The sequence below is a fragment of the Scyliorhinus torazame genome, chromosome 16 (assembly GCF_047496885.1).
Source record: "Scyliorhinus torazame isolate Kashiwa2021f chromosome 16, sScyTor2.1, whole genome shotgun sequence".
Classification (NCBI taxonomy): Eukaryota; Metazoa; Chordata; class Chondrichthyes; order Carcharhiniformes; family Scyliorhinidae; genus Scyliorhinus; species Scyliorhinus torazame.
In genome coordinates, this window is record NC_092722.1 from 44352814 (window position 1) to 44624969 (window position 272156).

The window sequence follows — 272156 nt, forward strand, 5'->3', positions numbered from 1 at the left end:
TGTTTTGTTTTAAAAAAACACTGGTCCATTTTCTGCTGTACCATACCTCTAGAGTGAGCCGTGTGCTCCCCATACCACAATCTATTAAAAGTTGTGGGTCAGGTGAACTCCATGATACATTTTGGGATTCTCTAAACCCTGGCCCATAACATGTGACTGGTTGCAAATCTTCCATTTCAACTGGCAACAGGTGTGTAGGATGGATATTAGGAATCTGTACAACGTACTGAGCAAATACCCCAAAGTGTTTTAGGGGGGCCTGGGCATGATAAAAGGGGACAAAGCCCTTATCTCAGTGGATTCTGATACTCAGCCCTGCTATTTTAGGGTGAGGCCTGTCCCCTACACATTGCTAGCCAAGGTTGATGCAGAGCCACAGTGCCTGAAGCTTTGGAGAATGTACACCTTGCGCAATGTGCAGAGTGGGCCACACCCGTGATGCCAGTGATGAAGCCCGCCAAATCTGTCTTACTCTGCGGCAATTGATCGCGGTAAACAGTACTTCACCCCTGGGCCAGTACCCGATGCCTCGAGTGGAACGTCTGTACACAAAACTAGTTAGATGGTGTTTTTTTGTTTACAAACTTGACATGAGCACACCTATTTGCAGGTGGAGCTAGATCCAGTGTCCAGGAAATTTGAGACCATAAACGCCCACAGGGGGTTATTCGAATATACCCGCCTCCTGGTCGGGGTTTCATCTGTCCCAGTGATTTTTCAGCATGTGATAGAAAATTTCCTCCAGAGTCTGCCAAAGGCGGCGTCTATCTAGCTGACGTGCTCATCACAGAAAAATAATTTTAACTGATTTGTTTGGAAGAAAGTAATGATTTCAAAAAAGGACTGAGAAAAATGTTCATCCTTCTTCCTACTGAAAGTGTGCAAGTACAGTCTTTCCATTCATACAAAGTCTTTAAATTCTTACATTAAAGATTGCCCACACCATGAAAGCAAAATTTTGCAGTCATCGATTTGCCCGACTTCTTTTGAGTGCCTTTCAAATAGTCTCATTGTACTTTTCTTCCCCTCTTGTACTTCCCGATCCAGCGTGCCTCACTGTGAACTTTACTGCTGCAAAAGAAGCACGAATCAGTGTGTGCCAGTGCTGTGCCACAATCGTCCTGCGCAATATAGTTAGTCGGCTTTTAACAGTGTCCTGAGATGTTGGCTTAAATAAGTTTGATCAAGATCACAGCCCGTGCTTAGAGTTTAGATTAGCAAGGATATGTATTTCCTAGTGTTAGCTTGGCAAGGACCGGCATGTTTCCGGCCAAGTTTAATATGCAAAACTCCCATCAATATTTGATGGTTTCATAAAGGGATTTTATGGGACCGATTTGGGAAGGAGAGAGGCAAGCAAAAAAAATCAGATGCCGTTCGTGGAGTCAGCACAAAAGCAAGAGTGTTTCAAAGATTCTTCTTATAGCCATAGATGTTTACAGCATGGAAACAGGCCCTTTGGTCCAGCTTGTCCATGCCGCCCAGTTTCTATCACACAACTAGTCCCACTTGCCCGAATTTGGCCCATATCCCTCGATACCCACCCTACCCATGTAACTGTCTAAATTTTTTAAAGGAAAAAATTGGACCCGTCTCTACCACGGCCTCTGGTAGCCCATTCCAGATGTTCACCACCCTCTGTGTGAATACATTTCCCCTCTGGTCTCTTTTCTATCTGTGGTAATACCAGATATTGCAGTACCTGAGAGGTGGATGACCATTGGTTAGACCCAGGAGTCTACCATTGGCTGATGTGCATAGCTCCGCCCTGAGAGGCGGAGTATAAGAACCGATGCCGTCCCAGCAGCCTTCACTTTCTGTATCGAAGCAGTTGGGGAAGAGTTCTAGCAGATTAATGCCTATTAGTTATGCCTCACCTTGTCTTGAGAGTAATTGATTGCGCATCAATTTAATCTGCTACAACTTCAGTTGAAAGGATGGGTCTCCGTATCAAACCGGAGTGCCTTCGGCTCAGCCCCCACGCGGACAACTCTGCTACTATTTTCAAACATTGGCTGGCTTGCTTTAAGGGCTACCTCGACACAGCCGCCGACACCCCCACGGAAGGACAAAAGATGCATCTCCTACGCTCACGGGTCAGCCCTGGGATCTACCCTCTTATCGACAAGGCGGCGAATTATGCGGCCGCGATCGAGCTGCTAGAAGGACATTATATCCGCCCTGTGAACCAGGTCTACGCTCGTCACCTGCTGGTGACTAGGAGGCAAAGCCCCGAGGAAAGGTTGGAAGACTTCTACCGGGCGCTGCTGGTGCTGGGCCGAAACTGTGGCTGCCCGCCAGTTTCGGGGAACGAGCACACGGAACTTTTGATCAGGGATGCTTTTGTGGCAGGTATGACCTCCCCCGATATCCGCCGGAGGCTCCTAGAAATGGACACTCTGGGACTTGCAGAGGCACGGGCCCTGGCGGGGTCCATGGACGTTGCATATAGAAACGCGCTGTCCTTTGCTCCCGATCGAGCGGCGGGCCCCTTGGGCTGCATGGCACCCCATAGCGGCAGCCCCTCAGACCTTTCCCCTGACCCCGCAAGCCTGCGCGGTGAGACGGCCCGCTAACACCGCCGGACACCGCTGTTTCTTCTGCGGGCAGGCGAATCATCCCCGCCCACGCTGCCAGGCCCGCACCGCCACCTGCAAAGGGTGCAGAAAGAAGGGCCACTATGTGGGAGTCTGCCAGGCCCGCGCCATGGCCGCGGTCTCCAGCGACTATCGCCAACCCCCCAGGCCCCGACCGCCCAGCGCTCACCACCACCCCCCTATCCTAAGGCCACGTGCGACCCGTGGGCATGGCCATTTTGCCCCCCGGACACCACGTGGGACGGGTGGGTGCCGCCATTTTGTCCCTCGCCGCCGCCATCTTCTTCATCTCCGGACACCATGTGCGACCCATGAGTGACGCCATCTTGGATGGGGCCCCAAGCCCCCAGCACAGCCGACTACATGCTGCCCGCCCAGAACTCTCCATTACTACAGCTGGCGTCGGTGACTCTGGATCAGAGTCGGCCCCGGACGCTTGCGAAAGCTACAACGACGATCTCCATCAACGGCCATGGGACGTCGTGCCTGATCGACTCTGGGAGCACGGGAAGCTTTGTTCACCCTTACATGGTAAGGCGCTGTTCTCTTGTCACCCATCCCGTAAATCAAAGGATCTCCCTGGCCTCCGGGTCACACGCGGTGGAGATAAAGGGGTTCTGCCTAGCGAAACTCACTGTCCAAGGTAGGAATTCCATAATTTCTGCCTGTACGTCCTGCCGGACCTCTGTGCAGCCACCCTCCTTGGGCTGGATTTCCAATGCCATCTGTAAAGCCTAACTTTTAAATTCAGCGGCCCTATACACCCCCTTACTGTCTGCGGCCTCGCGACCCTTAAGGCGACCCGCCTTCCCTGTTTGCGAACCTCACCCCGGATTGCAAACCCGTCGCCACCAGGAGCAGACGGTACAGTGCCCAGGACCGGACCTTTATCAGGTCGGAGGTCAAGAGGCTGCTGAGGGAAGGGGTCATCGAAGCGAGCAACAGTCCCTGGAGAGCTCAAGTAGTGGTGGTAAAGACCGGGGAGAAACATAGGATGGTCATTGACTACAGTCAGACCATCAACAAACAGGTTTACGCAGCTGGATGCGTATCCTCTCCCCCGTATAGCCGACCTGGTGAACAGGATCGCGCAATACAAGATTTTCTCCACGTTGGATCTCAAGTCTGCCTACCACCAGCTACCCCTCCGTAATGGTGACCGCCTGTACACTGCCTTCGAAGCAGACGGGCGGCTCTATCACTTTTTAAGGGTTACCTTCGGTGTCACGAACGGGGTCTCGGTCTTCCAACGAGAGATGGACCGAATGGTTGACCGGTACGGCTTACGCGCAACGTTCCCGTATCTGGATAACGTCACCATCTGCGGTCATGACCAGCAGGACCACGACACCAACCTCCGCAAATTTCTCCAGACCGCGTAAATCCTTAATCTGACATACAATAAGGATAAATGCGTGTTTAGCACCGACCGTCTAGCCATTTTAGGCTACGTAGTGCGAAGTGGAGTCATAGGCCCCGACCCCGAGCGCATGCACCCCCTCATGGAGTTCCCCTCCCTCACTGCCCCAAGGCCCTAAAGCACTGCCTTGGGTTCTTCAGCTATTATGCACAGTGGGTCCCCAATTACGCAGACAAGGCTCGACCCCTGATCCAGTCCACAACCTTCCCCCTGTCGACGGAGGCCCGCCAGGCCTTCAGCCGCATCAAAGCAGACATTGCAAAAGCCACGATGCGCACTATCGACGAGTCCCTCCCCTTCCAGAGCGATGCGTCCGACGTAGCTCTGGCGGCCACCCTCAATCAAGCGGGCAGGCCTGTGGCTTTCTTCTCCCGCACTCTCCATGCTTCCGAAATTCGCCACTCCTCGGTCGAAAAGGAGGCCCAGGCCATAGTAGAAGCTGTGCGACACTGGAGGCATTACCTGGCCGGCAGGAGATTCACTCTCCTCACGGACCAACGGTCGGTTGCCTTCATGTTCGATAATGCACAGCGGGGCAAGATTAAGAACGACAAGATCTTGCGGTGGAGGATAGAACTCTCCACCTACAATTATGAGATCTTGTACTGTCCGGGAAAGCTGAACGAGCCTCCTGTCTCGCGGCACTTGTGCCACCGCACAAGGGGACCGCCTCCGATCCCTCCACGAGGACCTCTGCCACCCGGGGGTCACTCGTTTCTTTCATTTTATCAAGACCCGCAACCTGCCCTACTCCATCGAGGAGGTCAGGACCGTCACCAGGGACTGCCAAATCTGCGCGGAGTGCAAACCGCACTTCTACCGGCCAGAGAGGGCGCACCTGATAAAGGCGTCCCGTCCCTTTGAACGCCTCAGCATGGATTTCAAAAGCCCCCTCCCCTCCACCGACCGCAACACGTACTTCCTTAACGTGATTGACGAGTACTCCCGGTTCCCATTCGCCATCCCCTGCCCAGACATGACCACAACCACCGTCATCAAGGCCCTCCAGGGTATCTTTACACTGTTCGGTTTCCCCGTATACATTCACAGTGATAGCGGGTCCTTCTTTATGAGTGATGAACTGTGTCAATTCCTGCTCAGCAAGGGCATCGCCTCGAGCAGGACGACAACCCCCGAGGAAACGGTCAGGTAGAGAGGGAGAACGGAACGGTCTGGTAGACCGTCCTGCTGGCCCTAGGGTCCAAGAATCGCGCAGTCTCCCGCTGGCAGGAAGTCCTCCCGCTGGCCCTCCACTCCATCCGGTCACTGATCTGTACAACCACGAATCAGACACCTCACGAACGTCTCCTTGTTTTCCCCAGGAAGTCCTCCGGGACCTCGCTCCCAACCTGGCTAGTGACACCCGGACCCATCCTGCTTCGGAAACATGTGAGGACGCACAAGTCGGACCCGTTGGTCGAGAGGGTCCACCTGCTGCACGCCGACCCCAGTACGCCTACGTAGCGTTCCCTGACGGCCGCCAAGACACGGTCTCTCTTCGGGACCTGGCGCCTGCCGGAGCCCCACGCGCACCCACACCATTGCCCCCACCCTCCCCACAGCACCTAACTGGAGGGTCGGTACTCCCGCCGCCCCTGCCTAGTCCCGAACACACACCGACGCCCCCTACAGGCGCCTTCTCCCCCTGTCCACCTTTCGCCCCAACAGCGCCGCCTCGGGGTGACGAAGCTGCCTGGGAGGACGACATCACGTTCCCGGAGTCGCAACCGCCGGGACCCCCATCAGAATCACCGCCGAAACCCAGACGCTCCAGAAGGACGACCAGGCCACCCGGTCGACTGATTGCTGCACTATGAACACTTTGTTATTACCCTCGACATCACGGTACCTCCATACCTGGTCATACCATGCGAAAGGCGACTATTAACGCTGGCCATCACCCCGCCGGGCTCTTTTTTAACAGGGGGTGAATGTGGTAATACCAGATATTGCGGTACCTGAGAGGTGGATGACCATTGGTTAGACCCAGGAGTCTACCATTGGCTGATGTACATAGCTCTGCCCTGAGAGGCGGAGTATAAGAACCGATGCCGTCCCAGCAGCCTTCACTTTCTGTATCGAAGCTGCTGGGGAAGAGTTCTAGAGATTAAAGCCTATTAGTTATGCCTCACCTTGTCTTGAGAGTAATTGATCGCGCATCAGTATATCTCCCCTCTCACCTTAAACCTGTGGTCTCTAGTCCTAGACTCCTCATCCTTTGGGAAAAGATGTTGACTATCTACCTTATCTATGCCCCTCATTATTTTATAGATCTCTATAAGGTCACTCCTAAGCCTTGACTAGAAGAAAATAACTGAAAGAGGCATTTGGTTTCCAAGTGACCCCTGATTAAGGCTCACCCATCTCCTGCGCATCCTAATTCTAGCATGGAAATCAACATCCTTTTAGAGTTTCAATCAAAGTAATCTTTCCCTGTGTTGCCCTAGGCATGTGTTAGCGGGTCGCTCGACCTTGGAGGGCATCACAGCTGAGCCAGTCATGTTTTCTAGTAATGGTGCCATAGCTCTGGTAAGGCGTGTGCAGATTAAATAAATTGATCAGCCAATGAAAGCGGAGTTATCTGGTTAAACACGCTGTGTACCTAAAGAAAGCCCAGCGTCAAACTGGATTGTAATTTAAATTGGAACACTGTGAAGAATGTAAGGGCATATTCACAGAGGCTCCATTTTTGGCATAGAGCCTCTCTAAGTGAGGCCACGTGTCAAGGATTCAATCTACACTCTTATCTAGGCCAAGAGCAGATCCTCACTGAATTTACTCTTTCAGTTCTGGCAGCATCCTTGCCTCTGCGTCAGAAAGTTGTAGGTTGGTGTCCCTCTCCAGGATTTGAACACAAAGATCGAGGCTGATACTTGAGAGCAGTACTGAGGGAGTCATTTAGATCAGATAGTAAATCTAGTCTCCATCTGCCATCTCAGGTGTATGTATTGATCCCATGGCACTATTTTGAAGAAGAGCAGGGCCTTTATCCTGGCCAATATTCAACCCGCAATCTGTATACAGATGAGCTGCCACATAGGGGCTGGATTTGATTACAGAGATTTGGGGGAGGGGTGGGGGGGGGGGGGGGGGGGAGGTGAGAAAAAAAACTGAGGCTCAAGTGGCCAAATTGCCTACTCCTGCTCCTACTAGATGAATGCATTTCCTACATTACAATGGTGACCACACTTCATTGGCTGTAAAGAAAATGTTGGGACATCTTCTGCTCATGAAAGGCGCTATATAAATGCAAACTGAGTTTTTTCTTTACAAATTGGAACCAGCTACACGGAATTCCGCAGCTCCATAATATTACAGTCCATACTTAATGTGCAAGCATGTATTCGCTCTAGAGTCAATGGAGAGTGAGCAAGAATGGGAATCCTGTGTAAAGTTTCCTTTCTCCATTTCACTGGTGCACTAGGCTAACCAGCTGGCTTTTAAAGCAGAACAAGGCAGGACAGCAGCACGGTTCAATTCCCGTAACAGCCTCCCCGAACAGGCGCCGGAATGTGGCAACTAGGGGCTTTTCACAGTAACTTCATTTGAAGCCTACTTGTGACGATAAGCGATTTTCATTTTCATTTTCACTAAGTTCAAATGCTGCGCCCAATTGTTGCACCGACTGAAATCAGGGGCCGAATTGCAGAGCGGGCGACCTGTAAAGAAAGCACTGACGCCGTGGGTCACGACCTCCTGCCTCCATTCCCAGTTCTGCTGGTCTTTGTGAGGGTGAAGAAAGGGTGGAAAATAGGTTGCCTGCACCATTAGTCAGGGGGACTAAGGTGATTAAGTACTTCTTAACAGCTTGCCTACTAAAGTACCAACATTTTCACAGGAAGCGAGTGGCTGTTAGAAGCTGTATAAAAGTTGGGAATGGCTCCAGCTTATCAGGAACACAATGAAAATTTAAGAACATGAACATTTCCCTACCCTATCCTCGGTTCCAGCTCTCCATCTGGCCTAGCCAATTTGATGGTGCAGGTGCTTTCCCTGTTTTAAAATCATGTATAGACAGTCACCGCAGCAACGGTTGCTGAGGTGCACCAGAATACGGTCCGCTTCTCTGGTCCCACCTCCATTCATGCCTCCTTCCTCCAGCCACTAACTGACTAACACTCACGACCCCTGACCAATTAATCCCTTGTAAGTTCAAGTTATTCTTAGAATCATAGAATCACTACAGTGCAGAAGGAGGCCATTCGGCCCATTGAATCTGCATCAACCCTCTGAAGGAGCACCCTACTTAGGCCCACACCCCCACCCTACCCCATAACACAGTAACCCCACCTTTTCGGACACTGAGGGGCAATTTAGCATGGTCAATCCACCTAACCTGCACGTCTTTGGACTATGGGAGGAAACCGGAGCACCCGGAGGAAACCCATTCAGACACAGGGAGAATGTACAAACTCCGCACAGACAGTGACCCAAGGCTGTATTTCAACCCAGGTCCCTGATGCCGTGAAGCAGCAGTGCTAATCACTGTGCCACCGTGCCACCCTTTTATTATTTGAATTATTATTTAAACTTCAATTCTAATCAATGTTCATTTGAGACTTTAATCATTTAGGCAACAGGAGACAGTTTGGTCAAGTGACTCAGGAAATCTTCAGTAAGTTGTAGATACCGACTAAAGACAGGACAGGATTTATCTAACATATGGCGGCTCTTTCTTTCTGGTTGGGCCTTGGGGGCAGGTTGGCACTCGATCTCCAGTTGCACTGTAAATTCTATGTCTATCTCTCCTAAGACAGTGACGCCTGTTTTATTCTCCCCAATGACTACCTTCAGAAACTGTAAGCTAACTTAAAGTGGTACGATTTGAAGTAAATTGCGAGCATATTTTGGATATTTTAAATTGGTTAGTGGAAAATTGGGAGGGTTTTTCAAAGCTGTAAAGAGAATTATTTTAGCTAACAGACAGATCTATGGAGCCTGGTTCTTAAAAGCAACCCGCAATGTCATGGTCTCAGGGAAAGCTTACATTTACAATGTGATTTTTGTTTCTACCATGAAAGTTCATGTGCACCTTCTACCCAAGCCTTAGTACAATACTGTGAGCAACATAGAAATAGTGTAAAGATCAGGGTAGCATTTAGGATTGGATTGGATTGGATTTGTTTATTGTCACGAGTACCGAGATACAGTGAAAAGTATTTTTCTGCGAGCAGCTCAACAGATCATTAAGTACGTGGGAAGAAAAGGGAATAAAAGAAAATACATAATAGGGCAACACAAGGTATACAATGTAGCTACATAAGCACCGGCATCGGATGAAGCATACAGGGTGTAGTGTTAATGCAGTCAGTCCATAAGAGGGTCGTTTATGAGTCTGGTAACAGCGGGAAAGAAGCTGTTTTTTAGTCTGTTCGTGTGTGTTCTCAGACTTCTGTATCTCCTGCCCGATGGAAGAAGTTGGAAGAGTGAGTAAGCCAGGTGGGAGGGGTCTTTGATTATGCTGCCCGCTTTCCCCAGGCATCGGGAGGTGTAAATGGAATCAATGGATGGGAGGCAGGTTCGTGTGATGGACTGGGCGGTGTTCACAACTCTCTGAAGTTTCTTGCGGTCCTGGGCCGAGCAGTTGCCATACCAGGCTGCGATGCAGCCAGATAGGATGCTTTCTATGGTGCATTTGTAAAAGTTGGTAAGGGTTAATGTGGACATGCCAAATTTCTTTAGTTTCCTGAGGAAGTATAGGCACTGTTGTGCTTTCTTGGTGGTAGCGTTGACGTGGGTGGACCAGGACAGATTTTTGGAGATGTGCACCCCTAGGAATTTGAAACTGCTAACCATCTCCACCTCGGCCCCGTTGGTGCTGACAGGGATGTGTACAGTACTTTGCTTCTTGAAGTTAATGACCAGCTCTTTAGTTTTGCTGGCATTGAGGGAGAGATTGTTGTCGCTGCACCACTCCATTAGGTTCTCTATCTCCCTCCTGTATTCTGACTCGTCGTTATTCGAGATCCGGCCCACTATGGTCGTATCGTCAGCAAACTTGTCGATGGAGTTGGATTTACATTAATATGACAACATTGCTGACAAAATATTGGCAGAAACAGAGATGGTAGAGATAATGGATGGGGTGAAAACTGATTGGCAGATGTTACTGAAAAGGCTGGCTCTGCTTGGTTGCAAGCATCCCAGGTTGCAAAGGGAAGTATGGGTGAAAATGGCAGAAGGGCTTGCCATTATCTTCCAATCTTTCCTAGATAGGCCGAGGTGCCAGAAGATTGGAAAATGTGATACCCTTGTTCAAGAAAGGATGTAAAGACATTCCTAGTAATTATGGATGGCACGGTGGCACAGCGGTTAGCACTGCTGCCTCATAGCTCCAGGGACCGGGTTCAATTCCGGCCACGGGTGACTGTCTCTGTGGCGTTTGCACTTTCTCTTCGTGCCTGTGTGGGTTTCCTCCGGGTGCGCCGGTTTCTTCCCACAGTCGATAGATGTGCAGATTAAATTTGGCCATGCTAAATTGCCCCTTGGTGTCCAAAAGGTTAGGTGGGGATACTCAGTTATGAGGATAGGGTGGAAGCGTGGGCTTAAGTAGGGTGTTCTTTCAGTGGGTTTGTGCAGACACGATTGGCCGAATGGCCTCCTTCTGCACTGTAAATTCTATGACTCATAACTCACAAGCCCCATAGATGGAACAGTTCTTCTAACAAAATGAGGTTATAATGGACTTTTCTTGAAATACCTCATCATAATGTCTTTAGTGCTTTTACTGATATTGGTACCAGTAATCTACAGGTCAATCAACATAATCTCCAAAGTTAATTTACACAGTCAGCGTGACATGACTATTTCAAAGTTGTGTGTTCGAACTGGTCATCAATAATGGAGTTTTTCAGTAAAACAGTGGCTTTGGCACATTTCATTAAAGTGCTTATGTTGTTGCCTTCTTAGCATGGTATCTACGTCATTTAAGTCTTTTATTCCATTTTATGTTTCTTGGCTCACAGAAATACAATGACGTATGTAGTATTTTATCCAGTTTTAATTTCCAATAACAACAATTTACATTATAAGTCTCCTATAGTTTAAATCCATTTCAAATATTTTAAAATTCAGCCATAACAAACCAAGTTTCATTTTTTCAAAAGTTTAATTTATTCATAAAATTTGTAAAAGTACATTGCATAACAGTTCAAATTTAAAATTACATAAAGTGTAAAACAGATCGATTCCAGGGCAGCACGGTGGTGCAGTGGTTAACAGTGCTGCCTCACAGCGTCGAGGATCCGGGTTCGATCCTGGCCCCAGGTTACTGTCCGTGTGTAGTTTGCACATTCTCCTCGTGTCTGCGTGGGTCTCACCGCCACATTCCAAAGATGTGCAGGGTAGGTGGATTGATTTGATTTGTCACATGTACCGAAGTACAGTGAAAAGTATTTTTCTGCGGCTGAGGGAACGTACACAGTACGTGCATAGTAGACAAGGAGAATAATCAACAGGGAATATTGACAAATGGTACATCAATAAACAGTGATTGGTTACAGTGCGGAACAACGGGCCAAACAAAGCAAATACATGAGCAAGAGCAGCATAGGGCGTCGTGAATAGTGTTCTTACAGGGAACAGATCAGTCTGAGGGGGAGTCGTTGAGGAGTCTTGTAGCTGTGGGGAAGAAGCTGTTCCTATATCTGGATGTGCGGGTCTTCAGAATTCTGTTCCTTCTGCCTGATGGAAGGGTTTGGAAGAAGGCAATGCCTGGGTGGGATGGGTCTCTGATTGGCCACGCTACATTGCCCCTTAATTGGACAAATAAATTAAAAAAACAGATCAGTTTCTTTCAATACGTTATGTGGCATTCTGAAATACCTCACTACACTTTACAGGTTACATTTACAAACTTTGTTACATGTCAAACATACAGCCCAAGGGGTTTTACTGGGTTCCAGCCCCTTTGTATACAATGGTGGGAGGGTCTTAGACAATGGCCTTTGTGGTGGTTGCCTCAAGTTTTAATGCATCCCTCAGAATTTAGGCCTGGACTTTGGAATTTGCCAGCCTGCAACAATCAGCCATCAACAAGGCGACCATCAGAATAAAGAGCATCTATCACCAGACTGATGGTCCTTCAGTTGATGTTTAATGCAGTGTACATCCCTGGAAACAACTAGTAAAGCAAGGGGCCCTGTAATATAGAGCTGCTGGGGTAAACCCTGACAAAAAAACACTGCATCTATTTCCAGACCTGGTTTGCAAAGATACATTCCAGAAGGGGATGGGTGATGGTCTCTTCCCCACTACAGTCTCCTCGATGGCAGAGTGTAGAGACTCCAGGCGTGCAGCAAGGATCTGACAAAGGGCATCCTTCTCACCTCCAGCCAATCTATGCCTTGGTGCTTGTTTGAAAGTTCTGGTAATGAGTTATTTTGCTCAGGGAACCATCCAACAGGATACACTGTCTCCACAAGGTCCTTGAGGACATTACATGCAGACCACTGCCTGAGGAAATCTGGTTAATGATGCTTTTCTGCACATACCTTTCCCTGAGGGACAGTTAGTACAGCATGTACCAACTAACTGGAGCGTTGCTCGGTAACTGAGGCACATAAAAAAATAATTATTCAACATTGGACAATAAGTGATCTTCAGACAGATCAGCTGATAACTAATAAAAACAGAAATGTCGATGATAACTGTACTTCCTGCTGCAAAACTGCGAGGCTATTAAGCTGCTGGACCACAAACAGCAATCAGCCAGAGTGCTTTGTCTTGACCATTATCCAGTTATACCATGCCCTCCCCCCCCCCCCCCCCCCCCCTCCCACACACACTGTGTCATATAAATCTCAAATCAGAACAGGATTAAGATTTGATGTTACCCACACAGTCAAATAGACTGGCACTATTAGCAAACTGGAGTTGAGCGTGAAGAATGGGCACTTGGTCAAGGTACTGAAGGATGTCCTGGCACCCATGGAACTGAATTCCAATACAACCAGTCGTTTTGGGAAATGGATGGCAGAGTGAATGTAAGGGAGGAAAATATTAAACAAGGGAAAAAAAGCTGACAGATAACGGAGTGCTGGTTACTGAGTCCCAGAATGTATTTTGTGGAATTCCTTTCCTGTTGCGCTCTTGCTTATGTCGCAGCATGTCCCAACTTCCCTTTAAGGTCTTGTTTTGGTAATCGAGAGTTGAGAACTTTGGGCTTGTCATGTAATCCATCACCGACTGCATGCTGGAATCAGAGACAGATCTTCTTTTGTTTGGCAGCCCTTCTGATATCCAGTGCAGCAGAGATCTCTTTTGCGATAAAACACAAGTTGCACGTGTCTCTCCGTGTCAGCCTTCTGCGCTGATATCCATTTGTAGTTGATCTTGCCTTCCAGAACATTCAGGCTGATCCAAAACGCAGTCAGGGAAGTACCAGCAAACTTCAGTCTATCATCAGGAAACAGATTTCTTTAAATATAAAGGAGCTGACCCTCAGGAGGATGACCCAAACATGATGAAGAGCTCATTGAAGGTCTCTATTTTGCCAGGAGTAACATGTCCGGGTCAAGACAAGATGGAAAATAAATACACATCATCTGGCTGCTTATAATATTACTTTTCTCTTGTCTTTCAAATGGAAAGTTGCTGGGCTGACACAATAGCTGCGGTTTTGCGTCCGTAAGTGCAAAAGGCAACATAATCAGCATAGAATCCCTACAGTGCAGAAGAAGGCCATTCAGCCCATTGAGTCTGCAGCGACCCTCTGAAAGAGCACCCTACCTAGGCTATGCCCCCACCCTATCCCTGTAATCCAGTTACCCCACCATAATATTTTTAGACACCATGGGGCAACTCAGCATGGCAATCCATCTAACCTGCACATCTTTGGACTGTGGGAGGAAACTGGAGCACCCGGAGGAAACCCACGCAGGCAGAAGCAGAACATATAAACTCCACACAGACAGTCACCTAAGGCCGGAATTGAATCCAGGTCCCTAGTGCTGTGAGGCAGCAGCGCTAGCCACTGTACTGTGCCAACTGAGCCATGGGTGCTAAATTTCACACGAGAGCCAAAACATAAGTAGCTTGTCGGCGAGATCTCACTTTCATGTTTCCTGCCCATCGCCCAGGAAGGTTGGGAACCTCATGTCAATACATTAGTAACTCATTAGTAGGCAGTCTCACTGTATCCCCAATTGCATTATCAAGCCTTGCTGGCATGATGGTCCACAACTGCTTGAAAAAATGTATACCTGGCGACCTCACCTCTGAGGTGGCGTTTGGAGGTGAGTCGTACAGGTCGCTGCTACCGAACAGGTGGTCTATCGGAGCGAGGGCACTGGAGAGCCGGGGACCCAGATTGTGGGTCTGGAGGGGGTTGCTCATGGGTCCAGGGGGTGTTGAGTATTAGTCCCTGGTTGTTTGGGGGGGGGGGGGGGGGGGGAGAGACTAGGGCTGAGGCCTGAGGTGCCATCCCCACAGAGGGTCTCCCTTGTTGGTGGGGCGGAGTTTGAGCGGAGACTTGAAAGGGAATCCCGATCCTGGGGTTGCTGAAACAGAAGGGGGGGGGGGCAGGCACCAGAACAGCACGTGGGGGTGAGAGGCTTTCTTGGGAGGGCTTGCCATTGGCATGACTTTGAGGGGGGGGGGGGGTATGGACTGGCCCCATAAGTGCAAGGAAATTTCCAAAGAGGGGGCAACAAAGCCACAAACAGATCTCACCCACCCTCAGGCTGGAATCCACAGCTGAAGGGCCCGTGCATTCTTGAGGGGCCCTGGCCGCACACAATCCATAAAAATACCCAACTAGGTCACTGCTTTACTGCTTTTAACTTGTAAAATTATAGCATCCTACAGTGCAGAGTCCGACACTGCAGGAGGAGGTCATTCAGCCCATCTAGTCTTCACCGGCCCTCCGAAAGAGTACTCCAACTAGGCCCACGCCCCCCACCCTATCCCCGTTCCCCCACCTAACCTTTGGACACTAAGTGGCAATTTATCATGCCAATCCACCTAACTTGCACATCTTTTGACTGTGGGAGGAAACGGAGCAACTGGAGGAAACACACGTAGACATGGGGAGAACATGCAAACACCACAGATTCACCCAAGGCTGCAATTGAACCCGGGGTTATGGCGCTGTGAGGTAGTAATGCTAACCACAATGCCAAGGTATCACCCCACGCCTAGATGAATAATTGCTGAACTGAAATCCATTTGTCAAAATTATGGTAAAGATGGTCAATATTGTGCTTCCCACCAGTCCAGGAATCTATTGACTGCACGTACGTGGCTCTCCATTCCCCAAGGTGTGCCCTTCATAAACAGCAAGGCCTTCCACTCCTGAATGTCCAGGTCATCTACAACCATGCCAAGCACATCCTCGAAAAGGCAGGCGTGTGCCTGGTTCCGGAATGTAGCGTCCATGACAGCTACATACTTAGCCGCTCTGAGATACTGGAGCTATTTAAAAGAGCTCAGTGGCTAAAGGTGGGCTCTGTCCCCTCAGGACATGGCTGGGGCACCTATGCAGAGACCAGAGTGCTGCAGAGACCCATTGCAATGAGGTTTATGCTGCAGTTTGCACATTGGTAGAGCAGATGATCAGTATCCTGGCGATATGGTTCTGGTGCCTGGATCAGTCAGGTGGAGAACTCCAGTTTTGCCCCAGCAGCTTTTGCACATTGTTGTACTGTGCTGCGCCCTTCACCACCCTGGAGCTGCAACACGATGAGCAGCTGGCAGAAGCTGAGATGGCCAATTGGCACATCTCCTCTGTTGAGGAGGATGTCAAGGATGGCGCAGAGGGGGAACCCTGGAGGAGGCAGAGGAAACACCGTTGGACGGTGGCGAGGGCCTGAATGGGGAGGAGAGCTCAGAACATCTTGATAGCTTCTCACTTCGATGATGACCAGGACTAGCGTGCGCACTGAGGTCACATCATGGGTATGGCCCTTCCTCACTGTGTGATTGCAGCATGACTACAGCCCTGATATTGCTCCTGCCATGGGAAGGATGCAATTGCCTATGGTCCAGATGATGTAGGAGGATGATGGTCACTTGCAGTGAGGGCAGAGCATTGCTCCTCAAAGATCTACTGCGAATGTTCTGCCTGGCTAAGGCAGCTCTTGAACTTCACTGACCAGAGTAATCTCAGGGCGATGATATGCGGACAGACCATCTCTGTTGATGCAGGTACCTCCTTATTTAGGATTGCCAGGATCTGCGTCACTGTTGCCAGAGTAACGGCTCTCAGAAGGGTATAGACGCTGGGTTACATGTGGTGAGCTCCGACTTCTCCAAATGAATGGACTGATTGGTGGTCTGGGACGGGGAGGATGTGGGGGTTACTTGTTAGCAGGATGACCCTAACATCACTGTGTTCTGTCAGTGTGAGGGAAGGCCAACCAATCAGCTGACATCCTTGCAGACAGGAGATTTGATAGAGATATTCAAAATCATGAGCGGTGTGGACAGAGAGTAGATAGTGCAACTGTTCTCACAAGTTAAAGGAATGAGAACGACAGTTCATGGGCGGAATTCACCGGTCCGCCAGCCCCGGTTTCTGGTGCGGCGCACCCTCGCCGGCAGCGGGATTTTCCATTCCCGCAGCCGGCCATGGGATTTCCCATTGTGGCCACCCCACTCCATTGGGAAACCCACAGGCATGGGAACGCTACCGGCGGACCAGAGGACCCCGCTGACGGAGTATTCCGCAACATATATCTAAAGTAATTGACTAAATAAGCAGAAAAACAAGACGAGAAAAAAAATTAAAACAGCAAGTGGTTAAGATCTGGAAAGCACTGCCTGAGATTGTAGTGAAGGCAGGTTCAATCGAAGAATTCAGAAGGGAATTAGACTGTTATCTGAAAAGGAAGAATGTGCAGGGCTAGGGAGAAGGCGGGAGGATGACACAAGTGAATTACTCACTCAGAGAGCTGGAACAGACACGATGGGATTTTGTGAACACCTTCAGTGTTTCTCTGCATTAAAAATGAGTTGTAAATGCTGGTGGCTGTTCATTTTCTGATTTGTGCTGAGTTCATGGATGACCATTTGAGGTGCCTGAAAGGCCAAGTAAGGCCGATTGTGAGAAACGGATTGGAATTTTGCAGTGAGTCTGCGCTCCCCCAGTTGTGTCAGCAGTACAACAGCTGCTTGGAGGTGGCAGACTGGGGCTAGCAGCACTCCACACACACTCTGAGAATATCACAACCTACTGACCACGGCTACGGTTGCAGGCCACCAGGTGAAGGAGCTCCCCCTCCGCAGTGGTTACCTGGCAACTGGTAAGCTGCTGAGAGGGTGCCTCAAGATGGAGTTCTGGGATTCACATTATAGAGGGATGTGACAGCACTGAAAAAGGTGCAGAGGAGATTTACCAGGATGTTGCCTGGGCTGGAGAGTTTTAATTATGATGAGAGATTGAATAGACTGGGGTTGTTTTCCTTGGAGCAGAGGAGACTGAGGGGGATCATGATTGAGATGTATACAATTATGAGGGCCATAGAGACAGTAGACAGGAAGAAACTTTTCCCCTTGGTGGAGGGATCAATGATCAGGGGGCATAGATTTAAGGTAAGGGGCAGGAGGTTTAGAGGGGATGTGAGCAAAAGCTTTTTCACCAAAAGGTGGTGGGAGACTGGAGGTCACTTCCTGAAAGGGTGGCGGAGGCAGAGACCCTCATAACATTTTCAAAGTACCTAGATGTACACTTGCGATGCCAAAGCATACAAGACTATGGGCCAAGTGCTGGAAAATGGGATTAGAATGCTTAGGCGGTTTATTTTGACCAGCATAGATGCGATGGGCCGAAGGGCCTTTTCAGTGCTGTTGACCCCTACGACTCTTCCCTTACCCGAAATGGCAGCTCCTTCTGTGCTGAAGGTCCTCCTATTGGCCCTTCAATTTCAAGAGGCAGTCTGCTGTTCTGAATTGGTTGGTGAGCCACTAATTAGCCAATCAAGGAAAAATCAGTGTTGGGTGACTGCTCCTGACACAGTGTGGGGTCAGCTCTCCCATTTCACCCCAACCCAAAACGCAAAACCCCTGCCTCATGCTTCTGCATTCTGGTGAGACCAGGCTACCCTGTTAAATGAAAAATGATCACGAGGATGGGGGAATGGAGGGTTGGCCTCACATTAATCATCACTTCATAGAAGAGGAGAAAAAAAGGAAAACAAGAAAAACATTTCATACATCAGAAGAAAGCAATTTTTGTAATTATTTTGTTTTGGAAAAGTTTAATTCTATTCATATTCTAATCAGTTAGGCAATCAAGGGTTATGGGGAAAAGGCGGGGAAGTGGAGCTGAGGATTATATCAGATCGACCGTAATCTCATTGAATGGTGAAGCAGACTTAATGGGCTGAAAAGTCTATTTCTGCTCCTACATCTTGTGGTCTTATGAACTCGCTACTCTGTCTCATCGGGTGCAGGTGTAGACTATTAAAAGGATGTTAAATTTAAGATTAACCTTTACCAGCAGCAACTCAAACGTCAAGACTTAAGGCACAACCTTATCCATCACCCGACTAGCTTGGACTTGATAAAATGTGTCCTGTCATGGCATATTTGGAGGAAAGGTTTCCATTCTTACTCAATGTGCAGCGGCCCCATGTCAGCAAGTGTGTCAACATTGGGCGAGGGCAGGATCGGACTTGGTTGTGACACTCCCCACATTAAAAGCCTCCCAATCACATGTGAGAAATGGGCACACAGCCAAGATACCAGAGGGCGATTAGCGCCTCCAGAAATGTAACCCAGCAAGAAGTCATTGCATCAAGAGTAAACAATGGGAAATAATTAGTCAAAACAAGAACAAAGAACAATACAGCACAGGAACAGACCCTTCGGCCCTCCAAGCCTGTGCCAACCATGGTACCTGCCTATACTAAAACTGTCTGCGCTTACGGTGTCCGTATCCTTCTATTCCCACCTTATTCATATATTTGTCCAGATATCCCTTAAATGCCACTATCGTACCTGCTCCCACCACCTCCCCAGGCAGCGCGTTCCATATATTTACCACCCTCTGTGTAAAAAAAACTTGCCTCGCAAATCTGTTCTAAACGTTCCCCACGCACTTTAAACCTATGTCCGCTAGTACTTGACTCTCCTACCCGAGGAAAGAGCATCTGACTATCCGCTCTGTCCATTCCACTCATAATATTGTAGACCTCTATCAGGTTGCCTCTCAACCTCCGTCGTTCCAGTGAGACCAGACCGAGTTTATCTCACCTCTTTCAAAGTGCTTTGGAACGCCCTGCAGTCGTGAAAGAGGTTATATAAAAGTAAGTTCTTTCTTTACACAGAAACAAAGGAAGCAATTTACAGTCTAGAGGAGAGGAGGCAAATTTCTCGCTCTGGTCTAGAAATTCAGGCACAGTCATGATCATATTCAGGGTTGCCGGTCAGACTCCCGGGATTGGTTCAGCCTATGGCAGGCATTGGAACTGGTGTTGAGGCCTGAATCTCATTTGCCAGTTCTTCCGACTAAAGGAGAAGTCATGGATGGGAGACAATCAGAGGGCATGTGGAAACAATAGGTGTATACTCGACCAGGCTGTGCCTGCAAATCGCAAAACAAAATGGATACTGCTAGGTGTGATTCTAGAGCCAACCGCTAGGTGTAACAGTGACATTAAAATGGTGGTACAGGGCTTAAAATGTAGCTGGTATAAAACCAGGGAAATTTTGTTGGAGAACTGAGGATTGTCACCAAGTGTCAGGACTATTATGCAGCAGGACTAATCACTGTTGTACCCCACCCCTTTGTCCACCCCCTAGATGTTGTGAATAGGCTTTGCCAGCTCAGACAGTGGCAATGAGGACAGACAGCAAAATTAAACAGTCAGTGTCACTTGTAAACAGACTCAAGCAGAGAATACGTAATAATAATAATAATAATCTTTATTGTCACAAGTAGGCTTACATTAACGCTACAACAAAGTTACTGTGAAAATCCCCTAGTCGCCACATTCCTGTTCGGGTACACAGAGGGAAAATTCAGAAAGTCCAAATTACCTAACAGCACGTCCTTCGGGACTTGTGGGAGGAAACCGGAACATCCGGAGGAAACCCACGCAGACACAGGGAGAACGTGCAGACTCCGCACAGTGACCCAAGCCGGGAATCGAACCTGGGACCCTGGAGCTGTAAAGCAACAGTGCTAACCACTGTGCTACGTGCTGCCACTACACGGTACACTATAGCAAACATTCAATCTCTATACCATCAACGAACAGTGGCAGCCATGTGCACCATCTACAAGATGCACTGCAGGAACTCACCAAGGCTCCTTAGGCAGTACCTTCCAAACCCACGACCACTACCAACTAGAAGGACAAGGGCAGCAGGTACCTGGGAAAACCACCACCTGAAGATTCCACTCCAAGTCACACATCAACCTTACTCAGAAATATATCGTCGTCCCTTCATTGTCACTGGGTCAAAATGCTAGAACACCCGCCCTAACAGCACCATGGGTGTACCTACACATCAGGGACTAGTGTTCAACAAGGCAGCTCATCACCACGTTCTCAAGGTCAACTAGGAATGAGCAATAAATGCTGGCCTTGTCAGCAATGCCCCCATCCCACAAATGAAAAGAACACAATGAGTGCATACTGCAATGCATGAAGGGTTCCTGCTGGAATACTAGATGGAGATGTGTGCCAAGCAGTATAAGGCACAATCTAAGACTAGTTCTCTATATAGGAGGTGTATGTGTGCACACTGCATTGAAACACAGAGGCAAAGATCGTGGTACGGCCTGCCACATTAATTGCTCTCCACATGCTGAGCAGCCTGAAATGAGCAAACAATGCAGTACCAATGCAGCATCCAACAGGATTAAATTGGCTGTTGTCAGATTAGGGCTTCTTGTTCTGTTCTTGATCTGGCATAGGAGTAGTTGGGAAAGAGTCAGTAAATCAGAACTTTGGGCAGGATTTTCCTTAGGGAAACTATGCTCTCCTGTCAGAATAGATATGCCTGTGATCTGCATTGGCGCTTAGGAGTGGTGCCCAGGAGCGAGTCACTCTCCCTTGCCATGCAAATTCATGCATGGTGGGGAGCTCCTGGGTTCCATTCTGAACCCTGTTATCGGGCTGCCATTTTGGGCGGGCAGTTGATACCCAGGTCCAGTGGCTGGCCCTCCTCCCTTCCCACAAGACAAATCCTGTCCTCCTCCCAGACAAATAGGGGCATCCTCCTGACCGCCCCCCCCCCCCCACCACCACCATGGGGATTGCTGGGACCTTACCCCCCTCCCCCGCAAAGCACTCACACTATGGCTACCAGGTCCTCAACACATTAAAAACAGTTGAATACTTTACGCTGAGAAAAAGAGGAAGTGGAGGCAGGTATCTCCGAGATGTTTATAAACATTGTGGCTTAAGATGCATTCAAATGAAGGAAGCTGAAACTAAATTATCTAGACACTTGGCTGTCTGGAAGATATTACCCTGTCAATTACAGCCTACTAAAAGTTATTTCTCTTTGAAAGTGAATAAAAGCCTCACATATCAAAGGATCTGCGGGGTTTAAAGCCTTGTGATGTGTTTTGGCTTTCTATGAAGTAACAGCTGCTGCACTTCTTCTAAGGCAACAGATGTAAGGGACAGGTAAGTGAAAAAGCAGTGATTTTTCACTGTTTCTGCCTGGACTGTTCTTTAGCTTCCAGGCAGGGGTAACTAATGCAGGGGGGGGGTCTCTGATGTGGGGGTTTCTGATACAGAGGGGGCGGTCTGTGACATGGATGGGAGGGTCTGCCCGTGGTCTTTGAATGGAGGGGGTCTCGGATATGGTGGGTCTCTGATAAGTGGTGGTCTCTGATGTAGCTATTATGAAGGGGTCTGATAAGAGGGCTGGGATGGGCAGGATATGCAGTCTGGGGGCAGAGGACTCTCCAGCAGACTTTGGGAGCACCTATGTTACATAATGACCCACCGGGAGATCCATTACATCTGGGCCACGCTTTCAAATACTTGTACCAATTCACGTCTACATGATCCTGGCTGAGGGCTGGAGCATCACGGAGGCATAGAGAATCGATGACCAGCCTGTTAATCGGATGCAAATAGGTTCAAATGACCCATTTGCATCTTCTCGCCAGTACTGGGCATGTAGCTCGCTGCCACTGCCGGTGAGGGACCGAAGCACTGGAACGGGACTGGCGCCCGTTTTGCCAGACGTGCAATTCTCCTCCCCATCAGGAAATCCACTACCGGCGGTGGAGAATCCACCCCTTTGTCTCCCAGGGAAGTGTTACAATTTGGATCGTCAATACATAGATTTACAGATTTGTGAATGAAGAGGTTATATTGGTAATTCTGGTGAGAATGTGAATTCTAGGTTTGCTAATGATAGACGCAATTACCATATCCAATTTTCTTAAACTGAAGGCGACAATATTTCAGATATTGGGGTGGATTCTCCAGTGCCCGCGTCTGGGATTCCCCGATCAGGCGGAGAATGGAGCGTCCTCGAAAAACGCGATTGGTGTTGGACTGCTCCGATCCTTCTCCAGCAGCGACAGCGAACTACCCGCCTCGCGTTGGCAGCACCATTCAAAACCGCAATTTGCATGTATTTAGATCTGACTAATGAGCTGAAAGGCCCAATCTCCACCCACCCCCACCCCCGTAATTGCTCACCCTCACAGCCGGGAGTCACGCGGGCATGATTTGGTGCAAGTATTTATAAGCGGAGCCCAGGTGCCATGGCCATTGAGGGAGAGCAACAAGGTAATCAAACCATTGAAACTTTTCAGGCTTGCTGGGACGTGTCAGCTTGGACTTCAGGGGGTAGCGGGTAATGACTTGGTGGCAGGTGCGTGGACTCGGGATGTCCCCCTTGGGATCAGGGTGCCCTGGCTGAGACCCCCATTGCTGCAAAAAAAATCAATTAAACCCACCTCCAGGGCAGCACGGTGGTGCAGTGGTTAGCACTGCTGCCTCACGGTGCTGAGGTCTCAGGTTCGATCCCGGTTCTTGGTCACTGTCCGTGTGGAGTTTGCACATTCTCCCCGTGTTTTTGTGTGTTTCGCCCCCACAACCCAAAGATATGTAGGGTAGGTGGATTAGCCACGCTAAATTGCCCCTTAATTGGGAAAAATGAATTAGGTACTCTAAAATTTAAAAAAAATTAAACCCACCTCCTAGCTACAATATACAGGCTTCTGGCTATTGAGTCTGCTGACTGTTTTCAGATCCCTGCAAATGCTCTGAGGGCTACTGATCATGCGGAAATCCACCCAGCTTGCCCAACTGGACACCCTCATTCCCCAGCAGTATCAAGGGGATGGGCGTGGCAATGCGCAATCACCAACCCACCAGGTCCAGGCACTCCTCGGTGCTGATAAACGTAGTCCCACAGCAGAAGAAGCAAGGGGTTAGCAGAGCTCGCTCCAAACAAAGGGGTCATGCACCGGTGCCGCTGGAACCCTCCCTTGCACACCGCCCCTCTCAGAATAAATACCTCACCAGTGACACTATTAGCTAGCCCACCACTGAGGATCACGAGATGTCTCCAAGCCTTGCCTGTCCACCCTGATCCCATTCATCCCGTCTGTGGTCAGGAAACATGGCCAGCTCCCTTCACAACCTGTGTGTAGAACCCAGGCTCCATATAACACTGCAGCTAAGGCCCCAGAAAATGCACACATCCCTCGCTCACCTCCATCTGTAGGGCAAGGCCACATACCAGGCTCTTAGCATTAAGCCGCATGCCTACACTGTATGAATGTCTCCACCATACAACCAGTCTGGCACAAGGCTAATCCAGTGAGGAGAATCACAGTAGACTTTACTGGGAGAAACAGAGCCTATTGCTAAAACTGGTTGTGGCAGCCACTGGTACTCCAGTTAGCAGGGCAGGGTGGTGAGGATACAGGCTCCCTACAACACAGGGGGACAGGGGTTCAGTGCTGATACATCATCTTGAAGGCGCTGGGGAGGAACATGTTGAGGATGGCGCAGCAGTGCAACTCAAGGTGACCATGTAACCTGGTGGCATTGGATGGTCAAAGGAATCCTCATCAGGGTTCAGACACCTGTGGGGCTGGCACCCGGACGGGCGGCACATGGGCTGCGTGCTGGCCAATTTGCATGACATGAATTGCTCCTCGCAAGCGTTTCTAGTGGCAGAGCGGATTTATCCCAAATCTTCACCCGCAGTAGCACTTAGTCTCCAAAAACTGTTTTTTAAAATAAAGTTAGAGTACCCAATTATTTTTTTTTCCAATTAAGGGGCAATTTAGTGTGGCCAATCCACCTAACCTGCACATCTTTGGTTGTGGGGGTGAAACCCACGCAGACATGGCTTTGTCTCCAAAATAAAGAATCCAGGCCATTATGTTTACTCTGAATCAGGAAGAGGAGGAATGATTGGTTTTGTGTTATGAGGATGAAAATAAGAGAATTTTCTAGTCTTTGGTTAGGAAGAAGTAGCCCCTCTGCCTGCAGCCCACGCAATCATCCCGCCTCCCCCACCACTGCTATTCATCCCTCCCGTACCCACCACATTCTGACCATTTTGGGGCACTTAAATCTGATTTTTGTACCATCAGATATAATAAGCTATTTTGATTGAGATCAGCTATTAGCTTCTTCTAACTTGTTTACAAGTGGATTTCTGCTATAGGCACAGCATGGGTACAAACTAACAGATGGAAAGAGTAGACAGGATAATGACACACATATTATGAGGCAGGTTAAATACAATGTAGTACAAGGGACACACTGTATATAATACATTTATACCAGGGGTTATAGGATCAATATGATGCAGCTAGTGAAGGGGCAGCATAGCCATTTTGTATAGTTCCATTCCAAATCCCCGTGCGTGTCCAATCATAAGCAGTTGCAAAGGATCCAAGCAAAAACTATCCTGAACATTCTCTACCCTGTAATGCAGAACATAACCGCTGTAATTTGGCACCAATTTGGAAACTGCAATCAGAGGCCCCCATTATGGCTTAATGGAAATGCCAGTCTCATAATGTTGCAATAATGAATGCTGCTACACAGTTGTAGTAAAAGCACATTGTAGGAACAGTGTAGAGAGCTTTATGCTATTCAAAATGGGGTTGCACTTGACTAGTGAGTGCTTGTTCCTGGCACTGGGTGTGAGAAGTAATCCATTCTTTAAAACGATGAATACAATTCACTTCTCCCCGTCACCGCCCCCCCAACTCCCTCAGCCCCACCCCACCCCAGCCCTCTGTCACCATAGGGCAAAAGTTGAACCAAATGCACAGAAATTATATTGACAATACTGACCTACACATCATTCTGTACCTTAAAGCGCTCATTTTTATTTTGCAGCCTCTCAGCTGACATTTACTGAAGTGCTGTAATATCGCTGGCTGTTCTGACTTTCTCTGCAATGCGATATTGAAAGCATCTTTCAGGACTATCTGAAGTTGAGCCAGAACATCAGTCGCTCGAGTAAGCAGCTTTATTTCCATTTGCACTGACGGACGGGCCTGCAGTCAGTCCACTTCAACGCTTATGGCCATTACCTTCTCTGATATCCCTTTCAAATCTGACTTGGGCCAAAGAAGAGAATTTTAAACGCTCTTAGATTCTTTCTATTTCCTAATATGGACTGTGCACGCATTGTAAAGCTTTTAGAATTTCAGATATTCCTTGAACACTGATGTGGATTTATTTAGCCTCACTCCATGTTTTTTTGAAAAAGGCTTGAACAAATTCCTGTGTAACAAAAACATTCATTTCTTAAAAGCTGGTATCATATTTCAGCTGCATGCGAATTTGTGTAGAGTCAGAGGCCCTGGCTTACATATAATGAATGTGAAGCAAATCCAGACTGTTGGTACTTTCCGGACCTCTTAAGATCTCGGTTGGGTGAGGAGTTGCCAACCCTCCAGAATTGCTCTTGAATCTCCAGGAATTAAAGATTCAATTGCTGGAGACTGGCCCCGAGCAACCAGGGAGAAATATCAATTGTTTTCTTTTCTCTTTCTTTGAATACTCTTTTTATTAGTTATAACGGTAGTGGAGACTGGAAAAAGGCTGCTTGACTGAGTGAAGCTGTTGGAGGTGGGAGGTCATGTGATGAAACCTCCAGGAATACATCCAAGCAGAGTTGACAACCATACCAAAGCTTGATAGTGAGAACACTATTTATCAAATTGAAGTCACACATTCCGTTTCTTTTACCAGCCTCAACTTTGAGGAAGCAACATGAAATCCTCCCATCAACAGGGGTCTTTGTATTGGCAGACTGAGCATTGCACCATGCTGAAGGAATTTGTCATTGTGGGAATGGGACATTGTGCTCGTCATAACCCCCACGAGGAAACCATTGTCAATCTCCCTGTGAGACCCGTGGGGTATGAGCTTCCCAGGTAGGGGGCGGAGGCCATCCAGCTGTGGCTCGTTAGACCTCCACATAAAAGCCGGCCCAAGCAGGGCCCGGAGTTGTTGGTTGTCCCAACGGGAACTGGATTGTGGAACGTTACTGCCGTGGGTAGAGTATTGTGTATAGTTTAAAATAAATCCTTTTTCCACTACCACTGGTTTCCTCGGTTACCAAGTGCTGAACATGATGGGTCTCAGAGATGGTTTTTATTGGCTCCCACATGTTCTGGTCGGGTATCTGCTTGTTCACTTTCTACTCTTCTCTCCTGAAGTTGCTGACAATTTGCTCAGGGGTAGCTCTATATGTGATAGCCATCCTCCACTACCGTACCCAGACAATATTCTTGATATGTGCAGGACAAGGAAGCCAGCTCGCCAGGAGGCAGAGGACAGAAAGAGCCACCTGCAATCCATACGTTCAGCATCACAATGACTTAATTGTAGTATCTACCGACAGATGTCTTACAAAAGGTACATTTCTATCTCCAGTGAAGTGAGCTGTCTAAAAATAATTACAACTTTGTGTTCCCTTTGCCATGAAGCCAATTTCAATATTATCAGGTGAGTATACTCACCTGGGCAGCATGGTAGCATTGTGGATAGCACAATTGCTTCACAGCTCAGGGTCCCAGGTTGATTCCCGGCTTGGGTCACTGTCTATGTGGAGTCTGCACGTTCTCCCCGTGTGTGCATGGGTTTCCTCCGGGTGCTCCGGTTTCCTCCCACAGTCCAAAGATGTGCGGGTTAGGTGGATTGGCCATGCTAAATTGCCCCCTTAGTGTTGGGTGGGGTTACTGGGTAATGGGGATTGGGTGGAGGTATGGACCTTGGGTAGGGTGCTCTTTCCAAAAGCCGGTGCAGACTCGATGGGCCAAATGGCCTCCTTCTGCACTGTAAATTCTATGAACTATACTGCAGAAGAATGTATTGTCTACCTGCAGGGGGTTAACAGATATGGCAGTCTTATCACACAGCTGCCCACTGAGGGAGTTAACTCTCACTGGATTGGAGACATTGGAACTATACAGGCAAAATCATGCAAACTCTATTTAGCTACGTAACGTGTGTCTAATGTGGACATTGGCCGACATGCGTGTCCTGGTCAGCTTTCTCAAACTTCATTGGTCCACCATCTAAACTCTCAACAATAAGGGATAAGGTTTGATAGACTCCAGTCATCATTCAAACATGTCACAGAATCCGACCAATTTAAATGCACATGACTATCACAGTGGGTGCCACCATGCTAAACCCAGCCTCTACTTGTCCCCAGCACTTTGGTTCCTAGACTTCACCGGTGCTCCACTTCCCACCTCGGGTCCATCTACCGAGATCTTCCGTGGCCCATTTCTACATTCTGTGACGTATCCAAGAATGGCTGGATCTGTTTTCTATCTTCTGTTGTGGCCACTGATGCCGCACTTTGCTCAGTCACACTGTTTCTCTTGGTGATAATGCTCCAAGATTCTACGTGTTGTGTAATGGGTTAATAGGATATGCTAACAAGTAACGTAAACTAAGATATATCTGTGACATCAGCTGTCATGTGCTGGAGACTCTGTAGATCAGACAGGCAGCACTGAGGGGAGATATATCTACTCGGTAAGTCACTTTGTATAAATAAACTTGTTTTGAATAACTACCTGAGCCAAGCTGATGTCCCTCTCCCAAAAGATACATGACCTAGCACGCCCATCAAACGCTCCAGAGATTTCCAGTTGTCGTCCCCCCCCACCCCCCCCCCCCGGAGCAGCTTTAATTGCTAGCAGGGAACAATGGGTGGGAGCTGAAAATTTGGTTTCCCACTGGTGTGAAATGACGGTGGGAATGTTTATACCACCTGTCATGGCAAGTTGCCATTCTCAGCAGAGGCTGGGTGAAACAGTTTTGCATCCCGTTAATGGGATGTAGATTAAGGCCCAACTGGAACCCCACCCAACTGTCCAGGCCACCAGCAGGATTCCACACTGGTCCAGAACAAATCCGGGCCAATGTGGCGTGCACATTTCGGGACTTAGCTGGGAGAAGGCCTAGAGTAGCATGTGGTCATCGGAATGTGGACGCTTTCAGCCACCGTGGGCTCTGGAATATCACATGCAGCAGTGGGTGGGTGGAGCGTCAATCATGCGGATCATCCTGCTGTAGCAGCTTCCAGGAGGTGGATGTAATAATAATAATCTTTATTGTCACAAGTAGGTTTACATTAACATTGCAATGAAGTTACTGTGAAAAGCCACATTCCGGCACCTGTTCGAAGACACAGAGGGAGAATTCAGAATGTCCAAATTACCTAATAGTGTTCTAGTTACAGGTGTTTCCAGTGTATAAATCGTCTTGCTGCAGGAGTATCCAGGAGCTGGATCTTCTAAGTGCAGGTGGACAGTTGTATGAAGTACTTTTGAGCCATGATGGTCTGTGCTGTAGGGGGAGTGGGAGGAGAGGAATGAAGAGGTGTTGCGGGTGTGGAGGTCTTGGCGATGGAGGTGGAGGAAGTTGGGGTGGTAGGGGAAAGAGAGAAGTGGTATGGAGTTGGAGGGTGGGAAGGGCTATGCTGGAGGTGTGAGCGGCAATGGGGATTGTCCAGGTGCGAATGCGCAATGGGGATGTGTGCAGATGTGAATGGCCATGGGGGTGTGCTTGTATGAATGGCCATGGGGGGTGTGCAGGTGTGACTGAGCATGGATGTGTGCAGGTATTCTTGATGGCCCCTCCTTCTCAATCTTGCCCCTCGGCTGAGGTGTGGTGATCCTCAGGTTAAATCACCACTAGTCAGGTCTCCCCCTCTCAGGGGAAAGCAGCCTATGGTTATCTGGGGTTACGGCGACTTTACTTTGCGAAAGTGTGATTGGGCATGGTGTTCCGTGGTGTCAACAGATGAGTTCTGGAAGTGCATACTGACGGAATTGGTGACAGGAAGGGATGGTGAGGGTTAAAGGGGGCAGCGGGAGCCAGTAGAGTGGAGGGTGAGAGTTTGGTGATGATGCATGAAGGGGAAATTAGGGTTTTTGGAGGGTGCATGGATTCGGGGGTCAGCAGAATGAGGCGGGGCGGATCTACTGCCATGAGGGTGGGCTCCTCGGGAATGTTGGGGGCGTGGATATTCACCTGCACAGGACGGCGGGTGATTTATCCTTACTGTCAGTTCTTGACTTTATGATTTTATTAAGGGCAAACTTAAACAGACACAGGGGGTGTGGAGTCGGGTGCAAGGGGAGAATCCCGTGAAAGCCCCAAATTGGCCATTATGCTCATTTAAATACCTGGACACCATAAGTACCCGGTGCCCGGGCCTGCAAGACCTCAACCGGGCACTGTTTAGCATTTGTTTCATAAACGTGGACCAGGCTTGATGGTACCTGGGGGATCTGCAGGCCATTAGAAACCCCCAGGTGGTCGGGTCAGGGCAGCACTGCCAGGGTGCCAGTGCCATGGTGCCTGGGTGCCAGGGTTGAGCCCCGCCAAATGTGCCCAAAAGCGGACTTAATTTACGCTCATGGTTTTCGGCTCAACCACAAATTTGTTTTATCAACAAAAAACACTCCTAATGCCCTAATACAAGAGTTCTAAACTAATGTAATGATGCTGCACAACAAACAAAACCACGACTTGTTAATAACAGCCTCCACATGGAAACCACATGCGAAACCCCACATTTCTGCCCAAACCTTAACCGGTTCAACTCAAACCCCCTCAAGCTTTAGTTACCACCTTTAAAGTATCCATAAGCATCAGACCCGATACCCCTCGGATAGGGCTGGTACTTACAACTCACCACACCATTGGTCCTTACAGTTTGAGTCAGGTTGACTGTTCCTGACTCTTGGTAACTGCAGGTGCCAGACCCTACAGTCTTTTATTACAAACTTTATCGAAAATATCAAAGAATATTTCCTGGAGGCATTCTGTTTGGATGATGAGTGCTCAGCATCTTTTTAATCTCTTTAGCCTGGTTCCTGCCTCCAGGCAAACCCATTCATCATGATTCTGGTTCCACAATGGAATCCTCTCCTTTCGGGAGGCTATATTCTCCCGCCGGAGTTGAATTACTACTGATTTGCACTCCCAGCCGTGCAACCTTTTGCATGGTGATGATTGTGAGTGATTCACAAGGGAATTCCTATCGGGCTGCCATTTTGAGCAGGCGGTCCAATAGCGAGTTCCCGCAACTGGCCACACCCCTGCATCATAAAGCAGCCCCCACCACCACCACCCCCTCCCCCGGCAAAGCAGGCCCAACCCCCAGATTTCCTGTGTTCCCCCCTTACCTCAAGTACAGGGCTGACCCGAACCCCCTCCCCCCAGAATGAGGGAACCCCCAAGACCACCTAAATAAAGGAAGCCCTCAGAGACCTCCTAAATAAAGGAACCCCCCCTAAATAAAAGAACCCCCAGAGGCCCCCTAAATAGGGGGACCCTTGCCAGAGACTCCCTCAATAGGAGGATCCGCCCACAAAGATCCCCTGAATAGGGTGCCCCAACCCAGAGGCTGCCTGAATAAGGTGATACCCCCACAGCGACCCTCTTCAAGCTTGAGTGATTTTGAATTGCTGAGCTGGAACTTGGCAGCGCTTAACTCTCTTTGAACTGGTTGATGTTTGTAAGCATTTTGGTTACAGCACTTTAGAGTGACTCATCCATGAAGAAAGTTGAATGAAGTAAGGCTCACAACTGTGTTTGTGGAAGCTGTCAATCACAGCCCATTAAGAGAAATTAATGAATGGCTTGCAGCTCAAGGATCTGAGGGTTTAAACATAGGTCACTGCTTGTTTCATTCCAGGAATTGACATGTGGTCCTTCTTCTGTCTCAGCCAGCAGGTGTATGCCCAGATGAGTGTAACAACAGTAATTCTTTCACTGGACAGCTCTCCAGCTGTCTATTTTGGAGTCTATTTTCTGGGATGGTGGTTTAGTCAGGAGGTCTCAGGGGTGTCTCTTTAGTTGAGGGGAGTCTCTGTTGGGGGTTTATTTATTTAGGTGGTGTCTGGGGGGGATCTTTAGTTCAGGGGTCTCTGTGGGGTTACTTTGTTTAGGGAGTTTTGGGGGGTGGTTCCTTTATTTAGGGGGTCTCTGTGAGGCGTGCCTTCATTTAGGCGATCTCTGGGGAGGGTTCATTTAGTTAGGAGGTCTCTGGGGGTCCCTTTATTTAGGGGATTTCTATGTGTGTTCCTTTATTCAGGGGGTCTCTGTGGGGGTTTCTTTAGTTAGGGGTCTCAATGGGAGTCCCCTTATTCAGGGGGTCTCTGTGGTTCCCTCAGTTCAGGTGGTCTGAGGAGGTCCCCTCAGTTACGGGGTCTCTGTTGGGGGGGATCCTTTATTTAGGGGGTCTCTATGGGGGGGGGGGTCCTTTATTTAGGGGGTCACTGTGGGGGGGGGGGTCCTTTATTTAGGGGGTCTCTGTGGGGGGGGGGTTACAAAGTCTCTGTGGGGTTTCTTTAGTTATGGAGTCGCTGGGGGGTCCCTCGAGTTAGGGGGATCTCCCCCGAGATACCCTACTAGGGTGTTTCTCTGGGAGGTGGGGTCACCTACCCAGGGGATCTCGGGGGTGGCTGTAGGGGGTCCCCCTATTCAGGTCTCTGGCTCCCCCTATGTAGGGGGTCTCTGTGGGGGAGTCCCCCTATTTAGGGGGTCTCTGGCAGGGTTCTCCCTATGTAGGGGCTCTTTCAGGCGTCCATCTAGGTAGAGGGTCTCCCCTATGTAGGGAGTCTCTCTAGAGGGGTCCACTTATTTGGGGGGTCTCTAGGGGTTCCCCTATTCACCGGGTCCCCCTATGTAAGAAGTCTCTACGGGTGGGCTCCCTAGTTAGGGGGTCTCTGGGGAGGTCCCCCTATTTAGGGGGTCTCTGGGGTAGTCTCTTCATTTAGTGAGTCACTGTGGGGGGATCCCCCGATGTATGGGGTCTCTTTGGGGGTCCCCCTACAAAGTGGGTCTTTGTGGGGGGTTCCCACATGTAGGGGGTCTCTGTGGGGTGGGGTCCTGTCTTTAGGGGGTCTCTGTGGGCGTTCCCCTTATTTAGGAGTGTCTGCTGGGGGTGGGTGGGCATGTCTGGCATCATGGGGGGAGGTGGCCCTCTGATGGAGGTAGCCCCCTTGAGGCTACCCCCTTGGCCCACAGTGAGGTCCACCATGTCAGGGGCATGCTTGTCCATACCTTTTTAAATCTGCGCCCACGTGATTCCTGGCCCGGAGGACTGTGAGGGCCCAGAGAATATGGTGCCCAACCCGTTACGTGGATGCAAATGGGTCATTAAGACCCGTTTGCATCCATTTTCATCCTCCCAAGGTGCGTGAGCACGAACCCTGATTCTGTCGCCAGCGGGGGACCAGAGCATCACAAACCGATGCCGTTTCTATCCGACTCCCGATTCTCCATCCGATCGGGAACCCCGCTACTGGCGACAGAGAATTTGGCCTAATGGATCCCACTCATGTGTGATGTCTCTGGCTCCCAAGTTGATATGCTTGTGCCAAAGTCCATTTCTCCTCAGCTGTTGTCGATGTTTAATTGCTGAAATGTAGTGACCTTTAGAAGATTTATTACAACCATAGTGTGGTTTCTATGTGTGTATTGTCTGATTTTGTTGTTGATGTTCTTGTTTTTAATACTGGGTCTTTATTAAACCCCCTCCGGATATGACGGTGGGCGTGCTCCAACCAGCCTGTCCCGCTGCTTTAAAAGTTGGGAAACATTGCACAATTCCGCCTGAATTACCACCGGTCTCGGTGGCGGGAAACAATCCCAGTTCCCACCCCGACCAGGGAACTTCATCCTTGAATGGAAAATTCCACCCTAAGTTGCTCTGTGAATTAGCTACCTAAGTTAGTGTTATATAGTGAACTGCACTGGTGTAACAATTATGAACATAGCCTCAGGATCAAAGTGTTGACGCCGTCGGAAACGCCGTTGCGTTTCTCGACGGCGCCAACACGGCCTCAGGATCAGCAATTCTGGCCCCTACTGGGGGCCAGCACAGCACTGGAGCGGCCCACGCCACTCCAGCCGCTGATCCCACCGTCAGCTGGGCACATGCGCAGTGGCACCGGAGCCTACGTTCGCATGCGCAGTGCTCCCTTCTCCGCGCCAGCCCCAACGCAACATAGCGTAGGGCTAAAGGGGTGGCGCGCAAGAAAGGAGGCCCCCAGCCCGAGAGGCCTACCCACCGATCGGTGGGCCCCAATCGCGGGCCAGGCCACAATGGAGGCCCCCCTCCCCCCCGGTCGATTCCTCCCCCCCGGTCGATCCCTCCCCTCCCCCACAGGCCGCCCCCGGACCCTTCCACGCCGAGGTCCCGGCGGCTAAGAACAGATTAGAACGGCGCCGGCGGGACTCGGGTTTCTTGCTGCGGCCGTTCGGCCCATCCCGGGCTGAGAATCGGCGGGGGGGTGGGGGGCGGCCACGTAGAACTGCCCCCGACCGGTGCCGCGCCGATGCCAATGGCGCCGATTCACCGCTCTGCGGAGAATTGCGACCCGGCGTCGGGGCGGCGTGGCGTGATTTGCGCAGGTTGCGGGGATTCTCCGGCTCGGCCCCGGGCTGATAGAATCCTGCCCAACAAGTCTATGCAAAATCCTGGCCTAATTTTGGTCACCTGAGATTATCTAAATTTTAAGTTTTGTTTTCCTTATTGGCCCATGTATGTTTCTTTATTTGCCTCTCCTGTGGCTGCAGGGCTGGACGGCAAGTGGGGGAGACGGAATAAATGTTTAGTCATGATGTTCCAGTAATCATCATTGCGGGGACAGGCTTGATGGTCAGCTGCTCTTCTCCTGCCCATCAGTTTTGTTTGTTGGTATGGACCTAGAGTTAGACCTCAGCCCTGTTTCTGTTCTGCTCATCAATATGCAGAGCTATCAGTTTATTCAGCCTCACTCCTGCCAAAACTGAATAGATAGTGCATTTATAAAGCACTTTTCATGACTGCCAGACATCTCAAAGCACCTTACGGCCAATAAAGTGCTTTTGAAGGACAAGTGGTAACCAATTTGCTCACAGAAAACTCCCACAAAAGGCAATGTGAAAACAACCAGAAAATCTGTTATTGTGATGTTATTCGAGGGATATCTATTGGCAGGAAACCAGGGATAATGCTCCTGCTCTTCTTCAAAATAGTGCCATGGGATCTGAGCAGGCAGATAGAGCCTCACTTTAATGACTCATCCTAATGACAGCATCTGCAACAGTGCAGCACTCAGTTCTACCATTTCCCTGGTACTGCACTGGAGTGTTAGCCTAGATATTTGTGCTCCAACCCTGCAGTGTGACTTGAACCCAGAAGTCTGTAACTCAGAAGCAAGAGTGCTATCAACATTGCCACCGCTGACATGAGACAAGATCAAATGTTGGACTAAAAGAACTCCTGCCATTATTTATTACATCAGGACTCCAACACAGGAATCTGACAATAGGCTAGGGGACAAGTTAGCCGACTTGTGTATAATTAACAAGTAAAAACATAAAGCTTTTTTAACAGCAATAATGAGGAATATTGTTGCACCCCATTGAGTGCTGCGCTTAGAAAACAATGTGCAACCATTCAGCTGACCCAACATTCTTACAACCTACATAGTGACTACACAAATTCCTTACATGATTCCTTTCCAAGGCTTTAGAAACTGGTGCAATTAATCCATACATATGTCACCTCATTGCTGCAATTCTTCTGACATCACATTGAACCGTGCCAGACAATACAATTTTCTTCGTATTTGCTTTGACTTCTGTGTCACCCAATAATGTCTGCCATGGACACAGTCTGGAATCTTACATTGCTTACACTTGTAGAGTTGGTCAACATTGCTGGTAGCATTTGCAATGAAGACAGAGCTGATGCAATGAAGAAAACACACTAACAAATGAGATTTAAGCCCATAATTGTTCTACCAATGCAGTTCACAAGATATTAACTACATAAGTAATGTGCTCATTATCACCAAGGCAACAGTGTGATTGAACCTAGTGCGGCCCAAGCAAAAGTTAGAAAATAGATGCCGCTGTCCCAATGATGCCCTGGGTAAATAACTTTCAAACTATAGAACGGAACCATTGAAGATCCCAATTTTAATACCTGGTTTATTCCAAGATAGCTATGCTCAGATGGAGGTAGGAGTAGTCCGACTGATTCAATTCCATTCTGATAACATTGAATCATACTGGGGTACGGTTTCACAGATAATGGCGACTATCTATCATCTCATCCAAGTGGACACATACCTTTAAGCCTACAAATTAAGCGATGACAGGTTATTCAGCTATGGGATCATCACACTCAAGCCCCATCCTGTGCACATACATTTGGATAGTAATTCAAGAATGTTGTAAGTTTGCCAAACTAATTTCTTTTCCAAACCAGGAGGTCAAGCTTGAAATTCCTACCGCCGTTCTGGTTGAGATCATCTACCTCAGAAAAACAAGTGATTGAATCTGAAAGTCATGATCTGTATGGCTCAATTTGACTGGCCAGTGAGTAAAGAAGGAACGCTTGGAGTTTATTCGCTTATATCAACTTTCCAAACACTTGAGACACACAGTAAACGCCAGTGAGCATTACAACGCTCTCACACTTTCAGTGTGTCAACTCTTGTCATGTAGGAACAGAAAGTGCTGGAAAGACTCAGGTCAGGCAGCATCAGTGAAGAGATTAGATAGATGAATTAGTGTTTCAAATGTGGATCTTTTATCCAAACGGACGATTGTTTCCAGCATTTTCGTTTTTTCAGATTTCCAGCATCTGCAGTTTTTTTTTCTCTCACTCAAGATGATTAGGGGATCTGATGAGTGGCACGGTAGCACAGAGGTTAGCACTGTTGCTTCACAGGACCAGGGACCCTGATTCGATTCCCGGCTTGGGTCACTGTCTGTGCAGAATCTGTACGTTCTCCCCGTTTCTGGGTGGGTTTCCTCCGGGTGCTCCTGTCTCCTCCCACAAATCCCAATTAGGTGAATTGGACATTCTGAATTCTCCCTCAGTGGGCCCGAACAGGTGCCGGAATGTGGCGATTTACACAGTAACTTCATTGCAGTGTTAATGTAAGCCTATTGTAGCCATGTAAAATGGCTAACTCCCGATTAGAATGGCCAAACCCCGATTTAAAATGGCGAACGAAAGAGGCTGATGGGAAAATCAGCCAGCAGGACTCAAACAGACAGCTGCAGGTAAAACTGTGTATTCGCCTCTGGGGAAGCCAGACCGAATCGATACCTGCAGCCATCAACACAACAACACACCAGCCATTTGCATAGTAAGTAGCAATCCCGGGAACAATATGCTACAAATTAGTAACACAAAGCCGACCCAGACATTTCGGCGCCAGCAGGAGCTTACACAAAGAGAGGTAAATGACCACCCCTCAATCAAGGAATCGCTCCAGCATTGGAGAATATCGAACCAAGTGATTGGGACCAAGTCCAATCACTTGGAACCAGGTACAAGGTCCGCCCCGAAAGGCGGGAAGCCCCTGGGGACTATAAGAATAGGGGCCAAGTTCAAATCGACCCTTCTTCACCCCTCTTCCTCTCTCCATCCTCTCCGCACCCTTCGAGACCCTCTGCAACAGCCGCGAGAAACGTAAGTCTTACTCCAACGCTCGCTACGAGATAGGCACTCCCATACGAAAGGCCATTCGTTTCCCTGACCTGGTGGGCCATTTCTAAAGTTAAGTATTGGCCTGTTAGTTGTAGAAAGTAGCTTAGAAGTAGAATTAATGTATAAGTATTGATTGCTGTATATAATAAATGTGGGTTGATTTAACTCTTACTAAGCGGTGTGTTGGATTATTGATCATTACTCGGACTTGAACCACGTGACGGTATCAGAAAGATACCTGGTGACTCAAGAGCAAAGGTGACAGAACAAGAACAATTAAACGAAGGCTAAAACGAGCAACACTACTTGTGACACTAATAAAGATTATTATTATTATGGAGGTATATAAAATACTAAAAGGGATTGATAAAGTAAATGTCGATCAAATTATCCCCCTTTTGGGGCAATCTAGAACAAGAGGTCACAGATATAGGTTGTAGATTTAGAACTGAGATGAGGAGGAACTACCTCTCGCAGAGGGTGGTGAATTTGTGGAACTCACTATCTGGTTTAAAAAATGCGTTAAAGGGATGCGGGAACAGGTGCGAAGGTGGATTTGAGACCAGGAAGAGATTAGCCATGATCTGATTGGATGGCGGAGCAGGCTCGAAGTGCAGAATTGCCTACTTCTGATCCTAATTCTTATAATGAGGAGGCAATGGCGTCATGGTATTGTCTCTGGGCTAGTAATCCAGAGACCCAGAATCCTGCTTTGGGGGTCTGGTTTTGAATCCCGCCATAGTACATGGTGAAATGTGTAGTCAATAAAAATCTGGAATTAAAAGTACGAAGAATGAAACCATTGTCGATTGTTGTAAAACCCCACCTGGTTCACTAATGTCCTTTAGAGCAGGAAATCTGCTGTCCTTACCTGGTATGACCTACATGTGATTCCAGATCGACAGCAATGTGGTTGATTCTTAAATGCCTTCAGGGATGGGATGGGCAACAAATGCTGGTCCAGCCAGCAACGACCATATCACATGAACAAATAACAAAACTTTGCCTGCAGGTAAGTTCACAATGAATTTCCAACTTTATTCTTATTCTGCTTTCTGAATTTGCCACGTATAACATTCGAGGCAACACTCCACCTGCGTGCTACTGGGAATAAATGTCATATGGTCTGGAGTTTCCTCAAATTTGCACCCAGACAGATATGCAAATTCTATGGTTTAAAAGATTGTAGAATTTGTACATGAATTACAGACAAACGAAAATCATTACACTCAATTGTCTTTGATATTATACGTCTGTCTATTAAACCCAATGTCTGAATAAGTCTACACACGTAAATTCGGCCATGAACCCATCTCTCAAACTTGAGGATCCTCCGATCATGCCATTTTGCGGGGAGGGACAGGGGATAGTGGGGGGGTGGGGGGGGGGGGGTGGTATCTGTTTCTGGATTTTGAGTAACACAGGTCACCTGAAGCAAGCACGTATCAGTGCTTGCTTCAGCAGAGAATAGACACCACCATAATCTGCTCTTAATGCAGGGGGACATTTACATTTCAACAGCAACTACATTTCAAGAAGAGGGAATCAAAAACAGTAGGCATAAACAGTTGAGAGAAGTCAGCTCTACTCTCCCAGAACATCTTGGATGCAGTATTGGAGGTCACAACATCAGTTCTGTTGGAGAAGCCTGTACCCAATTTGTAGGCAGCCCAGCCAGAGTGTGTACAGCCTTGGCTGACATTCCAGGTGATGTATGAGAAGCTGACCGTGCGCCCTTTGCACAATGCCCAAAATGAGATGCCACAGTCCACATGCTGAAGATTCTCAACAGTAGAACTGAAGGTGACTGAGGCTCTCAGTTTTAACAGGCCTGGATCTGTCCATGGAGGAAGTTGTGCAGGACGAGTCAAGAGGCAGTGAAGGGTCCATCCATAACTAGACATGAACACGAGGGGCCATTACCATTTCTTTCTGTCCCGCGCAATTCTGCACACTGTACTGCTGTCATTCCTCCCTCCATCTAGCTTCTGAAGTTTGCCACCATTCCAATCCTTCTCCAATTTGGCCTGTTCGTTCCTGATGTTTCAACTTCTATTGTCAACAACATCAGACTCTCATCCTGCCTTTTCCAGTGATCTTGTCTTTTCACTTTTCATTTCTTCACTTCAGCTAAAAGCCTATGTGGTACCGGGACTCTGATGTTCCTGCAGACAAATTCATTAGCTCTTCACTGGTCTGTCCAGCTATTTCTGAGGTCCCTTCACCACAGCCACATTTCAAAAGCTGTAACCCTCTTTTTATCAGTCTTATTGAGGATCCAGCTTCTCACCCATAGAGTATAATGTTACGTATCAGGGATTATGCAAGTTGTATTTTCAAGTGCAGGTTGACGTTGGATGTCCTCCATGCTTCGTTCACCTAACTGGTGTGCAGCGGGTAATTGCTTGCCTTCTCTTGACTTCAGTGTTGCTATCCCCATTTAAGGTCGGTTACGATCACATAAATTAAAATCTATCCACATTGCGATGGTTGCAGACTGAATCGTCGCAGTGCTCGCACCATGAATTAACATGGAGTATGTCTTGTTATTGATACTCAATTCAAACTTCTGACTTGACTTGCTCAGATCTTACACTAATATGGATACATCTTGCTCTTGTTTGGCTATGAAGGTACTGTCATCAGCATAACTGATGTTCCAGATATTGTGACCACCAATACTGGCCCCAAGACATTCTGCGAGAGCAGAGCTGGCTTCTCTCAGAACCTTTCCTCCTATGGCATTGAAGTAGTGAAGAGTAGCATTTGTCATGTATTCATAGAATGTACAGTGCAGAAGGAGGCCATTTGGCCCAATGGATCTACACTGACACTTGAAAAAGCCCACATCTCCACCCTGTCATGATATGCAAACATGCAGCTAATAGAACAAGACACGACCAATGAGCAGTCAGGACACTCAGGGGTGGTATCTCACTATAAAAGGGATGAGGCATTCATACCCCTCCTCTTCCCACAGACCAACATCTACAGAGTGAGACAGGGTGTAACCTCAGCATCACACACCAGCACGTGGCTTAGAGCAAGGCTGGTTCAGTTAGACTAAGTTACTACATTTAGATTAGCAGAGAGCCGAACTCATTGAGAACTGTGCTAATAGTTCAGTAAAACACATTGAACTCATTTCAAAGTCTGGAGCATCTTTTACTCAAAACTGCATCAAGTGGCAGATTGTGTTATTCCAAATTACATAACACGACATGATACCAGGAGTCTTCAATCTAGTTAGTTCAATTCAGCAAGATCCGTGACGACCAGCGAATGTATACCGGCACAATGGAAAAGATTCCGGCTCCTCACCAGCTCAGGACCGCCGGCAATCTAAGTGCCAACTGGCGGACATTCAAGCAGAAATTTCAGCTTTACGACGAAGCATCAGACCTCAATGGTGCGTCTAATGCACGGAAGATAGCTCTTTTCCTCACTACAGCGGGTGATCACTTCTTGGAAATATTCAACTCCTTTCACTTCACCGAAGACCAGGACAAGACAAAGTTTCAGACCATCCTGGGCAAGTTTGACTGCCACTGTGAGATGCACACCAACAAAATCTTTAAGCGCTACATATTCAAGCAGCGATTGCAAGGTAAAGACGAAGCCTTCAACTCATATTTAACAAACATGAGACTGCTAGCGCAATCCTGCAACTTTGGTGATATCACTGACTCCATGATCAGAGACCAAATCGTTTTTGGAGTTCACTCTGATTCTCTGAGAGAGCAGTTACTGAAGATCAAGCGTATGACCCTGCCAGTCGCGATTGAAACATGCACAGTGCATGAGCACGCTGAAAATCGCTATTCCCAGTACAAAACGGCAGAAAATAATAAACTAGCCTCCCACGAGGCGGAGAGTGTGCAGGCCATCTCCCGGATGCAGCGCCTCAACATTGACGAAAGCGGCCATTTCGCGCGCTCTTCCCGGGGCCCGAAGCATGCGCGATGCGAACGGGATAACAAAGCGGCCGAAACCCGCACTGCGCAGGTGCAGACGTTCGAGAACCGCACTGCATATGTGCAACGACGCATGGAACGTCGGGACGCCGACGTCATGACGTGTTCGAACTGTGGCACCGCCCATTTAAAGAAACACTGCCCTGCAAGAGGCAGACGCTGTTTAAACAGTGGGAAGCCAGGCCACTATGCAGCCCTGTGCAGATCTGCAGCACTAGTCAGGAGCCAGCGCTCCCAATTCCGACGACGGCTCATCCGGCATGTGCAACAACGCCTACAGGATTCTGATCCCGGCAGTGCAACGGATCCAGATGATGAATGCCTGGACAATGCCTACCGTGTGGGCATTATTACAACATGTGAATATGCCACATCAGACACATCGCAAGTCCAGTCAATCCTAGCTGTGGATTCCGAGGAGGAATGGCAAGCAGTGATGAAGGTCAACCACTGCCCCATCCAATTCATACTGGACACAGGTGCCTCTGCCAACCTCCTCTCACAGGCAGACCTGACGCATTAAGAAGTCCCCCACGGTCCTTCCAGCTGCCTGCAAGCTCCTGGATTACAACGGGAATGCCATCACGGCAATGGGATCCTGCCATCTGCACGTATCCAACTGACACACACAAGCACGATTATGCTTTGAAATTGTGAAGCCGGACAGGGCATCCCTACCAGGTGCACTCGCCTGCAAGCAGCTGAACCTCATTCGAAGGGTTTGCACCACGACATCCTCCCATGTGGATCTTCAGGCCGGCATCGATGACATCCTCGCCCAGTATCTAGATGTGTTCAATGGGATGGGCACGCTGCCGTATCGATACAAGATTCTGCTACGGCCTGATGCCAGTGGTCCACACACAACGACGTGTCCCTGCTCCACTGAGAGAGCGCCTGAAGGCACAGCTCAAGGATCTTCAGCAAAAAGGCATCATATCCAAGGTCACCGAACCGACTGACTGGGTCAGCTCGATGGTGTGCGTAAAGAAGCCTTCGAGGGACCTGCGCATCTGCATTGATCCCAAGCTTCTCAATAAGAATATAATGCGGGAACACTACCCCATCCCAAAGCGGAGGAACTCACGAGTGAGATGGCACACGCGCGCTTCTTCACCAAATTGGATGCATCACAGGGATTTTGGCAAATCCAGCTGGAAGAGTCGAGCAGAAGGCTCTGAACCTTCAACAAGCCTTTTGGCAGATACTGCTACAATTGCATGCCATTTGGCATCATCTTGGCAACGGAGATATTCCATCACATCATGGAGCAGATGATGGAAGGCATTGAAGGGGTTCGAGTGTACGTGGACGACATCATCATATGGTCCACGACCCCTGAAGAACATGTATCCCGTCTCCAGAAGGTATTCCGCCGTGTACATGCCAACGGCCTAAAGTTAAATAGGTCCAAATGTTGTTTTGGCACATCGACGCTCAAGTTCCTAGGCGACCAGATCTCACAGCATGCTGTGCGCCCAGACACAGACAAAATCAAGGCCATCGAGGCGATGAATGTCCCGGAGGACAAAAATGCGGTGCTGCGCTTCTTGGGTACGGTCAATTTTCTGGGCAAGTTAATTCCAAACATGGCCACGCACACCACGGCCCTACGCAACCTGGTGATAATGTCAACTGCCTTTGAGTGGAAGGCGGCGCACCAGACAGAGTGGCTGGAATTGAAAGCCAAGCTCACCACTGCACCAGTCCTGGCATTCTTCGACCCGGACTGGGAGACAAAGATACCCACAGATGCGAGTCAGGATGGCATCGGTGCGGTGTTGCTTCAACGAGATGACACATCATCCTGGGCACCAGTAGCCTACGCATCAAGGGCGATTACGCCCACTGAAACCAGATATGCTCAGATTGAGAAGGAATGCTTGGGTCTTCTCACCGGCATCCTCAAATTTCATGATTATGTCTACGGCCTGCCGACATTCACTGTCGAGACAGATCATAGGCCTCTGGTCCACATCATCCACAAGGACCTGAACAACATGACGCCTCGGTTGCAGAGAATCCTGCTCAAACTCCGGAGGTATGACTTCAACTTGGTGTACACACCTGGCAAGGAGCTCATCATCGCAGATGCATTGTCCCGCTCCGTCACCTCGCCCAGTGAACCACTGGAGATCATCCAGCACATTGAATCGCAGGTGCAGCTGTGTGCTAGCACTCTCCCGGCGACAGATGAGAAGGTAGTTCTCATCCGTGATGAGACAGCCAAAGACACCCTCTTGCAGCGCGTCATCCACAACCTCACCAAGGCTGGCAGAAAGGGCAATGCCCACAATTTTACAATGTGAAGGGTGACCTGACGGTGATTGATGGTATCCTCCTCAAGCTGGACAGGATTGTCATTCCGCTCAGTCTCTAGAGCTTGGTGCTGCGCCAGATTCATGAGGGACACCTGGGCGTCGAGAAGTGCAGACGCAGAGCCCGGCAAGCTGTCTACTGGCCCGACATCAGCCAGGGCATCACGAATATGATCCTGAACTGTGCTACCTGTCAGTGGGTCCAGCCAGTGCAGAGCAAGGACGCGCTCCAACAGCATGACATAGTGACCTCTCCGTGGTCCAAGGTTGGCATCAACCTCTTTCATGCGAATGGTCGTGACTACATATTGATCATCGACTATTTCTCGAATTACCCTGAGGTGCTGAAGCTCCCGGACCTCACCTCTCGGACCGTCATCAAAGCCTGCATGGAGACGTTCTCAAGGCTTGGCATCCCAATCACCGTCATGAGCAACAATGGCCCGTACTTTAACAGTTGAGAATGGTCCACGTTTGCCAGGTCATACAATTTCCAGCATGTCACCTCCAGTCCGCACTATCCGCAGTCCAAAGGAAAAGTCGAGAAAGGGGTGCACATTGTGAAACAGCTCCGCAAGGCAGCGGACTCTGCTTCCGACATACACCTTGCACTGCTCGCGTACAGGGCGACCCCACTGTCCACTGGCATGTCGCCGGCTCAACTTCTGATGAACAGGGACCTGCGGACGACACTTCCAGCCATACACCTGCCCAACCTGGATCACCTCCCGATGCTGCAGAAGATACAGCAGCTCAGAGACCGTCAAAAACAGGGCTCTGATGCCCATGCCACCGATCTGGCCGTGCTATCCCCGGCAGACACTATCAGGATCAAAATACCGGATGGTGGGTGGTCTGTCCCGGCTGTCGTTGTTCAACAGGCTGCACCCCGCTCTTATGTTGTACGTATGGCTGATGGCTCCACCGTGCGAAGGAATCGACGGGCACTGCGCAAAGTTGCCTGCCCGCAACCACTTTCTCCTCCATTTCCATATGTTGAATTGCCACCTCCTGATACCTCGCACCACGTGGCCACCAGTCAGGCCTCCATCCCGCCTGTCAAGGCGCCGTCGTCCACTCCGCCACCTCTCCGGCGGTTGACCAGGATCAGACGCAAGCCTCAGAGACTGGACTTGTGAACGTTTGCTTTATTTGCTCTGTTCTGTTGTCCTCCGTCAGTTACGTTAGACTCATTCACGTAGAACATAGAACATAGAAAATACAGCACAGAACAGGCCCTTCGGCCCACGATGTTGTGCCGAACCTTTGTCCTAGATTTATCATAGATTATCATTGAATTTACAGTGCAGAAGGAAGCCATTCGGCCCTTTGAGTCTGCACCGGCTCTTGGAAAGAGCACCCTGCCCAAACTCAACACCTCCACCCAACACCAAGGGCAATTTGGACATTAAGGGCAATTTATCATTGGCCAATTCACCTAACCCGCACATCTTTGGACTGTGGGAGGAAACCGGAGCACCCGGAGCAAACCCACGCAGACACGGGGAGGACGTGCAGACTCCGCACAGACAGTGACCCAAGCCGGAATCGAACCTGGGACCTTGGAGCTGTGAAGCAATTGTGCTATCCACAATGCTACCGTGCTGCCCTTGAGAACAAATAAATCTACACTATATCATTTTACCGTAATCCATGTACCTATCCAATAGCTGCTTGAAGGTCCCTAATGTTTCCGACTCAACTACTTCCACAGGCAGTGCATTCCATGCCCCCACTACTCTCTGGGTAAAGAACCTACCTCTGATATCCCTCCTATATCTTCCACCTTTCACCTTAAATTTATGTCCCCTTGTAATGGTTTGTTCCACCCGGGGAAAAAGTCTCTAACTGTCTACTCTTATCTATTCCCCATATCATCTTATAAACCTCTATCAAGTCGCCCCTCGTCCTTCTCCGTTCTAATGAGAAAAGGCCTAGCACCCTCAACCTTTCCTCGTAAGACCTACTCTCCATTCCAGGCAACATCCTGGTAAATCTTCTTTGCACCTTTTCCAAAGCTTCCACATCCTTCCTAAAATGAGGCGACCAAAACTGTACACAGTACTCCAAATGTGGCCTTACCAAAGTTTTGTACAGCTGCATCATCACCTCACGGCTCTTAAATTCAATCCCTCTGTTAATGAACGCGAGCACACCATAGGCCTTCTTCACAGCTCTATCCACTTGAGTGGCAACTTTCAAAGATGTATGAACATAGACCCCAAGATCTCTCTGCTCCTCCACATTGCCAAGAACTCTACCGTTAACCCTGTATTCCGCATTCATATTTGTCCTTCCAAAATGGACAACCTCACACTTTTCAGGGTTAAACTCCATCTGCCACTTCTCAGCCCAGCTCTGCATCCTATCTATGTCTCTTTGCAGCCGACAACAGCCCTCCTTACTATCCACAACTCCACCAATCTTCGTATCGTCTGCAAATTTACTGACCCACCCTTCAACTCCCTCATCCAAGTCATTAATGAAAATCACAAACAGCAGAGGACCCAGAACTGATCCCTGCGGTACGCCACTGGTAACTGGGATCCAGGCTGAATATTTGCCATCCACCACCACTCTCTGACTTTTATCGGTTAGCCAGTTCGTTATCCAACTGGCCAAATTTCCCACTATCCCATGCCTCCTTACTTTCTTCATAAGCCTACCATGGGGAACTTTATCAAATGCCTTACTAAAATCCATGTACACTACATCCACTGCTTTACCTTCATCCACATGCTTGGTCACCTCCTCAAAGAATTCAATAAGACTTGTAAGGCAAGACTTACCCCTCACAAATCCGTGCTGACTATCCCGAATCAAGCAGTGTCTTTCCAGATGCTCAGAAATCCTATCCTTTAGTACCCTTTCCATTACTTTGCCTACCACCGAAGTAAGACTAACTGGCCTGTAATTCCCAGGGTTATCCCTAGTCCCTTTTTTGAACAGGCGCACGACATTCGCCACTCTCCAATCCCCTGGTACCACCCCTGTTGACAGTGAGGACGAAAAGATCATTGCCAACGGCTCTGCAATTTCATCTCTTGCTTCCCATAGAATCCTTGGATATATCCCGTCAGGCCCGGGGGACTTGTCTATCCCCAAGTTTTTCAAAATGCCCAACACATCTTCCTTCCTAACAAGTATTTCCTCGAGCTTACCAATCTGTTTCACACTGTTCTCTCCAACAATATCGCCCCTCTCATTTGTAAATACAGAAGAAAAGTACTCGTTCAAGACCTCTCCTATCTCTTCAGACTCAATACACAATCTCCCGCTACTGTCCTTGATCGGACCTACCCACGCTCTAGTCATTCTCATATTTCTCACATATGTGTAAAAGGCCTTGGGGTTTTCCTTGATCCTACCCGCCAAAGATTGTTCATGCCCTCTCTTAGCTCTCCTAATCCCTTTCTTCAGTTCCCTCCTGGCTATCTTGTATCCCTCCAATGCCCTGTCTGAACCTTGTTTCCTCAGCCTTACATAAGTCACCTTTTTCCTCTTAACAAGACATTCAACCTCTCTTGTCAACCATGGTTCCCTCACTCGACCATCTCTTCCCTGCCTGACAGGGACATACACATCAAGGACACGTAGCACCTGTTCCTTGAACAAGTTCTACATTTAATTTGTGTCCTTCCCTGCCAGCCTATGTTCCCAACTTATGCACTTCAATTCTTGTCTGACAACATCGTATTTACCCTTCCCCCAATTGTAAACCTTGCCCTGTTGCACGCACCTATCCCTCTCCATTACTAAAGTGAAAGTCACAGAATTGTGGTCACTATCTCCAAAATGCTCCCCCACTAACAAATCTATCACTTGCCCTGGTTCATTACCCAGTACTAAATCCAATATTGCCCCTCCTCTGGTCGGACAATCTACATACTGTGTTAGAAAAGCTTCCTGGACACACTGCACAAACACCACCCCATCCAAACTATTTGATCTAAAGAGTTTCCACTCAATATTTGGGAAGTTAAAGTCGCCCATGACTACATGTAAATACATTCACATACGCCAACAAAACATTTTTAAAAAGGGGGGATGTCATGATATACAAATATGCAGCTAATGAGCACATAGAATAGGACACAACCAATGAGCAGTCAGGACACTCAGGGGTGGTATCTCACTATAAAAGGGATGAGGCACTCACACCCTGCCTCTTTCCACAGACCAACATCTACAGTGAGACAGGGTGTATCCTCAGCATCAAACCCCAGCACGTGGCTTAGAGCAAGGCTGGTTCAGTTAGACTGAGTTACTACATTTAGATTAGCAGAGAGTCGAACTCATTGAGAACTGTGCTAATAGTTCAATATTGAACTCACTTCAAAGTCTGGCGCATCTTTTACTCAAAACTGCATCAAGTGACAGCTTGTGTTATTCCAAATTACATAACACGACACACCCCATCCTCCAACCCAGTAACTCCAACTAACCTTTGGACACTAAGGGGCAATTTAGCATGGCCAATGCACCTAACCCGCACATTTTTGAACTGTGAGAGCAAACCGGAGAACCCGGAGGAAACCCATGCAAGCACGAAGAGAACGTGCAGGCTCCGCACAGACAGTGACCCAAGCCGGGAATCAAACCCGGGTCCCTGGCGCTGTGAAGCAACAGTGCTAACCATTGTGCTACCGTGCCGTCCGTTCTGTGGAGCTGTAGAGTTCATTAATGTTGGGATGGCTGCAGTGGAGCAAGAAGAGCTTCTGTAGAATTCTGTAAATGGCAAGGCTGCCAGAACGCACTTTGTTGAACAGGCCAACACCCAATGAACCACCCACTCGCAAATGTCCCAACCAGAACACGATTGATCGTATTACATTTTAGTAACATTTTATTCCCAGAATGTCAAAGTGCACATTGTTAAGGTCAGAACACTCCTTTAAAATGTGTAATATCATTTTTAAAATTCTTCCATATCATGCCTGAAGAAACATTTTAAAATATTGTGCTTAGTTTAATTTAAATGTAAAATCTGGAAAATATGAAAAAGCATTTGCAAAAATAAAACCGTAAACAAAAAGATCAAGCCATATAATAGCCGTAAACAAGATCACAGTCGATATAAATATTTGAATTGTGTGCAAAATTTTGATAACTTTCAGAAATTCAAAGATTTAACACTTTCAACCATGAATCTTTACAAATATTAGAGAGAAAAATGAGATGATAGCTTAACCCCCAGCCTGGCAACTTCTCTACCCTTGATGAAAGAGGAGGTGATTGTCCCCCAACAAATTTCCCCTGCTCCATCCATTCACCCAACTTGGCTCCCACGTCAAAAAGAGCCCTTCAGCCAGCTGTCCCCATGTGGCCTACAAGTTAGTCCGGATGGGCTCGAAACTTGGGAACATGGTAGTGGGATCCCATAAATTATTCTTAGAATCATCTGTGGTGTAACGGGAATACTTTTGCCCATGTCGCAGCACTGAGATTCGGAGCTGCCTTGTGCAGTTTGCTGGGGAACTGGTGAGCCATTCATTCCGGCGGTAACTTTGAATTTGACGTTGGAGTGCTTCAAGGATGGCAAAGAGCTCACCAGATTCAGCAAAGATAAACAGGCCAGAGCTTCCTCCAAGAACATATGTGGTCAGCTGAGATCTGTCAGGTTGGGGGACAATAGTGGCAGCCGCCACATTTTTGTTAATGGGCTGTGGGAATGGGTTGCTGCTTCCTTGAGGTCTATGGAGCAACCTCTAATCAGTTCCTAACTAAAAAAGTAATTGGGATCACTGCCCTGGGAACCATATTAAAAGGGATCTATCACCTGGACTCGGCAGTTAAAATCCAGAGGTGCCTGTTTTATCATGGTGCCTCTTAATGGGGCAATGAGGCCACTGATCCCATTTTGAAGTCCCATACCATACAAAGTGGAGTGAGAATTGACCTCAGGATTCAGCTTCTGTAGGGATTAGGGTCCTAACTTCTACACCATGATCCCTTGACAGGGGAACCTGCTGGATAGCCAAATACAGCATTAAACTGTTGGATTTGTTCTTGGAGCTGCAGTGTTGGCTATGCAATGCTGCTGATTATCACAGACTCTGTGGGGCCGGGAATGCAAGGTTCTCTTTGTTGCTGCTGATGGAGGCCAGGTCATCATGACCCTTTGAAGCAACTTTTCATGCCTGCAGTCGTCAAGTCAGGTTCTACTGACTTGCCAATCCATGGCTGCCTCCTAATCTCTCCAGAAGGAAGGCTGCACCCTCATCTCCTCTGAGTCTTATCCCGCTGCCCACAACTGGATTCAAATGCCCAGGAGCCCACTCAAATTAGTTATCAGAGCATCTCAATTAATCTTAGATGATAAGTTTCACTCTCGCTATTGTCTAATTTAAAGATTTTTTAGTACTGGAGAATAAACTGAGTTGGTTGAAATCGTAGTCGATGCAATGCTCTTGACAAACCTAATGAACCACAACTCTGACAACATTTTTGACATAAAACCTGCAATATTATCAAGTTACAAAAAATAGTGGTTCAATCTAATGCATTTTGATATACAATCTTACTTCCAGAATTATTATTTCAGTTGCCCTACCACATTTAGTCCTGACAGTGCTAAAATCATTTAAAATGAGCGCATGCCACCTAGCGGCAAAATGCTGAAACTGTAGCATTTAATTAAGTGCAGAAAGGGGAAGCCATTTAGCCCACCTAGCAACTGTTCACTTCCCATTATAGCATCTGTCCTTGAGTTCAGGTCTCCGATACTTTACATATTCCATATATTGATCAGTGCCATTTGTCTGTATGAAGGCTTGTTTTCTATCTTTCACTGGTTTATATCAATACCCCCATATCGTGTAGTTTATTGTTAGACTTCAGTTTAATCAATTTCCCCCCCCAGTTTTTAGTCCAACCGTCTTTTCTCCCATGTTTAGTCCACTATCACTCCCTGTTCCTTTCTATCTTTTCCATAGTGGAGTGGCATGGTGGCGCAGTGGTTAGCACTGTTGCCTCACAGCACCGAAGACCTGGGTCACTGTCCGTGTGGAATTTGTTCATTCTCCCCATGTCTGCGTGGGACTCACCCCCACAACCCAAAAGATGCGCAGGATAAAGCGAATTGGCAACATGTAATTGCCCCTTAATTGGAAAAATATATAATTGGGTACTCTAAATTTATTTTAAATAAAGTATCTTTTCCATAATTAGTTCAACAGTGATTACAGCACAAAAAAAACTGCAAATCCTCTAAGGCTGAAATAACAAAAACAACAAGCTGCATTTCTTGTGTGCCATTTAATGTAATGAAACAATCAAGGTGCTTCACAGGAGTATTATCAAACAAAATTTGCCACCAAGCCATATTATGGAAGGTAGAATGTGGGAGGTGTGTTATTACAGTCAAGCCCAGGGCAGCACAGTGGAGCAGTGGGTTAGCACTGCGGCCTCGCAGTGCCGAGGTCCCAGGTTCGATCACGGCTCTGGGACACTGTCCGTGTGGAGTTTGCACATTCTTCCCGTGTTTGCGTGGGTTTCGCCCCCACAACCCAAAAATGTGCAACCTAGGGGGATTGGCCACGCTAAATTGCCCCTTAATTGGAAAAAATGAATTGGGTACTCTAAAAAAAAATTTTTTTTTTTTTTAAATAGTTAAGCCCAGCGGTACCAAAGGAGCGGATAAGGGTTTCAGCAGCTAATGAGCTGATGCAGGGGAGGAATTGGGCGAAGTTATAGAGATGGAACAGGCTGTCTTAGTGATGTCCTTGATGTTGTTTGGAGTTTATGTTGGTGCAAGTTAGTGGGTTTTGAATGTGTTTAAATCTCAGCTCAATATTGCAAAGAGTCAGGTGCAGCCTCAAGCAGTGGCTAGGGAGAATGACAGAATCAGTGACCACGGAGCAGAGTTTGTGGTGGAAAACAGAAGAACTTGAAATACAGATCAAGCCCAACACCGTCTGTGGATGGAAAAGACAGGTTAATATTCCAGATGCAGGCGTTTTGTCAGAACTCCATTCCTTAATTTTATCTTCTATTTTTTCTTCCAATAGAGGAGCGTGGCAACAGCTGATAATGCCCCCACCAGAGCACCAGGATCAGTGAAGAATCCCAGGCCAAAGGTCAGTGAGGCCGGGGTGGGAGTCACGGGGAGGGGTTGGTGGCTAGGGCTTTCAGGGAAGTCAAACGAAGGGGCAGGGAATAACTCTGAGCAGTCCCTCCTGTTCTCAATGCTTGGTCTCTCAATCGGGTACTGAGTGCCTTTGAATGTGGGACATCTCCAGGAAGCAGCATGTGTGGTGGCTGCCCCACCTGTCCCTAGTTGAATACCAGCGGCAGTGGGATGAGGCCCTTAAGTGGACAATATATGCCTATTTAAGGGCCTCAATTAATGTCAGGCCGGGAAATCGGGGCACAGGCAGGAACGCAGCAGGGTTCCAACCTTGTACTCTCTAGCCCTGGTACGATTCCCGGCTTGGGTCACTGTCTGTGCAGAGTTTGCACTTTCTCCCCGTGTCTGCGTGGGTTTCCTCCGGTTTCCTCCCACAGTCCAAAGATGTGCAGGTTAGGTGGATTGGGCATGCTAAATTGCCCTTAGTGTCCAAAAGGATTAGGTGGGGTTACTGGGTTACGGGGACTGGGTGGAGATGTGGGCTTAGGTAGGATGCTCTTTCCAAGGACCGGTGCAGACTCGATGGGCCGAATGGCCAACTTATGCACTGTAAATTCTATGATTCTATGTGATGCGGGATCAACTAACACCAACATGGCAGTTATTGCCGACAGTCTTATGAGTGTTGTTCAGCCCTTGGATGTGTGTACAAATGAACCGCTCAAGTCAATATCCGAAAGATGTGGAACAACTGGATGCTGGAAGGTGAACAAACATTCACCAAAGGCGGAAATACGCAAGCACCCTCATGAGCAACATTATGTTAATGGCGTGTAGATGTGCAGAATGAACTTGATCTAAATATTGTGAAATAAATTTTGAAAATGTAGAATATTGAATGCACTCGACAAAACTGAGGATGATTATTAGTGGAATGATGATGATGACGTTAACAATACTATAAATGAAGATGATGCAAAAGATCAGGAAGATCAACATGATTGTGTTAAACAACCAGGCGATTGGGACAAATTGTTTGATTATTCATGATGATCAGTGATTTTGAAGAATTTCAACTGAAGTACTCTTTTTAATTCTTTATGGTATATATTTTGATTGTGTTTCATGAAATGTATATAGCTTGTAATGTTGTAAAATGACCCTTAGGACCAAGTTAATAGTTGCTAAGCATTTTGCCTTCAGCACCTTGTTGGATGGCTATGAAACATGGGCGACTTTTGGCTACGAGGAAAGTAGCTCAATAATTTCCACCTTTGCATTATGGGTGTATTCAGCCAGGACAAAATCAGCAGTCCTCTCAAAGGCAGAGCTCCCAAGTGTGTTGACGCTAATAATATTGAATAACTCAAGTTGTTTTTACATTGGTCTTGTGCTGCTGTCTCCCAATGCTCGGGTTTCCTGCAGCCATCACCAACAACATGGTAAATTCATCATCTTTGTTTCTTTAGGACTGATGGACAGAAAGTTCCATTCAGTACCAGGCCTATTGTTGCTGGACTTTCTCAATATCTTTGCTGTTGTGTGGTGGCAGCATGATCCATCTTTTGATATCATTATACAACGTCATAACAATGCTAATTCCCACATTTCCCCAGTCAAAAACCCGCTGCAATGTACTCATTCAATCTGTGATAGATTCAGAGAGGCCACTTGTAATACTCAACTGTAATGAGAGGACAGTAGCACCCTTGGGTCCTGGCCTGCAAATGCACCCATTTGCTAATCAGGACATCTCAGGTTTCATCCCTGGCCTAAGTAAATAACCTGATACAGTCAAGGTGGCAGATGAGACACTGTGGTTAGCACTGCTGCCTCACAGCATCAGGTTCAATTTCAACATCAGGTGACTGTCTGTGGAGTTTGCAATTTAAATCAAACAAATAGAGATATGAAGTACCAGGCACTCTCAGCCCTTCCCCTCCAAACAGAAAAAGATTGCAAAAAATTCCCCCGAAACCCCCATCATAACTGCACCTTCTTAACTATTTTCTTTTTTATATTTTCCCCCTACCAAAACTCCAACGAAACAAGTAACCCAAAAAGAAACATTCAAGGAAACCACGAAAAAGAACAAGAAAAACACATCGCAACCAAAATACATCCTCCTAAAAAGGTCAAAAAAACGAAAAGAACAGACTCAAGCATGCAGGCATCTCTCACAGCGAGAGAGAAACAAAATAGACTTAAAAGTTCTACCATGAGGCCCCCTGCATGGCCTGTAGCAGCTGCTGCATTGTAGGTTGGGCTGTTAGCACCTTCCTCTGGACATCGGCCATATTGGTCTTTCTCACAGCCTCCATCGTGCCCTTGCTTGACCACTTCTTCTGCTGTTTACGGTCCCTCCGGCTTCTTAAGTCCATACAACTCTGTATGGGTTCAGTACCTGAGTACTATTGCTTTCCAGTTCCGCACTCAAAAGCGCACAAAAGTCGGGGGAACAGGTCCAAAAGTCCGACCGAAACGGGAGCCACCATGTGTGCGACCTACTCTCTCATAGCCGCCACCGGAAGTCCCATCAGTATCTCTGAACTAAAGTAGAGAATAAGAAAATCAGCCGCCTTCCAATCTGCGTAACATCCAATGTCTCATTGCTGAAGTGCGTGTTTTCTTACGATCAGGTGAGAAGGGGGTCAAACAGTTCCCCTCATTTCCCTCTTCTTGTTTGGCCGCAACAGGGTTTTTTTGTTTTGCAAAGGATACACCTGCCAATTTAGTGAGTACTTAACTGTTTACGTGCTGTGATCACAAAAGAACCAATTGGACAAGTTTTCTTGAGTTTAACACAGAAAGGGGCTAGCTTTATTTTACTTAAATTGATCTAAGTAAAATAATAATATAGTCTTTCGAACTTTTGCTCACACACACTCAACATTCACACACAGACAAATACAGATTATAGAGTGGGAAAAAATAGGTTGGCCAAAGTAGAATCTATAAAAGATCAAAAGGAATATAATCTGTAGTTAAGTGACTCGGCTGGCTTCCGTTGATGATCTCAAAGCTTCCGATTTAAAGATGTGGTTGTCCTTCTGTAGATGGTAGAGTTGGGCTGAATTTATTTTGAGAAGCTTGTTTACAGCAGGAGCAGAAGCTGACTGGTTGCAGTCAGCAAACAGGACTCAAAGCATGCCAGATGGGTTGGAGCAAGAAGGAAGCAGGAGGGACACCACTTGAGTCTTCACTCTTAGATTCTCAGTTGCTTGTCCTCAGTTCTGCTCCAAAGAGTTCCAGGCACCAGATTTATAAGTAAAATATTTGTTTTAATGTTTATTTATAACAAGAGCAAAAGATGAACATATAATGGAGCAATGGTCTACTGGTCTAACTATTCCCAAAGCTCTGACCACCCTCCATCCACAAGACAAAGGAGGAAAGGTTCAAAAATAACAGGGATTAAGATGTATGAGAGATTTGAGGATCTTTGCTGCTGAGGTTGAGGTATTTGTAGGTGGGGATCGCTTCAGAATGCGAGGTGTTGAACCATCAGATCTTCAAGCAGGGCTACTCAGGCCGGATTCTCAGGTTGTGGGATCCTCTCTAGGGACACACTTTAAACTTGTGTTGGGCTGAGCCATACCCACGGAAGATGTACTTCAGGTCTGCTCAGTTCCTGATATGTGGTCAGTTTCAGCAGACTCACCAACAGCTTGTCTCAGTTCAACAGAACATCAGAGCAGCAGTTTTCACGAGGCCTTTGAGTGATCTCGTAACTTAAAAATTTTTTTTTTTTTAATTTAGAGTACCCAATTAATTTTTTCCAATTAAGGGGCAATTTAGCGTGGCCAATCCACCTAGACTGCACATTTTTGGTTTGTGGGGGCGAAACCCACGCAAACACGGGGAGAATGCACAAACTCCACACGGACAGTGACCCAGAGTCGGGATCGAACCTGGGACCTCGGCGCCGTGAGGCAGCCAGGCTAACCCACTGCGCCACCGTGCTGCCCTGTGACCTAGTAACTTTAATGGGAGAGAAATCCAGACAGTTCCCCTTCCCCAACTCTATCTTCAGGCTTTGAATGCTCACTAACTGATCCGTGTACCTGAAGCGAGTTCCAGCTAAGATCTGAGACAGAATTTCACCCCTCCTGGGAGAGAGATTCCAAAGAATTCTGCTTAGCTCTGCAGCTCCAAAACAAAACTGAAACCAAAAACACACAGTCATCCAGCAGGGCATTCCAAAATAAAAAGCACCAAACAGCATCGAGGATCTGCTTAGTCCTGGGATTGAAACGGAGAAGATTAGTTGCTAGCAAAGTCCGTCAAAATGACATCACTGGCTATGCCACAGAAGCTACTGAAACAAGGGGTCTGCTGGATCAGTCCAAATAGCAGCTTGCAGCGGGGGGGTTCCAGATCAAAACCAAAAATCTGTAATGTTGCATGACAGGAATTTAAGAAAAAAGAAATAAGGACCAGACAAGGATTTAACAAGTTCCTTACAGATTGTTTATTTGTGTGACGTGGGCTCCAGTGGGGGGGTGGGTCTAGTTTGCTAGCTGGCTGAGGTTTGTTTAATAAGCGGGAGTGAGGTGGGGGAGGGGCTGCGGCTTGCTGGACCTATTTAGGCAGGTTTCGATGAGTTTAGAAGGTGTGAATAGTGGGGCAAAGGGTTGGAGGAGAGAGGAAGTTGAGAGGAAGTGGCTGGGGGATTTCTGGGATGGGCGGAAACAGCGTGCTGACGGTGACAGGGGATTGTTCTTTTTCCCATCAGGAGGGTGTGGCTGGCTGTCTACTTGCGTGGGCTCTGGTTTTAAAATTATGGGGATGAGGGGAAATTCTCTCGTGGTGGAAATGGCTGACTTGAAGGGGGGGGGGGGGGGTGAGAGACCACCCCCCCCCCCCCCAACCTGGTTTAATTGGTTACAATTGAATGTGCTGGGTTTGGAAGGTCCAGTGAAACTTGCATTTGAAAAATTTGAGGCCTGATGTGGTGTTTTTACAGGAGGCCCACCTATGGGTGAAGGATTAGATTATGATTGGGTGAGCCAGGTGTTCCACTCGGGCTTTGACAGCATAGCCCAGGGGGTGGTGTAGCCACTTAAAATGGCCAACTCCCAATTCAAAATGGCGAACGGCAAAGGCTGATGGGAAAGTCAGCCAACAGGACAAAAACGAGCAGCTGCAGGTTGGCTGTGTATTTACCTCTGGAAAGGCCAGACAAGATCGATACCAGCAACCATCAGCATAACAAAACACCAGCCATCTGCATACTAATGAGCAATCCCCGGGAACAATAAGCAACATTTAGACACACAAAGCAAAACCAGACTCTTCGGCGCCAGCAGAAGCCTACACAAAAGGAGGTGAACGACCACCTCAAGACCGCCCATCGATCAGGGAACCGCTCCAGCATTGGAGAAAATCGAACCAAGTGATTGGGACAAAGTCCAATCACTTGGGACCAGGTACAGGGTCCGCCCCGAAAGGCGGGAAGCCCCTGGGGACTATAAGAATTGAGCCCCAAGTTCAAGTCGCTTTCTTCCTCAGCTCTTCACCACCGCTTTGCCAGCTCTTCACTCTTCAGCAGCTACGAGATAGGCGCTCCTAGCTATCAATCTGTACCAACTTTGAATCCCGCGGGCTCAGAACCCGAATGAAAGGCCATTTGTTTCCCTGACCTGGTGGGCCAGTTCCAAGTTAAGTATAGGCCTGTTAGTTGTAGAAGTAGCTTAAACGTAGAATTTGTGCATGAGTAGCGATTACTGTGTATAATAAATGTGCTTTGATTTAAATCTTACTAATCGGTGTATTGGATTATTGATCATTCCTCGGACTTGAACCACGTGGCGGTATCATAAAGATACCTGGCGACTCAAGAGCAAAGGTGATAAAACAGAGCAATTAAACTAAGGCAAAGTTATCAACAGTGGCGATACTAATTAAGAAAAGAGTGCGATTCCAGATGGGGAAGGTGGTAGTGGACCAGGCATGTCATAGTTACAGGGACATTGGAGGGTCTGTCGGTGGTTTTAGCGAGCGTGTACACTCCAAACTGGGACGATGTAGGGTAGAATTTATAAAGAGTGTGCTGGCGGCCATACCAGACATGGACATCCACCAGCTGATTCTGTGGGCAGATTTGAATTGTGTTCTGAACCCTAGGTTGGATCGGTCTCAGCTGAAGTCGCCGGTCCCTTCGGGGGTAGCGAAGGTACTGGCTGCGTTCATGAAGGAGATGGGTGGAGTGGTTTTTGCATCCTGGGGGCAGGGAATTTTATTTTTTCTCTCTGGTGCACAATGTGCGCTTGCGCATCAAACATTTTGTGATGGGGAAGTCTCTGCTGCCAGGGGTGAGGAAAGCAGAATATTCCATGATCGTGATTTCAAACCACACTCCGCACCTAGTGGATGTGGTCTTGGAGGTGGGGCCGGCTCAGCAGCCAGCGTGCAGCTTGGATTGGGGCTGTTAGCAGATTTGGGATTTTGTGTGAAGATGGCCAGGTGATTGAGGGAAGCCCTGAAGGCGGTGGTGAGACGGGAGATAATAATAATCTTTATTGTCACAAGTAGGCTTACATTAACACTGCAATGAAGTTGCTGTGAAAAGACCCTAGTCGCCACATTCCGACGCCTGACCGGGTACACAGAGGGAGAATTCAGAATGTCCAATTCACGTAACAAGCGCGTCTTTTGGGACTTGTGGGAGGAAACCGGAGCACCCGGAAGAAACCCACACAGACACGGGGAGAATATGCAGATTCCGCATGGACAGTGATCCAAGCCAGGAATCGAAAGTGGGACTCTGGCGCTGTGAAGCAACGGTGCTAACCACTGTGCTATAATCTCGCACAAGGTTAGTTGGTTGGTGGACGAGATCTTGGGGGTGGACGGAAGGTTATCGAGCGAACCCTCCAGAGTTTTTGGCTGGTAGAAAGAAGCTGCAGATGCAATTTGATCCTACAGATGATAACATACAAATATGGGGAGAAGGCCAGTCACCTCCTGACTAGTCAGCTGAGGTGGCAGGACGCTTCCCGAGAGATTGTCCAGATTCGGGTTTCAGATGTGTTGGCATCGGATAAAGTTTAAAAATAAAAAATGTTAGAGTACCCAATTCTTTTTTTTCCAATTAAAGGACAATTTAGCACAGCCAATTTACCTACCTTGCACATCTTTTCAGGTTGTCGGGTGAGACCCATGCACCGGATAAAGTTAACGGGGCTTTTGAGGTGTTTTACCTCTTTAGGTCGTAGCTGCTGGTTGAGGGCTCAGATATGCGGGAATTTCTGGAGGGGTTTGATTGTCCTAAGGTAAAGGAGGGGCAGCACGGTAGCCTTGTGGATAGCACAATTGCTTCACAGCTCCAGGGTCGATTCCGGCTTGGGTCACTGTCTGTGCGGAGTCTGCACATCCTCCCCGTGTGTGCGTGGGTTTCCTCCGGGTGCTCCGGTTTCCTCCCACAGTCCAAAGATGTGCAGGTTAGTTGGATTGGCCATGATAAATTGCGCTTAGTGTCCAAAATTGCCCTTAGTGTTGGGTGGGGTTACTGGGTTATGGGGATAGGGTGGCGGTGTTGACCTTGGGTAGGGTGCTCTTTCCAAGAGCCGGTGCAGACTCGATGGGCCGAATGGCCTCCTTCTGCACTGTAACTTCTATGAAAGGAAGAGTACCGGGAAGGGCTGGAGGAGCCATTGGGGGCGCAGGAGGTCCAGTTAGCGATTGGGCACATGCAGAGAGGTAAGGAACCGGGGCCGGATTGGTTCCTGGTGAAATTTAATAAAAAGTTTGCTCTTCAACTGGCGCCATTATTGGTGGAGATACTTGAGGATTCGGTAGCGCGGGTATCTCTTCCAGCGACAATGATGCAAGCGTCCATCTCGCTTCTGTTAAAGAAGGACAAGGACCCAGTGGAGTGTGGATCGTACTGCCCAAAGCTTTACTAAATGTGGATGACAAGGTTTTGGCCAAGGTTTTAGCTCTGAGGCTGGATGACTGTCTCACTCATGTTATTGGGGAATATCAGAAAGGATTTGTGAAGGGGCTGCAGTTGTTGCCGAATGTGAAGTGGCGAGGCTCTGCATAAGGTGAATACATCATCATGTGCCAGGTTAGAGTTGAAGGTAATGCATAGGGCTCATTTGACCAAATCCAGGATGAGCGTGTGGATAATGAGTGTGAGCTGTGTGGGAGGGGCCTGGCTAATCATGTGCACATGTTCTGGTTGTGACCTAAGGCTTCTGGGCCTGGGTCTCCATCTTTAGCACCATGTCGACGATTCTACAAATTGAACTGAAGCCCTATCCCTTAGGGGCCATATTTGGGGTGTCGGACCTGCCAGAGCTGCAGACTGGGGCGGGGGCTGATGTCCTGGCCTTCGCCTCGCGGATTGCTCGAAGGCAGGTGTGGCTGGGGTGGAGGTCAGCTTCTCCACCTAGTGCATCAGTATGGCTGGGGGATCTTATGGAATTCTTATATCTCAAGACTATTAAGTACACATTAAGTACACCGTGAGGGGGGGCAATTGAGGGGTTCTACTGAAGAATCTTAGCTGTTCATTCCGTACTTTAAAGAGCTGGTCGCCGTTAGTTGTTAGGTGTGTGTGTGGCGGGGGGGGGGGGGGTCGTTTATTTGTTTTATTGTTTATGTATACAATTTCAGAAATGTGAATAAAAATACTTTGCAAAAAAATTAATAGTCTGTCTCCAACAGTTGACTTCCTCAGGTGATTGCCTTAATGCCTTGCTAATGGAACAGATAATGTGAGTCTTTCACATTCCCCAGGAGGTCATTGTCTTTGGTGGGTTTTGAAGTGCTGTCTCTGTTCAATTGGTTAGGAATACAGGGTGTAAGATAATGCAAGTTGAGGTAGCCATCTTGGGCTTTGATCTTAGCTTTTGTTTGAAAAGGTCTGTTTTTAAAAGTTCAATTCAGGTTTCCAGCTGGTAGGTCTTTTTGGACAGAAAGCACATTTTCATGACAGTTTAAATATCGGGCGAGAATACAACTGGGCCAATCCATGGTTCAGTAGCCTGCCATGACTCACTGTACAGCCCCACTGATAAAGAATGGCCATTGGGCAAGATTTTGGATTGTTGCCAGGGAATGAGAAACTTGATTTAGACGAGAATGGGAGAAAAATGGAAGTAAAGGTGTGGCTGCATTATGCAAAGAGTTTCAGTCAGAGCAGTAACAAGGATGTTACAAGTTACAGAGGGACATAGATAAGCTGCAGCACTGGGCTGAGAGGTGGCAAATGGAGTTTAATGCAGAAAAGTGTGAGGTGATTCATTTTGGAAGGAATAACAGGAAGACAGAGCACTGGGCTAATGGTAAGATTCTTGGCAGTGTGGATGAGCAGAGAGATCTTGGTGTCCATGTACATAGATCCCTGAAAGTTGCCACTCAGGTTGAGAGGGTTGTTAAGAAGGCGTACGGTGTGTTAGCTTTTATTGGTAGAGGGATTGAGTTTCGGAGCCATGAGGTCATGTTGCAGCTGTACAAAACTCTGTACATTTAGAGTATTGCGTGCAATTCTGGTCACCGCATTATAGGAAGGATGTGGAAGCATTGGAAAGGGTGCAGAGGAGATTTACCAGAATGTTGCCTGGTATGGAGGGAAGATCTTATGAGGAAAGGCTGAGGGACTTGAGGCTGTTTTCGTTAGAGAGAAGAAGGTTAAGAGGTGACTTAATTGAGGCACACAAGATGATTAGAGGATTGGATAGAGTGGACAGTGAGAGCCTTTTTCCTCGGATGGTGATGTCCAGCACAAAGGGTCATAGCTTTAAATTGAGGGGAGATAGATATAAGACAGATGTCAGAGGTAGGTTCTTTACTCAGAGAGTAGTAAGGGCGTGGAATGCCCTGCCTGCAACAGTAGTGGACTCGCCAACACCAAGGGCATTCAAATGGTCATTGGATAGACATATGGACGATAAGGGAATAGTGTAGATGGGCTTTAGAGTGGTTTCACAGGTCGGCGCAACATCGAGGGCCGAAGGGCCTGTACTGCGCTGTAATGTTCTATGTTCAGTAAAGTTGGAAGAGTTTCACCGAGACTGTTTTTGCTATTTACATTGAAGCTCTGACTTTTTGCACAATATGGTGTAAGCAGTTCTTTTTAGTGGCATCAGTTGGGTTCCCTTTGCACACGAGGCAGCATGTGAAGCCAGATATTTTGAGTGTAGTCAATGCAACTTAGACAGAAGGTCCTCAGGAAGAAAGCTCTGGCTTTTCCCCATGGTGTTAACGTTTGGCACACATCAAGACAAGAAAATATTGAGCCTTCAACTACTCACATGAAAGCCTGAGATCGGAAGAAAGCATTAATAGAGCCGAGAGGAGAGGGAAACAATAGAACTAAAGGGATGAATATAAAATTTGGAAAATGCAGAAAGGAAATGGATGAAGAGAGAGATTCCTGTATGACCAAATATATGAAAGTAAACGTGTGACAGGTAAAGGAAAGTCAAGAGAACTGAGAAAAGATCAAATTGAAAGAGCAAGAAAGAGGCAGAATACAGAAGAATTACAAAAGGAAGTGAAAACTTTGGGGAGTGAAATTCAACCTGAGAATAATTTTAGCCAGAATACAGGATTGAGTTGATTTGATTAGAGTTATGGTCAGAAGATTTTCAATTCTTTTCTGCTGTCAGTCAACAGCTACAGAGAAGAAACACGTGATAAAAAATACCAAACGTGCAATTCTGGTCACTGCATTGCAAGAAGAACGTGACTGCATTCGAGAGGGTATCAGAGGATGTTTACAAAGATGTTGTCAGGAATGAATAATTGTTGCTATGAGGAAATGTTAGATAGGCTGGGTTGTCTTCTTTGGAATAGGGGAAGCTGAGGGGAGATGTAATGAAAGTGTAAAAGCCGATCAGTGGCCCAGGTAGAGTGGACAGGGCTGACCTACTTCTCTTAGCAGAAAGGTCAATAACCAAGGAGAATGTATTTAAAATAATTGGCAGAAAAATTGGAGGGGAATTGAGAAGAAATTATTTTCACCCAGAGAGTCTGCTTTAAAGGGAGGTAGAGGCAGAAACTCTCATTGCATTTAAAATATACTTGGATATGCACTTGGAGTGCCAAAACGTAAAGGGTTAGGAAGTGGGATTAGGCTGAATAGCTCTTCTTTTGACCAGACATGATGGACTGAATGGCCCCCTTCTGTTCCATAAATTTTCTGTGTCTATGTTTTTTAAAAATAAATTTAGAGTACCCAATTCATTTTTTCCAATTAAGGGGCAATTTAGCGTGGCCAATCCACCTAGCCTGCACATCTTTGGGTTGTGGGGGCGAAACCCACGCAAACACGTGGAGAACGTACAAATTCCACATGGACAGTGACCCAGAGCCGGGATCGAACCTGGGACCTCGGCGCTGTGAGGCAGCAATGCTAACCACTGTGCCACCGTGCTGCCTGTCTATGGTTTGTTGACGATTCGATGTCAAGGCACTGCAGTTTCATATATCTGCCGTCCAGAAAACACCTTTCAACAACCATCAACTAATCTCAGAATTTCCTCAAGAGCAAGATAATGGACCTACGCCTTCAACATGGAGGAAGATCCAGCCACGTATCAGCCTACCGTTTCTGATCTCCAATTCAAAAGTCACCAATCAAGGTTACTTACTAATCGACTCACATGTGAACAGCTTTGGGAAAAAAAAATCTCCTATGGAACGGAGCGCCTCCGTAGTGGCACACAGGTTTGGCGTGATTCACAGCCTCAGCTTTACAATCATTTCGCTTTTGTAATAAAACTCCCTCAAAGCTGGGTGCTGGAACTCACAATGAGTAGAGGGGGTGCTGAAGAACATTCATCCTGTTGCGTGCCTGAGTTCTGACCATGCCCTATATGTCACGAATGTAACATTCATCAGGCCTTTGGTTATCATTGCAAAATGGAAAGAGGTTGCATGCCCCACATCCCATTTAGCATGGTCCTGAAAAAAACTGTGTCCAGGCTAAACTTGTATTGACAGTAGGTACCAACATGAATTAGAAACTACGGGACATATCCCTTGGATTTTCAAATACCTCCAACTTGGCCTCTTGAGCTGTGCAAAGATATAATAGCAAATTTAGGGAATACCCAAAACCATATCTAAGTAGTGAGGCTGTACTAGTATCCACGATGGTGGGAGGGGTAGGATCCCGTTGTCATGGTATACTAAAGATATACTCGTACTGGCAGTGGAGGCAATTCAGAGAAAGTTTACGAGGTTAATCCCGAGTACGGAGGGATTTTCTTATGAGATGTTTTTTTAAAAATATGTTTTATTGAAATTTTTTTCCCAAACAACAATTTTTCCCCTCTTACAAAGCAAACGCAACAATAATACAGAAATTTTTAACAATACACAAGTAACAAAACCCCTTTATCTTTGACCTAAACTAAACTAAACCCCCCCGCCCCCCCCTTCCCCCTGGGTTGCTGCTGCTGGTCATCTGTCTTCCCTCTAACGTTCCCCTAGGTAGTCGAGAAATGGCTGCCACCGCCTGGTGAACCCTTGAGCCGATCCTCTCAGGGCAAACTTTATCTGCTCCAGTTTAATGAACCCCGCCATATCATTTACCCAGGCCTCCAGTCCGGGGGGTTTCGCCTCCTTCCACATGAGTAGGATCCTGCGCCGGGCTACTAGGGACGCAAAGGCCACAACGTCGGCCTCTTTCGCCTCCTGCACTTCCGGCTCTTCCGCAACTCCAAATAGAGCTAACCCCCAGCCTGGTTTGACCCGGGCCTTTACCACCCGCGAAATCACTCCCGTCACTCCCTTCCAATACCCTTCCAGTGCCGGGCACGCCCAAAACATATGTGCGTGGTTTGCCGGGCTCCCGCCACACCTCCCACATTTGTCCTCCACTCCAAAGAACCTGCTCAATCTTGCTCCCGTTATGTGTGCTCTATGTAGCACCTTAAATTGAATCAGGCTAAGCCTGGCGCATGAGGAAGAGGAATTTACCCTGCTTAGGGCATCAGCCCACATACCCTCCTCTATCTCCTCCCCTAGTTCTTCTTCCCACTTTCCTTTTAGTTCGCCCACCGACTCCTCCCCCTCTTCCCTCATCTCTCGGTAAATCTCTGACACCTTGCCCTCTCCGACCCACACCCCTGAAAGCACCCTGTCCTGTATCCCCTGTGTCGGGAGCAACGGAAATTCCCTCACCTGTTGTCTAGTAAACGCCCTCACCTGCATATATCTCAAGAAATTTCCCCGGGGCAACTTATACTTTTCCTCCAATGCTCCCAAGCTCGCAAAAGTCCCATCTATAAATAAATCTCCCACCCTCCTAATTCCCAACTGGTACCAGCTCTGAAATCCTCCATCCATTCTTCCTGGGGCGAACCTATGGTTGTTCCTGATTGGGGACCCCACCAGGGCTCCCCGCACCCCTCTCTGTCGCCTCCACTGTCCCCAGATATTCAATGTTGCCGCCACCACCGGGTTCGTGGTAAACTTTTTAGGTGAGATCGGTAGCGGCGCCGTCACCAGCGCCTCTAAACTCGTCCCTTTACAGGACTTTCTCTCCAGTCTTTTCCACGCCGCTCCCTCACCCTCCATCATCCATTTACGTATCATTGCCACACTGGCGGCCCAATAGTAATCGCCCAAGTTCGGTAGTGCCAATCCTCCTCTGTCCCTACTACGCTGAAGGAACCCCCTCCTTACTCTCGGAACTTTCCCTGCCCACACGAAGCTCGTGATGCTCCTGTCTTTTTTATTAAAAAAGGTCTTGGTGATTAGTATAGGGAGACATTGAAATACAAATAAGAACCTCGGGAGGGCCATCATCTTAATTGCTTGCACCCTGCCCGCCAGCGATAGAGGCTGCATGTCCCACTTCTTGAAGTCCTCCTCCATTTGTTCTACCAACTGTGTCAGATTAAGTCTGTGCAAGGTTCCCCAGCTCCTAGCGATCTGAATCCCCAGGTATCGGAAGTTTCTTTCCACTTTCCTTAGAGGCAAGCCTTCTATCTCTCTACTCTGGTCCCCTGGATGTATCACAAATAATTCACTCTTCCCCATGTTTAGCCTATACCCCGAGAAATCCCCGAACCCCCTCAAAATTCGCATAACCTCTATCATCCCCCCCGCTGGGTCCGACACGTATAACAATAGGTCATCCGCATATAACGAGACTCGGTGTTCTTCTCCCCCTCTAATCACCCCTCTCCATTTCCTGGAGTCTCTCAACGCCATGGCCAGAGGTTCAATTGCCAACGCGAACAACAATGGAGACAGCGGGCATCCCTGTCTTGTTCCCCTATATAGTCGGAAATACTCCGATCTATGTCGACCTGTAACTACGCTTGCCGTTGGAGCCCCATAAAGAAGTCTAACCCAGCTAATAAACCCGTTCCCAAACCCAAACCTCCTTAACACTTCCCATAAATACTCCCACTCCACCCTATCAAATGCCTTCTCTGCGTCCATTGCCGCCACTATCTCTGCCTCCCCCTCCACTGGGGGCATCATTATCACCCCTAATAGTCGTTGCACGTTAACATTCAGTTGTCTCCCTTTTACGAACCCTGTCTGGTCTTCGTGCACCACCCCCGGGACACAGTCCTCTATCCTCGATGCCAGTACCTTTGCCAACAATTTGGCGTCCACGTTTAATAATGAAATGGGTCTATAGGACCCGCACTGCAACGGATCTTTATCCCTCTTCAAAATTAACGATATCGTCGCCTCCGACATCGTCGGAGGTACAGTCCCCCCTTTCCTGGCCTCATTGAACGTCCTCACCATCAACGGGGCCAACAAGTCCACATATTTTCTGTAATACTCCACCGGGAACCCGTCTGGTCCTGGGGCCTTCCCTGCTTCCCAGTCCCTTAATAACCTCGTCCACCCCAATCGGTGCCCCCAGGCCTACCACCCCCCGCTCCTCCACTTTCGGGAACCTCAATTGGTCCAGGAACTGCCGCATCCCCTCCTCTCCCTCTGGGGGTTGAGACCTATACAGTTCCTCATAGAAGGTCTTGAACACCTCATTTATCTTTCCTGCCCTTCGCACCGTGTCTCCCCTTTCGTCTCTAATTCCTCCTATCTCCCTCGCTGCTGCGCTCTTTCGCAATTGATGAGCCAACAGGCGACTCGCCTTTTCCCCATATTCATACCTCCTCCCCTGTGCCTTCCTCCACAGTACCTCCGCCTTTCTGGTGGTCAGAAGGTCAAATTCCATCTGGAGTCGTCTCCTCTCCCTGTACAATTCCTCCTCCGGGGTCTCTGCAAATTCCCTATCCACCCTTAAAATCTCCCCCAGTAATCTTTCCCTTTCCTTGGCCTCTGTTTTTCTTATGAGATGTTGAGTAGTTTAGGCCTGTACTCACTTGGAGTTTAGAAGAATGAGAGTTGACCTTATTGAGACGCATAGAATTGACAGGTAGATGCTGAAAGGGTGTTTCTTCTTGTGGGAGAGTCTAGGACCAGAGGGCATAATCTCAGAGTAAGCGGTCATCCAGTTAAGACAGAGATGAGGAGGAATTTCTTCTCTCAGTGTAGTAAATCTGTGGAATTTTTTACCACAGAGGGCTGTCGAGGCTGGATCGTTTAGTCTGTTCAAGGCTGAGATAGACAGATTTTTAATCAGCAAGGGAATCGAGGGTTTTGGGGATTATGCAGGAAAGTGGAGTTGAGGATTATCAGATCAGCCATGACCTGATTGAATGGCGGAGCAGACTCGATGGGCTGAGTAGCCGACTTCTGCTCCTACATCTTATGTCTTATTGGGACCAAATAACAAGCATTAGGTTAGAAGATGGACAATCAGACAAATTTCAAGTGAAGAGAGAAGTAGAATTAGGCTGTGTACTGCCGCCAAAATTATTCAATCTGTACACAGAACAAATATTCAGAGAATTAAGTATGCTTCCAGGAGTACGATGCAATTAGGCAAGAATTAGGGAGCATAAGATGGGAACAGAAACTGTCAGGGAAAGGCGCAAATGAAAAGTGGAGTTTGTTCGAGGAACAAATACTGCGTGTCCTTGATAGATATGTCCCTGTCAGGCAGGGAGGAAATGGCCATGTGAGGGAACCATGGTTCACAAAAGAGGTTGAATGTCTTGTCAAGAGGAAAAAGGAAACGTATGTAAGGATGAGAAAGCAGGTTCAGTTGGGTTGCTTGAGGGTTACAAGGTAGGAAGGAATAAGCAAAAAAAAGGACTTTGGAGAGCTATGAGATGTCCTTGGCGGGTCGGATCAAGGAAAACCCCAAGGCTTTTTTACTCTTATGTGAGAAATAAAAGAATGACCAGGGTGAGGTTAGTTAGTTAGTGGAAACTTGTGCATGGAGTCAGAAGAGATAGGAGAGGCATTGAATGAATACTTTCCTTCAGTTTTCACCGAGGAGAGGTGCTATGTTTTTGAGGATGAGAGTGTGATACAGGCGGAGAGGCTGGAGGAGGTAGATGTTCTGAGGGAAGATGTAGTAGCAATTTTGAAAAACCTGAGGGTCGACAAGTCCCCTAGGCTAGATGGGATATATCCTAGGATTTTTTGGGAGGCAAGGGATGAGATTGCAGAGCCTTTGGCTTTGATCTTTGGGGTCCTCACTTTCCACGGGGATATTGCCAAAGGACTGGAGAGTGGCAAATGTTGTTCCTCTGTTCAAGAAAGGGAATAGGAATGACCCAAGTAATTATAGGCCGGTTAGTCTTACTTCGGTGGTCGGTATGTTAATGGAAAGAGTCCCGAGGGATAAGATTAATAACCATTTGGAAAAATGCAGCTTAATCGGGGATAGTCAACACGGATTCGTGAAGGGCAAGTCTTGCCTCACAAATTTGATTGAATTCTTTGAGGCGGTAACTAAGTGTGCAGATGAAGGTAGAGCAGTTGATGTCATATACATGGATTTCAGTAAGGCATTTGACAAGGTTCCCCATGGTCGGCTCATGAAGAAAGTAAGGAGGTGTGGGCTAGAGGGAAATTTGGCCAATTGGATAAGTAACTGGCTGTCACATAGAAGACAGAGGGTGGTGGTGGATGGAAAATTTTCAGACTGTAGACCAGTTACCAGCGGTGTACCACAGGGATAAGTGCTGGGTCCTCTGCAATTTGTGATTTTTATAAATTACTTGGAGGAGGGGGCTGTAGGGTGGGTCAGTAAATTTGCTGATGACACCAAGATTGGTGGAGTAGTGGATGAGGTGGAGGGCTGTTGTAGGCTGCAGAGACATTGATAGGATGCAGAGCTGGGCGGAAAAATGGCAGTTGGAGTTTAACCCTGATAAGTGCGAGATGATGCATTTTGGTAGGACAAATTTGAATGCGGATTACAGGGTCAACGGCAGGGTTCTGAGGAATGTGGAGGAACAGAGAGATCTTGGGGTTCCTGTCTGAAGCCTCAAGTGGATAGAGCTGTGAAGAAGGCTTATAGTGTTAGCGTTTATTTTTTTTTTTAAATAATATTTTATTGAAAATTTTTGGTCAACCAACACAGTACATTGTGCATCCTTTACACAACATTATAACAATACAGATAATAATGACCTTTTTTATTTAAACAAGAACAAAAGAAAACAACAACAAATAAATAAATATTAAATAACAAAAATAAAAACTAGCCCTAATTGGCAACTGCCTTGTCTCAGGCCACACCCCCCCCCCCCCCCCCCCCCCCCCCACACCCCCACCCCCCACCCCCCAAGTTCTGGGCTGCTGCTGCTGCCTTCTTTGTTCTCCCCTATCTATCTTTCCGCAAGATATTCGACGAACGGTTGCCACCGCCTTGTAAACCCTTGAGCCGACCCCCTTAGGACGAACTTAATCCGCTCTAACTTTATGAACCCCGCCATATCATTTATCCAGGTCTCCACCCCCGGGGGCTTGGCTTCTTTCCACATTAGCAATATTCTGCGCCGGGCTACTAGGGACGCAAAGGCCAAAACATCGGCCTCTTTCGCCTCCTGCACTCCCGGCTCTTGTGCAACCCCAAATATAGCCAACCCCCAGCTTGGTTCGACCCGGACTCCTACTACTTTCGAAAGCACCTTTGTCACCCCCATCCAAAACCCCTGTAGTGCCGGGCATGACCAAAACATATGGGTATGATTCGCTGGGCTTCTCGAGCACCTCGCACACCTATCCTCCACCCCAAAAAATTTACTGAGCCGTTTTCCAGTCATATGTGCCCTGTGTAATACCTTAAACTGAATCAGGCTTAGCCTGGCGCACGAGGACGACGAGTTTACCCTGTTTAGGGCATCTGCCCACATCCCCTCCTCAATCTCCTCCCCTAGCTCTTCTTCCCATTTCCCTTTTAGTTCGTCCATCATAGTCTCCCCTTCGTCTCTCATTTCCCTATATATATCCGACACCTTACCGTCCCCCACCCATTTCTTTGAGATGACTCTGTCCTGCACCTCTTGTGTCGGGAGCTGCGGGAATTCCCTCACCTGCTGCCTCGCAAAAGCCCTCAATTGCATGTACCTGAATGCATTCCCTTGGGGCAACCCATATTTCTCGGTCAGCGCTCCCAGACTCGCAAACTTCCCATCCACAAATAGATCTTTCAATTGCGTTATACCTGCTCTTTGCCACATTCCATATCCCCCATCCATTCCCCCCGGGGCAAACCTATGGTTGTTTCTTATCGGGGACCCCCCCCAGTGCTCCGGTCTTTCCCCTATGTCGTCTCCACTGTCCCCAAATCTTCAGTGTAGCTACCACCACCGGACTCGTGGTATAGTTCCTTGGTGAGAACGGCAATGGGGCTGTCACCATAGCCTGCAGGCTGGTCCCCCTACAGGACGCCCTCTCTAATCTCTTCCACGCCGCTCCTTCCTCCTCTCCCATCCACTTACTCACCATTGAAATATTAGCGGCCCAATAATACTCACTTAGGCTCGGTAGTGCCAGCCCCCCCCCTATCCCTACTACGCTGTAAGAATCCCTTCCTCACTCTCGGAGTCTTCCCGGCCCAAACAAAACCCATAATACTCTTTTCTATCCTTTTGAAAAAAGCCTTCGTGATCACCACCGGGAGACACTGAAACACAAAAAGGAATCTCGGGAGGACCACCATCTTAACTGCCTGCACCCTCCCTGCCATTGACAATGCTACCATGTCCCATCTCTTGAAATCTTCCTCCATCTGTTCCACCAACCGCGTCAAATTTAGCCTGTGCAATGTGCCCCAATTCTTAGCTATCTGGATCCCCAGGTAACGAAAGTCTCTTGTTACCTTCCTCAACGGTAGGTCTTCTATTTCTCTACTCTGCTCCCCTGGATGCACCACAAACAGCTCACTCTTTCCCATGTTCAATTTATACCCTGAAAAATCCCCAAACTCCCCAAGTATCCGCATTATTTCTGGCATCCCCTCCGCTGGATCCGCCACATTAGTAGCAGATCATCCGCATATAAAGATACCCGGTGTTCTTCTCCTCCCCTAAGTATTCCCCTCCATCCCTTGGAACCTCTCAGCGCTATCGCCAGGGGCTCAATCGCCAGTGCAAACAGTAATGGGGACAGAGGACATCCCTGCCTTGTCCCTCTGTGGAGCCGAAAATATGCCGATCCCCGTCCATTCGTGACCACACTCGCCACTGGGGCCCTATACAACAGCTGCACCCATCTAACATACCCCTCTCCGAACCCAAATCTCCTCAACACCTCCCACAGATAATCCCACTCCACTCTATCAAATGCTTTCTCGGCATCCATCGCCACTACTATCTCCGTTTCACCCTCTGGTGGGGCCATCATCATTACGCCTAACAACCTCCGTATGTTCGTGTTCAGCTGTCTCCCCTTCACAAACCCAGTTTGGTCCTCATGAACCACCCCCGGGACACATTCCTCTATTCTCATTGCCATTACCTTGGCCAAGACCTTGGCATCTACATTGAGGAGGGAGATTGGTCTGTAGGACCCGCATTGTAGCGGATCCTTTTCCTTCTTTAAAAGAAGCGATATCGTTGCTTCTGACATAGTCGGGGGCAGTTGTCCCCTTTCCTTTGCCTCGTTGAAGGTCCTCGTCAGTAGCGGGGCGAGCAAGTCCAAATATTTTCTGTAAAATTCAACTGTGAATCCGTCCGGTCCCGGGGCCTTTCCCGTCTGCATGTTCCTAATTCCTTTCACCACTTCTTCTACCGTGATCTGTGCTCCCAATCCCATCCTTTCCTGCTCTTCCACCTTGGGAATTTCCAGCCGATCCAAAAACTCCATCATTCTCTCCCTCCCATCCGGGGGTTGAGCTTCATACAATTTTTTATAAAATGTCTTAAACACTTCATTCACTCTCTCCGCTCCCCGCTCCGTCTCTCCATCTTCGTCTCTCACCCCCCCTATTTCCCTCGCTGCTCCCCTTTTCCTCAATTGGTGTGCCAGCAATCTGCTCGCCTTCTCTCCATATTCATACTGTACACCCTGCGCCTTCCTCCATTGTGCCTCTGCAGTGCCTGTGGTCAGCAAGTCAAATTCCACATGCAGCCTTTGCCTTTCCCTATACAGTCCCTCCTCCAGTGCTTCCGCATACTGTCTGTCCACCCTCAAAAGTTCTTGCAACAACCGCTCCCGTTCCTTACTCTCCTGCTTCCCTTTATGTGTCCTTATTGATATCAGCTCCCCCCTAACCACCGCCTTCAACGCCTCCCAGACCACTCCCACCTGAACCTCCCCATTGTCATTGAGTTCCAAGTACTTTTCAATGCATCCCCTCACCCTTAAGCACACCCCCTCATCCGCCATTAGTCCCATATCCATTCTCCAGGGTGGACGCCCTCTTGTTTCCTCCCCTATCTCCAAGTCTACCCAGTGTGGGGCATGATCCGAAATGGCTATAGCCGTATATTCCGTTCCCCTCACCCTCGGGATCAATGCCCTACCCAACACAAAAAAGTCTATGCGTGAATAGACTTTATGGACATAGGAGAAAAACGAGAACTCCTTACTCCTAGGTCTACTGAATCTCCATGGGTCCACCCCTCCCATCTGCTCCATAAAATCCTTAAGCACCTTGGCTGCTGCCGGCCTCCGACCAGTCCTGGACTTCGACCTATCCAGCCTTGGTTCCAACACCGTGTTAAAGTCTCCCCCCATTATCAGCTTTCCGGTCTCTAGGTCTGGGATGCGTCCTAGCATTCGCCTCATAAAATTGGCATCGTCCCAATTCGGGGCATACACGTTTACCAACACCACCATCTCTCCCTGTAATTTGCCACTCACCATCACGTATCTGCCCCCGTTATCCGCCACTATAGTCTTTGCCTCGAACATTACCCGCTTCCCCACTAATATAGCCACCCCCCTGTTTTTCGCATCCAGCCCCGAATGGAACACCTGCCCTACCCATCCTTTGCGCAACCTAACCTGATCTATCAGTTTCAGGTGCGTTTCCTGTAACATGACCACATCTGCTTTAAGTTTCTTAAGGTGTGCGAGTACTCGTGCCCTCTTTATCGGCCCGTTAAGCCCCCTCACGTTCCACGTGATCAGCCGAGTTGGGGGGCTTCCCACCCCCCCCCCTTGCCGGTTAGCCATCATCTTTTTCCAGCTTCTCGCCCAGTTCCCACGCGGCTGTATTTCTCCCAGACGGTGCCCCCCCGCCCATCCTTTCCCGCACCCACTCCCCCCTTTCCCCAGCAGCAGCAACCCAGTAATTCCCCCCTCCCCCCCCCCCCCGCTAGACCCCCCGCTAGCGTAATTACTCCCCCCATGTTGCTCCCAGAAGTCAGCAAACTCTGGCTGACCTCGGCTTCCCCCCGTGATCACGGCTCGCCCCGTGCGGTGCCCCCTCCTTCCTGCTTCTCTATTCCCGCCATAATTATCATAGCGCGGGAACCAAGCCCGCGCCTCTCCCTCGGCCCCGCCTCCCATGGCCAACGCCCCATCTCCTCTCCCTCCCCACCTCCCCCCATCACCACCTGTGGGAGAAAGAAAAGTTACCATACCGCAGGATTAATCATACAATCCCTCTTCGCCCCCCCCCCCCCCCCCCACTCGTCCCACCACTTTGTCCAAACGTTCATTTTCGTAGTCCAATCATTCCAATTTTTCTTCTACAATAAAAGTCCACGCTTCATCCGCCGTCTCAAAGTAGTGGTGCCTCCCTTGATATGTGACCGACAGTCTTGCCGGTTGCAGCATTCCAAACTTTATCTTTTTTTTGTGAAGTACCGCTTTGGCCCGATTAAAGCTCGCCCTCCTTCTCGCCACCTCCGCACTCCAATCTTGATAGACGCGGATCACCGCGTTCTCCCATTTACTACACCGAGTTTTCTTCGCCCATCTAAGGACCATTTCTCTATCCTTGAAACGGAGAAATCTCACCACTATGGCTCTGGGAGCTTCTCCTGCTCTCGGTCCTCGCACCATAACTCGGTATGCTCCCTCCACCTCCAACGGACCCGTCGGGGCCTCCACTCCCATTAACGAGTGCAGCATCGTGCTCACATATGCCCCGACGTCCGCCCCCTCCACACCTTCAGGAAGGCCAAGAATCCTCAAGTTGTTCCTCCTTGCGTTATTTTCCAGTGCCTCCAACCTCTCCACAGATCGTTTCTGGTGTGCCTCCTGTATCTCCGACTTCACCACCAGGCCCTGTATGTCGTTTTCATTCTCTGCTGCTTTCGCCTTCACAACCCGAAGCTCCTGCTCCTGGGTCTTTTGTTCCTCTTTCAGCCCTTCAATCGCCTGTAATATCGGGGCCAACAACTCTTTCTTCATTTCCTTTTTTATCTCCTCCACGCAGCGTTTCAAAAACTCTTGTTGTTCAGGGCCCCATATGAAACTGCCACCTTCCGACGCCATCTTGGTTTCTGCTTGCCTTCCTTGCCGTTGTTCCAAAGGATCCGCTGCAATCCGGCCACTTTCCTCTCCTTTTTCCATCCGTGTCCAGGGGGAACACCCTTCTGGTTTACCGCACGGTGTTTTCAGCCGTTAAAATTGCCGTTGGGGCTCCTATCAAGAGCCCAAAAGTCCGTTTCACAGGGAGCTGCCGAAACGTGCGACTCAGCTGGTCATCGCCGCACCCGGAAGTCCTGCTTGGGAAGAAACTGTTCCTTCAAAAAAGTGTACTTTGCCCATCCAACCCTTCCCCAACAGCAGCCAACCCTTCCCCAACAGCAGCCACGCCACCAACTCCGTGTTAGCGTTTATTAACAGGGGGCTTGAGTTTAAGAGCCGTGGGGTATGCTGCAACTGTACAGGACCCTGGTGAGACCACATTTGGAGTATTGTGTGCAGTTCTGGTCACCTCATTATAGGAAGGATGTGGAAGCATTGGAAAGGGTGCAAAGGAGATTTACCAGGATGCTGCCTGGATTGGAAGGTGGGTCTTATGAGGAAAGGTTGAGGGAGCAAGGGCTTTTCTCATTGGAGCGAAGGAGGATGAGAGGCGACTTAATAGAGGTTTATAAGATGATGAGGGGGATAGATAGAGTGGACGTTCAGAGACTATTTCCTTGGGTGGATGTAGCTGTTACAAGGGGGCATAACTATAAGGTTTGGGGTGGGAGATATAGGAGGGATGACCGTGATAGGTTCTTTACTCAGAAAGTGGTTAGAGTGTGGAATGGACTGCCTGCTGTAATAGTGGAGTCGGACACTTTAGGAACTTTCAAGCGGTTATTGGATAGGAACATGGAGCACACCAGAATGACAGGGAGTGGGATAGCTTGATCTTGGTTTTGGACAAAGCTCGGCACAACATCGAGGGCCGAAGGGCCTGTTCTGTGCTGTACTGTTCTATGTTCTATGAGTAAAAATTGGAGGCAAAAACATGATAAACCTGCGGTACGCTGACGACACAGCACTGCTTGCAGAATCAGAAGGAGCCCTACAAAATCTTGTGGATCAGTTAAATCTAGAAGTTTAGAGTATGGATAGAGTATGAACACCAAAAAGACAAAAGTGATGGTAGTTAGAAGGAATACATTGGAAGACACTAGAGGAAAGATTGAAGTAGATAATAATAATCTTTATTGTCACAAGTAGGCTTACATTAACACTGCAATGAAGTTACTGTGAAAAGCCCCTAGTCGCCACATTCCTGCACCTGTTCGGGTACATAGAGGGAGAATTCAGAATGTCCAAATGACCTAACAGCACATCTTTCAGGACTTGTGGGACGAAACTGGAGCACCTGGAGGAAACCCACGCAGACACAAGGAAAACGTGCAGACTCTGCACAGACAGTGGCCCAAGCCGGGAATTGAACCTGGGACCTTGGAGCTGTGAAGCAACAGTGCTACCCATTGTGCTACCGTGCCGCCCAACTTCCAAACTTTAAAGACAAACAAGTTTGTCTATTTAGGACAAATGATAAAATAAGATGGTAGTACGATGCTGAAATTAGAAGGATAGAGGTAGTCAGAAGAAGACCAACGAAGAGGCGTTTGAAATTGCAAGAACAAAAATAACTTTAAAAGTGTCATCCAGAAAAGAATATGTCAGTATTTTAGTCATTTGATCGGAATCCCGTACCAGCCTCCCCGAACAGTCACCGGAATGTGGCGATTAGGGGCTTTTCACAGTAACTTCATTTGAAGCCTACTTGTGACAATAAGCGATTTTCATTTCATTTCATTTTTCGAATGGAAAAGCTATAGCGATCTTCTCGAGAGGGCACAGTGGAGGGCAGCACAAAGAGGGTCGACCTAGGCGTAGTTGGATGACGGGCGTCACAGAGTGGCTGCGGATGAGCTACGTGTGAGAATGGCGCAAAATACACGAGTGTGACATACCATGACAGCAGATCTCTTGGAGATGTGAAATGTCTCAAGAGTTGTGAAATGCCGTGGGACAGTTTTTACATGAAAGATGCTACCTAAATGCAAGTTGTTGCCATCAAAGAGGACCATCAAAAGTGGGACTATCTCCTATATTGGCTCCATTCAGCAGCTCAAGGTTGTGAACACCCACCCCATTTTGCAGTGCATATTTAACTTCCCACTACATTTTAATTAAACCATAAACGATTCTTTCTTTCCCAACTGAAAATATTTAGCCTGAAATGAACTAGTCTGATGAAAAATGACGAAAACTGGGTTTAAAGGGTCTCTCCCAGCCAGCAGATGTCAATGTCTGAGGAGCTCTCAGGGATTTCTTTTGTAAAAAGCTGGTTTTCCTTCCTGAAGATGTGTGTCCATGACTGATTGTGAATAGAGAGCTGTCACATCATGTCACAGGCACAGGGGCAGATTTACATTTTAACCTAACGGCGGGTGGGCCTGAATATTTTTTTTTAAAAAGACCTCCAGAAAATAACCCAGCCTCCCTCCCCCATATCACGTTTGTAACAACCACATCGTTTCTTCCCAATTAAACGATTCCAGGTACTTAAAGTTGATCTGAGAACGGGACAAAGGAGGGGGGGAGAGGAGGAGGAGGAGGAGGAAGAGGGAAAAAAAGGCAACGCACTTTGGTGCATGGTTTTTGAGGAGGAAGGAAAAGGCGGAAGTTTGATGCTTTAATTATCTAGAATATATATATATAGATAGATAGATAAAAGAAGCAGACAGATGTAAGGCGGGTCCACGCGGTTTGTTTCAGACACAGATCTATTGTTCAGATCAACAAAAAGGCAGAATCTGAGGACGGGGGAAGCAGACAAACCTAAAGGTTTAAAAAAAAACACGGGCAAAAAGGTGGCGGGGGAAAAAGATATAATTTAGTGACTTTTAATCAAGTTGGTGGGAGGAAAATCAAGTTAAATCACCCGGAGAGGAGAGATTTTTTTTGTGCGCGTGTGGAAAGAAGGGGATTATTCCCCCCACAAAAAGGAAGATTTTCTTACTTTTTCTCCCCAACCCTTTCCCTCCCCAGAAGTGGGGGATTTGCTGCCCCCCCCTCCCGTCTCCTCTTTCTCCCTGGCTGCTGCCTCTGTTGTTGTCGTCGCCGTCGCTGCTGCTTCTTGAGAACCAGAGATGCCTCGCAAGAAGGTGGACAAAAAGAAAATGAAAGGTGGGAGGAAGAGGGAAAGGGACTTCAGCGACGAAGAGGAGCTGGAGCTGGAGAATCCCGGCAAGAAGATGGGCAAACCCGTCCTCCAGACCGTCAACGAGCCGGAGGAGACCAAGGAAAAGATAGTAAGAAAGCTCGGGGCTTTATGGGGGAGGGTTGGGTTGGTGGCAGTGTTGAGGGGACAACTTTACCCCCTCCTCCCCCCGCGTCTCATTTTTATTTGGGGTTTTTTTTTTGGGGGGGGGGGGCTGTTAAAATCAATCTCTCTAAACACCGTTCCTTTCGTTTTCAGACGGCGATACATCGACGACTAAAAACTTAAAAGTCTGGGGATAGAAGGTCTCTTTTCACTACTCTCTTTCCGCTCCCCCCCCCCTCCAAAAATCACCGCCCCGACCCCCACTTTCGAAAAGTTTTTTCAAGAGAAATTTGCCCCCAAACATTTTAAACTTTAAAAGTCTCAACTTTTTCCGGATTCCCGAAACCAAAACAAATCTTGCGAGGCCTGAACAAAGAAGTCGGGGTCGGGCGGGGGGGGTTGTCAAGAGCAGAACTGAGCTGGCTCCAATTATTTTATATTTTTGAACCGGCCGCTTACTTAAAAATAGTTTTGGGTTTTTTTTTTTGGGGGGGGGGCGAGTTTTTTCTTCATCTGATTTTCCGACCTCGCGGGGAAAAGGGACGTTTTGGAGGCTTCGAATCGGCAGTTTTACCTCCGCCTTTTTCTTTACAAAAAAAAAAATCGTGTTTTTAATTTTTAAAATCCCTTTAGGGTTGTTTGTTTTGTGTGAGGGGGAGGGGGGGGGGGGGGGTCCGCTTTTTCTTTTTATGGTTTGGGTGGTGGGGGGAGACGCTGTCGCCCTGCCCCCCGGCCCAGGCGCGGACCCTCGAGTCGAAGCGGCGGGCCGGATGATTAAATAATGGGGGGTTTATTAACTGGAGCCTTCGGCCCCTCGCGATGTAACTGTTGTTGAGCTGGGGTCCGGAGGAGGGCGGTTCAAGGAAGTGGGCCCCGGGGATCCGAGCTCGGCCGGGACTCGGGCCTCTTTTTCTCTCCCCTTCCTCGACTAGGCCGCACGCCGAGCCCGAAGTGGCGACACTTTAACGCCACACGCACACACCGACCACCCGCTTTCCCTCGGGGAACTCTTCTTCCGCTGTTTTTGTCCACCTAAATATTTACGATTCTAACTTTGATATTTCCCTCGGTTCAGATTTAAAAAAAAATAATTTAAACTTCCCGTCACGGTCACTTTTTTTTACCTTATTTTTTTCTCCTTAAATTTAGGACATCGCGGTTTAGGAGGTTTGTTTGATCGACTTTCCTGCTTTTTTTTCCGCCGAAAGTAATTTTTTTTAAATAAAAAAATATATATATATTCGCCCGTTTCCGCTGCTCCAATTTCCCGCCATTTCTCGGGCGGCGGGGGCGGCTCACTGCGCATGCTCCGGCCTCGCCTGTCGATCACACTCGGGAGTCCCAAGCAATAACAGCTGCTCCTCCATCCAGGCAGGGGTGCAAGCTCAAGATGCTGCAAAACTGGGCATAATGGAGGGAGGGGTGATAATATTGTAAAACACATAATTGTAAGATGCAGTTTTCGTTGCTGATTATACAAGTTGGAATTTCGGAAGGCCCTTGGTCGTAACTTTAACTGGAGATGCTTATCTTATTACACAAAGGACTATAGGCAATATCACCAGTGAGCGAATTATGGTATTACAGTCCTGCTCACTATGATTCATTAGCATTTAAGATATATATTTTATTGCAAGAAACAGAACACCAGCATTGTAATAAAAACAAAATACTGTACATGCTGAAGATCTGAAATGAACACACAAAGTGCTGAAAAAAACTCCAGGTCTGGCTCCATCTGTGGAGAAAGATACACCATTAATGCTTGGAGTCCAATGTGGCCCTTTGGAACTGGAAGAGTTCCAAAGAAGAGACATTGGATTCAACGTTAACTCTTTGTTTCTCTCTTGGCACTTTTTCAGCACATTGATTTTCTATCAGCAGCACTGTGTTTGCAAGCAAGAGTTAATACATTTTATATTTATCCATAGCATGAATGCAGAGTTTGTGTGTGGGGTGGGGGAGGGGGTAGAGAAAGAGGGGAGAGTGAGCGAGCTAAAATGAAAGTAATAGTGAGGGCAGCACGGTGGCACAGTGGTTACCACTGTCACCTCACTGCACTGAGGTCCCAGGTTCGATCCCGGCTGTGGGTCACTGTCTGTGTGGAGTTTGCACATTCTCCCCGTGACTGCGTGGATTTTGCCCCCACAGCCCAAAGGTGTGCAGGGTAGGTGAATTGGCCACGTTAAATTGCCCCTTAATTGGAAAAATGAATTGGGTACTCTAAATTTTAAAATAATTTTTTTTTAAAATGAATAATAGTGGTTGGGTAAGATTAGCTCCCGAGAAGGCTGGAAGCTCCACAGTTTTGTGGGCCTGCAACAATTTCTGTATTTCAACATGGTGTGGTTCTGGGGAGGAGGAACATTACAATGCATATTTGGAGCCGAGGGTGGATGAGAAAATCTTTAGAAGCAATGACCCAAATCCTGGGAGGAAAACTGAATGAAAGGTTATTCTTTGCACACCATTTAGCTCTGCATATTCTAGCTTGCATGTTTATATTTATTAGAAAGCATGGAATTAAAATGTGCAAGCATTTTCCAAAACAGCTACATCTTGGCAGTTGTGCGCTTACACAGTACTTTTTGGTAATTGGACATACCTTGCACCTGGGTGTTAAAGCATTGTGTTGAGGGGAAGAAACATTTAAAAAGTGTCCCATGGTTGATAACTTAGTCTTTGCCCAAATGTTGGACCGTGAAATGGTCAGTGTTTGGGTCCCACCAGATTCATGTGTCCTTGAATTTGACTTCCGAAGCATCGTTTTTTCACCATGGAGTGATAAGGATAGTTTTAAAAATAAAATCTGAGTACCCAATTCTCTTTTTCCGAATGAAGGGGCAATTTAGCATGGCCAGTCCATCTCCCTGCACATCTTTGGGTTGCGGGGGTAAGACCCAAGCAGACATGGGGAGAATGTGCAAACACCACATGGCCGGGATCGAACTCGGGTCCTCGGCGCTGTGAGACAGCAGTGTGGGCGGCATGGTAGCACAGTGGGTGGCACCGTTGCTTCACAACTCCAGGGTCCCAGGTTCGATACCCGGTTTGGGTCACTATCTGTGCAGAGTCTGCACGTTTTCCCCTTGGCTACATGGTTTCCTCCGGGTGCTCCGGTTTCCCACAAGTTCCAGAAGATGCACTTGTTGGGTGAATTGGACATTCTGAATTCTCCCTCTGTACTCGAACAGGTACCAGAATGTGGCGACTGGGGATTTACACGGTAACTTCATTGCAGTGTTAACATAAGCCTACTTGTGACAATAATAAAGATTAATCACTGTGCCACCCTGAGTCATAAGGATAGCTATTTTTGGTGACTGTACAGTAGCCCAGCCGGGAGGGAATCTGGGGTCCTTATTGCACTTGAAGTTAAAAAAAAAAACGTTTTTTAGTCTGTAAAATGGGACAATACTGTTAAACAAAGTGGGTCCCTCCAGGCTTCACTTTCATTTAAATTGCTCTTTGTGATGTTGCACTGCTGAGTTCTTCTGGCCGTGGAAGCCAGTCATAAACCCAGACGCTGCAATAGTGTTAAACTCGTTTTATGCATTTTTTATACCTCCAAATTTCTCAGACCTGGGTATGGTGATTGGTCTCTGGTAGCTTGGCGGCTAATATTTTATGTCTTGAGTCTTGATGGTCAATGACAGGAGGACACCAAGCCTGATTCTACCATGTATTCACACATGATAACTCGTGCGTACTTATTCAGGAGAGGCCTAGGATGGAACTAGAGGTTTTCCTTGAGAGAGTTTACCTTTTGTGATGTAAGGGTGACTAAATCGCCGCCTTTAAAAACCATTGGAATATATATACTTAAAATGACATGACCCAGCACTCAACATCACAAAAGGCCCTCTTAACAAATTGAAAAAAATGAACTGTCGACACCACTGCTGATTTGAATACATCTGTGCAGAATGACCTTCAACATTTTTTTATGCTTATGATAGTTCTGTAAAAATGCAACAGTTGGCAGGTTTTATTGGTTTAAAGTTGCTTATCACGTGACTGAGTTTCTTTTATCAGCGCAGATTTTCTTTTTTGAAAATTTTATTAAAGACACTCAACATTCAAACCTTTCCCTCTTAATAACCGTGTAGGAATAAGCGTTTGTCAGGGTGAGATTAAAGGATCTTATTATTTTGCAAGTGGAGGGTTTGTTCCATGTCCCAAGAGAGGGTGATCATCAAAAGCCCTGTACATGTGGTGTTGCTAGTCATGAATGATTGGGATCTTACATGTCCCTGGAGCATTTTTGCATCGTGAGCAACCAGTTGTGGCGAGATAGGTCTATTTGATTTTGTGGGGCATAACACAGCACGGCCTTGGTTGGAGGTGGCAAAAATAGACTTGATGGAATGATCCAACTTTCCATCTTTAAGTAGGTCAAGGAAACTGGCACTCAGAGGCTTGAGCATATCTTGGCAAGAAGATGCACCATCCTGTGGCACAACCTCGTGCCCACTCAGGAAATGTATGGAAAATAAAGTGCATTTTGCTGAGGAAATACACCAAGATGTATGGGATCCTCTCCTGCAGATATGTCTTCCGGGCATCACACAAGCCTCCATAGCCAGAGAGACCAGCCCCACCCGCTGTATGAAAAACACCCCTCAGCCCATAAGCTCACATTCTACCCTGTCACTAAGCATCTCATTGTAATGTGGAGAACTGTGCGTGACTGTCCGTTTGCAAGTATGGTGCAGTCTAGAATAAAGCATGTGCACAAATCAGTAGCAACACTTGGTAGCAGGGTGGAGTGGAATAATGTGGCAGAGGCAGGACCAAATTGTAAAAGTTTTTCAATATTAATTATTGCAGCAGGATAAAGACTGCATTCACCAATGATGAGCTGTGTCATTGCATCCTGTCACAATATATTATAAATTAGCTTCAATATGGATTCTAGAAATTTGAAACAAAAATAAAACCTGGTTTTACAGTGTGTTGGACTTTGTAGATTAAATGTAGTTGCAATTTGCCAACACATTCCTGAATTTGTGTTTTTGCGAAAGAAAGGCCATTTTACCATCGGAGCTTTCTGTATGAAATCGGCCATAGATGTACTAAATTTGACTTGGCCCATCTAATAACTGGTCTCGGGAGATTTCGGAACCAACAGGAAATGGAAAAGGCCCATTAAAATAGTTACGTGATCTCTGGCAGTGCGGCCAGCTGAACAGATCATACAATGTAGGGAAATGGCAGCACTGGCACTATCATTAAGAATAGGCTTCAAGTACAGTGCATGGGCCCCTCTTCACGGTGCCTTGTGCTCAAATCATCTACAGCACAACTGGATGTCTTTAAGACATGCCTTTGTGCTTTATTCAGAGGGACCTAGCTTGATCAACGAGAGCACTGACTCATGGCAGACTTTTGTTACTGTTTTGAAGCAGATGCAGAAAATAAATCCACAGAAGTGGGCTGATCCATATTTAGATTTTTTTGTAATGGGGCTGATTTTGGAAGGTGTTTTTGTTTTAAATGAGTTTGTCACAGGTTTTGACACGCAGATGAAATAGCTGCAGGAAGTTCTCGTGCCTAAGAACTTTCTCGTGCAAATCTGTTGCAATCCTATGAACTAAACTTTCTGAGCTCAAACCTGGTGGTTTTGTCCGTTGGCCTTGGCGCACAGAAGATTGTGGTGTGCCGATTGTCTCAAATGACAGCAACCAAATCACGTAACTTGCCAAAATGTCGTTTGAAAAGCTACAAGTGTGCAAACAAGAATACGATGATAGAAGCACGGTGGGCAGTCGACATCAGGAGAGTTCCCACTCCAGGGGTGGAGTTTTTCTCAGTTTTTGTTTCAGATTTCTGCCATGTAGCAAGTAGCTTCTGTGTAACAAGTAACAATATAGTGTAAAATGCTGGAATAACTGCAGGTTTGGTGGTATCTGTAGAGAGCGAGAAGCAAAATTAATGTTTCCAGTCTCTGACTTTTCATTAGGGCTCAGCAGTGCTGAGAGTTTCTAGCATTTTCTGCTTTTATTTCTGGCAATACTGGGAGCGAGGAGGCCTTTGCGGAACATGAGTACTAGAATAGGCCAGTTGGGCTGAATGACCTGTTTTCTGTGTTGAAAATTCTATGTAATTCTATACCTTTCAAGAGTTCTGTTGCTTGGCTTTGCACTTTTGTGGGTTGGGGGATGGACAGCGCAAGTGGCGACCAAAACTGCCTTTATTAAAGGTGTTGGGTCTAACATTGCTGATATATATGGAGTGGGAAACCACGTGCTAGTTCTAATGGATGTCCACCACAGCTGTATTTTAATTTTACAACCCATCACCTCAGATTTCTACATGAAGGAACATTTGTATTTGACTGCCTTGCTCCTGCTCCCCTACAATTTGCCTGATGCCATGACTGCTACTTGTAATCTCTTGCGCTCCTGAATGTTTCTCTTAATGCTTTCCCACAGAAACTGGAAGGATCCAAGTGCAAAGGTCAGCTTCTTATCTGTGGAGCCACAAACTGGGACTTGATTGGTCGTAAAGAAGTTCCTAAGCAGCAAGGTAGGACACTACACTTCCGAATGTGAAGCTGGGTTGGTGACTTTTTGCCGCCGGTGCAGATCGCCTCAAGCGCGACCACACTGGGTGAGAAATCGGGTTCATTCGTGCTTGTGTTTTGGACCCTTGGAATTCAAATGCTGATGGGGATGAGGAGCACACTTGGAGAGCAGGACAAGCTGTTAGAAAGTTCTAGAATACTTTCCAGAACAAAATGTCATATTTTTCAGCTATGGATGGCTGATTTAAAAATGAAATGAGGAAGAATTCACTAAAGGGTCATGAATCTGTGGAATTTGCTACCGTAGAGAGCAGTGGATGCCGGAACACTAAACAAATTTGAGGAGATGGATCGGTTTTTAGTTAGTAGTGGGATGAAGGTTATGGGGAACAGGCCGGAAGGTGGGGCTGAGGCTAGGATTAGATCAGCCATGTTCGTATTGAAAGGTGGAGCAGGCTCGAGGGGCTGAATTGCCTCCTGCTCCTAGTTCTTTTATTTAAGGGTTCTCAGCAAGAGTCCAGATCCACCCAGGGTGTACAGGGAGCATTTCCTGTACCTGAACCTCAGCGAGGAACCATATATGAACCGCTTGAACCACAGTTAGAACATCGTCACTGACATTTGTCACCTCTGGCATGGTAACTTGCCAAAGACAGGCAGGTGGAGCAAGCTCATAGGTTTGTATGGGGTGTAGAGTGTCCTTAATGCACAACTTACAGATGTCATAAATTACCCGTGCTGGAACTAAAAGGCATTCCACTCCCTTGGGATCCAGTTGGTATTTGATCATTGGCAGTGAATCATATAGATTATGCCAGTTGTCAACCAGCGCCCGCACTGAAGGTTAGATGTGGGACTTTTGGCTGACGAAGAGGTGTGCGAGCGGCTGAGGAAATGTATTCAAACCTACCTGCAGGTCAACGACACGGGGGAAATTTCAGCAGTGGTGGTCTGGGAAGCATTGAAGGCGGTGGTCAGAGGGGAGCTGATCTTGATACAGGCCCATAGGGAGAAGGTGGACAGGGCAGAGAGAGACGGACTGGTAAAGGAGATACTACAGATCGATAGATATGCGGTGACTCCAGAGGCAGGGCTTTTAAGGGAACAGCGGAGGCTACAGGCGGAGTTCGGCTTGTTAACCACAGGGAGGGCGGTGGAGCGGCTGGGAAAGGCGAGGGGGGGCAATCTATGAGTATGGCAAAAAGGCCAGCATAATGCTTGCACAGCAGCTTAGAAAGAGGGAGACAGCCAGGGAGATAGGGAAAGCAAATTACGGAGATGGGAACCTGGTTGGAGTTTCAGCAAGGTTGAATAAGGCGTTTGGGGATTTCTACAGTAGGCTGTATAGGCCGGTACGCTGTATAGGCCGGTACACTCTACGGGGCCGGAGGGGATGAAGCAATTCTTGGAGGGGCTGAATTTCCCAAAGGTGGACAGGGAGCTGGTAGAACGGCTGGGGGCCCCGATCGGGCTGGAAGAGGTAGTGGAGGGTCTGAAGGCCATGCAGTCGGGTAAAGCCCCGGGGCCGGACGGACACCTAATGGAGTTTTATAAAAAGTTCTCTGGGATATTGGGGCCGGTGTTGATGAGGATGTTCAATGAGGCAAGGGAAAGAGGGGTGCTGCCCCTGACGATGTCACAGGCCACGATTTCGCTGATTCTGAAGCGGGGCAAGAACCCGGAGCTGTGTGGCTCCTACAGGCTGATATCCCTGTTGAATGTGGATGCCAAATTGCTGTCCAAAATTTTGTCCTCGCTGATTGTGTTCCGGACGTTATTGGGGAGGACCAGACGGGGTTTGTTGAGGGTAAAGGTTGTTAAACGTGATCATGATGCCCCCAGAAGGTATGGAAGTGGAGGTAGTGATCGCAATGGATACAAAAAAGGCTTTTGATCAGGTAGAATGGGATTATCTGTGGGAGGTACTGGGACGGTTCGGATTTGGGCGGGACTTTATTGACTGGGTCAGGTTGCTGTATCGGGCTCCTGTGGCAAGTGTACGGACGAATAGGACATCGGACTATTTTAGACTGCACTGGGGGACTCGACAGGGAAGCCCCCCCTCCCCACTGCTGTTCGCGCTAGCTATAGAGCCGTTGAGATTGCTCTGAGAACCTCAAGGGTCTGGTCTGGGGGGGGGGGGTTGTGGAGCATAGAGTCTCGCTCTATGCAGACGACCTGCTTCTGTATGTATCGGACCCAATAGAGGGGATGGAAGAAATTATGAGGATTCTAGGGGAATTTGGCCAGTTTTCGGGGTATAAGCTGAATATGGGGAAAAGTGAGATGTTTGCAATCCAGGCGAGGACAGGAGAGGCGATTGGGGGAATGGGACTGGCTGCATAAATTAAATCTGGCCCGACTAGTAGACCAAATGAAGGACGATTTCCGAAGGTGGGACGCGCTTCCGTTGTCACTAGCTGGGAGGGTGCAGACGGTGAAGATGACGGTCCTCCCGAGATTCCTGTTCGTGTTTCAATGTCTTCCCATCTTTATTCCGCTGTCCTTTTTTAAACGGGTCAACAAAGTGATCACTGGCTTCGTTTGGGCGGGCAAGACCCCGCGAGTAAGGAAGGTAGGTAATGCTTGAGCAGAGTCGGGGAGAGGGCGGGCTGGCACTGCCAAATTTTAGTAACCATTACTGGGCGGCGAATATAGCCATGATCAGGAAGTGGGTGGTGGGGGAGGGGTCAGCATGGGAGCGTATGGAGGCGGCTTCATGCAAGGGCACCAGTCTGGGGGCGTTGGTAACTGCGCCTCTGCCATTCCTACTGGCACGGTACTCCATCAGCCCCGTGGTGGTGGTGGCCCTGAGAGTCTGGGGTCAATGGAGGAGACATGTGGGAGCAGAGGGAGCATTGGTCTGGTCCCTAATCTGTAATAATCACCAGTTTGCCCCGGGAAGTATGGATGGGGGGTTCCGGATATGGCAGAGAGCAGGGATTGAGAGGATGGGGGTTATGTTTATAGCTGGGAGCTTTCCGAGTATGAGGGCGCTGGAGAAGTTTGGGTTGGCGAGGGGAAACAAATTCGGGTATCTGCAGGTGCGGGACACCTACATAAACAGGTGTCAACCTTCCCGCTCCTACTGCTAAGGGGCATTCAGGACAGAGTAGTTTCCAGAGGATGGGTAGGTGAAGGGAGCATCTCTGACATTTACAAGGAACTTCTGAGGTCAGAGGAGACGCAGACCGAGGAGCTGAAGCGCAAGTGGGAGGAGGAGCTGGGAGGAGAGACAGAGGATGGTCTATGGGCGGACGCTCAGCCTGGTACAATGCAAGGTCGTTCATTGGGCTCACATGACAGTGGCCCAGATGAGCAGATTCTTTGGGGTGGAAGACAGATGCGCAAAATGTGCGGGTGGACCAGCGAACCATGTCCACATGTTCTGGACATGTCCGAAGCTTAGGGGATTTTGGCAGGGGTTTACAGATGTCATGTCCATGGTGTTAAAAACAAGGGTGGTGCTGAGTCCAGAGGTGGCGATTTTCAGGGTGTCGGAAGACCCCGGAATCCAGGAGGAGAAAGAGGCAGACGTTCTGGCCGTTGCTCCCCTGGTAGCCCGGATACTATTAGCTTGGAGGGACTCAAAGCCCCTGAATTCGGAGACCTGGCTATCGGACATGGCCAGCTTTCTCTGTTTGGAGAAAATGAAGTTCACCTCGAGAGGGTCACTGTTAGGGTTCGTCCGGAGGTGGCAACCGTTCGTCGACTTCTTCGTGGAAAATTAATAGTCATCAGAAGGGGGGGGTTAGTTTAGCTTAGAGTAGGGGGTTAATAAAGGGACTTTTGCACCATGTCTATAGTATCATGTACATCGTTTATTTTGTTGTTGTTACAATACCAAAAATACCTCGATAAAATGTTTATTAAAAAAAATAAATTATGCCAGTTGTCTGGTAACAATCCTAAATCCTTCTTTCTATGGCAGCCCACTGTGCTACCTGTAATTAGGGAGTGGCTACTGGGTGACCAGGGCTAGCTGCTGACAAAATGACCGGTGATCCCAGTGAGCAGCATGCATAAAAAGAAAGCTGTGCAATGAAATATGATAGAGCAGACCACTGGCATGCTAACTTTGTCTGGACCATTCTAGAAGAACCCTCCACTACCTGGCAGCAGTATTAAGGTTTGTGCAGGCCTGTTGCATACTGCTCAACTTTGCTGTCATGAGATGACAACTCTTGTAGTAGCTATACTGTGAGTAGCGGAGGAAGGAGGCAACCAACACAATGTCTTTTTGCCCAGACTGTGAAGAATTTCTCACAAGTGCAATACAGTAACTGCAACCTCATTTTCACCATTAACAAACTGTCCTATACCTTCCCGTTGTCATTGACTATCACAGCACCCAGCCACAATGCAAAAATCAAAGCCAGCATAAAATAAATATTCCATCCCAGCCTCAGGTCACTGTCCATGTGGAGTTTGCACATTCTCCCTGCTGTAATGCATACAAAAGTCAATAATTGGCCTTGTGCATTCCCTTAATATCTGTCTCCCTGTGCTTTTGCGAGTCCTAGTGCTCCTACATAGTCCTACCCTTTGACTACAGCATGGCTAGTGGAAGGTTGCTGATTTTTGTGGAAGACACTGCAGGTGACTGGAGGGAAATCTTAAATGCCTGGCTTGGGACTGCACCACTTCTGTATGGGCAGCAGGAACCAGGGCTAGCTGGCAGGAAGATCGTTGACGAGAGAATGAATCCTTGGGCTGCATCTTAACAACCTGAGTTAACCTCTTGGAAGACAGCTGGTTGAAGTGATGGGCCACCCTGCATGCCTCCTGGCAGACTAATTCACAACCACGGTGACAGCAGAGTTTGCATGGTAGCAAGCTGTACTTTGCAAGACGGAAATCTGCAGGATGAGATATAAGGATACACTCATTGTTAGTGATTTCATCCCCACCTTTTGGCTACAGCCTCAGCAATGGCTGTCCCAATAAAAGCCAACACTGTCTCCTGCCTGGCAGCTCAGATTTGCAGGTTTACCTCCAATCTTCTGCTTCTCATTGTGTTATCACTTTGACCTCAGAAGTGTGCCACTGGGCTGTCTTGCTTTAATAGCAGCAATGCGTGCAACAGTGAGGATGCAGGTGTGAGACTTGCCTTAAGCATATGAATGTCAGACATAAGCCTGATTGATAAAGATTTAGGGTACATAAGTGATGGAGGTGTTGTGCATTGAGCAAGTCTGAGGTCAGTGGTGCAGTTGATAGGAAAAGGCATTTGAAGGTGCATTCACTGACCTTAACTACTCATGTGAGGTCATTTGGACTTCTTGTGGCATCACATCCAGGTCCTAGGCCAGGCTTCTGGCATTGACCTCCATTGCAATTTGCTCCGATAGTGATCTGAGCATGTCTGGAGTGCCTCCTGGGCCCCTGTGGATGCAGGACATTTCTTATTCCTACCTCCTTAACTAAGACCACTTGTTCAGCATCCAGAAACCCTGGGAGCCATGCTGTGACGTTTTTCAATGTTTCCCAGGTGACATTTATTTCCTGAAAGACTGTCCGCATCTGCTCCAAACACAAAGCACCTTTCCTTTTAAGTAGAACATGTTGGCTTTAGGTGGTGCCAGCCATTCACTGTATTGACTCCTGCTGATTTCTAGGCAGCCAACAGCCAATCAATAGTATGGTTGCTGCTGGCTTGAGGCTGAAATCATTGAAGTGAGCCAGCAAGGCATTGAGTGCAATGCAGCACCTCGCCAATGGACACGAGCTAATTGTATATAGGTCCCTCTGCATGTTTACGGGGCTGTTGAATTTGGCCCCCATATGTCTCAGATTGCTGTCACTTGCGGTTTGCTTAAATTGTAACTATGAATGATACAAAACTCCAGAATCTGCTGAAGAGCTGAGATTTGTATGAAAAATCATCTAATTAAATTGCTTAATTTGAAATTCATCTGGATACTTAGAATATCACTGTTTTGGACTTAAAATACGCATTAACAGATAATTCGAATAAGAATAGACTTGTATGGTAGTGTTCTTTTGCCTGTTTTTATTAGATAATCATTTTATTTGCAGTATGCAGATTGATTCTCAATCAGTAGTAATAATATGGTTGATTTTTTTTTGAGGTGCAACTTGGGTGACCACAACGTTTGCATAAGCCTGTTAATTGCTGTAATCACAGCCAGTAATTTTCTGTTTGTGACTGGAAAATGACGGAAATGTCAGTCAGGCAATTATGTCGCATCGCTTTATTTTCTTGTGTTTGGCAATGGCTTGTAGCTAAACCCGCTTTAATTGTTTCCGCTTTAATTGTTTCAGCCGCATACCGTAACCTGGGGCAGAATCTGTGGAGCCCAAATCGTTACGGATGTCTTTCAGGAATACGGGTGCGGACGGTATCATCGGGATCATGTGCTGCTCACAATTTCATCATTACGACAGAAGGGAAGATCTGGAGCTGGGGTGAGTAGCCGGAAATGGAACGAGTGCGAGTTGTGGAGCAGTGTTTGAGTTTGCAAACTTGGTGCACCCTGATCGGTTTACACTTTTTAGCACTTGAATCAGCTGCCTTCTCATCAAGTTTGCATGCAGATATTCACCTGCACTTCTAAACTTCTAGCATTTAATTATCTTAAAAGCTGAAAGTGATTTATCTTGCTGTTGACAAAATGCTTGACCTGTTATTTGGAAATAGGTGAATTAGGTGTTCCTCTTGTCTTTCTGTTCAACCTGGCATGTGTGAAATTCACAGCACCAAAATTGGTCATTTGACCCCAAACGGTCCATACTTGTGTTCATATTCCACACAAGCATCCTCCCAGCCCTTTTCATCTAGCCCTGTTAGCATGGGTAACATTCATTTCCTGAAAAACTATCCGCAACTATTCGAACACTAAACGCCTTCCCTTTAAGTAGAACATGCTAGCTTGGTGCCAGCCACTTTTTTAGTTTCTCATGTGCTTACAATTTGAATGAATCAATACTATTATCCTCAACTACTTGTAGAAAGTTCCACATTCTGATAGGTTTCTGGGTAAATAAGTCTCTCCTGAATTTCTTGTTTGATTTATTAGTGCCCTTCTTTTGTTTTAAATTTTTTTTTCTAGAGTACCCAATTTCTTCCCCCCAATTAAGGGGCAATTTAATGTGGCCAATTCACCTATCACATCTTTTTGGGTTGTGGGGGGTGAGACACGAGGAGAATGTGTAAACTCCATACGGATAGTGACCCTGAATCAACCGGGGTCCTTGGGCCATGAGGCAACAGCGCTAACCACTCCACCACTGTGCTGCCCAAGGCACCCGTCTTGTATTTATGGACCCGTCTTTTACACCCCCCCCCCCCCCCCCCTCCTCCCTGCAGCAAATGGAGACCCCTCTTCAATGTCTTCCCAAATATACTCTTGACCATCTTGCATGTTTCTGGTTCATAATTGTGACTGAGCTGCAAGGTTTCATACTGCCTTGCCAGTTCTATTTACTTAAATGATTGAGTTGCGTAAGTGATATATTTTATAATGGACGGAATAAGGTTGGAAAATTCAGTGTATTACAAGTGCACCATGGGAATTGCACTTACTAATCTTGCATGTGCAGCCTGCTGTCTTACTAATGTAGCACTATAGGGTGGAATTTAATGACCTTTACCCAAAGCAGATTTGGCAGAAGGATATTTAATCTGGCAGGTGAGGATCCTGCTAACGTCCCGTATCCACCCTGGTGAACAGCCTTCTCGCTCAAAGGCAATCCGTGCCCGATCGAGGGACCTGACTTTGGGAAGGGGGAGCTCCACTGAGAGCCAGCTCCCGCTCTGGCTGCACACTCCCTGCACCCACCCCTCCTCCGTGAACCCCACCTCCTGCCATCACTCATCTGTGCCTGGGGAGTGGCAATCCTTTGCTTCGGCACCTGCAGCATTCACTGCCTCTCTGGCACTACTGAACAAAGAAAAGTGGGATTTCTACCCCGAGGTCCTTTAATCCAAGAGAAAGCCTTCTTCTACCCAGTTTAAGGGCTTGATTGGCAATCAGCGAGCCTTCCCGAAAAGAGGAGGCATGATGCTCACCAGCCAGCAACCGAGACCCTTGCCGCCCCCATTTAAATGTCGGCTACATAGTGTGTACTAAAGGTCATTTTTTAAATGTTCTTCATCCTTTGTCTCTTTTGCCTTCTCTTAGGTCGAGGGGAGAAAGGTCAGCTTGGACACGGCGACACAAAGCGTGGAGAGGTTCCCAAACTCATCGAGGCTCTCAAAGAGCAGACAATAGTTGCAGGAGTTTGTGGGCGTAATCACAGTCTCTGTTTAACAGGTAACTGTCAGAGCACACTGGAGGCTTGAAAGTGAGTCTTTATCATGACGCCAGAACGAGAAATGCATTTTACAGTAGTGTTTGCAGTACTTTGCTCATTCACTTATCCCCTTTAGGGAAGATTGCCTTTTTCCAGGTGAGACTAATATTTAACATATGCCTAAAATTGGTGTTCTATAAGAAATTCTTATAGGAGTTTGTGTTCAAACCTGTCAGTCAATCTTAAATTCAGGAATATTGAGGGGTTCTTTGCAGCAGAATTGTAAATAAGTGTCTGTATACCATGTATCATAAAACAGAACTGAGAAACCATGTAGAGATATCATTTAAGGTACAAAATTGTCTGAAAAGTAGCAACTACAATGTATGGTGTTAATGAGTGCAGTAACAACATGCAAAGGGGATTACAGAACATTCTGAACAGCAGCAGCTGTTCCACCCATCCAACAAGGCCAGATAGCTTTCATTGGGGGGCAGTGAACAATGTTATCGCTTCTCTCTGCAGTTTGCTGGATAATTTTGAAAGTTACAAGACAAGGTGGAACTCTAGACTGCCCCTTCAAAGGCACGGTGGAATCTTAAAGCAGAATGCCCACATCCCCAATAGTGCCTCTCTGTGATGCAGGTCCAAGAGTAGAAGACTTAAGAGAGCACAATTGGCCTTGAGGTAGCTGGAAGAAATTTTGTGTTAAGGTCATGCTAAACACGCTTTTAATTGGGTGTTTAGGTCTGTAACATTGCAGCTAAGACTTTCAGACATTTTTTTCATCTTCTGCATGGCGAATTCTGTTTAATCCTATTTGATTGAATTTAAATCTTGTGGGTTTTAAAATCTTCCAGGGAGCTTATGGTTGAAAGGCTTCAGCATAGAGTTCAATGATGTCCATTTTATTCAAGAGGAAATGAAGCAGAGCAGTTGATGTGGGGGTCCCTTGGCTGATTGTTGCCAGATCCATGTGTTTAATTTCCTGTTCATTGAAGTGGCTGGCTGTCTTTTGGGTGCTATGGTGCAAATTTTCATCTATAAATTTTCCTGCAAGCAACAGTGCTGTTCTCTGATGTGGAACACACAAAGTCTTCAGTATTTCTGATGAAATTACCTATTTAGTTACCTTCTCTTGAGGCTTCAGACCTGTGCATGTGTTTTTTGTTCTGTGCTTGGTGCAGCTTTTAGTTTCCAGTTATAGAACTCTGGGGGTGAACAGTGTAAATTAAAGCAATTGCAGACTTGGCTCAAAAGGCCCCAGCTTGCACCCCTTGCACTTTGCTGAATCAACCAAGAGATGCTACAGTTCGCCCCCAGGGAATGTGATGGGAGGGGGGGGGGAAGAGAGAGGAAAAAATTGTCTGCTTATCAATGATTTCTATTGAAAAGAACACAGTGGCCAGAGTGACTGCAGGGACATGGGGATAAGACCAGGGCCTTACTGGGCTCGCTGGAACCATTGAGAACTCACTGAGCCAATTAGATAGGGGAGAATTTCATATGAAAAATTGCAAATGATTTGTAACTGCACATGCGACAGCTGTATAGCTTTTAAATAACAAATAAGCTAAGGGAGTAATCCTTGTGATCCTTTTTTAATCTGTACTGGACAATATGTAACTTAGGAAAGTTTTCAGTTTTCGAAATGATGCCAGTTGTCACTGTTGCATAAATTAGTATCTATCCTAATCGTATAACCTTGGATCAAAATAACGACTGTTTACTTGTATCTGTACTCTGATTTCTTCCTTGCTGGTAGACCAGAAAAGGGAGTGATTCTGACTTGGCTGCATAGAATGTATTTAAAAAGCAGTTGCCCTATTGCTGCAAAACAAGCTTTCGTTCTAATGTTTTTATCGCCTCTCCTGAAGGATTAGTGCTGGGGTATAGTTTGACCGCTGTCAGTGTTTAGGTGTCTTTTCTGCAAACGTCCAGGCATTGAAATAAAGATTGGCGGTTCAGCTGATCTCCATTTTCTCTACTTGATGTCAGACAGCTGTTGCCGGCAGAATTTACTGGACAAAACTTATCAAAAGGCGGACACTTGCCTAGTTTTCTTTCTCCCTTGTTCTCTAATGCATAGATCAATTGTCGTAACTCAGCCATTGTTTCACCAGATTCAGACTAGGGACCTAGTCTGATCCAAGGTTATACGACTAGGATAGATACCAAAGAGGAGGCAAATGCCAAACCCTCTCCTCCCCATTTTTTTGACAACCCATGCGGTGCACTATTGGCTAACTGCCTGCCCAAGATGGGTGCAAGTTCTCGGTGAAAGTGAAGGGGTCACTGGCAGACACCAGAGGGAAGCTGGCTGGCAAGAAAGGGTGGATCTGAAAGAAGACAATCCTAATCAAGTCATCAATTTCAACACTTGAGTTCTAAATGAGTAACATGAGCAGTGGACTTTAAAATAGTTGTTTTTTTTTACATCTGGAGTACCCAATTATTTTTTTTTCCAATTAAGGGACAACTTAATGTGGCCAATCCATCTAACCTGCCCATCTTTGGGTTGTGGGGGCAAAACCCACGCAGAAAGTGCAAACTTCACACGGACAGTGACCCGGGGCCAGGATCGAACCTGGGTCCTCAGCGCCGTGAGGCAGCAGAGCGTGGACTTTAAAATTGTACCAGCTCTTGATAATGTGACTCTATCCTGGATGTAGCTATTCACCAATGTCTGTCGAGATTCTTATTGTAACTCTGTTAATCCCCTTCACTGAAGACTGACTCTTGCAGTGTAGGCTTTGGTTCTTTTTGTAATTACTAAGTTGTCTTCGCTTTTATCTGTGTATAGAAAATGGAACCGTTTTTGCCTTTGGTGAGAACAAAATGGGACAGCTTGGCCTCGGAAACCAGACTGAAGCGGAACCCTGTCCTTCACAGGTAAACCAAGCCCAATCAATTTTGACAAACTCTTTCCCTGATCGATATTATTACCCATTCCTCTACCCCGTCTCGGTTTGCTCACTATTTCCAATTTCCTCCCTTCTAATCTTGAGCTTGCACAGGTTTCCCTAGGTTTTAGAAGCCCTTTGGAAACTTACTCAAGTGAACCACGCTTAACATGTGTTTAAAGAATATTAACAGGGCTGTTCAACTTTTGACAAGACGGCCATGCCTGATCTTGGCCTCACCATGCATTTTCTGGCAGTGTTCCTGAACCTTCTCTTGCCCTTTTACTTGTATGTTTTATCCTGTTTCCCCTCTCTTGGATGTTGTGTTTTTTATTTTATGTAGATTTTATCAGTAACATAGTATCTACTGAACATCTGTGCTGAAATACTGCCATTTCATGTCCCATTAAATTAGATTAATGAACAGTAAAGCCAGTGGCATTAACAATTTTCTGGCGTTAATGGTAATATTGATGTACTGGTTTAGGGAGTACAGAACTGACTGCAGATCATTATATATTTGACAACATCAGTGCTGCTATGCACCTTGTCCTGCTAGAGAATATTATGTACGGTATTGTTTATTACATCCTTTTGAATTGAAGCTGGATAATATCAACTTGGCAGTTGGAAAAGTGTGCAATATCCTGAAGTAATGCTCAACACAGCCATGTATCCATGTTTGCGTGGGTTTCGCCCCCACAACCCAAAGATGTGCTGGGTAGGTGGATTGGCCACTAAATTGTCCCTTAATTGGAAAAAATTAATTGGATACTCTAAATTTAAGTTTTGAAGGCTTGGTTTGGCCTTCCTTCACTTGTCTGGTTTAATGTGGTTTTGGTTTTTTGGCAACTTCTAAGTCCACCCCCCCCCCCCCCCCCCCCAATATTTAGCATAAGCGTTGCTTGCTCACAAAAGATGTGGGGAGGGTTAATTGAATACATGTAAAATCAATTTACTTTTATGATCAAATACTTTTTGTTTCCCATGAAGTAGCCTGATCCACAGAACAATCATTTAGACTATAGAGAATGTAGAAAAATAATTTTATTTGGTGCAATTAAAACCGTGCTCTAGTAATGTTATTTGTACGCTCGATCAATTAGTTTGTTTATGCTCGTGTCTTTTCTTTTTCCAGATAATGTACAATGGCCAACCAATTGTAAAAATTGCCTGTGGTGCAGAATTCAGTATGATTGCTGACTGCAAAGGAAACCTGTATTCTTTTGGTCATCCAGAGTACGGCCAGCTTGGTATGTGTGCACATGCGTTTTTAAACATAGCACCAATGTGTCTTGGTACTTGAGTTTTTTCCAAAATGCCATTCTGCTACCTGCACAAGTTTTAAGAACTTTCGCCTAGCCAATCTCCCTCCCTCGGCCAACTACAAGTGAGCATTTTAATGCAAAAATCCCGCAAATTGATTCATCACCCTTGCTTTCTTTGGGCGGTGGGGTCCCACTGTGAATATTGACTGATGCCTTTATCAGTATGAATAACTGTACTTTAGGTGCGAAGTGCTTTGAGATAACCTGATGGCATGGGGGATGTTGTAAATCCAACATTTTGCTTGATGTCTAATTGCCAATTGTTCATTGTACCAAGTAAAGTACATGTATCCATCCTATTGGTCAATGCAGCATGTTCAGTATTCTATTTTATACAATAGAATCATTGTTGGTACAGCACAGAAGCAAGCTACTCCGCCCTTCATGTACATGCCAGTCTTTTGGAAGAGCAACTTGCCTAGTACCAGTTCCACCTTTTTCCCTTGGCCTGCAAATGTTCTCGCTTCAGAAATCATCTAATTCTTTTTCAAGGCTGCAATTGAATCTGCCTGCACCGCATCACGGGCAAAGCATTCCACCTTCTCTGAAAAGAACAGCCCAAACTTCTCTGTTCTATCTGCGTAGTCGAAGCCCCTCATCACTGAAGTCTAAACCGTTGCTGCACTCTTTAATGCTGTCACATCCTTCCTAAAGTCTGGTGCCCAGAATTGTACACACTACTCCAATTGAGACAGAATAAAGCTTTTATAAAGCTTCACAATATCTTCCTTACTCTTGAACTCTAAAACCCTACAGATAAAGCCCAGGACCCCGTATGCCACTTTAACCGCAAACTCGACCTACCCTGCCACCTTCAATGATCGGTGCACATGTATCTCCAGATCGTTCTGCTCCAGCATCCTCTGTAGAATGGTACTCTTCATTTTATATTGCCTCTCCTCGTTCTTCCATCTAAAATGCATCATTTTGCATTACATTTCATCTGCCACTTGTTCATCCGTTCCACCAGCCTGACCAGTGACCTCTTGTAGTTTATTGTTAGCCTCACATTTCGCAATACAAATTTTGTCATCTGCACATTTTGAAATTGTGCTCTGTACACCCAAATCTAGTCATTAATATAGCTAAAACCAGTGGTCCTAATGCCAACCTTTGGGGAATCACATTAGGTATCTTACCCCAGTTTGAAAAATAACTTTATCACTACTGTTTTCTTTCACTCAGACAACTTCGCACCCATGATGCCACTGTCCCATTTTATTCCATGGGCTTTCAGATTTGCCAATGAGCCAATTTGTCAAACACCTTTTGGAAGGTGTGTACACCACATTGACTGCATGACCATCATCTCTATTATCTCCTTTTTAAAGTTTTTTTTTTTTTGTATTTGTTGACTTGTATCTTTCTTTAGGGTTTTCTCTATTGGCTGGATGAGAATTTTGAGAGATGGGAGATACGGATCCCTTTATTTAAAATGGGTCTTCCTTCCTTTCTGTAATGTTCGGATATAGGTATACTAGTGTCCATCAATGATTTGACCCCAGGCTTGGCTTGGTCCTGTCACCTGAGTCTGGAGGTTTGTAGGTCCAACCCCCATTCCAGAGACTTGAGCACTTTATCTGGACTGACATGCTGCACTGTCAGAAATGCTGTCTTTCAGATGTATTGTTAGACCTGGGTCGGGATTCTCCCTTCTGGGGACTAAGTCCCCACGCCAGCGGGAAAACTGGCGCCCATGACTCCGGCGTCAACAGCCCCCCAAGGTGAGAATTCTCACCTTTCTAGGGGGCTAGGTTGAAGATGGAGGGGTTGGCGCCGCTCCAGCCGGCGGCGAAGGGACGGCGCGAGTTCGCGCATGTGCGGAACGGCCGGCGTATTTTCACGCATGCGCGGGGGGGTTCTCTTCTCCACGCCAGTCCCCAGCTCGGAAGGAAGAAGTGCCCCCATGGAACAAGCACGCCCGCAAATCGGTGGGCCCCGATCGCGAGCCAGGCCACTGTGGCCCCCCCCCCCCCCCCCGAGGACCGCCCATGCATACTCACCTGCCAGGTCCCACCGGTGCGTGAGTTGAGTGATTCACACCGGCGGGACTGGCCAAAAATGGACGGCCGCTCGGCCCATTGGGGCCCGGAGAATCGCCGGGTTGGGGGGGGGCGGGCGCTGCCAACGGTGCCCGACCGGCGTGGCGGGAATCCCTCCTGCCCACAAAACGCCGCCAGAGAATCCGGCAGCCGCCGGCGGGCCGGGATTCACGCCTCCCCTGGGGATTCCCCGGCGGGGGGTAGGAGAATCCCGCCCCATATCTTTCAGGTGGATGTAAAGAACCCCTTACTACTGTCCACCATCAATCCTTGGCTTTATTGCAATTACTGAGGGCAATATGCAAAACTACAAATACACTTACATTCCTTCTCCCAAAGTATTCAACGATTTTTATTACGCCAAATAAACTAAATTAAATAAGCTGAGCGGTAAATTAAAGAGGCAGCACCTTGAAGGGATACTACCTTAAAGACAAACACAAATTAAACTTTAATCACGTTTGGGTCAAGGCACCCCCATACTGGTGGTACCCAGCATGGATGGAAGGCCTCATGGTGCCAGGGGACACCACATCTTCCCTCTGCAGGGACACCCGGCTGCGAATAGCTGTGGTAGAGGGGCAGACAGTTGCGTCAGATGACCCCCTTGGATGCCCGCTGCCTAGACCTGCTTATGGCGAGTTTGGTCAGGAGCAGGTTCACAAGGAGGTCCTCCCTCCCTTATCCCTCCAATCCGGGTGCAAAGTGTTCCAATCTCCCAGGCTAAACTGCAATGTGATAGTGAAATTAAGAGGTTAGAGAAAAAGTTGTCTACTGGCACTCTTTGTAGGGGAAGAGAGGAAAGGGAGTTGTGGCTCTCCGAAGAGCATAGAGTGCTCCAGGGACCTGGCTCTGATTGGTCTATTTGTTTTTGCAAATTTTTAAAAGCCTTTGCGCCTTTGAACTGGCATTTGCCAGTCGCCTATGGGGCCGCCAGTTTCACAAACCCCAGTTTGGGCACCACTGATTTACAATTTATTATTTTTATTCTTCTCCCTTTGTGTTTTTCACTCGATGTAGGAAATTGGTAACTTGGATTTTGCGAAATGAGGGAACAGCAGAAACGTTGTCCCCGTTCTACCCCAGCAGAGTAAAAGAGCAGGAAATGTTTCCGTTGTGAGTCTTCTAAGCAGCTGGACCAGGCCATTAATAATAATAATCGTTTATTGTCACAAGTAGGCTTCAATGAAGTTACTGTGAAAAGCCCCTAGTCGCCACATACTGGCGCCTGTTCGGGGAGTCTGGTACGGGAATTGAACCCGCGCTGTTGGCCTTGTTCTGGATTACAAGCCAGCTGTTTAGCTGTGCTAAACCAGGCCATTGGCTGAAATTTGACAGCAGTAAATAGAATAAAGTATTCTGAAAGCCCATCGTCCTGAAACATTAACTTTCTCTCTCCACAGATGCTACCTGACCTGAGTATTTCCAGCATTTTCTGTTTTTTGACTTCATGCTTTTATAATTTGCTGTCTAGAAAGGGGATCTTGTGGTCTTTCGAGGCTGCACCTGCAAAATTGCGTACTTAGGCAAATAGCACTGCATTTGATCTGTGTAAAGAAGTTGCCGGATGCTGTCTTCCATCAAATGAATTTGGTTCCGAATTCAGTCAGATGGTGGAGAAGCTGAAAGATGTACTTAACATTTTAAAATCTGCTTCTTGTAGAGTTGGGTCCACTAACTTTATTGATTTTTTTTTTTTTAAAGATGTACCAACGTCCATGAATCTTTGAGGGGGAAGGGAGCTAGAGAACTGCCATTTCAGTTGCTTCCAAGATTGCAGTACTCTACCCCTGGAATGATGTTCAATGTTAAAGCTAGCACAGTGATTAAAGCAGTTCAATGTATTAATCTGTTGCATATTGTTGGCATATGTGTTTCCTCCACAACATGGTGAACACCACTACAACTGCACTGAAGGGCGGGTTGCCCACATTTGAAAACAAACTCGCAAAGAAATCATTACTGCTTTTAATGAGTGTGTCGCACAAGATCAGTGGCAGATTGAGACTATCGGTCGTTATCTGGTGTTAATGTTCATCTCTTTAATCTGTGTGGGTATGAATTTCATGAAGTGCAGTTTAATGAGCTGGAACAGGATTCCATTTGCGTTTCTGAGCTTGGTATGTGCATTTTCAGCTCAAAAAGACCAGGGGAGCCTGAAGAATTGCTCCCTCTCCTTCACTTCTCAGTATTGGTGCTGGAGACAGCACATAATATAAATAAGGATGAGCTATTGTTTTATTTAGTAAAGACCGATTAAAACATTTTTTTTTCTTGCTACCTGATTTTTGGTGTGTGTGTGTGTGGCTGTCTGTGGGTTGAACCCTCTCTGCCCAGTCATACAAATGAGTGGCATACCTTTGATATCACTGACCTGTTCCAACTTGCCTCTGACTGATGGCATCAGTTTTTCTGCTGAATTACACTCCAGCTGCAATTTCAGTACATGAAAAACATTGCAAGAGACAGTATCAGGGGGAAAATACACCAAATCAGATGATGGTTACAGCACAGAAGGAGGCCAGTCCACCCGTTGTGTTTGTACTGGCTCTCCAAAGGAGCAATTCACCTCGTGTCACTCCCCTGCCTTCTCCGTGTAGCCCTGCGCATTGGGATAACGATCCAATTCCCTCTTGAATGCCACAATTGAACCTGCCTCCGCCACACTCGAGCAGTGCATTACAGCCCACTCGCTGTGTGGAACAAGTTCTTCCTCATGCCACCATTACTTTTACCAATTACCTTAAACCTGTGTCCTCATGATCTCAATCGTCCACTGATGGGAACAGTGTCTCTCAGTTACTCTGGGCGCGATTCTCCAAAAAGGGAACAAAGTCTCCTAGCGAGTGCGTTTAGCCGCCTATTTCCCGGAGCTTGCAATGCCGAGAAACACATGGCTACTCAACCCGACTTGCGTTGCATAAGGGGCCTGAATGGAGAACATGCAGCCGAGGCCGCACATAGCCCTGTTTTGTACAGTGGGGAGTTCCTTGCACCGAATCTCTCTTCTCTCTCTCTCTCATATATTCACATACAGGAGTGCCATGGCACCAACCTGCTCAAAGGGCATGCAGCGGCCCGTGGGAGAGTGGGTGCGATGCCCTGGGAGATCTGTTGTTTTGTCTGAGGGGACCAGTAATGAACGACACTCACCTGAGGTCTGAGGCGAAGGGGTTGAATCCCAATGCCTCAGGTATGAATGGGCGGGATTTACATTGCAACGTCTCGTGACATCACGTTGGATTTCGCGAGGCGTGGTGAGCCGGGTACACCCCAGGAGCAGGGTCTCCTGGCTTTCATCTGCAACGCTGCGCCACGGCAAGCTGCCTTTTCAGCCCAGCGTAGCCATTGGATCGCGCCCTGTGTTCAGACTATTTCTGATTTTTGAATATCTCTCAAATCTCCTCTGCCTTCTTTTCTCCAAGGAGGACAGTCCAAATTTCCAACCTAGCTATATAACTGAAGCTGCTCATCCCTGGATCTATTGTCATGAAAACCTCGTACACTTTTATTTCAAGTAATTGGAGTGGCTGAAGGCTGGCCATCATGCAGCATGCACACTGCTGAATGGTTTGTTACATTTTAAAGCAAGTATCTATGCTTTATTCTGTTTTGCGAATGTGCACATTACCCAAGAAGCACACTTCCCGTAAGGAATACATTTGGAATTTGATCCTTGCAAAATTTGAGTTTTCAAAGTTTTTTTTTGGGGTGTTATTTTTTGAAAATTTGTTCTAGGGAGGTGAGCATTGCTGGCAAGGTCAGAATTTATTGCCCATCCCTAATTGCCCTTGAGAAAGGTGATGGTGAGCTGCTGTGTTGAACTGCTGCAGTCCATGTGGTGTGCGTACCCCCACAATGCTGAGGGGAGAGGGAGTTCCAGGATTTTGGCCCAGTGACTGAAAGAACAACAATATAGTGACAAGTCAGGATGGTATGTGGTTTGGAAGGGAGCTTGCAGGTGGTGGTGTTCCCATGCTTGTTCTAGGTGGTAGTGGTCGCGATTTGGAATGTGCTGTGGAAAGCGCCTTGGCGAGCTGCCGCAGTGCATTTTGTAAATAGTATGAAGCAAAATCAGGGAAGTGGAGTTGTGGTGCGGACCAACCGTGATCTAATTGAACGGTGGAATCAATGTGAGGGGTTGAATGGCCTGTTCCTATGTCCTTGCATTAGTAGGGCAAATTTACTTTGTGCTAGAGCTAGAGATGCTGACACTAGTCCTTGGGCTTGTGCAACATAAAGGCAATAAATGCATCCTCCCTGAAGTCTCAGTTGGTAAAATGTGGTCTGCAGCCAAACAGACCAGAAAACCTTTGGTTTGATCCCTGTAATGTGTTTGCTAATCTCTGCCAAGTTGTCAGGAGGTGCATTCTCATTGTCCTCACCAGCTGTGGACATGGAGGAGCCTGATCATCATCCTTCTGCTGGAAAGGATAAATATGACCTTGTGAGGCAGGTCATGATGCCTTCCAACACTTGCTGTGTGAGCTCCCATGCGCACAGAGGAGCCCTTAACCACATCCTAGCATGTCACTACCAATACCAGTGGAGAGAACTGGGCTGTGGAGGCGGGGAGAGAAAGTGGTGACTATGTGTGCATCTCTGGTTAAAACATTCATAGAATTCCTACAGAGGGAGGCTATTCGGCCCATCAAGTCTGCACCCATTCTGAATGAGTACTCCACCCCAAGCCCACTTCCCCGCCCTATTCCTATAACGCTTTAACCTAACCTACGCATCCCTGAACACTAAGGGGCAGTTTATCATGGCGAATCCACCTAACCTGCACAATTTTGGACTGTGGGAGGAAACCGGAGCACCCGGAGGAAATCCACGCAGACACTGGGGTAAAAGACAGTTACCCAAGGTCTGAATTGACCCGGGATCCTGGGGCTGTGAGGCAGCAGTACTAACCACTGTGCCGCCCCCGGCTAAAGGAAATGTGGATAATGGTAACCAGATTTATCATTTGAATGTCCTCCGTATATTTTACCCAAGTTTTTGTTTTTCTGCCAATTGTTAAGTCTTGATCGTGTCAGAATGGGGCTGGAGACACAGCGAAAACTACACGTCCTACAGTGTTTGAAATGAACAGTGCTCCTTAATTCCTGCTGTTTCTCTAATCTAATTTTGTTGCTTGGCTTACAATGTATTTAGCATCTTGTGCTGGTGGTCCTTGTGTGGTATTTTGGAAAAACACTCAAAAATTATGCTTTCTGAATGTTGTTCCAATGGGGTGAATACTTAAAAACTTCTATTTCATTAAAATAATGAAGCAGCTCAATAGGGTAGATGTTTCTACTTGTGGGGAGCCCAAGATTAGGATGCATTAACAGAAAATGGTTAATAAACAGTACAAGGAATTGAAGAGATATTTGTTTTCCAAATGGTGAGAATGTCGAAATTTCTTCCACATGGAATGGGTGAGACAACTAGCATAGATGCATATAAATCAGTACATGAGGCAAAAAGGGATAGAACGGTATGCTGTTAGGGGGGGTGGAGATGAAGTAACCTAGGAGGGGACATGTGTGGAGCTGGCATAGGCCTTTTTGGCCAAATAGCTTTTTTCTGAGCTGTAAAATTCTGTTTTAATTACTGTGTTTTCAAACAGGACACAACTCTGATGGAAAGTTCATTGCCCGAGCCCAGAGGATTGAATTTGACTGCGAAGTCGTGCCACGGCGTGTAGCGATCTTCCTGGAGAAGACAAAAGATGGCCAGATCTTGCCAGTACCAAATGTTGTTGTCCGTGAAGTGGCCTGTGGAGCAAATCACACGGTACGGGAGAGATGATTTTGCTCAGGACTGTCTTGCTAAACAGACAGCTGTGTAACCTACCTGTAATCTCATCCTCCATACCAATAATGGTATCAATTAGAGAGCAACATGAGTCAGTCTGAAATCATTTCTTCTGAGCAAGGAGTTTGGACATTCTCCCCGTGTCTGCGGAGTTCCTCTGGGTGCTCCGGTTTCCTCTCTCAGTCCAAAGATGTAGAAGTTAAGTGGATGCTTGGTATACAGGAATGTGCAGGTTCGGTTATGGGGTTACGGAAATCGGGGGGGAAATGGGAATGGGTAGAGAGCTTATTTGAGAAATAGGTGCAGGCTCGATGGGCCGAGTGGCCTCCTTCTGCACTGTAGGGATTTATTCTAGGAAGGAGATTTCCCCCACCCCACGGAAACAAAACTGCAAATTTATGCCCTTGCAAGGAAAATTGTGTGTGGAGGATGGAATAAAAAGAGAAATATTTTCTTGCTTTTCCCTTCATCATCAAGGGAAGAACTTGTTCTGCAGATATTTAATGGAAGATGTGTTGAAGCCAATGTTGCCCTGTCTTCTTTATCAGTGGCCCCTCTCCATTCCAGACAGGACATCACCAAATCTGTGACCATCTTTTTATGAGGACAAGGCTGGCAGGCACTTGGGAACCTCCGACAGGTCTCTCCCTTTCTGCACTTGGAGTTTTTATTGACATTCCACGTGTTGAAGTAGTTCAAGAAGAAGCTCCCGTCCACCACCACCTCTAGGAAAATGGGTAATAAATTGCAGAAATGCCCATGGAACAGCATTAAGCCCCTGCTCTCGACAGTCAAGTAGATGATATGTTCCCGACCTGCACCATCCTACCCTTCTTTTTAAAGATAACTTACTTTCAATTCTTCCGATAGATTTTGCCTAGATTTCTTATTTTTGGTAGGAAATACTTAAGTGATCACCTCCAGACTAATTTGGTGGGCAGCTGTGTTTGAAATTCCATTCTGATGTTTATTTGGGACTCGCATGCCCTTCCCTGAACATTGTGGCGCCCAAATAAATGCAAGTATTGTGCTTGCTGGAAATCTGAAATAAAAAGTGCTGGAAAGTGTCAGCAGATTTGGCAGTATCTGTGGAGAATTAAAAAAAAATAATAATTTAAAGTTGCATTTGACTCTTGGGACCATAGTGGCACCTGACCCCCCTTCTCCCTGATGATTGACTACTGTCCATGTCAGTTGTGACTGCAAGTGACCTCACTGAAGGTTTGTCTGGTGTACACCAGTCAATCAATGAGTGTGCAGGTGGTACAGCAACCTTGCAAAGTTGGAAGAGTGTGATCACTTTATCTTTTTTGCATTTCCTAGATTGCTCTTGATTCACAGAAGAGAGTATTTACATGGGGATTTGGAGGCTACGGCCGCCTTGGACACACTGAACAGAAGGATGAGATGGTCCCGCGTCTTGTTAAGCTGTTTGATTTCCCTGGTCGAGGTGCTGTACAGATCTGCGCGGGAAACACCTGCTCATTTGCAGTGAATGAAATGGGTTAGTAATGCACTCGTGTCTTCATTGTATTCTTGTGGACTAGATATGAAGTGCGAATTGCTTGAAGGGCTCGATCCTCATTTCATTTCCAGTGGAGTGCTATCAGGCGGGATTATCCCAGTTTCAACACAGCATGTGAAAGGGCGGCATTAAAATGGAACTACTTGCCGAGTTGAAGCTTGTATACTTGCACCACCCCCAGCCATCGTGGTTGTAGTTACTGTACCCTGAAGTATCTTCTTACAGTAGCACTCGTAACCTCTTGTGTAGAGTTGAGGGTTCCGATTCCACTCCCAAGACTTGAGTGCATACGTTATGTTGACACTTCAGCACAATACTGAGTATTGTTGCAGCATGAAGCAGCCATTCAATCTGTCATGTCTGCACCAGTCTCACCTGTACTATTAAACCTCTTTGCTCTTCAAATAATGCTGTGGACGCTCACCCCTCTTGAAAGGCTAGTGGTCTAGTGCCATCCTCAACTAAATATTGCTAAATCAGATTAACTAGTCGGTCTAATCTTACTTAATGTTCTGGGCTCTTTCTGTGCACAAATTGGCTGTAATGTTTGCATACATAATTGTGACTATAACTCCAATGCAATTCACTTGGCTGTGATGAACCTTTCAGTGTTCTTGGTGCTGTATGAATGCAAGTCTGTCCTTCAACTAATTGCTGTTTATGATACACTTTGAGCATCCGCTGACTGGGGCTCATGCACTTGGACAAGGTCTTCCTAACAGTATCTTCCCAATGGTAACTTGTAAAACTTGGGAGGACTGTTTTAACAAGCTTGGAATAGATCACTTGTAATATTGGATGGTTTTGTTTACATTTGATTGGTCAGTAATCCAGTCTCCTTCCCCTCTACTTTGCCTCACAGGTGGCTTGTTTTTCTGGGGTGCAACAAACAAATCCCGTGACTCTACGATGTATCCCAAAGTGGTGCAGGACTTGTGTGGGTGGAAGGTTCGAAGCCTGTCCAGTGGGTGAGTAAACGGCTGAAGAATTACTGAGTGAAATGTAGAATTCTGGTCACAACTTCTTATCTTTGATTTGGGTGCCTAGGCTGAATTTGCTCATGCACCAGCAGCCTCGAACCATTGTCTGCCCTGCTATTTTCTATTAAATAGAAGAAAACAGGAGGCGGCAAGAGCAAATCTAATAATTTCCTGTACCATGCTGGGAAGATTTTAAAAATGTATTAATTCTTGGGTGGGTGGGGGGGGGGAGAATGGGCACGGTGGCACAGTGGTTAGCACTGCTGCCTATGCCGCAGAGGACCCGAGTTCGATCCCAGCCCCAGGTCACGGTCTGTGTGGAGTTTGCACATTCTCCCCGTGTTTGCGTGGGTCTCACCCCCACAACCCAAAGATGTGCAGGTTAGGTGGATGGGCCACGCTAAATTGCTCCTTGATTGGAAAAAATAATTGGGTACTCTAAATTTTTTTTTTTAAATTTATTCATTCTCAGGATCTTTACATCATTGATGAAGGCCAATGTTAATTGCCCTTGAACATGGTGGTGAACCGCTTCAGTCTGTGTAATGAAAGTATTCCTATTGTTATGACCCTGGGCTAGTGTGCAATCATTTAAAACCCAACCTGACTTGGAGTAGCAACATAGTGAAAATAACTCATAATTTAAAAAGATGCCTGAAGTTTTTAGCTACCCAATAATTACAGTCACCAGGTTTGTAAATTTAAACACCATTAACTTTCATTAATAACTATAATTAAGTCGGCAACAAATACAACGGGTTACAATCTAATTTCTAATTGTCTCCTCTTTAACTTGCCCCACCTTCTATGCACAAACACAAAGACAGACAAACACAGAGGAGAAAGAGACCAGTAAAAATAATACTTAAGAAACACTTCCGGTGGCGGCTATGAGGGGGAGTAAGTCGCGCATTTGGTGGCTCCCGCTCTGGCTGGACTTTTGGACCTTTCCCCCTGACATTTTTGCGTTTTTGAGCACTGGATTTGAAGTCAATTTGGCACTGGTTCCACACATTGGTATATGGAACGAAGAACCCCAAGGAATCTAAAAGGGAGAAATAAGAAGACAAGCAAGGGCTGGGTGGAGGTTGCGGCAGAAGTCAATATGGCTGATGTTTGAACCCCTGCTGTGACGGCCCAACCATCAACGGAGGAGTTGATGCGGGTCATTCAAGAGGGCTTCGCTAGGCAGAAACGGGACTGTGTTGATCCGATAAAGGAATCGATCAATCGATCGGCTGGAGCGCAGGCTGGATGCCCAGGATTGGACGATTGGCGGACCAGGAGGAGCACCAAACGGTGGTTGAGCTGGAGGTGGGGATGCTGAAGGATCAGCAAAAAGGCTGCTGGAGAAGGTAGAAGACCTGGAGAATAGAGCTCGCCGGCAGAACTTAAGAATTGTCGGTCTTCCTGAGGGGGCTGATGCTGGCGCGTTTGTGGCACGTATGTTTCAGAAGCTTCTGGGGGAGGGGGCTTTTCCCCGACCGTTGGAGGTGGACAGGGTGTACAGAGCGCTGAGGAGGAAGCTGTGGCCGGGGGACCCCCCCCCCCCCCCCCCCCCCCCCCCCAAGGGCGATGGTGGTCTGGATCCACAGCTTCCTGGACAAGGAGTGTGTTCTCCAGTGGGCCAAGCGCATGCGGAGCTGCAAATGGGACAACAGCATTTTGCGTGTCTACCAGGATCTGAGCATGGAGGTGGCCAGAAGGAGGGCAGGCTTAACCAAGTTAAGGCGATCCTTAAGAGGCGGGTGAAATGGCGCATCTTTGGGTTACGCACGAGGACCAGCACCATTATTTTGAGTCATAGAATTTACAGCGCAGAAGGAGGCCATTCGGCCCATCGAATCAGCACTAGCTCTTGGAAAGAGTACCCTACCCAATGTCAACACCTCCACCCTATCCCCATAACCCAGTAACCCCACCCAACACTAAGGGCAATTTTGGACACTTAAGGGCAATTTATCATGGCCAATCCACCTAACCTGCACATCTTTGGACTGTGGGAGGAAACCGGAGCACCCGGAGGAAACCCACGCACACCGAATCGCCCAAAGACGCGATGGACTTTGCCAAGAGGAAAGGGCTGTGCTGAACTGAGAACATTTTGTTTTTAAGTTGCAACTTGAGTGATGTTTATATGTTTCTATTGTCGTTTCTCTTCTGTATTTGAGTTTGGTTGAAGAAGTGGGGGGAAGTGAAAGTTATTTGGTTTCTGCGGGTTTTAGGTGGGGGTGGCTGGTGGGGCTTTTTACTTTGTATTACTTTGATTTACACTTCGGGAGGTTTTCTGTGTGTTTTTTCTTTTTGGGTTGTCTCATGTTAATTGGGCGATTGTTTGGGGTCGGTTTGATGAGGGAAGTGGTTTTGATGGGCCCGGGGGGGGGCGGGGGGGGAGGAAACACTAGGTGGGAGACGTCTTGGCGCCAGCGGCAAGGGACACCAGGCTAGCTGGGTGAGCTACTCTACGGAAGCAAAGTGGGGGGGTGTGCATATGATTAACCTATGGCAGGGGTTAGGTTCCAAAGTGTTGTTGCTGGTAGGGGGGTTACTCTGCTGACGAGGGACGGACTTGGGTTTCGGGACAGAGAGGAGGTCGGTGGTGGGGGCTGCCAGGAGGTGGGCCGATGGAGGCGCGGTGCATAGGCTGGTGGCGTGCCCAGGAAAGGGGGTGGCTGATCGGCGGGGGGGGGGGGGGGGGGCACGGTGTCTCCCAACTAGGCTGATCACCTGGAACATTAGAGGGTTGAATGGGCCGATCAAGAGGGCACGTGTGTTCACGCATCTGAGGGCTCTGAAGTCGGACGTTGTAATGTTGCAGGAGACACACCTGAAAGTGGCGGATCAAGTCAGGCTAAGGAAGGGTTGGGTCAACCAGGCCTTTCATTCGGGCTGGACACCACGACTAGACGGGTTGCGATCTTGATCAACAAGCGGGTGCAATTTCAGGTGGGAAGTATAGTCTCGGACGGGGGGGGGGGGGGGGGCGTTATGTCATGGTGAGTGGCAAGCTGGAGGGGAGGAAGGTAGTCTTGGTTAATGTGTACGTGCAAAATTGGGATGACGTGGAATTTATAAAGAGGTTGCTGGGGAAGATACCTGACCTGGAATCGCACAAGCTGGTGATGGGAGGGGATTTTGATACAGTCATCGACCCCGGCCTGGACCGGTCGTGTTCAAAAACGGGTAGGGTGCCAACAATGGGAAAGGAACTGAAAGGGTTCATGGAGCAGATTGGGGGGGGGGGGTCAACCCATGGAGGCTTAGGCAGTCGACAGGGAAGGAGTTTTTCTTTTTATTCGCATGTTCACAAGGTTTATATCCGGATAGATTTTTTCATTTTGAGCAGGGATTTACTGGCGGCGGTGGTGGACACGGGGTATTCGGCCATCACTATTTCAGATCATGTCCCACACTGGGTGGAACTGCAGGTTAGTGAGGAGAACTTCCAGCACCCGCAATGGAGGTTGGAGGTGGGGTTGTTGGCGGACGAGGTGGTGTGCGAGAGGCTGAGGAAGTGTCTACAGAATTACCTGCAGATTAATGACACGGGGGAAGTCTCGGCAGCGGTGGTCTGGGAGGCGCTGAAGGCAGTGGTGAGAGGGGAGCTGATTTTGATCCGGGCTCATAGGGACAGGATGGATAGGGCAGAAACGGACCGACTGGTTAGGGAGATCTTGCAGATAGACAGGAGGTATGCGGTGACCTCGGGGGTGGAGCTCTTAAGGGACGTCGGAAGCTGCAGGCTGAGTTCGGGGTGTTGTCCACAGGTAAGGCAGTGGAGCAGCTTGGAAAGTTGAGGAGGGCGTTTTACGAACATGGGGATAAGTCCAGCAGAATGCTTGCACAGCAGCTTAGGAAGAGGGAGGCAGCCAAGGAAATATAGAGGGTGGTTGATGGGGATGGGAACTTGGTTGGGGAGTCGGCAGGGTTAAACAGGGCGTTCAGGGACTTTTACAGTAGGCTCTATTGCTCGGAAATCCCCACGGGGCTGGAGGGGATGAGACGCTTTTTGGATGGACTGACCTTCTCAAGGGTGGGGAGCTGGTGGATGGGCTGGGGGCTCCGATTGGGGCCGAAGAAATAGTTGAGGGCTTGAAGGCAATGCAGTCGGGTAAAGCCCCGGGGCCGGACGGGTACCCGGTGGAGTTCTATAAAACGTTCTCGGGGATTTTAGGGCCGTTGCTGGTCAAGGTTTTCAATGAGGCAAGGGACAGAGGGGTGCTGCCCCCGACGATGTCACAGGCCACTATTTTGTTGATAGTGAAGCGGGACAAGAACCCGGAGCTATGCGGGTCATATAGGCCGATCTCCCTGCCGATCTCCCGGCTTAATGTGGATGCCAAGTTGCTGGCCAAAATTTTGGTCTCCAGGATTGAAGGTTGTGTACCGGATGTGATTATGGAGGATCAAACCGGGTTTGTCAAGGGCAGGCACTTGGTGGTCAATATAAGAAGGCTGCTCAATGTGACCATGATGCCCCCGGAGAGTAGGGAGGTTGAGGTAGTTGTGGCAATGGATGCGGAAAAGGCGTTCGACCGGGTGGAGTGGGACTATCTATGGGAGGTGCTGGGACGATTTGGGTTCGGCAGGGGCTTTATCGACTGGGTCAGGCTGTTGCACCAGGCCCCGGAGGCTAGTGTAAGGACGAATAGGATGACCTCGGACTATTTTAGACTGTTCCGGGGGACAAGACAGGGGTGCCCCCTCTCCCCACTGTTGTTTACGTTGGCTATAGGGCCACTGGCAATTGCTCTGAGAGTTTGAAGGGGCTGGTTCAGGGGGGGTAGACCATAGAGTCTCACTGTACGCGGACGACCTGCCCTTATACGTATCGGATCCAGGGGCAGGGATGTGCAAAATTATGGCAATTTTGGGGGAATGTAGCCAGTTTTCAGGGTATAAACTGAATATGACAAAGAGTGAGATATTTGTTGTCCAGGCAAGGGGTCAGGAGGGTCGGCTGAGGGAGCTGCCGTTTAGTAGGGGAAAGTTTCAGGTACTTAGGGATACATGTGGCATGCGACTGGGGCCGGTTACACAGTTGAACTTGTCCCGGTTGGTTGAACAGATGAGCGGCGAGTTTCGGAGATGGGATGTGCTCCCGCTGTCATTAGCTGGGAGAGTGCAGACAGTCAAAATCCTACCGAGATTTTTGTTCGTATTTCAGTATCTCCAAATTTTCATCCTGCGGTCCTTTTTTAAGAGGGTTAATAAAATCATCCTGGGCTTTGTTTGGGCGGGTAAGTGCCCGCGAGTGAAGAAGGTGATGCTCGAGTGGAATCGGGGGGAGGGGCGGCTTGCGCTGCCGAATTTCAGTAATTATTACTGGGCGGCTAACATAGCCATGATCAGGAAGTGGTGGTGGGGGCGGGGCCGGGTTGGGAGCAGATGGAGGCAGCTTCGTGTCGGGGCACCAGTCTGGGGGCGTTGATAACAGGACCTCTGCCGTTCCCGCCGGTGAGGTTCTCCACCAGCCCTGTAGTGGTGGCGGCCCTGAGAACCTGGGGTCAGTGCAGGAGGTACATTGGAGCAGTAGGAGCATCGGTCTGGTCCCCAATATGTGACAATCACCGTTTTGCCCCGGGGAGCTTGGATGGGGGGTTTCGAGTATGGCGAAGGGCGGGAATTGAGAGGATGGGGGACCTGTTTTTAGAGGGGAGCTTCCCTAGCTTGAGGGTGCTGGAGGAGAAGTTTGGGTTGGCAAGGGGGAACAAATTTAGATATTTACAGGTGCGGGGCTTTCTGCGTAGGCAGGTATCATCCTTCCCACTCCTGCCACTAAGGGGGAATCCAGGATAGGGTAGTATCTAGGGGATGGGTGGGAGAGGGGAGCGTTTCGGACATTTACAAAGAACTCATGGGGGCGGAGGAGACGCAGACCGAGGAGCTGAAGTGTAAGTGGAGGAGGAGCTTGGTGGTGAGATGGAGGATGGCTTACGGGCGGACGTGTTGTGCAGACTCAACGCGACCGCAACATGCGCCAGGCTCAGCTTGATCCAATTCAAGGTTATCCACCGGACCCACATGACAGCGGCCCGGATGAGTCGATTCTTTGGGGCGGAGGACAGGTGTGTAACGTGTGCGAGAGGACCAGCAAACCATGTTCACATGTTCTGGGCGTGTCCAAAATTTAGGGGATATTGGCAGGGATTCGTGGACGTCATGACCAGAGTATTGAAAACAAGGGTGGCGCTGAGTCCAGAGGTGGCGATTTTCGGGGTGTCGGAAGACCTGAGAATCCAGGAGGAGAAAGAGGCAGATGTTCTGGCCTTTGCTTCCCTGGTAGCCCAGAGACGGATACTGCTAGCTCAGAGGGACTCCAAGCCCCCGAAGTTGGAGACCTGACTAACTGATAGGGTGAGCTTTCTCGGACTAGAGAAGATTAAGTTCGCCTTGAGAGGGTCACTGTTAGGGTTCGCCCGGAGGTGGCAACCATTTATCGACTTCTTCGCGGAAAATTAGTCGTCAGCAGGGGGTGGGAGGGGGGGGGGGGCTAGGGTAGCGTACAATAGGGGGTCAATTAGGCGGGTCTTGGCGGGATGGGAGTCGGTGATTGCACTATGTTTCTTGTTCTTTGCACATTGATTTTATACTGTTGCTGTTTGTAATGCCAAAAATACCTCATTAAAATTGTTTATTTAAAAAAAAAAATACAAAAGTCTCTTTTAGATGAATGTCTTCCAGTTACATTTTTCGTCAGTCTAGGCCATCAGTTAAATGTGGTCTTTGCTTTCAGTCTAATGGTTTTCACTTTAGACTGATCAGGGTTTTGCAACTTCTATGCAGACTTTGGTAGCACGGTGGCTAGCACTGGTGCTTCACAGCGCCAGGGATCCAGGTTCGATTTCCGGCTTGGGTCACTGTCTGTCTAGAGTCTGCACGTTCTCCCTGTGTCTACGTGGGTTTCCTCCGGGTGCCCCGGTTTCCTCCCACAAGTCCCGAAAGACATGCTGGTAGGTAATTTTGACATTCTGTATTCTCCTCCCTCAGTGTACCCGAACAGGCGCCGGAATGTGGCGACTAGGGGCTTTTCACAGTATCTTCATTTGCAGTGTTAATGTAAACCTACTTGTGACTATTATTATTATTAATAAACTGCAGGCAGGAAATATTTGGGAGAGCGAACAACACACAACCTCTCCTCTCAGCTTCCAGTTTCCTCCTGGGTTCTCTGAACAAACCCACTTGGCATGACCCAATTGCAGGCTATTGCTAAGCAGAATATGGTTCCTGGCCAATCCATTGGCCAACAGCCAACCATTTGAAACAAATGGTACACCCCTTTTGTAATTTTTGAGTTCCTCACTTACCCTGCTCAACTTAAAGGTTTGTCTCCATTAAAGATCAACAGGAAGGGCCTTTACACTATAGTAATGTCTGGTGGGACGTTCCAGGATTTTGACAGAACCATTATATTTCCAAGTTAGGGTGGTGTGTGAACTTGAATGTGTTGGTACCCCCATGCCCTTGCAGCCCTGAGTGGTAGAGGTCGCAGTCTTGGGAGCGGTTGTGGTGCATCTTGTGGATGGCACTAACTGCAGCCATTATGCACTGAAGCAGATGGAGTGACTATTTAAGATGATGGGGTGCCGATCAAGCAGTTTGCTCTGTCCTTGATGGTGAGTATTGGTGGAGCTTCACTCATCCAGGCAAGGAGAAAATATTCCAGCACAATTCTGACGTGCCTCGTTTTGGGGAGTCAGCAGTTGAGTCACTCACTGCAGAATATCAAGCCTCTGACTTGTTCTTGTAGCCACAGTATTTATTTGATTGGTCTAGTTAAATTTCTGTTTGTTTGGCATCCCCATCTGCACTCTTGTTATGCTCGTGCAAGCTGTGCCCATTTCCCAGCCTCCTCTCCCATGGGTGCCAACCTGTTATAACCTGAGACAGTGAGCATGTGCAGTTTTGCGTCCGGCTGATGCAATCAACAGCAGCAGCTTCAATTGAATGACATTTTTGTTAAACCTCCCATGCCCTGATGGCAGCTGAGGCCTTTTGTCGTGTTCACATTTCTATCCTGGACGAGACCGGCGGGGTGAGATGATGAACCTGGATCATCTGCAAAAGCAGAAAAATTGGATTCTGGAAATCTGAAATGAAAACCGAAAACGCTGGGAGTTTCCCGCAAGTCTGGCAGCATCTATAAGGGAGAGAAATAAGAGTTAATGTTTCGGGTCAATGATCTTTCATCGGAACATTCATCGCTCATTCTGTTGGAAGGTTATTGGCCTGAAATGTTAACTCTGCTTCTGTCTCCACAGGTGCTGCTAGATATTTTGGAGTTTTTCCAGCATTTTCTGATTTTTATATCTGGGACCTCCTGGCCCCTCAGGCCTGATCTAGTTGCATTTGAACTCTGGTCATTGTGCCTAGTGAATCTTCAAACACCATCTCACACTTCTTCAGAAGTTGTTGTAGGTTGCTCTTTGGCTCCGCTAGTTGATTTACTGCTCTCCAGTTGCATTTAAACCTTGCCAACCATGTTCTATCAAATAAAGCAGGGAAATTGCCATGGACAATGTGAAGAGGCAACTCTGCTGTTTGTCCATTTACTTCTACTTTCACCATAATGCATCCTTTTAATGTACAACTTCTTCTGTGTACGTCCTTAGGATCACATTTGATGGTCTTAAAGCAGAAAAATTGATTATAAATTGGCTCTGGTATTATACGCAACCATACCCTCATAGAATCGTAGAATTTACAGTGCAGTAGAAGGCCATTCGGCCCATCGAGTCTGCATCGGCCCATGGAAACAGCACCCTACCTAAGCCCATACCGCCACCCTATCCCCGTAACCCCACCCAACCTTTGTTAGACACCAAGGGCAATTTAGCATGGCCAATCCACCTAACCTGCACATCTTTGGACTGTGGGGGGAAACCGGAACACATGTTGTTGCAAACCACGTCTGAAGGGAAAAATGAATGTAAATTTGAAGAACGCAGAAAATGCTGGTACAGTTATAACCAGTTGAAAGGACCTTTTAGAGTACCCATTTCTTTTTTTCCCCCAATTAAGGGGCAATTTAGCATGGCCAAGTCACCTTTGGGTGAGACCCACGCAGACAGGGGGCGAATCTGCGAACTCCACACGGATAGTGGGCCGGGATCAAACCCGGGTCCTCGGCGCTGTGAGGCAGCAGTGCCGCCCATGGATTCTTCACAAGAACTTGAGCTTGTTCTTAAAATCTGGGGAAAGTCTCAGACTGGAAAAGGGATGGCTTTGAATAAGTCTTTTATTTTTATTTTTTCATATTTAGGAAAAGCAGTATCATTGTGGCAGCCGATGAGAGCACAATCAGTTGGGGGCCATCACCTACCTTTGGAGAATTGGTAAGAGCCGCGCTGGGAGGAAGGTAATTGCAGGCTGAACTTCAGCACATGCATACCTACATGCACAGAAGTAGATGCCCATCGCCCTCTGTTTTCAACAATGACCTAATGTTAGAAGCAAGGCTGCTTGTGGAGTTCAATGACACCAGAATGGAGAAATGTTCACTTTTAAAGATGAAATAAGGCTAATGTTCTGATGTATATAATAGTTTTGTAGTCTTTTTGTATAAGTTTGTAGTGGAGAAAGAATTGAACCAAGAAGCTTCTGGGTCACTTAAGCATTCTTAATGCTGGATGCATTTACTTTCCATCAGCATTTGTTCAAAGTGGTTCTGAGTTGCCACATATTGGAGTTAAGATCTAATCTAATTAGAGAATGATGCATAATGAGACCATAAGACATAGGAGCGGAAGTAAGGCCATTCGGCCCATCGAGTCCACTCCGCCATTCAATCATGGCTGATTTCAACTCCATTTACCCGCTCTCTCTCCATAGCCCTTAATTCCTCGAGAAATCAAGAATTTATCAACTTCTGTCTTAAAGACACTCAACGTCCCGGCCTCCACCGCCCTCTGTGGCAATGAATTCCACAGACCCACCACTCTCTGGCTGAAGAGATTTCTCCTCATCCCTGTTCTAAAGTGACTCCCTTTTATTCTAAGGCTGTGCCCCCGGGTCCTAGTCTCCCCTGCTAATGGAAACAACTTCCCTACGTCCACCCTATCTAAGCCATTCATTATCTTGTAAGTTTCTATTAGATCTCCTCTCAACCTCCTAAACTCCAATGAATATAATCCCAGGATCCTCCGACGTTCATCGTATGTTAGGCCTACCATTCCTGGGATCATCCGTGTGAATCTCCACTGGACCCGCTCCAGTGCCAGTATGTCCTTCCTGAGGTGTGGAGCCCAAAATTGCTCACAGTATTCTAAATGGGGCCTAACTAATGCTTTATAAAGCTTCAGGAGTACATCCCTGCTTTTATATTCCAAGCCTTTTGAGATGAATGACAACATTGCATTTGCTTTCTTAATTACGGACTCAACCTGCAAGTTTACCTTTAGAGAATCCTGGACTAGGACTCCCAAGTCCCTTTGCACTTCAGCATTATGAATTTTGTCACCGTTAGAAAATAGTCCATGCCTCTATTCTTTTTTCCAAAGTGCAAGACCTCGCACTTGCCCACGTTGAATTTCATCAGCCATTTCTTGGACCACTCTCCTAAACTGTCTAAATCTTTCTGCAGCCTCCCCACCTCCTCCATACTACCTGCCCCTCCACCTATCTTTGTATCATCGGCACACTTAGCCAGAATGCCCCCAGTCCCGTCATCTAGATCGTTAATATATAAAGAGAACAGCTGTGGGCCCAACACTGAACCCTGCGGGACACCACTCGTCACCGGTTGCCATTCCGAAAAAGAACCTTTTATCCCAACTCTCTGCCTTCTGCCTGACAGCCAATCGTCAATCCATGTTAGTACCTTGCCTCGAATACCATGGGCCCTTATTTTACTCAGCAGTCTCCCATGAGGCACCTTATCAAAGGCCTTTTGGAAGTCAAGATAGATAACATCCATTGGCTCTCCTTGGCCTAACCTATTTGTTATCTCTTCAAAGAACTCTAACAGGTTTGTCAGGCACGACCTCCCCTTACTAAATCCATGCTGACTTGTCCTAATCTGACCCTGCACTTCCAAGAATTTAGAAATCTCATCCTTAACAATGGATTCTAGAATCTTGCCAACAACCGAGGTTAGGCTAATTGGCCTATAATTGTCCATCTTTTTCCTTGTTCCCTTCTTGAACAGGGGGGTTACAACAGCGATTTTCCAATCCTCTGGGATTTTCACGGACTCTAGTGACTTTTGAAAGATCATAACTAACGCCTCCACTATTTCTTCAGCTATCTTCTTTAGAACTCTAGGATGTAGTCCATCTGGGCCTGGAGATTTATCAATTTTTAGACCTCTTAGTTTCTCTAGCACTTTCTCCTTTGTGATGGCTACCATATTCAACTCTGCCCCCTGTCTCTCCGGAATTGGTGGGACATCACTCATGTCTTCTACTGTGAAAACTGACGCAAAGTACTTATTTAGTTCCTCAGCTATTTCCTTGTCTCCCATCACAAAATTACCAGCGTCATTTTGGAGCGGCCCAATGTCAACTTTTGCCTCCCGTTTGTTTTTAATGTATTTAAAGAAACTTTTACTATCATTCCTAATGTTACTAGCTAGCCTACCTTCATATTTGATCCTCTCTTTCCTTATTTCTCTCTTTGTTATCCTGTTTGTTTTTGTAGCCTTCCCAATCTTCTGACTTCCCACTACTCTTTGCCACATTATAGGCTTTCTCTTTTGCTTTGATGCATTCCCTAACTTCCTTTGTCAGCCATGGCTGCCTAATCCCCCCTCTGATAACCTTTCTTTTCTTTGGGATGAACCTCTGCACTGTGTCCTCAATTACTCCCAGAAACTCCTGCCATTGCTGTTCTACTGTCTTTCCCACTAGGCTCTGCTCCCAGTCGATTTTCGTCAGTTCCTCCCTCATGCCCCTGTAGTTACCTTTATTTAACTGTAACACCTTTACATCTGATTCTACCTTCTTTCTTTCAAATTGGAGATTGAATTCTACCATATTATGATCACTGCCTCCTAAGTGCTCCCTTACTTTAAGATCTTTAATCAAGTCTGGCTCATTACATAACACTAAGTCCAGAATGGCCTGTTCCCTCGTGGGCTCCATCACAAGCTGTTCCAAAAAGCCCTCCTGTAAACATTCAATGAATTCCCTTTCCTTGGGTCCACTGGCAGCATTATTTACCCAGTCCACCTGCATATTGAAGTCCCCCATGATCACTGTGACCTTGCCCTTCTGACATGCATTTTCTATTTCGTGGTGCATTTTGTGCCCCCGGTCCTGACCACTGTTAGGAGGCCTGTACATAACTCCCATTATGGTTTTTTTGCCTTTGTGGTTCCTCAACTCTACCCACACAGACTCCACATCATCTGACCCTATGTCATTTAGTGCTATTGATTTAATTTCATTCCTAATTAACAAGGCAACCCCGCCCCCTCTGCCCACCTCCCTGTCTTTTCGATAGGTTGTGAATCCCTGGATGTTTAAATGCCAGTCCTGAACCCCCTGCAACCATGTCTCTGTGATGCCTACCACATCATACCTGCCAGTCACAATCTGGGCCACAAGCTCATCTACCTTGTTCCGTACACTGCGCGCATTTAAATATAGCACCTTTAATTCTCTATTGACCGTCCCTTTTTGTTTTCTTAGTGTGGTGGACCTTGGTTTACTGAGCCTTTCCATACACTGTGTCATATTTTGTGGGATGGGGACTATCGTAACCTCTCCTGAGTTTTGTCTTTTCGTGCTTTTTTGTATTCCTAAGCAGCTACACTTCCCACTGATTACTTCACCTCTTTGTTCCCTGACTTTCCCTCCCCCCCCCCAATCTTTAGTTTAAAGTCCTATTGACCACCCTATTTATTCTTTTCACCAGAACACTGGTCCCAGCTCGGTTCAGGTGGAGACCATCCCAACGGTATAGGTCCCCCCTGTCCCAAAACTGATGCCAGTGTCCCATGAAAAGGAACCCCTCTTTCCCACACCACTCTTTCAGCCACGTGTTAACTTCCCTTATTCTTGCCTCCCTATGCCAATTTGCACGTGGCTCGGGCAGTAATCCGGAGATTACGACCCTTGAGGACCTGTTTTTTAATTTGAATCCTAGCTCTTTATAATCTCTAAACAGGTCCTCTTTCCTAGACTTGCCTATGTTGTTGGTACCGACATGGACCACAACAACTGGATCCTCCCCCTCCCCCTCCAGTATCCTTTCAAGCCGGTCAAGACTCCCTCTTCCAGGGAGTTTGACTGAACTTCTGATACCCATTTTGACCCTGAATCTGGGTATGAGATGCATTTATCTGACTAATGTCAGTATGAAAAGCTTTGCACCGATTGTTGCAGTGTTTGGTGTAAATGCAACATTTGCTACAAATTCTTAAATCGTGGCAACGTTGTGAGATCTGCAGGGGACCATAAGTCTTCTTATAAAACCCTTCTTCTCCAATGGCAGTATCTGATGCTAATGTAGAAAACCAAGTTTTTTCTTTTGGGTAGCCTCTTGTTCCTGGTTCGTTCAAAGTTAGATTTTGTGATGCTGACTCTGGCACAATCTTGTGAAGGTTCAGAGGAAGCCTTAATTGGCCTTATTATGAGTATCCAGACCAAATGTAGATTAAGCAGCGTTGGATGGTAAGGGGCCCATCTGTCTTGGGACTTGGTGGTGGGAGGGGAGCATATTTTTTTGAGGGGGGGGGGGGGGGGGGGAAGTGAAAAGGGCTACTGGTGGTGCTGGTTAGTTGGGGGATAGTATTTGCTGGTCACTACGGGGAGAGGATGAAAGCATGAGGTGCGCACCTTTTTGTAGGTTTTGCTTGGGGGGTGGGGGTAGGAGAGGAGGAGGAGGAGGGAGGAATCTTGTGTACCAATCCAAGATGAATATGAACATTAAAACACCAGAATTAGAAATGAGTAGGCCACTCGGCCCCTGAGCATGGTCCATGCTATTCAATAAATCATGGCTGATCTGATTGTAATCTGAACCCCACCACACCACCTTTCACCCCCTTGTTAATCAAGAATCTCTCTAGATCTGCCTTAAAAATATTCAAATACATTTTTTTCCGCAAAGGGCAGTGGAGGCAGAGTACCAGAGAAACTCAACCCTCTGAGCGAAAATTATTCTCCTCTTCCATCTTAAATGAGCAACCCTTCATTTTTAAACCGTGACCTACATGGTGACTCGAGCATCTCCAAGGGCGCTCTATTTATAGAAATAAAATAATAGATCTCTCAATGTTACTGCGTTCAAAGGGGTTGCAACAGAAACTAAATGACTGACTTCAAAGGGAGGATTTGATGGGAGGGGTTTTGGAAACCGGCATAACATTTGCCATGTCACCAGCAGATGGTGAAGGAACAAACTGGAATGTTCAGCTAAGTTTATTCACATCAGAACGGAGAATGTTGCTGGTTTTTCTTAAAACCAGCTGTTGGCAACTGAAGGCGCAGGGCAATTCATTTAATTCAAAGTGCTGCTTTTCAAGATAATGTCATCGATTTATAGTTGGAAACTGCCATGTGCATCGCCACCTACAGGCACTGTAACCAAACGTTAACCCATTTAAAATGGATTTTGCCAATGCCTGGGGCTGACCGATTCTTCATTGTGCTTTAAAATATTGTGTTGTGCCCCACATAACATTTTTAATAATGCAGTAGATTTTTTTTCGCAGTACCAAATGCTGGCACCTTGTTTACAAACAGAAATGTCTTGATAACAGGTTCTGCCACATGGGCCTGCGTATGATGGTCTTATAACTCCGACGGTATAATTTAAACTATAACTGATGTTACAGGGCTATGGAGACAACAAACCCAAATCCTCCACCACTGCACAGGAGATAAAAACCTTGGATGGAGTTTATGTCGAGCAGGTGAGAGTGAGCTTTTCTCCTTCCTTTTCCTTTGTAAACTTCAAGAAGTTTACAAGAACCTATTTCTTCAGCATCGCTATCTGCATTGCTCCAAAATGCTCTTCGGATCTCCTCTTTCCCCCCCCCCCCCCGAGTAGATTAATGGGCTTCTAGAAATCTAACTTTATTCTAGATCGTTGACATCCAAAAGAGGGCCTGTACCCGTTGGAAGGGGATCACGGCTGTAACAAAATTGTTTGACTCAAGGGTCCTGGTAGTCCAGTGCCAGCCTTGACTCACTGACTAGCGAGGGCTTTAGCCTCGCCCCCTTGATTTTTAGGTTCAAATCACACTCCAGCAATTAAAAAAACAATATCAAGGCTGACACTGCAGTGCAGTACTGACGGAGTGCTGCCCTGTCATTGAGATGAGTCACTAATCTGTGGCTCCCTCCACCCTCTCGGATATCATAGAATCATAGAATTTACAGTGCAGAAGGAGGCAATTCAGCCCATCGCGTCTGCACCGGCCCTTGGAAAGAGCACCCTATCCAACTCCACACCGCCACCCTGTCCCTGCAACCCAGTAACCCCACCGAACCTTTTTGGACACTTAAGGGCAATTTAGAATGGTCAATCCACCTAACCTGCACATCTTTGGACTGGGAGAAAACCGCAGCACCAGGGGGAAACCCACGCAGACACGGTAGCATAGTGGATAGCACAAATGCTTCACAGCTCCAGGGTCCCAGGTTCGATTCCTGGCTTGGGTCACTGTCTGTGTGGAGTCTGCACGTTCTCCCCGTGTGTGCGTGGGTTTCCTCCGGGTGCTCCGGTTTCCTCCCACAGTCCAAAGATGTGCAGGTTAGGTGGATTGGCCATGCTAAATTGCCCTTGGTGTCCAAATTTCCCTTCGTGTTAGGTGGGGTTACTGGGTTATGGGGATGGGGTAGAGGTGTGGGCTTGGGTAGGGTGCTCTTATCAAGGGCCGGTGCAGACTCGATTGGCCGAATGGCCTCCTTCTGCACTGGGAGAACATGCAGCTCCTCACAGACAGGAATTGAACCTGGGACCCTGGAGCTGTGAGGCAACAGTGCTAACCACTGTGCTACCATGCCGCAGATAAAATATTCTGTGCCATTATTTTGTAGCAGAGTTTTCTCTCTCTACTTACTGATGAATATTTATTCCTCAACCTATACTTAAAAAAACATTATCCAGCCTTTATCACATTGCTATTTCTGGGACCACGCTGTCAGCAAGTTAGCTGACTTATTTCCTACACTTTGATGTACTTAATTGGCTGTTAAGTACTTTGGGGGCATCCTGACACCATATAAATGCAAGTCTTTCTTTCTAGAGATCTTTGACGGTCAACAACTTTTGCCCAGTGATGCTTTGTAGGGAAAGAATTTTATGATTTTTTCCTGCAGGTTGCTATGGGTCATGCTCATTCGTTGATGATAGCAAGAGATGAAAGTGATGCAGAGAAAGAGAGGATTAAGAAGTTGCCCGAATATAACCCACGGATTATCTGATGCTGTGTAACCACACATGAAAGCTTCACTTGAATAAAGGCAGCTGAAGTTTACAGTGCACTGGGTCAACAAGGTTTTTTAAAAAATCCACACTGAACAGGGAACCAGGCAATGGACAACATCCTATTAAGAACTTTTCCAATTCATCATTAAAAAAAATGTTAGTGGTACTTACTGATCGCGATTACATATGCAGCTAGTGGTAGTATTTCCAGAGCAATTGATTTAACAATGCACGCAGATAGTTAATTTTGCTTGTGTTCTATGGCCATTGTGCTACCATCGTTTCAGTAATGGCCATTTCCTACTGATGTGTTGGACTCTTTGTATTTTTTTGAAAGCCGAGATTTTGGCTATTTTAATTGGTCAGCAAGAGTGGTGCAAACGAGCAGGAATGCTGGGAATCATGGTCTTCAAATGGCTACGTTTCAACCATCACACTGGCACAATCATTTCAAATTTTAGTTCTGATCTAGTCAGATGGCATGGCCAATGGTGTACTTGTGAATTGCAAAATTAATGTCCTCCCTTTGATTATTTCGGAAGGGTGCAGGGATTTTCATTCCAGTTCTGCTCACCACCAAGTCCAAAATGTGACTCTGGTTTTTGCAATAGCAGCTGCTCTTATAGGGCAGGGCAGCACCCGAGTGGTTGGACTTCAATACTGTCTGTGGTCTTGCAGGGGAACAGCGTTCCAACAGAGATCCTTGTCTCTTCGAAAACCACAGGCTCCCTTTTTTAGTGCAATTGCATAACTCCACCTTTATTTTGAAGGGCCTGTCAAAGGATGCTTGCATTCTGTAGCTTCTGACCTCTGTTCTTGAGGTCCCTGTGTCATTTGAGGCCAAGGGCCATGTTAGTTTGCTGTTGACAGCAGGAGTGAAGCGCACTTCGCTGTCAGTGGCGCACCATCAGTATGAAGTGCCTTATGATGTCCCACTCTGGCCAATTCATTTCCAATAATTATTAACATTGATTTCAGTGATTTCCTCTGCACAACCCTAAAAAGAGTCACATTTTCACTTCCCATTCCTGGTCTACATTAAGTTAAGAAATTTTGGTTACAATTGTACACTTCTGATAAGCTAATGGAACTTTTTTTTTTCTCTTCTGCTCTGCCCCCTCTTTTGTTTTGTTTTTTAAAAAAATTTCTTTCGATTCAGAGTACTCAGGCAATGAGGTGAAATCTTTGTGCACTAACTTTATCAGCCCAAATCCGAACCATTTGGGATATTTCTTTTGCTTGGATTTGAAGAGTCGTTAGTGGTGTTTTTTTTTAGACTTTTCAATGTGACATGGTAGTTTATAAATGTAAGGATTATAACATTCCTTTGCCGCCTTTCCCTATCAAGAGAAGAATGAAATTGGCACTACAATCACGAGAGAATTGAGGTCCAAAGGAACTCTGAGCAAGAAATCTACCACAGCAGAGGGGAGCTGGGGCCCAGTTATTTTGAATACCAGTGGCTTATTGACAAGTCATTATTCGTCTAATCTCTTTTCTGGTCTAAAGATCAGGCTCGGTTTTAATTTGGGGGTTATTATTAGCAGCATAAGGCACACTGGGTTAGATGCAGGACAGTTTGCCAGACCAAAAGGTGTTTTTTTTTGGTAAATTTATTTGTATTCTATTGTATGCATGTTTGCTTCTTCCACAAAGCATTAGTGAGCAGATCATATCAGATGCTTTACATATTAACATTTGAACACTGAACCCTCATTACATTGTTCCAGTTTCTGATGTCCTTGGATGGTTTGTTGGATTCTCCCCTGTTATTTTGCAGTACGTAAATGAGGTCGTGGAAAACCTGCTATTTCTGAATTCAAAACTGAATTAGAGACACGCTACTCATTCCTGGCTATTGATTACCAGAGCTGTCATCCCCCCCCCCCCCCCCCCAAAACCTATGTGACCTAACGGGCCATAATGTGGGCAGTATGGACAGTACCGAGTGGTGTTGATGCAAGTTATGGTACTGCTCTGTCATCTGCAGCACTCCTGTGGTATGGCTCCTGCCATTCAGAAAGCCATGTGCCTGACTCCGCAGACGCAAAGTTGTTACCCTGTGATTATAAATCTAGTTCTTTCAGCCTTTGATGAACAGGATCAAAAGCCCCTCAAAACGGAGATGGGAGGAACTGGAAAAATGGGGGGGGGGGGGGTATACCGCATGATATTTCTAGCATTTTGTTCCGCCTCCTTGCTAAATCAAAATTGCTGATGTTGTGTTGCCTTATTTTTCATCTAGCAATCTTTAAATTCATTATGTCTGTCGAAATAAATTTTTTAACTGAACTAAATTTGAACTGTTCAAATGCCTGAGATGAATGTGCTGGGAGGACCCTGGTGATTTGGTTACTATAATCGTTCTAAGCAGAGGAACTGGTGAAGTGAAGGATTGTGTCATGAGTACGCCAATAAATTTTAACAATTTTAATTCAACAGATCCACAATCTAGTCACTGGTTTCAGATGCTTGTTAATGGGTTTTTGTGGGGAGGGGGACTTGTGGAATACGTTCATGGTGCTTTAGGGTGGAATAAGCTGATGGTGCTTTAGGGTATCTCTGTGACAACCCAGTGGTGCATCCTCTTCCCGCAGTGCATTGTTCAACAAGGTGAAGGTGGTGTTGGCATCTTGGTGTTTAAAGATGTTAATTTCAGGGAAATTACTTGGATTACCTTTTTAGCATTTGTGTAACAAACTGCACATTCTTTTAAAGAAGAAGCAAGAACGGATTGGCTGGCTTCATTTCAAACTGGATTTTGTGTTGCCGTCAAATTTGCACCAATGTACTTGTCACTCTGATATCATCTGTTTATAACTGAAGTTTCCTGATTTCAGTCCATACTGGAGTTTAGAACAAAATTCAATTTTGTATAAAATGCTTAATTAGCTTCCCCCGTTTTTTTTTTTTCTATTTTGCTCTTTAATATTTTTCTTTCTCCCCTCTCTAATTTGCCATCCAACCTGCCCGCTTTCTGGCAATGTTCTGTTATCATTCATGGTTACATTGACTAGATTTACTTGAACCTTCCTGATCTTGGGTTTTTGAGCCCCTGGTAGGTGAGCTACTATCCTGAAAACTTCAGTAGTGTACTGAAGTGTGTGAATTTTCTTTACTGGCCCGTTTTTAATCTGGTACAAGTCCCTGCATGGCACTACTATGTTGGTGTCTTCCTGCAGCAACCAATGCTCATGTGTCAAAAGGTGGCAAATGTGGAAAAGTTGGCCCAGATCTTTTTGCTTCTGGTTTTATGGAATTGGGTATGAATGTACCACAGAGCTTTGCAGGTGCAAGTTGCACTAACGGTGTATTGCACCAGGAGCTGTGAGTGTGCACTCTCTTCTGTAAGTATTGCATAGAATTCAACCAGATTGTCTGAAAAATAAAATCCCCTTTTGATAACTTTGGTCTTGTTTCCATCTTTCAGTACCCCTGAGCTGGGTGGAATTTGTGTAAAAAGTGAATAATACGGCTAGGCCAAGCATGGGATGGTGCTCCTGTATGGGAACTTTTAATGTTGGTTGTCTTGCCCTCTTGAATCATTTTTCTCCATCACGAGAGGAAAGCTATTTAAGGCTACAGGTCAAATAGCCTGTGATCACCTGCATTTGACTCCTCCACATATGTGTTACTTGCGTTTTCATACACTTGAAAAGATTGTTTCTGGTTTTCGGCTCCCGGTGTCTGGGAGCTAATCCTGCTCATTTTAATTCTCATCGTCTGAATTGGAAGTCAAAGCTGGACTTTCCCATTTAAGCACCAGGGCTTGTTTTCTTTTCTGACTATTTTCAAATGTCCAAATTTAGAAAGTGGTTCAACTTGCTTAAACCTTGTTCATGGGAAAAGAGTGTTGAGTCATGAATCCATTCTTGTCTTTTTGTTCTTTTTTCCTCTTTCTCCCCCCCCCCCCCCATTCCTTTTTAGGAAGAATTGGGGGAGGGGGTGAATACCCTGCTCCTTCAACTAATTTACCCCAAAGGAGAATCAATTTAAATTTTTCATTGTAACTGTGGTGCCTGGGGAAGTTATTCTGCTGCGCACAAACCCCATCCATTTGATGTACTATTGATGGCTTTCCTGGCAACTCAAAACTAATGATGGAATTGAACATTTGCAAGTTTTTAACGCTTCCCCAAGTGGAGATGGGCAGTGGGCTTGTTTAGTAAGGTGGGCAGGAAGGAGGGAGGGGGGAAGGGGCGGCGTCTCTTTTCATGCTGGTTATTAATGACTAGTTTCTTGGCATCATTAGATTTAGTTAGTGATTTGTAGCCAATTAGCTGCCTGTTCAGTGCTGTAAACTTTTCTTTTTTTACTTTTGTATTTCCTGCAATAAATTGAATAAATTTTACCTTGGATTTCCTTCCATTGTGTGCGACTATGGGTACAATTTCTAAACAGTCCATGAACAACTGTAAATTTTACCTTGGATTTCCTTCCATTGTGTGCGACTATGGGTACAATTTCTAAACAGTCCATGAACAACTGTATGCTTAGATTATCTTGTCTGTGAGACTTTGCAGTTGAACCACCAGTACATCTTAACAGAAAGATGTTTGTGATGGTTTAAGTCCCCAACATGACTTTACAAAAAACACTTTCTTCAATTTGTAAAATGGGAGAACTTTCCTTGCTCAGTTTCTTGTAGCTTTTATTTTGTTCTTATTGCCCCTGAATTTATTATGTTGTAATCTGAAATGTTTCCTTGGATAACACCAAAGTACAGATTATTTGCTTGCTATCATGTTGTTTGGGAGAACTTGCCATGTGAAAATTGACCACTTGTGGTTCAACAGTTCGCGGGTTGTCAAAGTGCTTGATTGACTATAAAATACTTTTGGGTATTCATTGTGCCAGACATTTCATCTTTAAATGGTGTCTTTATTCTTTTAACTTTCGCTTTAACATTCAAATGAGCAAAGCAGAGGTACTGGTGAGCAGAGAGGTCACGAGGCGAGGGCAGTTCAGGTGAAGGTTGAAGTAACTACCGAGGCCAATGCTGAGATTAAACAGGAGATTGCTACAAGAAATTGTCTCCCCCCTTTCAAAGCTCTGAGCCAAATAAGGGAGTGCAGTCAAACAGGGAAAGGGAGTATGGGTGAGCCTGATGGACCTTGCGGTGACTATTTCATAAGGGCTTGAGACCCAGGCTATTCATAGAATCCCTACAGTGCAGAAGGAGGCCTTCGGCCCATCATCTGAAAGAGCACCCTACCTAGGCCCCTGCCTCTCTTTCCCCCCCCCCACCCCCAACCTTTGGAAACTAAAGGCCAATTTTTGGACTGGGAGGAAACGAGCACCCAGAGGGAAACCACACAGAAATTAATTATAATAGTGAGGTGGCCGTGTTTGCATAGCTTCACAAAGCAGTCATTAGGAAGAAGGTGTGAGAAATTGGCCTTTGAGAGAAGTTTGTGTGGATGTTTACTAGGAAAGAGCAGAGAATCATTTGATCGTTGCGTTAGAGCGAAGGGGGATGGTAGAATGAGCATGCGGAGGTAGAAGGGACCATGGATCATAGAGTTGGGAGCAGAATGTGAAGAAATTGAGAATGTTAGGGAAGCAGCATTTCAGTGAGTGGAGAAAGATATTCTGATGTGGGCGACGAATATAGATTGATGTTGAGTCTGCAAGTAAAGGGAACCAAGGTCAATCATTGCATAACAATATGCACAATTGAACAACAGTAAATTTAATATATAATTAAAACTATGGAACTACTCCGTAGTGTGGCACCATCTGGAGCGAGAGATAATGTTTTGGGTTGAGACCATAAGACATAGGAGCGGAAGTAAGGCCATTCGGCCCATCGAGTCCACTCCACCATTCAATCATGGCTGATTTCAACTCCATTTACCCACTCTCTCTCCATAGCCCTTAATTCCTCGAAATCAAGAATTTATCAACTTCTGTCTTAAAGACACTCAACGTCCCGGCCTCCACCGCCGCCTGTAGCAATGAATTCCACAGACCCACCACTCTGGCTGAAGAAATTTCTCCTCATCTCTGTTCTAACGTGACTCCCTTTTATTCTAAGGCTGTGCCCCCGGATCCTAGTCTCCCCTGCTAATGGAAACAACTTCCCTACATTCACCCTATCTAAGCCATTCATTATCTTGTACGTTTCTATTGGATCTCCCCTCAACCACCTAAACTCCAATGAATACCAGGATCCTCAGACGTTCATCGTATGTTAGCCCTACCATTCCTGGGATCATCCGTGTGAATCTCCGCTGGACCCGCTCCAGTGCCAGTATGTCCTTCCTGAGGTGTGGGGCCCAAAATTACTCACAGTATTCTAAATGGGGCTTAACTAATGCTTTATAAAGCTTCAGAAGTACATCCCTGCTTTTATATTCCAAGCCTCTTGAGATGAATGACAACATTGCATTTGCTTTCTTAATTACGGACTCAACCTGCAAGTTTACCTTTAGAGAATCCTGGACTAGGACTCCCAAGTCCCTTTGAACTTCAGCATTATGAATTTTGTCACCATTTAGAAAATAGTCCATGCCTCTATTCTTTTTTCCAAAGTGCAAGACCTCGCACTTGCCCACTTGAATTTCATCAGCCATTTCTTGGACCACTCTCCTAAACTGTCTAAATCTTTCTGCAGCCTCCCCACCTCCTCCATACTACTTGACCCTCCACCTATCTTTGTATCATCGGCAAACTTAGCCAGAATGCCCCCAGTCCTGTCATCTAGATCGTTAATATATAAAGAGAACAGCTGTGGCCCCAACACTGAACCCTGCGGGACACCACTCGTTACCGGTTGCCATTCCGAAAAATAACCTTTTATCCCAACTCTCTGCCTTCTGCCTGACAGCCAATCGCCAATCCATGTTAGTACCTTGCCTCGAATACCATGGGCCCTTATTTTACTCAGCAGTCTCCCGTGAGGCACCTTATCAAAGGCTATTTGGAAGTCAAGATAGATAACATCCATTGGCTCTCCTTGGTCTAACCTATTTGTTATCTCTTCAAAGAACTCTTAACAGGTTTGTCAGGCACTGGCAGTAGCTTCAAGATGATGACTTGTGTAAATGGCCTTTCTTGACTCTGGGATAGTTGGGAGGGGGGGAAACACAGGGGGCGCGATTCTCCACTTCCACGCCGAAGTGGTCGCGCTGTCGTGAACGCCGTCGAGGTTCACGACGGCGCGGAACGGCCCCGATCCCGACCGATTCAGGGCCCGAAAAAGTGCTAGGATCGGGGCCGCGAGAACCTCTGGGGGGGGTGCGTTCCGCGAAGGCCGCGTCGTCACCATGCAACGCCCGAATGATGCACCGCTGCGTCATAAATTGCACAATCCACGCACAGAGGAGATGGCTGAGCCCCGAAGAACCGCATCGAAGTTCCGGGATACGGACCTGGACACCCTGGTGGATGAGGTGGAGCGGAGAAGGGACACCCTCTGCCCAAGACGTGGGCATCGCCAGCCATCCGGCGCGGGAGGTGGGCACTGCAGTCAGTGCTGTGGGGCAGACCCCCTGGACGGGGGAGCAGTGCCGCAAGAAGCTGCACAACCTCACCTGGGCTGCCAGGGTAAGTGCCATGAGGGTGCCCCCAGGCCCCCCACCCCCCCGTGCCAGGGGGGGGGCATCAGGGGCAATGTTGGGGGGGGGTCACGGTGACCAACTATCTACTCGACCCACATGAGCCCCTGGAGCAAACCCATGGCGTGCTGTCTCCTGAACCAGCAACAATGTTGTCAATATCAGCATGCCCTGATGATACCCGCCTAATGGTGATGCTTTATCCCCCCCCCCAGGACAAGACAGCGCATAACCAGCGGGATCGCATGAGAACCGGAGGGGGTTCTCCGGCCTGCACCCCCTAACTTCACGAGCAGAGGGCCCTGGACCTCGCAGGGGGATCCACCACCCAGGAGATCGCGCCATGCCAGGTCGGAGGTGCAGAAGCAAGTGAGAGAACCCTGCATGTCCTCCCCACCCCCAACCCGTCATCGCCCCCCTCACACTCTGGCCACTGCACCCCCGATCCCCTCCCCCCCACACTCTGGCCACTGCACCCCAGATCCCATCCCCCCTCACACTCTGGCCACTGCACCCCAGATCCCATCCCCCCTCACACTCTGGCCACTGCACCCCAGATCCCATCCCCCCTCACACTCTGGCCACTGCACCCCAGATCCCATCCCCCCTCACACTCTGGCCACTGCACCCCAGATCCCATCCCCCCTCACACTGCACCCACCACCACCTGGGCCACCGTGTCTAACGAACTCCGAATCTTTTATGTTCCCCAGGGCCATCCGCCGAACCTTCAGGGACGTCTCGCCCAGGAAGCAGCGCAACGCCACTCACCGCAACGGCACCCAGGGACGCACGCCAGAGGTTGGCAGTTGGTCGGACAGGAGGGCAGACCTCACAGTCTGGGACACAGGACCGGGACGCTGAGACCTCCGGGACAGACATTAGTGAGGGGCACAGGGTGGACAGTAATGCCGAAGCCCACATCACGGCCACACACCCGCTGGATCGAACTGGAGGTCAAGACGACATGGCCCGCATGGAGCTTGCGCCTGGCCATGAGGGGGACCAATACACCAGACTTCTTGACGGATGATGACCTCGAGCTTGCAGCACTGCTGTCTCCCACACCGTTCACCATCGCAGAGACACTCACCTCGGTTGGGCATATAAGTGATGAGGCTCCCGGGTCACGGTCTGGTGCGCACCCCACAGCCGAGCAGGTACAGCAGGTGGAGTTTGGAGCAGCCGAGGGGCTGGACGGTCGGAGGGCAGCCCAGGACCAGCAACCAGCTGCCACCCAGACGGTTCCCGGGTTTCTGGATGTAATTGACCCACCCGGACAACCGATGCGTATGGACACCCAGGGACTGAGTAACGGGATGAGGGCCATCTTCCAGGACCTGCACACGCAGCTGGAGGAGTCTATCAGCGTCCAGGAGCAGGGAGTGGTGCCGCTCATCGCAGCCATCCAGGCTGACACCGCACGGGTGGCGTCCGCGGTGGAGGCAATGGGTGAAGGGGTTTTGGCCATGGGTCAGGTTCTGCAAGGCGTTGGGCTTCACGTGCACGCGTCATCCATGGCCCAGGAGCGGGCTGCCCTCTCACAGGCAGCCATGTGCCAGAGCCAACACGACATTGCCGCCACTCTCCGGGCCCTGGCTGAGTCTCACCATGCCATGGCCCGGTCCCAGCAAGCGATGGCTCAGTCCCAGCAGTCGGTCGCGGAGAGCATTGACCGCCTGGCGCACGTGATGGCTGGTGTAGCGCACTCACAGGTCGAGATCGCACAGACCTTGGCAGGAATGCGGCATCCCTGGGCCCTGTCTCGGCGAACATTCGGACCGTGGTCAATACCGCTGCAGGCCTCCAGGACTGGCAGCGCCAGGTGTCGGGGGTGCGATGGGGCATGTCTCCGAGCACATCTCCGTCCCACAGTGAGGCCCGAGGGCCACCGGGCTCCCTGAGGGAGGAGGAGGTTCTGGGGCCCGTCCCGGTAGCTCCACCAAGGGACATCCCGGTACACTCGGCCTCTCCCCGTTCCGTCCCTGGCGCATCTGGTGGGGAGCGGGCAGGTCAGGGTGGCACCACGCCATCCAGCAGACCCGCAGAGCAACCTGGCCCATCGAAGGCGGGCCACCCCAGGAATCGTGTGCCGAAGGGGAGCCATGTCGAAGGGCGTGATTCACAGCAGTCCACCTCCATTCCTGCTGTACCATCTGGGAACACACCTAGACGTAGTGGTAGGGCCCGTAAGGCAAAGTCGTTAGGCACATAAGAAGTTGGCACGGGTGCAGGGCACAGTCTAGTTGTAGTGGGTAGGGCACCTATGTTCACCACACGAATAAACGCACTGTTAAATTTGACTTGTAAGACTGTGTGCTATGTCCGGTGCCAGGGGGCTCGGGAGGGTGCCCGATTGGCGTCGTGGTATACGAGCCGTTCAAGGTCTGATCCGGATGTGGTGACCCTTTTCCCCTCCCCCCCCCCCCCCCCCCTCCATAATCGGACACCGTTGTCCTCGGTACACCGACGCCAGCTACCCCACACGGGCATGTGGTGAAATATCCGTCACGAAGGCTGTGACCACCGGAGTGCATGGTTCAGCTATAGCCATGAGTCAGACCTTGGCTGGCGAATCTGAGCACACAGCTCATCGCAGAGCGGGCTGTCATCATTCAACATGGCACAGTTCACACCCGCTTACCCAATCATCATCACTGTTGTGCAATCTCGTAGTGCCGCAGTGGTATGGTGATGTGGAATTGTTGCCATGAACGTGGTGCGGGGGGGGGGGGGCGGGGAGGTGGTGGGTGCTGTGTGGTGCACGTGTACAGGAGTGACAGTGCAAGTGGCAGTGTTCAGCGTATCCCACCCCCACAGTGCGTGAACCGTGTGGCCACCAACGCGTCGCTTGCCCGCTGTCCCCGGCGGTGCCGTCGCGCAGCCTCCTGGGCGTAACGAGCAGCCGGGCAGTGTCTGTGTCCTGCGCCCCTCCCCCACCCTGATGCGCCTCATCCTCTTCTTCCCCATCCCCCTCGTTTGCGTTGGCTCCTCCCTCCGGCTCCTTCACCAGTGCATCTCCCCTCTGCGTGGCTATGTTGTGCAGCGCACAGCAGACCACAACTATGCGACCGACCCGGTCGGGCCGGTACTGCAGGGCCCCTCCTGATCGGTCCAGGCATCAGCGCATCTTCAGCAGCCCGAAGCACCGCTCCACCACACCCCTGGTTGCTGCATGTGCCTCGTTGTATAGGCTCTCCGCGTTGGCCTGAGGCCTCCGTATTGGCGTCAGCAGCCATGGCCTCAATGGATAGCCCTTGTCGCCCAGCAACCAGCCCCTCAGCTGGGGAGGGCATCCATCGAACATTGCGGGGATGAACGACTGTGCCAGAATGTAGGCGTCATGCACACTGCCGGGGTACTTTGCACACACGTGCATGATCTTCATGTGGGGGTCGCACACCACCTAAATGTTCATGGAGTACGCGCCCCTCCTGTTCATGAACACGTCCCTGCTGTCTGCAGGCGGGCGCATGGGGACGTGCACACCATCGATGACACCCTGGACCATCGGTATCCCGGCCACCTTGGCGAATCCACGTGCCCATGCTTCCTGCTGTGCTCGGTCCTCGGGCATTGAATGTACCTGTCCGCGATGGCGTACAAGGCGTCGGTGACGGCCCTGATGCACCTGTGGACCGATGCCTGTGATATCCCGGAGAGGTCCCCACTCGCATGGAAGTTTAGGGCCATCGTCACCTTGACAGAGACTGGTATCGCGTGTCCTCCTCCCATTCCACGTGGTGCGAGGTGCGCCCTCCCACCTGCACACTCTCCCTCACCCCCCTCCCACCTGCACACTCTCCCACATCCCCCCCACCTGCACACTCTCCCGCACCTCCTCCCACCTGCACACTCTCCCGCCCTCCCCTCCCCCCTGCACACTCTCCCGCACCCCCCTCCCACCTGCACACTCTCCCTCACCCCCCTCCCACCTGCACACTCTCCCTCACCCCCCCTCCCACGTGCACATTCTCCCGCACCCCCCTCCCACCTGCACACTCTCCCGCACCCCCCTCCCACCTGCACACTCTCCCTCACCCCCCTCCCACCTGCACACTCTCCCTCACCCCCCCCTCCCACCTGCACACACTCCCGCACCCCCCCCCCCACCTGCACACTCTCCCGCACCCCCTCCCACCTGCACACTCTCCCGCCCCCCGTCCCACCTGCACTCTCTCCCACACCCCCCTCCCACCTGCACACTCTCCCTCAAAGAACAAAGAAATGTACAGCACAGGAACAGGCCCTTAGGCCCTCCAAGCCCGTGCCGACCATGCTGCCCGACTAAACTACAATCTTCTACACTTCCTGGGTCCGTATCCCTCTATTCCCATCCTATTCATGTATTTGTCAAGATGCCCCTTAAATGTCACTATCGTCCCTGCTTCCACCACCTCCTCCGGTAGCGTGTTCCAGGCACCCACTACCCTCTGCGTAAAAAACTTGCCTCGTACATCTACTCTAAACCTTGCCCCTCTCACCTTAAACCTATGCCCCCTAGTAATTGGCCCCTCTACCCTGGGGAAAAGCCTCTGACTATCCACTCTGTCTATGCCCCTCATAATTTTGTAGACCTCTATCAGGTCTCCCCTCAACCTCCTTCGTTCCAGTGAGAACAAACCGAGTTTATTCAACCGCTCCTCATAGCTAATGCCCTCCATACCAGGCAACATTCTGGTAAATCTCTTCTGCACCCTCTCTAAAGCCTCCACATCCTTCTGGTAGTGTGGCGACCAGAATTGAACACTATACTCCAAGTATGGCCTAACTAAGGTTCTATACAGCTGCAACATGACTTGCCAATTCTTATACTCAATGCCCCGGCCAATGAAGGCAAGCATGCCGTATGCCTTCTTGACTACCTTCTCCACCTATGTTGCCCCTTTCAATGACCTGTGGACCTGTACTCCTAGATCTCTTTGACTTTCAATACTCTTGAGGGTTCTACCATTCACTGTATATTCCCTACCTGCATTAGCCCTTCCAAAATGCATTACCTCACATTTGTCCGGATTAAACTCCATCTGCCATCTCTCCGCCCAAGTCTCCAAACAATCTAAATCCTGCTGTATCCTCTGACCGTCCTCATCGCTATCCGCAATTCCACCAACCTTTGTGTCGTCTGCAAACTTACTAATCAGACCAGTTACATTTTCCGCCAAATCATTTATATTTCCTACAAAGAGCAAAGGTCCCAGCACTGATCCCTGTGGAACACCACTGGTCACAGCCCTCCAATTAGAAAAGCATCCTTCCATTGCTACTCTCTGCCTTCTATGACCTAGCCAGTTCTGTATCCACCTTGCCAGCTCACCCCTGATCCCGTGTGACTTCACCTTTTGTACTAGTCTACCATGAGGGACCTTGTCAAAGGCCTTACTGAAGTCCATATAGACAACATCCACTGCCCTACCTGCATCAATCATCTTAGTGACCTCCTCGAAAAACTCTATCAAGTTAGTGAGACACGATCTCCTCTTCACAAAACCATGCTGCCTCTCACTAATACGTCCATTTGCTTCCAAATGGGAGTAGATCCTGTCTCGAAGAATTCTCTCCAGTAATTTCCCTACCACTGAAGTAAGGCTCACCGGCCTGTCGTTTCCTGGATTATCCTTGCTACCCTTCTTAAACAGAGGAACAACATTGGCTATTCTCCAGTCCTCCGGGACATCCCCTGAAGACAGTGAGGATCCAAAGATTTCTGTCAAGGCCTCAGCAATTTCCTCTCCAGCCTCCTTCAGTGTTCTGGGGTAGATCCCATCAGGCCCTGGGGACTTATCTACCTTAATATTTTTTAAGACACCCAACACCTCGTCTTTTTGGATCTCAATGTGACCCAGGCTATCTACACACCCTTCTCCCGACTCAACATCTACCAATTTCTTCTCTTTGGTGAATACTGATGCAAAGTATTCATTTAGTACCTCGCCCATTTCCTCTGGCTCCACACATAGATTCCCTTGCCTATCCTTCAGTGGGCCAACCCTTTCCCTGGCTACCCTCTTGCTTTTTATGTACGTGTAAAAAGCCTTGGGATTTTCCTTAACCCTATTTGCCAATGACTTTTCGTGACCCCTTCTAGCCCTCCTGACTCCTTGCTTAAGTTCCTTCCTACTTTCCTTATATTCCACGCAGGCTTCGTCTGTTCCCAGCCTTTTAGCCCTGACAAATGCCTCCTTTTTCTTTTTGACGAGGCCTACAATATCTCTCGTTATCCAAGGTTCCTGAAAATTGCTGTATTTATCCTTCCTCACAGGAACATGCCGGTCCTGAATTCCTTTCAACTAACACTTGAAAGCCTCCCACATGTCAGATGTTGATTTGCCCTCAAACATCCGCCCCCAATCTATGTTCTTCAGTTCCCGCCTTCCCCCAATTTAGCACATTCATCCTAGGACCACTCTTATCCTTGTCCACCAGTACTTTAAAACTGACTGAATTGTGGTCACTGTTACCGAAATGCTCCCCTACTGAAACGTCTACCACCTGGCCGGACTCATTCCCCAATACCAGGTCCAGTACCGCCCCTTCCCTAGTTGGACTGTCTACATATTGTTTTAAGAAGCCCTCCTGGATGCTCCTTACAAACTCCACCCCGTCTAAGCCCCTGGCACTAAGTGAGTCCCAGTCAATATTGGGGAAGTTGAAGTCTCCCATCACCACAACCCTGTTGTTTTTACACTTTTTTCCAAAATCTGTCTACCTATCTGCTCCTCTATCTCCCGCTGGCTGTTGGGAGGCCTGTAGTAAACCCCCAACATTGTGACTGCACCCTTCTTATTCCTGATCTCTATCCATATAGCCTCACTGCCCTCTGAGGTGTCCTCCCGCAGTACAGCTGTGATATTCTCCCGAACCAGTAGTGCAACTCCGCCTCCCCTTTTACATCCCCCTCTATCCCACCTGAAACATCTAAATCCTGGAACGTTTAGCTGCCAATCCTGCCCTTCCCTCAACCAGGTCTCTGTAATGGCAACAACATCATAGTTCCAAGTACTAATCCAAGCTCTAAGTTCATCTGCCTTACCTGTAATACTTCTTGCATTAAAACATATGCACTTCAGGCCACCAGACCCGCTGTGTTCAGCAACTTCTCCCTGTCTGCTCTGCCTCAGAGCCCCACTGTCCCTATTCCCTAGTTCTCCCTCAATGCTCTCACCTTCTGACCTATTGCTCCCGTGCCCACCCCCCTGCCATACTAGTTTAAACCCTCCCGTGTGACACTAGCAAACCTCGCGGCCAGGATATTTATGCCTCTCCGGTTTAGATGCAACCCGTCCTTATATAGGTCACACCTGCCCCGGAAGAGCTCCCAGTGGTCCAGATAACGGAAACCCTCCCTCCTACACCAGCTGTTTAGCCACGTGTTTAGCTGCTCTATCTTCCTATTTCTAGCCTCACTGACACGTGGCACAGGGAGTAATCCCGAGATTACAACCCTCGAGGTCCTGTCTTTTAACTTTCTGCCTAGCTCCCTGAACTCCTGCTGCAGGACCTCATGCCCCTTCCTGCCTATGTCGTGAGTACCAATATGTACAATGACCTCTGCCTGTTTGCCCTCCCCCTTCAGGATGCCCTCTACCCGTTCGGAGACATCCTGGACCCTGGCACCAGGGAGGCAACATACCATCCTGGAGTCTCTTTCACGTCCACAGAAGCGCCTATCTGTGCCCCTGACTATAGAGTCCCCTATTACTATTGCTCTTCTGCGCTTTGACCCTCCCTTCTGAACATCAGAGCCAGCCGTGGTGTCACTGCTCTGGCTGCTGCTGTTTTCCCCTGATAGGCTATCCCCCCCGACAGTATCCAAAGGGGTATACCTGTTCGAGAGGGGGACAACCACAGGGGATTCCTGCACTGACTGCCTGCCCTTTCTGGTGGTCACCCATTTCTCTGCCTGCACCTTGGGTGTGACCACATTTACATAACTGCGATCTATGACGCTTTCCGCCACCTGCATGCTCCTAAGTGCATCCAATTGCTGCTCCAACCGAACCATGCGGTCTGTGAGGAGCTCCAGTTGGGTGCACTTTCTGCAGATGAAGCCATCCGGGATGCTGGAAGCCTCCCGGACCTGCCACATCACCCCTCCCCCCCCCACCTGCACACTCTCCCGCCCCCCCTCCCACCTGCACACTCTCCCGCCCCCCCCTCCCACCTGCACACTCTCCCTCACCCCCCCCTCCCACCTGCACACTCTCCCGCTCCCCCCTCCCACCTGCACACTCTCCCGCACCCCCCCCTTTGGCCGCAGCCTTCTCAGGGAAGCCGACCCGGTCTCCGGGCGCTGCGCTACAGTTCGCTCACCTCCTCCCTGCTCAGCGTCAGCCAGCACGACTGGCTGACGACTTTAAATAGCAGGTGTGAATGGCGACGGCGTGAACTGGGGTCACGCCGTCGGGACTTCGGCCCATCCGGGCCTGAGAATAGCAGGGGTGCCGGAGAATCGCCGTTTTGGGTGTCTCGGGCGATTCTCCGGCCTGCGGCCCGCGAAACCCGACCGTGCCGTTCCCGCCACTTGGGAGAATCACGGGAGGGCGTCGGACCGGCGTCGCGGGAAATTCTGGCGGCCCAGGCGATTCTCCCAACCGGCGTGGGAGTGGAGAATCGCGCCCAGGATATGCCATCCAAGAACAATTTATAGTCATTTAGTGCCTTTGAACCACCAGAGTCTGATTAGAATTCGGGAGAACCCCTGTGCGCTGATCGGGATTGAAGGTGAGGCAATGCGTTTCAATACTGCTGAGGATGAAGAGGCCATAATTTCTGACTGCAAATTACATCAAACTAGATGCTTTTGTTCATTCATTTTAAACAGAGCAGTGGCAGACGGTTTGATACCATACATCGCTCTCTATTAATGAAAGCCTTGTCAAACGTTCAAAACAATAATGTCTTGCTTTCAAACTGGCTGCATGGTGGCTCAATTAGGGATCAAGAACAAAGCTTTGATTCGGCTGAGAACTACTTAATGATAATCTTTATTAGTGTCGCAAGTAGGCTTGCATTAACACGGGAATGAAGTTACTGTGAAAATCCTCTAGTTGCCACACTAAGGTCCCTGTTTGGGTAAACTGAGGGAGAATTCAGAATGTCCAATTCGCCCAACAAGCACGTCTTTCGGGACTTGTGGAGGGAAACTGGAGCAGACGGAGGAAACCCTCGCAAACACGGGGAGAACCTGCAGACTCTGGACAGACTGACCCAAGCCGGGAATCGAACCCCCGTCCCTGGTGCTGTGGAACAACAGTGCTAACCACTGCCACCATGCTTCCAACCTTTTGAATGGTAGGGAGCTGACCTGAATGGATATTTACCAGTAAAAAGTGAGGGCAGTGCTTTAGTGATTTGCATGCTATTAGCTTAACGAGAATAGAAGCCTATGGATTTTAGATTCATCTAGATGTTCTGTAGTTTAAGACCGGTGTGCATTTGGATTTGACCTGCATAAACCATCAGTTTTGGGGAAGGGGGAAAAAAAACCAAGCAGATAGAAGCAAATAATTTCTTTATTTGTAGAGAAAATCCACTTTGAATCGTGCACCCCTTTTGTGACTCACTCAGTTGTTTGCCATTGTCTGTGGGATTAAGCAGAGTTAATAGCTTCAGGGTGATTGTGGCAGAATCAACACTTTCACAAAGCAATTGTGTGGGACTAACAGGTCCGCAGTGTCTATTTCATGTCTTGATGCTTACTGTGTTGAGGGAGATGGCAATTTTGGATATTCACCTTGAGTAATCTGTTTTGCAAAAACACGTGCCCGTCACACCTTTGTCATAGCCGAATGAGCCATAAAACCCACACAATCAGAACATGGTTAAACAAAGAACAAAACTGCACAGGAACAGGCCCTTCAGCCCTCCAAGCCTGCGCAGTTCATGTGTCCTATCTAGGCCAACCGCCTGTATCCTATACCCTGTCTGTTCATGTGCCTATTCAGATAATTCTGAACGGTCGCTAACATATCTGCCTCAACCACCTCACTTGGCAGTGCATTCCAGGCCACCACCACCCTCTATGGAAGAAAAAAAACGTACCCCGCACATCTCCACTGTACCTATTCCCCCCCCCCCCTCCCCACCATGAACTCGTGCCCCCTTGTAATATATATATTACAAAGAGCAGAGGTCCCAGTACTGACCCCTGCGGAACACCCCTAGTTACAGACCTCCATTCGGAAAAAACACCGTTCCACTGCTACCCTCTGTCTTCTATGGCCAATCCAGTTCTGAATCCATCTAGCTAGTTCACCCCGGCCCCATGTGATGTAATCTTTTGCACCAGCCTGCCATGAGGGACCTTATCAAATGCTTTAAGTCCAAGTAGACAACATCCACAGACCTTCCCTCATCAATCATTTTTGGTCACCTCAAAAAACTCAATTAAATTAGTGAGATATGACCAGCCTCATACAAAACCATGCTGTCTGTCACTGATAAAACCATTCACTTCCAAATGTGCACAGATCCTCCAAATGTGCGTAGATCCTACCTCTGAGAATCTTTTCCAACAATTTCACTGTCACTAACGTCAAGCTCACTCGCCTATAATTACCCGGGTTATCCTTGCAACCCTTCTTAAATAATGGTATGACATTGTCTATCCTCCAATCTCACCAGTGGACAATGAGGACACAAAGATTTCTGTTAGAGGCTCAGCGATTTCATCTCTCGTGTCTCTCAGTAATCTGGGATAGATGCCACCTGGCCCTGGAGATTTGCCAACCGTAATGCTTTTTAACACACCTCACACTTCCTCCCTTGCAATAACGACCTGTTCTAAAGTGTTTACACATCCCTCTGAGACACCACCAATCAACGTGTTCCTCCTTTGTGAATACCTATGCAAAATACTCATTAAGAATCTCACCTACTTCCTTTGGTTTTACACACAATTTCCCACCTTCGTCCTTGAGTGGACCAACTCTTTCTCTAGCTACACTCATGTTCCTAATATATGTATACAATGCCTTGGGATTCTCCTTAATCCTGTCTGCCAAGGACCGTGACCCCTTTTTTGCCCTCCTAACTCCCTGCTTGAACTCTTTTCTACTTTCATAGAACATACAGTGCAGAAGGAGGCCATTCGGCCCATCGAGTCTGCACCGACCCACTTAAGCCCTCACTTCCACCCTATCCCCGCAACCCAATAACCCCTCCTAACCTTTTTTTTGGTCACTAAGGGCAATTTATCATGGCCAATCCACCTAAACTGCATTGGCGGGATTCCCCACTCCCACGCCGAAGTGGCCGCGCCGTCGTGAACGCCGTCAAGGTTCACGACGGCGCGGAACGGCCCCGGTCCCGACCGATTCAGGACCTGACAATGGGCCAGTATCGGGGCCGCGTCATCTACTCGCCAGGCCTTGTCGCCCGCGTAAAAGCGGCGCCGCATAGATGACGCGGCCGGCTCCGCATAACGGACGTCATCCGCGCATGCGTGGTTGCCGTCCTCTCTAAGTCCGCCCCACAAGAAGATGGGGGACGGATCTTGCGGGGCCGCAGAAGGGAGGAGGTCCTCCTTCAGAGAGGACGGTCCGACGATCTGTGGGCATCGATCGCAGGCCACCCCACATTCCAGGTGAAGCCCGGTGCAGGTTCCCCCCTCGCCCCCCCACAGGCCACCCCCCCAGCGTTCACGCACCGCCCACGACGGCAGCAACCAGGTGTGGACGGCGCCGGGGGGGGGAACCCGCCGTTTTGGCCTGGCCACTCGGCCCATCCGGGCCTCAGAATAGCAGGGGTGCCGGAGAATCGCCATTTTTGGTGTCCCCGCCGATTCTCCGGCCTGCAGCCCGCGAAACCCGACCGGGCCGTTCCCACCGCTTGGGAGAATCGCGGGAGGGCGTCGGACCGGCGTCCCCGGAAATTTTGGCGGCCCAGGCGATTCTCCCAACCGGCGTGGGAGTGGAGAATCGCACCCCATGTCTTTGGACTGTGGGAGGAAACCAGAGCATCTGGAGGAAACCCTCGCAGACACGGGGAGAACGTGCAGACTCGTCACAGCCAGTGACCCAGCAGGGAATCGAACCTGGGACCCTGGGGCTGTGAAGCCACAGTGCTAGCCACTTGAGCTACAATGCTGCCCTTTCCTTGTATTCTTCAAATGCTTCATCTGTTTTTAGTTGCCTGTGCCTCACCTATGCATCTTTTTTCTTTTTGACAAGACTCACAATTTCCCTGGTCGTCATGGTTCCTGAATCCTGCCTTTCCTGTCCTTCCTTTTTACCAGCACATGCCTGTCCTGCACTCCCATCAACTGATCCTTAAAAGACTCCCACATGCCAAATGTGGATTTACCCTCAATCAGCCTCTCCCAAACAACAGCCTCCAAATCCTGCCTAATCTGGTCGTAGTTAGCATTCCCCCAATTTAGCACCTTAACCCTCGGACAACACGCGTCCTTTTCTGTGAGTATCTGAAAGCTTATGGAATTGTCGTCACTGCTCGTCCAATGTTCTCCCACTTCAACTTTGGTAACCTGGACGGGCTCGTTCCGTAGTATTGGTCCAGTATAGCCCCCTCTCCAGTTGGACTATCCACATATTGTTCCAAAAAACCTTGGACACACTTAACACATTCTTCACCATCCAGATCCTAAGGGATTTCCAGTCAATGATGAGGAAAATTAAAGTCTCCCACTACAACAACCTTATTATTTGTACATCTGTCCAGAATCTGATTACATACCTGTTCTTCAACTTCCCATGGGCTGTTGGGAGGCATGTGAGTACACCCCCATAATAGTGACTGCACCCTTCCTGTTTCTGAGTTCTTCCCACCGTGTCTTGTTACTTGATTCTTCCATGGTGTCATCCCTCTGTACAACTGTAATGTGTTCTCTAACCAGTATTGCAACTCCCCACACAGTGCTGTCCCTTTTTTAACCAAGTCTCCGTTACAGCAACCACATCCAAGTTCCGCACATGAATCAAGACTCTAAGTTCATCTGTCTTACCTGTTGTACTCCGTGCATTGATGCAGATATACTCCAGGCCCACTGAGTTCGACCTGCCCCAGCCTGCCCTTCCTCTTAGCCAGCCTGGCCCTGGTACCATGCTCATCCCCAGACTCTACACTTGTTAGCTTACTGTTCTGATTCCCACCCCCCTGCTACATTAGTTTAAACCCACCCGAACCATATTAGTAAACCTCCCAGCTAGGATATTGGTGCCTCTCCAGTTCAGGTGTAACCCGTCCTTGTAGAGGCCCCACCTACCCTGGAAGACTTCCCAGTGATCCAAAAAACTGAAGCCCCCCTCCTGCACCAGTTCTCTAGCCATGTGTTCAGCTGCACTATCTCCCTGTTCCTAGCCTCGCCAGCACATGGCACAGGGACTAATCTTGAGATTACTACCCTAGAGGTCCTGCTTTTTAATCTTCTAGCTAACTCCCTAAATTGCCATTACAGGACCTCGCTACTCTTTCTACCTATGTCATTTGTGCCAATGTGGACAATGACCTCTGTCTGATTTCCCTCCCGTTTTAGGATGCTTTGTACCCGTTCAGAGACATCCAGGACCCTGGCACCAGGGAGGCAAACTACCATCCAGGACCCTGGCACCAGGGAGGCAAACTACCATCCTGGAGTCCTTTTCGCAGCCACAGAAGCGCCTATCTGTATATATAGAATTGTATTAATTAATTCCAAGCAAACATAAACACACGGCTTCTGGTCCTGATCAGCAATGCCTGCTGGAATGTGAATTGGGTTATCATTGCATGAAGATGCAATGGCTTCATGGTTGAATAGACCATCACTGCTCACTGACTGGGCTGATGTATAAAGAACAACCACTTGGGAAAGGCACAAAGGGTTACTGCTTCTGTGAAGCTATGCTCCAAGTGCACTGCAGAAAAGGAATGGCAATAATTTGACTTTAAAGTCAAACCATTGACACAATTAGAGGAATTGGGTCAGAGAATTTTAATTAGCTTAATACTTAATTTGATGAGGCGCTTAAGAACAGTAACCTTGCTTAACGTACTTATCTACATGTGATCTCATTCCACCTGTTATCCTGTTCAAAACTTCTCTACTATTTTGTTCATAATATTGTTGGTTACTGTTAACTCATGTTGTTGTCTCCAGTACTAATTTCTCCTCGCTGAAGATGAGTGAGACCAGGACTCTGAGTCATGAAACATTAGCATTGGAGTTTCCTGGATTACTGAGTTTACAGTGCCCAAATTGCACTGATTTCTGAGCCAGCCTTGCTGGCTGACTGCTCCCACCCCGATTTCCCTGCAGATCATTTGCAGCTAGCGTCAATGCCCGGTGCATGACCTGCAGAGAATTTTGGCAAAAGAAACTTGGAAATGGCGCTTGAAATTTACACACAGTAAAGATCAACATATAATTTAACTGAACTAAAAGAACAACTTTCTTTATCCATATGGAGTGCGCTTCACAGAATGCCAATGACTAAGTAGAGGCTTATCCTGGACTTGCTCATTTTTAGGTGTCCCTAGATATGACCCTGTTCTCAACATTAGATAGTGAGCGGAGGAAAAATAAGATGTGGTTAGCTTAGATGGGCTTTTTGGTTGGCATGGACCAGTTCGGGCTAAAGGGGCTGTCTCCTAGCCGTTGATTCTAAAAGTTTCAAAGACTACACACCCTTGTATTAGCGTAGGATATTAATGCAATAAGGTGAATTTGAATGCCCAGGGATATTCAATTCTGTTGTACCACCTCATCCAGAAAATTTGTCCCATCGATTATATCAGCCATTCACTGTTGTATCTACAACGTACCTGGGTAATCCAGTCATGATAGGCCGAAACACGAGTGAAGACAGTGGGCTTCTTCTTGGCATTGCAACCCAAGCTAGATACAAAACTGGCAATGCCCTGCACTTCCCAGGTTCCGTCAGCAGCCTGACAGTTCAGAGGTCCACCAGAGTCCCCCTGTTGAGAAAGGTTAGTGAGTGGGTTTCTCTTTTTTTTTACAAAGTCGCGCCCCTAGTCGCCTGGCTGTTGGAATGCTATGTGATATTAGTTCACCTAGTTTTATTTGGCTTGTAAGAGCATGAAGCTGGGTCTTAATAGCCCGAGGCACTGTCCAATTGACCTGATCTGACCCCATGCTTTGCCACCCATCTGTCATTTTCTAACTCAGAACGCAGGTTTGATGGCTGCTGATGGAATCTACATGCCTATAGCATCTTTTTTTAAATAAATTTAGAGTGCCTAATTATTGTTTTCCGATTAAGGGGCAATTTAGCGTGGCCTATCCATCTACCCTGCAAATCATTGGGTTGTGGGGGTGAGACCCACACAGACACGGAGGGGAATGTGCAAACTCCACACGGACAGTGGCCGGGGCCAGGATCGAACCCTGGTCCTCGGTGCCGTGAGGCAGCAGTGCTAACCACTGCACCACCGTGCTGCCCATGCCTACAGCATCTTAAGAGAAATTCCAACTTCATAAGATTCTAGAAGGGAAATCCACCCAAATGAAGTGGTATTTCCTCAGACTGGAGAGGACAGTGATGTCTTCAACTATCAATCAACTGACCAGAAAGCATTCTATTTGGGATTTTCCTTGAGAGATGGCATAAACCTGTGGTGTGGACGCTTGCCCGGACATTAACTTGGTTGAAAAAAGCTTAATTTCTTCTGTTTCCAACACCGACATAATGGGTCGAATGGCCTCAAGTACTGTAGCATTCTATATTTTACAATACCAATTTTGTTGCTTAATTTAGGAAGGGTTTGTGGTTCCTCAATGGTTATTCCACTAAAACTAAATGCACTGTCAACATGCAGCCTTTTTAAAAAAACTTTTTCCAATTAAGGGGCAATTTAGTGCGGCCAATCCACCTACCATGCACATCTTTGGGTTGTGTGGGTGAGACCCACGCAGACGCGGGGAGAATGTGCAAACTCCACACGGACAGTGACCCGGGGCCAGGATCGAACCCGGGTCCTCAACGCCATGAGGCAGTTGCAGCCTTCCTTCTAATCTTCGACAAACGCATCACACGTCTCCAGCTCTAGCTATTCTTTCCCTGGCCCTTAAAATTATGGAGCTTCTTGCTGCATTTTACCCTGCCCTTCTCGTGCCACCCCCTGAATTTTGAAACCAAGTTCATTGTTTTGTGTTTTCTGCTCTTTACACTTGTTTGAATCTTGCATTGCCTTTCGTCCAATTTGTTCAATAACAGAAGCTATCCTTAGAATTCCCATTGTGTGCATCCCTTCCCAAAATACTCACATTGCATCCCGCAACGACGCCATCTCCACCAGCGCAAATCATTGTCTTTCTCACGGCAAAGCCCCACCAGTCTAGTTTGGCACACGTTGCGTGATCTACCACCGGCAATAGGGCCTGCTGGAGATTGTCAGCAATGGGGCCATTCGCTGCAATGAGAACCAAATTGAGATTGTTGAAGTCGGCTGTCTTGTTAAAAGAAAATCTCATTCATCATCTCCCATCCTTTCCTGAAGATGTTGACTCTTTGGGGTACTCGCCCAAGGTGCTATTATCCATGTGTCAACCTTGGTAAGTGTTGGCAGGGTATTAGACTATTGAGCCTAATCAACTATGATCATAATGAATGGCGGTGCGGGCCTGAAGGGCCAAAAGGGCCTATTGTTTCTATGTTTCTATTTGAGGGCAGGAATACAGCCGAGCTTAATGCTTTCCTCACCCAGGAGCTGAGCAAAGAACTCTTGCCACTGCACCCCAGTGGATTGTTAGCACCTTTGGACACAATCTCCTTGTCGTCAGTAAGTGAAATAATCTATCAGTGAGGTTCAAACTATAAACCACTGGACACATATATTGAACAGTGAACCGTATTAAATGCAAAAGGTGGTTCAACATTGCTTATGTGTTCTCAAAGCACATATTCTCCACCATTAGTAACAATCCCAAATATTCCTAAGTTTTCTTGCACACAGCCTGTCATGTAGGGGAGCTGCTGCACGGAGCTCTCTGTCCAGTTTTAGTCTCCTTATTTGAAAAAGGATACAAACATGTTAGCAGTGGTTTCACGTGACTTATTCCTGGGATGAAGGGCCTATCCCTTGAAGAAAAGTGGAGCAGATTGGAAGAATGAGGTGATCATGTTGAAAAATGTTAGATCCCAAGAAGACTGATAGGAAGGGACACTGGGAGAGTGTTTCCTCGTGGGAGGGACTAAAGCAAGGGGACAGTTTAAAAGTAAGATTTTAAGACAGATTAGGAGAATTCTGATTATCTTCGAGGGTGGTTAGTCCAGGGAATTGTCTTCCCCCAGAAAGCAGTGGATGCTGGATCCTTGAATCTATTCAAAGCTGAGTTGGATAGATTTTTGATAGACAAGAGAGTCAGGAATTATGCGAGGAGGTGGGGGCAGTCAGGAAAGTGGAGTTCCGACCACAACTAGATCAACATGATCTTATTGAATGGCAGAGCAAGCTTGATGGTCGAATGGCCTACTCAAGTCCTATGTGACATTTATGCACATATTGAGAAAGAATAACACTTCCTTTCGCGATCATAGGCTTTCTCTACTTCGACTGGGGATGAAACAATATGGGCACAGCATGCTGAATTTTCGACAGTGCTCTTTGGAAAAATCCAATGTTATCATCCGTACAAAGAAAATACTTTGTGTACCACTCACTGTAGAGGCGACCCCATCCTGTTACAAAGCAGGGATAGTTGTTGGGAAGCACTGTATTAGGAGCAGGAATGCAGCCCAGCTCCACTGAATTGCTCAGAGTCACAGGACTGGAAAGCTTGATGAGTGCAATATCATACCTGTTGGATTGAATCAAAAGACACTGGTCATCACTGGAGTTTAGCAATATAAATTTAAGATAATATGTTTAAGAGAACAATATTCCTGGAGGAATTTACATTAACCTTTATGTAAAAAATTGTAATGGCCTCGCCAGAGAATCTTCAGGAAGTTTGGTTTCCTGGAGCAGCAGACTGCAAAAACCACTGAGCCCATTTCGATAAGGGCTGTGCTGTGTGATATTGGAATTTGGGTTAAAAAAACTCACTGCTATCGGGACCTCAAAACTAAACCGAGGTTCCCATTCCTGTTGCTTGTGTCCAGACGACAGCACAGGGTAAAATAATATATCAGCATTGTTAAAAGTCAGACATGACAAATGTTACTTTGGTTGAGCTGCCACAGAGCTATTGGTCCCTGTGGAATTATACCCTGACATAACCTAGTATGGCCAGGAGGGGAAGGGATGTAAGAAATGAGCAAAATTAAAGCACCGCAATAGTTACAATTGATTTTCTCCTTATAGTCATTTGGCAGTACAGAACTTGTGTTGCTGAAAAAAAGACATTTTTCAAACAATGTCTTGATAAATTAGAGTCAAGCTGCCTGGTTTAAATTTTAAAAATGCTTGGCAGTTAGCTGCCTGTCCCCATCAACTAGTGGATTCTCGAAGGAAACGCCTTCACCAATCAAAGTTCCACTTGCCAACCAATAGCATTCTCTTCTCATACAGTATAAATTGTTGTTCCCTTTATGTTTGGTATTCTTGAAAATTGTTCTGATGAGTGCTAGACGAAAAGATTTGACAAAAAGTTGTCCCTTTTTTTTCTCCGCAATACTTAATTTTCTGCTTGTAAGGGTAGTGGAGTCTTGTCACTGTGGGAATGCGTTTAACCCGGTTTACATAGAGAGGACTGCGCAGAATCTTGTCAGTCACACGACGACTAGTTTGTAGCTTGATCAAACACTGCAGTGCAGTAAATGAGCATTTTGAGCAGCAAAGCAGCCCCGCCAACTCAGGCAGCAGGTTCGAAGTGAGCCTTCAGGAAAAGGACTGTTATTCTAACTGAGCTCGAAACTCCCCCATCCCGAAATGCACCAACAATGTCCCGATAGACACCTTGGTCAGCAGGGTGTCTCCACGCATGGAGAAACCCATCATAAACAGTCGACAATTCAGGCAACTGGGGGATTTACACCAATCCCGTGGGCTTCGGTTTGTGAGGAATTAAGCGCACACCCTCTTCCCATAGGAACACATCCCGCTGGCCTCAATCAAAATAGTTTAAATGTAAGTTGACACAATGAAGGCCAACGTGTGTCAAGGTGCTGCCAGGGTTTCACTAGGTGAAAGGCTTGTGGTATCCGATTACTTGTCCAGCTAAGACCATCCTATCCACGAGGGCTTTGGTCAACATGGTTGGACCTATGTGATAAAAAAAAACCTTCAGGCAATAAGTCGACCACTCCACCATTAATGAGCAGTCTGCATGGTTGACCAGCTGGAGATCTGTAAACCTACCTGGCTCACTTATGGGATGGCCAAAGCTGCTACATACTGTTAAATGCAGGAGGGTCTAACGTTTGTTTTGTAAAAAAAAGTAAAGCAACATTTATTGAAATCAAAACCAAATTCATGGAGACGACAATATTCGGTGGTACAGAGATGCTGTCTAGTTATTCCTGAAATCCAGCCAAGATCGATGGGTTGCAGTCTCACCTGGGACAGTGAGGGCCCTTTGGTAAATGAGTCTGAATGAGTGTTATACGAGTGCTCTTACCACGCAAGTTGCGGGCAATCTTGTCCAGTTAACGCACAAATCCACAAAGAGGTATTGGACTTTGAAGTGGTCCAAGAGGTGGAAGTATGATGTGGAACTCAAAATATTACGTCGAGAGCGCCCCCCCCCCCCCCCACCCCATTCCATCCCCTTGGACTTAACTTACATTGGGACTTAAGACCCCCTTCTTCAGTGCTAGAAACTAAATTGGTGCTTACCCGAGAGCAACGAGAATTGGATTCCATTTCTCATGGACAAACATGTTCTGCGGCGCAATTTCGACTGAAACTGATCCCAGTTCTGAAGTCTTGAGGTTGTGTTTACCGAGCACCACCCGGTACATCTTGTTCTTGCTTAACGAGGAAAAGAATCAGGGCTTTCAGTGCACAGGACGGACATTGCTACAATCAATAATGGGGATATTGGTCGATCATGTCGGACCCGCTAATATTGGTAAGAGTAGATGTGAAGACGAGATTAGTCAAAGGGTAGTAGCTGTCCTATACCACACTTTGGTTTACACAGATTTACAGAACTGTTACGGTGCAGAAGGAGGCCATTTGGCCCATCGTGTCTGCACCCCCTCTCCAAACGAGCAACATGATTCCGTGCCATTCCCCCGCCATTTCGCCGAAGGAATCCACAGAACTGTTACGGCACAGAAGGAGGCTTTTAAGGAGCCTGTTAAATGCCTTTCAATTGGAGGAGGAAGGGGGCGAACCATAGTTTACTGCAGTTTTGAGGTCCTGGGAAAGAATAAGTAAAAGTAGGAGAGGGAATCATTTAGCAGAACATAGAACATAAAACAGTACAGCACAGAACAGGCCCTTCGGCCCTCGATGTTGTGCCGAGCCTTGTCCGAAGCCAAGATCAAGCTATCCCACTCCCTGTCATTCTGGTGTGCTCCATGTGCCTATCCAATAACTGCTTGAAAGTTCCTAAAGTGTCCGACTCCACTATCACAGCAGGCAGTCCATTCCACACCCTAACCACTCTGAGTAAAGAACCTACCTCGGATATCCCTCCTATATCTCCCACCCTGAACCTTATAGTTATGCCCCCTTGCAACAGCTACATCCACTGGAGGAAATAGTCTCTGAACGTCCACTCTATAGAAATAGAACATACAGTGCAGAAGGAGGCCATTCGGCCCATCGAGTCCGCACCGACCCATTTAAGTCCTCACTTCCACCCTATCCCCATAACCCCCATCTAACCTTTTTGGTCACTAAGGGCAATTTATCATGGCCAATCCACCTAACCTGCACGCCTTTGGACTGTGGGAGGAAACAGGAGCACCCGGAGTAAACCAAGCAGACACGAGGAGAACGTGCAGTCTCCACACAGACACTGACCCAGCAGGGAATCGAACCTGGGACACTGGCGCTGTGAAGCCACAGTGCTCATCACTTGTGCTACCATGCTGCCCCTCATCATCTTATAAACCTCTATTAAGTCGCCTCTCATCCTCCTCCACTCCAAAGAGAAAAGCCCTAGCTCCCTCAACCTTTCCTCATAAGACCTAGCCTCCAAACCAGGCAGCATCCTGGTAAATCTCCTTTGCACCCTTTCCAATGCTTCCACATCCTTCCTATAGTGAGGTGACCAGAACTGCACACAATACTCCAAAAGTGGTCTCACCAGGGTCATGTACAGTTGCAGCATAACCCCACGGCTCGTAAACTCAAGCCCCCTGTTAAGAAACGCTAACACACTATAGGCCTTCTTCACGGCTCTATCCACTTGTGTGGGAACCTTCAGAGATCTGTGGACATGAACCCCAAGATCTCTCTGTTCCTCAGAACCCTGCCATTGACCCTGTAATCCGCATTCAAACTTTTCCTACCAAAATGAATCACCTCGCACTTATCAGGGTTAAACTCCATCTGCCATTTTTCGGCCCAGCTCTGCATCCTATCAATGTCTCTTTGCAGCCTACAACAGCCCTCCACCTCATCCACTACTCCACCAATCTTGATGTCATCAGCAAATTTGCTGACCCACCCTTCAGCCCCCTCCTCCAAGTCATTGATAAAAATCACAAATAGCAGAGGACCAAGCACTGATCCCTGTGGTACACCGCTGGTAACTGGTCTCCAGTCTGAAAATTTTCCATCCATCACCACCCTCTGTCTTCTATGTGATAGCCAGTTACTTATCCAATTTCCAAATTTCCCTCTATCCCACACCTCCTTACTTTCTTCATGAGCTGACCATGGGGAACCTTATCAAACGCCTTACTAAAATCCATGTTTACGACATCAACTGCTCTACCTTCATCTACACACTTAGTCACCTCTTCAAAGAATTCAATCAAATTTGTGAGGCAAGACTTACCCTTCACGAATCCGTGTTGACTATCCCGGATTAAGCTGCATCTTTCCAAATGGTCATAAATCTGTCGTTCAGGACCTTTTCCATTAACTTACCGACCACCGAAGTAGGACTAACCGGCCTATAATTACCAGGGTCATTCCTATTCTCTTTCTTGAACAGAGGAACAACATTCGCCACTCTCCAGTCCTCTCGCACTATCCCCGTGGACAGTGAGAACCTAAAGATCAAAGGCAAAGGCTCTGCAATCTCATCCCTTGCCTCCCAAAGAATCAGAGTATATATGCCATCTGGCCCGGGGACTTGTCGACCCTAAGGTTTTTCAAAATTACTAATACATCGTTCCTCAGAACATCTACTTCCTCCAGCCTCTCCGCCTGTATCACACTCTCATCCTCAAAAACATGGCCCCTCTCCTTGGTGAACACTGAAGAAAAGTATTCATTCAACGCCTCTCCTATCTCTTCTGACTCCATGCACAAGTTCCCACTCCTGTCCTTGACCGGCCCTAACCTCACCCTGGTCATTCTTTTATTTCTCACATAAGAGTAAAAAGCCTTGGGGTTTTCCTTGATCCGACCAGTCAAGGACTTCTCATGCCCCCTCCTCGCTCTCCTAAGCCCTTTTTTATAGCTCATTCCTTGCTACCTTGTAACCCTCAAGCGACCCAACTGAACCTTGTTTTCTCATCCTTACATACGCTTCCTTTTTCCACTTGACAAGACATTCAACCTCTTTTGTGAACCATGGTTCTCTCACATGGCCATTTCCTCCCTGCCTGACAGGGACATACCTATCAAGGACACGCAGTATTTGTTCCTTGAACAAGCTTCACTTTTCATTTGTGCCTTTCCCTGACAGTTTCTGTTCCCATCTCATGCTCCCTAATTCTTGCCTAATCGCATCAGAAGTACCCCTCCCCCAATTATAAACCTTGCCCTGCCGTATGGCCCTATCCCTCTCCATTGCAATAGTGAAAGACACCGAATTGTGGTCACTATCTCCAAAGTGCTCTCCCACAAACAAATCTAACACTTGGCCCGGTTCATTACCCAGTACCAAATCCAATGTGGCCCCACCTCTTGTTGGCCTATCCACATATTGTGTCAGGAAACCCTCCTGCACACACTGTACAAAAAACTGTTCCATCCGAACTGTTCGACCTATAGAGGTTCCAATCAATATTTGGAAAGTTAAGGTCACCCATGACAACTACCCTGAGACCTCCACACCTATCCATAATCTGTTTTGCAATTTCTTCCTCCACATCTCTATTACTATTTGGGGGCCTATTGGAAACTCCTAACAACGTGACCGCTCCTTTCCTATTTCTAACTTCAGCCCACACTACCTCAGTAGGCAGATCCCCTTGAACTGCCTTTCTACAGCCATGAAACTATCCTTGATTAACAATGCTATACTCCTCCACCTCTTTTACCACCTTCCCTAATCTTACTGAAACATCTAAACCCCGGAACCTCCAACAACCATTCCTGTCCCTGTTCTAACCATGTCTCCGTAATGGCCACGACATCGTAGTCCCAAGTACCAATCCACGCTCCAAGTTCACCTATCTTATTCCGGATGCTCCTTGCATTTAAGTAGACACACTTCAACCCACCTTCCTGTCTGCCGGTACACTCCTGCGACCTTGATACCCTCCTCAGTACCTCACTACTCTCAACACTGACTTCTGGACTACAGCTCGTTTTCCCAACCCCCTGACAAATTAGTTTAAACCCCCCCGAAGAGCCGTCGCAAATTTCCTTCCCAGGATATTGGTGGTTCAGGTGCAAACCGTCCTGTCTGTACAAGTCCCATCTTCCCCAGAATGTGCTCCAATTATCCACATAACTGAAACCCTCCCTTCGACACCATCTCTGCAGCCACGTGTTTATCTTCACTCTCTTCCTGTTCCTCAACTCGCTAGCACGTGGCACCAGCAACAAACCAGAGATAACAACATGGTTTGTCCTGGCTTTCAGCTTCCACCCTAGCTTCCTAAATATCTGTTTTAAATCCCCGTCCCTTCTCTTACCTATGTCGTTGGTGATGTGTACCACGACTTGTGACTGTTCCCCCTCCCCCTTAAGGATTCTGAAAACACGGTCCGAGAGGTCACGGACCCTGGCACCCGGGAGGCAACATACCATCCGTGAGTCTCTTTCATTGCCACAGAACCGTCTATCTGTCTCTCTAACTATCGAGTCCCCAATAACTATTGCACTCCTGCTCTCCCTCCTTCCCTTCTGAGCCACATTGATGGACTCAGTGCTGGAGGTCTGTTCACCGTGGCTTACCCCTGGTAGGTCGTCCCCCTCAACAGTATCCAAAACGGTATACTTGTTACTGAGGGGAATGACCACAGAGGATCCCTGCACTGACTGCTTCCTCCCAGCCCCTCTCACCGTCACCCATCTATCTTGATTCTTCGGAGTAACTACATCCCTGAAGCTACTATCTAGGACCACCTCTGCCTCCCGAATGATCCGAAGTTCATCCAGCTCCAGCTCCAGTTCCCGAACGCGGTTTCTGAGGAGCTGGAGATGGGTGCACTTCCCACAGGTGAAATCAGCAGGGACACTGACGGCGTCCCTCACCTCAAACATTCTGCAGGAGGAACATTGCACTGCCTTCCCTGCCATCCCCTCTAGATAACTTGCAGTAAAAACAAGAAAAAGCAAGAAAGAGCTTACCTGATATTCACTCACCCCCTTAGGTTAGAGGAGGTGGAAGGGTGAGAGACACTACAAGTGTAGTGTCTCGGGTTTAGGAACCGCCCAACTTAAATACAGGTAAAAATAAAACACTTAACCAGCAACCACTGCGCCCCGCACTAAACAGCAATCAGCTGTTATGGGCCCGTGCAAACAATTTAAATCTTTACTACTTACTCAGCAGTCACTCTGTCCTCACTCCAAGCGGATTCAGCTGGAAACCCCCAACAGTAAGTTTTTTAAAAATTTACTCCCCTTCTCAGCAAGCACTCAGATAAAGACCAGTCCATTTTGCCAGTGCTGGTTCTTGAAAGGGATATCCAATTTCCCTGCTCTTGCTCTATCCCCAGAGCAATTCATTTCTCAGAAGGAGAAGAACACTTTGGACCAGTATTCTTATTTCAACGTTTTATTGGTATTCCATTTTGAAGTATTCCAGACCAGTTCGGACCAAAATTCTTGGTTGCGATTCAGCGGCCTTGTCGCGCCTGACTTGGTGTTGGGAAGAGGCCGTTGAATCTCGCGAGAGGCCTCTCTCCCTCTCTCGAGATTTGTGACGCCCTAATTGTCTCTCAAGATTCTGAATATTTAAATGACAGAATTGCTCATTTAAATACCTGGATTCACCAGCCACGCCTGGGAGACCTCGTTAAAGCGCCATTTATTACTGGTCCACACAAACGTGGGCCAGGCGTAACGGCACCCAAGAGGGTGAGGGGGCCTCCCACGCCATTGGAGACGCCAAGAAACACTCCGCTAATTATGCCGTTCAGCGGACTTTAACTCAAGCCCGCTGAATCGCGCCCCTGTTTTTCCTGTTTTACTGATGTTCCATTTTAACGTATACAAGATCAGTTTGGACCAGTATTCGTCCGTTTAATCATTTTATTTTCCTCCTGGGTTGCTTTTCCCTTTTGAAGTATATCCAATTCCCCTTTGAAAATTGCTCTTCCCTTTCTCCTCTACCCTCCCGATCTATGGCATCCTCGTCACCCCCTCACGATGAATATCATCTTCCCCCATCTCCTCATCCGATGAGGTTACAAATGATGTGCGCGGGATGTTGCAAAAGCAGCTTTAGAGGAACAACAGGATGAAAATGGAAAGTAATGAAAGCTGAAATGAAACGAAGTGTCGGGCAACTGTCGACCGTCGAGCTGTTAGTGACTAAACTCACCTGATGCAGTGAGCAGCAGTCATGACCCAGTTGGTTGCGATGAGGGATCCTCCACAAGTGTGGGCCCAATGATCAGTTTTTAAATATTGGAGCGAGACCTTGGTAAATGCGAAACAAAAGAAACAAATCATGCTGCAGGATTTGAAATTGAAATGCAGCCCCCCCCCCCCCCCCCCCCCCCCCCCCCCGCCCTGCCCTGCCCTGCCGTCCCCCAAACCCCACAAAAAAACAAAATGGCCATTGTCATATTTCGTGACATTAATGTCATCATCCAGTAGCTTGGAAATCCAGGGAGTTTTCACATTCAGGACCGTAGACAGAAAGAAGACAGCGTATCCCCTCCCCCAGTCTTCAACATCAGCTTATCTTCCAGCACCATTGCAACAGGTGACTGCGGATTGCTTTTCATCTTCATCTCCACAGATGTAGTTGGCATTACCCAACTATGTAAATTTGTTTTTATACCCTTCTTAATGGAGGGAAATCTACATATTAAGGTTCCCTGAATAATTTGGGGTACACCCATGAATTTGCTAGTCATCCAGACTCGAAACGTTAGCTCCCTTCTCTCCCCACAGACACTGTCAGACCTGCTGAGATGGTCCAGCATTTTCTGTTTCTGCTTCAGGTTCCAGCACCTGCAGGAATTTGCTTTTAGCAATATTTGGTGCAGTGTTCTCGGAATAATTGGAAACAGGGAGATGTCTTAGAAGTGGCCAAAATATTTCCTCCTCACTTTGGCCAATACCGCCATCAACCTTATGGGGCCACCGCTGCCGAGAAGCTTAACTGGGCAGGATCAACGGGTTGGCAGCGCAGAAACTGTGCAACAAGTGGGTCATCTTTGGATTCCTCAAAGCCTACCCACTTTCTACAGAGCACACGTCAGGACTGTGATGGCCAGGTGGAGACTCAAAAATGCTCAAGAGGTTTGACACCATCCAGAACAGAGCAGTTCACTTGATCAGCGATGGAAGCACTGGACTCAACTTCCACCCCCTCTACCACCATGACCCCCACATGCACCCTTTCCGACACAGTACCTTGTAACAACTGGGCAAGGCTATGTCAACTGCATCTCCCTCCTGCAATCTCTAATCACCGGGGAGGACAATAGCAACATTATTGTGGGCTTACTATCAACTTCATGCAACCTTTCAAATCGTGCACCATCCTGACTTAGACATATGTTCCCATTCATCATGGCGGGTTCAATATCCTGGAATCCCCTAGCTAACACGATCATGACAGTAATGCCTCCCAAAGTTCTGTGATGGACGGTGGATATGCAGGCCCACACCACCTTTGCATGGCAATTAGGAATTGGCAATCAATCGCCTGGAGTAGCATCACCCACACCCCTGGATCAAATAGACCAGGTGCGGAATGCTCCACATCTTTGGGGGCTGAGCCCCAACCTTAAGGGGCTAGGCCCGCGCCGGACTAATTTCTGCCCCGCCAGCTGGCGGAAAAGGCCTTTGGTGCCCCACCAGCTGGCGCGGAAATGACATCTCCGGGCGGCGCATGCGCGGGAACGTTAGCGGCCGCTCACGGCATCCCCGCGCATGTGCTGTGGAGGGAGTCTCTTCCGCCTCCGCCATGGTGGAGACCGTGGCGAAGGCGGAAGGAAAAGAGTGCCCCCACGGCAGAGGCCCGCCCGCGGATCGGTGGGCCCCGATCGCGGGCCAGGCCGCCGTGGGGGCACCCCCCCGGGCCAGATCGCCCCGCGCCCCCCCCAGGACCCCGGAGCCCGCCCGCGCCACTTTGTCCCGCCGGTAAGGTAGGTGGTTTAATCTACGCCGGCAGGACAGGCATTCTAGCAGCGGGACTTCGGCCCATCCGGGCCGGAGAATCGCGCGGGGGGGCGGGGGGGGGGGGGGGGGGGGGGCCAGCAAACGGCGCGGCGCAATTCCCACCCCCGCCAAATATCCGGTGCCGGAGAATTTGGTAACCAGCGGGGGCGGGATTCACGCCAGCCCCCGGTGATTCTCCGACCCAGCGGGGGGGTCGGAGAGTCTCGCCCCAGAAGTCAAGATGGAGGAATTTTACTCTCACTTTTGATGCATAGATCTTCTGGTGCTGCGATGTTATTTAACCACCAGGAGATGGCGGTGTTCCTCTTATTTAGAAAATTGCACATATTCCAACGCAGTCCACTGTTTCGTATTTATGAAGCACCTTGAACAAACTAACACACCTGAAGGCATTTTACAAGTGCATGGTCAAACAAAATTTGATACCAGGTCACACAAATAATAGATGGCCGAAAGCTTGGTCAATGAGATAGGTTTAATGTGGGCCTTGAAGGAGGAGAGAGAAGGTGGAGAGGAGAAAGCAGAGAATTTCAGAGCCAGGGGTCTCAGCAGCTGAAGGCAGGGCCAGCAAAGGCAGAGCAATGGAAATTGAGTCGGTGCAAGAGGCCAGAATTGGAGGAGGCACAGGGGATCTGAGTGTGGTGGGCCTGAATTTACAAGATGGTGGGAGTAGGGGCTGCGGAGGGATTTGAACACAAGGATGGGAATTAGCACAAAGGCTTTGCGTTTGGGTTGTCTGCTATTAAGTGGGGGAGGGGGAATTCCTGTGGAATTTTCCAGATCGGCCACTGTAACGTCGGCAGAAGATTGTCCTGCTATGTGAGGCTGAGTAAAACTGAGCCAATATTCTGTTGTTTGGAAGAGTGAGGGGTGATGGCTTTGGAGATTCTGAAGGGGCTGAACCAGGGTCGTTCCTCGAGGCTGGGGGGGGGACCCAGAACACAGGGGGACAATCTCAGAATAAAGGGCCGATTATTTAATACTGAGATAGGAAGAAACTTCTTCACTCAAAGGGTTGTGAATCTTTGAATTCTCGACCCTACAGAGTTGCCGATGCTCCAGCACTGAATGTACCTCAGGCTGAGACAGACAGTTTCCTGGTCTCTCTGGGAATCAAGGAATACTGAGAGTGGGCTGTAAAATGAAGCTGGGGAAGAAAACGAGCCATGGTCAGATTGAATGGTGGATCATGTTCGAGGGGCTGAATGGTCTGCACCTGCTCCTCTTTCAAATGCTCGTACTGATGGAAACCATGGAGAATTGGTGCAAATCGCTGTTTTTAATCATTGTCCCAGAGTTACATACCTGCCACAGGAGCAGGCTCACAGAAATCCAGGGGGAAGGGGTGGGGTCATAATAATAATCTTTATTGGTGTCACAAGCAGGCTTACATTAACACTGCAATGAAGTTACTGTGAAAATCTCCTAGTCGCCACACTACGGCTCCTGTTCGGGTACACTGAGGGAGAATTCAGAATGTCCGATTCACCGAACAGGTCTCTCGGGACTATTGTGGTAGGAAACCGGAGCACCCGGAGGAAACTCACGCAGACACGGGGAGAGCATGCAAATTCCACACAGACAGTGCCCCAAGCCGGGAATCGAACCCGGGACTGTGGCGTTGTGAAGCAACAGGGCTAACCACTGTGCTGCCTCACCTCCGTGCGGTTTACTGCTGAAATCTTATGTCGAAATAATTAAGGAATGATCAAGAGGTCGCAGCAGAGTTGGTGGAAGCTCCCAGTTAAACAAACAAGTAAGCAATTTACCTGCAAATTAATTTTGCGTCTAAGCGACACCAATTGATCTGCGGTTACAGATTAGGGAGATCATGTTTATGCTCAACAAGGGACAAAAGCTAACTAGTTCACAAGTAAAAACAGCAGGACGAGGATTTGATAACTGGGACTCCACATGGCAAGTGGTCCACATCCGCAGGTGGGGGAGGGAGTGGAAGAATCTAAAATCGAACGATGTAAATTTACGTGAAACTCCGCCGATGTCTTTTTGTTTCTGTTTTTTTGAGGATGTGGAAAAGGATCTCTTACCTGCCACGGCCAGGTGTGGGGCTGTGCGTCCACCCCGCCCACAACCCTGGAGGTCATAGGTGGAACAGCAGGAGAACCGCATCCATAGGCTGCAACACAGACAGCACTCACCTTCAACCCAAACTGCATTTTGGAACAAACTTTGCACAGAGTCATAGAATGGGCGGAATCAGACAACATGGAGGAGGCCATATGGCCAATTACGCCGGTGCTGGCTCACTGAAAGACCCGCCCAATCAACCAATCAATCCCAGCCCCCTGCACCTTCCCCCTGGCCTTATTGGGGTGTCTCTGGGCTGGGAGTACCCACTGTTTGACAGCTGTCTCTGAACTCCCAGTTTTGACTCCACTTTCAGTGCTGACATGCCTCAGATCGCTCACGCCGAGTTATTGCACTAGCCTGTAGCCAGTGCCTGAGCTATACCAACCAGGAAGGCGCAATTGCCAGTGTGTGCTGATTTAACGCATCCAGCAGGGCTAGGGCAGTTCTGGGCCAGTCAGCTAGACAGGGTTGTCAGGATTGCTATTTCTCACTAGCCAGGAACTGCATTCGTGTGCAGGTGTCAGGTAGAGACGAAGGGGGCAATTGTGACTCACCCCACACACCTGGGAAAGGAGCAGATGAACAGTTAAAATGGACCAGCTCCATTTCCCACTCAATTGTGGCTGATCCTCAGTTATGTTGATGCTGGTTTTGTCAGTGGACGGGTTGATCATTGGAACAGGTATAAACGCTATTCATTGTCGGTGGGATCCCAAAGGAATTCTGACCTGGGCCTCAGTCATCCTTTGTGAGGTCAGCAGGGCCAGCAGGTTGCTGGAATCATTCCTGGCACAAAGGAAGATGACTGTGGATTTTGAAGGCTAATCATCTCATAGCCGGACTATCGCTGCAGGAGTCCTTCAGGGTCCTAGGCACACCCATCAATGACCTCCCTTCCATCATAAGGTCAGAAGTGGGGATTTTTGCTGATGACTGCACAATGTTCAACACCATTCACGACTCCTCAGATAATGAAGCAGTCCACCTCCAAATGCAGCAAGACCTGGACAATATCCAGGCTTGGGCTGACAAGTGGCAAGTTACATTCGCGCCACAGAAGTTCCAAACAATAAAACCATCCCCAACAAGAGAGAATATAACAATGGAATTAAATGGCATTGCCATTGCTGAATCCCCCACTATCAACATCCTGGGGGGGGGGGGGGGGGGGGGGTTGCCATTGCCGCGAAACTGAACAATACCAGAGCAGGCCAGAAGCAGGGAATTTTGTGCAGAGTAATTCTGCCCCTGACTCCCCAAAGCCTGTTCACCATCGGCAATGCACGAGTCAGGAGTTTGATGGATCTGCCTGGATGAGTGCAGCTCCAACAACACCATCCAGGACAAAGCAGCCCACTTGATTGGTACCCCACCCAGCTTATTAAATATCCACTGCCCTCGCCACCAGTGCACAGGGGCGGCCGTGTGTACCGTCCACAAGATGAGCAGCAGCAATGTGCTAAAGTTTCTTCGCTGCTCCTCCCAAACCCCGCCACCTCTCCCACTTGGAAGGACGAGGGAAGCAGACACCTGCCACCAGCTGCAGGTTTCCCTCCAAACCGCACATCAGCCTGACTGCGAAATGTTTTGCCGTTCCTTCACTGGACCTCCCTCTCTAACAATACTCTGAGTGTATCGACCTCCTGCATCACAGCGGCTCAGCTCGCCAGCACTTTCTCAAAGGCAATGGGCAATAACTGCTGGCGTTGACAGTGATGCTCGCATCCCGTGGACGAATAATAAAAATAAAGTCTCCTCCTTGTGCTGGATTAATTCCACAACCCTCCCCCTGATCCTCTCAAGCAACCTCCCCCGTCCCCCACTGACAAGCTGATCTTTTCCCATCTCCAGCCAGCTACCCACTTCCTGTGTCTGAGACCCATTCAGGATTATAACTGATCTTGGAGTCAGGTTCAGATGTGATCCTTCCCCACCCTCTCCCCACCCCCGCCCCTCTCCGATTGACTATCTCGCTGATGAACCCCACTTGGGTTTATGCACAGAGACTGACCACTTGGGTGAGATTCCAGAAGGCTGGCTGTGCCCAGGAGACCACACCTCAGCAAGGAGGCAGCATCTTTCGGGGTGGACGAAGAAATAAATATCAATTAAACTCTAGAATCAGCCTTCGGTCTAGCCTCAGGCCAGTGATGCTTACCACGAGCCAGGAGCAAAGCTGCAACCACGAGTGAAATCATATCTCTGCCTCTGCTGTTCAGTCCCCTCTTCCCCAACATTTATAGAGACACGCTCGACCTTCTTATCTTGGCAGCTTATTAATCGAAGTGTCAGATTAGGAGCAGGGAATAAAGGGCAGTGCCGCCTGTGCGAGATGGGCAGCCTGTCCCCGGCATGTTAGCAGGTGCTGAAAGTTTCACCGGAGTTCATTAACAATGGTGACTTGTTCCAGCGGAGGAGGCGAGGGGACAGGTCAGGGCCTGACGTGCCAGATATCAGCAAGATTCAAGAGCGCAGCCAGATAAGGACGGATGAGGAGGTCACTCAGTGCAGCCCAGGGCTGTTTCTGTGTTTGTTTCAGTGCCATTCTAGACAGCCGGCTCTGCAGCCCTGACCTGTGGGCTTGGTCCAGCTGACGCCAACACTAAATGTGCCGCTCGCAGATTCACCAGGGTCTTCATTGGACCTTAGGGCTGTGGCCTAAGTCAATTGGAAGATTTTGCCGTCGGCGGCCGACATCACAAGTCAGCGCTGACAACAAATTGCATTTATATAGTGGCTTTAAATGTGGTAAAATATACCATAGTGAGTACATACCTCAGCGCAGATAGAAAGAGCCCAGCTCCCCGGGGACCTGGCATCCTCCACATCACAGCTTCTAAATGGCTTGGAAAGGTTCCAGAGATTTTGCTTTTAGTAGCTAACACAGGAAGCATTAAATACTGCCTGAAGAAAAGCTTCCTGAATTAGTCCATAATGTGTCTTTTGCCGCATTGAACCAGAGAATCCCAACAGTGCAGAAGGAGGCCGTTTGGCCCATCGAGTCTGCACCGACCCTCTGAAAGAACACTCGACCTAGGCTCACTCCCCTTACCCTATCCCTGTAACCCCACCTAACCTGCACATCTTTGGACTGAGGGAGCACCTGGGGGAAACCCACACAGACACGGGGAGAAAGTGCAAACTCCACACAGAATTGAACCCGGGCCTCTGGCACTTTGAGGCAGCAGTGCTGTGCCACACTCTATTGTCTTATCATCATGCTTTACTTAAAAGTATTGTTTTGACTCAACTTCAGTACTTAATCCTCGAACTGCCAAGCTGAGGAGAAAGATTGGGGGTCAGAGATGAAGAGTGATTTAGGTGACAACAGGTTTGGGGTTCTTGACTCTTATTAATTGGAGGAAATGGGAAAGGCGAAGGCAGATAGGATTAGGAGTACTGCTCGTGCGAGGCAGATAAGAGGTTAACTTTCTACACAGCTCCTGCTTCAATTAGATAGAATTACATAGAACTCCCAGCACAGAAACAGAGCTCTCAACCCAGCCACTCTGAGGCGCTGTTTATCCTCCACGCGAGCAACCTAATCTCAGGGGCTGGATTCTCTGTTGGCTGACGGGGAAATTGCGAAATGGAATTGGGCGGAGAATAGGTTCCGACGCTAAAATCGCAGCGGGTGCCGATTTGACGCCGAATCGCAATTCCCCGTCACCTCGACAGCAGCGTCAATGCGTTATTACTTAGTCTCAGAAACGTAGAATCCCGCCCCAGGTGTCTGATATGTTTCCATCTCTCCTTACTCCCTTTTCCCCCAAATGCCTATCTAGCCTCTTCCTAAATGTTGACACTGGCCTGGACTTGCATCCTTCGTGTGGGTGGCGGGAGTTATGGAAATTCCCGGCTCGCCCGCCCGCTTCGGGAGAAAGTGCCCGAAAAGACGGGATTTTCACTATGAGGGAGTGGGTGCTGACTGGCATCGGGCTAGCATACCTGAGAAACAAACTGGATACAGTCACAGGGACTGCCGGATGCCATGTCGGGCTGTTAAAAGGTCCACCTCGGTGCTGTGAGACTTGGTCCCAGTTAAAATCATAGCAGGAAGGCCCTCCAGCCCTCACAGACCCTTACACACTCCTCATAGCCCATCCATTCCCATTCATACACCCAATCACCCCCATGATTCCTCATGCACCCTATCCCAATGTATGCCTCCCCACGAAATAACTCCTGTGGCTCCTGATGCCCGTCATAGCAAGCGATGCCCCTCCACCTCTCTCCCTGGCTTTTCATTCCTCATATGCCAAGCTGTGGCACTTCCATGCCCATTGACTCGCTATACACTGTATAGAATCAATGAACCATCAAGTGACACGAGGATGTGCCAAAAAAGTTTGAGAAAAAAAATTCATAACTTTTTGCTATGTTAAAAAAAAATCAACTTTACTACAGCCCAATAAAAACATCAATCATGCAGTCCCTTTAAAGTTTCAATTGATTAAACTACAAGCGCTTGAGACCTCTCAACCTTGTGTGAGTAAACATTGTGCAAGTGGCAGCATAGACCAGAGAGACAGAGCTGTGAATCAAGCAGTTTTTTCTCTGGTGCTCAGACTAATGGCTTTTTGGGGCGCTCAGCCACGCCTCATTATGTATACTTGGCTGGTGGCCCAGACATCCATTAGTCTCTAGTGTGGTACTTTGTTGAAGGTTTTCTGAATGTCCATATATACTACATTCACTGCATTCCTACCAGGTATCTCAGGTCTGGTTTGACAAGCATGATCTTCCTTCCGGGAATCTAATTATTTTCTCATGTGGGCTAATTTTACTTACATATTTAGTAATTTCATTTCTAATTTGAAAATCCAACATTTTCTCTGTCGTCCATTTTGAAAATGAATATTACTGGCTAATCCCCAATCCTTTAACACACTTTCACTCTCAATAGAGCATTTGAAATATAATTTCTAGGGCCTCTGCTCATACTTACCCCACTTTTCTCAACATCCTTCAATGTGTCCCTTAAGGTCATAGATATAGAATTTATAATGCAGAAGGAGGCCATTCGGCCCATCGAGCCTGCACTGGCCCTTGGAAAGAGCACCTTGCCTAAGCCCCACACTTCCACCTCATCCCCGTAACCCAGTAACCCCACCTAACCTTTTTAGTCACTAAGGGCAATTTAGCATGGCCAATCCACCTAACCTGCACATCATTGGACTGTGAGAGGAAACCGGAACATCTGGAGTAAACCCACCCAGACACGGAGAGAATGTGCAAACTCCACACTTACAGTGATCCGGAGCCAGGGTCGAACCTGGGTCCTCGGCGCCGTGAAGCAACAGTGCCAACCACTGCACTATCGTGCCGCCCAGTATGGACTACATATCTACATATCACACTGGACTGAAATTCATCTACCATATTACTAATTATTTTCAATACTTACCTTCACATAGAGGCGTGAGGGACAGGAATTCTGTACCTAGTTCAATGGTTCCGCTGCTGGTCACTGATGATCCTACTGCCCCCCACCCCTGTACATCTCACCCAAGACCACTCTGGTGATGCAGTTGAACCACCTCGGAGACCCCCAAACCAATGAGCTGCCACCAGAAGCCCACAGCTCATCAGTAGAATAGAAATGAGGCACAAAGCCCAATTTCAGGTCAGTCTTACGGCTCTGACATTGGGCGCACATTTGAATATATCCTGAGGTAATGGTTCCATGGAGGTTAATTCTTAAACAAAAACAGAAACTGCCAGAACTACTCAGCAGGTTATGGCAACATCTATGAGGAAGATAGAGTTAGACCATGAGCCCAGAAGATATAAGAGCAGAATTAGGCCATTCGGCCCATCGAGTCTGCTCCGCCATTCAATCATGGCTGATATGTATCTCATCCCCATTTGCCTGCCTTCTCACCATAACCCCTGATCCCCTTATTAATCAAGAACCTATTTATCTCTGTTAAAGACACTCAGTGACTTGGCCTTCACAGCCTTTTGCGTAACTGAGTTCTACAGATTCACAACCATCTGTCTGAAGAAATTCCTCCTCATCTCAGTTTTTAGAGGATTGTCCCTTCAGCCTGAAGCTGTCCTTGGGTTCAAGTCTCTCCGACTAGTAGAAACATTTTCTCCACGTCCATTCTATCTAGGCCTCCCTATATTCTATAAGCTTCAATGAAAACCCCTCTCTTCCTCCTAAACTCCATTTTGTCCTTCCAGAACAAGGACAAAAAGAAGGCTTGTGACAGAGCGGAAGACAAAAGAGATTGGATAGAAGTCGGTCTTCCTGGGCCAAAGAGATTGGTGAACAGACCAGAAAAGAAACAAAGAAAAAAGGGGGGAATTCATTCTTTAAAAAAAATAAAAATTTAGAGTGCCCAATTCTTTTTTTTCCAATTAAGGGGCAATTTAGCGCGGCCAATCCACCTACCCTGCACATCTATGGGTTGTGGGGGTGAGACCCACGCAGACACGGGAGAATGTGCAAACTCCACACGGACTGTGACCCGGAGCTGGGATCGAACCCAGGTCCTCAGCGCCTTGAGGCAACAGTGCTAACCACTGTGCCACCGTGCTGCCCTGGAATTAATTCTTAAACTGAGACAGGGAGAGTTGGCGGGCTATTTGATTGTGCACAAATACACCCAACATCCAAGCAAATAATTCAGGACCGACAATCCCCACAAGCAGGAACCCTGACTCATTTCTCTTCCCTATTCCTGAGTGTTAAAGTCAGCTTTAGTTCCTCTGTGAGCAAGCTCTGACTGAAATCATCTAACTGAGCACAAGCCACAGATTGAAACAAGACCGTAGGATAAAGGAGTAGGCCATTCAGCCCTTTGAGCCTGGCCTGCCGTTTAATAAGACCAAGGATCTCATTAGTCTGTAAGGCTCAGTTAGGAAGGCGCAGATGAAAAACCTAGCCTTCCTGAATGAAAAGAGTTCTCATACATGGCCATCACTGTCACTTTAACAGTTAACAATGAAAGCAATAGAGAATGGTCAGGTATTTACTACATCGTTGCAATGTCAGCCACTGATATCTGGTTGAGTTTACCCAGTCCTTTAAGGCAAGGTTCTGGAAACACGGAGGAATTCCCTTCAAATCATCCCACAACCTTGACTCTAATGGTTAGATTCTTTGTTTTCGTATACGTGCCATGTGAAATCGGGCAGCTGTTAAGATTATAACTAGATACAAGTGTGACATTGTGCCTCCATACAGAGCCGAGGTATTTGTCTTTCTGGATATGTGTATCTTGGAAGACACCATTGGAGGGGTTACTGTCTGAAAAATATTTGGCACTGATTTATGCTACACTTTTTCCATTGTTTGTTATTAATATGAAAGGGAGGTCTTGTGGCGCAGTGGATAAAGTGCCACCTCTATGCCAGAAACTTCAGGTTCAGGTCCTACTCCAGGACTTGGTGGCCAAGGAAGGTGCACTCATAACCCAGCCGAATAGGTTGAGTTAGGTCAACCTCGCAAAATCCTTTGAACACACACACACACACGCCAATGTCAGACAACATGGGCGAAATTCTCCCCAAACGGCGCGATGTCCGCCGACTGGCGCCCAAAATGGCGCCAATCAGACGGGCATCGCGCCGCCCCAAAGGTGCGGAATGCAGAGAAGTGTAGCTGACAGTTTCCCGGCGCATGCGCGGGAGCGTCAGCGGCCGCTGACGGCATTCCGCGCATGCGCAGTGGGGAGAGTCTCTTCCGCCTCCGCCATGGTGGAGACCGTTGCGGAGGCGGAAGGGAAAGAGTGCCCCCACGGCACAGGCCCGCCCACGGATCGGTGGGCCCCGATCGCGGGCCAGGCCACCGTGGGGGCACCCCCCGGGGCCAGATCGCCCCGCGCCCCCCCCCCAGGACCCCGGAGCCTGCCCAGGCCGCCTTGTCCCGCCGGTAAATAGGTACTCTAATTTACGCCGGCGGGACAGGCAATTGATCGGCGGGACTTCGGCCCATCCGGGCCGGAGATTCCAGCGGGGGGGGCCCGCCAACCGGCGCGGCCCGATTCCCGCCCCCGCCGAGTATCCGGTACCGGAGACTCCGGCAACCGGCAGGGGCGGGATTCACGGCGGCCAACGGCCATTCTCCGACCCGCTGGGGGGTTGGAGAATGACACCCCAGATCTCTCTCTCTCCACTAAAGACTACAAGCAGAATCCAGGATCTGATAATTCTCCCCCTGCAAAAAAGGCTGATGTGAAGCAGGGAACAGGGGCAGGATTCTCCGCGAACCGGCGGGGAGGGCCACTCTGGCGCCGAGGAGTGGTGTGAACCGCTCTGGCGTCGGGCCGCCATGAACGTGCGGTATCCGCCACACCTTCAGGGGCTAGGCCGGCGCCGGAGTGTTTAGCGCCACACCAGCCGGCGCGGAAGGGCTTGGCACCACGCCAACCGGTGCTAAAGTGCCTTCACCGGCTGGCGCGAGTTGGCGCATGCGCGGGAGTGCCAGTGTGTGCTGCCGTCATTCCAGCGCATGCACAGGGGGGTTCTTCTCTGCACCAGCATGGCGGAGGTAGACAGCGGCCGCTGTGTAGGGAAAGAGTGCCCCCATGGCACAGGCCCGCCCGTGGATCGGTGGGCCCCGGTCGCAGGCCAGGCCACCGTGGGGGCACCCCCCGGGGCCAGATCCCCTCGCACCCCCCCGAGGACTCGGCAGGCCGCCCCTGGAGTCAGGTCCCGCTGGTAAGGACCTGTTGTGATTCACGTGATTTACGTGATTGGCGGGATCCGCCAAAAACGGGCGGCCACTCGGCCCATTGCGGGCCGGAGAATCGCCAGGGGGGCCGCTGCCAGCAGCCGCCGACCGGCGCGCATCGATTCCCGCCCCCGGCAAAACCCCGGCACCGGAGACTTCGGCAGCCGGCGGGGGCGGGAGTCGCGCTGCCCCCCCGGCGATTCCCCGACCTGGCAGGGGGGGTGGGAGAATCCCGCCCCAGAATCGGATAACTCTCTCGAACAACAAGCTGATGTGAAGCCCGAGGCCTCTCCTGAAAAAGCTGTGAGTAAGATATGTTGCTGAACTGCAAAGAAGATCATTACGGGCTGGAGACTAGAGAGTTACCAGATCCTGGATTCAACTTCCACAGCCTTTAGTGGAGAGAGAGAGACAGATGAATAAACAACTTCCACAATTATTGCAAACCATGCGCTGGATTCTCCGCCCCGCCGCATTTCTGGTTCACCCCGCCAACGGGATGCTCCGTTACGCCAGCTGGTCAATGGGGTTACCCATTGTGGGGCAGCCCCACGCCATCGGGAAACCCCCAGGCTGCCGGCAAAATGGAGCATCCTGCCGACAGAGAATCCCGCCCCACGTCTCCCATCGTCCTCTTATTTATCAGAACCGCTACCCACCCGGCCCTCGTCCCGTAGCAGGAATGGTACGTCTGTCCCACCTGAAGTGTTTGGTGCTCTGGATCCGTGGAACACATACAGGCCACCAACACTTAAAATAGTGCAACACTATTTTATTAAGTTAGAAACTGTTGAACATACTTTCACTGTGGGTTAACACGATGTTACATTAAACTAAAGACCTATGCCTGTCCGAACCAGTCTATGCACTCAGCACATGGTGGGGATCTGTGCTGTAAGCTGTAAGCTCTGTCCTTGTAGGAGGCTGCATCCCAAATGAGCAGGAACTCCGATGCCCCCTGTCTTTATAGTGAGTGTTCTCTAACTGGTGATTGGCTGTGGTGTTGTGTGTGTTGATTGGTCTTGCTGTGTGTCCATCAGTGTGTGTGTATCTGCACCATGATATATTGGTGTAATATTATGACATCCGCCCTTTTATAAAAGAATGTATGTGTGTGGCAATAAATAATGTATGGTGAGAATGTTCCTAACTACGTGTGGGGTGCGAAGACATATTTACAGGACTACGTACATGAGAACTAAGCTATTTACATGGGACGGTGCAGAGAAGCAGTATGCAACAAGAATAACAAGATCAACACTATATACAAACCAGGGCAACGATCAAACAAAGCAACAAAACAATTCAGAGAGTCTCTAAATCCGCAAAGTTCATAAATCAAGTCTCTGAGGTGGACGACGAATTCTGGTTGACCGCCTCACGGGTGGGTCAGGAGCAGGCTGGACTGTGTCAGAGTCAGGGGGAGGCAGAGTGACAGGGAGCTCTTCATAGTCCGTGGCAAGGTCAGCATGAGGGCGAGGCGACAGTGGAAGGTCACGTGGCGAGCGTGGAACGAGACGAAGGGCGCATCGATTGCGGCGCAGAATAGAGCCATCCGGTAGGCGAACCAGGAACGAGCGGGGTGCCACCTGCCGAAGGACAACAGCAGTTGCAGACCAGCCCCCATCCGGAAGATTGACGTGGACGTTGTCATCTGGAGCCAGAGCAGGGAGATCAGCTGCACGGGAGTCATGAGCCGCCTTGTGCTGTGCACGAGACAGCTGCATCCGGCGAAGGACCGGAACGTGGTCGAGGTCTGGGACATGGATGGACGGCACCATCGTCCTCAGGGTACGACCCATGAGTAACTGGGCTGGCGATAGGCCAGTGGACAGCGGGGTGGAGCGATAGGCCAGCAAGGCAAGGTGGAAATCGGACCCAGCATCGGCAGCCTTGCATAGGAGCCGTTTGACTATATGTACTCCCTTCTCCCCTTTGCCGTTGGATTGGGGGCACAGAGGACTGGATGTCACATGGGCAAAATTGTACCGCCTGGCAAAGTTGGACCATTCCTGGCTGGCGAAGCAGGGGCCATTGTCCGACATAACTGTGAGCGGGATGCCGCGTCGAGCAAACGTTTCTTTACATGCACGAATGACTGCAGACGAGGTGATGTCGTGCAACCGTATCATCTCCGGGTAATTCGAAAAGTAGTCCACGATCAGGACATAGTCTCTACCCAGCGCGTGGAACAGGTCGATGCCCACCTTGGACCAAGGGGACGTGACCAACTCATGGAGCTGTAGGGTCTCACGTGGTTAGGCCGGCTGGAAGCGCTGACAAATGGGGCACTTGAGCACTGTGTTGGCGATGTCCTCATTAATGCCGGGCCAGTACACTGCCTCTCGGGCCTGTCGGCGGCACTTTTCCACGCCAAGGTGGACCTCGTGTAGTTGTTCCAGGACAGGTTGGCGCACACTATGCGGGATGACAATGCGGTCCAGTTTTAGAAGAACCCCGTCTACTACCGCCAGATCATCTCTGACATTATAGAACTGAGGGCATTGGTCCTTGAGCCACCCGTCCGTTAGGTGGTGCATGACACGCTGTAGTATGGGGTTAGCCGCCGTCTCGTGGCGAATTTGGACGAGGCGTTCATCCGTGGCAGGTAGATTGGAGGCCACGAATGCTACATGGGCATCAACCTGGCAGACAAATCCTGCTGGGTCACATGGAATGTTGACTGCCCTGGAGAGAGCGTCCGCAATGATGAGGTCTTTGCCTGGGGTGTATGCCAGCTGGAAGTCTTATCGCCGGAGCTTGAGAAGAATACGCTGGAGGCGAGGCGTCATATCATTCAAGTCTTTCTGTATTATATTGACCAGCGGGCGATGGTCAGTCTCGACGGTGAATTGAGGAAGTCCGTAGACATAATCGTGAAACTTAACCACACCGGTCAGAAGGCCCAGGCACTCCTTTTCTATCTGCGTGTAGCGCTGCTCCGTGGGGGTCATCGCACGTGACGCATATGCAATGGGGGCCCATGATGAGGCCTCAACACGTTGAAGGAGCACTGCCCCAATGCCGGATTGACTGGCATCGGTCGAAATTTTGGTCTCCTTTGCTGGATCAAAGAAAGCTAAGACCGGGGCCGTGGTCAGTTTTGCTTTGAGTTCTCTCCATTTGCGCTCGTGGGCAGGGAGCCATTGGAAGTCTGTTGTCTTCCTGACCAGGTTCCTGAGAGCCGTGGTATGAGAGGCGAGGTTAGGGATAAACTTCCCTAAAAAATTGACCAGGCCCAGAAATCGGAGGACCGCCTTCTTGTCCTCTGGTGTTTTCATAGCTGTGATGGCAGCTACCTTGTCCGCATCCGGCTGCACACCCAATTGGGAGATGTGGTCCCCGAGGAACTTGAGTTCCGTCTGACCAAAAGAGCATTTGGCCCTGTTGAGGCGGAGGCCATGCTCATGCATACATCTGAATACGCGCTGGAGGTGACTAACATGCTGGACCAAATGATTATGTCATTGACATAGACGCGAACACCTTCAATGCCTCCCATCATTTGTTCCATAACCCTATGGAACACCTCTGATGCAGATATGATCCTGAACGGCATCCTGTTGTAAGAATGTCTGCCAAAGGGGGTATTAAATGTGCACAGTTTCCTGCTGGATTTATCGAGCTGGAATTGCCAGAATCCTTTTGAGGCATCGAGTTTGGTGAAGAGCTTGGTGCGAGCCATCTCACATGTGAGCTCTTCGCGCTTGGGAATTGGTTAATGCTCCCTCATGATATTGCGATTTAGATCCTTGGAATCAAAGCAAATTCTCAATTCACCGGAAGGCTTTTTTACACATACATAGAACATAGAAAATACAGCACAGAACAGGCCCTTCGGCCCACGATGTTGTGCCGAACCTTTGTCCTAGATTAATCATAGATTATCATTGAATTTACAGTGCAGAAGGAGGCCATTCGGCCCTTTGAGTCTGCACCGGCTCTTGGAAAGAGCCCCCTACCCAAACTCAACACCTCCACCCAACACCAAGGGCAATTTTGGACACTAAGGGCAATTTATCATGGCCAATCCACCTGGAAATCACTCCTTGGTTCTGGAGGTCCTGCAGCTGCTGCTTGAGGCGGTCCTTAAGGGGTGCTGGGACCCTGCGAGGTGCGTGCACCACAGGCGTGGCATTCGGTTTTAATAAAATCTTGTAGGTGTACGGGAGCGTGCCCATGCCCTCGAAGACATCGTGGTACTGGTTGATAATGGCATCAAGCTGCACCCTGAAGTCGGTGTCCTGAAAGGCAGACGTCAGCAGGAGAGAGAGAGTGAACTCTCTGAACTAGGTTCAACAGCTTGCATGCCTGCGCGCCAAGCAGGGAGGCTTTCAAGGAGCCCATGATTTCAAAGGGAAGGATGGCTTTGCGTGACCTGTGCGTCACTTCAAGTTGACACGAGACGCTGGCAGCAATGGCATTGCCATTATAATCTAATAGCTGGCAGGCTGATGGGAGGATGGCTGGTTTGACACGAAGGCTTTGGAGGTCAGACCGCGCAATGAGATTGGCGGAGGCACCAGTGTCCAGGTGGAATCGTATTTGGGACCAGTTGACCGTAAGGGTGGCACACCACTCATTGTCCGGATCGATGCTGTAAACCGACAGAGGCTGGATTCTTTGCTTCGGGGACACCCTGTTTTTTGTAACGATACCGACTCGAAAAGGTGTCTTCGGGTCCTCGGTGTCAATATCGGGTAGTAGGTCCACATCGGACTCGGTGACCGTGGGATGAATGGCCCGGACATTCCTGCGAGGCTGGCTGGAGCGATACGAATTGGCAGGCTGAGCAGATCTGCATAAAGCAGCATAGTGGCCAAGTTTGCCACATCTCAGGCATTGACGGGATTTGGCAGGGCATTGCCGCTTTAAGTGGGCGGAGCCACAGTTGCCGCACGTTGTAGCGTCAGTGCGTTCACTGCGCCACCGCGCATGCGCAGTGCGGCCATACGTGGTGCGCGCCTGCGCAGTACGTTCGTCGAAGTCGCCGTCCCCTCGTTCGGTGCACACAAGCGTGGGAGTCCGCGAAAAGTGTGCGAAATGGCCGCCCTCATCCAGGCTTAGGCCCTGGAGTTGCTCGATTGCTTGGACCCGTTCTGCCTCGTGGGGACCTTGCTGCGCCGTTCCAGCCGCTTGGATATGGGAATACCGACTACTGGCGTGTTCGTGTAGCACACAGGTCTCGATGGCGGTCGCTAGGGTGAGCTGCTTCACCTTGAGGAGCTGCTGGCGTAGGGGGTCTAACTGAACACCGAAAACTATCTGGTCGCATTTCATGGAATCGGAGGTGGGCCCGTAATTACAGGACTGCGCAAGGAGGTGGGTGAGAAAGGACTGGAAAGGTTCATCCTTACCCTGCAAACACTGTTGGAATACATCGCGCTCGAAACTTTCATTCACCTCTATGTTGCAGTGAGTGTCAAACTTGAGGAGGACCGTCTTGAATTTTGATTTATCTTCCTCATCAGCAAAGGTGAGAGAATTGAAAATGTGGATGGCATGTTCCCCGGCCGTGGATAGGAAGAGAGCGATCTTCTTGGTGTCCGAGGCATCTTCCCGGTCTGTGGCTTCCAGGTAGAGCTGGAAGTGTTGTTTGAATATCTTCCAGCTGGCCCCTAGGTTACCGGTGATGTGGAGCGGGGGCGGCGGGCAGACGCTGTCCATTTTGCAGGATGACTGTAAGCTGGTGGAAGGCAGATCACTTGTAGGTAGGTCTAAGAAGTTCTAATATCCCTCAACTCCTGGTATCATGATGTGTTGTGTGCTCTGGATCCGTGGAACACATACAGGCCACCAACACTTAAAATAGTGCAACACTATTGTATTAAGTTAGAAACTGTTGAACATACTTTCACTGTGGGTTAACACGATGTCAGATTAAACTGAAGACCTATGCCTGTCCGAACCAGTCTATGCACTCAGCAGATGGTGAAGATCTGTGCTGTAAGCTGTAAGCTCTGTCCTTGTAGGAGGCTGTATCCCGAATGAGCGGGAACTCTGATGCCCCCTGTCTTTATAGTGAGTGTGCTCTAACTGGTGATTGGCTGCGGTGTTGTGTGCGTTGATTGGTCTTGCTGTGTGTCCATCAATGTGTGTGTATCTGCACCATGATATACTGGTGTATATTATGACACCACCCAGCCCTTCTTTACCCACAGTCGATCCTGCTCTCTCAGGTGTGTCTCTTGGAGGAAGACTATGTCAGCACTCATGATTCTTACGTGGGCGAACACTCTGTATCTTTTCACTGGGCCGTTAAGTCCCCTGACATTCCAGGTGACTATCCTAATGGGCGGCATTTGTCCCCCCGTTCCTGTGGGATTAACTATACTTACCTGGTGGACGCGTCCCTGCACTCGGGTGTTTCCCTTTGTTAGGAGGCTGTCCAAGATGGCCGCTGTCACTTCTTTCCCCACACGGTTGGGTCCCTGCACTCCAGGGTTTCCCTTTGCCCAGAGGGTACCCAGCATGGCCGCCAACTGTGTGTCTGACACGTGGGTAGGCCCCTTGACTCCGAGATCTCCCTTCGCCCAGAGATTGTACTAAGTGGTTGTCTGCAGTGCTTCTTTGCTCCGGCCCCCTGGTTGCGGTCCTATGTAGCCATACTGTCGATTTTGTTTTGCACCTGTCCCTTTCCTGTTCCCTATGACCCCGCCCTCCCCCCATCCTGCCCCCCCCCGCCCCCCCCCCCCCATCCCCTTTCCCTTGCACCCCCTTGGTCCCCTCCCCCAGCCTTTTTCCCCTTCACTTCCCAGTCCCCGTTGCTTGTCCGCCACCCCCCATGCCAGGCGCTGTCCCCCCTGTTGGGGTGCGCACAGCCTCTATCTGCTGAATGCTCTCGGCACTAGCTCTCACACTAGTGTGGTGACCCTCCTCTCGGGAGCTACTGTCCTATTATCTTCCTGCCCACTCTCTGTGGTTTCTGTCTGTTCTTTCCCCATCTTACCCTACACTTGTCCCAATTGTTACTCCGCTGTCCCTCTGCTGTTGCCCTCGTTTGCACGATTGGGGCCACCTTCTCCCGTCTGCGGCGGTCTCTTGGGTGGCGGTTTGTTGTTCGTCAATCGGGATGCGTTGGGGGGAGGGGAGAGGTTCTTCTCCCCCCCCCCCCCTCTTGTTGGATTGCTGCCCCGTTGCCGTTCTTTGCCCGGGGCCCTTCACCGCCTCTACTGTTGACGCTGCTCCAGCCCGCAGTCTGCGACAAACTTGTCTTCTTCAGCCGGGGCCGTAAAAAAGTGTTTTTTGCCCTGGTATGTGACCCAGAGCATGGCTGGGCACAATATTCAAAAGCGTACGCCACCCTTCTACAGCGCGGCTTTTGCCCTGTTAAATTTCGCCCTGCGCTTGGCCAGGTCAGCCCCAATGTCCTGATAAATTCGGAGTATGTGTCCTTCCCAACTGCAGTGCTTGGACTGTCTGGCCCAGCGCAGGATTCTTTCCCGGTCCTGGTACAGGTACAGTTTGGTTATGACGGCCCTTGGTTGTTCCCCGGGTTTGGGTTTTGGTCGCAATGACGTGATCCTGCCTATTTCTGCTGGGTCTGGGAAGGTCTCCCTTCCCACCAGGTTACCTAGCATTTGGGCCACGCAGTTCATGGGGTCTCTACCTTTGGTTCCTTCTGGTAGACCCACGATCCGCAGGTTCTGCCTCCTTGACTGATACTCCTGGTCCTCGACCTTTCCCCTCAAGTTACCCTGCGTCGTGACCAGTCTGGCCACCTCCATTTTCCGTGCCACAAACCGATCACTCTGGTCGGTTGCGGCTCTTTCAAGGTCTTTGATGGTGGCTTCTTGGGCCTCCAGATTGTTTTCGGCCCTGCTCAGAGCGATCTGTATTTGCAGCAGGGTTTCGGCCACTGCACCTTTCACCGCGGCCTATATGTCCGTCTTAATTTCTTGCCGGTGCTCTTTCAGTGCCTCTGAGAGGGATGCCGTCCAGTTCCGTCCCAGTGAGGGAGGGTTTTGTTCTTGGCTGTTCTGCCCTGTTCAATCCGGCGAGACTTGCTTCATGCGCTTGTCCGCTCGTTCGATTGCCTCTGCTCCAGACCCCTTCCACTTCTAGTCTCCATGCGGCTCCTGGTCTGGCTTTTCCCCATCATTTTTCTTTCTTCTTCTCTCTTTCCCATTTTCTTAATGTTTGGGGAACAAATGGATGGGATCTTTGGCGGGTTTTTTTAAAAAGTGATTGTTTTATGGATCCGAGGGAAGAGAGCCACCTGACGTGCAGCTGCTCAGCTTGACGTCGTCACCTGAAGTTCCGGGTTCCCATTTTCCATTGCTCCGTTAACTCCGTTAGGGCAGCGCGGTAGCATGGTGGTTAGCACCATTGCTTCACAGCTCCAGGGTCCCAGGTTCGATTACCGGCTTGGGTCACTGTCTGTGCGGAGTCTGCACGTTCTCCCCGTGTGTGCGTGGGTTTCCTCTGGGTGCTCCGGTTTCCTCCCACAGTCCACAGATGTGCAGGTTAGGTGGATTGGCCATGCTAAATTGCCCTTAGTGTCCAAATTTGCCCTAAGTGTTGGGTGGGGTTACTAGGTTATGGGGTTATGGGGATAGGGTGGAGGTGTGGGCTTGGGTAGGGTGCTCTTTCCAAGGGCCGGTGCAGACTCGATGAGCCGAATGGCCTTCTTCTGCACTGTAAATTCTATGATTCTATGATTCCAGACTCCTTGGAAACTTCTCTTCATTTCTCTAGTTTCCTTCATTAGCTGGACTTCAGGTTTCTGGCATCTGTTTTCTTGACCATTACTCCATAGTAGAGTTTTTTTTCTCGCAAGGCTGAGACAGATGTTCCTACTTTGGCCTTCTAAACTGCCTCGATCAAAGCTCTAAGAGCTGCCTTCTCTCTCTCGCTACCTATCTCCAACTGCAATCAAATTAGCTAAACTAAAATGGAAAAGCTTCTCTGCATTGCAAGGCCCCTAGTAGCTAAGCAAGCACTGCTGGTCTATTTGCACTTCACGCCGTAACCCTCTCTAAGCACAATAGAATCACATTTGGAAGTGAAACCAGCACCCAAACATACAAACACCTTTGTCCAGCATGAATCTAACTATAGGTTTTACCCTTCCCGACACAGAAACATTAAATTAACACACTTTAAAACACACTGAAACACACTTAAACAATGGGGATGATTGTGAGCCTGCACCAGCCATGCGCGGGACTCGCGGAGTGCGTGGAAAATCCCATGAGAATCAGGAAACCCGACTCTCGTAAGAGTGATTACGTTCCGCGATTTTCCCTGCCCCTCATCGGCAATATCACGAGAGTTAGGCTCACAAGGCATGAACCTAATTTTAATAGGTTTGCATCAATTTAAATCTTAGAAGCAGGCCCCCATCACATTTTTGATTTGATTTGATTTATTATTGTCACATGTATAGTATACAGTGAAAAGTATTGTTTCTTGCATGCTGTACAAACAATGCACATCGTACATAGGGAAGGAAGGAGAGACTGCAGAATATAATGTTACAGTTAGAGCAAAGTGTAGAGAAAAGATCAACTTTATACGAGGTAGGTCCATTCAAAAGTCTGATAGTAGCAGGGAAGAAGCTGTTCTTGAGTCGGTTGGGACGTGACCTCAAACTTTGGTATCTTTTTCCTGACAGAAGAACGTGGAAGAAAGTATGTCCGGGGTGCGTGGGGTCCTTAATTATGCTGGCTGCCTTTCCGAGGCAGTGGGAATTATAGATAGAGTCAATGGATGGGAGGCTGGTTTGCGTGATGGACTGGGCTACATTTGTAGTTTCCTGCGGTCTTGGGCAGAGCAGGCTCCATACCAAGCTGTGATACAACCAGAAAGAATGCTTTCAATGGTGCATCTGTAAAAGTTGGTGAGGGTCGTAGCTGACATGCCAAATTTCCTTAGTCTTCTGAGAAAGTAGAATCTTAACTATATTGTCGGCATGGGGAGGCGAGGACAGGCTGTTGGTGATCTGGACACCTAAAAGCTTGAAGCTCTCGACCCTTTCTACTTCATTCCCATTGATGTAGGCAGGGGCATGTTCTCCTCTACGCTTTCTGAAGTCGATGACAATCTCCTTCGTTTTGTTGACATTGAGGGAGAGATTATTGTCGTCGCACCAGTTCACCAGATTCTCTATCTCATTCCTGTACTCTGTCTCGTCATTGTTTGAAATCCGACCCACTATGGTGGTGTCATCAGCAAATTTGAGAACCGAGTTGGAGGGGAATTTAGCCACACAGTCATAGGTATATAAGGAGTATAGTAGGGGGCTGAGGACACAGCCTTGTGGGGCACTGGTGTTGAGGATGATCGTGGAGGAGGTGTTATTACCTATCTTTACTGATTGTGGCCTGTGGGTTAGAAAGTTCAGGATCCAGTCACAGAGGGAGGAACCGAGGCCCAGGCCACGGAGTTTGGAGTTGAGTTCCGTTGGAATAATAGTGTTGAAGGCTGACTTGTAGTCAATAAATATTAGTCTGACATAGATGTCTTTGTTATCTCGGTATTCCAGGGTAGAGTGCAGGGCCATGGAGGTGGCGTCTGCTGTGGACCTGTTGCAGCGGTAGGCGAACTGTAGTGGATCAAGGCAATCCGGGAGGCTGGAGTTGATTTGTGCCATGACTAACTTTTCGAAGCACTTCATAATGATGGATGTCAGAGCCACTGGACGATAGTCATTAAGGCACTCTGCCTGGCTTTTCTTTGGTACAGGTATGATGATCGTCTTCTTGAAGCAGACAGGGACCTCAGATTATTGTAAAGCGAGGTTGAAGATGTCAGCGAATACCCCCGCCAGGTGATCCACGCAAGACCCGAGTGCTCGTCCGGGTACCCCATCTGGGCCAGTGGTTTACGTGGGTTGACCTTCGAGAAGGTTGCTCTGACGTCTGCAGTGGTGATCTCAGATACAAGTTCATCCGCGGCTTCTGGGCTGGAGGTCTCGCTCTCGCTGACCTCTTGCTTAAAGCGGGCATAGAATGCATTGAGCTCATCAGGGAGGGGTGCATTGGAGCTGACGATTTTACATGCCTTCATCTTGTAGCCCGTTATGACTTGCAGACCTTGATATAGTCAGCAGGAGTCCCTCACGAAATATGTTCGTCCCTCACTAAATATTTACTAAACATCCATGTCGGCGTGGTTTACAACGGGTTTGGCCAGGTGAGAAGCAATCTAGGGGATCCCCGCGGATCACCGGGCTCACAATTTTCCCCCTTTCAGTCCCTCCCCACCCCCACCCCTCCCGATGAACAACTCCTCAAATAGCGTCATGGACAGCCTCCACCGCACCTCAAAGCCCTCCTCCGACCCCCTCAACGCGAACTTAATCTTCCCCAACCGGAGAAAGACGTACAAATCCCCAAGCCAAGCCGCCACCCCCAGCTGTGTATCTCACCTCCAAGATGCCTAACCAAGCAATCAGAGAGGTGAAGGCCACAACATCTGCCCCCTTCCCTCCAGCAGCTCCGGCACTTCTGAGACCCCAAAAACCACCACCATAGGCCCTGGCCTGAACTCCAGCCCAACTACCTCAGATAGTGTCCCAAACACCGCCACCCCATAGCTCTCCAGCTTCTCACAGCCCCAGAACAGCCCCAGGTGGAGGTTGAGTTCATCCACCACATCGCCTCGCCCCACAGCACCTAACCTATTTCCCTCTCCAATTCCTCCTCCCACTTACGCTTTACTATCACTACCTGTGCCCCGCCCTGCTCCCCAACCACCCATATATATTCCCAATCCTCCCCTCCCCCAGGTCAATAGGAAGCAGCAGTTGCTGCAACAGCATATACTCTGGTAGCTTGGGGAACATCCTCCACTCCTTTCACGCAAAGCCCCACACCTGCATATACCTGAACTCACTAACCTCAGGAGCTTGAACCTCTCCCGCAGCTCATTCAATCCCACAAACTTCCCCTCCGTGAATATGTCCCTAACCCATTCAAGTCCCACCTAACTCCACTGCCCATACATCCCATCCATCTCCCCGGTTTAACCTTATGGTTCCCACACAGTGGCATCAGCACTGACATTCTTTCCAACTTAAAACGTCCCCTCAACTGGTTCCATACCATGATCGTCGACTGCACCACCGGGCTCACCATATACTTCCCCAGAGCTAATGGCAATGGAGCCATCACCAGGGCCCTCAGACTGGAAACCTGCAGGACTCCTCTTCCAACCTGACCCACTCCACCGCCCTGCAGCACCCCCCTCTCCATTGCCTCAACTTCTCCACATTCGGCAAGTCATAATACAGCAGGTTCGGGAGCACCAACTTCCCTTTCTGATTCTGCCTCTGCTGCAGAGCCCCTTCACCCTCAGCATCTTCCCCGCCCATAGAAACTCCAAAGTCAGTGCCTCCACCCTCCGGAAGAAGACCTTGGGAAGAAAGATTGGGAGGGTCTGAAAAATAACCATGAACCTTGGCAGCTCATTCATCTTTACCACCAACACCCTCCCTGCCAATGCCAAGTGCAAAGTGTCCCATCTCTTAAAATCCCCCTTAACCTCCTCCACTAATGCCATCAAATTCCACCTGTGGATCGTGGCCCACTCATGCGTCATCCGAATCCCCAAGTACCTAAACTTACTTTAAACGGTAGTCCCCTAAATTGCACCCCCCCCCCCCCCCCCCCCCCCCCCGCCGCATTCACTGGAAACATCTCGCTCTTCCCAATGTTCAGAGAAGGCCCCAAACCTCTCCAACAGACCCATGATTCTGCCCATAATCTCCAGCGGGTCCAATACAAACAACAACAGGTCATCTGCGTACAACAACACCCAGTATTCCCTGCACCCCCCCCCCCCAAATCACAATCCCTTGCCACTCAGCAGATACCCCCCAAGGGTTCTATCACCAGCGCAAGTAACAATAATGACAGCAGGCACCCTTGCCTATGTTCCTCTGTGCAACCCAAAACACGTTGAACTCATCTCGTTCATACACATTCTTGCCACCGGAGATGCATACAAAATACACAGCCATGCCATAATCATTGGCCCAAACCCAAACCTTCCCAGAATTCAGAACAAGTGCCTCCACTCTACCCGGTCAAAGTCCTTCTCCACATCCATAGATACAATAATCTCCGGTGTCTGCCCCCCCCTGATGGAGTCATAACTATATTCAAGCCTCCTGATGTTGCTGGAGAGTTGCTTGTCACAAAACCTGTTTGATTCTCTGAGACCAGCTCTAGCAGACACCCCTGCATCCTACCTGCCAACACCTTCACCAGCACTTTCATATCCATATTTAACAACGAGATGGGCCTGTATGACCCACACTCCAGCGGATTCTTCCTCTTCTTTGGGATCAATGTAATCGACGCCTGAGACAGTATCACTGGCATCTCCCCCTCTCTACTGCCTCACTAAACATCCCCAACAGGTGGAGGGGCCATCTCTGCCGCATACAGCTTCTAAAGTTCTACTGGAAAGCCGTCTGACACCTGGTCTTCCCCGACTGCATTCCGCTGATACTATCTATCACCTCTCTCATCCCCAGTGGTTCCTCTAATGCCTGTCTCTTCACTTCCTCCAACTCTGAGAACTCCAACAGGCCCAGGAATCATCCCATATCCCCCACTTCTCCACACAGATCGGCCATATACAACTTCTCGTAATACCCCCTGAACACCTCATTTATCTTTCCCGGTTCTGACACCAACTCCCCATTCTCTGCTCACACCCTTAAAATTTCCCAAGCCACCGACTGCCGCCGCAACTGGTGAACCTCCACCCTGGCCTTCTCTCCATACTCATATTGCAACCCCCTCACCCTCCGCAGCTGCCCCACCGCTTTGTCTGTTATCAACCTGTCAAACTGCCCCTGCAACTACCTCCTCTCCGCCAACAACTCCTTTCTGGGGGGCCGCCGAGTATCTCCTATCCACCTCAACTATCTCAACCAGCAGCCTCCTATGTTCCTCCCTCCTCCTCCTATCCCTGTGAGTCTTAAACAAAATAATCCCTTCTCGAACCACTGCCTTCAATGCTTCCCAAACCGTGGCCGCTGACACCTCCCCATTCTGATTAAGCTCCACATAATTCCCAATCCTCAGTCTCACCTATTCACAAAAGGCCTTATCCGTCAAAAGTCCTGAATCCAACCTCCACCCCGGCCTCTGCACCTGCCCCAAACTGAGCCTCACTCCCAACCAATGCGGCACATGGTCCAAAATCACAATTCCCGCATATTCTGCACCCACCACCCCGATCAGCACTGCCCGACTCACCACAAAGAAATCAGTTCTAGAATACACTGAATACACTGAAACCAATTCTAGAATACACCTTATACATGTGCGAGAAGGAATACTCCCTCCTTCTCAGGATCCTAAACCTCCACAGATCCACCCTCCCAGCTCCTTTGCCATCCTTGACCTTCCCATCGACTTGGAGCTTGACTTGTCCACCACTACACATTTAAAACCTACACCCATAATCAGTTGGTGCATATTCAAGTCCGGAATCGCTCCCAGAAACCCCTTTACAAACCCCGCATCGTCCCAGTTCGGCACATTTAATAATAATCTATATTAGTGTCACAAGAAGGCTTACATTAACACTGCAATGAAGTTACTGTGAAAAGCCCCTAGTCGCCACACTCCGGCGCCTGTTCAGGTACACCGAGGGAGAATTCAGAATGTCCAATTCACCTAACAAGCACCTCTTTTGGGGCTTGTGGGAGGAAACCGGAGCACCTGGAGAAAACCCACGCACACACGGGGAGAATGTGCAAACTCCATACAGACAGTCAGCCAAGGATGGGACTGAACCCGGATCCCTGGCGCTGTGAAGCAGCAGTGCTGACCACTATGCTACCTCACCTCCATGCAGACCCACAATAATAATAATAATAATCGCTTATTGCCACAAGAAGGCTTCAATGAAGTTACTGTGAACAGCCCCTAGTCGCCACATTCCAGCGCCTGTTCGGGGAGGCCGGTATGGGAATTGAACCCGCGCTGTTGGCATTGTTCTGCATTACAAGTCAGCTATTTAGCCCACTGTGCTAAACCAGCAACAATCAGCACGTTCTACCATCTGGACCTGTTCTCCTCCATCTTCACCCACAGCGACTTGCAAAGATCCCCCAGGATTCCCACCTCTGCCTCCAAGGACACAATATAATCGCTCTGATTTGACATCACCTTTTCCACCTCACACATAGTCACCTCTTGCACCTCAAGGCACTTCTTCACCCTGTCCAAAGACCCTCACAGAGGCACCATTGCTCCCTCAATTGCTCTTGACCAGTCGCTGTGCACCTCCTTCCTCTGCAACCAAAATTGTTCCGAGATGAAACTCATCAATTGCTCCATTTGAGGCTTTCCCACCCACATCAACCCTTCCCCCTCCGCCATTCTCGAAATTGGCGCTGCGTCACAGGTCTCCTCCAACTCCTTAGCCAGGTCCTTCACTGCCTTCTGCTGGGTCTGATAGCCAGTAGACCTGCCAATCCTGGGGAGAACTTTTTCTCTGACACCTTCCACTCCACTTTTCTGCCGAAACTACTTTGTTAAGTGGTAAAAAGTGCCAAAACCAATGCCTTCGAGCCGGAGCTGCTTTGTGTGCAACCACTCACTCCCTGACCACCCAGGAAGTCCCACCATAATGACTCATGTTTTCCAAAGTGGTCTGTTACCACTTCCTGAATAAATAATCGTTTGGTAGTACAGAACTTGAGTATTGCTGAAAAGTATTGGCTGGGAATCTCCCTTCTGGGGATTAAGTCCCCACGCCCGCCGGAAAACGGGCGAGAATCACTTCGGACTTTTTCCTCGAAGGTCCGAGGTGATTCTCCATTTTCCAGGGGGCTAGCAGAGCCCCGCGTGCGTCCCGCAGCACTGGCTGCCGGCGGGGCCCTGCTGTCCAGACCGCGCAGCCGCGCATGCACACAGCAGTCGCAAGTGGGTCCGCGCATGCGCACGGCGACCCACCTAGGCACGGGTACCGCCGACATGGCGGAGCCACACAGCGGGCCCACACGGGGTAAGGTAGGTTCCCCCCAGATCGCGATGGCCCGCCTATCAGTGTCCCCCGATCGCGGGCCTGGCCACCGCTGAGGTCCCCCGGAGTCAGATTCCCCCCCGCCCCCCACAAGGACCACCACCGCGGCTGCGGATCCCAGCTCCTGCCGGGTGGTACCAGATGTAAACCACGCCGGCGGGAGTTCGGCCGGTCGACTGCAGAGAATCGCCGTGGGGGCCTGTTCCAACAGCCCCCGACCGACGGTGCGTCGATCGTGCGCGCGCGACTGGCGGGTCCGCGGAGAATTGCGGAAGTGCTGTCACGCCGGATATCCAGCGTGAACGGCTATTCTCCGCCCTGCACCGGGCGCTATTCCGGCGCGGAGGGTCGGAGAATCCCGCCCACCATCTTTGTTTGTTTTTAAAAAATAAATTTAGAGTGCCATGCTGCCTCACGCCGCCAAGGATATGGGTTCGATCCCAGCTCTGGGTCACTGTCCATGTGGAGTTTGCTCATTCTCCGTGTGTCTGCGTGGGTCTCACCCCACAACACAAAGATGTGCAGGGTAGGTGGATTGGTCACACTAAAATTGCCCCTTTATTGGAAAAAAATAATTGGGTACTCTAAATTTATTTTGTCCAATTGGGTACTCTAAATTTATTTTGTCCAATTAAGGTGCAATTTTTTCTTGCCTTTTGCGAGGCTATTTAGCGACACCAATCCACTTACCCTACACATCTTTGGGTTGTGGGGGTGAAACCCACGCAAACACGGGTACATGTGCAAAGTCCACACGGACAGTGACCCAGAACTGGGATCGAACCTGGGACCTCGGTGCCGTGAGGCAGCAGGGCTAACCATTGTGCCACTGTGCTACGGGGCAATTTTAGCATGGCCAATCTGCCTAACCTGCAGATTAACCTGTTTGTGTTGTGAGGGTGAGACCCACACAGACACGGGGCGAATGTGCAAACTCCACATAGAACATAGAACATAGAACATTACAGCGCAGTACAGGCCCTTCGGCCCTCGATGTTGCGCCGACCTGTGAAACCACTCTAAAGCCCATTTACACTATTCCCTTATCATCCATATGTCTATCCAATGACCATTTGAATACCCTTAGTGTTGGCGAGTCCACTACTGTTGCAGGCAGGGCATTCCACACCCTTACTACTCTCTGAGTAAAGAACCTACCTCTGACGTCTGTCTTATATCTATCTCCCCTCAATTTAAAGCTATGTCCCCTCGTGCTAGACATCACCATCCGAGGAAAAAGGCTCTCACTGTCCACCCTATTCAATCCTCTGATCATCTTGTATGCCTCAATTAAGTCACCTCTTAACCTTCTTCTCTCTAACGAAAACAGCCTCAAGTCCCTCAGCCTTTCCTCATAAGATCTTCCCTCCATACCAGGCAACATTCTGGTAAATCTCCTCTGCACCCTTTCCAATGCTTCCACACCCTTCCTATAATGCAGCGACCAGAATTGCACGCAATACTCCAAATGCGGCAGCACCAGTTTTGTACAGCTGCAACATGACCTCATGGCTCTGAAACTCAATCCCTCTACCAATAAAAGCTAACACACTGTACGCCTTCTTAACAACCCTCTCAACCTGAGTGGCAACTTTCAAGGATCTATGTACATGGACACCGAGATCTCTCTGCTCATCCACACTGCCAAGAATCTTACCATTAGCCCAGTCCTCTGTCTTCCTGTTATTCCTTCCAAAATGAATCACCTCGCACTTTTCTGCATTAAACTCCATTTGCCACCTCTCAGCCCAGCGCTGCAGCTTATCTATGGACAGTGACCCTGGGCCGGGTTTGAACCCGGGTCCTTGGTGCTGTGAGGCAGCAGTGCTGCCCACTGTGCCACCCTCACCTCAGGACTTCTACATGGTTTCCCATGTCAGGGTCTTGAAACCGATTGTAAATTCTAAGACTTGCCGTTGGAACCGGGGAAGTGTTTGTCCAGATCATACAATTGCTGCATCAGAAAACCACAGGAGTTCCAAGGTTCAAATTCCTTTACCTAATGCAGGATTATATCCACAGATTGAGTGCACCTCCATTAGGAATCGCTTACGTCACGCATTCAGAACTCCAAACTCTAATCTCCCAACACTGCTACCTTTGATACATCGATTTGGAGTTGTTGCTAGTTACTTACAATGTGTGATAAAACTATGGTGTGAAACTGGCCCAATTTAGGACAAGGTTGAGAAATGGTTTCAGGAATTTAATCCCACAGCGCTCGAACTTCACACCAGTTGTAAACTCTCCCTGGATCACTTAAATCTTAAATCTCTTCACTGTTGGTGAGTCTAATCCACTCACATTTATGATTCACACAGACAGAGGCAAATTGTGTACACATTTAAATTTTATGTGTAAACCATTGACAGTAAATACTGGAATTTAAAAGACCGGTAGGTGTAGGCACTGCTGGCACGTAGCCACCACAGCTTAATTTCCCTGGGTCGCTGTGTGGTATGGAGTCAGCAATGTAACTCTGGCCAACTTGCTGTTTGTTACATTTAATGGGAATGGGCTCAATACCTGTTATAAAAGCAAAAGAAGGACTTGCATTTATATAGTGCCTTTCAGAACTTCAGGACGTCCCAAAGCGCTTTGCATCCGCACATCCGGTGCAGACACAGTGGACCAAATGTCCTCTTCCTGCGCTGCCACGATTCTGTCATTCTGAATGAAGTGCGTTTAAAGTACAGGCACAGTTCTAATTTCTGAAACGATAGCACCTCACATGTTCTGGGTTGCTCAAGTGTTCCTAGTCTTGAGAAGCGCTGAAAGGTAGGCGAGGCCAATGCAGTAGCATTTAATAACTTTTAATAACATGTCACTGAGGTTGTTCAATGACAAACAGAGATTAAGGTGAAACGGCCAGAACTCTTAATTTAACCAGGTCATTCTGACAGGTGTCATTAAGTGGGAAAAAAAGCGAATGCTCAGTTCAGTTAATCGTTAACTTGAATATGTCAGAAAAGTTACAGGTGGCATCTTTCTTCACTTGAAGCTGCCTGCTCCTGTGAGATATGGTCTGGTGAGAATTCACTGTACTCCAGAACTTTGTTTTTCAGGCTTTACAGTAATTGTTTTTTTCTAAATATGGGTGAGGGGATGGGATTGGGTGCGGGGGTTGGAGGATTTGAGAGAGGCAAAAACTCCATGCATGTCGGAAATCCGGCTCCAGCCTGCCAACTTCTTTACGGAGGGAACAAGGGGTGGGTAGCCAATATCCTCCCACAGGGTGGGCTGGCATTTTGAATATGTTAAAATGCTGGAAGCCTTGGATTGAATTTTCTTTGTGTTAACAGTGTATCCAACAAGGATGAGGAGCAAGAGCGGTAGAAATGGGTATCCTGACAATCACACTACAGGGTATTTTTCTGCAGGCTTCACCCTATGGCAGCTATCAGTCACTAATCCCCTATTGGGCGTGCTGCACACTTACCTTACATTACAATTTCCCCCTAATCAATCCAATCTGAGACCTAGCCAGCCAATCTTCCATCCATGCTAATAAGTCACTCCCTACACCATGAGCTTTTATTTTCCACAATAACCTTTGATGTGGCACCTTATCAAATGCCTTCTGGAAATCCAAGTACAGCACATCTACAGGCTCCCCTTTATCTACAGCGTTAATCCTTCAAAGAATTCCAATGAATTGGTTAAACATGATTTCCCTTTCACAAAACCATGTTGACTCTCCCCGACTACCTTGAGTCTTTCTAAATGCCCAGCTATAACCTCCTTAATTCTAACACCTGCACAATGACATACATCAAGTTCACTGGCCTATAGTTTCCTACTTTCAAATAAGATGGAATAGAAATATAGAAAATAGGAGCAGGAGGAGGCCATTCAGCCCATCAAGGCTGCTCCGCCATTCATTATAATCATCCAACGTAATAACCTAATTTAGCTTTTCACAGATTTCCTTTGATCCCCATCGCCCTAAGTGCTATATCTAACTATTTCTTGAAAATATGCAATCTTTTGGCCTCAACTACTTCCTATGGTAACAAATTCCACAGGCCGACCACTCTCTGGGTGAAGAAATTTCTCCTCATCTCTGTCCTAAGTGGTCTATCCCGTATTCTCAGATTGTGACCGCTGGTTCTGGACACGCCCACCATCAGGAACATCCTTCCTGCATCTACCCTGTCCAGTCCTATTAGAATTTTATAGGTTTCTTTGAGATCCCCCCTCATTCTTTTGAACTCCAGCAAATACAATACAAACCAGTTCAATCTCTTTTTCTACGTCACGTCAGTCCCGCCATCCCAGGAATCAGTCTGGCAAACCTTTGCTGCACTCCCTCTAGAGCAAGAACATCCTTCCTCAGATAAGGAGACTAAAACTGCACACAATATTCCAGGTGTGGCCTCACCAAGGCCCTGTATAATTGCAGCAAGACATCCCTGCTCCTGTACTCAAATCCTCTCGCTATGAAGGCCAACATACCATTTGCCCAGATCTCATTTCACATTCCCCCCTCCTAATTTATGGCTATTCTCATTTTTGCTACCAAAGTGGATAGCCTCACATGTCTCCAAATTATACTGCATCTGCCATTTATTTTCCCACTCACTCAACTTGTCCAAATCACACTGAAGGATCTCTGTATCCTCCTCACAGCTCACCCCCCTGCACAACTTGGTGTCATCTGCAAATTTGGAGATATTATATTTTGTTCACTCATGTAAATCGTTAATATATGTTGTGAATAGCTGGGGTCCTAGCACCGATCCCTGCGGTACCCCACTAGTCACTGCCTGCCAATTTGAAAAAGACCCATTAATTCCTACTCTATTTCCTATCTGCTAACCAGTTTTCTACCCATCTCAATACACTACCCCCAATCCCATGCACTTTAATTTTATACACTAGTATCTTATACGGGACTTTGTCATAAGCCTTCTGAAAGTCCAAATATACCACATCCATTGGCTCCCCATCAACTCTACTAGTTACATCCTTGAAGAATTCCAGTAGATTTGTCAAAGCATGATTTCCCCTTCATAAATCCATGCTGACTGTCCGATACTGCCACTATTTTCTAAGTGCTCTGCTATAAAATCTTTGACAATGGATTCTAGAATTTTCCACCCTACTGATGTCAGGCTTACTGATCTATAATTCCCTGTTTTCTCTCTACCTCCCTTTTTAAACAGTGGAGTTACAATAGCCACCCTGCAACCTGCAGGAACTGCTCCAGAGTCTATAGAATCCTGGAAGATGACCACCAATGCATCCATTATTTCTAGAGCTACTTCCTTAAGTACTCTGGGATGGAGATCATCAGGTCCTGGAGATTTATCAGCCTTCAAACCCATCAATTTCCCCAAAACAATTTCTCTACTAATATTGATCTCTTTGAGTTCTTCCCTTTCACTAAACTCTGCGTTCCCCAACATTTCTGAGTTCTGATTTGTGTCTTTCCAGAATCTAGGGAATTTTGGAAAAGTAACATCAGCGCATCTAATAATTTGTTGGCCACCTCATATAAGACTCTGGGATGAAATTCATTAGGACCTGGAAACACATCAGCCCACAGCTCCATCACTTTGCTCAGTACGGCTTCCTTAGTCACTGCCTCTCTGCCGGGGCTGGGAGCTTAAAAGCCAGCCTGAGCAGGGACCGGCATGTTGGTTGTCCCAATGGGGACTGTGAAGTGGAAATAGTTACTGCTGTGGGCAGGCTTCATGTTACGTTAAATAAGTCCTTTGTGCTTCCTACCCCTGCCTTCCTGGTCATTAAAGAGGTTGATGGTAGTGCATTCAAAAAACCACAGTAGGTTCGAGCATAATACAGGCTGGTGCTTCAGTGCATCAGTAAGGGAGCATTAAACTGAGGTCCTGTTTAGGTGGATGTAGAGGATTCCAACTATTTTGATAAACCAAATAAACTAAATTAAAAAGGGATAAATTTAAAAGGGCAGCCCCTTAAAGGGATCTGCCTTAAACAAAAACAAATCATAAATGAAACTTAAAACATAAAGCTAAAATGTGATAACAGGGGTCAATGAGACACTCTGGTCCCTGCTGGGCACAGTGGGCATGGAAGGCCTCAATGGTGCCCATGGATATCGCATGCTCCCTCTCCGGGGACACCCTGCTGCATATGTTACTGGGGTTGAGGGGCGGGCAGTTGGGTCAGACGACCCCTTTGGTCGCCCACTGCCAGGACCTGTTGATGGCCAGTTTGGCCAGGCCAAGGAGCAGGTTCCCGAGGAGGTCCTCCTCCTTCTTCGCCCCTCTATGGGTGCCCATAGATCAGGAGCGTGGGGCGCAAGTGCAAACAAAACTGTAATAAAAGGTTTTTTAAGGAACTGAAAAGGGAGTGCAGTCTAAAGAAACTTATATACACATGGTCCACTCACTCCTCAAGGCCCTAGGGAGTCTGTGAGCTGATGCAACCTATGGTTGTGTGGGACTGCGGCATGCACCATCCTTCACTCCCAAGTCCCCGAAGTGAAGGAGGAGGACTCCTCCATAGAGGAACCTCCACTAGGGACCTTCAGCGCTGGACGGCAACAAGCCACGCCAAGGTATATTTGGACGACGGGCGAGGGCAAGGAAGTGAAAGGTGTGCAGCAGCAGCCCATAGAGGAATATCTCTGTGCAGTGTGGAAGGGCGCGAGGCGGCAGGGACTGTGGGGTTCCGGCTCCCCGAGGTGGGGGGGGGGGGGGATTCGGGCTTGGGGGCCAATGTGAAATTCCGTCTGACATGTGGAGGATTCCAAGGTGCTTTATTTGAGTAAGAGCAGGGAGTTCTCTAAGTATCCAAACTAACAATTCATCTCTCACTCAACACAATCACCTGGTGATCCACCTCATTGTTCATTATGGGATCCAATTATGCACGTTCTGACTGCCATGTTTGTAAATACTTGTTGACGTATTGACAATGACTACACTTAAAAAGTAATTCATTGTCTGCAAAAGAACCCGATGAGGGGAAAGTTGTTGCATATGAGCATATTTTTCCTGTTCTAGATTTCCCACAGTTCACTTCAAAGTACTTTTCAACATTCCACCAGTTTAACGAGTCTCTCAGTTTAAAACACCTGATTTGAATTGATCCTCAGGCAATCTTGACTTCTTTTTGTTCACACGGGCACATATCTTAGTGGTTATATTGCTGCATCAGAAATTCGGAGAAACTGAATTCAAAAGCGCGGCGCAATTGTTTGAGAATTTGAATTTAGCTTAAAAATAAATCTGGAAATAATAAACTGCAGGAAGTGGCCATGAAGCCATCACATTGGTGTAAAGCTCCCGACTGATGTAGAAGTGAAGCAAATGCACCATCATTATCAGGTTTGTTCCATTTGTGACACCAGCCACACACCCATGGGCTTGGCTCCTAATTGCCCTGAGATGGCTCAGTGAGACACCCAGGTGACTCAAACCAGATGGATCACTCAAACTGCAGATTAGACAGTAAATCACACAAAGGGGTCGATTAGCTCAGTTGGCTGGATGGTTGGTTCATGGTGCGGAGCGATGGCAACAGCGCGGGCTCAATTCCCGTAGTGGTTGAGGTTATCCATGAAGGTTATCCTTCTCAACCTTGCCCCCTGCCTGAGGTGTGGTGACCGTCCAGTTAAATCACACCAGCCAGCCCTCAAAGGGGACTGTGGTGACATTTACAAACCACCATGCAATAAATGCTCAGCTAGAGCGGTCAAACCTATAAAGTCCTCCTCACTAATGTACAAACATAAACATTTGGAGTAGGCCGTCCAACCCCCTAGAGCCTGAACCATCATCATTCAAGTAGATCATGGCTGATCTGATCTGTCTGTGGTCTCAACACCACTTTCCCTGTCTGTCCCCCATACCCTTTGACTCCCTTGTCAATCAAGAATCTATCTAATTCAGCTTTGAAAATATTCACTGACCATGCCTCCAACCCTCTCAGGGGAAGAATTCCAAAGACGCACGTCCTCTGAGAGAAAGAAAATCTCCTCCAACTTAAATGGGAGACCCCTTTTAAACGATGTCTTCGTCCCGCCCAAAAGGGGAAACATCTTTTCAGCATTCACCCTGTCAAGTCCCCTCAGGATCATATATGTTTCAGTAAGATCACATAGAGTTCATAGGATTTACAGTGCAGAAGGAAGCCATTCAGCCCATCAAGTTTACACCAGCCCCTGAAAGAGCACCCTACCTAAGCGCATTGATCCCTGTTGCCCTCCACTCACCACATCCTGCCAACATAAAAAATGACCCATTTTACCTGCTTTCTGTCTTCTGTTAGCTCATCAATTCTCTATCCATGTTAACCTCTATATAATGAGCTCCAACTTTGTGTAGTAAATGTTGATATTGCACCTTGTCAAATGCCTTCTGAAAATCTAAATACAGCACTTCCAAAGGTCCCCTTCATCCCATGATGCTTGTTACTTCCTCAAAATATGATTTCCTTTTCATAAAACCATATTGACTGTGCCTGAATGCATTGAGATTTACTGAGTGCCCCACCATAACCTCCGTAATAATGCCTTAGCTCAAACGGCTGGACAGCTGGTTTCTGATGAAGAGTGAGGCTAACAGGGTTCAATACGCGTACCGGCTGAGGCTATTCATGAAGGCCCCGCCTTGCCCCTTGCCTGAGGTGTGATGACCCTCAGGTTCAATCACCACCAGTCAGCGCTCCCCCTCATGGCCGATGGTCATCTGCGAACATATCGACTTTACTAATAATAGATTCCAGCATTTTCCCTATGGTAGATGCAAAGCAAAATGGCCTGTAGTTTCCTGCTTTCTGTCTCCCTCCTTTCTTGAATAGAGGAACCACATTTGTTATTTTCCAATTCAATGGGAAAATTAAAACCAATGCATTTACTATCTGTGGTAGTCACCACTAGTAGTATTACATGTATTACGATATGGCCCGTATAGTAGAGGTACATGGGTAAATCCCTGCCTGCTGGCTCCGCGTATAAATGCGTGTGCTCGCCAGTGCTGCAGCCATTCTGGTTCCAGCTACAGGAGGCACAACATCTTTGCTCAATAAAACCTTGATTATTCCACTACTCTCGTCTTTGTGGGAATTGATAGTGCATCAATTTATTGAGCAACATTTTTAAAACGATGGATCTCCGCATCAAGCCTGATCGCCTGCAGCTGAGCCCTCAAGCAGCCAACGCTACGTCCGCCTTTGACCACTGGCTAGCCTGCTTCGAAAGCTACCTCCGAACATCCGCTGAGGAACCCTCGGACTTGCAGAAGCTCCAAGTCCTCTATTCACGGGTGAGCCCTGACATTTTTCCTCTCATCCGGGATGCGTCCACCTAATCCGAAGCTATGGAGTTCCTGAAGGGACATTATGTTCGACCAGTCAATCAAGTATACGCCAGGCACCTTCTGGCCACGAGATAGCAGCTCCCCGGGGAGTCTCTGGACGATTTCTGGCGTGCCCTGCACATCCTAGGTAGGACCTGTGACTGCCAGGCAGTTTCGGTAGACCAGCACACCGAACATTTAATTTGAGATGCTTACGTTATGGGCATGTAGTCTGCGTACGTCCACCAGCGGCTACTGGAAGGGGGTACGCTTGATCTTGCGGGAACTAGCCAGCTCGCTAACTCGTTAGAAGTGGCCTCCCGTAACGTTCAATCCGATGCCCCCGACCGCGCGGCACCCTCGAGGGCATCGTGGGCCCCACCAGCTGCCAACTCCAGCTCACCACAAGCCTGCGCCGCGCAGCAGCCAGCCAACTCTGGGGGGCCCAAGTGCTATTTTTGTGGGCACCACAAACACCCCAGGCAGCGCTGCCCGGCGCTGAGCGCGATCTGCAACGGCTGTGGGAAGAAGGGACACTTTGTTTCTGTTTGCCAGGCCCGGTCGTCGCCGCTGTTTCCAGGCCCAGCATTCCTACACCCCCCATGTGCGACCCAGGGGCGCCACCATTTTCCTCTTCACAAGCCACGTGTGGCCCATGGGCGCCGCCATCTTCTTCACCGCAAGTCACGTGCGGCCCGTGGGCGCTGCCATCTTTGATACCGCCCGCCATGTGCGCCTTTGATGCCGCTACCTCCGCCACCGCTGACCAGCCCAGGACCTCCCTGCATCTTCTGCAGCTCGCCTCGATCACCCTTGACCAGTCCCGGCCCCGCAACCTCGCGACCGCGATGACGACGGTGAAAATCGATGGGCACGAGGCGACCTGCCTTTTTGACTCCGGGAGCAGAGAGCTTCATCCACCCTACTACGGTAAGACGCTGCTCCCTCCCGGTACACACAGTCACCAGAAAATCTCCCTGGCCTCCGGATCCCATTCCGGGAAAATCCTGCATCACGACCCTCACCGTCCAAGGCATAGAGTTTAGCAACTTCCGGCTCTACGTCCTCCCCCATCTCTGCGCTGCCCTGTTACTCGGCCTGGACTTCCAGTGTCACCTCCAAAGCTTAACCTTAAAATTCGGCGGACCCCTACCCCCCGTCACCGTCTGCGGCCTCATGACCCTTAAGGTCGATCCATCTTCCCTGTTTGATAACCTCACCCTGGATTGCAAACCCGTCGCCACCAGGAGCAGACGGTACAGCGCCCAGGACAAGACGTTCATCAGGTCGGAGGTCCAACAGCTTCTGCGTGAAGGGGTCATTGAGGCCAGCAACAGCCCCTGGAGAGCCCAAGTGGTAGTAGTAAATACTGGGTAAAAGCACAGGATAGTCATTGACTACCGTCAGACCATCAATCGATACACGCAGCTCGACACGTACCCCCTCCCGCACATATCTGACATGGTCAATCAGATTGCGCAGTATCGAGTTTTTTCCACAGTGGACCTGAAGTCCCCCTACCACCAGCTCCCCATCCACCTGGAGGACTGCCAATACACTGCGTTCGAAGCAGACGGCCGCCTCTATCAATTCCTTAGGGTTCCCTTCGGCGTCACTAATTCGGTCTCGGTCTTCCAGCAAGAGATGGACCGAATGGTTCACCGGTACGGACTGCGGGCCACCTTCCCGTACCTAGATAACATCGCCATCTGCGGCCACGATCAGCAGGACCACGATGCAAACCTCCAAAAATTCCTCCAGACCGCCAAACTCCTTAACCTCACGTACAATAAGGAGAAATGCATGTTCCGCACCAACCACTTAGCCATCCCTGGCTATGTCGTGGAAAATGCGCCCCCTCATGGAACTCCCACTCCCCCACTGCCCCAAGGCCCTGAAACGATGCCTGGGGTTTTTCTCCTACTATGCTCAGTGGGTCACTAATTATGCGGACAAGGTCAGCCCACTCATTCAGTCCACAGTTTTTCCCCTGACGGCTGAGGCCCGCCAGGCCTTCAACCGCATCAAGGTAGACATCGCCAAGGCCACGATGCACGCGGTCGACGAGTCCCTCCCCTTTCAGGTCGAGAGCGATGCATCGGACGTAGCTCTGGCCGCCACCCTCAACCAGGCGGGCAGGCCCGTGGCCTTCTTCTCCCGCACCCTCCATGCCTCCGAAATTCGGCACTCCTCTGTCGAAAAGGAGGCCCAAGCCATTGTGGCAGCTGTGAGACATTGGAGGCATTACCTGGCCGGAAGGAGATTCACTCTCCTCACTGACCAACGGTCGGTTGCCTTCATGTTTAATAACACACAGCGGGGCAAGATCAAAAATGACAAGAACTTGAGGTGGAGGATCGAGCTCTCCACCTATAATAACGAGATTTTTATCGCCCGGGGAAGCTCGACGAGCCTCCTGATGCTCTATCCCGCGGTACATGTGCCAGCGCACAAGTGGACCGACTCCGGGCTTTCCACTATGACCTCTGCCACCCGGTGGTCACCCGGTTCTTCCATGTCATCAAGGCCCACAACCTGCCCTACTCCATTGAGGAGGTCAGGACCGTCACCAGAGACTGCCAGGTCTGCGCAGAGTGCAAGCCGCACCTCTACTGGCCAGATCGAGCGCACCTGGTGAAGGCCTCCCGCCCCTTTGAGCGCCTCAGCATGGACTTCAAAGGGCCCCTCCCCTCCACGACCGCAACATGTACTTTCTGAACGTGATTGATGAGTACTCCCGGTTCCCTTTCGCCATCCCATGCCCCGATATGACTTCTGCCACCGTCATTAAAGCCCTCCACAGCATCTTCACTCTGTTCGGTTTCCCCACCTACATCGACAGCGATCGGGGATCCTCTTTTATGAGCGATGAGCTGCGTCAGTTCCTGCTCAGCAAGGGCATTGCCTCGCGAGCAGGATGACCAGCTACAACCCCCGGGGAAATGGGCAGGTGGAGAGGGAGAACGGGACGGTCTGGAAGGCCGTCCGGCTGGCCCTGCGGTCCACGAATCTCCTGGTCTCCCGCTGGCAGGAGGTCCTCCCCGACGCGCTTCACTCCATCCGATCGCTCCTCTGCACCGCGACTAAAGAGACCCCTCACGAATGTGTGTTTGCCTTCCTCAGGAAGTCCACCTCCGGGGTCTCACTCCCAACATGGCTGACAGTTCCTGGACCTTCGCAAGTATGTGCGGACCCATAAGTCGGACCCCTTGGTCGAACGGGTCCACCTGCTACACGCGAACCAGCAGTACGCCTATGTGGCACACCCCGACGGCCGCCAGGACACAGTCTCCCTCCGGGACCTGGCACCCGCTGGATCCCCACCCACAGCCCTCGATCTGACACACCCCCCCCGGGTTGCCTCATTCACCCCTGCACCACTCACCCTCCCTCCAGAGAACCTCACCGTAGCCCCCAACCCAGTAGGATCCGTCCTCCCGCTGGTTCCACTCAGGGGTGACGAGGACAACACACTCCCGGAGTCGCAGGTGACCAAGTCGGCGCCCACATCACCACCAGGACTGAGGCGATCGCAGGGCGGTCAAGGCCCCCGACAGACTGAACTTGTAATGTTCTCCACCCCACCCGCCGGACTCTTTTTTTAACAGGGGGTGAATGTGGTAGTCACCACTAGTAGTATTACATGTATTACGGTATGGCCCGTATAATAGAGGTACATGAGTAAATCCCTGCCTGCTGGCTCCGCCCAGTAGGCGGGGTATAAATGTGTGTGCTTGCCGGTGCTGCAGCCATTCTGGTTCCAGCTACAGGAGGCACAACATCTTTGCTCAATAAAGCCTCGATTATTCCACTATCTCGTCTTTGTGGTAATTGATAGTGCATGACTATCCCAGCAGCTACTTTTTTTAAGACCCTTGGATGAAGCCCATCAGGATCTGGGTACTTGACAGCTTTTCCAATAATTTTCTCAGTTCTCTTTCCCTGGTGATTGAAATTGTTTTAAATTCAACCCTCTCTTTCACCTCCCGATTCACACTTATTTCTGGGATGTTATTGTGTCCTCTACAGTAAAGACAGAAGCAAAATATCTGTTCAGTTTGCCCGCCATTTCCTTATTCTCCATTACTAATTCCGCAGACTCATTCTCTTTACTTACTCTTTTCCATGTTAAACACCTGCAGAGACTCTTGCTATCTGTTTTATATTTCAGGTTTGCTTTCTCTTGTTCCCTAATTTTGTTCCCTCTTCGCTAACTGTTTATTCACCCTTTGCTATTCTTTATAATATGTCCAATTTTCTTATCATTGCCTTTCTCTCTTGCCTTGTCTTCTCTGTTTAATTTATTCCATCTTCCCAAACTTGATCCCTTGTCCTCACTATTTAGTTTAAAGCCTTCTTTCTCACCCTAGTTTCACAACTTCCCAGAATGCTAAAGCTAGCACAGTTTAGGTGAGGGTTGTCCCAGTGGTACAGCTCCCAATTCCCTCAATACTGGTGTCAGTGCCCCATGAATTGAAACCCATTTCTCCCACACTAATCTTGGAGCCACACATTTATCTCTCTCATCAGATTTACCCGTTGCCACTTTGTCTAGTTCAGGTAGTAATCTAGAGATTATTACCGTTGATGTTCGTCTTTTTAATTTAGCTCCTAATTACTCATACTCCCTCAGCAGAACACAGAACATAGCACATACAGTGCAGAAGGAGGCCATTCGGCCCATCAAGTCTGCACCGACCCACTTAAGCCCTCACCTCCTCCCTATCCCCGTAACCCAATAAGCCCTCTTTTCTATGTTGTTGTTACCTATGTGGATCCTCCCGCTCCCACTGTGTGGTAAACCACGCTATTGTGTTTATTGTATTATATTCACTGTGCTGTGTGGTACATGCCTGGGCTTGTCCAGGCTGGATCCGCCTGTGGCTCCTCCCCTCAGGGCTTCTGTATAAAAGTGGCAAGTCTCCGCCTCCGGACCCAGTTCGGGTCCAGAGGCAGGAGGCTTGCTGTTTAGTGTATTGAAGCCTCAGTTACTTTTATCACTCGTCGTCTATTATTGATGGTGTATCAATTTAATACACTAAACTTCTCAAGGTGGACTCTTCACTCAAGATGAACTCCTCACTCAAGCGTGAGCGCTTGCAACTGGACCCACAAGCAGCTGACGCTACAGAGTCTTTTGAACACTGGCTAAGCTGCTTCGAGGCCTACCTCGCATCTTTCAACGAAGACTTCACGGACCTCCAGAAGAAGCAGGTCCTCCACACACGGGTGAGCCCAAGAGTCTTTAACTTCATCAGGGACGCCCCCTCATATGCGGAGGCGATAACGCTGCTAAAAGGACATTATGTGAAATCCGTCAACCAGGTATATGCTAGGCACCTCCTCGTCACGAGACGCCAACACCCTGGGGAATCACTTGCAGAATTCTTGTGTGCCTTGCTCCTCTGTCGAAACTGTGACTACCGGGCGATATTGGCTACCCAGCACGCAGAGCTGCTGATCAGGGATGCCTATGTCGTGGGCATGCACTCGAACTATATCCGCCAGTGTTTATTAGAAGGGGAACACTCGGCCTCCCAGAGACAGTCCAGCTCTCCAACTCACTGGAGGTGGCCTCCCAGAACATGGGGGCCTACACCTCTGACCGCGCGGTACCCTCGTGGGCCTCGTGGGGGCAGTCATCAACCGCCCCGGGCGCGACACAAGCCTGCGCCGCGCAGCGGTCTGCCAACACCGGAGGCCCGAAGTGCTACTTCTGCGGCCAGGGTACTCACCCCCGCCAACGCTGCCCGGCACGGAACGCGACTTGTAACGGCTGTGGGAAGAAGGGCCACTTCGCAAAAGCCTGCCAGGCCCGACCCCCCCCCATAATCTTCTAGGCCAAGCAGCACTGCCTGCTGCCGGTCGGGGCCACCCCCAGCTGCCGCACCACCTGCCATGTGCGACCCGTGGGCGCCGCCATCTTTAATCTCAACGGACACGTGCGACCCACAGGGGCCACCATATTGGCTGCCATCTTGCACCTCGCCCGCCACGTGCGACCCACAGGGGCCGCCATCTTGGACGCTACCTTGCACCTCGCCCGCCACGTGCGACTCATGGGGGCCGCTATCTTGGGACCCCTCCGCTGCCTCTCGGGACCCAGCTCGCCCGACCGTGCGCTGGCCGCCGCTACCGCCGACCGGCCCGCCGACCGTCTTCCGACACTCGCCTCCGTCACACTGGACCAGTCCCGGCCGCACCACCTCGCGAAGCCTACAATGACCGTCCGGATCAACGGGCTCGAGATGGCCTGCCTTTTCGACTCCGGGATCATACACCCAGATACGGTAAGGCGCTGCTCCATCCCCATCCTACCCGCGACCCAGAAAATCTCCCTGGCTTCCGGATCCCACGCAGTGGAGATCCGGGAGTACTGTGTCGCGACCCTCACTGTGCAAGGCGTAGAGAACATCAACTTTAGGCTCTACGTCCTCCCCCATCTCTGCGCTGCCCTATTGCTGGGGTTCGACTTGCAGTGCCACCTTCAGAGCCTTATCCGAAAGTTCAACGGAACCCTGCCCCCCCTCACTGTCTGTAGCCTCGCAACCCTTAAGGTCGCCCCAGCCTCCCTCTTCGCAAACCTCACGCCGGACTCTTAAGCCCATTGATACCAGAAGCAGACGCTACAGTGCTCAGGACAGGGCCTTCATCAGGTCAGAGGTCCAGCGACTCCTGCGAGAGGGGATCATTGAGGCTAGTAACAGCCCCTGGAGAGCCCAAGTGGTGGTCAAGACTGGAAAGAAGCACTGGATGGTCATCGAGTATAGCCAGACCATATTGAGGGCAGCACGGTAGCATTGTGGATAGTACAATTGCTTCACAGCTCCAGGGTCCCAGGTTCGATTCCGGCTTGGGTCACTGTCCGTGAGGAGTCTGCACATCCTCCCCGTGTGTGCGTGGGTTTCCTCCGGGTGCTCCGGTTTCCTCCCACAGTCCAAAGATGTGCAGATTAGGTGGATTGGCCATGCTAAATTGCCCTTAGTGGCCAAAATTGCCCTTAGTGTTGGGTGGGGTTACTGAGTTATGGGGATAGGGTGGAGGTGTTGACCTTGGGTAGGGTGCTCTTTCCAAGACCCGTGCAGACTCGATGGGCCGAATGGCCTCCTTCTGCACTGTAAATTCTATGATCTATGATCAATTGGTACACGCAGCTCGATGCGTACCCCCTCCCCCGCATATCAGACATGGTCAATCAGATTGCGCAGTATCGAGTCTTCTCTACAGTTGACTTGAAGTCTGCGTACCACCAGCTCCCTATCCACCCGGAGGACCGCCAATACACTGCCTTCGAGGCAGACGGCCGCCTCTATCACTTCCTCAGGGTTCCCTTTGGCGTCACCAATGGGGTCTCGGTCTTCCAAAGGGAAATGGACCGAATAGTTGACAAGTACGGGCTGCGGGCCACATTCCTGTACCTGGACAACGTCACCATCTGCGGCTGTGACCAGCAGGACCATGATGAGAACCTCCGGCGCTTCCACCATACCGCAAAACTCCTGAACCTCACTTATGATAGAGAGAAATGCGTCTTTCGCACAACCGGCCAGGCCATCCTCGGCTACATCATGGAACATGGAGTTCTAGGGCCCGACCACGACCGCATGCGCCCCGTACTGGAACTCCCCCTTCCCCACTGCCCCAAGGCCCTGAAGAGATGCCTGGGGTTCTTCTCTTACTATGCCCAGTGGGTCCCCAACTACGCCGACAAGGCCCTCCCACTGATCAAGTCCACCACGTTTCCCCTGGCGACTGAGGCCCGACTAGCCTTCGATCGCATCAAAGCAGACATCGCCAAAGCCGCGATGCACGCTGTGGACGAGTCCATCCCTTTCCAAGTGGAGAGCGATGTGTCAGATTTTGCTCTGGCCGCTACACTCAACCAGGCGGGCAGGCCCGTGGCTTTCTTCTCCCGCACCCTCCATGCCTCCGAAATCCGACACTCCTCTGTCGAAAAGGAGGCCCAAGCCATATTAGAAGCTGTGAGGCATTGGAGACATTACCTGGCCGGCAGGCGATTCACTCTCCTCATTGACCAATGATCGGTTGCCTTCATGTTTAACAATACACAGCGGGGCAAAATCAAGAACGAAAAGATCCTGAGGTGAAGGATCGAGCTCTCCACCTACAGCTATGACATCTTGTATCGGCCCGGGAAGCTCAATGAGCCCCCAGATGCCCTCTCCCGCGGTACATGTGCCAGTGCATAAGTAGACTGACTCAGGGCCCTCCACAACGACCTCTGTCACCCGGGGGTCACCTGCTTTTTCCACTTTATCAAGGCTCGCAACCTGCCCTACTCCATCGAGGAGGTCAGGTCCATGTCTGTGCGGAGTGCAAACCGCACTTCTATCGGCCAGAGAGAGCACATCTGGTAAAGGCCTCCCGCCCTTTTGAGTGCCTCAGCATGGACTTCAAAGGGCTCCTCCCCTCCACTGACCGTAACGTGCACTTCCTCAACATCGTTGAAGAGTACTCCAGATTCCCCTTCGCCATCCCCTGCTCTGACATGACCTCTGCCTCCGTTATCAAGGCCCTGCACAGCCTACTCATCCTATTCGGGTTTCCCACCTATATCCACAGTGATCGGGGCTCCTCGTTTATGAGCGACGAGTTGCGTCAGTTCTTGCTCAGCAAAGGCATCGCCTCCAGCTGGATGACCAGCTATAACCCCCGGGGAAACGGACAGGTGGAGAGGGAGAACGCGACGGTCTGGAAGGCCGTCATCCTGGCCCTACGGTTCAAAAGTCTCCCAGTCTCCCGCTGGCAGGAGGTCCCTTCCGATGCGCTCCACCCCATCCAGTCGCTTCTATGTACTGTCACTAACCAGACCCCTCATGAGCGTATGTTTGCCTTCCCCAGGAAGTCCACCTCCAGGGTCTCACTTCCGTCCTGGCTGACAGTCCCGGGGCCCGTCCTCCTCTGCAAGCATGCGAGGAGCCATAAAACCGACCCCCTTGTTGAGAAAGTCCTGCTGCTCCATGCAAATCCCCAATATGCCTACGTGACACACCAGGATGGGCGGCAGGACACGGTCTCCCTTCGGGATTTGGCTCCTGCAGGTCCCCCGGTGGCAATCACCACCACACCCCACCATACACCGTCTCCCGCCCACCTCCGCCCATCTCCCTCATGAACAGACTCCTGCAGACCCACTGAGGACAAGCACCACCACCCCCGCCCATACACCCCCCCCCCCCTTCACCGACTCGACATCTGGGTGAAGAAGATGACAACACGCTCCCGGACGCGCAGGTCTCGGCGCCGGTGCCCACACCACAGCCGAGACTGTGGTGGTCACACGGAAGGTCAAGGCCCCCGACAGACTTGGCCTTTATCCCCACTTCACCCCCGCCAGACTTTTTTTAAACAGGGGGTGAATGTGGTAAATCATGTTATTGTGTTTATTGTATTATATTCACTGTGCTGTGTTGTACATGCCTGGGCTTGTCCAGGTTGGCTCCACCTGTGGCTCCTGATGCGTTAAATAAGTTGGTTCAACGTTGACTGCAACTGGATGCAGTGAAACTAGAAACTGGCTTCTGACACAGGAGATGGTCCAACACTGTTTTATTGAACTTCCTGATTGCTGTACATAGTCTGCTGTGAGTTGACACTCTATCAATCTAACTGATAACCTCCTACTGGCTTGACCAGACTAACTCTCTACCTCATGGTGATAGTGCTCATTGGCTTGTGCACTCTTATTATCTCAGTAGCTGTGTCCTGTAGAGAAAGGGTGAGTCTTAATGCTCTGTGTGCTTTATAGTGGTGGTGTCCTGTCTGGTGATTGGTTGTTATGTGTTGTGTGTGTTCATTGGTTATCCTGTGTGCCAATCACTGCCTGTCTGCATCTCATTATATACATGTGGATATTATGACATCTCCACTTTTTGAAGTAAATTTTGGAATGTGGCGATATATATACATGCATGATCATATACAAGTGGTGAGTGAATGAACATATGTACATGGAAAGGTGTCTATCGTGCAGATACAGAGCAAACTGAACAAAATTTACAAGATTTAAGTCTACAGATTCAGTCTTTGTGGCGGGCGACAAATTCTTGTCGATCGTTTCAGAGGTGGAGGGGGGGGGACGCCGGCACTTGGACAGGCGGGATTGCTGCCCTGTCGGTGGCCTCATGGAGAGGCGGGATCGCTGCCAGATCGGTGGCCTCGTGTTGCGAGATGTCCGGAGGAGGCATGATGACATGCGGAGAAGTGCGGCCCGGCGGTGGGCAGGAACTTTCCGTAGCGCCCTCCTGTTGCACCGTAGAATGGAGCCATCAGCCATTGGACAACGAAGGACCTGGGGGCAGCCTGCCTGACGACAATAGCTGGGGCTGACCAACCTCCCTCAGGCAACTGGACGCGAACAACATCGCCTGGAGCCAGCGCAGGTAGATCCTTGGCATGAGCATCATACATGACCTTCTGCTGGATCACTGCACTTTCTGCAGCACCGTGAGGCGGTCAAGGTCTGGAACATGGATGGCTGGACCAGTCGTCCACAGGTTGCGGTTCATGAGCAGCTGCGCCGGAGACAAACCAGTCGACAGAGGGGTTGCCCTGTATGCCAACAGCGCCAGGTTGAAGTCCGAGGCTGAGTCTGCAGCCTTGCACAGCAACCGCTTGACAATATGGACCCCTTTTTCGGCCTTCCCGTTTGATTGCGGGTAATAGGGACTGGATGTGATGTGACTGAAGTGGTAGGATCGTGCAAAGTCGGACCACTCTTGGCTGTAGAAACATGGGCCGTTGTCACTCATTACTGTGAGTGGTATGCCGTGCCTGGCAAACGTCTCTGCAGGCTTTAATCACTGACTTGGACGTGAGGTCCGACAGTTTCACCATTTCCGGGTAGCTGGAGAAGTAGTCGACCAAGAGCACGTAACCACGCACATTTGCGTGAAAGAGGTCTATCCCCACCTTGGACCACAGAGAAGTCACGATCTTGTGCTGTTGCAGTGTTTCCTTGGGCTGAGCTGGTTGAAACTTCTGGCATGTTGTGCAGTTGAGGACCGTGTTGGCAATGCCCTGGCTGATGCCAGGCCAGTAGACTGCCTGCCGAGCTCTGCGTCGACATTTTTCGACCCCGAGGTGACTCTCATGGATCTGTCTGAGCACCATGGCTTGCATGCTTTGGGCAATGACAATTTTATGTAGTTTAAGAAGGACCCCTTCGACAACCGTTAACTCGTCCTTAACGTTGAAGAACTGGGGGCACTGCCCCTTTTTCCAGTCATGGGCAAGGCATTGCATCACGTGCTGCGGTAGAGGATCTTTGGCAGTTTCTTCGCGTATCTGGACAACTCGTTCATCAATGGCTGGGAGGTTGTTGGCACACAACTGCACCTGTGCCTCGATGTGGCGAATGAAGTCGCCCGGTTCACACGGCATGGTGATGGATCGGGTTAGGGCATCCGCGACGATCAGCTCCTTGCCCGGTGTGTAGACGAGTTCAAAGTCATATCGGCGGAGACAAAGAAGAATTTGCTGCAGCCGAGGTGTCATGTCATTTAAATCCTTCTGGATTATGTGGACTAAAGGCCTGTGGTCTGTTTCCACCGTGAACTTCGGCAGACCGAATACCTAGTCATGAAACTTGACTATTCCTGTCAGGAGACCCAGGCACTCCTTTTCGATCTGGGCATACCGTTGTTCGGTCGGAGTCATGGCCCTGGAGGCATTTGCCACTGGAGCCCAGGACGAGGAGTCGTCTCGCTGGAGGAGCACCGCCCCAATGCCGTCCTGGCTTGCGTCTGTGGATATCTTGGTATCCTTGGTTGGGTCAAAGAACACCAGCACTGGGGCTGTGGTAAGCTTCGCCTTCAGCTCAAGCCACTCCGCGTGATGTGCGCGAAGCCACTGAAACACTGTCGACTTTTTAACAAGATGCCAGAAGGCCGCGGTGTGGGATGCCATGTTGGGAATTAATTTTCTGAGAAAATGTACTATCCCGAGGAAGCGGAGGACCGCCTTTTTGTCCTCTGGTGTCTTCATGGCATTGATTGCCAGCACCTTGTCGGCGTCAGGGTGCACACCTTGCTGTGAAATGTGGTCACCTAAAAACTTGATAGGGGACCGCCCAAACGAGCATTTGGCCCTGTTGAGCTGGAGGTTATTTTCATGAATCCTCTGGAAAACCTGTTTGAGGCGAGCAATGTGATCCTCGGGCGTCGTGGACCAGATGATCACGCCGTCCACATAGATTCGCATCCCCTCGATGCCCTCCATCATTTGCTCTATTATGCGATGAAATACTTCGGAAGCTGATATGATACCAAAAGGCATGTGGTTGTAGCAATACCTACCGAACGGAGTGTTAAAAGTGCACAGCTTCCGACTGGACTCGTCCAGCTGAATTTGCCAGAAGCCACGGGAGGCGTCCAGCTTGGTAAAGAATTTGGCGTGAGCCATCTCACAGGTCAATTCTTCACGCTTCGGGATCGGGTAATGCTCTCGCATGATGTTGCGATTCAGGTCTTTGGGATCAATGCAAATGCGGAGTTTGCTAGAGGGTTTCTTGACGCAGACCATGGAGCTGACCCAGTCTGTGGGTTCCGTTACCTTTGAGATGATGCCCTGGTCTTGGAGCTCTCGTAGCTGTGTTTTCAGACGATCCTTGAGAGTAGCCGGCACCCAGCGTGGTGCATGGATGACTGGCATTCGGCTTGAGCAATATCTTGTAGCGATATGGGAGCGTGCCCATTGTCATGATATCCATATTAACATATCATGGTGCAATCACACAAACACACTGATGGACAGGTCGACGGACCAATCAACATACACGCAACAGCACAGCCAATCACCAGTGAGAGCACACGCATTATAAAACAGGGAACACCACAGTTCCCGGCCATTCCACCAGGAGATAGCTCACAGCACAGAGCTCACAGTGTGCCACTCAAACATACACCATGTGCTGAGTGCCTCTCTAAGATAGTGCTAGGGCTGGGTCCACAGGTTAACTGGTGAAGTACGAACCACAGCCAGAAGTTAACAGTTGTTATTATACAGAATAATAAAACAGAGTTGTACCATCTACAACCGTGTTGGTTCGTTTGTATATAGGAACACCCAACACGACATGATACCAGGATTGGAAACTCGCCAGCAACTGTGAAACCTACCTGCACATCTTCAGACATCCGCCATCCTGCGCCATGGACACCATCAGCCCGCCGCAGCCGCTCCAAATCGCTGGAAATCTCGGCGTCAACTGGAAGCTGTTTAAACTGCGCTTCCAGCTCTTCCTAGAAGCCACAGGCAGGGAGAATGCATCGGACACCAGGAAGATCGCCCTCCTCCTCTCCACGGCAGGGCAACACGCCATCCACATCTACAACTCTCTGGCATTCGCGGAAGGCGAGGACAAGACGAAGTACAAGACGGTCCTTCTAAAATTTGAGCAACACTTCAGCGTCTAAATGAATGAGAGCTTCGAGAGGTACCTCTTCCAGCAGCGCCTGCAGGGTAAGGATGAGCCTTTTCAATCCTTTTTGACACACCTCCGTATCCTTGCGCTGTCCTGCGGCTATGAGGCCACCTCCGATTCCCTGATTCAGGACCAGATAGTTTTTGGGGTCACATCGGACACCCTACGCCAGCAGCTCCTCAAAATAAAGAGCCTCACCCTAGCCACCGCCATCGAAACCTGCGTCCTCCACAAAACCGCGACCAACCGGTACTCCCAATTTCAGGCGGCCGAATTGGCACGGCAGGGGTCCTACGAGGCCGAGCGGGTCCAGTCGATCGAGTTCCTCCCAGCCCGCGGCCCGGACGAGGGCTGCCATTTTGCACGCTTTCCCGCACTTGTAAGTGCCAAAAAAGGGGACGTCGACGCAGAGAGACGTGACGCGCAGGTGCGCTCTACTCAGGACAGAACTGCGCATGCACGGCGGCGCAACGAACGCCATGACATCACGACATGTGGCAACTGTGGATCCGCACACTTAAAGCGGCAATGTCCAGCCAAAACTCGACAATGCCTCCGCTGTGGCAAGATGGGCCACTATGCTGCCTGCTGTCGAGCAGCAGAACCTGCCAACGCTCCGCAATTCCGCCAGCCTCGCAGGTACGTGCGGGCCATTCGGCCTCCATACACCAAATCATACCCTGACGACGTACAGACCGGTGATACCAACGACCGGGAAGCCTTCTGCGTTGCGGTAATAGACAGAAATCAGATGTCCCCAAACCACCAGCCGATGCCAGTGCACAGCGTTAATCCGGGCGATGAATGGTGTGCCACCCTAACGGTCAACCCGAATTCGTCGCCCACCTACTCAGCTGGACTTATGAGCCTGTTTGCACATTGGACTCACTGAATTGTTGTGCAACAATGTTAACGTGTTTCTCTTTTTGTCGTTCCAGGAGTTCTCTTTCGATATTTGATGATTACACTTGTTTTGTTTGTGGTACAACCTCATTGCTCTGTTGCACCTGACACCTTCCTATGTATATAGTTTAGCCTCATGTACATGTTGTAAATATTGCACACACATACTCAGTAGCACTCAGTACACACCAATATTTATTATCATGTAGGCACATATGCTTGTGAAAAGGGGGGATGTCATGATATGCATATTAACATATCATGGTGCAATCACACACACACACTGATGGACAGGTCGACGGACCAATCAACACACACGCAACATCACAGCCAATCACCAGTGAGAGCACACGCACTATAAAACAGGGAACACCACAGTTCCCGCTCATTCCACCAGGAGATAGCTCACAGCACAGAGCTCACAGCGTGCCACTCAGACATACACCATGTGCTGAGTGCCTCTCTAAGATAGTGCTAGGGCTGGGTCCACAGCTTAACTGGTGAAGTACGAAGCACAGCCAAAAGTTAACAGTTGTTATTATACAGAATAATAAAACAGAGTTGTACCATCTACTACCGTGTTGGTTCCTTTGTATATTGGAACACCCAACACGACACCCATCCCATCAAACACACTGTGGTATTGTGTGAGAATGTCGTCTATCTCAGCCTGGAGATTTGCATTGGGTGAGGCCGTCGCCGGTGTTGAGGACATGGCATGAACTCGTGTACCAAATTTAGGAGTTTGCATGCGCGAGCACCGAGCAGGGATGCCTTGTCAGGCCGGACGATCTTGAATCTCAACGTCACCTTGATTTCCTTGTGCAAGACACCTAGCTGACATGACCCACTGGCAGCTGTGGCATTACCATTGTAGTCAAGGGGCTGGCAGGCTGGTGGAAGAATGCTAGGTTGGTGTCGGATGCTGTCGAGGTCCGACTGTGATATAAGGTTCGCAGACGCGCCAGTGTCCAATTTTCATAGAATTTACAGTGCAGAAGGAGGCCATTTGGCCCATCGAGTCTGCACCGGCTCTTGGAAAGAGCACCCTACCCAAGGTCAACACCTCCACCCTATCCCCATAACCCAACCCAACACTAAGGGCAATTTTGGACACGAAGGGCAATTTATCATGGCCAATCCACCTAACCTGCACATCTTTGGACTGTGGGAGGAAACCGGAGCACCCGGAGGAAACCCACGCACACACGGGGAGGATGTGCAGACTCCGCACAGATAGTGACCCAAGCCAGAATCGAACCTGGGACCCTGGAGCTGTGAAGCAATTGTGCTATCCACAATGCTACCGTGCTGCCAATTTAAATCGGACGCGAGACTGGTTGGCCGTGATGACGGCACACCACTCGTCGTTAGGATCCACACTGAGGATCGAAAGACGGTTGGCAGGCACGATAGAGACCAACTCGCGTGTGGTGAAGATGCCCACCCGATATGGAGACTCGAGGCAGTCAGCATCGGGGTCCGTTGGGCTGGCTGGATCAGAATCCTGCATGCTTGTTGTACGCAGCGAACACGTCTGCGCTGCAGCTGGGATCGCTGGCTGTTGTTCGGTGGAGCAGACCTGCAGCAGGCCACGTAGTGGCCAGGCTTTCCTCACTGTAGACATCGCCTGCCTTTGGCTGGACATTGCCGCATTAAATGGGCGGAGCCACAATTCGAACGCGTCATGACGCTGACGTCAGCACGTTCTGTGCGCCATCGCGCATGCGCAGTGCGGTCGGCCCACATTCGCGCATGCGCCTCAGGGTCTTCGGCCTCATCGTCCACCCGGTCGTGGCGCGCATGCGTGGGGACCCGAGAAAAGCGTGCAAAGCGGTGACTCTCCTCGATGCTCAGGCCTTGCATTTTCGCTGTGGCCTGCACCCTTTCTGCCTCGTGGGAGGCCAGTTTTGCAGTTTCTGCCGCCCTGATTCGGGAGTATCGATTTCTGGCATGCTCATGGACAACATACGTTTCGATGGCGACGGAGATGGTCAACTGTTTGATTTTGAGGAGCTGCTCCCGCAGGGAGTTGGACTGGACCCCGAAATCGATCTGATCCCGGATCATGGAATCAGTCGTCGAGTCATAATTACATGACTGCGCTAGGATGCGGAGATGGGTCAAGAAGGACTGAAAAGGTTCATCCTTACCCTGAAGCCTCTGTTGGAAGATGTACCGTTCAAAGCTTTCATTCACCTCAGTGTCGCAGTGGCTGTCGAATTTCAGCAGAACTGTCTTTAACTTTGTCTTGTCTTCACTATCGGCAAACGTAAGCAAATTATAGATGTGGATGGCGTGATCCCCCGCAGTCGACAGGGACAGCGCGATCTTTCTGGCATCCGATGCTGCCTCGAGGTCGGAGGCCTCGATGTACAGGAGGAACCATTGTTTGAAGACTTTCCAGTTGGCGCAGAGGTTGCCGGATATCCGGAGTTGCGAAGGAGGCTGGATCCTTTCCATGCCGTTGGATGGCTGCTTGCTGGTCATTGCAGAAGCACTTGAGGTAGGGTCGTTAGGATTAATAGCACTCTAGTACCATGATGTGTTAAGTACGTTGGTTCAACGTTGACTGCAACTGGATGCAGTGAAACTAGAAACAGGATTCTGACACAGGAGATGGTCCAACACTGTTTTATTGGACTTCCTGATTGCTGGACATAGTCTGCTGTGAGTTGGCACTCTATCAATCGAACTGATATCCTCCTATTGGCTTGACCAGACTAACTCTCTACCTCATGGTGATAGTGCTCACTGGCTTATGCACTCTTACTATCTCAGTAGCTGTGTCCTGTAGAGAGATGCCCTGTGTGCTTTATAGTGGTGGTGTCTGTCATAATATACACCAGTATATCATGGTGCAGACACACACTGATGGACACACAGTGGGACCAATCAACATACACAACACCACAGCCAATCACCAGTGAGAGCACACACACTATAAAGACAGGGGGCATCAGAGTTCCCGCTCATTCAAGTAGCAGCTAGCTAGGAGCACAGAGCTCATAGGCTGCAACACAGACATTCACCATGTGCTGAGTGCATCAACTGGTTAGGACAAGGCAAAGGTCTTTAGATAAAGCTGGTATCGTATTTACCCACAGTTCAAGTATGTTTAAATAGTTAACCTTTCAATAAAATAGTGTTGCACTACTTCAAGTGTTGGTGACCTGTATGTGATCCAGAACACCCAACACATCATGATACCAGGAGTGGTTGCATACTAGCACTTCTTAGACCTACCTGCAAGTGATCTGCCTTCCGCCAGCATTCCGTCATCCTGCAACGTGGACAACATCAGCCCGCCGCCGCTCCGCATCGCCGGCAACCTCGGGGCCAACTGGAAGATTTTCAAACAGCTCTTCCAGCTCTTCCTCGAAGCCACGGACAGGGAGGGCGCCTCGGACACCAGAAAGATTGCTCTTCTCCTCTCCACGGCCGGGGACCATGCCGTCCACATTTTCAACTCTCTCACCTTTGCAGATGACGAAGACAAGACGAAGTTCAAGACGGTTCTCCTTAAATTTGACACTCACTGCAGCGTAGAGGTGAATGAAAGTTTTGAATGCTACGTGTTCCAGCAGCGTTTGCAGGGTAAGGACGAACCTTTCCAATCCTTTCTAACGCACCTCCGCATCCTTGCACAATCTTGCAGCTACGGGCAAACCTCCGACTCCATGATATGCAACCAGATCGTTTTTGGTGTTCAGTCGGACCCCCTACGTCAGCAGCTCTTCAAAGTAAAGCAACTCACCCTAGCGACCGCCATCGAGATCTGTGTCCTACATGAAAATGCCACCAGTCGGTACTCCCATATGCAAGCGGCTGAAACGGCGCGGTAAGGTCCCCATGAGGCGGAACAGGTCCAAGTGATTGAGCACCTCCAGGGCCTCAGCCTGAAGGAGGACGGCCATTTCGCGCGCTTTTCGCGGACTCCCACGCTTGTACGCACCAAACGAGGGGACAGCGACGTGGAGGAACGTAATGCGCAGGCCGCACCACGCATGACCGCACCGCGCATGCGCAGTGGTGCAACGAACGTGCTGACGTCACAACGGGCGGCAACTGTGGCTCCGTCCATTTAAAGCTGCAATGCCCCGCAAAATCGTGACAATGCCTACGATGTGGCAGACTTGGCCACTATGCTGTCTGCTGTCGAGCAGCTCAGCCTTCCAATTCATATCGCTTCAGCCAGCCTCGCAGGAATGTTCGGGCAATTCAACCCACGGTCACCGAGTCCGATTCCGACCTCCCACACAGCAGTGACACCGAGGACCCGAAGGCGCCTTTTCGAGTCGGTGTCGTAACGAAAAACAGGCTGTCCCCGAAGCAAAGACACCAGCCGCTGTCGGTATACAGCATCGATCTAGACGATGAGTGGTGTGCCACCCTGACGGTCAACCGGTCCCAAATACGATTCCGCCTGGACACTGGTGCCTCCGTCAATCTCATGGTGTGGTCTGCTTTCCAAAGCCTGCGTGTCAAACCAACCATCCTTCCATCGGCCTGCCAGCTATTGGACTACAATGGCAACATCATTCCTGCTACCGGCTCATGCCAACTCGAAGTGACGCACAATGATGGAAGGCATTGAAGGTGTTTGCGTCTATGTCGACGACATAATCGTTTGGTCCACCACCCCGCAGGAGCATATCAGTCGCCTCCAGCGCGTGTTCAAACGCATACGGGAGCAGGGCCTACGCCTCAACAGAGCCAAATGCTCCTTCGGCCAGACGGAACTCAAGTTCCTAGGGGACCACATCTCCCAGTTGGGTGTGCGGCCCGATGCGGACAAGGTGGCTGCCATCACAGCTATGGAAAAGCCAGAGGACAAGAAGGCGGTCCTCCGATTTCTGGGCATGGTCAACTTTCTAGGGAAGTTCATCCCTAACCTCGCGTCTCATACCACAGCTCTCAGGAACCTGGTCAGGAAGACGACAGACTTCCAATGGCTTCCTGCCCACGAGGGCGAATGGAGAGAACTTAAAACCAAACTTACCACGGCCCTGATATTGGCCTTTTTTGATCCAGCGAAAGAGGCAAAAATCTCAACCGATGCCAGCCAATCTGGCATTGGGGCAGTGCACCTGCAACGCGATGAGGCCTCATCATGGGCCCCCGTTGCATATGCGTCACGCGCCATGACCCCCACGGAACGGCGCTACGCGCAGATAGAAAAGGAGTGCCTGGGCCTTTTGACCGGTGTCGTCAAGTTTCATGATTATGTGTACGGCCTTCCCCAATTCACCGTCGAGACCGACCATCGCCTGCTGGTCAATAAAAGACAAAAGGACTTGAACGACATGACGCCTCGCCTCCAGCGCATTCTGCTCAAACTCCGCCAATATGACTTCCAGCTCTTATACACCCCGGGCAAAGACCTGATCATAGCCGACGCTCTGTCCAGGGCAGTCAACACCCCTTGTGACCCAGCGGGATTCATCTGCCAGGTTAACGCCCATGTGGCCTTCGTGGCCTCCAATCTACCGGCCACGGATGAACGCCTCGTCCAAATTCGCCGCGAGACTGCGGCTGATCCCCTGCTACAGCGTGTCATGCGCCACCTAACAGACGGGTGGCTCAAGGGCCAATGCCCGCAGTTCTACAACATCAGAGACGATCTGGCGGTAGTCGATGGTGTCCTCCTAAAGCTGGACCGCATTGTTATCCCACACAGCATGCGCCAGCTTGTCTTGGAACAGCTACACGAGGGCCATCTTGGCGTGGAGAAGTGCCGCCAACAGGCCCGAGAGGCAGTGTACTGGGCCGGCATCAATGACGACATCGCTAACACAGTGCTCAATTGCCCCACCTGTCAGCGGTTCCAGCCGGCCCAACCACGTGAGACCCTACAGCCCCATGAGTTGGTCACGTCCCCTTGGTCCAAGGTCGGCATCGACCTGTTCCACGCGCTGGGCAGGGACTATGTTCTGATTGTAGACTATTTTTCAAACTACCCGGAGGTGGTACGTTTGCACGACATCACATCGTCTGCAGTCATCCGTGCCTGTAAGGTCACCTTTGCTCGTCACGGCGTCCCACTCACTGTGATGTCGGACAATGGCCCCTGCTTCGCAAGCCAGGAATGGTCCAACTTTGCCAGGAGGTACAACTTTGTGTATGTGACATCCAGTCCCCTGCACCCCCCAATCCAATGGCAAAGCAGAGAACGGCGTCCACATAGTCAAACAGCTCCTCTGCAAGGCTGCCGATGCGGGATCCGACTTCTACCTCGCCCTGCTGGCCTATCGCTCGGCCCCACTGTCCACTGGCCTGTCGCCAGCCCAGCTGCTCATGGGTCGCACCCTGAGGACGACGGTGCCGTCCATTCACGTCCCAGACCTCGACCACGTTCCGGTCCTTCAACTAATGCAACTGTCTCGTGCACAGCACAAGGCGGCTCATGACTCCCGTGCAGCTGATCTCCCTGCTCTGGCTCCAGATGACAACATCCGCATCTATCTTCCGGATGGTGGCTGGTCTGCAACTGCTGTGGTTCTTCGGCAGGTGGCTCCCCGCTCGTTCCTGGTTTGTCTACCAGATGGTTCCATTCTGCGCCGTAATCGACGTGCCCTTTGTCTCGTTCCACGCTCGCTACGTGATCCTCTGCCAGTGCCACGCCCTCCTGTTGTCCCTGACCTGGACTATGCGGAGATTCCGGTTACTCTGCATCCTCCTCACTCTGATGCAGTCCAGCCCGCTCCTCAGACGGTGGCTCCGGACCCACCCTTGAGGCGGTCAACCAGAATTCGTCGCCCACCTCAGAGACTTAATTTGTGAACTTTGTGCACTAATGGACTCTCTGGTCTGTTCTGTTCTTCCGTTTAATCGTTCAAGTGGTTTGTATATAGTGGTCATCTCGTTATTTGTGTGACACACTGTTTTTTCTGCACCAGGCACCTTCCCATGTAAATAGCTTAGTTTTATGTGCATAATCCTGTAAATATTTCGCACACATGTGGTCAAGAACATTCACCACACACTATTTATTGTCACGCAGGCACATTTTTTATATAAAAGGAGGGATGTCGTAATATACACCAGTATATCATGGTGCAGATACACACACACTGATGGACACACAGTGGGACCAATCAATATAAACAATACTGCAGCCAATCACCAGTGAGAGCACACGCACTATAAAGAAAGGGGGCATCAGAGTTCCCGCTCATTCGAGTAGCAGCTAGCTAGGAGCACAGAGTTCACAGCCTGCATCACAGACATTCACCATGTGCTGAATGCATCAACTGGTTAGGACAAGGCAAAGGTCTTTAGTTAAAGCTGGTATCGTATTTACCCACAGTTCAAGTATGTTTAAATAGTTAACCTTTTAATAAAATAGTGTTGCACTACTTCAAGTGTTGGTGACCAGTATGTGATCCAGAACACCCAGCACATCAGTATCCTGTCTGGTGATTGGTTGTTATGTGTCGTGAGTGTTCATTGGTTATCCTGTGTGTCAATCACTGCCTGTCTGCATCTCATTATATACATGAGTGGATATTATGACAGCTCCTCCCCTCGGGGCTTCTGTAAAGAAGTGGCAAGTCTCCACCTCCGGACCCAGTTCGGGTCCAGAGGCAGGAGGCTTGCTGTTTAGTGTATTAAAGCCTCAGTTACGTTTATCACTCGTCGTCTATTATTGTTGGTGTATCACACTGCAAGTTCTTCTCCAGCTTGAAGCAGATATCCAGAATCTTGGCATTGGGCTGGTAACATGGCAGGTAACACATTCTTGCTCTCAGCTGCAGAAAACTGTCTATCCCCCTGACTACACTATCCCCCATCACACTACATTGTGATTACCTCTCCCTGCTTGAATGATTTCCTGTATCACGGTGTCATGGTCAATTTGCTCTTCCATCCCACAGCCATTGCTTTCATTCTTAGAGGCTGCAAGAACCTCAAACTTGTTGCACAATTGCAAAGGCTGAGATTTTTTCATTTCTACCTTCTTGATTCTCTTACTGCCTCACTTGTAATCATACCCTGCTGTCCCTGATCATTGACGAAACCAGAAGATCCTATCCTATGTGTGACCCTCTCCTGGAACAACGTGTCCAGGTAACCTTTGTTCTCCCTGTTGCATTGCAGTGCCTGCAAATCGACCTCCAGCTCAATTACTCTGAGACAAAACTCCTCAAGATGTAAACATTTACTGCTGCCGTGTTTGCCCTGGATCACACTGGCACCCTGGACCTCCCACACTCTGCAGCCGCAACACATCACTTGCCCTTCCATCCTTATGCGTTTATTTTATACTAATCCCAATATGAGATCTTGGAGCACAGTGGGTAGCGTCCCTGCCTCTGCGCGACAAGCTTCAGGTTCAAGTCCCACCTTAGGACATGATGGCCAAGGAAGGTACGTTTATAATCCGGCAAACAGGTTGAGCAACAATCTGCAAAATCCTTTCCACACGCCAATGACAGGTGGTAAAAGTGGGAGAGACTCCTGGTCAGCCTTGCTTGATGCTGGATTGGTGCACCATAAGCCAGTGTTCTTCAAACTTTTTTTCCGGGGACCCATTTTTACCAACCGGCTAACCTTCAGGATCCAACCCGGCCGACCTTCAGGATCCAACCCGGCCGACCTTCAGGATCCAACCCGGCCGACCTTCGCGACCCACGCCGGCCGGCCTTCACGACCCACGCTGGCTGACCTTCGCAACCCACGCCGGCCGACCTGCGCGACCCACCATTTTCTCTTACCTTGTTTGCTGCTGACAAAAATGGAGGAAATGGTTTTGGGTCTCTTTGGCCCTCGTACACGCTCCTCCAATGCAACCCGTTGGATGAAGGTGAAGCCTTCTGGTGTCGGAAAGTGTGGAGTCTCCATCTGTCCAAAGTTCTGCATTTTTTCCCGTATAATTTTATTAAATAAACCCTCCGGAACTTGTAAAAAAAAAATGAAAATAAATGAAAAAAAAAAATTAAATGAATAAAATAAATGAATAAAATGAATAAACCCCCACCCTGAACTTGTAGAAAAAAATAAAATGAATAAAATAAATGAAAAAAATAAAATGGATAAAATAAATGAAAAAAATAAAAATTAAATGAATTAAATAAATGAATTAAATGAATTAAAAAACCCTGAACTTGTAAAACAAAAAGCTGCGACCGTTTAAAAAAAGTAGCGGCCGCACTGCGCATGCGCGCCCAATCACCGGCGCGCATGCGCAATGCGGCCAATTATCTTTTTACATGTTTGCGGCCATTTTAAAGGCCGCTTGCAGCCGGCGTTATTAAAAGCCGGCTGCTGCGCGGGGATTTGCGCGATCGGGAGTGCCGCGAAGGACAGCTCCGCGACCCTCCCGACACCCACCCGCGACCCATCCGCAGGTCACGCCCCCGAGTTTGAAGAACACTGCCATAAGCCTCTAGTGACAGACTGCAGATTGGCGACATTCCAGGAATAATCCTGCTATGAGAACAGAGGAAAGTCTGCCTTGTGCACCACTAGGTGTGGGAGTAGGAGCAACAAGATCTATTCCCACTAAGCCTTATTACCACAAGTAAAGTTCCTAATACTAATTAAATATGATAATCATGGATAAATTATACTTGTTTTGAAAGATAAATGAGCAAAATACTCACCAACAAATCGTTTATCTCCTATGACATCACTTTTTATTTTTCTCTAAATGTGGTGCACAGACTGGACTGAACTGGAATGTGCGGAGTCTGCACATTCTCGCCATGTTTGCGTGGGTTTCCTCCGGGTGGCTCCGGTTCCTTTCCACAGTCCAAAGATGTGCAGGGTAGGTGGATTGGTCATGCTAAATTGCCCTTAGAGTCCAAAAAGGTTGGGTGGGGTTGCTGGGTTGCAGGGATAGGGTGGAGGCACGGGCTTAAGTGGGGCGCTCTTTTAAAAAGGGCCGGTGCAGACTCGATGGGCCGAGTGGCCTCCTTCTGCACTGTAAATTCTATGATTCTATAATTCTAAGGAAGGTTGGGATGCTTTCCTAAGCATTGCAGCTCATGTCATCTATGGTCGAGGGAGTAACATGAGGACTTCATGCCAATTAAATATGAGTTTTTAAGAATGACAATCAGAACCTGAATGCGCACAGTGCATTCTTGGAAATGGCCACCTCCTCTTATCTTATCTGCTCTGGTAAGGACATTACGCTACTTCCTGATTTGAGAGATGGTGTAAGGAGTGATGGAATTTTGGTGTACAGCTCTGGCCAATCTTTCATTTTACACTTGGGTATCACTAGACATTAACCAATCTAATCTGATTAGGTGAAAAGTTATAATTTTAAAATAAATTTAAAGTACGCAATTATCTTTCTTTTCCAATTAAGTGGCAATTTAATGTGGCCACTCCACCTAACCAGCACATCTTTGGGTTGTGGGGGTGAAACCCACGCAGACATGGGGAGAATGTTCAAACTCCAAATGGACAATTACCCAGAGCCGGGATTCGAACCCGGGTCCTCAACGCCGCAGTCCCAGTGGTAACCACTGCGCCACATGCCGCCCCGAGGTGAAAGGTTATATGAGATAACTTGGTGTTAAATGCCAGTTCTTACTGTAAATAGCAAAGGACTGTTTTTAGATAGTTTAAAATGACCTTATTTGCTAAACGAGAAACAGCATAGATTAAATTTTAAATATTCATATGTTGAGGGATACTTTTGAAGGTTTCTGATATGATGTCCCCCAGCTACAGGTTTCTGACAGAATCCACATTCTCACATTTGAAGTTGATCTTGTCCTGGCAATTAGCCTTTGGGGCCTTTGGAAAGAAGTCACTGTTTTCAGAAGAAGGATGGAGGAGGAACAAAGAACAAAGAACAAAGAAATGTACAGCACAGGAACAGGCCCTTCGGCCCTCCAAGCCCGTGCCGACCATACTGCCCGACTAAACTACAATCTTCTACACTTCCTGGGTCCGTATCCTTCTATTCCCATCCTATTCATATATTTGTCAAGATGCCCCTTAAATGTCCCTATCGTCCCTGCTTCCACTACCTCCTCCGGTAGCGAGTTCCAGGCACCCACTACCCTCTGCGTAAAAAACTTGCCTCGTACATCTACTCTAAACCTTGCCCCTCTCACCTTAAACCTATGCCCCCTAGTAATTGACCCCTCTACCCTGGGGAAAAGCCTCTGACTATCCACTCTGTCTATGCCCCTCATAATTTTGTATACCTCTATCAGGTCGCCCCTCAACCTCCTTCGTTCCAGTGAGAACAAACCGAGTTTATTCAATCGCTCCTCATAGCTTATGCCCTCCATACCAGGCAACATTCTGGTAAATCTCTTCTGCACCCTCTCTAAAGCCTCCACATCCTTCTGGTAGTGTGGCGACCAGAATTGAACACTATACTCCAAGTGTGGCCTAACTAAGGTTCTATACAGCTGCAACATGACTTGCCAATTCTTATACTCAATGCCCCGGCCAATGAAGGCAAGCATGCCGTATGCCTTCTTGACTACCTTCTCCACCTGTGTCGCCCCTTTCAATGACCTGTGGACCTGTACTCCTAGATCTCTTTGACTTTCAATACTCTTGAGGGTTCTACCATTCACTGTATATTCCCTACCTGCATTAGCCCTTCCAAAATGCATTACCTCACATTTGTCCGGATTAAACTCCATCTGCCATCTCTCCGCCCAAGTCTCCAGACAATCTAAATCCTGCTGTATCCTCCGACAGTCCTCATCGCTATCCGCAATTCCAACAACCTTTGTGTCGTCTGCAAACTTACTAATCAGACCAGTTACATTTTCCTCCAAATCATTTATATATACTACAAAGAGCAAAGGTCCCAGCACTGATCCCTGTGGAACACCACTGGTCACAGCCCTCCAATTAGAAAAGCATCCCTCCATTGCTACCCTCTGCCTTCTATGACCTAGCCAGTTCTGTATCCACCTTGCCAGTTCACCCCTGATCCCGTGTGACTTCACCTTTTGTACTAGTCTACCATGAGGGACCTTGTCAAAGGCCTTACTGAAGTCCATATAGACAACATCTACTGCCCTACCTGCATCAATCATCTTAGTGACCTCCTCGAAAAACTCTATCAAGTTAGTGAGACACGACCTCCCCTTCACAAAACCGTGCTGCCTCTCACTAATACGTCCATTTGCTTCCAAATGGGAGTAGATCCTGTCTCGAAGAATTCTCTCCAGTAATTTCCCTACCACTGAAGTAAGGCTCACCGGCATGTAGTTCCCGGGATTATCCTTGCTACCCTTCTTAAACAGAGGAAATAATGTATTGCCTGAAAAAAACCCCACTCTGATAGTTTGTGAAATGTGCTTTGAAGATTCAGGCGAGGGAACGTGAGGGTGGTATTGCTATTTACATGTTTTTTTCCTCAGAATTGTCAATGTCTAATGTCGCTGCCGTTGTCCCGCACAGCTTGAATGGACATGATTGACAGACTTGTTCATTGCAAAAGAAAACACTTCAGTGGTTCTCTATTCATACTGCAAAGAGGATCCTACACTTGTCCATAGTACACGCATCACGGGAATGAAAATAAGCCCCTTAGTAAGAAACAGATCTTGGCTTAAAACATGAAGGTAAAGCAAATGACTGCGGATGAGCTAAATAGATTTAGAAGGGAGCTAACTGGATGACTCTTTGTCAAAGCTTTGTTCATCCAGAATCGAAACGTTCGCTCCCTTCCCTCTCCACAGAAGCTGTCAGACCTGCTGAGATTGTCCAGCATTTTCTGTTTTCGTTTGACTTAAAAACATCTCTATTTTCTTCTCCTCCTCTGTCAAAGGTGCTGAATCTTACCGGGGTGCATTTTGCAGTTGCTGGCAACCCTCCAATGGCCGTTATTTCTGTAAGTTATTTTTCCTTAAAAACCATGGGAATTCTGTGGCTGTACCATTGCTGGAACTTGTCTAAGATAAAGAAGAAAAATTGCTGAATCAATAGATATTTTACAAGGACACAAGCATTTGCTAAATGCTGTTACTTCACACAATCAAGGTTGAAAGGGTAGTCACATGTGGAAGAGATAATTCCTCTTCGGGTATAAATAAAGTCGCAGAGTGCGTTCAGAGACCCCAGTATTCGGCAAACATGATCGGTTTTGTCTTGGCTGCGTTTTTTGTCGCAACCGGTGAGTTCCTACGTTGTTACTTCACCTCTTTCTTCTTCCTCCTCAGGTTCGAAAGATTCCTTTAAGGACAACATGGAAGGGAAAGCTCTGCAGCAGCCCCTTAATGGCCAACGGCAGCAAAATTGGATGTAGAATGAATCGCCGTACCTGAGCTTCAGCAAACAGGCCAAAGGGCCAATCGGTAAAAAATGAAGTTCGCTCAGGTATCATCACAAACTAGCACTGAAAAAAAAGCACAAGATCACAAGACGTAGGTGCAGGAGTAGGCCATTCGGCCCTTTGAACCTGCTACTACATTCGCTGTGATCACGGCTGCTAAGGGCGGCACAGTGGTGCAGTGGTTAGCACTGCTGCCTCACAGCGCCGAAGACCTGGGTTCAATCCCGGCCCCCGGTCACTGTCAAGGTGGCGTTTACACATTCTCCCCGTGTCTGCCCAACAGCCCAAAAAGATGTGCAGGGTAGGTGAATTGGGCACGCTAAATTGCCCCTTAATTGGGAAAGATAAGGATCGGGTACTCAAAATTTATATATCGGCTACTCTGATTGTGGCCTCATACTCTGAACCTACCTCCCATCCCCTTAACCCCCTTAACCCTCGACCCCTCTCCCCCCCATCACTCAAAAAAATCTATTTAGCTCAGCCTTAAATATATTTGACGGCCCAGCTACCACTGCTCCCCGGGGAAGAGAATTCCACAAACTAACGATGCTTTGTGACAAAAAATACTCTTCTCACCTCAATCTTAAATGCTAGCTCTCTCATTTGTAAACTGGGTCCCCGAGAATTCTCGTAGAGATAGACATACATTTTCAATAGTTAATTATAAGTCAGGGCAGCCCGGTAGCACAAGTGGATAGCACTGTGGCTTCACAGCACCAGGGTCCCAGGTTCGATTCCCCGCTGGGTCACTGTCTGTGTGGAGTTTGCACGTTCTCCCCGTGTCTGCGTGGGTTTCCTCCGGGTGCTCCGGTTTCCTCCCACAGCCCAAAGACGTGCAGGTTAGGTGGACTGGCCATGATAAATTTCCCTTTGTGACCAAAAAAGGGTAGGAGGGGTTATTGGGTTACGGGGATAGGGTGGAAATGAGGACTTAAGTGGGTTGCTGCAGACTCGATGGGCCGAATGGCCTCCTTCTGTACTGTATGTTCTATGATGCTCCACATTCTTTAAAAATAGTCCTGTTGGTTGGACATGATCAATACAAATGTTGCTCGATGCAGATACCCCTGACTGCTTGAGGGGTAAATTCACTGCCCATTGCGGTACTGAATCAAAATGGGCTGTTTGGTTTTATACCAGGTCTGTGCTCGCAGCTGGGATACTACTTTAAAGATGAAGAACCAGGACAATATTCGAAACATGCTGGGCGGGATTCTCTCAGCACAGGGCCGGAGAATCGCCGTGACCGGCGCGAATTGCGGTCTGGGGGCTGCTCTACGGGGCCCACCCCGGCGATTCTCCGCCCGGGATGGGCCGAGCGGCCATACCGATAAACCTGAGTCCCGCCGGCGCCTTTCTAACCTGGTCTTATCCGGCAGGACCTCGACGTGGAAGGGTCCGGGGGCGGCCTGTGGGAGGGAGGGGGGTAGGGGGATCCAACCCCGGCGGGCGGGGGGGGGGGACCTCCGCTGTGGCCTGGCCCGTGATCGGGGCCCACCAATCGGCGGGCCGGACTCTCGGGCTGGGGGCCTCCTTTGTTCCGCGCCGGCCCCTGTAGCCCTACGCCATGTTGCGTCGGGGCCGGCGCGGAGAAGGGAGACACCCCGCATGTGCGGAAATCGCGCCGGTCCCATCGCGCATGCGTGGTGCGGCGGCGCCCATCTGATGCTGGGATCGGCAGCTGGAACGGCGTGGGTCGCTCCAGTGCCATGCTGACCCCCGGTAGGGGACAGAATTGCTGATCCTGAGGCCATGTTGACGACGTCGGGAAACGCAACGGCATTTACGACGGCGTCAACATTTCGCCTCAGGATCAGAGAACCCTGCCCATAATATTTGAAGCTGACATGATGTTTTGTTTTCCAGTCTACGGTTGTGGGTCCCCTACCTACCAACCTATACTCTCCAGGGTTGTAGGGGGTGTTGACGCGAGACCCAACAGCTGGCCATGGCAGGTAAGTAAACTCTTAAAACCAAACTGTTAACATTCAAAGTCCTCAATCTTCCAATCCGTAAGGAATTTGGGAAAAATAATACATACGCCTCCCTGGAAAAAATGTTGCCGACATATTCCACACAGACCAGCCCTCTGCGGGCCTGTTGCCATAAAACACTGCAGGGCGGACTTAACAAGTGCCAAGTGGCACTTTTGCCTCTCATCAGGGAGGAAGCCCCACCCTATGGAGCTGCTGGTGTTTCCAATTGGTGGGCAGTGCCATCAGTCCCGGCAGCGCCAGGAAGGCACCAGTGGCAGCTGCTGTGAATATAAGGGAAGAAGAATCCCTGGAGGAGGTAAGTCCGGGTCTTGTGCGGGGAGGTTAAGGCAAGGGGCCGTGGGACAACAGGTGGGTTTAAGAGATAGGGTAAGTAGTAAGGAAGGGCAGGCTTCAACTTAAGAGGGGCTGCCCCGTGGTCACATAAGGGCAGATCCTGAAGAGAGACCGCCCCCCCCCCCCTCCCCGCCCAACGTCCTTCACACCCTTTAGCAATTTGATTTTTAAAATCAGCCTTTTCGCTCTTTCCCGGCTGCTAAGGTGAAACGTTTTATGACACAGGCAGCGTATTATCAGGATCAAAGGGCTTGATAACAAGTCTAATTGACCCGTGATTATCCATTTACATTTTGGCACCCACCCATCCATGGGGGCTTGACAGGGTAGATGCTGAGATGATGTTTCCCCTTGTGAGAGAGTCTAGGACCAGAGGGAATAATCTCAAAGTAAAGGGTCGGCCATTTAAGACAGAGATGTGGAGGAATTTCTTCTCCCAGAGGGTCGTGTATCTGTGCAATTCTTTACTCCAGAGAGCTGCAGAGGTTGGGTCATTAAGTATGTCTGAGGTTCACGTAGGCAGATTTTTAATCCGGTAAGGGAATCCAGGATTATGAGGATAAGGCAGGAAAGTGGAGTTGAGGATTATCACCAGATCAGTCATGATCTCACTATATGGTGAAGCAGACTAGATAGGCCGAATGGTCTACCTCTGCTTCTATGTCTTATGGATGACCTCAACTCTACAGAAATCAATGCAGTACTTCTCCACTAGAATATTTCTAAAAGCTAAACATTTCTATTTCTTGCAGATCTCTCTCCAAGTTGCAAGGGAAGGTAACTGGTTTCACACTTGTGGGGGAACATTAATTGATCAAAGATGGGTTATGACTGCCGCCCATTGCATTAAGTAAGTTACTGGTTTACTTAAAATGAGTATTAATACATTTTAAATTGATTTTATCTTTTAGTGAAATTAGTGCTATTTAAATTCAGAAATTGTTGGGGTATTTTCCCAATATAGCCTGCATCCAGTCCTCCTAAGTCCTCCTAAGTCAGCTAAGTACATCCAACGTAACCCTCACCTTAGCCTGTTCCAACAGCGTGACCATACCTAACCTGTTGCAGCAGTGTGACATTTCACATTTTTTTTGCAGCAGCCATTCTGCCTGAACAACACACCCAGATCATCAGCCATTCACATTCGGGCTGCGGTGGTCAATCCCTGTCGTAAACCCCAGTTAGACTATCCCAAGTTGAGCCCATATCCCATTCTCAGTTCCCCACTCTCCGGCCGGAATTTTCCTGCTCCTCCCCACCCAACGATGGGTCTTCCCTCCGCAGAGGTGACTCGCCAAGGGCCGGCAACGGGAACCTCTGGTCCCGCTGAGGTCTATGACATTTGACATGGTTCACCATTCACGCCGCCGGGGAACCTGTGGCGTGGGTCGGCCTTTGCGGGACCGGAAGATCCCACCGATGGGAAGGGCCGGAAAATCCCACACTCAGTCTCAGTCATGAAGCCAGCCCCCCCTCCTTTTCCCAGTTCGCAGTGGCAGCTGGACTGAATTCTTTAGTTCCGTGTTTAAAGAAGGACAAACTCACCCTAGAAGGAGAGCAACAAATGTTCACTGGACTGGTTTTGAAGGCGATTGTCTGATGAGGGGAAATTGAGCAGACAAGGCCTGTATTCCGTGGAGTTTGAAGAGTGAGTACCCAATTGATTTTTTCCAATTAAGGAGCAATTTAGTGTGGCCAATCCACCTACCCTGCACATCTTTGGGTTGTGGGGGTGAAATCCATGGAAACACGGGGAGAATGTGCAAACTCCACACGGACAGTGATTCAGAGCCGGGATCGAACCTGGGACCTCGGCACCGTGAGACTGCAGTGCTAACCACTGCACCACCGTGCTGCCCTAAAGGTTATCTAATTTAAACATATCAAACTCTAAAAGGGCTTGACATGGTGGATGCTGCGTCAATGTTTCGACTGAATTTTGATCACAGGGAGACCATTTCAGAACAAAGGGTCAGCCATTTAGACTCATATGAGGAGGGAATTTTCACTCAAAAGTCTGGAACCTTCAAAATTCTCGACCCTGGAACACTAAGGTTGCTCAATCATTGAGTATATTCAAGGCAGAACTCGAACATACCAACAGGGAGCAGGGGTAGGCCATTCAGCCTTTCAGGCCTGCTCTGCCGTTGAACAAGATCATAGCCAAACTGATAGTAACCTCGACTGGAACTTTCCGGCTGTTCAAAGGCAGGATCTTCCGGTTGTGCTGACGCTGCACCCCTGTCGTGGGTTTTATGACAACAAGGGACGCCTTCAACAGGAAACCCCGTTGACAACGGCGGGAACCGAAATATCCTGCTGCCGGCTCATGGTGGGCCACCTTCTGCCACAGTGAAACACGTGTCGGGTTGCACAGTAAATCCCACCCCTCAAATCTACTTCCCTCCCTACCTCCGATACCCTTTCATCCCCTTGCTTGCCAAGAATCTATCCACCTCTGCCTTAAACATAGTCAAAGATTCTTTTTCCACAACATTTTCAGGAAACGGGTTCCAAAGAATTTCACTTCATCTCGGTTTTAAATGGGCGACCACTTAATGTTTAAACAGTAACCCCTAGTTCTAGATTTGCCCAGAAGAAACATCCTCTCCACATCCACCCTGTCAAGTCCCCTCAGGATCTTGTATGTTTCAATCAAGTCACCTCTTACTCTTCTAAACTCCAGTGGATACAAGCCTAGCCTGTCCAATCTTTCCTCATAATGCAACCTGCCCATTCCTGGTATTAGTCCGGCCAACCTTCTCTGAACTGCTTCCAACGTATTTACATCCTTCCTTAAATAAGGAGACCAATACCTGATAGATTTTTGGGTGCTAAGATAATTGAAGGATTTGGGAGATAGTGCAGGGAAATGGAATTGAGATAGAAGATCAATCATGATCTAAATGAATGGCAAAGCAGGCTCAGGGGGACAAATGGTCTACTCGAGATCCTATTTCTTATGTTCTACATTCAGTTCTGGTGATGAAAGCGGGTGTCTAGACTATACTCCCATTCTCTCCCTACTTGAAGTCGGTTAACAAGTGCGTAAGTTTGTATTTCACATCATGACATGTTGTGAAGCTTTTCACTATTTTAACACCTTTTTTGGTTTTACTCACAGCAAGAAGAATACCTACAGAGTGGCCCTCGGCAAACAAGTCCTTTCAGTCAGTGAACCAGGGTCCTTTTTCGCTGACGTTGAGAAGACCTTCCGCCATGAGAAGTTCAGCATGATCTTTGCTGCCAATGGGTTAGTATAAAAAGGAAACCTGGATGAAATGAAAAGTTTCCCCCTCTTCTCCCGAAGTTGTTCAACCACCCACCCTCACTCATATACTTATGAATATGAATATTTCATATTCGCACTTCGACAGGGTGAGCATTTCGATTCTTTCTTGTGTTAGAAGGCACTTCAGCCAGGGCATATTTTAGTGTCCCACCCCTCAACCATTAACTTTCCAGCAGTGATCGGGAGTATATCAGGAACAGAGAGGTCAGTTGTTTATTACAACCGCTACACTGCAGAAATCAACCAACACAAGACAAGAATGTTGCAGCCTGACTGGAGAATCTGGGATTAGGAAAGCAAGTTGAGTCCGGTTATTCCTTCGACATATGAGGCTGCATCTGTAAATCAGGGTTTAATTCTGTGTTGATTTAGGTCATAAGTATAATTAACTTCAGCATAGAATTTTACACAGACATATTGTGGAATGTCTATTGACATTGTTATTCCAGTCAGTGAATTGAATTGGAGGGTGTGGGGGTGGGGGGGGGGACACTTATTGTCAAATAAGTGTATCTTACACTAAATAAAGCAAAGCAAACAAAGCCTCTTTACAGAGTACATGAGAAATATATCCCACTATGACCAAGAGCAAACTAGCCCGTCACAATGAACCGCCGCGGATGAATAAAGAAGTCAGGACAAGATTGAAACAAAAGAAAAAGGACTGACTACGCAGGCAACAAAAGAATGGATGACAAAGGGAATGTGAAAAGGTTCGGAAAGAAGCCAAAAAAGGTCCCATTGGGGAGACAAAGAGAAACTTATCAAGAAATATGAAAAGAAGCATTGAAGTGTCCTACTGACAAATATCACAAGAAAACTCAGAATCAATAAAGGAAGCACAAGATGAACTCACAGGCAATGATGGAGAAATGGTCGAAATATTAAATAATTACTTTGCCTTCTTATTTACCAGGGAATCATAGACAGTGGGCATGACATTAGAAGAAGAAATCAAAAAGGGTATAAAGACACTTTAGCTAGAAAGGGAGAGATGGCTAGTAAACTAATCAAACTTAGAGAAGATAAACACCCCTGGTCCAGATGGACTGTACTAAAATTTACTTAAAAGAAGTTAGAAGAATTGAATCCCTACAGTGCACAAGAAGGCCATTCAGCCCATCAAGTCAGCACCGACCCTCAAAAAGAGCAGCCTATCTAGGTCCACTTCCCTGCCCATCCGCTCTATACCCATAACCCCACAACCTAACCTGCACATCCCTGAACACGAAGGGTAATTTAGCATGTCCTCCGGGTGCTCCGGTTTCCTCCTACAGTTCAAAGATGTGCAGATTAGGTGGATTGGCCATGCTAAATTGCCCCTTAGTGTCCAACAGTTAGGTGCGTTTGTGGCGATAGGGTGGGGGAATTGGGTCTAGGCAGGGTGGTCTTTCGAAGGGCACAGATGTGATAGGCCAAATGGCCCCCTGTCGGGATGCTATGGGAAAGAGAGGTTTTACTTGACAAACTTGATGCAATTCTCCATAGCAATAACAGAAATGGAGGACAACGGTGATGTAGTAGATGTAATATATTTAGATTTTTTATTGTACAGTAAACTCATGGTTAAGGTCAGAACCTATGCAGTCAGGTACTAATAGCAGAATGGACAGCAAGCTGATTGCAAAACAGAGCAGGATTTAAAGGCTAGATTAGTAAATGGTGAGAACTGATGTTCAACAAGGATAAGCACCAGGAACATTTTTGTTCCCCATTTACATAAACTATGTGGACTTGGGAATAGTAAATATAATTTCAAAATGTATTGATGACATCAAATTGGGGGTGTGGTTAATACAGATAAAGGTTGAAATAAAAAGCAAGAAGACATTAAATAAACGTGAACAATGGACATGTAATTGCCAAATGAACTTTTTTCTTTTTTTAAAATAAATTTAGAGTACCCAGTTATTTTTTTCCAATTAAGGGGCAATTTAGTGTGGACAATCCACTTACCCTGCACATCTTTGGGTTGTGGGGGTGAGACCCACGCACACAGGGAGAATGTGCAAACTCCACACAGGACAGTGACCGGTGGTCATGATCGAACCCGGGTCCTCGGCGCCGTGAGGCAACAGTGCTAACCATTGCACCACCGTGTCGTCCAGGCAAATGAACTTGAATAGATATATTTCTGGTAAAAAATGGGAGATGTATATATTTCTGATAAAAAAACGGGAGATAGATATATTTTTGATTAAATAAAAATGGGTTGAAGGGATATGGGGAACAGGGAGCTGGTTTTGAGACCAGGAAGTGATCAGCCATGATCTGATTGAATGACGGAACAGGCTCGAAGGGCAGAATTGCCGACTTCTGCTCCTAATTCCCGTGTTCCTGTGTTCAACAGGAACCTTGAGGTCATACATTTTGGTAGATAGGATAGAGAGGCCTCATACTCCTTGAACAATAACTGTCTAAATGGGATAGGGCAGCAGAGTGATCCAGTGGGGCACAGGTCACTCCAATAATGACACACGTTAGTACGGCCATAAGAAACGCAAACAAAGCATTGAGTTCATTTCCAGAGGTTGAAAATTGAAAAACAGAGGAGTGATATTAAACTTGTATAAAACAGTGGTTCAAATACACTTCGACAGTTGTGAACAGTTTTGGTCTCCATTTTGTAAAAAGGATATAGATGCACTGGGGAAAATCCAAAAAAGATTTACGAGAATTATGGCAGAACTGAGGACTTACACCTATCGGGAAAGATTGAATAATCTGGGGCTAGGACCCCAGGTAGCCTGTACTTGCAGAATAATATTTTTCCATAGCTTTATAATGCAAGGCGTTAAGATAAAATCCAGCAAACCAGCTTGAAGTCAGGCGAGGCATGTAGATGTAGGTCTTTGATCACAAACATTTTTGTTGAATTTTATAGGTGTTTGGGAGAGGTTGAAGGTGGGATAATTTATTTTTACTTTTTTAAAATAAATTTAGAGTACCAAATTCATTTTTTCCAATTAAGGGGCAATTTAGCGTGGCCAATCCACCTACCCTGTACATCTTCGGGTTGCGGGGGCGAAACCCACGCAAACACGGGGAGAATGTGCAAACTCCGCACGGACAGTGACCCAGGGCCGGGATCGAACCTAGGACCTCAGCGCTGTGTGACAGAAGTGCTAACCACTGCACTATCGCGTTGCCCTGAAAGTGAGATAATTTATTTCTGGCATTTGAGGAGCACAGTTGGAGCTGTTATGCTGGAGCAGAGTGCTGGTGGATCGTTGGTGGTGACAGCAGTGTGCGGTAGTGGAGTTGTCACAATGTGGACTAAATAGTACAGTTTTGGTGGGTTTGCAGGAATGGAGGGGCAGGATGGTGGGTTTGCAGGAATGTCTCCACACAGCGGGTCTCCGAAGGTGACAAGAAAAATTCTCGCTATGTGGATTTGAAGGTGGATGCATTCCAGGACTATGTAGGGGACGTGAAGTTCATTGGACAGCTCTTCCACAGAGCTATCACAGGCATGATGGGCCAAATGGGTGCTGTAAGTTTCTATAATTCACGCGTTAACGCATCAACAAATTACTTGTAAACTAACCAGAATGATAAAAAACAGATAGACCCCCTCAGAGCTCACACCGTCCATTAAAAGTTGCCATCTTGTACACTCCTCACCAAAACTGTTGATAATTGTGTGCTGGGAAAGAGCAGCTCAACACTTTTCTTTCTTTCTTTTCCCAGATATGACATCGCTCTCGTCAAACTTGCAGCGCCAGTGGTTTTAGATGACAAAATTGAGTTGGGGTGCATCCCTGCCCCGGGCTCGATTCTTCCCAATGACTTCAGTTGTTATATCACCGGCTGGGGCCTCATGAAGGGTGAGTGCATCAGTCAAGATATGGAGTCTCCTTGTCTGGGGACATATCCATAAAGAGCAATTTTATGATGCAGTGCTTCAAAGCATTAGAGCACGAGGCCCCATGTGTCCCACATATCTTGGCAATCTGGCAAAGCCCAAGCCATACTGTGCTGTTAATTTTCTGGCTTCCCGATTTGAGTTTTGTGAACCTGGTCCACTGAATTCAATTCTTATCCTTTGCAGATATTAGCCAATTCGACAGGGACCACAGCATTAAACTTACAACTGGTTATCTTAGTACCGCATCCGATTGCATCTGGAAATCAACTTGAGGGTTTCATTTTGTGTTGATTAGATACCATTGATCGATGAATTGGAAGCGAGCGGGACCTACATTCAAATAAGGTGTAACTTACATAAAAACACAAAAGCAAACAAAGTCTATTGACAGTCAAGATGAAATAAATCCGACTGAAAGACGAAAATAAACTAGCCAATAATAACACACCATGGACGAATAAAGAAATAATGGTAATAGTGAAACTGAAGAAAGAGGACTACACTGCAGACAACAAAGGGAGGGAAGAAAAAAGCAAACATATGAAAAAAAGGTTTGGAAAGAAGCCAAAAAGACAGTGCGAATTTTGTGGATCTGGAGTTTCAAAAGGGCTACATTGTTGCCACTTTGGTGAATAAATCCTAAATCAGCATGCTGACCAACATCTCGGCATATGTGCAAATTAATGGGAATATTGACTTAAAGTTTAAGATCCTTGAGGCAGCTACGGTATCTATGCAGATAATGACATGTGTGGGCGAGGGCATTGTTGCTCGCAAGTCAAAACTGATTTTGTAATTGTAATAGCCCGCACGGAACCTATGGGGTGGGAATGAGTTTCTTTTCCGTGGTCCTTGCCGGGTACGAGCTACCCCGCTAGGGTTGGGGATCTCTTTTAACTTCTGGATTAAAGGTCGGCCAGCAAGGCACCAACCAGGACAGGAACCCCGTAGGGATCTACCAGGTTATGTATAGATTGTGCTGTAAATAAAACTTTGGGCATAATCTACCAGCCGTGTCATGCTACGCCGTGCCTTTCTGGGCGATTTGGGGGATGCTGTGTCTGCTACATGTGCCTTCACAGACACTTTTCCAAACTTCCAGTTGGCAGTACTGATAAATACTCTGGTGAAAGCACCTGGGGCTTGGATTCTCACCTTCAGTGCTTGGATAATAATCTGGCTGAGCAGTTTTCCCAACATATATGGAAATTGTTAAATTTCTGTTCCGCTGATCCCTCTATTATTCTATTATTTCCTATTACTTCCAGTCTTCTCTTTCGCCTGTTTGTTCTGCATCCATACCCCTTGCTGGGTTATTGGCCACCCTCCAGAAATGCACACAAGTCATAGGTGATCCTAGTTGGCGAGTGTTGGCGGGTTCATTCAGCATGGTGTGGTGCATCATGACCAGGCCTTCATGTAATGTCTACACAGATGTTTTTTAACTGGTAGATGGGGCCGGACATTGGTCAGAAGCAGCGACTTCAGCTGTTTTTCTCCCTTTTCCCTAATATGGGAAGGCAGAATGCAGCTGAAGCATCTTCCCCCTATCACCCACGCTGAGGTTGGCAAACTGTGACTGACCATTGCATCTCCCTGAGGTGGCTTTGACTAAAACAACGTACCAACAGAATTATGAGGTGCTTGTCCTAATTTCGAGTGCGTCCAAATCCTTGGAGCTTGGAGAATGTGAATGGTATCTGGCAGCAGGCAATCCACGTATTAGTGCCTTTTGAGTAGCAACTAGAAAGTTATTGTCCAATTCTCACCTCCGTGCCTCTGTAACAATTGAGTTTGTTTCCTTTCAGCTGGTGGTAGTGTCTCTGATGTCTTGCAACAAGCCCTTCTGCCTGTTGTAGATCACGCCATTTGCTCCAAGCCTGACTGGTGGGGGTCGATAGCCAAGCAGTCGATGGTGTGCGCCGGTGGTGATGGAGTCGTCTCAGGATGCAATGTTAGTCGACCAATACAAACTGCTCACGGTTTGTGTCATTTGAGGCCTTCCGTGTCTCCACAGCATCTAAACTCTGCTTCTGCTCTCCATTCAGGGTGATTCTGGTGGGCCCTTGAACTGTCAGAAGGCTAATGGTGCCTGGGAAGTGCATGGTATTGTCAGCTTTGGATCCGCTTTCTGCAGTCACAAGAAGAAGCCAACCGTCTTCACCCGTGTGTCTGCCTACAATGACTGGATTTCTGAGGTACAAGGCCAGAAATAATGATGGTTCCTGAAGCAATGAACAATTTTATCTCTTCACATTGCTGAACTGCCTGCTGCCACCCTCTGTGGCTCCTGTGAAACCCATCGGTTTTACATTGCTTGGGAGCTTTAAGAAGCACACAATGCCTCAATTTTAAAAAGCTTTCCATGTGTTACAATCTACCCCCCTCCCCTCACTTTGCCCTCCCCCCAAATCCAGGCTCCCAAATCTCTGCAATCTCCTCCAGTCCTATGGGCAACACAGTAGCATAGTGGTTAGCACCGTGGCTTCACAGCGCCAGGGTCCCAGGTTTGATTCCCCGCTGGGTCACTGTCTGTGCGGAGTCTGCACGTTCTCCCCGCGTCTGCGTGGGTTTCCTCCGGGTGCTCCGGTTTCCTCCCACAGTCCAAAGATGTGCAGGTTAGGTGGATTGGTCATGCTAAATTGCCCTTAGTGTCCAAAAAAAGGTTAGATGGGGTTATTGGGTTAGGGGGATAGGGTGTTAGTGAGGGCTTAAGTGGGTCGGTGCAGACTCGATGGGCCGAATGGCCTCCTTCTGCACTGTATGTTCTATGTTCAAAGATCTTTACATTCTTCCAATTCTGATCTCAGGTCTATCCGCCATTGGTGATTGAAGCTCCCAAAGCCCTGGAACATCCTGCCTCAACCTTTCCATCTCTCTCCCTCTCCTCCTTTAAGTCCCTCCTTATAAAAACCTACCTCTTTGACCAAGGTTTTGGTCACCTATCCCAATATATATCCTTATGTTGCTCCATGTCTCATTTTGTCTGATATCACTCTTGTGAAGTGCTATTTTACTCCATTAAGAGCTCTATATAAATTAAAGTTCTTGTTGTTGAGGGCTGGAGCTACAGAGGAACATTGGGTGGGATTCTCCGACCCCACGCCGGGTTAGAGAATCGCCGGGGGCTGGTGTGAATCCCGTCCCCGCCGTGTCCAGAAGTCACCGCCACCTAAGATTCGGCGGGGGCGGGAATCGCGCCGCGCCGGTCGGCGGGGGCAGGAATCGCACCGCGCCGGTCGGCGGGCCCACCCCGGCCGATTCTCCAGCCCACGATGGGCCGAAGTCCCGCTGCTGGAATGCCTGTCCCGCCAGCGTGGATTAAACCACCTTTTGAACGGCGGGACAAGGCGGCGCGGGCAGGCTCAGGGGTCCTGGGCGGGGCACGGGTCGATCTGGCCCCGGGGGGTGCCCCCTCGGTGGCCTGGCCCGCGATCGTGGCCCACCGATCCGTGGGCGGGCCTGTGCCGTGGGGGCACTCTTTTTCTTCCGCCTTCGCCATGGCAGAGGCGGAAGAGACCCCCTCCCCTGTGCATGCGCGATAATGACGTCAGCTGCCGCTGACACTCCCGCGCATGCGCCGACCCGCTTCGCCCGGCCAAGACCTTGCGGCCCCGTCTGGCGTGGCGCCAAAGACCTTTCCCGCCAGCTGGTGGAGCGGAAACCGCTCCGGCGCGGGCCAAGCCCCTCAGGGTGAGGGCTTGGCCCCTAAAGGTGCGGAGACTTCCGCACCTTTGGGGCGGCCCGACGCCAGAGTGGTTCCTGCCACTCCATTACGCCGGAGCCCCCCGCCCCGCCGGGTAGGGGAAAATCCCGCCCAAGGTTCTCTTCCTCTTGACTTTCACCGATGCAAGGCTGTGTGGAAATGGGAAAATCTGGAAGGTGAGTTCTGTGCAGACAGGAAAACCAGCGACCCAGGAATAGCTCCCTGGTCGGGCGGGTTTGGTGACGGGAGCAGATAATCTTGCAAGAGACCTGATTTGCCTCCCCCTCCCCCTCCTCCCTCTGCCACTGACGCAACAGGAATCCTGAAGTCCAATGTTGGGAACACCGCTATAATAAACTGGAATCCCATATCAGTCATCTATCTCCACTTGATTATCCTCAACGACCCGCCCCCCCCTCCCCCACCACACCTGTTAGATCATCCATTCATGTTGGTGTAAGGGCATGCTGGGGGAATTATGACTGGTTTCCTATGGAGTGCACCTGGCGAGCAGGCCTTCCAGAGGAGCTCAAGTTAGTGCATCGGTCAGGGGAGAGAGAGTCATACCCGGGCAGTACTGGGCAGTGCCAGGGGTCAGTGCTTGGGCAGTGCTGTAAAAGGTTTGTGTGTGTGTGTGTGTGTGTGTGGGGGGGGGGGGGGTCCCATTTTAACTTCTGCGCACCGGGGTGACCTTTAAAAATGGCGCCCTGATCTTTAAAAAACTAAGATGCTGACGGGGAGGCTCTGTCGTGGGAGATGCCCCTTCACGTTTTTTTGCATTACGTTCCTGGCAATACGGCATTGACAAGCTGCCGTCAGTACCACTGGCTTCAATGCCTCTTTCCCTGCCTGCTGCCACGCTCTGAGGAAAGAAAAGATACAATTCCACCCATAATTCAGATGTTGCTCATTGCTCTGTGGGGGGAAATGGACTGGCAGCTGGCGTGTGGGTAGGGTGTACATAACCTCCCCCCACCCACCCCACCCAACCCATACACTTCAGTGCTGAATCGCAAATGGAGCAGATTTGTCACAGTATCTAGAAAATGCAATGGCCGGTCAGCACGGTGGCGCAGTGGGTTAGCCTGGCTGCCTCACGGCGCCGAGGTCCCAGGTTCTATCCCGGCTCTGGGTCACTGTCCGTGTGGAGTTTGCACATTCTCCCCGTGTTTGCGTGGGTTTCACCCCCACAACCCAAAGATGTGCAGGGTAGGTGGATTGGCCACGCTAAATTGCCCCTTAATTGGAAAAAATGAATTGGGTACTCTAAATTAAAAAAAAAGAAAATGCAATGGCACGTTGAGGCAGTCTGTGCGGGTGCCCATGTGATGTCAACTGAGTGCTGATTGGACACAGACTGATTTGGCACTGAGCTATGGTTAACAGAGGAGACTATCAATGATCTGTTCAGTGGGAGATCCTGCAAGCTTAAGCCACTAGCAGTGTCAGCTTGAGAAAAGGCTTCCTATCTCCTGGCTCCATTCCAAGTTAGTGCACTCTTGTTTTTTGAGGGACGTTATAGCCGGACTGTGCACATCTGCCCCATATAAGCTCCATGGTAAAAGGGTCCAGGCTGCTTTGCAGAGGGAGTCCATAGATTACCCATCGTAATATTCAAACATTGATTCATATTTAGCGTGAGGAGGGTTCCACAGTTAGAAAAGTGGGGGTGGTAATAATGTATCTTATTACTTGCAGCATTTACAAAACCTTAAGTATTTTTATTTCTAATATGAAGACCATTAGAAAATTGCTTATTCAACTGGCTGGCTGTTCTCCAGAGACAATGGGCGCGATCTTCCAGCCAAAAAAAAATCTCTCTACGGCGTAAGGTGGGCGGTGAAAGCCAGGCGACCCCGCTCCCGGGATTCACCCGGCTTGCAACACCGCGCGAGATTCAATGAAATCTCACAAGAGGTTGCAAAGAGAATCCTGCCCACAATGGGCGAGCTCGGTTTTTGGCAAATCTGCATATTAGAGCGAGGCAGCTAGCCTTACTCTAATGTGCAGATTTGAAAGGTACCTAAGGCTTCAGGATTCAATCAAATTGAAGGGCTCTTGTGGGGGGTCTCCAAGAGGATTGGTGGTCCCCAGCTACCTGCTGTTTGGGCAGGGTGGTACCCTGGCACTGCTGGTGCCACCATGTGTGATTGGGCTGGGGTTGCCCACTGTGGGTGTTGGGATGCGCCGGGGCACCCACGGTGCCATGTTGCGTTTGGGCTGGGGGAAGGTTGGGGGTTTATTTTGGGGAGTCTCGGAGATTGCGACGTCATTTAAAAATGGCATCCCAATCTCTCGTTACAACGGGGAATTCTGGCAAGCAGAGTTCCCCATTGTAAAAAACGAGGCTCTGTGCAGTTCGGCTGCGCATATCCCATTTATGCCCCTTATTCAACACGGGTAGTGTTGAATAGCGATGTGTTTCTCAGCACTGTGAGTGCCCGGAAACACACGGCTAAACACGCTCTCTAGGGAAATTTGTTCCCTTTTGGGAAGATCGCACCCATGATTTCTTCTTCCCTCAGCCACTGTGGGCTATCAATTCTGTAGAGTGCTTCTGAAGGTCATCAACCTGAAGTGTTAACACATACTGATCATTCCTGTTCTTAAAGTCATTACCAAGAGCCGTTAAGAAATAGAAGGAGGCCACTTGGCCCATTGGAGTCCATGCCGGATCTCTGCAGAACAATCCAATCAATCCCATTCCCCTGCTCTGTTCCCATAGCCTTGCTATTTAAGAGTTGGATCATGTGTCCAGCACCAATCCTGTTTCCAATGAGATATTTACCCAAAAGCAAAATAGTGCAGCTGCTGGCAATCTGAAATAAAAACAGAAACACTCAGCAGGTTTGACAGCATCTGTGGAGAGATAGAAGTAGAGCTAACATTTCAGGTCAATGACCTTCCATCAGAAATGGAAAAAAAAATCATTCAAGAGAGGAAACAGGGGCGAATTTCTCCAGAAACGGCGCGATGTCCGCCGACTGGCGCCCAAAACAGCGCCAATCAGATGGGCATCGGGCCGCCCCAAAGATGTGGAATGCTACGCATCTTTGGGGGCCGAGCCCCAACATTGAGGGGCTAGGCCGACGCCGGAGGAATTTCCGCCCCGCCAGCTGGCGGAAACGGCCTTTGTTACCCCGCCAGCTGGCGCGGAAATGACATCTCCGGGCGGCGCATGCGCGGGAGCATCAGCGGCCGCTGACAGTTTCCCACACATGCGCAGTGGAGGGAGTCTCTTCCACCTCCGCCATGGTGGAGACCGTGGCGGAGGCGGAAGGGAAAGAGTGCCCCCACGGCACAGGCCCGCCCGCGGATCGGTGGGCCCCGATCGCGGGCCAGGCCACCGTGGGGGCACCCCCCGGGGTCAGATCGCCCCGTGCACCCCCCCCAGGACCCCGGAGCCCGCCCACGCCGCCTTGTCCCGCCGGAAAGGTAGGTGATTTAATTTACGCCGGCGGGACAGGCAATTTATCGGCGGGACTTCGGCCCATCCGGTCCGGAGAATCGAGCGGGGGGGCCCGCCAACCGCGCGGCGCGATTCCCGCCCCCACCGAATATCCGGTGCCGGAGACTTCGGCAACCGGCGGGGGCGGGATTCACGGCAGCCCCCGGCGATTCTCCGACCCGGCGGGGGGTCGGAGAATGTCGCCCCAGATGTATAGCAGGTACAGAGACAGAAAATGGGTGGGGCAGATTAAAAGGGAAAGTCTGTGATAGGGTGAAAGGCAGAAGAGATTAAAAGTCAAAAGGGATAATGGTGCGCTGCGAAAGGCGATGGTAATAGGACAGAAAAGGTGGGATTAGCTGAACGGAAAAATAACAAAACCATTATTAGTTATTACTGTCTGAAAAAAGAATGGAAGCAGAGGTTCTGATCTGAACTCAGCTAGTCTGTCAGTTACATCCATAACTCAAGGAAAGCATGTACCAACCTCTTGATCTAATAATTTACTAATAACTATTGGGGTGAATCTTTTGATAAATAATTTATTCTAAAAATGTTATTCTGATGAAAATTCTATTACTTTACAGAAAATGATGAACAACTAAAATCCACTTCGAGGCTTCAGACGATTGCAAACAGATGCAATTCAAAAAATAAATGTATTTCTAAAAATAGTGCAGTCTTGTGGCTTTTAATGATGACGTTCTTAACTGAAAGTGATCTACATTTATCGTCAATGACTCTGAGAATCTCAAAGCCCTTTGACAAACAGTTCACAGAATGGAGACTGTGTGGATCAGAAAGATCAGTAATCTACAAAGATTGTACTAAGCCCCCATCATAATTGAGGGGTGCTGCTGAGGTCTGGTTCCATCAATGTCAGCACCCTTTACAAACGTGGCATTTCTCCACATAGGGGTCTAGATAACAAGCGCTGAACAGAAGAAGATCATTCAGTCCCTCGAGTCTGTCCCACCATTCAAATATATTGTGGCCATCTGTGCCTTCATTCAAGAGTTCAACATCATCCCAGACAAGGCAGCCTATTTAATCGGCACTCCATCCACCAGTTTAAACCTTCACTCATTCCAGCACCAACTCACAGTGGCAGCATTGTGCACCATAAGCAAGATGCAAAGTCCAAAGATGTGCAAGTTAGGTGGATTGGCCATGCTAAATTGCCCTTAGTGTCCAGAAAGGTTAGGTGGGGTTATGGGGATATGGTGGAGGTTTGGGCTGAAGTAGGATGCTCTTTCCAAGAGCCGATGCAGACTCGATGGGCAAAGTGGCCTCCTTCAGCACTGTGAAATCGATGCACCACAGCAAAAATAAATAAAAAGCAGGGGCAGGAGTATGCCATTCAGCCCCTTGAGCCTGCTCTACCATTCAATACAAGACTATGGCTGATCTGATTGTGGCCTCAACTCCATATTTCACCTGCCGCCCGATATCCTTTCATTCCTTTGATACTCAAGAATTTATCTGTTACTGCCTTAAAAATATTCGACGACCCTGTCTCCACCACTTTCTGGAAGAGTGTTCCAAAGACTTACCACCCACTGAGAGAAAGATATTCTGCTCATTTGCGTCTTAAACGGGAGACACATTGGGCTGAATTCTCAGTCGGCGGGATCCTCTGTTTCGCCAGCGGGGGCGCGGCGCCCCAGAAAAGGGGTGCGGCAGGCTGGAGAATCACGCTCATTATTTTTAAAGAGTGTCCCTGGGTTCTGATATCTTCCACAAGAGGAAACATCCTTCCAGCATCCACCTTGTCAAGTCCCCTCAGGATCTTATATTTTGATATGATTACCTCTCATTCTCCTAAATGTAATAGATACAAGCCCAGCTTGTTTAACCTTTCCTCATAAAATAATCCCTCATCCTCACTGACCAAGTTTCCTTCGACAAAACTTTCCAAAACTGCAAGCTCTACCATCAAGAAGGCCAAAGGCAGGAGATGCATGGGAACACCATCACCTGCAAGCTTCCCTCCGAGCTACTCACCATCCTGACTTGGAACTATATTGCTGTTCCTTCACTCTCCTTTCCCAGGAACACTGTGAATGTACCTACACTGTATGGACTGCAGTAGTTCAAAAAAGGTGGCTCACCACCACCTTCTCAAGGGTAATTAAGGATGGGCAAGGAAAGCTGACCCAACCAGCGACAGCCACATCCCATGAAAGGAAAACTCAATGTACCTACCTTGGTTTCATAACCATTTATACTCTTACCGAAGAAAAATCGATCAGCCTTTGAATGAAGATGTGCTTCCTGACATCATCCCTGAATCAGGGCTTTACAGTGGAACACAATCCTCATCAGACATGTGTTTACATACACTCTAAGCAGGGCTTACTGAGTCACAATTAGAAGAGCAAAATTTGACTTAAACTACCTCTGCCGGGGCAGCACGGTGGCACAGTGGGCTAGCACTGCTACCTCACGGCGCTGAGGTCCCTAGTTCGATCCCAGCTCTGGGTCACTGTCCGTGTGGAGTTTGCACATTTTCCCTGTGTTTGCGTGGGTTTCACCCCCACAACCCAAAGATGTGCAGGTTAGGTGGATTGGCCACGCTAAATTGGCCCTTAATTGGAAAAAATGTATTGGGTACGCTAAAAAAATTTTAAACTACCCCTGCCTACCTTCATTACGATATGAGGGTAATTGTAACCCGAAACAGCTGACTTTGGGTCGAGTGAGATGTTAAATTTGTTTGGCAAATCTTATACCCAAACTGTCTTGAACTTGCGTATCTCCGGTATTAACACATTTTGAACAAAAGGTGAGGAAAGCAACTTGTTCCCAGAAAGCAGGTTGTTTATTGAAATATATTTAATGCCTCTTATTTTCTCTCTTTTCTAGCTTAAATGGTGGTTAGTTAGGTTTCCCTGTGGAGAACCCAACAGTTAAAGGGAGGCAAGAATTGATGCTTCTTAGATTTTATTCAGGAATCACAGATTATCTAAAAATGGAGTTCAATGTACAAGTGGTTTAAAGTAGTTTATTGAGAAGGGATAGTTCAGATAAGATATAGAAGCTAAATAGGTAGAATAGAGATATTGTTACAATATCCTGGGCAAGTGCGCAGTTAATTCCAGCCCCACGCATCCCGGAGATACAACACAAATTAATTAACCAATAATTCTTATAAAAATACACAAAGTCATAGAGCCATAGAGGTTCACAGCATGGAAACAGGCCCTTCGGCCCAACTTGTCCATGCCACCCAGTATATGCCACAAAGCTAATCCCAATTGCCCGCGTTTGGCCCATACCCCTCTTTACCCATCTTACCCATATAACTTTCTAAATGCTTTTTAAAAGACAAAATTGTACCCGCCTCTACTACTGCGTCTGGCAGCTCGTTCCAGACACTCACCACCCTCTGTGTGAAAAAATTGCCCCTCTGGTTCCTTTTGTATCGCTCCCTTCTCACCTTAAACCTATGCCCTCTAGTTTTAGACTCCCCTACCTTTGGGAAAAGATGTTGACTCTCTACCTTATCTATGCTCCTCATTATTTTATAGACCTCCATAAGATCAACCCTAAGCCTCCTACGCTCCAGGGAAAAAAGTCCCAGTCTATTCAGCCTCTCCTTATAATTCAGACCATCAAGTCCCGGTAGCATCCAAGTAAATCTTTTCTGCACTCTTTCTAGTTTAATAATATCCTTTCTATAATAGGGTGACCAGAACTGAACACAGTATTTGAAGTGTGGCCTTACTAATGGCTTGTACAACTTCAACAAGACGTCCCAACTCCTGTACTCCATGTTCTGACCAATGAAACCAAGCGTGTCGAATGCCTTCCTCACCACTCTGTCCACCTGTAACTCCACTTTCAAGGAGCTATGAACCTGTACTCCTAGATCTCTTTGTTCTATTACTCTCCCCAACATCCTACCATTAACTGAGTAGGTCCTGCCCCGATTCTATCAAAATTTATCTAAATTAAACTCCATCTGCCATTCATCGGCCCACTGGCCCAATTGAGCAAGATCCCGTTGCAATCCTAGATAACCTTCTTCACTGCCCACTATGCCACAAATCTTTGTGTCATCTTCAAAATTATTAACCATGCCTCCTACATTCTCATCCAAATCATTAATGCCAATAACAAATAACAATGGACCCAGCACTGATCCCTGAGGCACACCACTGGTCACAGGCCTCCAGTTTGAAAAGCAGCCCTCTACAACCACCCTCTGTCTTCTGCTGTCAAACCAATTTTGTATCCAATTGGCGACCTCACCCTGAGATTTAACCTTATGCAACAACCTACTGTAGCCATCTAAGATGGCCACCTGCAAAGGACCATGGGAATTATGGCCAACCCAGGACTCAGACAGATACACAGCCTATGTGTGTCTAAATACAGGTAACCAGACCTGGTCGAAAACCCCCCTCGTTTGCATTTTAATGTCCCATTTTCCCAGGACAATAGAACTCCAATCAAGCAACCGGTACAGCCACAGACTGATCGGCGCCACTCCGCTTACTCAGAAAGCACAACTGCCAAGGTCAATGACCGCTAAGGACCCACCCAGCTACCAAGGCATCCATCCCTTTATTGGCCGAAATCAAAGAGAGTGATCAGAGCCCTGTCGAACTATTGGGTCCAAGGTTAAGGACTGCCCCAAAGAGCGCAAAATCCCAGAGGGATAAAAGAGGACACAGCCATGTGTTCTGTCTCTTTTGGATCCGGCCTGTGCCAACCCAATTGCAGCAGGAACAGTCAGCTAAGTTCAAGACCAACGATCGCTACCTGATGGATGAGCCCAGCAGAGACAGAACCACTTTCTTCGAACCTGCCAAGTGAAATCCAGATAAAGGCCTTATCCATTTGCACAGTGCCGGTCCCCTGTAGTTAAGTATAGGTTATTGTAGCTGATAGGGGTAGTTTAACCTGTAGTAGATACCTTGTTTGCATGTTGAGATAACTCTTGTGTCTGTAAATAAACCATCTTTTGAACTAACTAACTGGTTGTGTGGTCATTTGATCAATATAAGGGAAGGCTTGTGGTTCACTAAGATAAATAGAAATACCCACAATATTGGCGACGCTGTTGGGACCGAAACAGAGCAACATTATTGGCGACTCTGGTGGGACTCGATTAGAAGTGACTTTGTCACTCTGAGAGAACCCACAAACTTTGAGTCCAATTGCGAAGAAGAGAAAGAACCACAAGTACAAGTCCCATATCGACCAAATAACCGAATTTCGGAAGTGTGTACTAACCCGCATGCATACCTAACAGGAAGAGTAAGGTAAACTTGTTAGAATTGTGTACAACTATCGAGGGATTGTGAGCCGGAAAATAGGTTAAGCCATACCCACTGTTCAAATCGCCGCCTTATTCCCCTGTCCCAAATAAAAAGTAGAGAGGGAGATAAGAGAAGTAATGGCCACTAAAGCAATGGAAAGATTGATAAATCCACAGGAACCCGAGGTCGCAGCTACCAACAGAGCAGAGAAATGCCCCATATGGGAGGAAGAGTTAATGAAATACTTAAAGGGGAAAGGATGGCCCCTCTGGTCGAATTTTTGTGCTAATGATGAGTCAGGTCCGGGAAAGATAGGACAGACTTGGTGGGAGAACCTAATCGAGGTCCACAAGAAAAATGTAGGGAAAGTCAGAAAGCCGATGGCAATAGTGTCCTGTTTGGCACAGTTGCGAGGCACAAAGGAGGTCGTGAAGATGCTCCGTAGGCAGTTAATTGAGAAGAAAGAAAAGAACGAGGGAAACAGTAACGAAAGTGAGAAGATAATTGAGCAACACCGGGAACAGTTAGCAACTAAGGATAAGGAAATGGCCGTTGTAAAACGCACACATCAATCTTGTCTAGTTCACCTTAGTAGCTTCCAGACCCAGTACGATAAAGTACGATACACAGCGCGCAGTCCTGGTCAGAGAGGAAACAGAACAACAGGTCGCCCAGCTAACTATCAAATGCGCAGATTTAAAAGCAGCTTTGAGAGCGCTCCACTACTCCACTAAGGAACAGAGGCAGAGTACCGTTGAACATGCAAAATGCTGACAGAAGATAGAAAAGTTACAGTCACTACTCTCAGTACAGAATGGCTTCAGGTACACTTTTGAGCAGGATTTAGCTGAGGAAGATTCTCCCGATTGGCAAGAGTTAAACAAAATGAGAGGGAGGAAGTAAAGCTAATAGTTATGAGCCTCAGCCAGTCCGTAAGGTCAGTTTTGCCAGAACCCCAAAATGTAGGAGGAAGCCTACAGGAAATGAAAACAGCCATATTAGATGCCATCGGGTATAACAAAGGAGATCCAGTCGAGGTTTTAAAGCACTGCAGGCAAAAGAAGGGAGAACACCCGACTGCGTTTGCTGGTCGTCTATGGATTCATTTCATGGCAGTCTACGGACAATTGAACCGCGCACACCTAAATGAGGAGGACACCACTAAATGGTCCCGCACAGAATCACAGAATTTACAGTGCAGAAGGAGGCCATTCGGCCCATCGAGTCTGCACCGGCTCTTGGAAAGAGCACCCTACCCAAGTCCACACCTCCACACCTCCACCCTATCCCCATAACCCAGTAACCCCACCCAGCACTAAGGGCAATTTTGGACACTAAGGGCAATTTAGCTTGGCCAATCCACCTAACTTGCACATCTTTGGACTGTGGGAGGAAACCGGAGCACCCGGAGGAAACCCACGCACACACGAGGAGAACGTGCAGACTCCGCACAGACAGTGACCCAGCGGGGAATCGAACCTGGGACCCTGGAGCTGTGAAGCAATTGTGCTAACCACCATGCTACCGTGCTGCACCTTAGTTTCGCATGACACAGATGCTGGTCAAAAGGCTTGAGTAAACTACGACCCCGCAGACCACACACACAATGAAGTTTGGGTACTTAAACGACTTTCAAACAAACCCTACACCGACAGACAGATCAGGACGATATAAAAGCAAACATGCACCCAGTTAGGATTAGCCAGGACCCAGCATGGATAAACGAGGTAGACACGAGGAACAACACCCCAGAGCACAGGCACTACGATGTTGTTACAATTGTGGCCACGTAGGACATTACGCCCGCGATTGCCGACAAAACCCCCCAAACCAGCAACGATACCAACAACCAAACCCCCCACCTAGGAACAATGTTAGGCCCATGCATAATGTTAGCGCCCGTTCAGATGACTTAGCGTTTAATTCCCTAGATTGACGGTGTTCAGACTCCCCAAATTGGGACTGTGGCTCACGCTGGGACAAATCAGGCAGACCTGTAGTTACAGGCACAGTCCGGGGACATACATTCGACTTTCTTTGGGACGCAGGAGGATCCCGCACCACTTGAACTCCTCCACCATGTTTAAACAGGACAAATGGCCCACCACAGACACCATCACCCTGAGTGGATTCACAGGCCACATGCAACAAGGATATATCACAGCTCCCATACCCATCCAGATAGGGAACATTAGCACCAAACACCCCGTCGTTTTAGTTGACTTACCCCAAACCGCAGAGCACATTTTAGGCATTGATTTTATGAGCTCCCATAACCTTTTGTTTGACCCAGTAAACAAATGTGTATGGCGAATGGCTAAAACAGCTAGGGCTCCCACTACGCTCACAGTAGGGGATTATGAAAACAGGATTTGCTCAGTAGGGGACTATTGGTTTAATCCGCAAACAATTACTGCAGACCAGACGATTAGAGAGGTCCTCATAAAACACAAAGCTTCGTTCGCACAACACAAACACGATTGTGGGACGATCCCAGGTACAGTAAAGATTTCAGGTCCCAATCCAAAGCCGCAAAAGCAATACGGTTTCTCACAGCAAGCCGAGGGTGAGATTTTGAAGGTTATTAACAGCTTGTTAGGCCAAGGAATTATTCGACCCATAGCTTCCACAAATAATGCCCCAATTTGGCCCGTAAAGAAGCCCGATGGTTTATGGCGACTAACGATCGACTATCGAGAACTTAATAAGGTAACCCCTTTAGCAGCCCCCACTGTTGCCACGTGTCCCGCGACCATGCTCAAACAGGGAGTACAGGCAAAGTATTTCACAGTGCTGGACATCAGCAATGGCTTTTGGTCCATCCCGTTAGATAGGGCCTGCCAGCATAAATTCACATTTACGTTTCAAGGGCAGCAGCACAAGTGGACATGCCTCCCACAAGGATTCCATAACTCCCCCTCCATTTTCCACTAATAATTGGCCAACGGACTTTCTAAATTTTTCCGACCCGAATGCATTATACAATATGTGGACGATCAAACGGACACAAAAGAGGAACGCGTAGAGCTCTTATCTGAATTACTAGGCCTACTGCAATCCATCGGATGTAAGGTAAACCCCCAAAATGCCCAGATTTTAAAGGAAAAGGTTCTTTATTTAGGCACCAACAGAAGAGAGAAATTGAGCAAAAACGGATCGAGTCCATCGTTAAATTGCCCCTGCTCCAAAAAGTCACTGCACTCCGGTCATTCCTAGGTTTGGTAGGATAGTGCAGAAATTATATAGATGGGTTTGCCACCAAAGCAGCCCCACTCTCAGAGCTCCTTAAAAAGAACGCCCCATGGGAATGGCTTCCGCTGCACACAGACGCCAGTGATGATTTAAAACGCGCCCTAGGCACAGGCCCCGCTTTATAAGTTCCAGACCCAGACTTGCCGTATGCCACAGAAGTAGCAACTACTGACCGAACCCTATCAGCAGTGCTCCTGCAAGAATGACTCGATCACTTAGGACCCGTAGCCTATGCCTCAAGAGTATTAGACCCCGTAGAGCAAGGATTCTCAGCCTGCGAACGGCACTTGCTTGCAGTGTTTTGGGCAGTACAGTACTTTGCGTACATCACAGGCCTCAACCCAGTCACGATCTTGACCGAGCACACCCCCACGCAACTGTTACTAGACGGTAGATTAAAGGACGGTTGAGTCAGCCAAATCAGAGCAGCTCACTGGACACTACTATTCCAAGGCAGGGACATCACGGTAAAACGCACCAAAACCCACACATTTCTGGCCGCTAATCTCCAATCTGCAGGGACCCCACATGAGTGCCAGATCATAGCAGGCCAACACCACACAGGACCCTTTATCCCAAAGTCACTACACCCACGAGCAGGCAGTAAGACACAGGATTCCCAAACCACAGGGGATACTTAAAGAATTTATGTAGACGGTCCTTCCACAATCAAAATTGAATTTACGTGGAAGACGTGCAGGGACGCCCACTAGAAGAGATCTCTTTAAAATTGCCCGGCCACCTAGGTTCACAAGCAGCAGAACTCGTAGCCATAGCCTGTGTAATTCAGCACCCCGACTCTTTTCCAACCCCCGCAGACATACACTCCGACAGCCTGTATGTGTGCAACAGCTTAACAGAATTCCTGCCCCTGTGGGAATCTCAAGGTTTTGTTTCAGCCAATGGAAAATCCCTACCCTCTGCCCCGTTGTTAAAGCACATTCTCAAGACAGCCTCAGATCATACATACGGTATCATTGAAGTAATAAGCCATCATCGCTCCTCCCCACCAGGTGATGTAAAGGCAGACGCCTTAGCTAAAGCAGGATCACGCCATGGTCACTTCTGGCAGCCACCCAAAAGCGAACCAATACACTCAGTCCATGTTTCCCAGACCAATATTGAGGATCTATATCAAGCCCAAAAAGCAGACGACACCAAACAGGTTTTAGACGGCAACTTCCCAGCACCCTATAATAAATGAAAGGACGCACTGACTGTACAGGACGGCATAGTTTAAAAAAATGGAATTTATGTGGTCCCCACCCAGGACAGAAACCAGCTCATTTACCAATTTCCTGATGGACACAGGCATCAGGGGATAGATAATATAATTTGCCCATTTAAGAACTTTGTGTTGGTGGCCAGATTTAAAAAGCGATGTAACCCATTATGTCGAGAATTGCGTTGTCTGTGCTGAGAACAATCCCGAACGTTACTCAAAGAAAGGACAATTACGTCACACCCGACCTGTGAATGGCCCTTGGACAAATTTGCAAATCGATTACATTGGGCCCCTTCCCCCTTGCAGAAATGGTTTCAAGTACGTGCTGGTTGTAATCGACACCTTTACTAAATGGGTAGAAGCATTTCCCTCATGGACAAACACAGCAAAGGCCACCTCTAAGATTTTGACCCAACAGATATTCACATGCTGGGGTCTCCCCCGCAGCATTGAGTCAGACCAAGGTTCCCACTTCACCGGCAGAGTCATGCAAAATGTTTCAACAATTTTTGGAATCAGGCAGAAATTCCATATAGCACATCACCCCCAATCCAGTGGCATTGCCGAGAGAATGAATCGAGCTTTAAAAGCGACCATTAGGAAGATGATGCAACAGAACAATACCACCTGGGACACAGTCCTCCCATTTACTCTCATGTTTATTCGGAACGCCATTTCCAGTTCCACAGGTTTCACCCCCCACACTCTCATGACCGGATGGCCCATGAAGGGTATTGAATATTTATTAGGCCTCGATCTGGCAAGCCCTACAGTAACCGCCCTCACCCACGAAAAAGCCGTCCAACAAGTTACAGATAACATTAAAGCGGCACAACTCGCTGCAGCTGTCCGATTAGGTGCTAGAAGGAAGCAGAGTAAAGCTTGCTTTGACAAAACCGTCCACCCCGTAGAGTACACAGTCGGTCAGCAAGTAATGGTTTCACTTTACAACCCCAGTTCTTTCCTCTCCCCCAAATCTGCAGGACCCTACTCCATTTCAGACAAAGTGAGCCCCTCCGTGTACAAGGTAACGTACCCCAACGGTAAAACTGGTTGATTCCACATCAACCAACTCAAAGTCTACGGATCCCAATGTAGCCACTCCCACCACATCTCTCTGGCAATAAGAGACGATCACGCCCCACCCATCGACAACCTAGTCCGACCCCTACGCCAACCCTCCCCCAGCCATGCCGGCATTTATCCCTTGTCCACGCCCACAGACCTGAACTTGTCTCCGCCCACAGGTACAGACTTCCACCTTGTACTTGACTCCGATGACAGCGAGAACCTCCCGGATTTGATTGCTATCCCTGAACACTGGCGCGATCTCTCTGCCCCCAGTCACCCAAGACCCCGGAACCACAACTTAGATATCTTTCACCCCCTATATGCCCTCCCCCAGCCACAGCCACATCCACCGCCCGACCACAGTAACTTGCCCTCACTCCCACCGCCCCTACGCCTCACGACAAACAAGCCCTCCTTTGGCACCGCGACAACTCTTGCAGGCTAGTAAGGCATGACGATTCGGATTATCCGACGGCCCACGTGGCCAAGGCACAGAAACGGCAGACACGAGTCTGGCAACCGGGAGATGGTGATGATACAGATACTGAGTCTCGATTCAGTAAAGCTTTTACAACACTGTTTGGTACAGAACCCTGAGGTGTCCAGATGATGAAAAAGAGACATCGCCTAAGTATTAAGGTGTCCAAAGTTCTGATGGAGCCTGCCCGCCTTTTTCCTTCTTCTTCTACTACATGGTTTTAATTCATGTCGACACAAAATTACTCTTCTGATTCGAGGGTACGATACCAATGTCAGTTAAAGGCACATGTTTGTTGAGAAACAGATCACTGTTCTCCCAGTCTTTATGACAAGTTTCCACACGACTACAAACTCTTACCGCCCACCCAGGTCACCCAGGTAGGGAGTAACGGCACTAACCCCCGCCCAACCTGGGGATTCCACCCATTCTTCTCCCGCAGCGGCCCACACGCACCTCATGTTCCCGTCACTTCATACACTCTGGAATGGTTCTCTACACTCTGCGTTGCCTTTGGCAGGCCTTAGTTTCACCTTCTCTACTCTCCCTTTGGTTGTGGTATAAAGAATGCATTTTGCCATGTTCCGTACACTCACCCCTTCTATCCTTTACCTCCCGCGACCCCCTGGTCACTCCCCACATGCTCTTTACACATATGACACAATTGGTTGATAATCACTGCTGCTATACACGCAGCTACACGCGAACTATCTCTGAGCCCTGGGACGAAACTCTATAAAACTGGCCGCCCTGAAATTCGGCTGTTTAAGATAAGCCTCAACCACCACTGGTTGCAAGTAAAGAAAAGACTGGTCGAAGAAATTGTCCGACCACTTTCCGCATCGACCACAAGCTGCGAGAGTCTCTGTACTTTAAAAAAAAATTGCATTTCTTGTCTCTCTAAAATGGTATTTTGAAAAAAAAAATTGAGGGAGTCACACATGGTGACAATCATAACGGGTAATTGGAGTAAGGAGAGAAAGACTAATAAAACGATCATCGCTAAACTTCTGCAACTGAGCGCACAACAAACTTTTGTAACAAACACTACACCAGCCCCGAACACTACCACACATCAGGCCACCACCAGCCCGGACACTACACCACACATAAAGACAGACATCGAAACCCCCACCTGGTGCGAAAACACTGCCAAATGGAACCCCCTTTCATACATAATAGAGGCCCTTCTAGTAATTGCAATAATCTGCAGTGTCATTCAGACACTCTGACTCCATAAATGGCGAGCAAAAGCCTCCCGCTCCCCGATATACACAGTCCAAGCCCCCTTCTTTGGAATTCAACATAATGAACTCATGTAACAATTGCTGCTAAAAATAAACCATGTACCTCTTTAACTTTATAAGGATTAAGTAGAAATGTGATGCTGCTGTTTTAAATTTTGTACTATACATAAGTTCTTTGATATTCACCAGCAACATGAGAGTAGCATAGATAGCATTAGCTAGAGATCAATTATGCGGGTAAATTAAATGTTTTCTAGTGACCTAAATTATAGTAGCAGTTAGAGATGAATTAATTTATGAATGTATTAATGGAATATTTGGTAAATGTCCCAAACCATAAGATAGAGTAGAGTAGAACCTTGCCTTGACCAAGGGTGACCGGTCCACCAAGGAGGAACAGGGATCAATAGTGTGATCCACCATGCTTCGCGTTCCGGATCAAAAGGACAGAATGTAGCCATCTAAGATGGCCTGCAAAGGACCATGGGAATTATGGCCAACCCAGGACTCAGACAGATTCAGAGCCTATGTGTATCTAAACACAGGTAACCAAACCTGATCGAAAACCCCGCTTGTTTGCATTTTAATGGCCCATTTTCCCAGGACAATAGAACTCCAATCAAGCAACCGGTACAGCCACAGACTGATCGGCGCCACTCCCCTTACTCAGAAAGCACAACTGCCAAGGTCAATGACCACTAAGGACCTGCCCAGCTACCAAGACACCCGCCCCTTTATTGGCCGAAATCGAAGAGAGTGATCAGAGCCCTGTCGAACTATTGGGTCCAAGGTTAAGGACTGCCCCAAAGAGCGCAAAATCCCAGAGGGATAAAAGAGGACACAGCCATGTGTTCTGTCTCTTTTGGATCTGGCCTGTGCCAACCCAATTGCAGCAGGAACAGCCAGCTAAGTTCAAGACCAACGATCGCTACCTGACGGATGAACCCAGCAGAGACAGAGCCACTTTCTTCAAACCAGGCAAGTGAAATCCAGATAAAGGCCTTATCCATTTGCACAGTGCCGGTCCCCTGTAGTTAAGTATAGGTTATTGTAGCTGATAGGTGTAGTTTAACCTGTAGTAGATACCTTGTTTGCATGTTGAGATGACTCTTGTGTATGTAAATAAACCATCTTTTGAACTAACTAAGTGGTTGTGTGGTCATTTGATCGATATAAGGGAAGGCTGATGGTTCACTAAGATAAATAGAAATACCCACAGTATTGGCGACGCTGTTGGGACCGAAACAGAGCAACACTACCACACAGTACCTTATCAAAGGCCTTGCTAAAGTCCATGTAGACAATGTCGACTGCACTGCCCTCATCTATCTTCTTGGTTACCCCTTCAAAAAACTCAATCAAAGTCTTTGGCCCTTAGCTGCCCAATAATTACAGTCAGCTAGTTTGTAAGTTGAAACAGAATTACTGCATATTTGTAGCAAGACTAATGATGAAATATGCAGTAATTACAACTGGATAACAACAAGCTAACCTCCTTTTAGCCCTTTTTCCTGTCGCACCCTTTACACACACACACACAAAATAGGCAAACAGAGGGGGGGGGAGGGAAATGAAGGTCAAAAGAGTCTTTGCTTCCAATGGTGGTCCTGTAGCCGGCTTTTCTCACAGCACGCTGGTTGATCACAGTCCTTGGGTGGCAGCTGGTAACAGTCTTCTGTGCAGAGTCATTCATTCAGTACAGTACTTAAAGGCAGCAGGCCTTCTGGGAAGTCACTTTAGTTCTTATTAAACTGGGGCTTCAACTCAAGGCTCACACTCAGGCCTATTTCTTCCTTGAGACACTTTGGCCGGGATTCTCCCTTCTGGGGAATAAGTCCCCACGCCGGCGGGAAAACCAGTGCCAACCACTCCGGCGTCAACAGCTCCCGAAAGTGAGGAATTCTCCAAATTTTCAGGGGCTAGGTTGAAGCCAGAGTGGTTGGCGCTGCTCCAGCCGGCGCCAAAGGGCCGGCACAAGTCAGCGGATGGCTGAATGGCCGGCGTGATCTCGCGCCTGTGCAGACCGGCTGGCGTACTTCCGTGCATGCACAGACCGGCCGGCGTATTTCCGCATGGACGGCCACTCGGCCCATCGGGGCCCGGAGAATTGCTGGGGGGGGGGCGCGCTGTTAACGGGCCCCGACCGGTGTGGCGGGAATCCTGCCGACCCCCGGAAAACGGCGCCGGAGAATAGGGCAGCCGGCGGCGGGGCGGGATTCGCGCTTCCCCCCCCGGGGATTCTCCGACCGGGCGCAGGGCCGGAGAATCCTGGCTTTTATCTCACCTCAAACCCTGCTTTCAGCTCATGGTTTGACTTCAAGCCTTTGCAGTGTTGAAGGAATGGCACCCAGTCTTGCTGGAGAGCCAGCCCTCACAGTGGCCTTCTGAAGAGCATTTAGCTGGATCTTTTGGTAGATAATTAATTAGAACACTCCACCCAAGCTGGAGAATCAAAACTGAAGCCAAACTGGAAGCTCATGACTTTGAAAATATTCCAGTGGGGTCAGATCCAAATCACCAGCTATTACCGGGCAGAACACAGCCTTTTGTGCCCTTTCATTGGCCACCAGCCAAATCAATCAAACCGAGTCATCACTGATCAATCTCCAGTTTAAACCTGCACCGCCTTTTTTGGAGTCTTCTGCTGGAATTAAAGCTCAGGCCACATGTCTTAAAGACACATGTCTATTAATCATCCATGAATCATAAGTGCGACGGTAGAAATAAAAGAGAGGGAAAATAAGGGAACAAACAGGAAGGACCCTCACAATATGCTCTTTAACAGGTGAGAACTGTCCCGGTTGGCCCCGAGGTAACAGTTGTTGTGTTTGGTCAGTAGACGTTATGAAGGAATCCACCAAACACCTCGTCTTGTCCAAACCAGAATATTTTATTGAGTCTCATGTGGTAAGATAGCAATCTGTTACAGAGTACGTTATCATGGAGTCTGCTTATTACTCCTCTGGAATCTGCACCTAATAATAATAATTATTATTGTCACAAATAGACTTACATTAACACTGCAATGAAGTTACTATGAAAATCCCCTCGTCGCCACGCTCTGGCGCTTGTTCGGGTACACAGAGGGAAGATTCAGAATGTCCAATTCACCTAACAGCACATCTTTTGGGACTTGTGGGAGGAAACTGGAGTACCACGGGGACACAAGGAAAACGTGCAGACTCCGCACAGACAGTGACTCAAGCGGGAATCGAACCTGGGACCCTCGTGCTGCGAAGTAACCGTGCTAACCACTGTGCGACCGCTCCAGTCACTTGTGTGCACGATAGCACAGGTGGATAACACTGTGACGTCACAGCGCCAGGGTCCCTGCTTTGATTCCCTGCTGGGTCACTGTCTGTGAGGGGTCTGCACGTTCTCCCCGTGTCTGCATGTGTTTCCTCCGGGTGCTCCGGTTTCCTCCCACAATCCAAAGACGTGCAGGTTAGGTTAGATTGGCCATGATAAATTGCCCTTAGTGACCAAAAAAGGTTTGGAGGGGTTATTGAGTTACAGGGATAGGGTGGAAGTGAGGGCTTAAGTGGGTCAGTGCAGACTCGATGGGTCAATGGCCTCCTTCTGCACTGTATGTTCTATACCCTCTCAAACTTCTTCTGAAGATGATGGATGTGTCTCCCCTTATATGGGAGACACTGGTCACACGACTTTGGCCTTGAGACCGCATGGTGTGTCTGCACCGCCACCTGCTGGTTGGAGGTCGCCCACCATCCATCTATGACATAGCCCATAGGCATATCACCACAACAGTGACCATAATATGATTGAATTTTGCATTTAGTTTCAGAGTATGTCCAAGACTAGTATTTTAAACTTAAATAAGGAACAATTACGAGAACATGAAAGTGCAGCTAGTTAAAGTGAACTGGCCTGCCAGATAGTGCCGTCCTGTAACCCCCCTCGCCAGCCCCGGGCCATCCCCCACCAAAGCCCCCTCAGCCCGCGGAACGGCTCCCCACCCAACTGAAGCGGCGCTGGACACAGTCCGCAGCTGCCATACGAGGTCCCCAAAAATTGAGAGGACACGCGACCGACGCCGTCGGGAAGTCGGCCCATCGGGGGCAGAGAATCGGGAGACATCCTGAGGCCGTCCCAACGGCATGCGGCTTACTCAGTGGGTTCGCTGTTTCTGAGGGGGCGGAGCATCCGAAAAACTGTGCCGCCCCTGATTTTGGTGTACAAACAGATTCTCCGGCCCATCGCAGAACACGATTTCGGAATCCCGCCCCTTATCTCTCCACGCTGGAAAACATATTGGGATGGATTCTCCATTTGGAAGATTATAGGCTGGATTCTCCATTTCAGCTGCTAAGAAATGGAGAATTTGTGGGCGTTTTAGAACACCATAATTGTCGCCGAACCCTCACTGATTCCAGGACCGGTGAGGGGCTAGCAACAGCGCAGGGTGAAACTTCCGGCTCCCGTGCCGAAGAAACAGCCGGAGAATGGCCGGGTCCCTGGCTGCACGTGCGCACGGCGATGCCCTGCAGTTGTCACGCCGTACAACATGGTGCCGAGTATTCACGGACCCACCAAATGCGACCCCACAGGCCACCCCCCACCAGACCCCCCAGCCAGCGGCATGGATCCCGGCTGAGTGTGGCGGCGCTGGGCACAGTCTGCAGCCGCCACTCTGGGTTCCCGACCGCTCAGACCACAGGGCAACCACGTGGTCTGGAACTCGGCCCATCGGAGTCAGAACGTCACAGGAGGGCTTGCCGATGACGTGCCAATGCTGTTGCAACGGCATGTGGCGGAAACGCGATGATGCGATTTCGGAGAGGACGGAGACTCACAAACCGGCGGCAAGCCGATGACACCCCATTCTGAGCATCGGAGGGATCCTCTGCCCGATCGCAATTACGATATTGTCGTCGGCAAATGGAGAATCCGGCCCCATGTTCTCCCACCGGAGGTGAATTGCAACTGGTTAACGATCCCCCTGGGAGTACAAACCCGCAAGCTATTCAATATTCCCCGCCATGCAAATATATGCATGGCATGGAATACGAGAGATTCCCGAGGGAATCCCACTATCGGGCCACCATTTTGAGCGGGTGGCCCGATAGCAAGATTGTATGGCCGGCCACCCCCCACCGCAAATGAAAAATGAAATTAAATTAAATTAAAATTGCTTATTGTCACAAGTAGGCTTCAAATGAAGTTACTGTGAAAAGCCCCTAGTCACCACATTCCGGCGCCTGGTCAGGGAGGCTGGTACGGGAATTGAACTGTGCTGCTGGCCTGCCTTGGTCTGCTTTCAAAGCCAGCGATTTAGCCCTGTGCTAAACAGCCTTGGGCTGTTAAATCTGCCCTGAAGCCCGCACCCCACAACAGTCCCCCTACCCTCAGATTGCCTGGGCGTCCCGCCTACACCCAAGTGGGGAGGGGGTGACATGACCTGCCCACCCTGGGACCCCTGTAATCGGGAGACTCCCAGAAACAAGTGCAATATGGAGCCCCCCCCCCCCCCCCCCAGGTATCCCTGCAGTAGGGAGACCATCCTGGGATCCCTGTAATCGGGAGCTCCCCCCCAGGGACACATGCAAAAGGGAGACCCCCCCCCCAGGGACCCCTACAATAGGGAGACTCCCCAGGGACCCCTGCAATAGCGAGACCCTCCTCGGAACCCCTGTAATAGGGAGCTCCCCCGCAGGGACACCTGCAATAGCGAGACCCTCCTCGGAACCCCTGTAATAGGGACCCCCCCAGGACACCCTAACCAAAGGGACCCCCTACAGAGACACCTCCACCATTTGACAAATGAAGCGAAGCGATGCTGATCTCCCCTGTTGTCAGTGACAATCTCTTCCCCTCTCGGTCTTCTTGAGCGAACCAGAGTGCGAGGTCAGTAAGATTGCCCTTGTTTGATGCACCTTTTCGTACTTGACTAACTGTTTATATACCAAATTTCGGGTGGGCTGGCAGGTGTCTTATCTTCTCAAATTCCAGCCCCTAACCCATGAGCTCATCCATTTACTGATCTCTAACTAAGACTCCGTGTACTCATTATACTAATTAGGGTTTTACCTTGTGGATATCATTGCCGGTCCCCATGGATGCTGTCCTTTTTTGTGGTTATTGTTGAGGACACGGTGCCGGATCCTTCAGGTGACCAGCCCTCCAGATCGCGGAAAATGTCACCACCCTGCTGTAAGTATCAGCCGCTACCTTCTCCCTTTCTTGTGCGCAGAGGGATACCACTGGGATATGCCAAGGGTGGTCAGAGTCTTTCCCACTTTACGTTGCTGCCAACACATAGCCAATGCCCATACCACCAGTTTGGATTGCTAGGTTCACCTGGATCCACCCCTTACTTGTCTGTGCTTTAGAGTGCCTGACATACTTCTGAGCAGGTTATGTTGCTCTGTTCATGGCCTGTTGGATTATTTTGCCTGGTGTTTCATCAACATACATGGAATCGTCCCACCAGGCCCCAAATAGTAACCTGACGTTATTCCCGGGCGGTGAAACTCTCTCACTGTTAAAGGGTATGTCACTTGCAGGCAGAAGCTGTGACTGCTAACACAAAGTAGGCCCCCCAAAATTATCTCTGTCTCTGGTGTTGTAGCATGGTGGCATAGTGGTTAGCCCAAGGCTTCACAGTGCCAGGGTCCCAGGTTCAATTCCCGCTTTGGGTCACTGGCCGTGCGGAGTCTGCATGTTCTGCCCGTTTCTGCGTGAGTTTCAGCCGGGTGCTCCGGTTTCCTCCCACAAGTCTTGAAAGACAATTTATTAAGTAATTTGGACATTCTGAATTCACCCTCTGTGTACCCGAACAGGTGCTGGAATGTGGCGACTAGGGGCTTTTCACGGCCACTTCATTGCAGTGTTAATGTATGCCTACTTGTGATAATAAAGATTATTAAAAAAACACCACTGAGTTGGGCCTACTTCCCTTCAATGGCAGAATGTCAACTATTATCTTGCTGTTATTTGACAAAGATACAATATGTAATAGACCATAGAACAGTACAGCACAGAACAGGCCCTTCGGCCCTCGATGTTGTGCCGAGCTTTGTCCGAAACCAAGATCAAGCTATCCCACTCCCTGTCATTCTGGTGTGCTCCATGTGCCTATCCAATAACCGCTTGAAAGTTCCTAATGTGTCCGACTCCACTATCACAGCAGGCAGTCCATTCCACACCCTAACCACACCCTAACCAGTAATGTGCTGACTCCGAATGGCACTCCGCAGTGCTCATGTGTGCCAGGTCTCCTTGATGTGCTATGTATCCCTTGGATCCAGTCTGGTAAACCCAGCCCTCTTGCATCGTTCCCAACGCTTCAAATCTGTAACTGTCTCTAAAGTTTCCTTTGGATGGGTTCTCCTGTGGGACTGCTGTAACAAACTTTATCCCTCCCTCTACTGGTCCGCCACCTAGTCTGGTGACCAGAAGTTCATGCCTGTCCCTGTGTATGTTAAGGAAGTTTACTTTATATAGGGAGGTGATGAAGTGCTGCGGGATAGTCCCGAATCTCAAGTCCGCAATGTCAGCCCAGATACTGTCAATCAAATCTCCAGCAGAGGTATCACAGGCTCTTCCCCTAGCTTGTGCTCTGGTGGTGTTAATTATACCTGCACATAGTTCGTCCAAGGCCTACAGGAGCCCTTCTCCTTGAGGATTTATAGCAGTCAGGGCATACGCAGTCCCGCAGTAGCCCTTTTCCGACTTCCGCGGCTACCCAGTAGCCGTAAACATTTACTTCAGCTAGCTGAACTGAATTCATTACTGAGTATGCCCTGCCAAATATACCCTCCAATATCTCCAAAACTGCTCCTTTTATTTCGCCGGAGTACCCTTGACTCAGGAGTTATCCGGTAGTTATAATCATCTATGGCCTCCTGTCATCTGATCCTTGCCCACTTGATGGCACTGGGATGATCAAGGTACTTGGAGTGTAGAATGTCTAATAACCCTGAGACGTTATATGTTATTTCTAAAGATACCATTGTGACATCATGTAATAGGGTTTTAGGTCTCCCAATCCTAACTAGTCTGTCCGGGGGTGTTCAACCAACTGGGGGCACAGGGTAGGCTTTTGATATCCACAAGTACTAAGATTATAACACCTAACATCACTACACCCGAGTCTATCTACTAAATGGGTACAGTGGGCCAGATTCTCTGCCCCGCCGCGCCACTTTTCTGTGCCGACCCGCCTGCGGGATTCTCCGTTATACAGGTTGGTCAATGGGGTTTCCCATATTGGAGCAGCCCCATGCGTATTCCTGACAGTACTGACCTCTAAGGCTAGGTTCTCACACAAAAAGAGGGCGATTGGCCCATCCTGCTGTTAAATTTAAATATTGACCGGAATATCCACACCCCCTTTTTTGGTTCCGTTATGTTACACGTATAAGCCCACATACCCAACCATGTGTGTGCATCATATATCTCCTTGATAACCACGTGTCCCTCTGAGTCCGTTTCTGTTTTTAGTCCCAACTCAGAAGGTGTGGTGAGCCAGTGTCCCTGTCATAATTCCTGCAGGAAACGCCATCATGTGGGTTGTTTTACGATGTCGGATCTTCAGTCTGTATTGGCCCATCCACAGCCCGGATCTTTGATCCTAATTGGCATTCCGGGTCTCCTGAGGGGCACAAAAACAGTGCGTTCTGACATGGTCTTTCCCCAGACTGGCGTGATCACTTGTGTCCGATGGCTGGCGGGAATTACTCGATCCGAAATCCAAGTGTTTGGTTTCTTAATCCATTCTGCTGTCCCTCCTGCGGGGAGCTGGATGTATTGTCCCGGGTGCAAGCAGACATCCCCTTCCACGTATACGGTCGGCGCCTCCCATGTCTTTGCAAGGGTCACCAGAGGGAGTAAGAACCTAGGAAAAAGGTAACATCAGCCCCCCCCAGTCAGGCGAAAGATAGCTCTCTTTAGATACCGTATACAATTTTAACTGTGTAAAGTCCACCTCGGTAAGCCTTTCATATCTACCAAGGCACAGGTATCTCCTGCGACAATCACCTCATAAGGTCCTCCCCATTGGGGCTGCAAACCTGCTCTTTCAGGAAATACCTTGACCATTACCTTATCCCCCGCCTTGGGGTTTTGGGTTTCGATGCATTCTTTCTCTCTTTCCCAATCTTTAATTCTCTGCATATCTACCATCTCCCCTTTTAGGCTATGCAGCTGCTCAGCTAGGTGTCTGATAAAATTTAACACCCTTTCTCTTGCATTGCAACCTCTGCGCCCCCTGTCACTACATCCTTGGGAAGCGCATTGACCCTCCCTGTCATTAGCTCAAAGGGTGTCAGTCCCGTCCCTCTAGCCAGGGTGGCTCGCATCTTCATTAGTATAGCGGGTAAGACCTTGACCCAACCCTGTCCGGTCTCCACAAGGGCCTTTGTCAGGCTGGCTTTAAGGGTCCTTTTTGTCCTTTCTATCATGCCTGAGCTTTGCGGGTGGTGTGGAACGTGAAATCACTGTCTGATTCCCAGCAGGGCACAAGCCTGCTTCATTACTCTCCCTGTAAAGTGAGTGCCCTGGTCTGAATCTAGCTGCAGTGGGACACCCCGCCGCAGTATTGCTTCCTCTGCGAGTATCCTAGCAACAGTTTCGGCTGAGCAGTGCCTGTAGGGGAATGTCTCCACCCACCAGGTAAATCTGTCTATCAGCACCAGGCAGTACATCTTGTTCTGTGACTGTGGGAGCGGTCCAGTAAAGTCTATCTGTACTTGCTCCCACGGCCCGTGTGGTCTGGGTTGATACGTTAGCCTTATCTGGGAGTCTTCCCAGGCTCACATTGGGCACAGACTGTACACTGCTGGCAGTGTCTGGCTACCTCTCTCCCCATATGTTCTATATTCTAAAGGCAGTATCTTGTTTCGGTCCCCACTCTACTCGTTCTCGAGGCTTACCCGCCCTGGTCAGTTCTTGCAACAGCTCAGCGAGTTCTGAGTAATTTTCCAAAAAGCTCCTGCAGTAGTTAAAAAACCCAAGAGCTTGCCTGATCCTTCTTACGGTCTGGTGTTTTGGCATCTCCAAGATGGCTTTCTTTCTTTCTGCTGGGATTTTCTTCTCCCTTGTTTGATGTGGTAGCCTAAGTGTACAATCTCATCCTGCCCCAACTGTGCCTTCCCCGGGTTGATCTTAAGGCCAACTCGCTGCATGGTTGCTAATGTCCGGATGAGGGCGTTTATGTGGTCTTTCCCTCCTTTAGAGGCTATCAGGATGTCGTTGACGTACTGGAGTATGGTGCTCTCTGTCCTGCTAAGGTCGATCTGGGCTATAACCTGGGCCATATGTCTGTGGAAAATGGCCGGTCTGTTGTGAAACCCTTGGGGTAATCTAGTCCAGGTGTACTGCTTCTCCCCTACAGTAAACGGCAATTTATCCTGGGATGGACCTGAACCCCGTTAGCGATGTCCAAAACTGTGAACACATTCTGTTCTGGGTGAAGGTTATTGCATATCGTGAGTGGGTTCGCCATGATAGGATATTCTTTCCAAAGAGAAAATGCTGGAAAATCTTAGCAGGCCTAGCAGCATCTGTAGGGAGAGAAAAGAGCTAATGTTTCGAGCCTAGATGACCCTTTAACATTAGCTCTTTTCTCTCCCTACAGATGCTGCCAGACCTGCTGAGATTTTCCAGCATTTTCTCTTTGGTTTCAGATTCCAGCATCCACAGTAATTTGCTTTTATCTAGGATATTCTTTCACACCGTATTTGTTCAGGCTGGTATAATTTACCGTCAGTCGGTACTGAGCCATCTGGTTTCCTTACTGGCCAAATTGGGGTGTCAGTGGGCACTTTTCTCTATCCCCTGCTCCTGCAGCTCCTGCAATATGACCCTTACTGCTTCTATTGCTTCCTTCCTAATGTGGTACCACCAGTGGGGTAGATGTAGATTTCCTTCTAGAGTTATTGGGGCACCTCCAACCTCCCACAATCTTGGTGGTTTTTCGCCCAAGCTGCTGGGTAAGTCTGCGCTATTATTCCCGAAATTCCCTGTTGCTTCCATTCTGTTGTGACTGAGCGATAGCTTGGACGTGGTGCTGGATCTTCCTTCCCTATCGATCCATTGAGTATGGTTTCCGCCACTCAGTACTGTGGGTTTTTGTGTCTATTATTGCCCCCAGTTTTTCTAGCCAGTCTATCCCTAATATAGTTCCTTCGGTGGTTTTACATACCCAGATTTGAGTGGCACAGTGGTTAGCACTGCTGCCTCACAGCTCCAGGGTACCAATTTCAATTCCAACCTTGGGTTACTGCCTGTGTGGAGTTTACACTTTCTCCCATATCTGTGTGGGTTTCCTCCCGGTGTTCCGGTTTCCTCCCACTGTCCAAAGAAGTGCAGGTTAGGTGGATTGGCTATGCTAAATTGCCCTTCGTCTCCAAAAGATTAGGTGGGATTATGGGTCACGGAGATAGGGTGGAGATGTAAGCTAAAGTCGGTGCAGACTCGATGGGCCTAATGGCCTCCTTCAGCACTGTAAATGCTATGATTCTACGATGATACTATGATTTGAATCTTTATCATGAAATCTTTGAATTCTAGGAGAGTGGGCTTGCTCAATGTCGCCACACAAACTCCATCTCACACTCCCCATATGTGGGTTGTTTTATGGGTTAGGGGTAAGTGCATTTCGGTTATAGATATTGAGGCTCCGGTGTCTATTAACATTGTGCATTGTGCACGGCTGCCCCCCTAACAGCACATCGATAAATATTCGAGAGTCTCTCTCTCTTTTCCTTTGAGAGCCGAGACTCATCATTGTTTCATTGCGCCGAATATCTTTGCCAGATCCTCGGCTGAGACCTGTTTTATTGATCCGGGGGCTCCCGATCCCCCGCTATTCTTAGGGATACTAAATCCCTGACCTTCCTTGCCTCCTCCTTTAGCCCAGCAATCTTCCTGATCATGTCCTAGCTTTCGGCAATTCCGGCATCTTGGTGGGCCCTGTCTCTGCTCCTACTTGCTCCTTCCCTTGGTTTGACTCTGCTTTCATTGCCCAGGTTAGGACCTGATTATAATTATTCCCAACTGGGAGTCCCAGGTCTACGATTCTGGTTCAGTGCGAACCCATTTCGTCGGTTAACATTTTAAAGAAAATTTAATCATCTCGGTTTGGGGTGGCTACCCCTGAATGGGTGCTTGTATACCTCAAACTTCCTCTCTGCGTAATTCTCTACCCTTTCTTTCAGTCCTTGCTTAATCAAGGTGATCAGTGTCCAATTGTGGCTGCCTCTCCCCAGGGTGGTTTGCACCGCTAATCTGAAGGTCATAAAGCAGAGTCCTTTATTTCCTCTGCTCGTTGGTGACCGAAGTGCGATATCTATATGGTTGTAGCATGCCTGCTCAAACTGGCGCGGGGGCTTTTGCCCTCAACAATAGGTGGATGTCGTCATTGGTCAACCCATGGGCCTCCTGTAATTCGTCCAATTTATCCCAAAAGGATTGGATTTTGTTTATTGTCACGTGTAAAGTATTTTTCTGTGAGCAGCTCAACAGATGAAATGAAATGAAAATCGCTTATTGTCACAAGTAGGCTTCAAATGAAGTTAATGTGAAAAGCCCCTAGTCGCCACATTCCGGCGCCTGTTCGGGGAGGCTGGTACGGGAATTGAACCGTGCTGCTGGCCTGCCTTGGTCTGCTTTCAAAGCCAGCTATTTAGCCCTGTGCTAAACCAGCCCCTTAATCATCATTAAGTACATGAAAATAAAATAAAAGAAACACATAATAGGGCAACACAAGGTACACAATATAACTACATAAATGGCATCGGGTAAAGCATACAGGGGTGTAGGGTTAATCAGGTCAGTCCATAAGAGGGTAGTTTAGGAGTCTGGTAACAACGGGGGAGAAGCTGTTTTTGATTCTGTTCGTACATGTTCTCAGACGTCTGTGTATCATGCCCATGGAAGAAGTTGGCAGAGTGAGTAAGCCGGGTGGGAGAGGTCGTTGATTCTGCTGCCCGCTTTCCCCAGGCAGCGGGAGGTGTAAATGGAGTCAATGGATGGAAGGCAGGTTCGTGTGATGGACTGGGCTGTGTTCACGACTCTGAAGTTTCTTGCGATCTTGGGCCGAGCAGTTGCCATACCAGGCTGTGATGCAGCCAGATAGGATGCTTTCTACGGTGCATCTGGAAAAGTTGGTAAGAGTTAATGTGGACATGCCGAATTTCCTCAGTAAGTATAGGCGCTGTTGTGCTTTCTTGGTGGTAGCGTCGATGGGGGTGGACCAGGACAGATTTTTGGCGATGTGTACCCCTAGGAATTTGAAGCCGCTAACCATCCCCACCTTGGCCCCGTTGATGCTGACAGGGGTGTGTACAGTACTTTGCTTCCTGAAGTCAATGACCAGCTCTTTAGTTTTTCTGGCATTGAGGGATAGATTGTTGTCGTTGCACCACTCCACGAGGTTCTCTATCTCCCTCCTGTATTCTGACTCGTCATTATTCGAGATCCGGCCCACAATGGTCGTATCATCAGCAAACATGTAGATGCCTCAAACTTCCCCTCTGCTTAATCCTCTACCCTTTCTTTCAGTCCTTGCTTAATCAGGGTGATCAAATTTTGCCACGCAGTCGTCAGTGTACAGGGAGTATAGTAGGGGGCTAAGTACACAGCCATGCGGGGCTCCGGTATTGAGGCCTATTGTGGAGGAGGTATTGTTGTTTATTCTTACTGATTGTGGTCTCTGGGTCAGAAAGGGGGCGTTATCATCTGCTGGAAAGGGTGTTTGAATCTGATGCTCAGTGGTCTGTGCATCCACTGTTTCAGGTTGTTCTTTTGCCCCTTGATTTTTTAAATCTCGCTTCCTGAATGCAACTCTATTTTATTAAATATAGACTATCACCCCCTTCTCACACTTTAAAATTTTTTTTAAGAGTACCCAATTCATTTTTTCCAATTAAGGGGCAATTTAGCGTGGCCAATCCACCTAGCCTGCACATCTTTGGATTGTGGAGGCGAAACCCACGTAAACACGGGGAGAATGTGCAAACTCCACACGGACAGTGACCCAGAGCCGGGATCGAACCTGGGACCTCGGCGCCGTGAGGGAGTAGTGCTAACCACTGCGCCACCGTGCTGCCCCCTTCTCACACTTTCTTTTAGCTTGACTCGTCCACCAGGCCATTTGCTGAGCCGCGGACGCGTCCGAATTGCATCCCTTCTCCCTCATCTTCTTAATTAATTTTATATTATGATTTACTACGATAGATCTCTTGGGCCCCCGTCGTAGATCCCCTATACCGGCGCTTGTCTTATCACTTCTGGCCATCCTCACACCCTCTCCTCTCATAGAATTTACAGTGCAGAAGGAGGCTATTTGGCCCATCGAGTCTGCACCGGCCCATGGAAAGAACACCCCACTTAAACCCACACTTCCAACCTACCCCCGTACGCCAGTAACCCTACCTAACCTTTTTGGACACTAAGGGCAATTTAGCCTGGCTAATCCACCTAACCTGCACATCTTTGGACTGTGGGAGGAAAGCGGAGTGATGTGTTGGGTATGCTGGGTCTGCGAGGACTGTGTTTACTGTAGCAGAGAGAGAGACAGGCTTCCAACACTTGAGGAAATGCAACTCTATTTTATTAAACTCTTAACTACTAAACATGATGGAACGGTGGGTTGACACTATGCTGAGTTGACTGGAGACCTGAGGCTAACCTGACCAGACTATCTTACTACCACATGGTGGATGTTCTAGTTGTTGCTCACAGGATCTGACTGTCTCAGAGGCTGCATCCCAAGAGAGCGGGAAAATATATAGTGGACGTGTCCTGTCTGGTGATTGGCTGCTGTGTTCTGTATGTTCATTTGTCATCCTTTGTGTCACTCACTGTCTGTCTGTGCACCATCATGTACTTGTGTGTATATTATAACATCTCCCCCCTTTCAAAAAATGTGTGTGTGTCAGTACTTAGTGGGTGTGTGCATGAGCCTGACTATGTACAAAGTATGTGAGCGTATTTACATGAGTAGGAGCTGAAAGACGTGAACGTATTTACATGGGAAGGTGTCTAGTGCAGATAGTGCATACAACAAATTAGGAAGAAACAATATGTACAGATGTGTAGACGAAGCACAAGGCAATGCAACATTCAGTCTACAAGTTCAGATTCTGTGGTGGGCGACAAATTCTGGTTGACCGCCTCAATGGTGGGTCAGGGGCCGCCTGCACTGCAATGGGCAGAGCTGCGTCCAACGTAGACGGTGGCAAAAGAAACAACAGATCGGTGACCTCTTGGAAGGGCGTGTCCTGGGGAATCAGCAGGCGAGGCGGGAGATCACGTTCAGGTGGCGAGCGTGGAAGCAGCTGCAGTGCCCGCCTATTATGGCGAAGAAAAGAGCCATCATGCATGCGAACGAGAAATGATCTGGGGGCCACTTGCTTGACCACCACAGCTGTGGCAGACCAGCCACCATCAGGTAGCTGAACACAAACTCGGTCAGCAGGGACCAGAGCAGGGAGATCTGTGGCGTGGGCATCATACACCGACTTGCATTGAGCCTGAGACAGTTGCATTCTTTGCAGGACCGGAAAATTGTCAAGGTCCGGGACGTGGATAGCTGGCACCGTCGTCCGTAGTGTGCGGTTCATTAGCAGCTGTGCTGAGGACAGGGCAGCAGACAAAGGAGTCGCCCTGTATGCTAGCAGTGCCAGGTGAAAATCTGAACCCGAATCAGCAGCTTTACACAACAGTCGTTTTACAATGTGTACCCCCTTTTCTGCTTTCCCATTTGACCGGGGGTAGTGGGGGCTTGAAGTGACGTGCGTGAAATTGTACCGTCGGGCAAAATCCGTCCACTCCTGACTGAAGAAGCACGGACCATTATCTGTCATGACCGTAAGTGGAATGCCATGACGGGCAAAGGTCTCTTTGCACGCCCTGATGACTGTTGCTGATGTGAGGTCATGCAGTCTGACCACCTCGGGGTAATTTGAAAAATAGTCCACGAGGAGGACGTAGTCCCGGCCTTTGTGGAAGAGATCGGTCCTTGGTCCATGAGGACGGCACCCATTCATGCGGCTGCAAAGTCTCTTTCCGCTGAGCCGGCTGGAACCGTTGGCACGTTGGGAAATTTAGGACAGTGTTGGCGATGTTGTTATTGATGCCAGGCCAATATACTGCCTCTCGGACTCGCCGGCAACACTTTTCCACCCCCAGGTGACCCTCGTGGAGTTGGCCAAGGACGAGCTCTCGCATATTCTGTGGTATTACTATCCTGTCCAGTTTCATTAGTATGCCATCGACCACTGACAGGTCGTCTTTTATTTTGTAGAACTGTGGGCACTGGCCCTTCTGCCAACCATCTGTGAGATGGCGCATGACCCGTTGGAGTAAAGGATCCCTGGCCGTCTCTTGACGAATCTGCACGACCCTTTCGTCAGTGGCCGGAAAGTTGGATGCGCGGAACTCAACATGGGCATCGATCTGGCAGACGAAGTCCGACTGCTCGCGCGGCGTGGTGATGGAGCGAGAGAGTGCATCGGCCACAATGAGCTCTTTGCCCGGGGTGTAGACCAGGTCGAAATCATAGCGTCGGAGTTTGAGGAGGATACGCTGTAGGCGTGGCGTCATATCGTTGAGGTCCTTCTGTATGATGTGAACCAGTGGCCTGTGGTCCATTTCGACCGTAAACTTGGGGAGTCCATACACGTAATCATGGAATTTGTCAATCCCCGGGAGGAGGCTCAGGCACTCTTTCTTGATTTGAGCATATTGCTGCTCAGTAGGGGTCATGGCTCTCGATGCATATGCGACTGGGGCCCAGGAGGAGGATTCGTCGCGCTGGGGGAGTACTGCCCCAATGCCAGCCTGGCTCGCGTCGGTGGAGATCTTCGTCTCCTTGGCAGGGTCGAAAAACGCCAGGACCAGGGCCTTGTCGCCCTGAGCTCACGCCACTCTCGCTCATGAGCGGGGAGCCACTTGAAGTCGGTTTCTTTCTTTACAAGATTGCGGAGAGCTGTGGTGTGAGATGCGAGGTTGGGGATAAACTTCCCAAGGAAGTTGAGGGGCTGGTTTAGCTCACTGGGCTAAATCGCTGGCTTTTAAAGCAGACCAAGGCAGGCCAGCAGCCCGGTTCAATTCCCGTACCAGCCTCCCCGTACAGGCGCCGGAATGTGGCGACTAGGGGCTTTTCACAGTAACTTCATTGAAGCCTACTCGCGATTTTCATTTTCATTTTTCATTTCATCCCTAGGAAGCGGAGGACCGCCTTCTTGTCCTCCGCTGTCTTCATAGCATTGATCGCCGACACCTTATCTGCGTCTGGCTGCACACCGAACTGCGAAATATGGTCGCCGAGGAACTTTATTTCTGCTTGACCGAACGAGCACTTCGCTCTGCTGAGTCGGAGGCCATGCTCGTGGATCCTATGGAACACTCGCTTGAGGCGATCGATGTGTTCCTGAGGAGTTGTGGACCAGACAATGATGTCATTGACGTACACTCACACCCCCTCGATGCCCTCCATCATTTGCTCCATTATTCGGTGGAACACCTCCGAGGTGGAGATGATGCCAAAGGGCATCCGGTTGTAACAGTAACGACCAAATGGGGTGTTAAAAGTGCAGAGCTTTCGACTAGATGTGTCTAGCTGTATCTGCCAAAACCCCTTGGAGGCATCCAGCTTCGTAAATGACTTGGCATGAGCCATTTCGCTAGTGAGCTCTTCTCGCTTAGGGATGAGGTAGTGTTCCCTCATGATGTTACGATTCAAATCTTTGGGGTCGATACAAATGCGAAGTTCCCCTGATGGTTTTTTGACACAAACCATGGAGCTAACCCAGTCCGTGGATTCCGTGACCTTAGAAATGACGTCCTGGTCCTGGAGATCTTGCAGCTGCTGCTTGAGGTGGTCCTTGAGGGGTGCCGGCACCCGACGCGGTGCATGAACCACGGGTGTGGCATTCGGTTTCAGAAGTATCTTGTATGTGTAGGGGAGTGTGCCCATACCCTCGAAGACACTGTGGTATCGTGCTATGATGTCATCTAATTAGGTTTGAAAGTTGGCATCTGGCGAGGCTGATGCCTCAGCGGGCAACATGGAGTGAACCCGCTGCACAAGATTCAGGATTTTGCAGGCCTGAGAACCGAGCAAGGAAGCACTACTATTTTGAAACGCAGGGTGGCTCTTGAGGAACGATGAGAAACCACAAGCTGGCATGAGCCACTGGCAGCAATGGCATTGCTACTGTAGTCGATGAGCTGGCAGGCCGATGGAAGAAGAATGCTCGGCTTGGCGTTGATGGTATCCAGGTCAGACTTCGAAATGAGGTTCACTGAAGTGCCAGTGCCCAGCCTGAAGCATATGCGAGATTTGTTGACCATAAGGGTGGCACATCACTCGTCGTCCGGATTAATGCTCAGCACTGGGAGTGGGTTAGCCTTTTGTTTGGAAAGCATCGTATGCTTGGTGATGATGCCCACCCGGAATGGGGATGAGAGATCCTCGGTGCTGGGATCTGGAACTATGTCGGAGTCGGAGTCTGCAACGGGTTACTGCACTGACTGGACGTTCCTGCACTGCGGCTGGGATCGCTGTGAGGTGGGCAGTTGAGCAGATCTGCACAGGGCTGCGTAGTGGCCAAGCTTGCCACACTGGAGACAGCGTCGAGATTTTGTGGGACATTGCCGCTTTAAGTGGGCGGAGCCGCAGTTGTTGCACGTCATGATGCCGCGCATGCGCGGTGCGGTCGAAAGATGTGCGCACATGCGCAGTTCGATCCTCGGCCTCGCTGTCCCCTCGGTCGTTGTGCGCATGCGCGGGAGCCCGGGAAAAGCGCGCAAAATGGCTGCCCTCATCCAGACTCAGGCCCTGGAGCTGTTTTACGGCCTGCACCCGCTCCGCATCGTGGGGGCCTTGCCGCGCCATCTCTGCCGCCTTGATATGGGAGTACCGGCCATTAGCGTGCTCATGTAGGACGCAGGTTTCAATGGCGATGGTGAGGGTAAGCTGCTTAACTTTGAGGAGTTGCTGGCGAAGGGGATCGGAATGGACCCCGAAAACAATCTGGTCGCGGATCATGGAGTCGGAAGTGGAGCCGTAGTTGCAGGATTGCGCGAGGATACGGAGATGGGTTAAGAAGGACTGAAAAGTTTCATCCTTACCATGAAGCCTCTGCTGGAACACATAGCGGTCAAAGCTCTCATTGACTTCGCTGTCACAGTGGCTGTCGAACCTCAGCAGGACTGTTTTGAACTTTGTCTTGTCCTCACCTTCAGCAAAGGTGAGGGAGTTAAAAATGTGGATAGTGTGGTCCCCGGCTGTAGAGAGGAAGAGGGCAATCTTTCTGCTATCCGATGCGGCCTCGAGGTCGATGGCTTCAAGATACAGCTGAAACTTCTGCTTAAAAATCTTCCAGTTCGCACCGAGGATGCCGGCAATGCGGAGCGGCGGGGGAGGGCGGACGCACTCTGAACCCCTAATTAATTTTCCTTACTCCCAACTCTATACCCCGGTATTCCCCTCGCCGATTTTATTCATGTCCACATGGTCAGACCCTTCCTCCGTATAGTTAATTGGTACCGCAACTAATGGCCGGCCAATGGCCAGTGCAGGATCTCTCCCCTTACGATGGATGGTAAATTAAACATACTCACCCGAATTGGAGCCACATAGTCACCGGTCATCCCATACAGCACCCTGCTCCGCAGCGGCAGTTGTTGGAGGGAATAAACAAACTGAGTCCTTTTGAGACCATATCAAACTTCAACAAAATTCCAGCTTGCTTCCGAGCTACTCTGCCCCTTAAAAGTTCTTACATACTCTTATTCCTTTTGAGTTACCAAGTATTACATTTACATTAGGTCATCATATTGTTATTTTGAATTTGTTACAGTTCTGTATTGATCACATTATGCGGTTCCATTGTCCTGTGTGCTTTATTCTTAATCGGTCTCTGGACATCTCCTGTCTACTGTCCACCTGTTTACAATATTAAAATATTGGGAAGGATTCACTGATCCTGAGGCTAAGTGTTGACGCCGTCGTAAATGCCGTCGCGTTTTACGACGGCGTCAACAGGCCCCTAGGAACAGCGGTCCTGCATCTCACAGGGGGCCAGCACGGCACTGGAGCGGCTCACGCAGCTCCAGCTGCCGATACCGGCGTCAAACGAGCACCGCGGGTCTGCACATGCGCGCTATGCCTGGCATGAATTCACGCATGCGTGTTACGACTGGCGCAAACTCGCGCATGCGTGCTAGTTGCCTTCTCCGCGCTGGCCCCGACGCAACATGGCGGAGAGCTACACGAGCCTGGCGGGGAGGAACATAGGCCCCCACCAAGAGAAACCGGCCCACCGATCGGTAGGCCCTGATCGCAGGCCAGGCCACAGTGGAGACCCTCCATGGGGTCAGATCCCCCCTACTCATCAGGCCGTCCCCCGCAGGATGAACGCCGAGGTCCCGCCGGGTAGGAACACGCGTGAACTGCGCCGACGGGACTCGCGTGCGGAGAATCGCCGGGGGGGGGGGGGCGGGGGCGCTTGAGCGGCCCCCGACTGGCGTCAATGGTGCCAATTCTCCATTCACCGGAGAATCGGTGGACCGGCGTCAGAGCGGCGTCGCGTGAATCGCACCCCCACCCCTCCCGGGCGATTCTCCGACCCGGCCCGGGGGCGGAGAATCCCGCCCGTTGTGTTTGTCAAGTCAATTTCGATGGTGTGTTAATTGTTCCCATTTTCCTGATACTTGATTAGTTTCCAGAGGCACAATGGCTTCCCTAGACATTGTGGAGTCTTGTCAAGTCGTATCGATTTTCTGACTGTAACCTCGGAAAGGTCTCATCTGGGCTGCAACTGTGTAGTGCTGTCTGGGGTGTGGTAATTTGTGGTGTCTGTCCATATTAAGTGTGAAGACAACAGCCAGGCTGGTTTGACCCTTTCCATTCCTTCCCCTCCTGCTCCTTCCCACACTCCGTGGGTTCACCCTACTACATTCTCCTTGTACAGCATGCTCTGTCATACACTTCCTGTTCCCACCATAACCAACTGTGGATTCTGTCATCCATCGCTTTCTTGTGCTAACTTGTCTACCGGTTCCCTGGATTCTTTTCTTCTTATTTAACTGCAAGATGTACTGCGTGCCATGTAGGCCAAGTTATACTGGCACTTCTGAAATTAAGTTTACATT

General features: G+C 48.9%; 3 protein-coding genes and 1 long non-coding RNA gene across 4 annotated transcripts; 2 read left to right on the forward strand and 2 right to left on the reverse strand.

The window, feature by feature from the left end:
* Positions 1–11106: 11106 nt before the first annotated feature.
* LOC140392785 (uncharacterized) lies at positions 11107–78719 on the reverse strand. Its single transcript, XR_011935427.1, has 2 exons — positions 78450–78719; positions 11107–11771 (listed from the first exon to the last, which is right to left on the reverse strand). It is a non-coding gene; the product is annotated as an uncharacterized lncRNA (long non-coding RNA).
* On the forward strand, positions 76391–127430 carry rcc2 (regulator of chromosome condensation 2). The gene is made up of 13 exons (XM_072478417.1): positions 76391–76558; positions 77049–77311; positions 83760–83853; positions 90137–90280; positions 91996–92127; positions 94911–94999; positions 96149–96263; positions 103995–104161; positions 105506–105686; positions 106570–106675; positions 115953–116025; positions 121470–121547; positions 122959–127430. The coding sequence occupies exons 2-13, from the start codon at positions 77150–77152 to the stop codon at positions 123061–123063; spliced, it is 1446 nt and encodes a 481-aa protein (XP_072334518.1). The 5' UTR covers positions 76391–76558; positions 77049–77149; the 3' UTR covers positions 123064–127430.
* Positions 127431–140123: 12693 nt separating this feature from the next.
* On the reverse strand, positions 140124–162516 carry LOC140392786 (chymotrypsin-C-like). The gene is made up of 8 exons (XM_072478418.1): positions 162437–162516; positions 160236–160324; positions 156374–156471; positions 150364–150498; positions 148248–148384; positions 146852–146997; positions 145390–145542; positions 140124–140210 (listed from the first exon to the last, which is right to left on the reverse strand). The coding sequence occupies exons 1-8, from the start codon at positions 162513–162515 to the stop codon at positions 140193–140195; spliced, it is 855 nt and encodes a 284-aa protein (XP_072334519.1). The 5' UTR covers position 162516; the 3' UTR covers positions 140124–140192.
* A 59092-nt stretch (positions 162517–221608) lies between these two features.
* LOC140392787 (chymotrypsin-like elastase family member 2A) lies at positions 221609–239164 on the forward strand. Its single transcript, XM_072478419.1, has 8 exons — positions 221609–221684; positions 223713–223801; positions 224929–225026; positions 227301–227429; positions 231159–231295; positions 233145–233290; positions 233385–233534; positions 239078–239164. The coding sequence occupies exons 1-8, from the start codon at positions 221645–221647 to the stop codon at positions 239093–239095; spliced, it is 807 nt and encodes a 268-aa protein (XP_072334520.1). The 5' UTR covers positions 221609–221644; the 3' UTR covers positions 239096–239164.
* Positions 239165–272156: the final 32992 nt, after the last annotated feature.

Excerpts from the sequence above, each read along its gene's own strand:
- LOC140392787 (XM_072478419.1), top strand. The coding sequence starts at position 221,645 with ATGATCGGTTTTGTCTTGGCTGCGTTTTTTGTCGCAACCG. Across the intron at positions 223,802-224,928 it reads CCAACAGCTGGCCATGGCAG|ATCTCTCTCCAAGTTGCAAG; the intron begins GTAAGTAAACTC and ends TATTTCTTGCAG. Across the intron at positions 227,430-231,158 it reads ATGATCTTTGCTGCCAATGG|ATATGACATCGCTCTCGTCA; the intron begins GTTAGTATAAAA and ends TTCTTTTCCCAG.
- LOC140392786 (XM_072478418.1), bottom strand. The coding sequence starts at position 162,515 with ATGTTGGGGAAGAGGGGACTGAACAGCAGAGGCAGAGATATGATTTCA. Across the intron at positions 148,385-150,363 it reads CCAATTCTCGTTGCTCTCGG|GTATGATATTGCACTCATCA; the intron begins GTAAGCACCAAT and ends TCAATCCAACAG. Across the intron at positions 146,998-148,247 it reads AGGATGGGGTCGCCTCTACA|CGAATGGCCCCATTGCTGAC; the intron begins GTGAGTGGTACA and ends TTCTCATTGCAG.
- rcc2 (XM_072478417.1), top strand. The coding sequence starts at position 77,150 with ATGCCTCGCAAGAAGGTGGACAAAAAGAAAATGAAAGGTGGGAGGAAG. Across the intron at positions 95,000-96,148 it reads CGGAACCCTGTCCTTCACAG|ATAATGTACAATGGCCAACC; the intron begins GTAAACCAAGCC and ends TTCTTTTTCCAG. Across the intron at positions 105,687-106,569 it reads ATTTGCAGTGAATGAAATGG|GTGGCTTGTTTTTCTGGGGT; the intron begins GTTAGTAATGCA and ends TTTGCCTCACAG.